Here is a 288,358-nt window from a genome sequence, read left to right on the forward strand (position 1 = left end):
TTTCAGGACAAAATTGCTCTCTTCAATGCCATATGGGATCCCTGGGACGTTTACTGGGCTACGAGACATCCTTAGAGAGCTGCTGAGATTAGGGTATCTTCCCCCCCCCCTTTTGTGTCTTTATTCTTGTCGTTACCCTTGTCCTGTTGTTATTCAGTGGTCCTATAATGGACTAATTAAAGATAGACGCAGTATTTTTTTTTCATCTGTGCACTTTATTGTTATATTAATGATTGACATTCCTCTTTATGTTGTGGAATATTACTGAATGTTATTACTGCCTAGGTTACTGTGAATTTGGTGCTTCGTATGTTGTGCCTCATGTCTTGTACTAATGTGCATAGATCTGTTGTGAATATGCTTTGTCATTTCTTCACTCTTTAATAAATATACAATTATAAAAAAAAAAAATAGTACAGGATTCCGGATAGAGATAGTCTTATAATAGTCCAGGAAAAATGTATAGTAATCCGGAAAGGGGGGAAGAAGAAGAGACAGTCTTAGTGCATCAGCCGTGTTTGGTGGTCAAAAGTGGTCTGTGCCTGTGTGTCTAAGAATAATCCACTGTATAGTGTGTTGGAGTGGTAGTTGTGGTGCACAGTGTGCGGTACTGTTTGTGGTGCAGCAGGGACAATATATAGTGCATAAATTAATGCATAATGTCAATAGCGGTTGCTGCATACAAAAGAGGTTGGTGCGTTTAAATAGCAAAGATTAATGCATAGGATCGCAGGGGGTGAGAGTTTGTAAAACAGTTTGTAAAAAAGTTATGTGGCAGGCAGGTCAGGTGTACAGGTCTCCGGTGGCGTCCCACACAGAAGCCTTGCTCTGCCTGCTGTTACCTTTGGTGCCTTTGCGGCATCCCGTCAGTGCTGCCGATCCTTGTCTGTGTGTTGTGCGTGGGTTCTCCTTGTATCCGGCTTGTGGGCGGAGTGCACAATGGACTCTGACGCCCCACGTGGTCTTGGCGTCTCACATGATGTGTGATCGGCATCCCACGTGGTCTGAGACGAGCGGCGTCCCACGTGATACAGGACCGTTGTAAGTGAATCCTGTAGTGAGGGATATGCCGGCTGGAAAGATGATAGGGAAGTGCTTCCTAATGGTGGTCGGTGTCCTTTGTAAGCGGGTCTTTCACCAGACGCGTTTCGGAGTCTTAGCTGACTCCTTCCTCAGTGGTGACCCGCCAGTTGGATTGGCGCCCTTTTTATCCCCCTCCTTTAATTAAAGGTTATCTCTTTCAATTGGTCCCAATTCATATGGTGAAGCACTGAGACAGAACTACAGAAATTCCTCAAACAAATCAATGATAACACATTAAATTTACGTTTTTCATCCAACACTAGTAAAACACAAATAGAGTTCCTAGATCTACACATTAAAACACAGGACAACAGACTCACATGTAGCACTTACAAAAAACCAACGGCAAAAAACAGCTACATTTTGTTCTCCAGCTGCCAACTACCAAGATGGCTTCTCAATATCCCTACTGGCCAATTCAGACGGTTAAAACGCAACTGTACACTTGATCACCAATTCGAACAAGAAGCCAACAAATTAAGTGAACAATTTAAGATCAAACAATACCCCACCAACGAAATAGAGAAAAGCCTAGTCAAAGTCAGGGACCTACAAAGACTGACCTTCTTTAATACTCAAAACAGGCAGCCCGACAAAACCAGAGAGGAAGACGCACCACCACGTATTATATTGCCCAATACAAAAAAGTAGAACATAGTATTAAAAAACATTGGCACCATATACACAGAGATATTCAATAGGTTCACTGATCCCCACCAACCCACTTATAACCTACACCAGCTGCTGTACTGCAGACTCACATCATCCCCCCCAAAAAACTGTAAAAATAAGTTCAAGGGCAGACAAATTCACACACGAGATTAAGGAATTCCTCACATGCAGCAGTACCAATGTCATCTACATTATACAATGTCCCTGCAACAAACAGTATGTAGGAAGAACGTTGAAAAAACGGGTCTCAGAACACATCAACAACATCAAGAAAGGATACGACAAGCACTCCCTATCTAGCCACTTCAAAACACACCACAACCAAGACCCTAGTGGTCTTTCTTTTGCAGCAATACAGGGAGTGCAGAATTATTAGGCAAGTTGTATTTTTGAGGATTCATTTTATTATTGAACAACAACCATGTTCTCAATGAACCCAAAAAACTCATTAATATCAAAGCTGAATATTTTTGGAAGTAGTTTTTAGTTTGTTTTTAGTTTTAGCTATTTTAGGGGGATATCTGTGTGTGCAGGTGACTATTACTGTGCATAATTATTAGGCAACTTAACAAAAAACTAATATATACCCATTTTAATTATTTATTTTTACCAGTGAAACCAATATAACATCTCAACATTCACAAATATACATTTCTGACATTCAAAAACAAAACAAAAACAAATCAGTGACCAATATAGCCACCTTTCTTTGCAAGGACACTCAAAAGCCTGCCATCCATGGATTCTGTCAGTGTTTTGATCTGTTCACCATCAACATTGCGTGCAGCAGCAACCACAGCCTCCCAGACACTGTTCAGAGAGGTGGACTGTTTTCCCTCCTTGTAAATCTCACATTTGATGATGGACCACAGGTTCTCAATGGGGTTCAGATCAGGTGAACAAGGAGGCCATGTCATTAGATTTTCTTCTTTTATACCCTTTCTTGCCAGCCACGTTGTGGAGTACTTGGACGCGTGTGATGGAGCATTGTCCTGCATGAAAATCATGTTTTTCTTACCTTGCAGAGTTCTTCCTGTACCACTGCTTGAAGAAGGTGTCTTCCAGAAACTGGCAGTAGGACTGGGAGTTGAGCTTGACTCCATCCTCAACCCAAAAAGGCCCCACAAGCTCATCTTTGATAATACCAGCCCAAACCAGTACTCCACCTCCACCTTGCTGGCGTCTGAGTCGGACTGGAGCTCTCTGCCCTTTACCAATCCAGCCATCTGGCCCATCAAGACTCACTCTCATTTCATCAGTCCATAAAACCTTAGAAAAATCAGTCTTGAGATATTTCTTGGCCCAGTCTTGACGTTTCAGCTTGTGTGTCTTGTTCAGTGGTGGTCGTCTTTCAGCCTTTCTTACCTTGGCCATGTCTCTGAGTATTGCACACCTTGTGCTTTTGGTCACTCCAGTGATGTTGCAGCTCTGAAATATGGCCAAACTGGTGGCAAGTGGCATCTTGGCAGCTGCACGCTTGACTTTTCTCAGTTCATGGGCAGTTATTTTGCGCCTTGGTTTTTCCACACGCTTCTTGCGACCCTGTTGACTATTTTGAATGAAACGCTTGATTGTTCGATGATCACGCTTCAGAAGCTTTGCAATTTTAAGAGTGCTGCATCCCTCTGCAAGATATCTCACTATTTTTGACTTTTCTGAGCCTGTCAAGTCCTTCTTTTGACCCATTTTGCCAAAGGAAAGGAAGTTGCCTAATAATTATGCACACCTGATATAGGGTGTTGATGTCCTTAGACCACACCCCTTCTCATTACAGAGATGCACATCACCTAATATGCTTAATTGGTAGTAGGCTTTCGAGCCTATACAGCTTGGAGTAAGACAACATGCATAAAGAGGATGATGTGGTCAAAATACTCATTTGCCTAATAATTCTGCACGTAGTGTAGAAAAAATAATGAGAGACTGGAGAGGAGGCGATCATATCGCAAAAATGTCCCGCATAGAATCAAGATTCATTTTTGAACTAGACACATTCCTTCCTGAAGGCCTAAATGCCGAATTGGAATTATTTGGATTCTTATAAACAATTCAGTACTCCTGTAACCTGGGACGGGTGTTCTGGGCTGATGGGAAGTCGTAGTCCGGCTGTTTACCAGCACTCCGACCTCCCCTCGGCTTTGAACCCCCGCCCCCATTCCACCCGTTGAAGCAGAATGATCTAACACATACTTGTACATGTCCAGCACGTGGCCAATGCATGTCACATGGTACATTGCCTACCTCCGTATATATCACATATGTCACATGGTATATAAGGCATACCCCTGTATACATCATAAACCCCTGCATACATCCACATGCGTCTTTGTGTATCTGAACACATACTCTCGTATACCCAATCACACCTTGTGTACCCATACACATATTTCTTATGCACCTTAATAACTCCCTCTATGCATCACACAAGATATACCCTAACCCATTTTTATACAATATTTTTTGTATTTTTTTATTATCATTCAATTGTATACCCACCCTTATCGCTACCCCTGGCATTTTTCCCCTACATGTCATTTTAGGTTAATAAATTCGTTTTTGATACACTGATTCTCTCCGCCTCCAATTCTTCTTTCTTCACTTAATCCCAGATATTGAGTGTCCGTCCTTCAAACCTATCACTCTGTAACTCTGTCACTGGCTGGGTGAGACAGTTAGACCTAGAGCACCTAGCATGATATTAAGATTGGTGAGCACCCACACAACCTATTCTCATATATACTGTATGTGTCCTCACTACTGACTATATACTGTATGTGTCCTCACTACTGACTGTATACTATATACTGTATGTGTTCTCACTACTGACTATATACTGTATGTGTCCTCACTACTGACTATATACTATATACTGTATGTGTCCTCACTACTGACTATATACTGTATGTGTCCCCACTACTGACTATATCCTATATACTATATGTGTTCTCACTACTGACTATATACTATATATTGTATGTGTCCTCACTACTGGCTATATACTGTATGTGTCCTCACTACTGACTATATACTATATACTGTATGTGTCCTCACTACTGACTATATACTGTATGTGTCCCCACTACTGACTATATCCTATATACTATATGTGTTCTCACTACTGACTATATACTATATACTGTATGTGTTCTCACTACTGACTATATACTGTATGTGTCCCCACTACTGACTATATACAGCATGCTGTAGACTTTAGATATAACGTACGACACTTTTTTCCGGTGGTCCGCTTGAACTGTGACCCTTTTAATGGCACTTCATAGAAAAGTGCTGAGAAGCTTAACTGTCGCAAATTATTGTTCACATATGGCATGCGCTATAATCAGACTTTTTTACCTCACTATTGTACCGTAAATACATTGATAAATGTCCCCCACTGTGTCTGTGTAAACAGAAAATGGGTGGTAGATTTGCAGGAATGGTGGGGGACCTGCAGTTCAGACCCCCATCATCAGTACTGATGGCCTAAAACAGGGATCAGCAACCACTGAAGTCCAGCTGTTCTGAAACGACAACTTCCAGAATCCTCCTACAAGAAAAGCTGAATATGTGTGCATGCTGGAAGTTGTAGTTTCACAGCAGATTGATGCCTAAGGCTGAGGATCTGCTGCTTACAATGTCAATGTACGGCAATGCACGATGCAGTTTTGTTTAGTACAGTGATATGTCTTAGGCCGAGGTCACAAGGCGATCTTGGACACAACAAATGTTGTGTGACCAAGGACCGCAGTGTGGCAGTGAAGGGGAAGTAGCTGGGGGGAGGAGGGGGGAGCATTCTAAAATTTATTATGGGGCTGAGTTATTTCTAGATATGTCCCTGCAGCCAATAAGGAACCCAGACTTCTCTGCTACAGGACGGGGAAGGAGACGACAAGGGAACCTGAAGGACGGGGCAGAGCAAGAGAGGAGCACAGAGGACAAGCCAACAGGAAAGTGGCGTCAGGCTGTGTACTGTATGTAGGGTGGCCGGACAGTCCGGCTTTCAGACTCCCTGTCCTCCGTCCGGCGGAAGGCCTGGACAGATGCAGGGATGTCCTCCTTTTCAGCAGCTCATGCTCAGATAGCGTGAGCTACAACTACAAACTGACCAAGGCTTCTCTCAACCCCCAGTCAGTCACTAGAGCCTGCAGACATGGCTCCCTATGGCTGACTGAGGGGGAGAGAAGCACCCCGGGATGCCCCCAGCAAACCTTTCCGTCTGAAAGTTCTCTCCCCCACCCTTTTTTGGGGCTGGCGATGGTGCGTGGCCTCTGAGCAGGGTGGTTTAGCAATTTAGGGGCGTGGCCAGTGGGGTTTGGCTTTTTGGGGTGAAGCCAGTGGCCAACCTAACTGTATGTGTCCTCACTACTGACTATATACTGTACGTGTCACCACTACTGACTATATACTGTACGTGTCACCACTACTGACTATATACTGTACGTGTCACCACTACTGACTATGTACTGTACGTGTCACCACTACTGACTATGTACTGTACGTGTCACCACTACTGACTATATACTATGTGTCCTCACTACTGACTATATACTATGTGTCCTCACTACTGACTATATAATATATACTATGTGTCCTCACTACTGACTATATACTGTACGTGTCACCACTACTGACTATATACTGTACGTCTCACCACTACTGACTATATACGTGTCCTCACTACTGACTATATAATATATACTATGTGTCACCACTACTGACTATATACTGTACGTGTCACCACTACTGACTATGTACTGTACTAGTCACCACTACTGACTATATACTATGTGTCCTCACTACTGACTATATACTGTACGTGTCACCACTACTGACTATATACTATGTGTCCTCACTACTGACTATATACTGTACGTGTCACCACTACTGACTATATACTATGTTCCTCACTATTGACTATATACTGTACATGTTACCACTACTGACTATGTACTGTACTAGTCACCACTACTGACTATATACTATGTGTCCTCAATACTGACTATATACTGTACGTGTCACCACTACTGACTATGTACTGTACTAGTCACCACTACTGACTATATACTATGTGTCCTCACTATTGACTATATACTGTACGTGTTACCACTACTGATTATGTACTGTACTAGTCACCACTACTGACTATATACTGTACGTGTCACCACTACTGACTATATACTATGTGTCCTCACTATTGACTATATACTGTACGTGTTACCACTACTGACTATGTACTGTACTAGTCACCACTACTGACTATATACTATGTGTCCTCAATACTGACTATATACTGTACGTGTCACCACTACTGACTATGTACTGTACTAGTCACCACTACTGACTATATACTATGTGTCCTCACTATTGACTATATACTGTACGTGTTACCACTACTGATTATGAACTGTACTAGTCACCACTACTGACTATATACTGTACGTGTCACCACTCCTGACTATGTACTGTACTAGTCACCACTACTGACTATGTACTGTACGTGTCACCACTACTGACTATATACTATGTGTCCTCACTACTGACTATATAATATATACTATGTGTCACCACTACTGACTATATACTGTACGTGTCACCACTACTGACTATGTACTGTACTAGTCACCACTACTGACTATATACTATGTGTCCTCACTACTGACTATATACTGTACTAGTCACCACTACTGACTATATACTATGTGTCCTCACTACTGACTATATACTGTACGTGTCACCACTACTGACTATATACTGTACGTCTCACCACTACTGACTATATACTATGTGTCCTCACTACTGACTATATAATATATACTATGTCACCACTACTGACTATATACTGTACGTGTCACCACTACTGACTATGTACTGTACTAGTCACCACTACTGACTATATACTATGTGTCCTCACTACTGACTATATACTGTACTAGTCACTACTACTGACTATATACTATGTGTCCTCACTACTGACTATATACTGTACGTGTCACCACTACTGACTATATACTGTACGTCTCACCACTACTGACTATATACTATGTGTCCTCACTACTGACTATATACTGTACGTGTCACCACTACTGACTATATACTATATACTGTATATGTTCTTACTACTGACCAGGCTCGGACTGGCCCACAGGTGTACAGGTGAATCCCCCGGTGGGCCCCTGAGGAAGGTGGGCCCCTAGTTTCCCACCCCCTGCACAAGTGGCACATAACACAGTAGACTTACCGCACTAAATACATATATTCAATGTACAGCACCTCAACCAGCCTATGTTTATATATATTTTTTAAATAGATTATTAAAAAAACTCCCCAGTTTATTATTATAGACACGACCAGAGCTGAGATAACTTCTAGGTATAGAAGCTAGCCAGTGTCCTCTTTTCCCCATGACCTAACTTCTCAAAGTTACTGCAGGGACTCCCATATTCAATAATCCGGTAGCATATTGCTGCTGTGTGAGCAGGTAATATTTTTATGTATCCGTACAGCCCAAAATAAATTTTACTGGTGGGGCCTAGGCACCCCAGTCCAACACTGCTACTGACTATATACTGTATATACTGTATGTGTCCTCACTGCTGACTATATACTATGTTTCACCACCACTGACTATATACTGTATGTGTCCTCAGTACTGACTATGAACTATATACTGTATGTGTCCTCACTGCTGACTATATACTATGTTTCACCACCACTGACTATATACTGTATGTGTTCTCAGTACTGACTGTATACTGGATATACTGTATGTGTCCTCACCACTGACTATATACTGTATACTGTATGTGTCCTCACTACTGACTGTATACTGTATATACTGTATGTGTCCTCACTACTGACTATATACTATATACTGTATGTGTCCTCACTGCTGACTATATATTATATGTTTCACCACCACTGACTCTATACTGTATATACTGTATGTGTCCTCACTGCTGACTATATACTTTGTTTCACCACCACTGACTATGTACTGTATGTGTCCTCAGTACTGACTATATACTATATGTGTTCTGACTACTGACTATATACTGTATGTGTCCTCACCACTGACTATATACTGTATACTGTATGTGTCCTCACTACTGACTGTATACTGTATATACTGTATGTGTCCTCACTACTGACTATATACTGTATGTGTCCTCACTGCTGACTATATATTATATGTTTCACCACCACTGACTCTATACTGTATATACTGTATGTGTCCTCACTGCTGACTATATACTTTGTTTCACCACCACTGACTATGTACTGTATGTGTCCTCAGTACTGACTATATACTATATGTGTCCTCACCACTGACTATATACTGTATACTGTATGTGTCCTCACTACTGACTGTATACTGTATATACTGTATGTGTCCTCACTACTGACTATCTAGTATATACTCTGTGTCCTTACTACTGACTACATACTATATACTGTATGTGTCCTCACTGCTGACTATCTACTATATACTCTGTGTCCTCACTACTGACTATATACTGTATGTATCCTCACTACTGACTATATACTGTATGTGTCCTCACTGCTGACTATATATTATATGTTTCACCACCACTGACTATATACTGTATATGTACTCACTACTGACTATATACGATATATGTCCTCCTCACTACTGACTATATACTATATATGTCCTCCTCACTACTGACTATATACTATATATGTCCTCCTCACTACTGACTATATACTATATGTGTTCTTACTACTGACTATATTCTATACTAGTTCTAGTTCATTTAATGTTTGTGTGTGTTGTTAAAAGCAGGGCCGGTGCAAGGATTTTTGCCAACACAAGCAAAGCTACATTTTAGCGCCCCCCCCCCCCCCCACAGCTCACCTGGTCCTGGTCCGTCTGCATAGCTTCTCCTCTGTGTGGTCCAGGTATGTTCTCTCTGGTTTGAGGACCGTATTTTTCGCCCTATAAGACGCACCTAGGTTTTAGAGGAGGATAATAAAAAATATATATATTCCATTACACCTCAGGTCAGACCAGCAATCAGACCCCCAATGTTAATCAGACCTCAGATCAAACCCCAATGCCTCAGATCAGCCCCCCATGTCAGCCATCAGCCCTCCATGTCACATTTCTCCCCCTCAAGGCCTCCATGTCACATTTCTCCCCCTTCATGTCACTTTTCTCCCCTTCAAGGCCTCCATGTCACATTTCTCTCCCTCCATATCAAATCACCCATGTCACATCAGCCCTCTATGTCGCATTTCTCCCCTCCATGTCACATTTCTACCCCACCATGTCACATTTCTCCCCCTCCAAACCATGTCACATCACCCCCTCCCTTTTAGTTTAAATCATGATCACATGTCACATCATGATCACATCATAACCCCCTATTGTGTCACATTTCTCCCCCCCCACACATGGCACATCATCCCCCACCCAGACGGCCCTGGCCCCATCCATGATCACATCATTACCCCCTATTGTGTAACATACATCATTACCCCCTATTGTGTCACATTTCTCCCCCCCCCCTCCATGGCACATCATCCCCCCCGCCCGGACGGCCCTGGCCCCATCTATGATCACATCATTACCCCCTATTGTGTCACATTTCTCCCCCCCCCCCCCACACATGGCACATCATCCCCCACCTAGACGGCCCTGGCCCCATCCATGATCACATCATTACCCCCTATTGTGTCACATTTCTCCCTCCCCCCATGGCACATCATCCCCCACCTAGACGGCCCTGGCCCCATCCATGATCACAACATTACCCTATATTGTGTCACATTTTACCCCCCCCCCCCCCATGGCACATCTTCGCCCCACGGCCGACCCTTCCTGGCGGCCTGGCCCCATTCCCATGTCACATACTCAGAAACTCAGAGTACTGTACAACTGTGCAGACATTTACATTGTCCCCCCTCCCTCCATCATGTCACTGTCACAGGCTCCCCCCCCCCCCATATTAATGATTGTTGTTTTGTAATTACTTTTTTTAAACACATCATTGAATGCCGTGCTAAGCCTGAGCGCCTCTGCTCTGGCGCTAGTCAGTTTGCGCTCATCTCATCATTTTGAAATAAATGATTATAAATTATCATATTATATATCATTGAACCGTTCAACTACCCTAACCTGTCCTGACTCCTGCTGCCGCTGGCTGCCAGTGCGAGACTGCAAGTGCGTCTGGACTGCTCTAATTTTGCTGACGGCTGCGTGTGTCTGTGTGAGTCAGAGTCTTGTCAGACACAACACAATCAGTCAGCTCGAGCCTCGCCTATAGTCCCTGCGCTACCCGCCGCGCCACTTACTCACGCCCCCGTGGCAGGCTAAGCCCATGTGACCCTGTTGCTGTGACACTGAGTGGCCGGCACATGCAGGCTGGGGGCGGGCGGATGGCGGCGCTGCGGCACAAATTCAAGTGAAGTAAGTGCTAAAAAAAAAAAAGGGCATTCATTTTTCCACCCTGCGCAGGGCGCGCCCTAAGGCAGCCGCTTGGTCTGCCTTATGGTAGCGCCGGCCCTGGTTAAAAGATATCAACACTATCCACTATAACAGTGACCTCCACAGGCCCCCACCCCTACAGTACCACGTCTCTTAAAATTGGACCTCCACAGCAGCCCACCCCTTTACTTTGACCTTTACAGCAGCCTTCCCCTTTAACAGTGACTTTCACAGCATACCATCCCCTTGACAGTGACCTCCACAGGGGCTCGTCCCCTTAACAGTGGCCTTTACTGGATCGGGGCGTGTCCTTTTGAACAGCTCACTCTAAGACAGCAGCACTGTGCTGTCTGAGTGTGAGCTGCAGGGAGAAAGTCACCCTCCCTCCCACCCCTGCAGCTGACAAAAGTTGATTTTTTACCTTCATTTTTTCAATCCCCGTCAGCTCAGGAATGGAAGGGGGTGTGGCCTAACCAGATCTGGTCATGGTTTAGTGGGACCTAGAAGTTGATTTTTAACCTAATTTTTTCAATTCCAGTCGACTGAGTGGGAGGGGGCGTGTCCGTTTGTACATCTCACACTAAGACAGTAGCACTGTGCTGTCTGAGTGTAAGCTGCAGGGAGAAAGTCACCCTACCTCCCACCCCTGCAGCTGACAGAAGTTGATTTTTACCTTCATTTTTTCAATCCCCGTCGGCTCAGGAGTGGGAGGGGGTATGGCCTAACCAGATCATGGGTGTGGCGTAGTGGGACCTGGGGGCGGGGTTTTCAGTCTTTTGAGGGTGGACACATTGTGGCAGGGGGTGTGTCTGGGATCCTTCCTGCAAGAGTGATGCCCCTCTGGGCACCTTACTGGCTCATTTGCATACCAAATAAACAGGATTTTCAGAGGATAAAGCCATGGCTTTAATTCTATAGCAATTATCCTGGTGACAGATTTCCTTTAAAGGGCTTCTGTCACCGTCACCCCCCCAAAAGTTATTTTTCATTTTTGGGCTAATTAAAATCCTTATAGTGCGATTATTCAATATATAGTGCTCTTACATTTTTCTGTGGTTGAGTTTCTTTAAAAATTGCACTTTTATAATATGTTAATTACCTCGCTACCAGCAAGTAGCGCGGTTACTTGCTGGTAGCCGCCGCATCCTCCTTTAAAAAAACGCCCCCTCCTCCTGTTGATTGACAGGGCCAGCGAGAGCTCTCCTCCTAAGGTCTGTGTTCCAAATCTCCCCCCGACTGAAGACCGGTACGGCGCAGGCGCAAGATTTATAACGCAGACAGGGCCAGCCAGAGGACGAGAGCGCTCGCTGGCCCTGTCAATCAACAGGAGGAGGGGGCGTTTTTTTTAAAGGAGGATGCGGCAGCTACCAGCAAGCAACCGCCCTACTTGCCAGGTAATTAACATATTATAAAAGTGCAGTTTTTAAAGAAACTAAACCACAGAAAAATGTAAGAGCACTATATATTGAATAATCGCACTACAAGGATTTTAATTAGCCCAAAAATGAAAAATGACTTTTAGGGGGTGACAGAAGCCCTTTAAAGCTCTCCTACACCAGTGAAGATCAATGGCTGGGTTGTTATGGAAACCTGAAGTAAAACTGTGTATGTGGAGACTGGAGGACCTGCGAGCTTCTATTGTCTGATAAGGGTGATGTGACCAAGCTTCTATAGGCTAATGCATTTTTTGGGAAGATCTCAGGAACAGTACATCCTAGAGAGCTGAGATCTTGTCTAAAACCTTCTCGGACACCTGATGTACCTGTGTGCCAAATTTTGTAAATGCGACGGTACGGATTCCTTTAGCGGACATACAGTACAGACCAAAAGTTTGCACACACCTTCTCATTCAAAGAATTTTCTTTATTTTCATGACTATGAAAATTGTAGATTCACACTGAAGGCATCAAAACTATGAATTAACACATGTGGAATTATATACATAACAAAAAAAGTTTGAAACAACTGAAAATATGTCATATTCTAGGTTCTTCAAAGTAGCCACCTTTTGCTTTGATTACTGCTTTGCACACTCTTGGCATTCTCTTGATGAGCTTCAAGAGGTAGTCACCTGAAATGGTTTTCACTTCACAGGTGTGCCCTGTCAGGTTTAATAAGTGGGATTTCTTGCCTTATAAATGGGGTTGGGACCATCAGTTGCGTTGTGGAGAAGTCAGGTGGATACACAGCTGATAGTCCTACTGAATAGACTGTTAGCATTTGTATTATGGCAAGAAAAACGAGTGACCATCATTACTTTAAGAAATGCGTTTAGAAATGCGTTTTGCGTTTAGTTGGACCATCATTTATTTTTCAACAGGACAATGACCCCAAACACACCTCCAGGCTGTGTAAGGGCTATTTGACCATGAAGGAGAGTGATGGGGTGCTGCGCCAGATGACCTGGCCTCCACAGTCACCAGACCTGAACCCAATCGAGATGGTATGGGTTGAGCTGGACCGCAGAGTGAAGGCAAAAGGGCCAACAAGTGCTAAGCATCTCTGGGAACTCCTTCAAGACTGTTGGAAGACCATTTCAGGTGACTACCTCTTGAAGCACATCAAGAGAATGCCAAGAGTGTGCAAAGCAGTAATCAAAGCAAAAGGTGGCTACTTTGAAGAACCTAGAATATGACATATTTTCAGTTGTTTCACACTTTTTTGTTATGTATATAATTCCACATGTGTTAATTCATAGTTTTGATGCCTTCAGTGTGAATCTACAATTTTCATAGTCATGAAAATAAAGAAAACTCTTTGAATGAGAAGGTGTGTCCAAACTTTTGGTCTGTACTGTACATACACACACACATACACTCAGCTTTATATATCAGAATACTGTGTGTTCTCACTACTGACTGTATATTGTACGTGTCATCACTACTGACTGTATACTATATACTGTATGTGTCCTCACTACTGAGTATATACTATATACTGTATGTGTTCTCACTACTGACTATATACTATATACTGTATGTGTCCTCACTACTGACTATATCCTATATACTGTATGTGTCCTCACTACTGACTGTATACTATATACTGTATGTGTTCTCACTACTGACTATATACTATATACTGTATGTGTTCTCACTACTGACTATATACTGTATGTGTTCTCACTACTGACTATATACTGTATGTGTCCTTACTGCTGACTATATACTGTATGTTTTCTCACTACTGACTATATACTGACTATATCCTATATACTGTATGTGTCCTCACTATTGACTGTATACTGTATGTGTTCTCACTACTGACTATATACTGTATGTGTTCTCACTACTGACTATATACTATATACTGTATGTGTTCTCACTACTGACTGTATATTGTATGTGTTATCACTACTGACTATATAATATATACTGTATATGTCCTCACTACTCACTATATACTATCTACTGCAGATGTCCTCACTACTGACTATATACTGTACGTGTCCTCACTACTGACTATATATTGAACGTGTCGTAAGGGATCGCTCTCACACAGGGGTTCGCAATCACAGATTTCTCCTCTGCCAACGGAGTTTAAGTCCAAATGGTGCTTTATTCTGGCACTTCAGCACCATCACACACATACACATAAACCAAAATAAACACCTGCCCGTCTGGGCTCTAGCTAATACAGAGGTCTACTCCCTGATTCACCTAAAAAAACGCTGTTTACACACAGGGTCTCCGGCTCCAACCCTCTCTGTCTTATCCCTCCTTGATTATAGCCCAGCTGTGACCTCACCTGTGATCTCCTCAGCTAAAGGTAATACCTGTAATGGACTAGGGGTGTGGACTGAGAGACTCCCACTACCAACCAATCCAAAGAAATTCAGCCCAAACAACTTTGAACAAAATGATCTCCAGCAAGCTATGCCTTGCTGAAGCAGCACCATTTCTGGATTTCAGTTATCTCACCAGCTAAAGTGAACCACCAGGTAAAATACTCCCAACATATCTCTGCTGTGCACTTTATCACAGTGTACTCACTACTGACTATATACTGTATGTGTCCTCACTACTGACTGTATACTGTGTCCTCACTACTGACTATATACTGTATGTGTCCTCACTACTGACTATATACTGTATGTGTTCTCACTACTGACTATATACTGTATGTGTTCTCACTACTGACTATATACTGTATGTGTCCTCACTACTGACTATATACTGTATGTGTTCTCACTACTGACTATATACTATATACTGTATCTGTCCTCACTACTGACTGTATACTGTATGTGTACACTACTGACTATATACTGTGTTCTCACTACTGACTATATATTATATACTGTATGTGTCCTCACTACTGACTGTATACTATATACTGTATGTGTTCTCACTACTGACTGTATACTGTATGTTTCCTCACTACTGACTGTATACTGTATGTGTACACTACTGACTATATACTATTTGTGTCCTCACTACTGACTATATACTATATACTGTATGTGTCCTCACTACTGACTGTATACTATATACTGTATGTGTTCTCACTACTGACTATATACTATATACTGTATGTGTTCTCACTACTGACTATATACTGTATGTGTTCTCACTACTGACTATATACTGTATGTGTCCTTACTGCTGACTATATACTGTATGTTTTCTCACTACTGACTATATACTGACTATATCCTATATACTGTATGTGTCCTCACTATTGACTGTATACTGTATGTGTTCTCACTACTGACTATATACTGTATGTGTTCTCACTACTGACTATATACTATATACTGTATGTGTTCTCACTACTGACTGTATATTGTATGTGTTATCACTACTGACTATATAATATATACTGTATATGTCCTCACTACTCACTATATACTATCTACTGCAGATGTCCTCACTACTGACTATATACTGTACGTGTCCTCACTACTGACTATATATTGAACGTGTCGTAAGGGATCGCTCTCACACAGGGGTTCGCAATCACAGATTTCTCCTCTGCCAATGGAGTTTAAGTCCAAATGGTGCTTTATTCTGGCACTTCAGCACCATCACACACATACACATAAACCAAAATAAACACCTGCCCGTCTGGGCTCTAGCTAATACAGAGGTCTACTTCCTGATTCACCTAAAAAAAACTCTGTTTACACACAGGGTCTCCGGCTCCAACCCTCTCTGTCTTATCCCTCCTTGATTATAGCCCAGCTGTGACCTCACCTGTGATCTCCTCAGCTAAAGGTAATACCTGTAATGGACTAGGGGTGTGGACTGAGAGACTCCCACTACCAACCAATCCAAAGAAATTCAGCCCAAACAACTTTGAACAAAATGATCTCCAGCAAGCTATGCCTTGCTGAAGCAGCACCATTTCTGGATTTCAGTTATCTCACCAGCTAAAGTGAACCACCAGGTAAAATACTCCCAACATATCTCTGCTGTGCACTTTATCACAGTGTACTCACTACTGACTATATACTGTATGTGTCCTCACTACTGACTGTATACTGTGTCCTCACTACTGACTATATACTGTATGTGTCCTCACTACTGACTATATACTGTATGTGTTCTCACTACTGACTAATATACTGTATGTGTTCTCACTACTGACTATATACTGTATGTGTCCTCACTACTGACTATATACTGTATGTGTTCTCACTACTGACTATATACTATATACTGTATCTGTCCTCACTACTGACTGTATACTGTATGTGTACACTACTGACTATATACTGTGTTCTCACTACTGACTATATATTATATACTGTATGTGTCCTCACTACTGACTGTATACTATATACTGTATGTGTCCTCACTACTGACTGTATACTGTATGTTTCCTCACTACTGACTGTATACTGTATGTGTACACTACTGACTATATACTATTTGTGTCCTCACTACTGACTATATACTATATACTGTATGTGTCCTCACTACTGACTGTATACTATATACTGTATGTGTCCTCACTACTGACTGTATACTATATACTGTATGTGTCCTCACTACTGACTATATACTATGTGTCCTCACTACTGACTATATACTAAGTGTCCTCACTACTATGTACTGTATGTGTACACTACTGACTATATACTATTTGTGTCCTCACTACTGGCTATATACTGTATGTGTTCTCACTACTGACTATATACTATATACTGTATGTGTCCTCACTACTGACTGTATACTGTATTTGTCCTCACTACTGACTGTATACTATATACTGTATACTGTATGTGTCCTCACTACTGACTATATACTATGTGTCCTCACTACTGACTATATACTGCATGTGTCCTCACTACTGACTATATACTAAGTGTCCTCACTACTGACTATATACTAAGTGTCCTCACTACTGACTGTATACTATATACTGTATATGTTCTAACTACTGACTATATACTATATGTGTCCTCACTACTGACTGTATACTATATACTGTATATGTTCTTACTACTGACTATATACTGTATATGTTCTTACTACTGACTATATACTATATGTGTCCTCACTACTGACTGTATTCTATATACTGTATATGTTCTTACTACTGACTATATACTGTATGTGTCCTCACCACTGACTATATACTGTATGGAAGCTCACAAGTTCTCGATCAGTATGTCTTTGGAGTGTGGGAGGTTTGCTCACATGAACTAAATACATATTGGAAAAATCCAACACTTATCCAATACATATTTGCCAAGGATTTGTAGTTTGTCATTCCGTAGATCCGGCTGTGAATTATCTCCATTCAGTGGAGCTAATCCTTGTGTAGTCCTATGCAGTTTTTAGATATTGATGACCTACCTTATCAGATCAGCTCTTCTCAGCAGCCACTAGCTCCAAAAAATAAAAACAGAGGACAGAGTCGTAGAACAGCTCCATCCACTGTGTAGTGGCCATGCCAGGTTACTGCAGGTCAGCTCCCACCGCACCTGTCCACATGGGTGGAGCTGTGCTTCAGGCAACGTCTTCTGTGTTTACTTCCAGCAGCTACTGGCACTTGGGGGGTGCGAGGTGCTGGACCCACACAACCCCTATAAGACAAATGTATTTGTTTAGACCCTTATATAGCACTGACATATTACATAGCACTTTACATATATTATCATTTCTTGCTGTCATAACCTAAGGGTGCATTCGCACGACCATATTTTTTTTGCAGTCCATATTGCTTCCGTTTTTTTTTTTTTTGCGGATCCAGTGTAACAATGCCTATCCTTGTCCACAAAACGGACAAGAATAGGAAATGCGGAACGGATGTACGGATGCGGTTAGCACACTGTGTGCTGTCCGCATTTTCTATGGACCCATGGAAATCAATGGGTCCGCATCTAATCCGCAGATCAAAAATACAGTTATGTGAATAGGGCCTCAGTTCCCTAACGGTGTGTCGCAAACACGGGAGAAGGTACAAATGCCATGCAGATGTTATCCTTGGTCAGATTCAAACCTAGGAGCCAGCACTACAAGGCATCAGTTCTAACCACGGAGCCGCCATGCTACATGATAGACATACCGCTCCTGAAACACATGGAAAGTACATACGGCCTCATTTATCAAAACTGTCTTGGCTGCCCATAGCAACCAATCAGAGCTCAGCTTTCATTTCTTAAAGCTGAAAGCTGAGCTCTGATTGGTTACTATGGGCAAGCAAGACAGTTGAACCCCTTAGTAACCACTAATACTCCTTTTTACTGACGTAAACAACGGGTTTTTTTAGCTAAACTGCTGGCTTTAATCAATCATTACATGTTCCCAAAATGGTGCATTACAAACTATAACTTATCCTACAAACAATAAGATCTCATACAAGTACATTGATGAAAAAACTAAAAAGTTATAGCTCATGGAATGCAATTTTTTTTAAAAGTGTGTGTAGTCACTAAGGGGTTAAATGAGGCCAAAAGTGGTAGGTTGCTCAACACCCTTTGTAGGGATTCCTTCGCTCTGTGAAACTACAACTCCCAGCATGCAAACATGCTCGGCTGTTGTCACAAGTCCCATATAAGTGAATGGGAGTTGTAGATTCAGGACACCTGGAGTGCCGAAGGTTGCTGATCGCGGCTCTAGCGTCCCCTTCTGGTAATGACACAGCACTTTTGCATAAGACACAAAACTTTCTTTCTGTGAACGGCTCAACAATGTATCGCTTTGAATGGATACGGAAGTTCCTTATTTTTCTCTACAAGGTATTCGAAAATATATTGTCTTACAGCAGAGGAAGTGACAACAAGCATCCTATGGACCCCGAACATGAAGAATGTAGGGAGAATAATGTCCAGCCTGGACGAGCAACACTCCACAGAGGGGTAAGTGAGGCTCAGCTGTTCACGTGTTCTTGGATTTGAGATTTGGAGTAGGGATGGCGTGCGCTTGTATAGAAAAAAACACAATATTGTGCGTAATGTTCCACATTGTACAATTATACCGTACGTTATATCTGTCCGGTGTCAACACTCAGCCTTGTGGGAGCTGCTGAACCAGTTTGTTTACAGCAGAGAGCGAGTAAACTGACACCTTCTACTGAAGGAGAGGAGACATACCTGGAACTTACACAGTAATATGCAAGGGGGGTAGAGGGCCACAGGCTAAGGGTCCATTCACACGCCCGTTGTTTCTTTCCTGATCTGTTCCGTTTTTTGCGGAACAGATCTGGACCAGTTGCGTACCCATTCATTTTCAATGGGTCCTGAAAAAAATCGGACAGCACAATGTGTGCTGTCCGTTTCCGTTGTTCCGTCCCGCATGTCCGAAAAAATATAAAACTTGTCCTATTATTATCCGCTAAATCGGATCCTGGTACCAAGTCAATGGATCCGCAAAAAACGGATGACATACGGAAACATTTTCAGGAACAACGGATCCACAAAAAACGGACCGAAATTCGGGATATAGAAAAATACTGACGTGTGAATGTAGCCTTAGGCCTCATACACATGAACGTATTTTCAATCCGTGTCCGTTCCGTGTTTTTTTTTTTTTTTTTTTAGCGGACCATATACGGAACCATTAATTTCAATGGGTCAGCAAAAAAACAGAAGGTACTCTGTGTGCATTCCGTTTCCGTATGTCTGCATTTCCGTTCCGCAAAAAAATAGAACATGTCCTATTATTGTCCGCATTACGGACAAGGATAGGACTGTTCTATTAGGGGCCGGCTGTTCCATTTCGCAAAATATGGAATGCACACGGACGTCATCCGTATTTTTTGCGGATCCTTTTTTGCGAACTGCAAAATACATACAGTCGTGTGCATGAGGCCTTAGGCTACTTTCACACTAGAGTTTTTGCTGGATCCGTCAGGGTTCAGCAAAAACACTTCCGTTACTATTAATACAACCATCTGCATCCGTTATGAACGGATCCTGTTGTATTATCTTTAACATAGCCAAGCATGAACTCAATTGAAAATCAATGGGGGACAGATCTGTTTTCTATTGCGTCAGATTGTGTCAGAGAAAATACATCTTTTCTCCGCATCCCATGATGGAAAGAAAAACGCAGCATGCTGCGGTTTGCTATCCGGTATGAGAACGCAACCAAACTGAATGGAATGTATTTTGGAGTATTCCGTTCTGTTCAGTTACATTTTGTCCATATTGACAATGAATGGAAACAAAACGGAAGCATTTTTTTCCGGTATTGAGACCCTATGATGGATCTCAATACCGGAAAATATTAACGCTAGTGTGAAAGTAGCCTTAAAGGGGTTGTCCGAGTTATATTTATTGATGACCTATCCTCAGGATAGGCCATCAATATCAGATCGGAGGGGGTCCGACACCCGAGAAGGTAAACAGTGAAGAGGAGGCAGCGCTGGCACGGGCGCGCCTCCTCTTCAAACAGCTGATCGGCGGGGGTGCCTGGTGTCGGTCCCCCGCCGATCTGATATTGATGACCTATCCTGAGGATAGGTCATCAATAAATATAACTCAGACAACCCCTTTTAATCTCTCATCTTTCCTTCATTTATAAGTGTCCTGGATGTTTTTTTCCAGGAAGTCACGGGTAGGCCTTTTCACATGGTGCATTTCTATGGTTGTTGACGAGTGTTACACATATTCACATATTGGAAAACCCAACAAAAAACAAAGTAAGAAGAGTAATAATCTGTACACCTCACCAAACCCCCGAGAGGAAGCGAGGCGAAACGTTTGTTGGGGTTCTGTGCCCTCTCTGATTCCTGGTCTTTATATCTACTCACTTAGTGCTCCTTTTGTCCCCCCCCCCCTCTCTCTTCCATCAATTGTTGTTATGAGAGCCAATGTGCATGTTTAGAAGCATTACATCTGCATCCCTGTTGGATAAGATCTCTATTCCCCATGCCAATATAATTGATGCTAAAGCATATGGATGTTATGGACTTGGGGATTTGGGTCATACCAGGGATCCTATTGAAGGTGTAGCACCTATTGTAGTGAGGAGTATATTCACACTGTTGATAAAGTATTCATTATAAGTATTATTATGTACAGATTAAAGTGTGATTAATGCAGTCCTAGGAGCCAGTAGGGGCAGAATATTTCAATATATATATTTTTTTTTATATATATGTATTGTATGTCTTTTTGATATAATGAAATAAAGAATGTATTTATATTACACATTCACTTATTATTATACATTATTTCTGTGTAGGCACCACTCCTGATTTTGGCTCACAATTACAATTGAGCGAACTTGTGTTTCCATTTCAGCGTACAAGGTTCGGGTTATCTCAGAATCTCGTTATGGATTCCACTACCATGAACCATAACTTATAGTCTGTGGTAGTGCAATCCATAATGGCATTCTTAGATATCCCAAACCCGAACCTTGTACTCCGAACTTGAAACCACAAGTTCGCTCATCACTACTCACAATCACTAATGGAAAATCGCTGATCAAACACTGAGGGCTCATGCACACGTCCGTAGCTTTGGTCCACATCTGATCCGTATTTTTTGCTGAACGGATGTTGACCCATTCATCTCAATGGACCGCAAAAGATGCAGACATATCTGCATCCATAAGTCTGTTCCGCAGCCCCACAAAAAAAAAATAGAACATGTGAATAGAACATTGCCCACTTTGCAGACAAGGATAGGACATTTCTGCACATGGAAAAAAAAAAATGGTGGCAGGCTCTTGGCCGGTATCCATGTTTTGCGGATCCACGATTTGTGTACCGTAAAAATGGCTGTGTGCATGAGCCCTGACTGTGTGAAAGCGGCCTATGGTCTCATTCACACAGTACCAATACCAAGCACAGCCACTATACAATGAACGGTGCTGTGATCGGTAACCTCACTAGAGCGCCAGAGCCTCTTCAAACAGCTGATTCGTGACATTGCCAGGTGTCTGAATGCCACCGATCAGCTATTGATGACCTGTCCTGAGGATAAGTCCTCAATATTATTTTCCTGGAAGACTTCTTAAATGGCACACAACAGCTACCACCATTGTACCTCGTCACACCAATGACTCCTTTCCCTATAGCGCTCAGCTCCAGTGACAGGGCCAGGCAGTGGCGATGTGATCTCACCTGGACCTGCTTTCTTGCCCGTGCTCCGGAGCTTCAGTAAACGTGGCATGTGCAAAACCACCCTAAGGCCCCTTTTCAGACAAGCAAGTGTCACGCTACGGACTCACAGCTCAGCACCGATCCTGAACTTCCAGCACTGCCTGGGTCACATATTTATGATGCTATATAACTGAACCCAGACAAAACTGACAGAACTTGCTTGCAAAATGGTGTGAGTTTCACTGAACGCATCCTGACACAATCCGTATAGTTCATGTGAAAGAGGCCTAAGGGTTACATAGCATCATAAATCAATATAATGCTATGCGACCCCGGCAGTGCTGGGAGGTCAGGGCGGGTGCTGCGCTGCGAGTCTAGAGCGTCACACCCGCTTGTCTGAAAGGGGCCTAAGGCTTTCCATGGCTGAAGTAAGTACTATGCAGCAGTAACAAGCATCAGGGCTGTACTGCCACCTCATGGGCTAGAAAGCAGGGCCCGGGGAGATTACGTCACCACTGCCTGGCCTTGTCACTCAAAGCTGGGGGGCAAAGCCAAGAGCAATATATTTGCATATATTTTTCTGTACCATATTGTGTGGAGCCAGTTGATGAATCTACAGATAGGTCTCCTGAAGTGGGCTTCACTTCTTCCTCCTTGAGCTTCTTTAGCTTTACATGGTTACTGTTGTTTCTCTCCCATATCCGCCATGCTTAGGTGTTTTTCCCTAAACGTCAAGAGTCTCAACTCTAATGCTAAGAGACTGAATTGCAGTCCTTGCGGGCAGAGTTTGCCTTTCTCCAGGAGGCACACTTTGATGCATTAGCTAATTTTAACTTTGCACACCAACATTCCCCCACCACATATTCTGCTTCCATGGGTAAGAAAAGGGCGGGGGTGACAATCCTGTCTGCATGTCGGTGCCCACTAGAGGTATCATCCTCCATCACTGACCCAGGGGGTGTTATTCTACAATGTACTTACCAAAGTTCCCTCTTACCTTATGTAATATCTATGCTCCTAAAGTGGGACAAATTGGTTTTCTGAGATGGGTTCTTATGAAACTAGACAGATTGCCCCCCCCCCCTTCCCTTTCCTGCTTTAACCACTTCAGCCCCGCTAGCTGAAACCCCCTTCATGACCAGAGCACTTTTTACACTTCGGCACTACACTCCTTTCACCGTTTATCGCTCGGTCATGCAACTTACCACCCAAATGAATTTTACCTCCTTTTCTTCTCACTAATAGAGCTTTCATTTGGTGGTATTTTATTGCTGCTGACATTTTTACTTTTTTTGTTATTAATCAAAATGTAACGATTTTTTTGCAAAAAAATGACATTTTTCACTTTCAGCTGAAAAATTTTGCAAAACAAACGACATCCATATATAAATTTTTCGCCAAATTTATTGTTCTACATGTCTTTGATAAAAAAAAAATGTTTGGGCAAAAAAAAATGGTTTGGGCAAAAGTTATAGCGTTTACACACTATGGTACAAAAATGTGAATTTCCGCTTTTTGAAACAGCTCTGATTTTCTGAGCACCTGTCAAAAAATAAAAAATTCTAGGAACTCACCATGCCCCTCACGGAATACCTTGGGGTGTCTTCTTTCCAAAATGGGGTCACTTGTGGCGTAGTTATACTGCCCTGGCAATTTAGGGGCCCAAATGTGTGAGAAGAACTTTGCAATCAAAATGTGTAAAAAATGACCGGTGAAATCCGAAAGGTGCACTTTGGAATATGTGCCCCTTTGCCCACCTTGGCAGCAAAAAAGTGTCACACATCTGGTATTGCCGTACTCAGGAGAAGTTGGGGAATCTGTTTTGGGGTGTCATTTTACATATAACCATGCTGGGTGAGAGAAATATCTTGGCAAAAGACAACTTTTCCCATTTTTTTATACAAAGTTGGCATTTGACCAAGATATTTTTCTCACCCAGCATGGGTATATGTAAAATGACACCCCAAAACACATTCCCCAACTTCTACTGAGTATGGCGATACCAGATGTGTCACACTTTTTTGCTGCCAAGATGCGCAAAGGTGCCCAAATTCCTTTTAGGAGGGCATTTTTAGACATTTTGATCCCAGACTTCTTCTCACGCTTTAGGGCCCCTAAAAAGCCAGGGCAGTATAAATACCCCACATGTGACCCCACTTTGGAAAGAAGACACCCCAAGGTATCCAATGAGGGGCCTGGCAAGTTCATCGAAATTTTTTTTTTTTTGCATAAGTTAGCGGAAATTGATTTTTTTTTTTTTTCTCACAAAGTCTCACTTTCCGCTAACTTAGGACAAAAATGTAAATCTTTCATGGACTCAATATGCCCCTCAGCAAATACCTTGGGGTGTCTTCTTTCCAAAATGGGGTCAGTTGTGGGGTGTTTGTACTGCCCTGGCATTTGAGGGTCTCCGCAATCATTACATGTATGGCCAGCATTAGGAGTTTCTGCTATTCTCCTTATATTGAGCATACAGGTAATGAGATTTTTTTTTCCGTTCAGCCTCTGGGCTGAAAGAAAAAAATGAACGGCACAGATTTCTTCATTCGCATCGATCAATGTGGATGAAAAAATCTCTGCCAAAAAAAAAAAATGGAGGGGAAAGGTGTCTGCCAGGACATAGGAGCTCCGCCCAACATCCATACCCACTTAGCTCGTATGCCCTGGCAAACCAGATTTCTCCATTCGCATCAATCGATGTGGATGAATAAATCATTGCCGGGATTTTTATTTTTTATATATATACAAAGTGTTTGCCAAAGCATAGGAACGCCGCCTCCTCCTCAGCTCGTATGCCTCGGCAAACATATCTGTTACTGCAGAGGAGAAAATCCCGTCTTGCAGCGCCGCATACACCGACTTGCGTGTAATCTGACAGCAGAGCAATGCTTCTGTCAGAATGCACATCGGTGCTGCAGCTGGTCGATCGGTTGGTCCACCTGGAAGGTAAAAAAAGAAAAGAAAAAAAAGAAAAAACCAGGCCGCAACGCAATAATTTTATTAACTTTGCAACAGAACATATAAACTTTAACTTTTTTAACTGAACATTAACCTTTTTGCTTACTGGTGTTTTTTTTTTTTTGTTTTGTTTTTTTACCTTTATAGAACAAACCTCTCCTTCCCCATGGGTCAATGTGCAAAGCGCAAATCGCCCAAAGATGTGGCGAAGTGCGTTATGCACTTTGTCCCATGTGAAAGGAGACGTTTGCAGCAGCAGTGAGTGAATGGGCCCTAATAGCCCTGTGTGCCTGTCCTGGTGAGATGATCCCTATGCTAATAGTGTACCTGTGAGTGGTACTTCCGGAAACACTCTCCAAAGCATAGGGCAGGGTGGTCAGGACAGTCAGGACAGAAATAGCGGGTGTCACGCCTTATTCCACTCCTGCTACAGACACAACATCTTTTTCGGGGTGACGGTTGGGTTGAGGTACCAGGAACGACATTGGGGAAATGTCGCTCGTGTAGACGGCTAACTACACTGGTGGATGGGGCCACGGAACCTCCTGGCTACAGGAGGTTCTCGATGATCTCTTCCTGAAATTTGAGGAAGGATCCAGTTCTCCCAGCCTTACTGTAGAGAACAAAACTATTGTACAGAGCCAATTGAATTAAATATACAGACACCTTCTTATACCAGCGTCTGGTGCGTCGGGAAACTAAATACGGAGACAACATCTGGTCATTGAAGTCGACCCCTCCCATGTGGAGGTTATAGTCGTGGACTGAGAGGGGCTTTTCAATGACACGGGTTGCTCGCTCAATTTGTATTGTCGTGTCTGCGTGAATGGAGGAGAGCATGTAAACGTCACGCTTGTCTCTCCATTTCACCGCGAGCAGTTCTTCGTTACACAGTGCGGCCCTCTGCCCCCTTGCAAGACGGGTGGTAACGAGCCGTTGGGGGAAGCCCGCGCGACTAGTTCGCGCGGTACCACAGGCGCCAATCCGTTCTAGAAACAAATGCCTAAAGAGGGCCACACTTGTGTAAAAATTGTCCACATAAAGATGGTACCCCTTGCCGAATAAGGGTGACACCAAGTCCCAAACTGTCTTCCCACTGCTCCCCAGGTAGTCAGGGCAACCGACCGGCTCCAGGGTCTGATCTTTTCCCTCATAGATCCGAAATTTGTGGGTATAGCCTGTGGCCCTTTCACAGAGCTTATACAATTTGACCCCATACCGGGCGCGCTTGCTTGGGATGTATTGTTTGAAGCCAAGGCGCCCGGTAAAATGTATCAGGGACTCGTCTACGCAGATGTTTTGCTCTGGGGTATACAAATCTGCAAATTTCTGGTTGAAATGGTCTATGAGGGGCCGAATTTTGTGGAGTCGGTCAAAAGCAGGGTGGCCCCTGGGACGGGAGGCGGTGTTGTCACTAAAGTGCAGGAAACGCAGGATGGCCTTAAAACGTGCCCTGGACATAGCAGCAGAGAACATGGGCATGTGATGAATCGGGTTCGTGGACCAATATGACCGCAATTCATGCTTTTTTGTCAGGCCCATGTTGAGGAGGAGGCCCAGAAAAGTTTTAATTTCGGAAACTTGGACTGGTTTCCACCGGAAAGGCTGGGCATAAAAGCTTCCCGGGTTAGCGGTGATAAATTGTGTGGCATACCTGTTTGTTTCGGCCACAACTAAGTCTAAGAGCTCCGCAGTCAAGAACAGCTCAAAAAATCCCAGGGCCGAACCGATCTGAGCTGTCTCAACCCGAACTCCAGACTGGGCAGTGAAAGGGAAAACTACAGGTGCGGCTGAAGTTGGGGACTGCCAATCAGGGTTTGCCAGCACCTCTGGGATTCTAGGGGCTCTACGGGCACGTCTTTGCGGTGGCTGCGACGGGGTCACTACTGCACGTGCCACCGTACCAGCTTCAACTGCCCTTCTGGTGCTCGCTACTTCACCAGGTTGTACGGCAGTGCTGGTACTAGGTCCAGGGAGGGCTGGGCTGCTGGTGTATGCCTCACCACGTAATCCGACAGCACCAGCCCTACTTTGCTGCTCTTGAAGCGGATCCTGCGCAACCTGTGGTCTAGCGACACGGGGCCGGGTACGCCTGGTGGTATCAGGGACCTCAGCCTCCTCGTCCGAACTTTGGGTCAGAGAGCCACTGCTTTCTACAGGTTCGTATTCTGACCCGCTGGATTCATCAGATGAGGGTTCCCACTCCTCATCCGACTGGGTCAGAAGCCTGTAGGCCTCTTCAGAAAAATACCCCCTGTTTGACATTTTGGGCAACTAAATTTAGGGGTATTCCCTGAGACTACCCAAGAAAAAAAAAGCAAGCCTGTCTTACAAAGGGGAGGCTAGCGAAGTACCGGAGGCCGCTGCGGTTGATAAAAAATATCAAAACTGATTTTTTTATCACCGCAGTGCGTGTAAAGTGATTGTGCAGTGATCAAAAAAAAACTGCACTGCGGTGGGGCGGGCGTGGGCGAACGCACGTGTGGGCGACCGATCAGGCCTGATCGGGCAAACACTGCGTTTTGGGTGGAGGGCGAACTAAAGTGACACTAGTACTATTATAGATCTGACCGTGATCAGTTTTGATCACTTCCAGATACTATAAAAGTACAAATGCTGATTAGCGATACGCTAATCAGCGAATAACGGACTGCGGTGCGGTGGGCTGGGCGCTAACTGATCGCTAACTACCTAACCAAGGGGCCTAAACTATACCTAAAACCTAACGGTCAATACCAGTGAAAAAAAAAAGTGACAGTTTACACTGATCACTTTTTTCCTTTCACTAGTGATTGACAAAGGGGTGATCAAAGGGTTAATTGGGGTTCAGGGGGGTGATCTGGGGCTAAAGTGTGTAGTGTTTGGTGTACTCACTGTGTAGCCTGCTCCTCTGCTGGATCCAACCGACGAAAAGAACCAGCAGAGGAGCAGGCAGCCATATATCAGATCATATTTACAAATATGATCTGATATATGGCTCTGTGATTGGCTTTTTTGAAAATCATCAGCTTGCCAGCCGCGATCATTGGCTGGCAAGCTGATGACGAAATGGTCCTCTTCGAAATGCCGGCGCGAACTGCGCATGCGCGGGCCGCATAGCGCGTCATCTCGCGTCTCACCAGATGACGCGTATATGCGTCGTTGTGCGCAGCGCTGCCGCCTCCGGACTGCACATCTGCGTTAGGCGGTCCGGAGGCGGTTAAAGGGGTTCTTCAGGAATAAAAAAAAATGAAAATACTTAAATATAATTTCATTTTAAATATATTACCAAATACCTTTCAATAGGTATAATGGCTCGTTTTGTCCGGGAGCAATTATTAGGAAAAATTAAATCTTCCTATCTTACTTGTCAGGGATTATGATCCTGAATACAGTTTAAGGCTCCTTTCACACTAGCGTTCGCTCGTCCGCTCGTGAGCTCCGTTTGAAGGGTCTCACGAGCGGACCCGAACGCAGCCGTCCAGCCCTGATGCAGTCTGAATGGAGCGGATCCGCTCAGACTGCATCAGTCTGGCGGCGTTCAGCCTCCGCTCCGCTCGCCTCCGCACGGACAGGCGGACAGCTGAACGCTGCTTGCAGCGTTCGGGTGTCCGCCTGGCCGTGCGGAGGCGTGCGGATCCGTCCAGGCTTACAATGTAAGTCAATGGGGACGGATCCGTTTGAAGATGCCACAATGTGGCTCAATCTTCAAGCGGATCCGTCCCCCATTGACTTTACATTGAAAGTCTGGACGGATCCGTCCGAGGCTATTTTCACACTTAGCTTTTTTTTTGCAATTTTAATGCAGACGGATCCGTTCTGAACGGAGCCTCCGTCTGCATTATTATGGGCGGATCCGTTCAGAACGGATCCGCCCGAACGCTAGTGTGAAAGTAGCCTAATATGATCTTCAGATGAATCTCTGTAGGAATGGAGTTCATTAGGAGACATGAAGTACAGAGAGGATAGTGGGGGTGTAGATAATGAGCAGCAGCTCTTGTATGCAGTCTCCATTACCACAGCCTCACATTACCTGTCCTGTCCGTCCTCTCTGTACTTCATGTCTCCTCATGAACTCCAGTCCTACAGAGATTCAGCTGAAGATCTTATCGGCTATATTCAGAGAGGAAGATTAGGCATCTCTTTAGCTCAGTGTTAGGACAGGTTTTGTGTGTACTAATAGGACATCAGACATTTTATTTTTCCTAATGATTGCTCCCTAGCCAAAATGAACCATTGTAGCTAATGAAATGTATTTGGGAATATATTTATACTAAATTAAGTATTTTCATTTTCTTAATTCCCGGAGAACTTTAATATGTCCTTTTCTCTCCGAATGGATATGGATATCTACCTCTTCATTTTTGGTGTCCAGGGCTCAAACACATCTCTCAATGGCGTTCCGTCGACTTATCCGTTGTTATCATCAATATGATTTATGGAGGATTAATCACCCTACAGCTAAATCATTTTCCTTCTAGTCACCTACCCATAGTTCTCATTTGAGAATTGATTACTTTTTTGGTAATGTCCCTACTTTGCGTTGGCTAGAGATGGCTGATATGGGGCAAATCACTTGGTCAGACCATGCCCCAGTCATTATTTATTTGAAATCTGATTTTACACATGGAAATGCCACTGGCGCATAAATGATAGTATGTTGCGCAAAGATAATATTGGTTCGGTTACCTCTCTGGGAGGCACATAAAACCGTGATCCAGGGAGAATGTATCGCTATAGGTTTACCTTTAAAAAATGATTCTGTTCCACCAACGACTGGGGACTTGTGGTCGGGGGTCAGAGATGTCATGAGCAGGGGCGTACCTAAGGGCTCATGGGCCCTGGTGCAAGAGTTCAGCTTAGGCCCCCCCTTCCCTCAGTGTTTTGTGGCCAGGCAGCGACACACATAGTCTTTCTGCTGCCTGAAGCAAAAATTGAAATGCCCCCCCCCCCCCATGCCAAATTCTTGACCTAACCCCTTCCCTCCACCAGAAGTGTAACTTGACCGGCATGCACTTTCTATAATACTGGTGTCTTCTTATGTGGTATAAGGGTCTTTGTGCCCCTCAGGCTCCTGGGCCCGGTAGCGACTTCTACCTCTGCACCCCCTATAGCTCCGCCCCTTTTCAGGAGTATGGAGTAACTAACAGCCCTGTTGTCTGACAGGGTTAATCACTTCTATAAGGTTGTGGAAGAATGGGATGCTTATAAAACATTGTGTGCTAAGAGACAACCTACATATGAAATATAAAGCTAGTGGGATTAGTACTCACACGCAATCTGCTATAGTTTCTGGTGCTTCTTCCCCACACCACCTTGCCCCCCCCCCCCCCCCCCATCTCGTGTATGTATTGTCGTACCTACTATAGTTATAACTGATTAATGGCTATGTAGACTTATCTGATGGGCTAAAGCTATGTGTAGCTATGTGTCCTCTTTCTCCTTTTTTACTTGTGCCTACATAACTTGTATGTTTGGATTTTGCTATTATAATTAATGGGTCTTTTTGTTGGACCTTTCTTTTTGTATTTAAACAATAAAAAAAAAATAATAATAAACAGTTCTAAAAAAATATATATATATGGGTGTCTACAGTACGATACCAGCTCCACAACTCTGGGGCTTCTCAGGCACTTGGTGAGATGGAACTCAACTTCCGACATTAAAACCGGATTCTTTATTTAAATATGAGATACAAGCAGATAAAAACTTTAACGCATTTCGGGCTACGCTAGCCCTTTGTTAAAACTATTGTAGAAGTGTATTCAATAAAGCATTGTAAGGATTTTAATTGAAAGCATATACACTGTTTACAGTCAATCTACCAAAAACACAACGGAGTTTAAGGGGTTTCTAACTGCAGGGATGATGTTAAAGGGAATCTGTCACCAGCGACCTCCCTATCAACCTGTTTGCATAGACACATCGTTGTGGTTCTCCTGATTTTAAAACACAGTTTTTCTTTTGTTGATCTGAAGCTCCATTTCTGAGTGGGGCTTGGGTGCAACAAGATCAATGGTTATGCCCTCATTGCACCAAAGGCCTAATTTGCATATTAAGAAAAAGTATCTCAGGAATGGAGCTTCAGATAAAAAAAATAATAATAAAAAAATCCTAATTTGCATATAATAAAAGTTAAAATTACACGAAAACGGGGGCATACTTAAATAAAAGAAAAGCAGAGTTTAATTCAGGTGACATTTTCACATCTATAATGTCAGCCTGTTTAATAGTGAAAATTGGGTTGACAGAAACCCTTTAACAAACCAGAATGGAATGCATTCTGGCACACTCCGTTCCGGTTTGTTCAGTTTTGTCCCCTTTGACAATGAATGGGGAGAAAACGGAAGTGATTTCCTCCGGTTTTGATAACCTCTGCCGGATGTCAAAACCGAAATGGAAAATGCAGATGTGAAAATAGCCTAAATAAGTTATGAGTGTCCGACTATGGCAACACTAACAAATTTTTATTTTTTAAAAGAAAAAGGGCTTAAATTTTTAAAAGAACTATATAAATTTGGTAATGCTATAATCATGTGGACAAACAGAATAGCGTTGATGCCTGTGACCACTATAAAAACAAAACCATAAACCGCACAAAAAACTATTTATTATCTCAATACATTATATAAACCAGTAAATGGTCTATTAAAAGTATGTCTCATCCCGCAAAAACACAAGGCCTCAAACGGCTATGTTAAATAAAAATTTAAAAATTATGACTCCTTGAATGCAGGACTGTAAAGGGAGAGTTGCCTAAAAATACAATGGTGGAAAATGAAAAAGAAACCACCTAGCAAACTTAAAGGCTATGTACACCTTTGGAGGCCATTTTTGCTTATGACTGCATTTTACTCTTTTTGGCTAACCAACACCAATATATGACTCACACACGTGAGTACCTATGCCAAACCCGCACGCAAAGTAGAAAACCAAAAAGAAGGGAAGAGGGGTGGCACAAAAGAATATAGATGAATATAAACTTTATTGAGGTCTCAAGACGAGACAATAAAAATAGAATACAGGTAAGAAATAATATTGAGGTGGAAATGGAGCACACTGGAAAAAATATATACATATAAAATATAAACACGGCACCACTAATATATACGCATGTACATATATTTAGGCATATCCGGACTGGTAAGATCATCTAAATAGCGTCATAAATAACATGAACCGGATACCTAAAAAATATATATATTAAGACAAAGCCACAATGACAACCCAGAATGGAGATCCAGAGTGGTACAGACAATATAAAGTGCAAAGTGCAACCATATATAAAACCTGGATAACTACAGAACAACTGCCCACAATGGAGCCATGGCATAAGTACCTGAGTGGTGAACCGAAACCCCATATTTTCAATTGGCCTTTTATTAAAAATATTGAGCCATTCTGTCACAAAGGGTTAACTGTTTTTCTAACTGTGTGACTGGTACTTTTACTTTGTGCAGTCATCTAATAACCCTCTTCTTTAAACTACTAAGAGGTCATAAACATTTATTAAAGCCATATTCTTATCAGTAAGATAAGAACTGAGCTATAATGAGTGTTTATAATGTCAGAGAAGTCTGTCCGCTTCCCAGGTGTCGGAAAAGACAAAAAAATCCACTGGCTACTACAGCATCTCAGCTCTGTACACAAAAAAGTATTCCATATTGTTAATAATTACCAAATAAAAAAATGTTGGGCTTAAAATAAGTACAATGCAACAATAAAAAATTTGCACCCAAATGTGTACATAGCCTTTTAAAGGGGTTTTAATCCCTGGGACCTTTGCTAGCATAGATGGACTTGTGGTGGTAATCATAATTTCCTGATCCCCCACTGCTGGGTTCTGGCTCCATTGCTAGCTCTGCAGGCAGCTCAACCCGTGACAGGCCACATTGGTCATGTGTCACCCTAATGTGATGTGAACCTGTGACCTGACTCTTGGGTGACGCATGACTTTTGGAACCAGAACCGGATGTTGACATGGGGAGACCCAAGACCTGCAGAGCTGGCAGAGAAGTGATGGAGTTGGAACCCAGTGGAAGGGATCAGGTAAAGTATAATTATCATCATGGGTCTGGCCTCAGGGGTGGATTGGCTATAGACCCTACAGAGATATTTCCTGTTGGGCCAATTCCCCAAGGGGCAACTCAGAACTCCTCTCTGCCACTGGTTGGGTACATAATGAGCTCTCAGCAGTAATTAATGATGTGAAAATCGGGTACTCATGCATCTGGCCAGTGAACACAAATGCCCTTCTGAATTCAACTGCTGCTCCATGTCTTAATCAAAGACAACTGGAGGAGGAGGAGGACAGAAAATGGCATCTATTGATGGCCACCACAGAGGGACAACTTTTGGGGCAGTATATTGTGCTGCACTTTCATATTTGGTTCTGCTGGGATGGTATTTTGCACTATTGTATTGTTGGCCACAACTACTTGTGTTGATCCACCTTCTGTTAAATTGGACCTGCCTACAACATGAGGCCACTTTCAGTTTTTGTTTTCCAGGGCTACTTTAAGTTCCCAGTTCGCCCCTGTCAGCCATGCTTGGGGATCTGTAGGAAAGATCCCCAGGAGTGAACAACCCCTTTAGGGTACATTCACACAACCGTATGAATGGGTCCGCATCTGTTTTGCAATTTTGCGTAATGGCTGCGGACCCATTCATACAAGCAACAAAATCATACATGCAACAAATATAGAGCATGTACTCTTTTTGTCCACAATCCTCAACAAGAATAGGCATTTTCTATATAGTGCTGGCCCTGTGCATTCCACAAAATGCGGAGTGCACACAGCTGGTATCCGTGTTTTGTGGATTTGTAATTTGCGGAACGCAAAACACGGCACGCTCGTATGAATGTGGCCTTAATGTGATTGAGCTGAGACTGACAAACTATAAACTGCTAGTGGTGCTTGGTCAATGATCACACAACCAAGGTGGTGCCCCTTAGTTTTGGGTTCTGCAGTAGGGTATATGTTTAGGCAGGGTCACAGTAATACTGGGTGGCATCGACCCTTGCTGTGATACAGGCTGATGCTCTGGCATGGTATCCTCCTGTGGTATGTCAGTACAAGCTCTTTCACCTTCAGCCAAGGTGGGTGGTGGCTGCCATCCAGTTCCGGACATTCTTGATGGAGGATAGATCTGGTGATGGAGCTGGCCAGGGGAGGTGCTGGATACCCTGTAGAGCACGTTGTGTAGTGTGGGCAGTGTGTGGGTGGATGTTATCTTGTTGGAACACCATATCTTCAAGTAGATGGTTTGTAATGGTCTTGGCGTTCACTGCTGCCAATTTGCGATGCTGTGGGTGTCCCTTAAGATACAGTAGCTCTTCTTGGTGTGCATCTGTCTGTTTTGACTGTCCAGAACCCTCTCTATGTGTGTGAGTTCCCTCCTCTCGCCACTGTCAACACCACCAATGCATTAAAGAAACTTCTGATCCATCTCTTTCCAAGGATCTTGGGACTTTGATCACTACATGTAACAGCCAACAGCACTGCCATATTTTAAAATAGGCTTTTTATCTTAAAGGAGTTATCACATCTTTGGGGGTCTGAGGCACCCCCTGCCGATCAGCTGTTTTAGGGAGAACCCCTGTAACTCCTTCTAGATGTTCTTTTTGTCATTTTCCAGCAGTGTACTTAAGGGTGCATTCACATGTCCGCAAAATGGGTCCGCGTCCATTCCGCAATTTTGCGCAACAGGTGCGGACCCATTCATTTTCAATGGGGCCGGAATGTGCTGGCCGCATCTGCATTTGCGGATCCGCACTTCCGGATCTGCACTTCCGTTCCGCAAATAAATAGAACATGTCCTATTCTTGTCCACAATTGCGGACAAGAAAAGGCATTTTCTATGAGCGTGCCGGCGATGTGTGGTCCGCAAAATGCAGAATGCACATTGCCAGTGTCCGTGTTTTGCGGATCCGCAAAACACATACACGCGTGAGAATAGACCCTAATAGTGAGTCAATTTCTCAAAAGTTATTCAATGTATGAATCGGATTATTAATTTGTATGATATGTGTTTAAATAGGAAGGAGAAGACACCGTTGACTTTGGCTTGGCTGGTGACCTGAAAATATCCTTGGATAAAGGTATTTTGTCTTTACTCTTAAAGCTGCCTTAACATTTCAATTTTTCTTATATTTTATTGAGACAGGAGGATGATTTGAAAAATGATAATTTTATGAGATTAAAAGATGCAGTTCATTTTACAGTCTCTCCAAACCAAGGACCAATTCTGAGTCCCACTGTCGAATCTGACCAGAATATTACACCGTTTATGAGCATGTAGATGGGTTTAACCTTTATGTCCCCCAATGCAAAACTGTGTGCATGTCCCTTTAAGAAGTTTATTATTATGTTTATTTTCAATGTGATTTGCTCTATGTCTACCATGTTTTTTGTGCAGCTGCACGAGAATCTCCAGTGGAAGATGGAGCAGGGTGGGTGGCAATCCGGTATTTTAAGGATTTGTACCTATGAAACTGGATGACTTGTTGCATGTAGGCTTGGCAGCTGAAGGCATCTGTGTTGGTTTCATGTTCATATGTGCCAGCATTGACCTGCTATGCCCACTCTTAACAGTGCAGTATGGGCATTTCTGCTTCTGCTCTACAGCTGGGAGTACCTTCCCTTCCCCCCTCCAGCCAACCACTTGTGGGGCCCCCAGCATATGCTTGGTTTGTTGTGTGTTGGTCCACCACGTAATAAAAATGGGGATACACGTAAAAGGTGTTGTGAGCACATGGCATTTATCATGCAGAGAAAGTGAATACAAGGCACTTACTAATGTATTGTGATTCTCCATATTGCCTCCATTGGTGGCTTGACTCATTTTTCCATCACATCATACACTGCTCGTACCCAGGGGTTACGACCACCCTGCAGTGCAGGTATGAGGTGGATGGAATGGGAGCTGCTGCGCGTGCATGCCTATGGGCAATCCCACGGTCCCGGCCACCAAAGAGGTCAGTGCTCTTTCTTATAGTGTGCAAGCACGACCACCACTGCTGCTAGATTGCAGAGTGGCTGTATCTCCTCGGGAAGAGCAGTGTATAATGTGATGGAAAAATGAATCCAGCCAGCAAAGGAGGCAATATGGACAGTCACAATACATTAGCGAGTGCCTTGTTTTAACTTTGTCTACATGATAAATTTCATGTACTGAAGTGAGACAACCCCTTTAAGTAACCCCATTCATTGGACAAATAAACAGAATTACCCAATCTAAAAATAAAATTTGCCTGCAAAAAAAGTATATAGTCTTTTGGTTTTGACCTTCTTTTAACCTAAAGATGGAACAACTTCCCCTTTTCTTATTACAAAAAAATCTACTGATAGATCAGATATCTCAAAAAACATTCATTTGCACGGAAAAATCTTTTTACTGGGTTCCTGTAAACTGGCGGCATTATTTTTTTTTTTACAGAGCTTTGTGGTTGCCAGTCATAGGCCTCTTTCACACGAGCGTGACAGATTGGGGCCGGATCCGTTCAGAGTGCGTTCAGTGAAACTCGCACTATTTTGCAAGCAAGTTCAGTCAGTTTTGTCTGCGATTGCGTTTAGTTGTTCATTTTTTTCCGCGCGGGTGCAATGCGTTTTGATGCGTTTTTCATGCGTGTGATAAAAAACTGAAGGTTTACAAACATTTCTTAGCAACCATCAGTGAAAAACGCATCGCACCTGCACTTGCTTGCGGATGCAATGCGTTTTTCACGCAGCTCCATTCACTTCTATTCACATGCTACGATTTTCACGCAATGCGGAACTGATGTGTGAAAAACAACGCTCATGTACACAGACCCATTGAAATGAACGGGTCAGGATTCAGTGCGGGTGCTATGCGTTCACGTCACGCATTGCACCCGTGCGGAAAACTCGCTCGTGTGAAAGGGGCCATATAGGAACATTTCTTGTAGTCTGTCTTTTTAGGTGATTAGATGTAAACTTTCCAGCAAGCGTCATGTTTGCCCATAAGGAATAGATGCTGCATTTACAGAGACACCGGGTAGATTGAAGGATGGATGTTGATCAGTAGACAGAGGTGAGCATCAGGATTTCTGATTTTAGCATCTCCACATTTTATTCAAATAACCAGATTTTAGCCTACAAAGGTACAATTCGACAACATCATCAAAGAGAATGAGACGTCGACTGCACTGCAGTAGGAAATAACTTCAACGGAAATGTGCCAGCAACATTTTTTTCTGCCAGTTAAAACCAGATAGTAGCACATATCCTTGTTTGCTAATCTGTTTTTATTTTCTGATTGCAGATTTTTATATTCTATTTACTGAACATGATTATGGGGGCGGCCATCTTATCTAAACTGTTCTTTACAGCATTAAGAAAATTGCTTTACGGCAGCCATGGGCCATAGACACAATGGTCTAGAACCTCATTGACTTCTATGGGAGTTTTCTAGGCATGTGACCTGTGCAGAGGTCATTGTACAAGGAGAGACTAGATAAGCTCTGACAATCACCTATTGTGAATGGTGGATCATGTCTTATCTATACACGGAGGTGATATCATTACAGGCAGGATTAGAATGACAGATAAGCAGATAACTGCAGTAAAGTGATCTGTACAGACCAAAAAGTGGCGCCTATTATTAGGCTAAGCGTTCAGTGCAAAAACTGCAGGATTTTTTTTTTGGGTTATAGATATTGACATGGAAAATTAAAATAACATCATCAAAAATTCTATAAAAATGTTAAACATAAAAACGTGATTTAAATAGGCCATTTTCTGATGACACATTCCCTTTAAATCAAACACAATGAGGTCTATTTGACTTTTTCAGGAGACAATGCAGCGACAATAGCAGGAATCCTGTTTTAACGATGTGAGGGACTAGAATTAAACAGTTATGGTGGGACTAGGTGCCTGCAACTCTGCTGCTGACAGTATCCCCGATGAGTAATTGATCCGTTGCAGATTTCATCTCCTGTGCTGGTCACAGCCTTGGAAACCTACTCAAAGGGCTAGTCGGACGCTCTTGCCAAAGCCTCATTTGACCTCAACTGGAAACCCTTAGCGCAATCCATGTGAGCAATGCAACTCACAGATGTCCCTGTGTCCTCATGCTACCTGTGGGGTGGCAACTGTGACATTCCCCATCTATTATGGTGCATAGGGACATTCTCCTTCAGTGTGAAATTGAATGGGACATGGTTGGATGTGTGTGGGGGTCATGGCAAGGAAGACATTTTTGTGAGGCAGAGAAAAGTAGTAAGTCTGGTCTACCCAAAAAAGAGGTATCTGGCTGTGACTGGATTTTCAGTCCTCAACATGTTGAATCATACATTGGTTGTTAACGCCATGCCAAGACCATTGGGCCGGACCAAGACATATTACTTCATTCTCTCACTTACACTTTTCAAAAAAGTGAAGCAGGCCTTACTAGTGAGGTGCGGACACCAGATGTTAGTGGGGTGCCGATTTTACCATGGTAATCAGGTGCTGCTCAGGTCTTTCTCTGGCTACTCCAGTCTCATAGTTGATTCCTTTTGGGCTTATTTTAATATTAGTTCAGGAGATGAAAGATATGTTGTCATTTTTTATTTTTTTTTGTGGGAGTACAACCAATGATGAGGTCTGGGTATTACTATGTTCTGTCTGGTGATCTAACTGAAGACGATTGATAGGTCCTGCCCGAAAGAACCAGAAACATATTCTATAAGTATTTTCTTTGGTTGTCTCTGGACCAAATTTGGTCCTTGCCTTCAGGTAGGTACTTGATCACATATGTTGGAAAAATGCATTTCATTGATTGAGGAGCTCATTAGAAATAAGAGAGATGTCTAAGATTGTGATCATGATGAAGGCCACTGGTAATGGTGACTGCCCAGCTTACTTCATTATTTTTGTCTTTTTTTTTTTTACAGTATCAGAAGCCATTTACAAGAAGTGTGTTGCAAATTGGCATAGTCCACCTGAGGAGTTACCAAATCAGCCGCTGTATAAAGAGATTAACTCTGGGATGCAGAGTGTCTTTTTTAACATAAAGAGCAGGGCACGCCCCTTGGAAGAATATAAAATAATGATATCTGTGGCTTCTGGTTTCATTGCTCATTTTCAAAACAAGAGAAGAAATAAAGTAACTTACAGGTGAGAACAAAGAGCAGGTTGTCATGTGTGTCTTGTCCTCCCCCAGTACTATGGTGGGAACCAGAAGACGTGCACAGACGATGCAATGTGAAGCCAAGCAGACTATACACAATGCATTTATACCAATCAGAAAAAGGGAATATAATGATAATCGGAAGGTTCCAGTAGGGCAGGGTGGAGGTATATAAGATGTATGTTCAGGCTCTGAGCAAGAAGGCAGCGATACCTGTCACCAGGATTTTGCGCATAGAGCTGGGGACATGGGCTGCTAGATGGCCGCTAGCACATCTGCAGTACCCAGGTCCCATAGCTCTCTGCGCTTTTATTGTGTTAAAAAAAAAAACGTTTTGATTGATATGCAAATTACCTGATATGAGTCCTGTAGTCGGAGATGAGTCAAGCGGAAAGGAGCCCAGCACCGCCCCGCGTCCTCCGAATCTTCTCCTTGCTGGCTGACGTCACAGAGCTGGAGCGCCGAAATCTCGCGATGCGCGAGCTAGCGCATGCGTAGTTCGTTCCTTGTGCTGATGCCAGTACAGGGAATGAACATGATGCTGACACTGCGCATGCGCTAGCTCGCTCATCGCGAGATTTCGGCGCTCCAGCTCTGTGACGTCAGCCAGCATATTTGCGGATCCGCAAAACACATACGGTCGTCTTAATGAGGCCTTAACGTCCGTTTCTCAGAAAGGCATCAGTGAAAAAAATTGAATTAGTCTTACCGGTAATTCCTTTTTCGCGAATCCTCCATGACGGCACCTTAGGCTACTTTCACACTTGCGTTCGTCGGTCCGCTCGTGAGCTCCGTTTGAAGGAGCTCACGAGCGGACCCGAACGCCTCCGTCCAGCCCTGATGCAGTCTGAATGGAGCGGATCCGCTCAGACTGCATCAGTCTGGCGGCGTTCAGCCTCCGCTCCGCTCGCCTCCGCACGGCCAGGCGGACAGCTGAACGCTGCTTGCAGCGTTCAGCTGTCCGCCTGGCCGTGCAGAGGGGTGCGGATCCGTCCAGACTTACAATGTAAGTCAATGGGAACGGATCCGCTTGAAGATGACACCATATGGCTCAATCTTCAAGCGGATCCGTCCCCCATTGACTTTACATTGAAAGTCTGAACGGATCCGCTCAGGCTACTTTCGCACTTAGAAATTTTTCTAAGTTATTAATGCAGACGGATCCGTACTGAACGGAGCCTCCGTTTGCATTAATATGATCGGATCCGTTCAGAACGGATCCGATCAAGCGCAAGTGTGAAAGTAGCCTTACTTGGAGATTATCCTCCTCCAGCCAGGCAGGGACAGGAAGGTTCAAAAGGGCCCGCCTCCTCACTTATCTTCAGTGTCTTCTGGACTTGACAGGCCCTAAACTTACACACTCATTCGTGACCTCCACCAGTTAATTATCTATTCTTTGTTATACGTATTAAGCCTCATACATATACCTCTAGACTAATTATTAACTTCATAACTAGTCCCTTTTTTTTTTATTTTTATTTTTTTTCGGGGGGGAATATAAGCGGTGCCGTCATGGAGGATTCGCGAAAAAGGAATTACCGGTAAGACTAATTCAATTTTTCCCCTCCCCTCCATGACGGCACCTTACTTGGAGAACTAACAGATTAGTCAATTAGGGAGGGACAACAGCCTGTAAAACTTTCCTACCGTAGGATAGGTCTCTTTTAGAATCAGTATCTAACCTATAGTGTTTTACAAAGGTATGCGGATTTGACCAGGTTGCTGCCCTACAGATCTGCTCCAGGGAAGCGGATGCTTCTTCCGCCCATGAAGTCGATACTGCCTTTGTTGAATGAGCCTTGATATTTACCGGGGGTCGTTCTCCTATTGCTATGTAGGCCTCTGAGATGGCCGATTTTAACCACCGTGTAATAGAAGGTTTGGACGCTTTTAATCCCTTCCTACCCCCTAGGAATTGGACAAATAGGTTATTAGATTTTCTCCAGTCTTTAGTTTCTGATATATACTTCAGAACACATCTTCTGACATCCAAAGTGTGAAAAACCTCTTCTTTTTAGATCTGGGATTTTCACAGAACGAAGGGAGAACCACCTCCTCCATTCTATGGAACTCCGAGACAACCTTAGGCAGAAAGGAATTGTCGAAACTTAGAATTATTCTGTCGTCCCTGATCGTCATGAAGGGTTTTTTAACCGAGAAGGCCTGTATCTCGTTAACCCTACGTGCAGAAGTAATGGCCACTAGGAATACTGTTTTAAGGGTCAGATATCTGATATTTGCTGACTCTAAGGGCTCGAAGGGGGGTTTAGTGAGACCGGAGAGGACAGAGTTTAAATCCCACGGAGCGACAAGAGGTCTACTCCGGGGTCTGAGTCTGACGGTTCCCTTCATGAAGCGAATGATCCACGGATTAAGAGCTATCTTTTCGTCTAAGTAGGCACTTAATGCTGAAATTTGAACTCTAAGAGTACTAGGTTTTAGCCCTTTGTGAAAACCTTCTTGAAGGAAATCCCGAATAGACAGAATACTCCCCCTGGAGCTAGAGGTATTTTCTGAACACCAGGAAACATATCTCTTCCAGATTTTGCGGTAAATTTTATTAGTAACCTCTTTTTTGCTGGCTAACATGGTATTAATTACTCCGTCCGATAAACCCTTAGATTTTAAGACTGCCTTTTCAGGATCCAAGCAGAGAGGTGCAGACTTTGCGTCTTTGGGTGGAAAACTGGCCCTTGAGAGAGGAGGTCTTCCGACCAGGGTAGAATCCAAGGATCCTCCCTGGACATCTTTGCCAGGAGAGGAAACCAGGATCTCCTCGGCCAGTTGGGGACAATCAGGATTACCTCGGCCCTCTCTTCTTTTATTTTCCTGAGAACCCTTGGAATCAGAGGCAGAGGTGGGAAACAGTATGCCAGTTGGAAATTCCAAGGAAGAGCTAGCGCATCTGTTCCTGCACTCCTCGGATCCCATGGATCCAGGGAAAAATAGGTTGGTAATTTTGCATTTATTTTGTTTGCAAAAAGGTCTATTTGGGGAAGACCCCACCTTTGTGTTAAGGACTGGAAAATTTCCTCCTTTAAACTCCACTCCCCCGGATCTAATTTCCTGCGACTGAGGAAATCCGCCTGTATGTTTTGCGTCCCTTTTAAAAAGACCGCTGACAGGGAGAAGAGATTCTCCTCCGCCCACAGGAAAATCTTGTTGGCTAGGGCTTGTAGTTGTTTACTTTTTGTTCCTCCCTGGTGGTTTATATATGCTACCACCGACTTGTTGTCGGATCTTATTTGTACGTTGGACCTTTTTAACTCCTCTGAGAAGTAACTCAGAGCCTCCCACACCCCCAGAAGTTCCCGGTGATTTGATGAGTACCTCTTCTGGGACTGTGACCACTCCCCTTGGGCTGACATTGTTTGGAGATGTGCTCCCCAGCCCCAAAGGCTGGCATCCATGGTGAGGATCACCTGATCTCTCACTAACCATGGAACTCCCCTCTGTAAATTTAAATTTAATTCCCACCAGTTTAGTGAGGACCGTACGTGATCCGGAATTATTATAAGACTGTCCAGGGAATCTTGATTCCGGTTCCATATTTTTAACATAAACGTCTGAAGAGGACGGGAATGTATTTGCGCCCACTTCACTGCCGGGATACAAGCTGTAAAGGTTCCTATCAGGGCCATCGTTTGTCTTATGGTGTGGGATCTTTGTTGCCTGAACTGTTTTACTTGGGATTGGATTTTCGAGATCTTTTCTGCTGGTAAAAAGCATTTTTGGCTCACCGAGTCTATGAGAATTCCCAGAAAAACTATTTGTTGCGTGGGAACTAAGTGGGACTTCTCCCGATTTAAAATCCAACCCAGTTCCTCCAGTCTGTCTATCGTTTTGGATAGATTGGTCTCTAGGTCTTTCCGGGAGTCCCCCACTACCAAAAGGTCGTCCAGGTATGGAATTATCATTATTTTTTCCTTTCTCAGAGGGGTTATTGCCTCTAGCATAATTTTCGTGAAAAGCCTGGGAGCAGTCGTTATCCCAAAGGGTAGAGCTTGGAACTGGAGATGTTTTAGCTGCCCTTGGACCCATACCGCTATTCTCAGGAATGGTTGAGACCCTGGATGGATGGGTACGTGAAAATACGCATCTTTTAAATCTATGGATGCCAGAAACACCCCTTCCTGTAGAACTTTGACCGTGGTTCTTATAGATTCCATCCTGAATTTTTCGTACTTTTATGGACCTGTTCAGGGCTTTCATATTTATGATGAGACGCATTTTCCCGTTTGTTTTTTTTACCAAGAATACCCTGGAATAACAGCCCAGACCGACTTGGTCCGCAGGTACCGGAACTAAGACGTTCATCTGAACTAGAAGTCCGATTTCTTGCTCCATGCCAAGCTGGAGATGTTCCGAGCTCTGAACTGGAGTCTGAATAAATAGAGGGGGGGGGGGACTCCTGACAAAGGGAATACTGTACCCCTTGCGGAGGGTATTTAGTAACCAGTGGCTGCAAGAGTATTTTTCCCAGCAATCCACAAATTTTCCCAGTCTTCCCCCCCACTGGGGCTCTGGCGTCATTTTTTGGAAGGTTCCTCGGAACGGGGAGAGAACAAAAACCCCTTCCCTTTCTGTCTTCCTGATCTCCAGTTTTCCGATTTACTTCTTTTATTTTGAAAACTAACCTTTTTTTGGGGACGAAAAAAAGGGGGCTTTCCTCTTCTTTTTATCCTCTGGAAAATTATTTTTAGAATCAGAAGCTTTCTCTAGGATTTTATCTAAATCCTGACCAAAGAGAAGGTTACCATGAAACGGAATGTTACATAGTTTTGCTTTGGAACCTGTGTCACCAGACCAAGCTTTTAGCCAAAGTGCCCTTCTAGAGTTATTGGCTAGAGCCGTAGCTGTTGCGGCCAGCCTGACAGAATCCGCTGTTGTGTCTGACAGAAAATCTACGGCTTTTAATAAAAGAGGGAAGGAGTCTGCAAAGTTTTCGTATGGGGTATTGGACTTCAATAGTATATCTAGTTGTTCCAACCAAATTTTTAGGGATCTAGCAACGGACGTGGCCGCGATATTAGGTTTGAACAAAGCCGCGACCGCATCCCAGGTTCTTTTAAGGCTAGCATCCACTTTTTTGTCCATAGGATCACGCAGTGATCCTGTATCCTCGAATGGTAAAGAAGAACCTTTAGCTAGTTTGGAGAGTGACACGTCAATTTTAGGACAATTCAAGAACGGGGACAGTTCTTCTTCGTCAAAAGGGAGCCTTTTCCTAATTGTTCGGGGTAGGAAAACCTTCCTGTCAGGATTTTTCCACTCCCTCAAGATAAGAGACTGCAGATTTTTGTGTACCGGAAATACCCTTTTCTTCTTGGTTTCTAATACTGAAAACATTCTATCCTGGGCGGACTTATGTACTTTTTCTTCCTTAATTTCCATGGTATCCCTAACCGCTTTTAATAGATCCTTTATATCGTCAGATGAAAACAGATAATTTTTAAAATCTCCATCAGAGTCGGAATTAATACTATCCTCATCGCTAACTGAAGAAACATCAGAGGAAGATGAAGAGGTTTTTAAGGGGGATCTTTTCCTGGGCCCCTGTTTGGAAGTAGATGGAACATTAGCGGCTGCAGAAAAATCAGAGAAAGCGGTTTTTATTTCCTGCTTAATCAGGCACTGCAATTCCTGTTTCAGGGACGGGGCTTCTTCCCTAACAATGCTATCAATGCATTTCCCACAAAGTTTTTTAGCATAGTTATCAGGGAGTTTGGCCGAATATACGCGACATCTAGGAACTTTAGATTTCGGCGATATTTTAGGCCTTACAGAACTATCTTTGTCACTCTTCCATACAAAAAAAGGGGAAAGATGAGAAAGACTTAGTAACAGTGCAAGCAGTATTCCATACTCACAACCTGGATGTCACTCACAGCTACAGGTTGGTCCATAGCTTCCTCCTGATCCATATGTGCGGATGTCTGAGGCTGCAGGAAGCTTGCAAAACTCTCTGGTCAGAGGCCGACCTCCGACTTGACCAGGGCGCCAGTTTTTAAACAGAACGTATGGCCAGAAGTCTCCCCAGGACCTCCGACGTCATTCGGCCCGGCAACTCTCCGGCTACCATAATTAGGCCCCCAGATGACGTCACCCGCCGGAGCCGAGAATCTCGGGCAGCCTAGAAACCGGAAGTGCTCCCTGAATGTCCGGTTGCCGCGGCCTGCCACTACGCGCTGGCGCGCGCGAGTTTTGAAACAGGAGAGGACCGCGGCAGGCCTCCATGGAACGGACTTACTTGCCTAAGGTAAGACCATGGCTGGCGCAATGCACCCGCCGTCCGCGATAGCTCCCGACCGGAGCACGAACGTCCTATCTTCCGCCTGGCAGGGACAGGAAGACACTGAAGATAAGTGAGGAGGCGGGCCCTTTTGAACCTTCCTGTCCCTGCCTGGCTGGAGGAGGAGGATAATCTCCAAGTAAGGTGCCGTCATGGAGGGGAGGGGAAAATGTCAGTTTTTAACGGACATGTGCATGTAGCCTTGGGCTGCTTTCACAGAGTCAGTGATTTGGTCAGTATTTAATCAGTGATTGTGCGCCAAAACCAGGAGTTGAGGCTACATAGAGATAAGATGTCATGAAAAGATTTGTACCGGTTTGGTGTTTTTGACCTGCAGCTGGTTTTGGCCCCCAATCACTGATGGAAATCACTGATCAAACACTGATCGAGCACTGACTGTGTGAAAGCAGCCAGAAAGAAAAAAAAAGGTTATCCATTTAAGTTTGCATTTACCTAATGAAAGTATCTGTTTTTACATTTACCAGATTTACAACACGTCAAACAGAAGTTGATTTTCTTAGAAAAAACATCAAGTGTCTCCTAGACTTTTGGCTGCCAGAACCAATGCAAAGATCCCAGCTTATTTATGTCTTCGTCGGTGAAATTCTGTCAGTAAATGGTGAGGAAAGTTTTTTCATTTTACACTTTAGGCCTTTTTCACACGTCTGTGATGATATCTGTGACAAGAAGGTCAGTGTTTCATCCGCAAAGGTGTCTGTGAAGCGTACTTTTGTTGGTCCATGTGTCCATTTTTTATCTTCCATGTATCGTCCATATTCCATGTGCACTGCAAGGCTGAAAGCATCTCCTACCAAGGGTCTGTGAAAACCACTGACAGAACACAGATGCCATCCATGTCCTGGTTTTCATCGCCCCAGACTTCAATGTCGTGTTCAGTCCACATCACCGGCCAGAGTAGTGCACGTCTACGTCATTTTCCACTGACCCAAGATCAGTGGAAAATCACTGATTTGTGAAAAAACACATTCCAATCAATGGACATGTGTGCTGTCAGTGGAGAGCACAAGTCCGCATGCACACGGCCATATTTTGTGTGTTATACACCTGTGTTTTCTTCTGAAATTATAGTAATTGATTTTAACTTTTTTAATTTCTTTACACTATTTCTTTACAGTCTTAGAACCACTTATCAACAATTTTTCTGACTTCACATTTATAAATGAAGTAATAGTGGTGGCCCTGGACGATCAACCAGACACTCAGCAGAAGGAAGATTCCGGCAGATGTGATGAGAGGAATCAGGATAGTAACTGCAGTGACCCAGAGGAATCTAATGCAAACATGGAAAGTGAGAAGACTATATCCAGGTAATAGTTGTAACTAGAGATGAGTGAATTTCATGTTATGAAATTCGTTCACGCTTCGTTTGGTGGTAAAAGCAGAATTGCGTTATGGATTCCGTTACCACGGACCATAACGCAATTCTATGACGGGATGCATAGCGGAATACCTTTAGAGGCATTCCGTCATAATAGAAGGCCTGCATTACAGATCCGCCCCATTTCCGTTATGCAGGAGAGGACTCCTCTGCATAACGGGAACGGGACGGATCCTTTTTGCAGCCCATATGGAATGGAATGCATAACGCAATTCTGCTTTTACCACCAAACGAAGAGTGAACAAATTTCAAAATATGAAATTCGCTCATCTCTAGATGTAACAATCCGCCTAATACCTGTATAACTGCAGGGATACAGGGCACGTTGTGGGTATACCATGTGTACTATGGCGGCTGTTGAAGTGGGTTGTCCCTCAATCAAATATTACAATTCTTTTTTTTTTTATATCGCCCACTACTGAGAGACATAGGTAGGGGCTGGGAGTAGGAGGACACTACAGCCATCACTCACAGCAGGGTGGGGGTGGCTGTAGAGCTGTTCATTCTGGGCCCACCCTTGGTGCACTTGCCGGACCAGCCTCCATGGCATTCAAAGTTTAGTTTTACAGCACTCAAAGAGCAAGGACAGGGGGTATGTGTTACCTCCTGTCCCTACTTATGGCCGACTTCACATCACCGTTTTGCTTTCCATGCTCTGATCTTTCCGAAGAACAGGGAAAAAAGAATGGATCCGTTATTTTGAGCAACCGTTATCATCAGTTTCTGTCACAGATCAGTTATTTTTGACAGGAGAAAAAATTACTTTTTTTCAGGACTTTTTCTCCCCCTCCAAAAATAGCTGATCTCTGGCGGAAGTGACACAAACTGATCATAACTGATGCTCAAAATAACAGATCCGGGTTTTTTTTCGGTTCTTTTGATGGATCAAAGAATGGAAAGCTAAACGGTGATTAGAACTCGACCTGAGTCTGTAAGCAGTTTTGCATTGACAAAACTGCTGAAAGACTCCCTTTAAGCATGTATCCGATTTGGACACATACAAACTACAAATGTTATTTCCTTAATATACTTTATGTGGCAAAATCTTTCATTGTAATAAGTGGAGCAATGTTCACAGAGAGAAGGGCAGATGCAGGAAAAGCACATTCCACGCAGCTTCTTGAACGCTTTCTCTTACGAGGTGGGAGACGTGACCTCACAGGCGTTGTCTATGACTCCTGACAGCAGTTAAACAACTTATATATCTAAGATCAGCATCTTCCTCTTAGTTCTATGTTCCTGTGAATTCATAGAAGACCTGACGGATGTACTTGAATACATTGCATCTGATAAATCTTCTATTCTGGGACACAGCAGTACAGACATCTTGGTCTTACTGTTTTGTTCTGTATTTATTCTAGAAAGAAAGAAAAGAAGCGGATTGGAAAGAAAATAAAAGGTAAAAGATCTCTTATATATACAATTGATATATACAAGTAATCGGTTATATAAGTATACATGAGATCTCCTGTGATTTTTAAGTATATATGCTTCCAAATGCAACACGCCAGACCTGCAGGGTATGACGAAGTGAGGTCACGGTTATGGGCAATCGAGGGTACTCACTGCATTGGAGAACCCTGGGCAGGCACGTGGCAGTGAAGGAGAGGTAGACACGGTTCCTCCGGGGCACACTCTGTATATAGGGACCAGGCCTGATGGTGGATTGAGGTGCCCTGGATGTTACAGGTATTTTGAGTGCCTGGGGCAAGGTCCCTGTTGGATTCGTGATGCCAGTGCCTTTGGACGGTGGCACGCCGGTTGGTAGTTGGAATGATGGAGGTACACAAGTAGAATAGGGAACCAAACGTAATTTTACTGAACAATCCAACTTTGTACAGCAGGTAGTAGTACAGTCTTTCGGTCACAGTTCCACAAATAGGCTTATTCACACAATGGCAGGTAATATTTATGCAAGATACGCAGAGGGTAAATTGACAAGCACTCAGCAGCAGGTTGTACCTTTCCTCAGAATCAATGTACACTGTCCTTTATAGAACTCCTGCTCTGGCTTTCTATCCCAAGGCCCGGATGCCTAAAGGGTGGCTTAAATCCTTGGTTACTATCTTCCTCAGGTATTAGATTCTTGCTGCACTTTCTAGTTTCATCTGCCCATCAGGGTGACTTAGCTTACCCTGGATCGCCCTCTCTTGTAAAGTGGATGACTGTGGGTTTCTCCCAGGAGGTTGGGTCCTGCAACTGGGGTGTCTTCAGAGCTAACTAAGGCTCTCTTGTTCTCAGGCAGGCTGGAGCTTCTCACTAGCCTCCTGGACATCACTAGCAGCCAGGGCTATCCAGCTGCATGTCAGGAGCAGGCTTTCTAACCTCTGTCTTCTCAGACTCCTGACTCTGCACACCCACTCCCTGTCTAGGCCTGGACATTTATACTAGGGGCTCCCTATCTCCCTCTAGTGTCTGGGATGTCTAACTACACCCAACTAGGCCTGCTATTGCATCATACAGGGGTACAATGCATGTAAAAACACATTAGAACATACATAAAATGCACAATTAAATATAACACTTCTGTTCCTTGTGAGTAGGAGTAACGCGCACACCAATTGACCCTTGTGTAGTGCCCACCCCTACCTAGTGGGACACTACACAAACAGCATCTAACATGAGATCTTGGTTCGAAGTTTAAAATGACGGCCATTTTATTTCTCCTAATGATTGCTCCTCAGACAAAATGAACCATTATAACTAATGAAAGGTATTTGGACATATATTTATAATAAAGTCATTTCATTTTCATAGTATTTTCATTTTCTTAATTCCCTGAGAACCCCTTTAAGGCCTGTATTACACCAACAGATTATCTGACACCTTTTCTGACCAATCATTGGTCAGATGGCCAATTACACGCACAGATCTTTTGTTATACACACCAACTGTTGGTCTGATTTGACAGCTCTTGGTCAGATAATCTGTTGCTGTAATACAGGACTAAACAAAGGAAAGACATAAGTCTGTCATGACTCAAATCCTTTATAGTATTGATCTCCTCCTATGGAGCACAGAAATGTTAAAGAGAACCTGTCACAGCGAAATGCAGTGCAGGTAGCATATTATAGATCAGGAGGAGCTGAGCAGAGTCATATATAGTTCTGTGGGTAAAAATTCAGCAAAATGTATAAATTAGTAATTTAAATATCTCCTTTTTCTGACTTTGTACAGGGGCTGTGCAAATGTGTATACAGTCATTGATAGCGGTAGGCAGGGGAGGTGTTATCAGTGTCTGATAGCATTCTCTGTGTAAGTGTGTATACAGATAATTTTCAGTAATTGATAGTTGTACACAGTAAGTTATCAGTGACATCTGTGATGACAAGCAAATTGTCATTAATAAATAGTGGTAATGTAAATGTGCATTGGGTGACCTTTGCACGATGACTAGAACTGTCTGAACACAGTCAATGATCATTGTTTAAAGGGAACCTGTCACCTGGACTTTGGGTATAGAGCTGAGGACATGGGCTGCTAGATGGCCGCTAGCACATCCGCAATACCCAGTCCCCATAGCTCTGTGTGCTTTTATTGTGTAAAACAAAATACGATTTTATAGATAAGTAAATGAACCTTAGATGAGTCCTGTTTTCTCCATGCTTCAGAGATGAGTCCAGCGTTCTCTGACTCTGAGCCCAGCACCGCCCACTGTGAAGGAGCCCAGCACCTCCCACTGTGAAGGAGCCCAGCACCGCCCACTGTGAAGGAGCCTAGCACCTCCCCGCATCCTCCAAATCTCCTCCTTGCTCCCCGACGTCACAAACCTCCGTAATCTCGCGATGCGCGAGCTAGCGCATGCGCAGTTTGTTACCTGAGGCTGATGCCAGCACAGGGAAGGAATACTATGCCGACACTGCGCATGCGCTAGCTCGTGCATTGCGAGATTACGGCGCTCTAGCTTTGTGAAGCCGGGGAGCAAGGAGGAGATTCTGAGTATGCGTGGCGGTGCTGGCCTCCTTCACAGTGGGCGTGGCTAAGCTCCGGAAAAGTTAGTAACAGCTCCTTGGGCTTCTTACTTGCCTCATTTACATATATATAAAATTGTTTTTTTGACACAATAAAAGCACAGAGCTATGGGGAATGTATATTTCGAACGTGCTAGCGGTGATCTAGCAGCCCATGTCCTCAGCTCAATACCCAAAATCCAGGTGACAGGTTCCCCTTAAGCAAGTATACAATTTAAATATGAAGATGCTCCCTGCATGTAAATGCTAGTCGTTATCTGTGGAGTTGTGACTGTAGGTCACTCATGTCATCAATTGCCTGGATGATTATCTATTTGTCTAAATGAGCCTTAAGGCCCAGTCCACACTGCAATTGATAATGAAATACCACTGCACACTCAAAATTAGATGCAAGTGAAAATATTTTTTATTTTAAATATCCTCCAAATAAATTGGCCACAAGATGCCTAAGGTATATGTGACAAATGCGTCTGACGTTTCGGTCAATTACAAGACGTTGGTCACAGAGTCACATAGGAGGAGGTGAGAAGACGGAGGAGGCCCCGTGGCACAGCATGGAGGCGCTGCAGGGAGAGGCGCATGGCGTCTGATAACAACTCTTTTTCTTTATATTCTATTTTATTTAAGGATTCTTTAAGAGTATGAGACTTAGAAAACCAGAAGCTGAGAATGTGTCTGTATTCCGGTCATGCACTAATGTCATGGAGAGCGATGCTTTACATTGCGATGGTGATGTTGCAGACATGGTAAGTAGGCAAAGCAGATATGTTATTTCTGTAAGTATGTCTTTGCTTTGCATGTTCGTCCTTTTTAGAATACTAAGTGTGAGACTGTTGGCATTTTTGTATTAATTTTTTTTATGCACTGGAGAAGTTCATCTTCAATTATGGATATCATAGAAATATTTCCTACTGGGGTAATAGGGAGAATTTTTCTGATTTTAGAAATTTAGAATCAGAGCATTTTACAACCTCAATGCTAATCCAGAATATTCTAAATAAATTGGGGTACTTTCACAAGGGTCTCAATACCGGAAAAAAAACGCATCAGTTTTGTCCTAATGCATTCTGATTGGAAAACAATCCGTTCAGTATGCATCAGGATGTCTTCCATTCTGTCCCTTGTACGATATTTGACCAGACAAAATACCGCAGCATGCTGCTGTATTTTTTCCGCCCAAAATCCCGAAACAATACCGCACTTGCTGGATCCGGCATTCATTTCCATAGATATGTATTAATGCTGGATCCGGTACCAAGTGTTCCAGAAATTGCCGCATTGCCGGACGCGGTTTTCCGGTCTGCGCATGCGCCGGGGCATAGGAGGAGCTATTTTTATTTTTGATCTTCTAAAAAAATGTCATACCGGATACGTTATTCTGGATGAGACGGATCAGGCATTTCACTGGATGATCCGTCTAATGGATCCGGAAAAAAAAGGCTTTCCGTTTGTACACGGCTTGCTAGATCCGGCAACGGAACTGCCTGCCGGAATAAAAAAAACGCTAGTGTAAAAGTACCCTAAAATGGGCAAAGTTACATTTTACAAGGACACTAGCGTCTTGGGCTGTGTTGGCGGCCCATTCCTCATTCCATGACAAGTAGCTCTGAAAGTAGTATCCATGCACATAATTTTGTACTGAGGTACTCTTTGTGTACATGGATCCTCCAGTTGATAGAAAATCCCTTTAAATATCTTGCCGTGTTGTTTTGACATTTATGTCCTGGCAGCTGAGGTTGAAAGAAGATCCTTCAAGATGTCCCCATATTACTTGTGGATAACTTATGGGTTTTATTACTAAAGGCCCCTTTACACTGCAAAATTTAGCAGACGATTGTCGGGAAGAAAGCATTCCTTCCCAGCAATCGCCTGCTCGTCAGTGAAGGAGACTGCTGCTATTACATGCAGCGATCTCCTCCACAGTATGGGATGGAGTGATCGCTAATACAGAATCATTGTTTGCCAGCAGCAGAGCGTAATTGGACAGCATGATCTGCTGCAGGCAAATGATGATTTAGGTGACCGCACAAACAATCTTATTAACCGGTGATCGAGTGTCGGGTAATCGGCAGCACCTTTACCACTTTCCTACAAACGCTTCTTTGCAATTATCTGGCCAATGCTCGGCCATTGTAAGGCGGCCTTAAGGGATAGTTTCCACAATAAACAATGCAATCCTGAAGACCCCTTCTGTTTCTCCATATTAGGTTGTTTTAGCACTGCAGTCTCGCTAAGTGATGTATTGCTCATCTCTTCATTTCCAGGGCTCCTGTGATGATAGTGACGATGGTGAGATTTCTATGACATCAGTTATTGACACTTCACTTCAGATGTGGCTACAGAATAATTGGACAGCCAAGGTCTCTAAGGTATTAGACAAGTAAAGAAAATCTTGATGTAGTAACCATTGTCTTCTGTGTGTCTATTGGGCCCAATCCTAAGGGTAAGGCCTCTTCAGGCATTCGTGTGCCCATACCCTCAGAGCGTTCCATAAATAGACATTTAAAGAGGAGTTGTCTGGTTATTAATTAAATGGGGCAGGGGTCTCCAAATTTATTAAAATAGTAAACACTAAAATGATCATGTTCTATAATGCTCAAAACACATGTTCCCAATTGTTGTCTACATCAGCACCACCATCGGGTGAGCCTCACAGCCAGGTGGGGAGCTGATGCAGGCACAGAGGGAATTTAGAACCTTTTGTTCTTTTAAGCCACCTGTCATATTTAAAGGATAACTGTCACACTTAGACCCTAATTTTAATTTCTTATATATGTAGTTACTAATAACATGATATTCCAGAATCAGTTACTATTAGACTGACTTACCCCAGATTTAATAAGATTCAGCCCTCAGCAACCAGTCTGCATAAAACTGCAATTTCACTATTCAGTTAAGATGGCCGCCACTGCCCTCACCCTGAGGCTAATCCCGCCTGCCCTCACTAGCCAGTAACAATAGCACCCCAAAAGTGTCAGTAACCAGAGCCCTCCCCCTAAAGGGTTAATCTCCTGCAGCACAAAGGGGTCCTCTTACCACATGTTGCTTTCATTTATACACTGAGCAGACGGCAGATCTCCCTTCCCTGGTCTGCGCTGCTTCAACTCTGCATTGTCCAGCTCTGCTGAGTGAGGGAGCGTCTGCCAAGCGCAGGGACAGGGAGAAGTGCACACAGCCCAGGCACTGTTATCAGCTGCTGGGGAGGACCTGGCTTTAATCATTTACTTACAGTCCGTGGCTGTCTGTAATCTGACCCTGCAGGCTGTGTGCTTCTGCTCCTCCGTCCTTCAACACATAGACGGACCCTGCATAGCAACCTGATTTTAAGCACAGGGAAAAGTAGGCAGTACAGGGAACAAAACTGTGGAATTAAGGGGTAATTGAATACACAGTGAAAGGTTGAAATAGGGCCACCAAGGAGATATTAATCACCACAATCCAATACTCCCCAAAAATATATATATATTTTAATTAAAGGTCAGAGTGAATCATGTATTTTAGCAGAGTGTTGATGCCCTGGAGCAAGGGTACTTTGGAGTCTGGACATTTGTGGACATTTGCCCCTATAGGTACTATCCAAAGCCATCAACTCACTACTTTAGTGCTCTCTGAAGGGTTAAAGGGGTTGTATGCTATTGTAATATGCTGTGTTCTCTTCTGTGTTTACCTGCTCGCCATCAGCATTGCAGCAATGAGCAGGTGTAATTACAACTAAGGCGTACCCATTAATTTAAATGGGACGGCTCCTTCCTCTATTATCCTATTGGGAAGAAGCCGTCCCAGGGAAGTGAATAGGAAGGCGGGGTTGTAATTACACCTTCTCAGAGCTGCAATGTTGATGGCGAGCATGTAAACAGAGAAGAGAGCACAGCGCTCATACAAGTGCTGCATTCTCTTCAAATAGCTGATCGGGGGTGCCGGAAGTCGGGACTCCGCTATTCTGATATTTATGACCTATCCTGAGGATTGTACTGCAAGAGAATTTAGACTAGAACTTTCAGACTCACAGGTCCATATCCATGAAGCAAACATAATTATAAAAAACACAATGGCCGCACACCATTATACATACAAACAATAGAGCTAAGATATGGGAGTCATTCTAAATAAAAGTGGTACAATACCGACTATAAATGAGTTAATGGAAGCTCTTTGCGCACATATTTGATCAAACATGTGTCAGGCCCATCTACCAGGCGTCAAGGTGGCTTCCGCAGATGGGTCCCTAACACTAACAGAACTGCCTGTCTTGGACTTGCCTAAGCCTACAATATTCAGGGTGGTGTAGAGACCAGCTACATTTATACTCTGCTCAGAAGTCCCAGGCAGATTTTGTAGGCTTAAGTAAGTCCAAAGAGAGGCAGTATATTTAGTGTTAGGGACCCATCTGCGGAAGCCACCTTGACGCCTGGTAGATGGGCCCGACACGTATGTGCGCTAAGAGCTTCCATTAACTCATTTATAGTCGGTATTGTACAACTTTTATTTAGAATGACCCCCATTTCTTAGCTCTATTGTTTGTATGTATAATGGTGTGCAGCCATTTCGTTTTTTATAACTATCCTGAGGATTGGTCATCAATATTACAACTCCTTTAACTTGCACTATGATTTATGCCGTTTACATTGAGGGTACTTTCACACTTGCAGTAGAGGATTCCAGCAGGCAGTTTCGTCGCTGGAACTGCCTGCCAGATCCGTCAAAACGCATGCAAACTGATGGCATTTGTCAGACTGATCAGGATCCTGATCCGTATGACAAATGCATTGAAATGCCGGATCCGTCTCTCAAGTGTCATCTGGAAAAACGGATCCGGCATTTATTTTTTCACATTTTGTGTGGTCTGAGCATGCGCAGACCGCAATGCCGGATCCGTGTTTTGCTGGATCCGGCATTAATGCATTTAAATAGGAAAAAATTCAATTGTTTTGGAATTTTGGACGGAGATAAAACTGCAGCATGCTGCGGTATTATCTCCGTCCTGAAAAGGCAAAAAGACTGAACTGAAGACATCCTGATGCATCCTGAACGGAAGGCTCTCCATTCAGAATGCATTAGGATGAAACTGATCAGTTGTTTTCCGGTATTGAGCCCCTAGGACGGAACTCTATGCCGGAAAAGAATAACGCTAGTGTGAAAGTATCCTTAAACAGTTTTATATTGTTGAACTGAATTTTATGTGTTTATTGTAATATATCATATTCATTTGCACTGCATTGTGAAACAGGTTAATGCATAGACACATAATACTGAGAGACTTTGGGACTTCGAGAGTTTGCTCATTCATCGGGTGATCATGGCACCTTTAGGGCCAGTTCACACGACTGATTTTGAAATTCATGCTTAAAAAATCAGCACGGAATACGCGTGTCTTTTTTCAGCGCAAAAAAAAAGTGTTCACTTCAAATCAACACAGAATACGCATGTCTTTTTTTCAGCATGAAAAAAAGCGTTCACTTCTATACAAAGCTGAATTTTCAGCTTGAGGTTTTTGAAGCAGACTTAAAGGGTTTCTTCTGTCATGGGAAAAATTGTTATGCATCTGGCTGAAATTAACGATGTGCTAATGTCAGCAGTACATAACAGCATGTTCGTTAAGTCCCTGCCTGCCGCCGCTCTCTTAAAAAACAGACTTGTGTAATATGCTAATGAAGCCTCTAAGTGATATGAGGGCATTGCTGCAGCACCTAGAGGCTCAGTCTACTTACCTTTTTGGCATGCCCAGGTCCACTTGATTAACGTCCTTCTTCTCCACATCGTCCTCATAATCCCGCGCTTGCGCCGTCCCGTTTAGTATTCGGCGCAGGCGCAGTTAGTGAAGAACGCTCAGCTGCTGCCAGGCGCAGTGAGGAAGCTGGCAGCAGCCAAGCGTCCTTCACTTACTGCGCCTGTGTCAAATACTAAACGGGACGGAGCAGGCGCAGGAATATGAGGACGATGCGGATAAGGCCTAGTTCACACGACCGTATGGCTTTTATTGTTTTTTGCGGTCCGTTTTTCACGGATTCGTTGTTCCGTTTTTGAGTTCCGTTGTGTTTCCGTTTCTGTTCCGTTTTTCCGTTTCGTTTTTCCGTATGGCATATACAGTATACAGTAATTACATAGAAAAAATTGGGCTGGGCATAACATTTTTAATAGATGGTTCAGAAAAAACGGAACTGAAACGGAAGACATACGGATGCATTTCCGTATGTGTTCCGTTTTTTTTTTGCGGAACCATTGACTTGAATGGAGCCACGACCCGTGATTTACGGCCAAATATAGGACAAGCTCTATCTTTCAACGGAACGGAAATACGGAAACGGAATGCATACGGAACACATTCCGATTTTTTTTGCGGAACCATTGAAATGAATGGTTCCGTATACGAACCGTATACGGAACACAAAAAAACGGCCCATACACCCGCAAAAAAAACGTTTGTGTGAACTAGGCCTAAGAAGGACGTCAATCAAGTGCACGTGTGCGTGCCAAAAGGCGAGTAGACAGAGCCTCTAGGTGCTGTAGCAACGCCATCATAGCACCTAGAGGCTCATTAGCATATTATAAAAGTCTGTTTTTTAAGAGAACGGCGGCAGGCAGGGAGTTAACAAACATGCTGTTATGTACTGCTGACATTAGCACATCGCTAATGTCAGGCAGATACATAACGATTTTTTCCCATGACAGAAACCCTTTAAAGGAGATCTGCGAAAAAAGTGAGTGGAAAACGCACAAAAATTCATGAACTTTTATGGAGCTGTTTTATTCTGCTTCCTATTAATTTCAAAGAGAGATTTAGCGCTGATTCTGCCCCAAGATAGGGCATGCTGCTTCTTTTTTTATACATATATACATTAAAAAAGAAGCAAGTGTTAATTTCCATTGAAATGAATGGTGGCTGTTTTGAGATGTTTTTGGAGCTGACTTGAAGCTGATTTTGAGGCAGAAACACTACAAAATCAGCACAAAAAAAAACCTGTGTGAACTGGCTCCTTCCTATTTATATGAAATCCTGAGTAAGTTGTAATAACGTATACAGACTCTTTGTTGATGTAATATTAGCATAATATAACATATCAAATCTCTATGTTTCATCAGAAATCGGAAAAGGAAGATGAATATGAGATTTCTGTGTATGATGAGAGCACACCAGACACCGTACTCTGGAATACTAAAAGACGTGATGAAGATTTTCAATTTATATTCAAGAAAATACACCAGGTAACATTGTTATCCTCTATGATTATGTACAATGCCTTGCAAAAGTATTCACCCTATTGACTTTTTTCATATTTTGTTACATTACAGCCTTAAGTTCAATGTTTTGTTAATCTGAATTTTATGTGATGGATCAGAACACAATAGTCTAAGTTGGTGAAGTGAAATGAGAAAAATATATAAATAAAACTATTGTTTAGAAATAGAAAACAGAAAATTGGCATGTGTATGTATTCACCCTGGTGCAACTAATTTACCTTAAGAAGTCACATAATTAGTGAAATGATGTCCACCTGTGTGCAATCTAAGTGGCACATGATCTGTCATTACATATACACACTTTTTTTGAAAGGCCCCAGAGGCTGCAACACCTAAGCAAGAGGCATCACTAACCAAATACTGCCATGAAGACCAAGGAACTCTCCAAACAAGTAAGGGACAATGTTGTTGAGAAGTACAAGTCAAGGTTGGGTTTAAAAAAATATCCCAAATCTTTGATGATCTCCAGGAGCACCATCAAAGAAGAACATGGCACAACAGTAAACCTGCCAAGAGACGGCCACCCCCCAAAACTCACGGGGAGGGCATTAATCAGAGAGGCAGCACAGAGACCTAAGGTAACCCTGGAGGAGCTGCAGAGTTCCACAGCAGGATTGTCTATGGAGTATGTGTACATAGGACGACAATAGGCCATACGCTCCATAGAGTTGGGCTTTATGGCAGAGTGGCCAGAAGAAAGCCATTACTTTCAGCGAAAAACAAAAAGGCACGTTGTGAGTTTGCGGAAAGGCCTGTGGGAGACTCCCAAAATGTATGGAGGAAGGTGCTCTGGTCTGATGCTGAACTTTTTCGGCCCTCAAAGGAGCGGGTTCCATAGATGTGGATGCTGCATTAATTGCAGGAATACGTCCTTTTCAAAAAAGACTACACGAGTGAGCTCAACACAAAACAATTTTTCAGTTGAGATAAAAAAATCTCCTCACATGCAATAGCACAAATGTAATTTATATTATTGAATGCTCATGTGCCAAACAACATATTGGCAGGACCAAAAGACCTCTAAAAATTAGGATAGCGGAGCATATAAATAACATCAAAAAGGGTTATGAAAAACATACGCTATCCAAACCTTTTAAATTGATACATAACCAAGATCCCACGTTTTTAACATTCGCAGCATTCGAACAGATAGAACGCCATTGGAGGGGAGGCAATCACATCGCCCGAATGTCTAGAGCAGAGTCAAGAAGGGTTTTCGAATTCGGCAGCTTGGCTCCCGCCGGGCTCAATGCCGAATTGGAAATATTTGGGTTCCTGTGATGGGCTGGATGCCTTCGGCCCACGGGGGGGTACTAGTCAGGCTGTGTAGCAGCACTATGACCTCCCCTGGACTGGAGGTCTCCACCCCTATTTCATTTGGCCCTCATCCGCTCCACCTTTAGTCCATCTGGTCCACTCTTGCCCGAACCATTTTAGGTGATGACCCCCATTGGCCCTAGAATGCTGCTCACCAAGGGAGTCTTTAATATCTCTGCATCACCGTCTCTGCGTCACTCTCTAGTCACACTATGTATATTAATTTTGAAATCAGACTGCAATACCCTAGTATATTTTATGTATTGTATATTTTATGCTACATTTTACATCATATATTTTAAACCTATTACAGATGCCCCTCACCATTTATTTCATTCTTAATACATTTTTAACATTTTTAAATAATAAATAAATAATTAAGCCTCAATAATAAATTGTAATATATAAGGCAATCTAGCAACACCATTTAACAGAATTTTATATATATATATATATATATATATATATCCGCTGATAGATAAAATAGATACGATGTGTCAAATATTTAATATAAAATGTTACAGAACTTTATAGTGGATTTTATACATTCATAGATTTTATGTATATACACGCAGAAATATGCTCCTGAGAATGCGTAAAATTTAAGCTAGTCATTATGACATGTGATCTAATTATTTATATAAGAGTAAAACGCAACTAGTTATAACAAAAACTAGACATGAATAATGTTTCTGGTGGACTCAAGATCACATGATAAAAAAAAAACGCATGAATACAGAGAAAACCGCAGAGGAATCGCATGAATACCGCAATATATGGAAAACTGTATCTGCGAAGCCCAGATCCTTAAGATCCATTCCGGGCTTAACATAGAGTCCCCTTGGAGGGAAAATGAATAAATAGCCGGCAAGTTAGTCAGATCCAAGAGAGCCACTGAGGAAGAAGGAAGCTAACCTTCGAAATGTGTCTGGCGTGGAGGTATTAGACCTGATAAAAAACCGGCTAGTTTTCAACTATGACAGTCTAAAATCATCTGCTGGACTAAGAAAGCGCTTTCTAAGGACAAAGGAATTACAGCCTTTTTGGACACAGTGCAGCGATCAACGGGTGGGATTGAATCACCTTTGCTGAGTAAAACAGGTGGGACACCGATCCGAATCAAGGAAATCCATTGTGAACTTGCAGCCGGATCTGTACACCTACAAGACCAATATGCATCGGTACTTCTGCCCAGCAGTAAGGCAGCTCTTCATTATACTGCCGAGAAGCTAATTGTATCCTGAACCTACACCACGTGGGACGCCACGGTGGGAATAGCAGGACGATACGTGAGTAACCAACCAAATACTGCTGCACCTCTGTGTACTATAATATAATCATCCTATTGTATTCTACTGCACCGATGCTTCCGAATCCAAAACTTGCCTAATTAGACACCTGTTGGACTGCAAATTTGCGGACTATACTGCATCCCTAGGAATCGGGTGGACTGAACATTGAAATTTAAAGCCGATTCCCAGGAGATCACAAATATTTTTTCCAAGAGATCTGTTACAATATTACAGAAAGATTAACCTTTAGTAAGACGAACTGCCTACCTATTGCCGAGTCTCCAGAGATACCATACATTTTTTACACTGATAATGAACACTATAATGATTTGAGTAATGTTATAATTATTTACTTATCTTCACTGAATTATGTACTTATGTTTACTGTATTGCACTATACCTTTATTAATATTGATTTATTTTGTTAACACTTGGGATATACACACTAACACCTTGAATTTATTTGTGGAGAATCTATTGTGGATAACTACTCGATATCGGGCACTACTATAACCAATAGAAGATAGGCAGTCCGCCAGCTCAGTTGTAGTCTGGACAGACCCCCTTTTTTTTTGCATTTTGCATCTAGTATCCATAGTTGTATCGATTGGCTATACCAGTGGACCGATATTCTATGATTTTTTATTTGATATTTTAGTATATTTTATACCATTTTAACCCATTGAGGGTATAGCTCTGTTTAGGCCATACCATAGTGATTATTTGTATATACCTATGCACTGCTATAATTAAAGTTATCGCTTTGCTTACTTCGTGGACCAGTTATAAGAGTGCCCATCCTTTCTATATTACTATTGTTGTCTGGTGACTAGGGTACGACATCCGATTGGTGCACCTTGCCATCCTGGGTTAGAGGGGAGCCGTCCTTCACTTGTTATATACACTGTATTGCATGTACTGTGAGTGGAAGACTACTTGCCTATAGGAGTCTATGTGCTTGACTAGATACCGCACCTGACTCATGGATAACTGTATAAAACTGTAGGAAAAATTAGGTTAGAAAGGGAAAAAAAAAAAGAATCAGCTGTTTCTGGAAAAGCTGTGTGCCAACCAGTATGGACACCATTATACCTTTCAAGGTGGTTGTCATTTGCTTTCTCGGTTTCCTAGAAAGGCTGTTTTTCACGCAGCCACAATACAGCTGAATTTTAGCATCTGTATTATGGTCACAAGTCTCAGGCCACCATACTTCTATGGAATAAAACTTAGATCATCATAGATTCTACAGTGACGTGAGTCTGGTTCAGTAAATCTGTGGATACACATGTAGGTAAATACACATATTATGGATATGGATGAAGAATTATTGTTTTTAAGTGGGCTCTTTTGCAACATACATTTGTGACATTTCAATATACACTGCCTGTCCCAAAAAAAAAGTCACCACCCACAAAAAAAAAAAATTCTCAATGGGGTTAAGGTCTGGACTCTGTGGTGGCCAACCCATGTGAATGTCTCATGCTCCCTGAACCACTCTTTCGAAATTTAAGCCCGATGAATCCTGGCATTGTCATCTTGGAATATGCCCGTGCCATCAGGGAAGAAAAAATCCATTGATGGAATAACCTGGTCGTTCAGGTAGTCAGCTGACCTCATTCTTGGAGCACATACTGTTGCTGAACCTAGACCTGAACAACTGCAGCAACCCCAGATCATAGCACTGCCCCCACAGGCTGGTACAGTAGGCACTAGGCATGATGGGTGCATCACTTCATCTGTCTCTCTTCTTACCCTGATGCGCCCATCACTCTGGAACAGGGTAAATCTGGACTCATCAGACCACATGACCTTCTTCCATTGCTCCAGAGTCCAATCTTTATGCTCCCTAGCAAATTGAAGCCTTTTTTTCTGGTTTGCCTCACTGATTAGTGGTTTTCTTATGGCTACACAGCTGTTCGGTCCCAATCCCTTGAGTTCCCTTCGCATTGTGCGTGTGGAAACGCTCTTACTTTCACTATTAAACATAGCCCTGAGTTCTACTGTTGTTTTTTTTCCAATTTGATTTCACCAAACATTTAAGTGATCGCCGATCACGATCATTCAGGATTTTTTTTCCGCCACATTTTTCTCGAATACGATGGGTCCCCACTATCCTTACAGTTTTTAATAATGCGTTGGACAGTTGTAAACCTAATTTTAGTAGTTTCTGTAATCGCCTTAGATGTTTTCTCTGCTTGATGCATGCCAATGATTTGACCCTTCTCAAACAGACTAACATCTTTTCCACGACCACGAGATGTGTCTTTCGACAAGGTTGTTTAAGAAATGAGAAGCAACTCATTGCACCAGTTGGGGTTAAATAACTTGTTGCCAGCTGAAAGATAATCGCCCATGCAGTAATTATCCAATAGGAGGCTCATAACTATTTGCTTGGTTAAATCCAGGTGGCGCCTTTTTTTTGGACAGGCAGCGTATATCATAAATGTCAGTGGTGGTCCAAACACTGGAATCGTCACATTTACTAATACAAAAGGGCTGAGGTGCTCTTCTATACAATGCCCCTTCAGTTCCTGTTGGGTACACTCAGCTTCTCTCTGGAGACGCCTGGTCGGTCCATTACAGTCATTAGACTGACCTGATGTCCATCAAGTTTATTTCCTGTAGCCTATCGAGCGCCAACATATTGCACAGCATTGTACAGAGTGTCACTATTCACATCAGTCTCTGTCTTACAGACTAATATCCCTAAGCAGACATTGACACACCTCTATCCGTTTTACCGGTCATGTTCATCCCGCATTTCCTCTTCCGCAAGTCCTGCACTATGTAACCAATGCCTATTCTTTTCTGCAAAATGGACGAGAATAGGACATGTTCTATTTTCTTTTCTTTTTTTTTAGACCTGCGGAACGGACACACAGATGCAGACAGGACATGGTGTGCTGTCTGCATCTTTTGCGGCCCCACTGAAATGAATGGGTCAGCATACAGGCCGAATATACAGTTGCGTGAATGGACACCAATTCAGACACACATTTTTTAGGAAATCATTTTCCCTCATTTATGTTTTAAAGTGGTGGATTTGAACCCAGGCCCCCAGTACTGCAGGGCAAAACTTCTAATGTCTGAGCTGCCACCAAGTGAGGGTAAATACAGCCAAAGTGTCACGAAGGGATAGGTGCAGCCCTGAACCCCACCCACTGCTCTATCCCTACCTACTTGCACGGTCAGTCCTAACCGACGGGGTACAACTGAGCGGCAGTCGCTAGCTTACGTACGTGCAGGGGCCTAAAGGAAGGAAACAACAAAGGAGAAAACAAAAGACAAAGACAGAAAACACAGAAGCAAAAGCTTCCCAGTCCGGGAAGAACCGCAACTGGAGCCAGTGGAAACCGCGGCCAAGAGCCAGGAGGTAACGTAGGAACTAAGGGGTAATACAAAATCAAAGTCAATACAAGCCGAGGTCAGGAGCCAAGAGATCGCATCAGTACAAGGGGTATCACAAGGTCGAAGTCAAATTCAAGTAGAGGTGAAACAAACAGAAGTCACACATGCAGAGAACGCTAGTGAGGTAACAAGACCAATCACAGGCAACCTGTGGCCAGCAGGTTACCTCTTTAAATAGGTCTAATTGATGGGTCACGTGACATGGCCAGCGTCACGTGACCCATGTCCAGCATATCTATACACCTGAGCGCCGACTCATTGACATCGGCGCTCGGTTCCCCCCTGCTCGTTGTCATGGGGATGAAGGATGCCGGTCACTCTGAGGACCCCCCGCCCCCTTGCTACTATTGAGACTAGGACGCCCTCGCTCATCCTCATGAACAGGATGCTGGCAGTGCTGCAGGGAGAGAGAGCGTCGCCGGCTCCCTGTTACACAAAGGGTCTAAGGTGTATGGTACTATTAATCAATTAGGGTCCCATATGTATGTGGTGGGAAAACTGTTGTTTAAAAGGATGCGTAATAATAGCACTCAACGTGGCATATATAATGTAAGTTACTAAAGTGTATAGTATATGTATAATGTGTAATTTATTATTATAATTTTTTTTTTTATATCTCAATTTCATACAGTCAACTACAGGAGGACAAAGTGATGCAGACAAACAATCTTTCCACCCAATAGACAAGGCTTCAGATGAGACTATAAATGTGAGTCACTGGAATGTAATGTTGGTTATTATGGGTGTGTATATATAATTGGAGTCAAATTAAGGGTTCCAATTTGTAGATAGGTCATAAATATCCGATTCGTTGGAGTCTGACACCTACAACCCCTATGATCAGCTGTTAGCGGCCGGTGTGGTTCTGGAATGACACAGTACATGGAGCCAGAACACCACAGCTCTGAACATGGATATGGATAGGTCATCAATATTTTAGTCGCAGAAAACCAAAGATTGAGTAAGCCAGGATGATGTGTAAGGACTACAATTCATAGAAAGAAGAAAGAGAGAGGCAAAGGTTGACAGTGTAGACAGGGGTTGTGTCATCTTGGAGTTTGGCATATTACTAGGATAGGCCATCAAAGTCAAAGTCAGATAGGTTCGAGTACCATCTCTGAGACCTGCACCCATAGCTAAAAGAGGCTCCCGAAAGTGAAAGCAAGCGCCCAGTGCATGAGCGGCATGTTCTCCATTCATTTCTGTAGGAGTTTTCTTTAAAAATGCTCAGCGAGCTCGCTCACCTATTCTGGGAAGACCCAAATAAATAAATGGAGGGCGCACCACTCAAGTGCTACCAACGCTTCATTCACTTCTATGGGACTGCCAGAAATAGCCAGCACTCGGCTATTTTAGGAGCTTGTCCCAGAGGTGAGACCAGCACCTATCTGACGTTGGTGGCATATCCTTGCCACTAATGTCTCAGATGAGACAACCCTCTTAAGAGGATTGAAAAATAAGAGAAGGGACTGGAAGTATGATTTGAAATCTGCATTATGGTAGTAAGAGTATTTACCCCCATAATAGCTATGGCCAGTGTGACTGAAGTGTATTAGAGGAAGATTTGTGCTGTCCTTTGCTCAGCAATAGGTCTCTATTTCATAGATCTATGGTATCTTGATGCTGTTCTCTTACTTTTCTTATTTAACATGTGTAAAACTTTTATACTTTTTTTTTACTTTCTTTTTAAGATACTGTTGAACCTGATTCAAGTACACAAAGACAGAGAAGTTGTGTTTTTCTTCTCCCCCTTCGAGTATGAAGATAATGATGACAGTGATGTGAGTAGATTATCATATTATGTTATGTGATGGACCCATGAGCAGAATGCCGTCAGAGTGCTTCAGACAGGAGCCAAAGATTTCAGTTGATTTCAAATTGTTTTGATGTGAAGTTCTTCTATATACTTTTTTCTTTTGCTTTGAGGGTATTAGGGCCATAAACATAATCATAGATTTTAAAGGGATTGCCCTGGATTAGCAACAGAGCCATACTTGTCCATGAGCTGTGTCTGGCATTACAGCTCATCATTTAAGTCTCTGGAACTAAGATGCAAAACCAGGTACAGCCCATGGGCAAGACTGGGGCTATTTCTAATCCTAAACAATATCGTTAAAGTGTACCTGTCACATTAACTCTTTCAGGACAGAGCCATTTTTCACCTTAAAGGGGTCATCCACAGTCTAAAACATGACCCCCAATGCCCGGGCACGTTTATATACATCATACTTACCTGCTCAATAGCAGTCCGCGATGGGGGCAAGCCTCCCTAGCGTCACCCGCAATGCTAGGGAGGCTCATACCCATCGCGGCCTGATGCAGCAGCGGCTGTGCGGGGATCAGGAGTGACGCAGGTGCTGGGGTGTGGTAATAACATTAAAACGCTTTTACTTATCCAACCAATTCGGAGATTGTTTTCTCGTGACATGTCGTACTTTATATTAGTTGTAAATTTCAGTCTATACGGTTTACTTATATTTACAAAAAAATCCAAAAATGTTGAAAGATTCAAAATTTTTTAGATTGGCTATTTTTAAGGCGGATAGTGATACCTCATAAAATAGTTATTACTTAACATTCCCCATATCTCTACTTTATGTTGGCATCATTTTGAAAATTGTCATTTTATTATTTAGGATGTTAGAAGGCTTAGAAGTTTAAAAGCAAATTTAAAAAAATGTGAGTAAATTTCCAAAACCCATTTTTTAAAGTACCAATTCCATTTTGAAGGCACTTTGTGGGGGTTACATAATAGAAACCACCCATAAATGGCCCCATTTTAGAAACAACACCCCCATTTTAGAAACTGTGTCAACCCTTTAGCTGTGCCCAGGGGTCAAGTCCTGGGAAAAAAAGTGAGGGAACTCACCCAAGATCCACTGCAACCCCCCCCCCCCTCCCCCTCCAAAAAATAAAAAAGCACAGAAAATCTAGCATGCTGTAATTTGTGTCGCTGCGGACAAAAAAAAAAAAAAAAAAAAAAAAAACACTTTTAGAAAAGTTTGTACTGGGATTCGATCTCATGACCTCTACACATCAGAGGCAAGGCATATGCCCTCACAGCTATGAAAGCTGTCTAGCTAGTTACTTAAAAAAATAATAATATAAGACTTCTACTGTAGGTAACTTTGCCCACTGTGTATGGATGTAGCAGAGCTGGGTGTGTTGGGGCAGCTGTCATGTGTATGGTTGTACACTAGGTATCAGTAAACTAGGTATCATTAGAAGTCTTATAAAAAAAAAAAAAACACTTTTAGAAAAGTTTGTCCTGGGATTCGAACTATGACCTCTACACATCAGAGGCAAGGCATTTACCCTCACAGCCATAAAAGCTGTCTAGCTAGTTGCTTAAAAAAAAAAATATAAGACTTCTACTTATACCTAGTGTACTGATACCTAGTGTACAACCATACACATGACAGCTGCCCCAACACACCCAGCTCTGCTACATCCATACACAGTGGGCAGCTGTCATGTGTATGGTTGTACACTAGGTATCAGTACACTAGGTATAAGTAGAAGTCTTATATTTTTTTTTTTTTTTTTTTTTAAGCAACTACCTAGACAGCTTTCATGGCTGTGAGGGTAAATGCCTTCCGCTGATGTGTAGAGGTCGTGAGTTCGAATCCCAGGACAAACTTTTCTGAAAGACATTCTAAATGATCTCATAGCTATGTGTCAGCTGCGAACGCTCTGCCCAAAGTGACTGAACATACTCGCAGCGTATCTGGCCGACAGAAGAAGTGAAGGAGATGATGTCAGTAGGGGGTGGGGTGCCATGAGAGGAGTCACAGGCAGCAGCACTGCACAGACAGCTTCCTCTCAACTGAAGCCGCTCCTCCTCCCTTAGCCTGCCCTGCACAGTGCGCTCCGTCTCCCCCTGTGAATCTGATTCTGATTCAGCCACGTTCTCCTGGCTTGAGGCTGAAAGGGAACGGCGTTCCTGCCATGAAAAAAGTGCAGGAACGCCGTTCCCATGCGTTCCCCCTACACTCGACCCCTGGCTGTGCCACATGAATTTAAGGAATATAGAAGAGACACTTCAAAATGTCACTTTAAAAAAATAAAATTTCAAACCAATTTTCCAGTAAAACAGCAAGGTTTTACAACCAAACAAACCTTATTACCTTGATTCTACAGCTTACAGACACAACCCTTATGTGGTCGTAAACTGCTGTGTGGCCACACTGCAGGGCTCAGAAGGGAAGGAGCACCATATGGCTTTTGGAGGGCAGATTTTGCTGGGATGGTTTTTGGATGCTATGCCTCATTTGAAGAGACCCTGTGGTACACCTAGAAAGGAAACCACCAAAAAGTTAACCCATTTTTGAAGCAACCCACAAGGCATTCATTGAGGAGTGTGGGGAGTGCATTGACCCCACAAGGGCTAATAGTATAATATGCACCCCATAACTTGTTATGCATTTTTTCCTGAATATAAAAACACCCCAAACTACTGTTTGGAGACATGGCAGTGTTAAGAAGGGAAGGAGTGACATTTGGATTTTCTAACATGGAATTTGCCATAACTTTTTTTTTTTGTTCTTGATTGAGCTGTGTGAGGGCTTGTTTTTTGCAGTAGAAGCTGTAGTTTTTTTTGTACCATGTTTGGGTACATATGACTTTTTTGAAAATTTTTTATACTATTTATTGGGAGGTGAGGTGGGCAAAAATTGCAATTCAGTGTTATTCATTTGTATTTATACGGGGTTCTCCATGCGGTATATATGATATACTAACTATGCTGTGGGTCGATATAGTTATGGCGATAACACATTTATATAGCTTTTTTAATATTTAACAAATTTTTCAGCATAAAATAATTTTTATCAAAAATAAGTTATATTTTGCATTGCCACATACTAACATCAATAACATTTTTTTTTTTCCGCCAACGTAGCTGTCTGAGGGATTGTTTTCTGCGGGACGGGTTGCAGTTTTTACATGCTATATGTATATACCATGTATATACAGTACACACGGTGACAGTTTAGTGCCATGACGAGTATATTCATCACGGAGCACTAAGTAGCAGTGCTCCATGACGAATATACCCGACATTTAGCGGCAAGGAGTTAAAAAGATAGTTTCATCTGCAGGATGTGCTGAGCAGATTGATATATAGTTTTATGGGAAATAATTCAGTATAACCTGCAGTTCATTCATTTAAAAAGTAACTAAACTTTTCTAAAACCTTATTTTAAAATGTTCTAAATAGCCTAAAAATCATATTTGTGATGTCCTTTCCTATTCAATAATACTGTTTTCCTAATCAAATAGGCACCCAAAGTCTTGTGAGCTATCACGCCTTAAAATCATTCTTCTAGTACAGCGCTGACATGTCAGTGCTGTTCTGGAATATGGATTTTACCGGGGGCCGTAGGGAAGGCCGCACAGGTTGGAGCACACATTGCTGCTCCTGCATGTGCTCCCCTCAAGCTTGGCTAAATTGTGGCACAGCAAATTGGTACCCTGTACCCTGTTCACATGTGCTATGCCAGTTTTAGCTGAGCGGAGCTCTATAGCATATGCTATTGAGAGCCTTGAGCTGAGTGGGCTCTGGCAGGAGCCCTCTCCGCTCAGCTAAATCCTGACATAGCACATCTGAACAGTGTACAGGGTACCAATGTGCTGTGCCAGAATTTAGCCAAGCATGAGGGAAGCACAGGCAGGAGCAGTGATGTGTGCTCTAGCCTGTGCTATTGACCGTAGCATCCAGGGCCGGCTCCAGGTTCATGTGGGCCCTTGGGCGATAAAGTCTCAGTGGCCCTCCTTACACAGTGATAACTCTCTGAGTACATATAATATAGTAGATATCACCTGTGTAACATAGATAACACAATAATGGCTGAGTACAGAAAATGTAGTAGTGTTACCTGCAGTCCTATGTAAAACCACAGATAACAATTGTGCTGATAATGTGTTAGTTTTACCTGCAGTCCTATGTAAAACCACAGATAACACTAGTGCTGATAATTTGGTAGTGTTACCTGCAGTCCTATGTAAAACCACAGATAACACACACACACACACACACACACACACAGGAACAGACACATACATATGGACAGACACTTATGCGATGGTGAGATTGTCAACCAACTTCTAACTAATGTGTGTGGCCACCTTTAGGGGACATTAAAAGGGAATTCCACCTTTAGTTATGCTCCAACCTTGTGCTACCTTCTAATATGACTCCCACTGATTCCCAGTACTGAGGGGACATGGACTGGGGTTTAAAAGGGAATTATCAACATGTACCAGAAGGTGGTCTAAACTGTAACCCATTAGGCACTGGCTGGAATTTGTCTAAGGCATTGCTTAGACTCCATACCACACACACACACAGGGATAGGGACAGACACACACACACACAGGGACAGACACACACACACACACACACACAGAGACAGAGACAGACACACACACACACACAGGGACACACACACACACAGGGACAGACACACACACAGGGACAGACACACACACACACACACACACACAGGGACAGACACACACACACAGGGACAGACACACACACACACACACACAGGGACAGACACACACACACACACAGGGACAAACACACACACAGGGACAGACACACACACACATCTAAGGCTACTTTCACATTAGCGTTCGGGGCTTCGCTTGTGAGTTCCGTTTGAAGGCTCTCACAAGCGGCCCCGAACGGATCCGTCTAGCCCTAATGCATTCTGAGTGGATGAGGATCCGCTCAGAATGCATCAGTCTGGCGGCGTTCAGCCTCCGCTCCGCTCAGCAGGCGGACACCTGAACGCTGCAAGCAGCGTTCGGGTGTCCGCCTGGCCGTGCGGAGGCAAACGGATCCGTCCAGACTTACAATGTAAGTCAATGGGGACGGATCCGTTTGAATTTGACACAATATGGCTCAATTTTCAAACGGATCCGTCCCCCATTGACTTTCAATGTAAAGTCTGGACGGATCCGTCTGAAGCTACTTTCACACTTTTTCTAAAATATAATGCAGCCGGATCCGTTCTGAACGGATCCCATAGTCTGCATTATATGAGCGGATCCGTCTGGGCAGACCCCAGACGATCTGCTCTAAACGCAAGTGTGAAAGTAGCCTAAGCCTCACCACATTCCAGCCTGGCTCTTTTCCTTACATGAACACAGCTCTCTGCTCCTCCTGCTCCTCCCTGAATGGTCACATGGGCAGATGACATCAGGAAGGTCCTTTAGCCTGGTAGGAAAGTCCATCTACCCTGTTCTGAGTCCTGGGGCCGCCTACCCCAGCAGTGCACATGGCAAAAATTGTCTGCATTGCTGGGGTAAGCTGCTCTAGAATTCAGAACAGGCAGTTTAATGAAGACCAGGACACAGCTGCAGGAGTGAGCGGGCACAGTGGGCCCCGGCACTTGGCTGGGTGACGTCGGCCAGGGGCGTAGTTATAGGGGGTGCAGATGTAGCAGTCGCTACCGGGCCCAGGAGCCTGAGGGGGCCCAAAGACCCTTGTGCTGCATAAGAAGACACACAAAGCCCTGAGGGAAGGGGGGCCCAAGCCTAACTCTTGCACCAGGGCCCATGAGCCTTTAGCTACGCCCCTGACGCCGGCCCTGGTGGCATCTAAAGGGTTAAATGGTCCAGATCAGCGATTCTGACAATCGTATGAGAGCTGAGCTCCTGCTCTTCGCTGTCCGGGAGACCCATGCAGTGTTTATTCTAGGCCGCCGTAAAAACAAAGCGTTCTAGGATAATCCTCATTAATAACCGCTGTAGAAACAATAGTACAGCATTCCAGTACTCTTTTTATTACAGTTACCCTGCAGTGTATTCTTTTTTATGACAAGTGTGGCTTATAAGCACACTATATGCCCAGCTTTAGAAATAAGATGCCATTGTCTCAGACCACTCTTATTTATTAAAATCATAGGAGGAAGATCAGTTCAGCACAGATGATGAATCCTCTGGAGACTCTAGTAGGTCTAGTAATTGTGAAATTGGATTTAGAACTTGCAACATACAAAATGAAGAGGAAAAAAACAACAAAGGTTTGGATTTAATAATTAGATAACTGCTACAGTGCTGCTTGAAACCTTCAGAATTTTCTATATTTCTGTTTAAATTTGACTTAAAACTACATCAGATTTTTACACAAGTTCTAAAAGTAGATAAATATAAACGAATCAAATGAATGCGTCAAACACATTAGACTTTTATTTATTGAGGAAAATGATTCAATATCGCGTCTGTAAGTGGCAAAAGTATGTGAACCTTTAAGATTAGCAGATAATTTGAAGGTGAAATTAGAGTCAGGTCTTTTCAAACAATGTAAAGACAATTAGTTGTGAGTGGGCAACCTGTTTTATAAAAAAAAAAAAAAAAACAGGGATCTATCTGATCTTTACAACCCATGTTTGTGGAAGCACATCATGGCATGAACAAAGGAGATTTCTGAGAATCTCGGAAGAAAATTTTTCGATGCTCATCAGGCTGGAAAAGGTTACAAAACCATCTTTAAAGAGTTTGGACTCCACTAATCCTCAGTCAAACAGATTATGTAAAAATGTGAAGTCCAGAGTCCTGTAAAGGGGGAATACCAGAGAACCTCCAGGATAACGCCCTTAGGTTTATCCCAAAGTCAAACTGGTTGGTTAGCACAGTGGGTCCACACCCACAGCCCGTTATACCCTCCCCATGAGTGGTTGACCAACAAACAGTACTCCAGCAGCAAGGTGTGTAATAGTCAGCAAGGTCACAAAGGAAACTAAGGTAACCTCCAAGTACCATAATTAAAGGCCTTTCTCACATTATTTAGTGTTGATGGTAATGACTCCACTATAAGGAGGATACTAAACAACAATGGTCTAAACAGCAGACTTTCAAGGAGAAAGCCTCCGCTATCCAAAAAGATCATCGCTGTCCTGCAGTTTGCTAAAAATCATCTGGACAAACCAGAAGGTTACTGAAACACTATTTTGTGGATGGATGAGACCAAAGTAGAATTTTTTGGTTTACATGGGGAGCACAATGTTTGGAGAAAGGAAAACACTACATTCCAGCCTAAAACATCACGCCATCTGTGAATATGGTGGTGGTAGTATCATGGTTTGGGCCCGTTTTGCTGCATTTGGACCAGGGCGGCTTGCTATCATTGATGGAACAATGAATTCTGAATTATACCAGGAAATTCTAAAGGAAAATGTCAGGACATCTGTCCGTGAGCTGATTTTCAAGGTCGTACGGCAAGGCAAAGATCCAAAGCACACAAGTCTTTCTACCAAAGAATAGTTAAAGAAGAATAAAGTTAAAGGGGGAAGATTTTTCAGGTGTAAGGAAAATGGCAACCAATTAGATTGATCCTTTAGTTTTCCAAAAATGAAAGGTGGAATCTGATTGGTTGCTATGGGCAACTAAACCAGTTTTCCTCCAAAGTTTTGGAATAACAAAGGCAAAGTACAGACCTTAATCCAATAGAAATGTTGTGGAAGAGCTGAAGAGAGAAGTAAATGAGATAAAACAGCAACATAACAGAATTGAGGTTCTGTATAGAGGAATGGGCTAAAATCCCTAAAAGCCGATGTACAGAACTAATCGGTAGTTACTGGAAACTTTTAGTTGCCGTTATTGCTGCACAAGGGGGTCACACCAGATACTGAAAGCAAAGGTTCATTTATTTTTGCCACTCAGTCATGTGATATTGGATCATTTTCCACTTTTGCATCCCTGACTCTCCATTACCCCCTTCTGATTCTTTTTCTTCTTTCAAATTAATTACCGCCCTGTTTCTGGACCAAGGTAAGCATTACCAGTGTCAACCTTCAGGTCTCCCAGACACCCACCATAATAGTATAGACTTTTTGATGGTGTATGAGATGTCAAGATGATCTCAGTCACCTCAACATTTATGTAGAACATGGCTGGAAGAGAGTTGTTTTTCATACATTGTTTGTCCAGATAATTCCATATATTGATTAGTATATGTAGATAGACAAAATCTGTGAAACCCTGGGCAAAACCCGAAAATACAGCTATAGCCTGAAAAGAAATCCGATTGGAGGATCCATGAGTCTCTTCAGTTAGGCCACTCTTGCAACTAGGTTGAACTGTCAGATCCTGGTGGTTGTCATGAACAGACTAAGAACCTGTAGTGTGCAGGAGCGTTGTTAGGTTAAAACATTCGGGGCCTGGGCCCCTGATGTTTTGTCCCAGGCCCTGAATGTCCTGCCTGCCAGCTAGATACAACTGTATTGCTGTCCTCAGGACGGCAATACAATTGAATCTAATACACTGTAAGATCTGAAGGCTCTGTGGTGACATCACAGGTCATGTGACCAGCAAAACAGACAGTGGTTGGGAAGGACCTGCAATGATGTCACCATCATGTGACCAGTGCAGGAGAGGATGGCAGTGAAGAGGAGAAGTTCTGGGAGAAGCTGTGGTAAGGTCTGCTACATGAGGAGAGGTGAGTAAAGGGAGAGTCAGAGCAATGCTGGGAGTTGTGGTTATTTAACTGGGACTGTATGTTAGGGCTGAAGGGAGGGATTGTCATGGAACCATGAACCAGACGTACAACAAGAGATAAGTGGAAATAAGAAGGCTTTATTGAAATCAAGCTGTAAGCAAAAGTCCAAACGGATGGCTAAACCGAAGCAGGGTCTTGCGTAGCCAGAGGTCAGGAACCAGAAGGGTAGTCAGACGAAGCCTGGATCAGGAACCAGCAGGGTAGTCAGACGAAGCCAGGATCAGGAACCAGCGGGGTAGTCAGACGAGGCCAGGATCAGGAACCAGAAGCAGCAGCAGTCTTAGAAGCATGTGAACACAGGAGGACCAAGCAGGGAACTGAAGCCACAGACCTCCTATATATATGAGCTAGGCATCCAGCTCCTCCCAGTGGGAAGGAGAAGCCGCAGGGTGGGAGGCTACAAGAAACCCAGAAACCAAGATGGCCGCCAGCACATGTCAAACGAAGGAGGACGGCAAGAAGGTAAGACCATGACAGTACCTCCCCCTCAAGGGCCCCTCCTCCGCGGAGTAAGGAACGGTTTCTGAGGGAAGCGTGTGTGGAAGGCTCGGAGCAAAGCAGGAGCATGGACATCTGCGGAGGGAACCCAGGAACGCTCCTCTGGACCATAACCACGCCAATGGACCAAAAACTGCAACCGACCGCGGACCAGGCGTGAGTCCAGGATATTGCTCACCTCATACTCCTCACGATTGCCCACTTGGACCGGACGAGTCCGAGGAACCGAGGAAGTGAAACGATTACACACCAATGGCTTCAACAGGGAGACATGAAACACATTGGAGATCCGCATGCCAGGAGGAAGCGCAAGGGCATAGGCTACCGGGTTTACCCTGCGAAGCACTCGGAAGGGACCAACAAAGCGAGGCGCCAACTTGGGAGTGGGCACTCGAAGGTTGAGGTTGCGGGTGGACAACCATACACGGTCTCCGACCTGGTAGGAAGGAGCGGGCGCTCGTCTGCGATCAGCCTGGAGTCTCTGGCGCTGCACAGAGACCTCAAGGGACCTCTGGATCTGTACCCAAGAAGCACGTAGGACGGAAAGGTGATCCTCCACAGCCGGAATATCCTGGGGAGAGAATACCTCCGGTAACACGGCAGGTTGGAACCCATAATTGGCCATGAAGGGAGACGTCCCAGAGGAAGAGTTCACCGCCGTGTTCCTGGCAAACTCAGCCCAAGGCAGGAGGTCAACCCAATTGTCTTGGTGATCGGAGACATAGCAACGAAGGAATTGTTCCAAGGCCTGATTGGATCGTTCTGCGGCCCCATTGGACTGAGGGTGGTAGGCCGAGGAGAAAGAGAGATGAATCCCCAACTGGGAACAAAAGGCGCGCCAGAACCTGGACACAAACTGACTCCCCCGATCCGACACAATCTCCTTGGGCAAACCGTGCAACCGGAAGACCTCCCTGGCGAAAATCGTGGCCAACTCTTGTGCAGAGGGTAACTTCTTGAGAGGAACACAGTGGCACATTTTGGAAAACCGATCCACAATCATGAGAATGACCGTATGGCCTCGGGATGCAGGGAGGTCCACAATGAAATCCATCCCCAGGTGTGACCATGGGCGCTCCGCGGTGGCTATGGGTTGCAAAAGGCCCAACGGAAGGTGCCGAGGGGACTTACTCTGGGCACAAACGGAGCATGCCGCTACATATGCGGCGATGTCGGAACGTAGAGAAGGCCACCAGAACAGACGTGAAACAGCCCAGGACAGCTGATTCTTTCCAGGATGCCCCGCGGCCTTGGAGTTATGGTAGGTTCGCAAAAACAACCGAGTGCGCAACTCCTCAGGCACAAAACATCTGCCGTTGGGTCTCCCAGAGGGAGCACCAGATTGAGCCGCCAAAATCTGCTCACCCAGGGGAGAGGTCAGGCTGGTGCGAATGGCGGCCAGGATCTGATTCAGAAGTATGACCGAAGTCGGAATCGACTCCTCCCCGGACAGCTCGGAGTACTGCCGTGATAAGGCATCCGCTCTGATGTTCTTGGAACCGGGTAGGTAGGAGACCACGTATTTAAAACGTGACAAGAACAGAGCCCATCTGGCCTGACGTGGTGTCAATCTCTTGGCCTCAGAAAGGTAGGTCAGATTCTTGTGGTCCGTCAGGATGAGAACCGGAACCACCGAACCCTCGAGCAAGTGCCTCCATTCTTTAAGGGCCTGCACGATGGCCAATAACTCCCTGTCACCAATCTGATAGTTGCACTCCGCGGAAGACAGTTTCCGGGAGTAAAACCCACAAGGAAGCAGAGGACCCTCTGGTGTTCTACGCTGAGACAGAAGGGCGCCTACTCCCGTCTCAGACGCGTCCACCTCGAGGACAAAGGGCAACCCAGGGTTGGGATGCGACAGAATCGGAGCCGACACAAAGGCGGACTTTAGAGCCTCAAAAGCTCGGATGGCCTCGAGCGGCCAGACCTGGAAATTACTGCCCTTCCTGGTCAGATCCGTGAGAGGCTTGGCTAGCATAGAAAAGTCCCTGATGAACTTCCGATAATAATTGGCGAAGCCCAAAAAGCGCTGCAGGGCACGGAGACCACTGGGCTGGGGCCACTGTAAGACAGCCGAAACCTTCTCAGGATCCATGGAGAACCCCTCAGCGGAAATGATGTAACCTAAGAAGGTTACCTGGGATCGGTGAAATTCGCATTTCTCAAGCTTACCGAACAGCCTGTTCTCTCGTAACCGTTGCAACACTCGTCTGACATCCATAATGTGGGCCTCCATGGATTCAGAAAATACCAAGATGTCATCCAAATAGACCACCACACACTGCTGCAACAGGTCACGGAAAACATCGTTGATGAATTCCTGGAAGACTGCGGGCGCATTGCACAACCCAAAGGGCATAACCAAGGATTCATAATGACCGGTCCTGGTGTTAAACGCGGTCTTCCACTCATCGCCCGCCTTGATCCTTACCAGGTTATATGCCGCCCTCAGGTCGAGTTTGGTAAAGACCGTGGCCCCTTTGAGGCGATCGAACAACTCGGAAATCAAGGGTATCGGGTAAGCGTTCTTGATCGTGATGCGATTGAGACCCCTGTAATCGATGCAAGGCCTCAACTCACCGCCCTTCTTTTTCACAAAGAAAAATCCAGCCCCTTCCGGGGACGAGGATTTGCGAATGTGTCCGCGTGAAAGCGCCTCCCTCACGTACTCCTCCATGGCCTCATTCTCCGCTACCGACAGTGGATAGACTTTGCCACGAGGAGGAACGGCACCAGATTGTAACTCTATGGCACAATCGTATGGGCGGTGCGGAGGTAGGGCAACCGCGCGCACCTTATCGAATACATCCCGGTACTCTTCGTATTCAGGAGGCAACAGAGAGTCCGAGGAAGTACACAGCAACTTGACAGGCCCATGGATGCAACTAGCCCCACACTGCGGTGACCACGAGAGGATCTCGGCCGATCTCCAATCGAAAGTCGGATTATGCTTCTGGAGCCAGGGGTACCCCAAGACCACCGAGTAGTGTGGAGACGAAATAACCTGGAGACAGACCGACTCTCTGTGAACGGCACCAATGGCTATCCCCACTGGAAGGGTCTCATGAGTCACGTGTGGCGGCAGAAGGGGTCTGCCGTCTATCGCCTCAAGAGCCAGTGGGGAACCTCGAGGCTGCAGAGGAATGGAATTGGCGGCAGCGAACACACTATCAATGAACAAACCACCAGCACCAGAGTCCACCAACGCCTGGGTCGTCACCGAGCCCCCGACCCAGGAGAGGACAACAGTGATCAGTGGTTTGTCAACACGGGAAACCGGGGACGAGGAGACTCCACCCAAGATCTGCCCCCGACAGGATCTCAGGTGCGAGCGTTTCCCGGACGGTTCGGACATGCCAACCGAAAATGCCCACCGAGACCACAGTACATGCATCGGCCCTCGCGTCTCCGGAGTACCCTCTCCCCCTCGGACAGGCGAGCAAACCCCAGCTGCATGGGTTCACCCCCAGACAAGTCATCCCCAGGAGGCGTGGGAGGAGAGGGAGGCACGGGTGGGACAGCAAACGTAGGCGCCAATCTGTTAGAAGACCTCCGCAGGCTCTCCTTAAAGGAAGGTCTCTCCCTGAGTCTGGTGTCAATCAAAATCAGGAAAGAAATAAGAGACTCGAGCTCCACTGGTAGGTCCTTAGCTGCAACCTCATCCTTCAAGGCATCCGAGAGACCATGAGAGAAAGCAGCGACCAGAGCCTCATTATTCCAGCCCACCTCTGCTGCCAGGGTACGAAACTCAATGGCGTATTCAGCTACGGATCGTGAACCCTGTTTGATGGACATAAGGAGCTTCGCAGCAGAGGCAGCACGGGCCGGCACATCGAATACCTTCCGAAGAGAAGCAACAAAACCGGAAAACTCGGCAACCACCGGATTGTTGTTCTCCCATAAAGGGCTGGCCCAGGCCAAGGCCTTGTCCGAGAGCAGCGAGATCAAGAAGCCCACCTTTGATCTCTCAGTAGGAAAGGCATGTGGCAGCAACTCGAAATAAATGCCCACCTGGTTAAGGAAACCTCGGCACTGAGTTGGCTCTCCCCCAAAGCGCTGTGGAAGGGGGGCAGAACCGGTCATACCCCGAGACACCGCAGGCGCAGCAACAGGTGTCAGGGTAGACTCTGGCGCAACAACCGGAGCGGCAGTAGGAGCGGGCCCAGGAGCGACAACCGACCCATCGGCAACAGAAGCGAAATGAGCCGTGCGTTCAAGCAGGGTTTGCAACGCCACAGCGAACCGACCCAACAGGTGATCCTGCTGATCAAGTCTGGCAACCAGCGTAGGTAGCGAGGATGGCCCTGTACCGTCAGAATACATGGCTTGGTCCTAATGTCATGGAACCATGAACCAGACGTACAACAAGAGATAAGTGGAAATAAGGCTTTATTGAAATCAAGCTGTAAGCAAAAGTCCAAACGGATGGCTAAACCGAAGCAGGGTCTTGCGTAGCCAGAGGTCAGGAACCAGAAGGGTAGTCAGACGAAGCCTGGATCAGGAACCAGCAGGGTAGTCAGACGAAGCCAGGATCAGGAACCAGCGGGGTAGTCAGACGAGGCCAGGATCAGGAACCAGAAGCAGCAGCAGTCTTAGAAGCATGTGAACACAGGAGGACCAAGCAGGGAACTGAAGCCACAGATCTCCTATATATATGAGCTAGGCATCCAGCTCCTCCCAGTGGGAAGGAGAAGCCGCAGGGTGGGAGGCTACAAGAAACCCAGAAACCAAGATGGCCGCCAGCACATGTCAAACGAAGGAGGACGGCAAGAAGGTAAGACCATGACAGGGATGTTATTTACATGGGACCAGGGCCGTCTTTAATATTGATTGGACCCTGGGCAAAAATTTACTTGGGCCCCCTGGATCCCGCCTTCCCACACCTTAGCAGGCAATCACACCCTCCACCACAACACACACACACAAAAAAAAACCACACATCTGGTAGAGTACAGTGAATGAATGTAAATACTTCCAGTTCTGAAGACTCCAGCGGCTCAGGATCAGTGCTCTGGGCAGCTGGGCTCAGGCTGGAAGTGGGCCCCGCTCTGCAGGAAGGAGACCAGGGCTCGGCTCACCCTAGTGTTACAGTGCACTCCAGCACCCCACAGTATGCAGTATAGCACCCTATAGTATACAGCAACCCACAGTATGCAGTATAGCACCCTATAGTATACAGCACCCCACACTATACAGTACCCCACAGTATATAGTAGAGCAGTATAGCAGCCCACAGTATACAGCACCCCACAGTATACAGTAGAGCAGTATAGCACCTCACCGTATACAGCACCCCAAACTATACACGATACAGCACCCCACACTATACAGCCCCCACACTATACAGTACAGCAGTAAAGCACTCCACAATATACAGCACCCACAGTATACAGCCCCCCACAGTATACAGTACAGCAGTATAGCATTCCACAATATACAGCACCCACAGTATACAGTATACAGCCCCCCCACAGTATACAGTACAGCAGTATAGCACTCCACTATATACAGCACCCACAGTATACAGCCTCCCACAGTATACAGTACAGCAGTATAGCACTACACAATATACGGGAGGTGGCTAGCAGGGCTCAAGAGGCAGCTGCCTTCGGCCCCCCTAGGAGCAACTGGGCCCAGGGCAGCTGCCCCTTTTGCCCCTTGTTAAAGACGGGCCTGCATGGGACTGTATGTTGGAGGGGGCTGTGGGAGGGAGTAATGTTATTTACATGGGACTGTATGTTGAAGGTGGCTGGTTTGGGGAATTATATTATTTACATGGGACTGAATGTTGAGGGGATGATGTTTACATGAGATTGCATTAGGGCTGAAACGATTACTCGATTTAATCAAGTAATTCGACACAAAAAAATTCTCAATGCAAATTTTTTGCATCGAGGATTCATGTGGCCACGAAGCGTGAGTGAAGCGCTTGCTATTACTTATTACTCCGTAGTCACCCGCCGGCCCGCACCGTGCTGCACTTTCTTCCTGACACATCGTCAGGTCATAGTGCGCGCTTGCGTGCACTATGACCCGACGCTGTGTGACATCAGGACGTCAGTGCAGCGCGCAAAGAAGAAGATGGAGGAGCTGTGGAGCGGTGCCCCTACAGGAAAGGTAAGCACTGTCGCTGGGGACATGGCTAGGAGGGGGAGATGGTGGCACTGGGGGGCAGTTGGTGGCGCAAGCTGGTGGCACTGGGGGGAAGTTGGTGGAACTGTAGGGCAGTTGCGGGCGCAAGCTGGTGGCACTGGGGGGCAGTTGGTGGCACTGGGGGGGCAAGTTGGTGGCACCTGGGAGCAAGCAGGTGGCAGTTGACACTAGGGGGCAAGCTGGTGGCACTGGGGGGGCAAGCAGATGGCACTGGGGGGGGCAGCTGATGGCGCTGATATGGCAGCTGATGGCACTGGGGTGGCAGCTGGCACTGGGGTGGCAGCTGGTAGTACTGAAGGGGCAGCTGGTGGCACTAGGGTGGCAGCTAATGGCACTGGGGTGGCAGCTGGTGGCACTGGGGGAACGAAGCTCATGGCACTGGGGGGAACTGATGCACTTGGGCTGATCGCACAGGGGGGAACGAAGGGTGTTGGGGACTGATGGGAGGGGGTCTGATGACTTTTTATAAAGGAAAACAATTCATTTTTTCTTATTAGATTACGCAATTAATCGTAAAAAATAATCAATAGAATACTCGATTTCTAAAATAATCGTTTACAGCAGCCCTAGATTGCATGTTGGAGGCGGCTGGGGAGGAGGTGATGTTATTTACATGGGACTGTAGTTTTGAGGGGGTTGGAGAGATGGTGTGATGTTATTTACATGGGACTCTATGGTGGAGGGAGGGAAATAGTGTTATATACATGGTACTGTATGTTGGAGGGGCTGAAGGGAGGGGAGTGATGTTATTTACATAGGACTGTATTTTGGAGGGGGCAGAAGAGATGGTGTGATGTTATTTACATGGGACTGTATGGTGGAGGGAGGAATCTAACTACAGGGGTCATTGCAAATCCAGGGGACATTATAAGTGTTCTTATTACTACTGGGGGCTCTATAGGGGGACATACAGATCCGCCTTATTTCTACTAAGAGCACTATGGGGGCCTTATTACTACTGAGGGGTCTATAGAGAGCTTTATTACCACTGGGGGAACAATAGGAGGCCTTATTTCTACTGGGGGCTCTGTAAGGGTATTATTAATACTAGAGGGCTCTTCTACTAATAGAGGCACTGTTGGGGAGCATTATCATGGTTGTAGGCACTGTAGGGGGCGGTATTACTAATGGGGGCACTGTTGGGGAGCATTATCACTGTTAGGGACACTGTAGGGGGCAGTATTACTAATGAGGGCATTCTAGAAGGGAAATACTATTGGTGGGACTATGAGGAGCACTATTACACTAGGGAGCTCTCATTTTCCTTCAGGATAGTATTTGGGGGTATTGGGGATAGCACTGTGGGGACTCCAGGTTGGTGGAAGATGATAGAAATGTGAGGAAGCTAAGACATCTCTGCAGAGATGAGGCACGGCTGAAAGAAGTTGACCGGACAAAATGGAGAAGATGATGACAGAGAAGATCTACATCAGAGGAGACGTCACCTGGGAGGCCCTGGATGTGAGAAGTATGTGCTGCTGTATAGCAAGTACAGCAAAATGCGGTGTGTGGGGGGGACTTAGAGAACTGGCCATATTAATTGGGGCTTGGGCCCCGGATCTTTTGAGACCCTAGCAATGCCCCTGGTAGTGTGCAATTCCTTATTCTGCTTCCCCTGTAGGTAATGACTTCTGCTTGGGAACTGTATGTGCAATCAGGCTACATAAATGGCCGGTCAGAGCAGGCATCTGGATCCACCTCATAAGGAACCACAAAGATGATACCTTGAGGCTAGAGTGAAGTCCTCAAATCCAGGCAGTAGCTACATCAACAGCTTTTACCTGTAGTCTCAATGGTTGTTAAGAAAACTATTGCAGATAAAAATATAGATGTTACAAAAGAATTGTAATAACCCAACTAATGTCCTACTTTTCTACAGTTGCAGATAAAAACTCTTCATCCAATGACCTCCAGGACGCCTCCATTGTTAGTGCTAATAGAAATAAGGTGAATTTTATCTTTTTTTAAAGTTAAAATAATAGCCAGTTTCATTTCATTGTGCATAGGAAATAAACCTATGACGCATTGTTCAGAGGCGGGGAGGGGAAGGCACAGCAAGCAGCATCGGACTCATTTCTCTCCAAAAGTACTGACTGCCATCACATGAGTGGCAGACCACTGAAATCAGCGGGTCCAGGACTACACTATGCTGCCCTCAGCGAGGACCACATACAGGAGCTGACAGGTTCTCTATCCCGCTGAACTAAAATAAAAAGCTTCTGTGTCTTTATTCAACAGTCTAATGAATTCACCGGAGACTCTTATGACAAGGAAAGTGAGTCTAAGGAATGTCATCAACCAGATGGCATTCGTGCACTACGGCGAAGGAAAAAATGTAAGTATTTTCTTGCTTGGTGGCTTATTGTGTCCCTGTATGAGCAAGAAATCTAAAGATCTTCTCCAGTCAAAAAGCATGAACTATAGAGAAGCATTTTTTAAAAGAGATAATTGCTGTTGGGGTATTTGCGCACAGTGGATTTTCTATGCATATTTTGGTTGCCTATTCTGCATAAAAATCTGTAGAAAAACTCTGTGTATAATACAATTATTGGTCTGTAAAGGACCTTTAGAGCTGTTTGGGCACCACTTGTGTTCTCCTGAGGTCAGGCAGATGGGGAATAGCACCACTGCTTGGTTCCTGCCTAAAGTGGCCTGTAATGTACAGAACACAGATATTATAGCAATTGTCAGTATAGTACTGCTGGAGAACCATATTAAAGGGGTTATCCCATGATTAATGTAAAAAATGAAAATCTGATATCATATAGTACATGACAGTCTCTTTCTAACACATGTAGAACCAGCCCTGCACCTCACATAGATCCAGAAACCTCCCCATGCATTGCCCTAATTGCACCGCTAGATTTATTTCAAGCTGGCATCTTAGGGGGGGGGGGGGGTCCTTTCTACTGCAGCTGGTGGTAGTTGAAGGATAGAACTGAGCATGTGCTTCCATTTCAGTGAGCAGGACAGAGAAATTAGAACAAGAGCAAATAGTAGGTGGCGCGATACAGATAGATTTCAGTGAATAACTCAGTGGTTATGCTAAATTTTTTATTACATGCAATTACAAAAATATTCAGATCCAGGTGCTTGTTTGAAAATGAAAACCTTTGAAAAACTGCCCGTGACCTTTCACTATGTCTCTTTCACTGTATTAACTTCTTATATTTTTTTACAGATAAAAAAGGTTCTCCTAATGAGCCAGAGGACCTGCCGAGCACCAGTGTAGCAAGAGATGAGGTAGGTTAGGATGTATGGTCAATTTTGCCCCATTTGTAGGGGTGCTGTCAAGCAGGGCCATCCTCTTTTCTAATCGGGGGAATCGGCAGATTTTTTGTAGATCCGGCACATATTTGCCAAATGGTTCCATAATCAGTTTTCGTAATTCTTTAACAGCATTTACCAAGTGGAAATACAGATATGAGAACAGAATTTCCCAACGTTGGACAGCAACCACCCAAAATGATGGATTCTGACAGCTTGATTTCACAAAAGACGGCTCAGAAAGGCCTAGATTTGACTGGCCAGAACATTGCACAGACCACAGAACAACAGAAGCAGAAACTGCAGGAGACTCTGCTTGAAGTCCTGTATCAATTAATTGATGAGGTTTTGGCAGGTACATGGCATTGAAATTGTCCTTACATATTTTACATACAGGACATGCAGAGGCAAATTTCAGCATGCAAAGGTTTTCCAACAGAAATAATATAATGCACCCTTTATACAGAGCGCACTCGGCTTAGAATGTGCCTCATGGCATATGCCTAAAACATCAAGGGACACACATATTTCAAGTTTTTTTTCTCAGGACTTTCTTATTGATGGTCCTTCCTTAAAGGGAACCTGTCATTAACTTTATCCTGACCTCACTGAGGGCAGCATAACATAGTGACAGAAATGCTGATTTCAGAGGTGTGTCACTTATGAGCTAAAAGTAAATGGTTGCCGAGAACCAGCATCATAATCATTGCAAAAGAGTCAAATCTACCTGAGAAGAGTCCTGGTTATTCATAATCTCCTGCTCTCAACCATCTGCTGATGATTGGCAGTTCTCCCCTAGAGAGAAAGGGAGGAAACTAGGTAGAAGCCGGTCAGTCATCAGCAGGTGGGCAGGAGAGCAGGAATTCATGGATAACCATGACTCTTCTCAGGGGCCATGACTCTTTTCCAGGCCGTCTCTAATGATTGTGATGTTTGGTTCTCGGCAACCACTTACTTTTAACTTATAAATGACAGACCGCTGAAATCAACTCACCCGTCCCTACTTTATTCTGCCGTTAGTATGGACAGCATAAAGTTGATGACAGGTTCCCTTAAAAGGGTTTTCGGGATTTTGATATTGATTGCCTATCTTGTCGCCATGTATCATAGCTTATTGCTACATGTAAATGCAGCTTTCACCACATGTAACAAACGGGTAGTTATCTGAAACAAACTGTTTATTCTTGATAATTGCCTGCTGTTTTGGCCAGTATAAAGGGGCCTTTAATCTGCTCATGAGAAGCAGATACTTGCTAACACTGGTGCACCATGTGAGCAGTACGTCTCCTCTGTGGTGCATGCACCAGATATGACACCCTGCTGATGATCTGGTATATGCTAAAAATGCTGACAAGTCTGTCCAAGTAGTAAAAGGGCAAAAAATGTTCATAAATGAATCTCATCACAAATCTGGGGCTCCATCCATCTTTCCAGACATATGTTGGAAAAAGTGCCACAGAGGCTGTGCAAATATGGCATCTGACTAAGATGCCATATATGTCCGGGAATCTAACTGGTCACACTGTTAACATTTCTACAATTTATACTTGTGTTGCTGGTGGAATTTCATAGAGTATGCCATTATTAATAACCCTGATACATAATTATTACATATTTCAGGTGGAAGTTCAAGAGTTTGTTTCCTGCACAGGATGGGGTAAGCAAATTCTTCATTGTCTATGGGACCATCAGTGCATCTACACACTTTTCAGTGGAAAAAATACAAGAAGGACCATCAGCATCTTCCTTTCCAAATACACAGTACTGTCAACTGTGAAATACAGATCAATCCGATCTATGCTGTGAGTCGGACACCTCCTAAATCCGTTTCAAAGTATGCATACCTCCATGTAGGGTAGGTGTTCAGAAAATCCAGTCCTTTAGTCGTCAGAAATATTTTTCCTTTTTTATGCAAATATTTTCAGTCCCCCGTGCTTCCCCTGCGTCATTGCTAACGGCTCTAAAACCTAAGGGACTGTTGGTGAAATAAGAGGCGGAACTGGGGGGCATTATGGCGGTGCTTCCACAGTACACCCAAGACCTTATTGGTATAACAATAAAAAGAAGCATTTCTCAGGATTAGAGGACCAGGTTTTTACAAGAAATATATGGTTATATTTCAGGGCATATCACATAGGACAATTACCTAAAACTTAACTTTTAATAAATACACACATAAAAAGGCTACATAAGGAGCAGTCATCTCGCTTTGTGGAGTCCTCTCATCCCTGTTATTGGACACATGGTTGGTCCAATGGGGTTCTCCATATCAACTCTCTTTCTGTGAGTATCCTATATGTACTTAGTCCCCTGATGAATGCGATGGGACCTGGGACTACGTTATCTTTATATACAAAATAGGGTATTAAAGGACACAATAGGATTAGGTACGGGGACAGAGTGTACTTACCATTTAGGAACATCTCTCGACTGAGACAGAATAAAGGAAAGCCTAGGGACCATTTCCTTTAGACACATTTTTTTCCCATGGTCTCAGCCATTTTTCATCCTTGGTCATTGACACCTAATTCATAGGTGCCTTATGTATGTGTGTGTGTGTGTGTGTGTGTGTGTGTATATATATATATATATATATATATATATATATATACACACATAGCAATTTAATTACAGTTTTGCACTCTGGGATTTATCGCGTCTCTTTATGGAGGCTTTTTATGTGTGTATTTATTAAAAGTTAAGTTTTAGTTAATTATCCTCTGTGATATGAATTGATAGCATTACCTAGTAGATTACCATTGCGCTCAGTGATTTCAGGGCATCTACCCTACATCGTGTTATGCTTACATTGAAACAATTCTGGAGGTTACAGACTCCCTTCAAAGGGGTATTCCAGTAATAAAGAGTTATCCCTTGTACACTAGAGGATAACTGTTAGCTTGGTGTTGATTAGATCAGTCTAGGGTCCCCTGTTTGAATGGAGCAGTGGTCGAGCATGCTCAGTGCTTCCCCATTCAAACTCCAGATAGCTGAGAGATGCAGAGAGAGGAGTCCTGGAGCCCTCTGCATGATGTGTATACTCATGTGTTCTCCTGTGAGTTGCATGGGCAGTTTGCAGGTGCACGATTGGAACTCTGCATCCTTTTTACTACTAACTCTTTACTGTAGTTTATAGGTGTGGTCGAAGGTGACAGTCTCCTTAAACTGTAATTCCTGTCCAGTAATCTGCATATATCTACAGGTCCTTCTCAAAAAATTAGCATATTGTGATAAAGTTCATTATTTTCTGTAATGTACTGATAAACATTAGACTTTCATATATTTTAGATTCATTACACACCAACTGAAGTAGTTCAAGCCTTTTATTGTTTTAATATTGATGATTTTGGCATATAGCTCATGAAAACCCAAATTTCCTATCTCAAAAAATTTGCATATTTCATCCGACCAATAAAAGAAAAGTGTTTTTAATACAAAAAAGTCAACCTTCAAATAATTATGTTCAGTTATGCACTCAATACTTGGTCAGGAATCCTTTTGCAGAAATCACTGCTTCAATGCGGCGTGGCATGGAGGCAATCAGCCTGTGGCACTGCTGAGGTGTTATGGAGGCCCAGGATGCTTCGATAGCAGCCTTAAGCTCATCCAGAGTGTTGGGTCTTGCGTCTCTCAACTTTCTCTTCCCAATATCCCACAGATTCTCTATGGGGTTCAGGTCAGGAGAGTTGGCAGGCCAATTGAGCACAGTAATACCATGGTCAGTAAACCATTTACCAGTGGTTTTGGCACTGTGAGCAGGTGCCAGGTCGTGCTGAAAAATGAAATCTTCATCTCCATAAAGCTTTTCATCAGATGGAAGCATGAAGTGCTCCAAAATCTCCTGATAGCTAGCTGCATTGACCCTGCCCTTGATAAAACACAGTGGACCAACACCAGCAGCTGACATGGCACCCAAACCATCACTGACTGTGGGTACTTGACACTGGACTTCAGGCATTTTGGCATTTCCCTCTCCCCAGTCTTCCTCCAGACTCTGGCACCTTGATTTCCGAATGACATGCAACAGTCCAGTGCTGCTTCTCTGTAGCCCAGGTCAGGCGCTTCTGCCGCTGTTTCTGGTTCAAAAGTGGCTTGACCTGGGGAATGCGGCACCTGTAGCCCATTTCCTGCACACGCCTGTACACGGTGGCTCTGGATGTTTCTACTCCAGACTCAGTCCACTGCTTTCGCAGGTCCCCCAAGGTCTGGAATCGGTCCTTCTCCACAATCTTCCTCAGGGTCCGGTCACCTCTTCTCGTTGTGCAGCGTTTTCTGTCACACTTTTTCCTTCCCACAGACTTCCCACTGAGGTGCCTTGATACAGCACTCTGGGAACAGCCTATTCGTTCAGAAATTCCTTTCTTTGTCTTACCCTCTTGCTTGAGGGTGTCAATGATGGCCTTCTGGACAGCAGTCAGGTCGGCAGTCTTACCCATGATTGCGGTTTTGAGTAATGAACCAGGCTGGGAGTTTTTAAAAGCCTCAGGAATATTTTGCAGGTGTTTAGAGTTAATTAGTTGATTCAGATGATTAGGTTAATAGCTCGTTTAGAGAACCTTTTCATGATATTCTAATTTTTTTAGATAGGAATTTTGGGTTTTCATGAGTTGTATGCCAAAATCATCAATATTAAAACAATAAAAGGCTTGAACTACTTCAGTTGGTGTGTAATGAATCTAAAATATATGAAAGTCTAATGTTTATCAGTACATTACAGAAAATAATGAACTTTATCACAATATGCTAATTTTTTTAGAAGGACCTGTATAGTTAACTCAGTTCCTAACTACATTTTTACTAGTGTTGATTGTGAATATTTTAATCGCGAATTTTTATCGTGAATATCGGCACTTCGAGAATTCACGAACATCCAGAATATTGTGCTATATCTTCGTAATCACGAATATTCTAGATTATTTTTTTCATCAGTTCCCTCACTGCTTCTTGCTTGTGGCCCAATGACAAGGCTGCAATATCTTTGTCAGAGCTTAGCAACATCCCTAGCAGCCAATAGCAAAGTTGCCTACCCCTTACTATATAAGAAACTCCCCAGCCGCCATTTTCTGCAGTTTTTCTGCAGTTCTGAGAGAGAGAGAGAGAGAGCAGTGTCAATGCTATGCTCTGTGCTTTCATCTGGATCCTATTCCTTATCCAATTACATTAGATAGTTAGCTCATATATATAATACAGATAGTTAGTGGGAGATAGTCAGTGCAGGTTATATCCTGATATAGTGTAGCTGATAGGTACCAGTGCAGGGTGTTAGGTAGTGTGATAGGAATTACTGTACTGTGATAGCGAATATATTGGAGCACTGCATATAAAGCTATTGTTCTGCCATGCAGGCGAAATGAAATAAAAAACTGTGTCGTAATGTAAAATTACTTACAGTGATCAGGAGTTCTTCCTCACAGTCACACAAGTTGCTGCCAACCATTTTCTCCAGTCTCAGGAAACTTCTAGCAACTTGAAAAATGTAGCAAAAGTGACCCACGCCTGCATTGCACGCGCAATACACGCATTTTACATTGCAGATTTTCGCAATCAAGAAAATAATGACTGGAGATCATGAATTCTAGAATTTGCAAATTTATGGCGCATATTAGACCAAAAATTTGCAAAATATCGTGAAAATTTATATTGCCTATGCTGCTCATCACTAATATTTACCACTCCATAAATTACATTTCTTATCTTTTGAAGCTTTCTGAAGAATCTGAGTAAATCTATACTAAGCAGCATACCAAACATATATGCAGAGGAACAGATTATCTGGTACTTGGATCAAGTTGCTGAACTTCTAACTTCTGAAATACGCCCACTAGAGCTGACACCAGATGCTCTACAGTCTAAGGCACTAGATCTCCTAAAAAATAAAGTCCAAGGTACGTTGCATCAGGAATATGGGTTAAAGATTAACAACCCCCCCCAATTAACATACTTACATTTTCACCTTCAGTCAAGAGAAATTCTTCGTTATATGAATTCATGGAAAGATTGATCTAAATGGTTTTGTCAAGCTCTTGAGTGTCCTTTCTGCTTAGTTATGCAGCAACACGGGAAGGCATGTTGGGCATTTTGGTTCTCTGCCAGTTTCCCAAAAAGAGACTAATAATAACTAATAATATCATACCTTGACAGTAGAGGATAAGTCAAGGACTAATAATTACTTTTCTTTAATTTGGTGATGAGGAGCTTTATAATGAATCTTTGCTGATCCTAATAATTGACCTCTTGCAGGACTGCTGAATCCTTTTGTCAAGTTCTTTGTCAAGAAGGAGATTATGAAGAATTTGAAGACATCCCACCAGGCTCTGAAAGACCCATTGGCAAACAAAGAGACTATATATGTGAGTAACAGCACTAGAAACAGATGTAATGTGCATGGTTCATTTACAGCCCTGGCTCACAACTTTTTATAAACTTTGCTCTCAAATTGGCTCATTATATGGAATATATCTAAAACTCTACCACAGACCATGTTATATACTTAAATATCAGATAAAAGCATTTAATTCAGTAGCTCTGTTCACATAAACAACTATGACATGTTTAACTGTGAATAGGGTTCATCAAAAAAGGACCTGTCACTTCTTATGGCTCCTTTACACTGCTCCAAGGAGCAAACAATGAATAGAAAGGTAGTATTCCTCCCTGACAATCACCTGCTCGTCAGTGGAGGTAACCACTGCATTTACACGAAGCAAGTATGGTGAGGAGTGATTGATAATGCCATTGCTTGCCCCCATACAGAATCATGTTTTCCAGCAGCAGAGGCTGTTTAGACACCATGATCTGCTGCCGACAAATGATAATTTAGGTGACTGCATGAACAATCCTATTGCCCGATAAACAAGCGTTTTGCTTGTTCAGTGGGTAATCGGTGGCACCTTTAAATGTACAAACGCTTGTTGGTGATAATCTGCCCAAATATCTGGCAGTATTAACTGGCCTTAAGGCTAAACAATCTGAAAAGAGTGTTCCTGATACGTAAGTGAGATGTCTTAGCCAAATGGTTCGTTCTTTCGACAGTATTTTGCAAGGCTAGGGAAATCTTGTTTCCAGGTCAGTAAATACTCAATGAAGAAATTTAAACTCATGGCTTTGGTCGCATATGTGTCTATAATACTAAATTGTGCTTTGACAGAACATGGCATGTATGCATGTAGATCTGACATTATCGCTTGAAGTCTAGGTAGTTTTCTGACTTATTACTATTCTTTGGCTGTGAAACTTCTGATGTCAGTAGGAGATAAAAAGGTGTTTTGGCTGGAAACGTATGGGCACCCGAGCCCAGAAGGACAGGGCTCAGTGCCACCTCCAATCAGCCCAAAAAATTAGACCAACAGGTAGGCGCCAAACCCATATAGGCGAGTAGTGGTACTATGAAAATAAGTAGTGCAAATAGGAAAAGTAAGATATGAGAGAGTGGATAGGTCAAGGGGCTAACAAAGAAAACCCTAATGTCTCAATCTAATTGTAAATCAAGTATATAGGTTTAGATGGATACAAGATTAATGAAACAACGTATAAACATAGATATAAGTAAATAGGTCCAAGTTAGTGGAGATTTCTTAAGTAAAAACAAACCAGCCTAGACTGTTGGCACTATAAGGAATGGGAAGGGGAACTCCAAACCTTCCTCTAGCCCCACATACCAACCCCAACTAACCCCTTCAATAACGACACTGACACCGTTCAACTTTTAACCTTTTATTTTGTTGGGTGGTAATCGGCCACAGCTTTATTCAAACGGCAAAACCATAACCTTGAACCGTGCTCTCCGCCAGCCGCTGGTATCCCATCGGGCGGATCCGCCTATTTTTCCTCCAACACCTTTACGATGCAATAACTAGCCGCCAGCTGTGACTTTAAAAACTCCAAAGAGGCACTTTGCCTATATAACCGTTCCCCTGAATGACTTCTGAGCACACCATCTGAACGAAGCACCACACTATCAACTCACAGGGGAGGGAGGGACAAAGCGCTTCCGCTCAAAGAGGAAGAGGGAAGGCGAGACAGTGGCATATATGCCCTCCTTGCTGACCGCCCACACTCCCAACCGGATCCCTATATTAACCCTTGCATGCCAAACCGGAACGGGCATCAGAGGAAAAATACATAAAGGGGGTAGGAAAACAGGGGGGAAGGGCCACCAGTCCCTGCCCACCCTCCCTAAGCCGTCGAGTGGCCACCATAATGTGTACATATGCAACGAACTAGACCGAGGCTAGGGGTCTCTTCCACAGGTGTTATGTGAGTTCTTAGAGTCTTTGTCGTGACGCCAGTTGCATTTCAGCAATGGGGGACTAAGTCCCCCTATGTAAAAGGCGATGGTGGAACCCAGTGCAGGAATGCCTGAGTGGTATAAGGGTTGCCCATAGTGTCCCTTATGTGCAGATTTAGCACTTGTCACAGTGCTCCTACCTGAAGATCCTGAAACCCCTGGCGTAGTCATCCAAAGCAGTGCAAATAGGGTGAACAGTTGAAGATTGAGTATAATGAATAGAGTCAAGACTTGCATTAAAGTTGAAAACAGCTTTACTTGAATAAACTTGCATCCAGCCTTTGGTTTAACATTTGGCAGGCAAACACTCTCAGCTCTGCTACATCTTTACTCCCTCAGCCCCGCTATGTTAGCTGGATTAAATAGGAACTTTTCCTCTCCTGCTGTAAACTGCAACTTAGTTTTCTGTAGTCTGACTCTTTATCTTGGTCTTTCTCTATCTGTATCTTTCTCTATCTTGATCTTTATCCAGGGAATCTCTCCTCCTGGCTCTGAAGCTCTTTACTTCTTTTTCTTTGGCCTAGCAGAGCAGTGCTCTGCTGGCTGGAACACAGCCTTCCCCTTACAGGGGGTAAGCTACTAACAACCTCTCCCCAAGATGGGGTAGGCTAGACTGCCTTCTGCAGGCTCGTCCAGGAGGGATGAGAGCCTGCTGCTTCCCCTTACAAGGGGGTAAGCTACTCTCTCCTTCTCTAACATTAAACTCCTCCCTCTCTATAGAGGGCTGGGAAGGACTAGAAGGTCCCACTCCAGGAAAACTAACTCTGCCACCATCTGCTGGTAGACCAGGCACATTACATAGAAACAGTCATTTGTAAAGAAATATACATACGCATTATGCAGGATATAGCAATAAAAATATATGATGACACAGGATCTACCACAAGAGATAGTAGGGGCTACAAAAAGGTGGTAATTACACATATTAGTAAGAGCCCAATAAAATATTAGGAAATACGTGTGGTATCCAATGCAAGGCTCAACCATACAATTTAGGTGGTATAGTATACATATAATATGTGTAAAAAGCACTCACTTTACTGGGCAGGTTGTCTGTTGTATAACCTCAAGACCAGGGGCGTTGCTAGGGTCTTAAAACATCCGGGGCAAAAGCCCACTGTATCACGCCCCCACCCAATGAAGCCATGCCCACATCGCCGGGGGGAGGGGGCCTTCACAGTAGTTATTAACCCCTTTCAGCAGTCCCCCCTTCACAGTAGTTATTAACCTCTTTCAGCAGTCCTCCCTTCAGTGAATGGGGGACTGCTGAAAGGGGTTAATATCTACTGTAAAGGGACTAGAGCCGTCTGGCCAACCCCACAGATAATCCCCCCACCCCCTTGTACTTGTTCCGCTGGCTGCATGGGCATGAGTTCAACTTCAGTCAATTCGGTGCGCAATCCCGTCCTACACAGGCTCGGACTGGCCCACAGGGGTACAGGGGAATCCCCCGGTGGGCCCCTGAGCAAGGTGGGCCCCTAGTCTCCCACCCCCTGCACAAGTGGCACATAACACATTAGATTTAGTACACTACATACATATATTCAATGTACAGCACCTCAACCAGCCTATGTTCATATAAAAAAATTGTTAGATTATTTATTATATTTGAATGTATCTGTAAGGTGGGCCCCCAAGATAAATTTTACTGGTGGGCCCTAGGTACCCCAGTCCGACACTGGTCCTGCGGCATGTGATACCGCAAGACCAGTGACCTACAGCGGCGGGTCTTGCAGGATCACGCGCTGCAGGATGGGATTGCGCACCGAAGTGACTGAATTCATGCCCGCGCAGCACACAAGTAGCGGAACAAGTACAAGGGGGTGGGGCCAGGCAGCCAGCATAACATTCGGGGCATTGGACAAAACATCCGGGGCTCAAGCCCCGAATGTTTTGACCTAACGACTCCCCTGCTTAAGACACTTTCAGACAGAGCCTCCCCGGCCGGATTCGCTTCAGGAGTGGTATAAATGACTGCAGCAAAAAAAACTCCTCTTTAAACTGGTAGAGGCGGGTTTTGAGAGAGGCATTTTAGATAAAAAAAAGAAAGAGAATTCCTGAAAGTGTTACATCCATCCATTTCACGCTTTTACTTCCTGCCCAAGATTCACAAATCCCTGACCCAACCACCTGGGAGACCTATGATTTCTGGTATTAACTGTTTAATATCCAATCTTTCAGCATACGTCAAAACTTCCTTCTTATCTCAGGGATACTTCTCACCCCATCCAACTATTTAGAATCATTCAAATGGGAAGAGAATTCTACACTGCCTGTCCCAAAAAAAAGTTGCCCCCCCAAAAAAGGTCACACACTCTAATATTTAGTTGGACCGCCTTTAGCTTTGATTATAGAACGCATTCACTGTGGCAAACGATAAGCTTCTGCAATGTCACAAGATTTATTTCCATCCAGTGTTGCATTAATTTTTTGCCAAGATCTTGCATTGAAGATGGTAGAGTCTGACCGCTACGCAAAGCCTTCTCCAGCACATACCAAAGATTCTGTGGTGGCCAATCCATGTGTGAAAATGATGTCTCGTGCTCCCTGAACCACTCTTTCACAATTTGAGCCCAATGAATCCTGGCATTGTCATCTTGGAATATGCCCGTGCCATCAGGGAAGAAAAAAATCTATTGATGGAATAACCTGGTCATTCAGTATGTTCAGGTAGTCAGCTGACCTCATTCTTGGATCACATACTGTTGCTGAACCTAGACCTGACCAACTGCAGCAACCCCAGATCATAGCACTGCCCCCACAGGCTTGTACAGTAGGCACTAGGCATGATGGGTACATCACTTCATCTGCCTCTCTTCTTACCCTGATGCGCCCATCACTCTGGAACAGGGTAAATCTGGACTCATCAGACCACATGACCTTCTTCCATTGCTCCAGAGTCCTATCTTTATGCTCCCTAGCAAATTGAAGCCTTTTTTCTGGTTTGCCTCACTGATTAGTGGTTTTCTTATGGCTATACAGCTGTTCAGTCCCAATCCCTTGAGTTCCCTTCACATTGTGCGTGTGGAAATACTCTTACTTTCACTATTAAACATAGCCCTGAGTTCTACTGTTGTTTTTCTTCAATCTGATTTCACCATCGTGATCGCCGATCATTCAGGATTTTTTTCCCGCCACACTTCTTTCTCGAATACGATGGGTCCCCACTATCCTTCTAGTTTTTAATAATGTGTTGGACAGTTCTTAACCCAATTTTAGTAGTTTCTGCAATCTCCTTAGATGTTTTCTCTGCTTGATGCATGCCAATGATTTGACCCTTCTCAAACAGACTAACATCTTTTCCACGACCACAAGTTGTGTCTTTCGACATGGTTGTTTAAGAAATGAGAAGCAACTCGCTGCAATAGTTGGGGTTAAATAACTTTAAACTGAAAGATAATCGCCCATGCAGTAATTATCTAATAGGAGGCTCATAACTATTTGCTTAGTTAAATCCAGGTGGCGCCTTTTTTTTTTTTTTTTTTGGACAGGCATTGTATATGTGTGACTTTAGATGTATCATCCCTATATAGTAATATTGAACATGATCTGGGTATTCCAGCAGTATCAGAAATCCTGAGAAGAGACCCTTTAACTCCTGATTCACAAAAAGAATTTCTTATCAAAGCAATTGATTTTATCCTCAAACACAATTACTTCACCTTCAACAGTACATTTTTTATCCAGACCAAAGGTACAGCCACGGGCACTAAATTTGCCCCATCATATGCCAATCTATTCATGGGTATATTTGAAGAGAGATTTGGATTACTTTCTCATTCTAATAAAAAAACAGAATATTCCATTTAGCCAAATGAAGAGAATTAGGAAAAACTGCTCTAATGATAATGACCTAAAAAAAAAACCCTTAAAACCTTGAACAGCAGATTTAAAGACAAAGGGTATCCAAAAGGCTTTTTACAGAAATCTACAAAAAAAGTTCTTAAAATTACTAAGCAAGAGAGCCTACTACCTAAAAAATAAAACCAGGCACCCGACCCATTAAAAAATACACGATATTTAAGTTTTATAACAAGATTTAATTCTAAACACACCTTGATTAGAAAAACGTTAGAGAAATATTGTCCGGTACTGCAAAAAGATCCAATACTAGGCTAAACCATTCCCCCAGCTCCGATGATTATTTTATGCCTAGCCAAGACCATCAAAAACATCTTAGCACCTTCTTGCCCAAAATAAAAATTCAATACTAACAACCCAATTGCCTTAAAAAAAGAATTGGGATCCTTTAGGTGCCAGAACAGAAGATGCTGTTGTGGCAGGCCAAGGAATGCAAATGTTGCATCATGATTACCCATAACACTAAAACAATCAGCGCCCCCCCCCCCAAAATAAGGAAATTATTATAATCAAACAAAAAATCGATTGTGGCACCTCGAACGTTATATGCCTATTACAATGCCCCTGTGATTCTCTCTATATAGGACACACCTCTCAAACGTTGCGTGAGAGAATGAATGAGCATCGTTCGAACATTTCCAGAAAAGTGATGACACATAGCGTCTCACGTCATTTCGCTTCAACCGAAGAGGGTGATCCCTCTTCCCTGAGAGTTACCCCCATTGAATGGGTCCCCCAGTCACACCAAACATTGTGCCGATAGGAAATGTTTTGGATTTTCCGTTTGAACACGCTCACACCATTCGGTGAAAATGAATCCCTGGAACACTAACTATTGAGATTTTTGCTTTATATATCCAGTTCTATCCGTATTCCCAAAAAAGGCTCAGATGTCCGTTTATCAATACTAAGGCTCTCCTTAGTTTTATCCCCTTTATTTTATTTGCATTTTATTTTATTTTATGTTTGAAGTCTACTATTCAGCATATGTATATCCATTTTTACGTATTTATTGCTATCCATATGTTCTTTTATCATTATATTACCTATTTGTACCCGGTCATGCTCTTTTTGATCTATACAAATATCACTCTTTTTATGGATTTCAGCTACGTATTTATAGCCACTTATTTATTTTATTTGATCCAGAACTCTAGTTACATATGTATTTTTAGTCTTGGTTTACCAAAATTTTCATAGTCAAAATTTCCTTTTGTATCCCTCTTTCATTTTTTAATATAGTATCTGGCCTGGAAGATTAGAGTCCTTTAATCCTAGGCCTCTGTAACATTTATGGAGCAATATTTACACTCTACTTTACCATCCCCTCAAAGGAATCTGCGATATCGGAAAGGGTCATTTCCGATTCCTCCACTCCCCACAGTTTTTGTTTTTTTTCTATTACATATCTCCGATACCGGAAGTGTTCATTGCGTTCCACCTTAGAGCGCTTGAATCGCCTCCGGTTTGTCTTTCACCCCCCATGACTCTTCAGCCAAAAACCTTTATGGTGCCATTTACAGCCCATTCTAGCCTCTCATACATCTCACCATTAGATATATATATAATCTAATAATACCTACAGTAGTTCATCAATTTTATTAAGATAATTCACCGACACCAGAATTGAGCTCTCCATTCCACCGTGGAACGCATGACGTCACTTCGGGTGCGACGATTCCCCGCGAAAACTAACACATGCCAAATCAGAACCCTGCTTATGAGTACAAATATAGGAGACAATGTAAGCGCCTTTTATATTTTATAATTTTATATACATCTTTACATCACTCCTGAAGAAGGGGGCTTATTGTTCTGAACCCCCAAAATGCGTTGAGTGCCGTGTGTTTTATGAAAATAAAGGATTTATGACCAGAAGCTGGACCTCTTTTATACCACTCCTGAAGCGCACCCAGCCGGGGAGGCTCTGTCTGAAGGTGTCTTGAGGTTATCCGACAGACAACCTCCCTAGTAAAGTGAGTGCTTTTTACACATATTATATGTATACTATACAACCTGAATTGTATGGTTGAGACTTGTGTTGGATACGTGTTTCCTAATATTTTATTGGGCTCTAACTTATATGTTAATATATACTTGATTTACAATTACTTTTCCTATTTGCACTACTGATCTTCATAGTACCACTACTCACCTATATGGGTTTGGCGTCTACCTGTTGTCCTAATTTTTTTGGCTGATTGGAGGTGGCAGTGAGCCCTGCCCTTCAGGGCTCAGGTACCCATCCGTTTCCAGTCAAAACGCCTTTTTATCTCCTACTGATGTACAGGTTTTATACCGTACTCTGACCACCTGTGCTGCCTACCATCATCTGGCCTTCTTTCCTTTTTTCCTTTACTCTTTTCTGGCCCCACCAACTTAGCGCCCCTCTGTTCTCAGTTTATATTTTGATTAACCCCTATTATTATTTTTTTAAACTTCTGATGTCACCAGGGTTGCGGCAGACAGTTGGAGGCATCTTGTTCTCTGCACTTCTTTCTTCATACATGTAATGTGAGGAATTAGTTGCTGGTCCAGAATATGGCGGTGTAGGCAGAGAGAGCACAGGCCGCAGGCCTTGGATGCAGTGTAACAAGAAGAGGGTACGGAACACTTAAAAACAGTACAAGAGCTTGGTACAGGAGGTTTAGGATGCCATCCAACGTGGTGGTATTTCAGTAATCGCTCTGTTTCTAGCCACAATTCTCACTGCTTGCTCGCTGATAACCACAGCTTCCCATGAAACCGGTGACTTCTGTTAGGCCCTCTTTTTGAGCACACTCCTGCAACGTACACCTCGGAACGCTGGGCCACACCGCTTAGTTCCTCTCCCAGATGGAAAAATCTAGAAATCACTAGATCATTACCAGAGCCCAGCCAATTGGGCCACACCATCAAAAATGATGTAGTGACCAACCAGTGCTCTGGAGTAGTAACCCACCCCACATTAACTGGCTGAAATCGTTTAACCCTAAGTTGGCTGGCTTCCTTCTCCCCTACCATTACAATATAAAAGTCTACTGTAGGGTTTGTCCTATGATTAATGTAAACATGACAATCTCCTCTAACAAAACTAGAACCAGCCCTGTACCTGGATCCAGAGATCTCCCAGATTGTATTTCAAGCTGGCAGCTTGGGAGGTGTGTCCTTTCTTCGGAGCATGTCCTTACTCAAGGGATGTGACTTTTTTGCTACAGCTCTCGCCCTTTAAGGCTAGGTCTACACGACGACATTTGTCGCGCGACATTTTGTTGCACTAATGTCACAAGATTTATTGTGACATTGAATGGATTTTCTGCGACTGTCGCGTCGCAGTCGCAGCATGTCGCATGTTGCAGTACGACACCATAGACTGCCATTATAAAAATTGTCGCGCGACATTAGTTCAACAAAATGTCGCGCGACAAATGTTGTCGTGTAGACCTAGCCTTAGTGTTACAGCTTTTAACAGAAGATATGGCTGGTGGCAGTTGATGATGGAACGGAACATGTGCAACCACCTTTGCGAGGTGGACAAAGAGATTAGTAATACAAAAAACAGCAGGTGGCGCTAGACAGATACATTTTATTGAATAACTCAGCGGCTATACTAAGTATATATTTACATCCAATTACCAAAGTACTCAGATCTAGGTTTAAAAAAATGTTGAATATTTTTGTGGGACCAGCCCTTTAACATATATACTTATATACCCATCAGCAACCCAGATTACATTCCCACACCTTTACATACAGAAGTCAATAATTACAGGCTAGGGTGGGACATAAAAGACTATTACCAGTACACATCACCTCCTGCTTGGCTGCCCTATTTCCATTTAGGCACTGCTTATTGGGGCATGCTAGCTGTATGACATAGTACATGAAGACACAGGACATACTTTTATGTTTTGCTGTGCTATAAGTTTCATACATGTTCATTGACTTTACATTGTGTTTTTTTCCTCCATTTTCAGGGGCTTCTAGAGGATCTTACAAAGATAATCACTAATGAGGACAGAATTTTAAATCCCTGAAAAAACATTGAGTGGAAGCATTCTATAAAGTTTTCCTGAAGTTATAACACACTCCTTGGAATACCTTGTGGACGTCACAGCTGACTAAACAGTTTACATTTCATGTTTACATGCAATAATGTGATAAGGCGTTATTGTTGATCATGGCAATAAATGCAATATGCCAGCGGGGCACACCTGACTATTTTGCAGACATACAGGACAAAGTCTGTTTTAGGGACAGATACATATTTAGTACTAATTTATGAGTGTAAAGAAATAAAACTTTTGTATTGGCAAAGATCCTTTTTTTTTGCTTGTGTTGGCTTAAAAGTCGCTAAACCCATCCATATTGACAGTGAAGTCTATCCCCATTGAAAAAAAACATGGCGTACTTGTGTGTTTATAGTGGAGTTTTCAAAAATGGCTAAGTGGCTAAAAATACCTGACTCATGTGTACGGCCGGCTTAAAGGGGTTGTCCAGGAATAAAAATTTTTTCCTGATGTCCGTATCCTTCCTCTGCTAGGGAAAGAATTATACTTGTTCCACGCTGGCTTCTGAGTGTCCATCTTCTGGTCCGTGGCTTACTTCCTCCCCAGCATGGAAAGGGTCCATTCACACGTATGCAATTTTTTCCGGATCCGTTCCGGATTTGGCGGACCTATTCATTTTTAATGGGGCTGGAACGCAATTCCGTTCCCGAAAAAAATAGAACATGTCCTATTCTTGTCCGCAATTGCGGACAAGAAAAGGCATTTTCTATCATATTCCCAGAGATGTGCGGTCCGCAAATTGCGAAACGCACATTGCCGGTGTCCGTGTTTTGCGGAACCGCAATTTGCAGGCCGCAATACACCTACGGACGGTGAATGGACAAATATGAAAATATGTTAATAACATAAGAAGCTTCTATGGGTTTGTTCACATCTGCATGGAGGCACCGTTTGGGGCCTCCGTCACAGATTCCATCAAAAACCGTGGTGAGAAAAGTACTGAATGCTGGACTTTTTTCTCTCTCTGCTAAAAAAAGCTGAATCTTGAATGAAAACCAAACGGATCTCATTATAGTCAAAGGGATCTCTTTTGCTTTGTTCTGGTCAGTTATGTCCTGAATTCAGAATTTCCGTAGTTCTGGTCCTATAAAAGAGCAGAACAATGGAAACAACAACGCTGATGTGAACTCAGCCTTAGCCAATGGCAATCAGATAAGTATGGTTGCTTTTTTCAATATGACAAGTGGGACTCTCTTCCTGAGACACCTGCACAACTTGCATTGGCAGCAAGAAATATTTCTTGGCTTGCCTTTCCTCTAAAAAGCAACTTCTAAACTGAAAAGTCCAGAGAAGCTGTATTTCACTGAGAAAAAGGAGTGACTGGACCTACCGTAACTGATTGAAAGTGAATTCCACCTAAAAAATATCTTCTAACACAGCAGAGTGACACATCAGTATTTTGTAACTGGGGGAATCACTATGGGGTCATTGGGGGCTCTAAAAAGGGGCATTTTTGTACAGGAACACATTGTTAGGGGGCCACTATGGGGACATTCATTCTACTGGGGACACTAAAAGGGGGTAATCTTTTGCACATGTTATAAGGGAGCATGTTTTGCACTACAACCTATAAGGGGGTATTTTTGTACTGGCACACATTATAAGGGACCATTTTGGTACTGTCACACATTATAAGGGAGTATTTTTTGTACAACTACACATTATAGGGGGAATTAGTACTACTGTGGCATTATTGTTGGCTTTATTACTAGTGGGGGAATACGAGGAACATGATTACTAGTATGGGTACTATGGAGCATTATTACTACTGGGGCAAAATAAGGGACATTATTACTATTAGAGGCACTGTTACCACATAGTACACTCTGGCAGAGAATTATTACTATTTGGGGACTTGTTACAGTAGGGGGCATCCTGGCACAGTATCAGATTAGCACAATTATTTTTGGAGGACACTGTTTACAGCCCTATAAGTGTCAGGGGCAGTGTTTGCTGGGCACTGTTATTTTGTAGGGAGCTGTGTGCCAATAATTATTGAAGGGAGCACTATCGGTGTGGTACTAGTATTTTCAGGGGGACTGTTTCTGTGGTTTAGTATTGGGGAGCACAGTTGGTATAGTATTAGGGGTGGCAGGATGGGGTGCTCAGAAAGTGGGGAGGATGTGCCAAAGTCTGTAGAGACAAGTGATGGCTGAAAAAAAAATCATCATGCCGGTCTGGTCGAAATGGAGAAGATAAGAAAAGAGAACGCCTACATGAGCGGAGACGTCACTGGATATAAGAGATATGGATGTGGCACTATATTAACCTGTATGTTTTGTAGCACTATATGTAATGTTTTCCAAGTATGGCTTTAATAGTAGGGCTGGAGGGAAGGGATTAGGTTGAGAATTTGCCATGGGGGGGCGGGGAAGGTAGCAGAAAGGTTAGATGCACCTCTGTTATATTGAAAAATATGTTAAACATAAAGACATGATTTAAACAGTAGGTCACTTTCTGATTACACATTTAAGAAACATAGCGCTCAACAGTGTCCTTCATTTTAGCAGCCAGTGACTGTCCTAGTACATGAACCTCTATTGTAGCTTTTGTTTTATATATGTGTAGCTGTACTTTTTAACATTAGTGGCCCTTTAATAACTACTTAGGCTTGGTGAGACAGTTACCCTTTGCACTAGCAAATTTACCATGTGATCTTTGATTGATAAGAGCATGGGAATGACAAGAGAACTGCAGAACAAACAGGTCACAGAGGCCAGTCTGAACCAGCTGACGTCTTACCTAACGCTGACAGTCATTCCTATGATCAAACAAGGGCTTTTCTGCTGACAGTCTCTGGCCCATCAGAACACACAGGAAACAAAAGCAAGTCAAAAATACATTTTTATGATTAATCTCTACATATACGGCCACTTTTACACAGTCAATATTTGGTTAGTATTTTTGATCAGTGTTTGCAAGCCAAAACCATAAGTTGGGGGGGATTTATCATGAGGGGAATATCTCAAGTCTGTGTTGAAGTACCTTATACGACATTTATCAATGTTGTTTGATAAACTTGTCTTATCCTTAAACCTAACACTTTTGTCTACAGAAGGCATGCTCAACCTGCGGGCCTCCAGCTGTTGCAAAACTACAACTCCCAGCATGCACTAAAATCTGTAGGCTGACCAGGCATAATGGGGGTTGTAGTTTTGCAAGAGCTGGGAGCTGGAGGGCCTCAGGTTGGGCATCCCTGGTTTAGAGAATCTACTCCAGTTTTCCTACTCCACCCTCCTACTGGAGTGAGATTGCAACTTATTTGCGACTTTAAAAAAAAAGTCTTAATGATACATCTGGAGTAATACCCATAAACATAGCTAACCACACCCACGTTTCCACCCACATCTCCACATTTCAAAACTGGAATCAGTGGTGTAAAAATGCAAAAAGTCGCAAAATTTTTCTGTGAGGGCAAAAAGTTGCAAAAGCCCATTTTGCTGCTTTTTGATGCCAGAATTTTGGAGTGAAGAAATGCTAAATCAGGTCCCTAGTTTTGGAAGTTTCACCCATTCAGTATTCTGGTTAGATTTTCAGATCATTATGTACCCAGCTGGTGGCCTTGAGGAGGGCTTGAGCGGCCCCCTGGGCATCAGCCCACCAGGTAATTTCCCAGTAAGGTCTATGGCCCATACCTGATGGAAACCATGACTTAATTTACGGCAAAACTTGGATTATTGGCCACAGCTAGGCGAAATGTTGTCAGTGTATCTTGGCATCAGATTGCTTCCGCATTAGCGACCTCATCAACACAAGGACATTTGTTGTCAATGGTACAATTTTTACTCACTAAACTAAACAACTGGCTTTACTTTACAAGTGTAGTTTAGGGACGTGTCACCACTGAGGCCAGTAAATAGCTGCAGAGGTCTACATGACCACTGACTGGACATCAGCACTTCTGATCCACCAGGAACCGGAATTACCAGGGATGAGACCCTTGGTGATGGAACAAAGAGACTTCCAAGATTATTATTTTTTTAAACAGATTCCCAGCAGTCAGTACGTTTTTTGGGAGGTCAGACACTATTTAGAGCTACAAATATGAAATAATATAAGACATTCGGAAGGAGTTAAAGGATGCAATAGATGACGAATAATAAAGCCCTGCTCTTGTTCTGACGATTGCATTCTGCTATGAAAATTGGAACCTGAAGAGCAGGCCACCTCAGCAAGTTAAGGGATGTCACCCTGATGGAGTTGTTGTGGAGCTGTCTAACTGCCCTTTGGAAGGAACGTGATTACCATGAATAGGAAGACAATCAGATTACAGGCATATGTTGTCTAGAGACAATGGCATCAATGTGTGTCCATCTGTCATAGTGGACTGAAGAGCAGGTGGAGAGCACCTCGTCATTACTTATTTATCATCAGACCCTGTAATTTCACCAGAAGTTCTTAAACCACAAAACACAACATTACTTGTGGAAGTCACCAACGTTACAGCCCAAGAAGAACATATGAAGGGAACAGGGTGAAGTGAAATAAGAGGTACTGTAGATAGCTAATATATATCTACATTTTGCAAATTGTACATGTATTTCTCGTTCGTAGCTAGCTGCTGTCAGCGGAGTCTATGCTGTGAATGTGTTGTGCAATCTCTGAAGAAATGTAGGGTTATATTAGTCTACACCTAGAACATGCCTACAGAAACATAAGACCCAGTGTTTAGAAACATGAGACACACAAATACATGTAAACTTAGCTAACCAGGAGGATGGCATGCATTTGGCCTGTAAAGATGTTAAGATTTTGTGCTAAAAGGGCAACGCTTGTATTATTCTTACTAGTGAATATCACATGTTAGAGCAATAATGGTTATCTGCACAAAGAAATCTTGAAAAGATCTTAATAATTTCAAACCAGTGAAATAAATTTCAAAAACAGATTTGTGGACTGCCAGGATGTATGTCCGGTCCCAATTGAAAACCAATACAAACGTGTAGAAAATAATTAATGTGTATTCAATATTGACTTCATAATTAGAACCAGGGTCATGTTCACCACATGAACAGATGCTAAGGTCTACAGTACTGCACATGCAGAGCCCAGGTCTATTGTTTTTTTTTTTTTTTTAAATTAGTCTTTATTTAATTTTCACACAAGGAACAAATCCACAAAAATCAGGTAAACAGAGATCCACCAGTCCTAATTAATAAGTACAGTTCCTCTTTTTTTCTTTCTTTCCCTATCTTCTCCCGTTTCCCATCCTACACCCCCCCCCCCTCCGCGTAGGAACGTGAGAAAAAAATAAATAAAATAAAAATAAAATAAAAAAAATATATAAACACTAAAGTAACCACTTTTCCCACACTTGGTCGAGATTTATTGACCTTTTTATATAGTTCTCCATCACTCGTTCTTCTTTAATTAAATTGTCTACCATTTTTCTCCATTGTCCCACTGTCGGTAGATCTACTTTTATCCATTGCCTAAGTATGAGCAGTCTGGCCTGAAACAGTACTTTATTCAAGACCAGTCGAGTTTTTTTATTTAGTTTCAAATGTTCAGTTGCCCCTAGAATACCAATTATTGGGTCATTGGGCAGCCGGACTTTCAGGAGCAAGAATATGGTTTCCATTATTTCTGTCCAATATCTATGGAGCTTGGGACATCTCCAAAAACAGTGTATTAAATCTGCTCTCTCCTCCCCACATTTTGGACACTTATCTGTTGCTTTCACACCCATTCTTTTCAACATCCATGGAGATCGATGTATTCTATGCACTATAAAAAATTGTGAGATCTTATGAGAGCCCCTATCGGAGATTGTAGCATAGTTTCTAAGGGCATCTTTCCAATTTTCTTCTGTAAGGGATCCAAGATCTTTTTCCCATTTTCCTAGAGCTAGCATTGTGATCTTTTTTCTCTTCCCACCCATCAAAAGCCTATATCTCCTTGCTGTTGTTCCTACTCCTTCCCCTACTGTAATGAATTTATCCAACCTATCTGATTTTTCCCTTCTATACCTATCCTCCTGTACCACTGTCCGCAATGCATTCCTAAGTTGGAGATATTTATACGTGTCAGTATGGGGGATCCCAAATTCCAACACCATTGTGTTGAAATCTTTCAACTTGTCTTCCTCAAAGATCTGGTCTAGATATTTCATTCCTTTTTTCTGCCAATCTATATAGTCCCTTATTGTTTCTAATTCTTTTAAATTAACATTTTTCCATATCGGTGTGTATTTCAAAAACCCTTTAATCTCCAATATCTTCTTAATTTCCCCCCATACGTATTCTATTAAGTTTAATATTCTATTCTCTGAATTTTTTTTACCCAAAAAACCTGACTCCAACACCTCTAAGTGATTCCCTCCCTCTTTCCAACCCCATCTATTTAATTCTTGCCTACCCACTTGAGTGTCTAAGCTACCCTTTATATTCCCGTATTGAATTATTAAATAATAAAGAAACAAATTAGGAACCGCTAGACCTCCATCCTGCACTGGGAGCTGGAGGACTTCCTTCTTTATCCGAGGAATCGCGCCTTTCCAGATGAGGTCCCCCATTAGTCTTTCTAATAATTTAAAGGTAGTCTGCGATATTCTCACTGGAGCATTTTGCAATATATAGAGTATCTTTGGGAGAAAGACCATTTTTATTAAATTTACCCTACCTTGAATTGACATTGGCAGTTTTTTCCATATATGTATTTTAGTTCTTAATTCTTTAATTAGGGGGAGGACATTTAATTTTTCATATTCTTCTATATTTCCGGAGATTTGTACACCGAGATATTTAAAATTTTCGTGTTTTTTTAAAACCTGCACCCGTGTGTCTCCTAGTAATTGTCTATCTCCCAATAATAACATATGTGATTTCCCCCAGTTTATCTTCAAACCAGAAAAAAACCCAAACTTATCTATTATCTCTATCGCTCTATTAAACTGCTCCCCAGTGTTTTGCAAAAAAAGTAAAATATCGTCCGCATACATCAACAACTTTTCTTCTCCGCCCGCATATTGAAAACCTTTAAACTCCCTATCACTTCTTATTATATTTGCCAAAGGTTCAATTGCCATAGCAAATAGCAGTGGGGAGAGAGGGCATCCCTGCCTTGTGCCACGGAATAGGGCAAAAGGCAGGGACAAGCTCCCATCCACCGCCACTCTAGCCCTGGGATTTAGATATATTAGCTTAATCCACCCTATGAATCCCTCCCCTATACCGAATCTCCTTAACACTGCCCATAGATAGTCCCATTCAATGCAATCAAATGCCTTTTGGGCATCCAGTGAGAGTATCGCCTTCTCCCCTGTATCCAATCTATTAGCCTCCATATTGAGAAATGTCCTTCTTATATTAGAGTATATTGTTCTTCCCGGTATAAATCCTGTCTGATCTTTGTTTATTATCCCTTTGATAACCTTTGAAAGCCTATTAGCTAAAACTTTTGCCAGAATTTTAACATCCGTATTCAACAGAGATATTGGTCTGTATGAACCGGGATCTGTTTGTTCTTTTCCCTTTTTCGGGATTAGCGTAATACATGCTTCTTTCATAGAGTTCGGTAGGTCACCTAATTTTCGGGCCTCGTCCAGTGTTATCTTTAGTTCTGGTACTAACACCTGGGAGAAGTTTTTATATATTTCAAAGGGAAGCCCATCCCCACCTGGTGCCTTCCCGGCTTTAACCTTCCCCAAAACTAGATTTATTTCTACTACCGTTATTTCTTTTTCCAGGTATTCTTTTTGGGGCTTAGATATCCTATTAAAGGCGATATTGTCCAGGTATGAATCTAGCTCTTGTTTTGAGTATTGTACCCTGGACTTATAAAGCTCTATGAAGTATTCCCAAAACACTTTTTTAATGCCTTCGGGTGTAGTAATTAATTTGCCCGTTTTATCTTTAATTGCCCCTATCCATGATTTCTCTTTTTGATTTCGCACTATATTTGCTAATATTTTACCAACCTTTTCACCCTCCGAGGCTAGTTGGATACCTTGAAAGAGCAATTCTTTCCTACCTTTCTCTAGTTGATAAATCTTCATCTTTTCCTGTTCTTCCTCCCAAGCTCTCTTATTAAGTGCGGTAGGGTACCTCATACTTGCCATACCTGCCTCTTGCAGTTTTTTCTCCAATACCTTCCCGTTCTCTCTAGTTCTTTTTTTCCACTGATTTACCTTTTTGAACAATACTCCCCTCAAAAATGCCTTGAAAGTGTCCCAGACCACTAATCTACTGGCGGACCCATTATTTTCCCTAAAGAAGTGTTTTAATTCCTCGATTATGCTCTCTTTATCTGAAATCAATGACAGCCAATGAGAGTTGAACTTAAACATTGGCAGAGCATTGTTCTTATTTACCGTATTTATCGGCGTATAACACGCACAGGCGTATAACACGCACCTTCATTTTAAGAGGGAAATTTCAGGAAAAAAAGGGTAGCTCAGAACTTTTTTTTATTAATATTAATACCACTTATAAGGTAAATAATGTAAAAGGATGACACTTATGGGGCTCTGTGGATGACACTTATGTCATCCACAGATCCCCATAAGTGTCATCTACAGATCCCCCATCAGATGGATCAGTGTGGAGAGAGGAGGCGGGGACACTCATGGCGGGGCCCGGTGCAGTGACTCTACTCTAATACACCGGGCCCCGCAACTGTTAAACATTCAATCTACCTCTATATCTAATTGTACGGTACTTACTGTAGTACCGGAGGTATAACATTAAGACGGCGCAGACCGGCATCTCCCTCGGTCATGCGCCGCCTGTCTCCGCTCCCTCCTGATGCGCTGCCTGCCCCAGCTCCCTCCTCATGCGCCGCCTGCCCCAGCTCCCTCCTCATGCGCCGCCTGCCCCTGCTCCCTCCTCATGCGCCGCCTGCCTGCTTATCTCACTTTATGAATGAACAGGCAGGCGGCGCATGACAGAGTGAGCTGGGGCAGGCGCCGCATGACAGAGGGAGCTGGGACAGGCGGCGCATGAGGAGGGAGCTGCGGCAGGCGCTGCGCCGTATTAATGTTATACCTCCGGTATGTAAAAACATTGCTTCTTAACATTATATCGGCGTATAACACGCATACATCATTTGCCCCCTATTTTCAGGGGGGAAAAGTGCGTGTTATACGCCGATAAATACGGTAAATCCAATTCGACTGTCATTGCATTATGGTCTGACAAGGCCATGGGTATATATTTTGTCTTAATCCTATTTAGGGACATTAAATTTTTATTTCCAAAAGTCATATCTATTCTCGACCAAGTTTGGTGTGTTTTTGAGTAACAGGAATATCTAATTTCATCCGGGTGTTGAGCCCTCCAGACGTCTATCCAGTTAAATTCGTGAGCCACCTTACATAAGTCTACATTTTGTGCTCCTCCCCCTCTGCTAGATGTCCTGTCCCTGAGTGGATCCATAACCGCGTTATAGTCCCCCACCGCAATCAATATACATTCCTGCTTATTCAACATAAATCTATACAGTTGGTACAGAACATCTGGTTTATATGGTGGTGGAATATATATATTTGCGATTACAGTTTTAACCCCATCCACAAAACAATGTAAAAAGAGGTATCTGCCGTGGTCATCGGCCTCACATGCCAAAGATTCAAATTTAATCTTATTATGTACCAAAATTGAAACCCCTCTAGAGTAAGTGGTATATACCGAATGATATCGCGCCACCACCCATCCCCTCTCCAACCATCTTACTGATTCTTTGTCCAAATGTGTCTCCTGGAGGCAGATGATGGCTGGCAGAAACCTCTTCATCCACTCAAGGATAGCATATCTTTTAACCCTGTCTCGGAGCCCCCTCACGTTCAATGAAAGGATCCTAGCCATCTAGCAGAGGGGGAGGGAAAAAAAAAAAAATATATAAAGTTTCTCCACGTCCCGGTCCCCACCCCCCCCTATATAACCCCCCCTCTATATAGTCCCCCCTTCTGCTATCCAGCAGTCCGGGCGACTCCATAACTTAGCGTGACTCCTTTCACCCCCCCCCCCCCCATCCCCCGCCAGCCTCAAAAACCCTCTCCATCCGCCCAGTCACTGACTTCCTCCGGAGTCTGGAAAAAGGAGATCTTGCCGTTATATTCCACCCTTAATTTCGCCGGAAAAAGTAAACTATACTTTATGCCGGCCTCTCTTAATCTTTTTTTAACGGATATAAATTCTCTTCTTTGTGCGTTAGTACTAAATGAGTAGTCTGGGAAGAGTTTGATCTTTACACCCTGTATATAATATTTTTCTGAAGTTCTTGCATCAGCTAGTATTCCGTCTCGATCCTTAGATAGTAAGCATTTCACCAGTATAGGTCTGGGGTAATCCCCTGGTGCTCTATTTTTTGTGGGGACCCTATGTGCTCTTTCTATAGTAAATAGGGGGGAAAGAGTACCTACTTTGCTATTTTCCCTCAACCATTTTTCCATAAATTCCGTACAATTTCCTCCCTCCGCTCTCTCTGGGACCCCCACACATCTTACGTTAGCCCTTCTTGATCTATCCTCTTGGTCTACCAGTTTTTGTTCTATTTTAACATTTGTTTGTTTTAGGTGGGCCACCTCCTTCTCTAGTTTCTGCACAGATTTCTCTAGGGAGGGAATCCTTTTTTCCATCTCTTGTAAACGCTGTCTTACTTTTTCCATCTCGGCTCTAATAACCATAACGTCCGTCTGCACTGCCCCAAGCTGGGTTACTAAATTACCCATTAAATTTTCCATCCTTGAGACAGTGCAGAGTATATCCTGCACCATTTTTACGTCCGTTTCTGTATATAACGCTGGTGCTCCCCTATCACCCTCACCCCCCTCCACTGGGGTCTCATGTGTCGGCTCCTGTACTCTGGCCTCCGCTATTTTTTCTTTTTGTGGGGATCTGGGCCCAGGGGAATTCGGTACCAGGTACTTATTTAGACCCACTTGTTTAGGCCCGCTTTCAGGCCCTCCTGCTGATCGCCTTGTGGTACTCCCCATGGGGGCACGCTGTTCTTCCCTTTTTTTTGGTGACATTTTAATATCTCTTCCCTCTTATCTTAATCCCCTTTCGCCTGTAATATATAAAGTATATTCCCTTTTTTTTTTTTTTTTGTTCCCCTTTTTTTTTTTTTTCTCTTTTTCTCTCTTCTTTTTTTTTTTCTTTTTTTTTTTTCTTTTTTTTTCTTCCCCCTCCCCCACTTTTCCCCCCTTTTTTTTTTTTTAGTTTAGTTAGTCACATAAAACTCAATACAGCCAATGGGTTACATCCATAGTCAAATACAAAAGTTAATACAAAGAGGGAAAAGAAAAGGTCCGTAATAACAGCGGAATCTCGCAGAGGAAAGAGAGGGTTCTTATAGGGTTAAGGGACGGAATCCAGACGTATAAAGGATATAGTCAGTTAGTTGATAAATTCAGAAAGATATAAACCAGTTAAGTAGCTTGAGGGGGGGGGAGATAAGGCTTTCAGTCGGGGTTATTAAAATTAATAAGCGTTATGCTCCACATCCCAAAACACTCTCCCCCGCTCTCTCTTTTTTTTTTTTTTCTTTTTTTCCTCCGTTTCCCCCTTCCCTTTTTTTTTTTTTTCCCTTTTCTTCCTTTCTTCCTCTTTAACTTCGCTACCGTTCGCACTGGTTCATTCCACCCTTTATATCCTTTATTCTACGGCAGCTTAAGTCTGCACCCCCATCGTCATAGCCACATTCGCGCTAGTGGACTAATCCGGTATCCGCTGCATACTCAGGGGTACTTAGCAGGGGTATGCCGCACCACCACAAGAACCTGTGAACAGTCCTCCTTAAATTTTTCGCGTCCCAGTAACTGAAATGTCCGCCCTTCAAGATGTTACAGGCGGACTCCGGCATTTAAGAATCAGTAAGTATCGGTAGAAATCGATAAAGCAGGACTTCAGAGACTGAGAAGGTACCCCCCAGATATCCACTCTGTGAGTGCCATAGTTTTAAATTTTATAAACAAATGTCAACCAGGGCTCTCCTTTAACCTTTATGGTTAGTGCACCTGTACTCTGGGCCCACCGACCTTCATCACACCAGCATTTTTTCTTTGTCAGCCAGATGCGCAGATTAATACTGTGATAGCTCACCCTCCGGCTGCTCCAATCTTCCAGGGAACCACAAAAGGTCCAGATCCAGGTCCGATTTCCAGACTCGAGCTCTGAGGTAGACCAAGCGACGATCGGATCAGGCGCAACTTCGGCACATGGGCACAAGGGCTGCGATGGATGGCGCAGTATCACGGGCAACGGCGGGCAGGCATTCGGTGGCAGCGGCAGTCAGGCATTCCGGGCGGTGGTGTTACGATCAGCCAGCGGCCGACATGCAGGAGAGGCGGCGTGCAGGAGAGGCGGGGGGGCGGAGCCCTAGCGTCCCACGTCAGACGCTCTCACGCATCCTGGGTGCCCAGGTCTATTGTGATATAAGTTCAGCTCAGTAGAACTGCAGGAGATCCTGGTATAGTGGCCAGACAGTAAAATGTGGCTGCATTACAGCTTTTTGAGGCCAGTCTAAGGGGAGCTTGGTCCTCGCTTGTGATGTGACATTCTCTACTTTATTCCCCTTAAGGACACAGTCAATTTTCCCCTTATGGACAGGGCCCAATTTTGCAAATCTGACATCTGTCACTTTATGTAGTAATAACTTTGGAATGCTTTTACTTATCTAATCGATTTCTAAGGGTACATGCACACATTCAGGATTCAAGTGCGGAGAATCCGCACTGAAATCCGCAGGTGTTCGCAGGCAAATCTGTGCGGTCAATCCGCATTAATTGGTGCGGATTTGCATGCGGATTTGCGTGCGGATTTGGTGCGGATTCGGTGCGGATTTTCCGCATGCGGATTTCACTAAGTGAATGAAGAAAATCCGGTCAGGAAAAAAAAAATTATTGACATGTCGCGGATTTTAAAATCCGCACCGCAGGTCAAAATCCGTGCGGAAAAAAATCTGCATCGTGTGCATTGAGAATTTCAAATTCTCATAGAATACAATGTACATGACCTACGGTGCGGATTTTCCGCACGCAAAATTCGCACGCAATCCTGATCGTGTGCAGGGGGCCTAAGAGTATTTTATCATGACACATTGTACTTCATGTTAGTGGTAAATTTGTGTTGATACATTTCACCCAAAATTCCGCTATTTTTTAAATTTGAATTTCTCTGCTCTTAAGACAGAAAATGATACCTCATAGAAAACTTATAAATTAAAATTCACCATATGTCTATTTATGTTGGCATAATTTTGTAAATGTCACGTTATTTTTTTCCAAAACCCACTTTTTCTGTTCTGAAGTCACTCTGTGGGGCTTATGTATTAGATACTACCCATAAATTATCCACTTTTTAAGCTTTACCTCTAAAATAATTCAAAACTGATTTTATAAACTTTTTTAACCCTTTACATGTTTCACAAAAATTAAAGGAAACTGGAGTTGATATTTCAAAATTTCAAATTTCCCTTTTTTTTGCAGGTTTTCCATTTTAATCTATTTTTCATGTAAGGTAGTAGGAAACAACCCTCAATATTTATTACTCTGACTCTGCGGTTTACAGAAGCACCCCATATGTGGTATGGACACACAGCAGGGATCAGAAGGGAAGAAGCGCCATATGGTTTTTGGAGGGCAGATTTAACTGGAATGGTCTTTGGACGCTATGTCACATTTTAAGAGACCTTGAGGTACCTACAGAGTGGAAACCCCCAAAAAGTGACCCCATTTTGGACACCCCTCAAGGAATGTATTGAAGGGTGTACTGACCACTTTGACCCCACAGGCATTTTGTGCGATTTGGAAACTGCTGCTAAAATAAAAATTTTAATTTTTCCAAAAAAATGTTGCCTTAGTCCCAGATTTTTCATATTTACAAGGAATAACATGAGAAAAAACACCCCCCAACTTGTTACGCAATTTCTACTGAATATGGCAACACCCCATATGGGATCACAAACTGCTGTACAGGCACACCGCAGGACTCAGAAGGGAAAGTGCAACAAGCTTTTGGAGGGCAGATTTAGCTGAAATGGTTTCTGGGGACCGTGTTGAATTTGAAAAGACCCTGAGCCAGGGGCGTACCTAGAGCATTTGGCACCCGGGGCGAACCCTTTGTTTGGCACCCCCCCCCCCCCCCAAGGAAGTTAAGAAAACATGCACAAACTTTTTTCAATGTTTTCAATAATATTTATTACAAAACATTCAGACATCCGCATGTGTTTTGCGGATCCGATCCATGTATCAGTGGATCCGTAAAAATCATACGGACGTCTGAATGGAGCCTTACAGGGGGGTGATCAATGACGGAGGTGATCAGGGAGTCTATATGGGTGATCACCCCTCTGTCATTGATCACCCCCCTGTAAGGCTCCATTCAGACATCCGCATGTGTTTTGCGGATCCGATCCATGTATCAGTGGATCCGTAAAAATCATACGGACCTCTGAATGGAGCCTTACAGGGGGGTGATCAATGACAGGGGGGTGATCAGGGAGTGTATATGGGGTGATCAGTGGTTCATAAGGGGCATCTCCTCTCCTACATAGCGCCACATACCTCTTACATCCAGTGATGTCACCTTTGATGTAGACGTTCTCTTTCCTCATCTTCTCCATTCAAACCAGACCGCCATGATGATTTTTCTGCCATCTCCCGTCTCTGCAGAGATTGAGAAACAGACATTAGTTTCCTGCCACCCCCAATACTATACTGCAGAAACAGTCCCCCTGGAAATACTACTATAGTGCCCTAGTAATCATGTTCCTCATAGCCCCCAGTAGTAGTATAGCTCCCCATGATACCCCCTAGTAGTACTAATTTTCCCTATAATATGACAGTACATGAAATACCCCCGCTTAGTGCCCGCAGTTGAGCTAATGTCCCCATAATGTATGCCAGTATAAAATACCCCTATATAGTGCCCCAGTAAATGCCCTCATACTGCTCCTCTCCCCCTTCCCCATAGTGTCACCCATAATATGCCAGTAAAAAAATGCCCCTTAGTGCCCCCAGCAGATGCCCCTATAGTGCTCCTCCCCCACAATGTGTCAGTAAAAAAATGCCCCTTCTTAGTGCCACCATATGCCCCAATAGTGCTCCACTCCCCCATAGTGCCGCTCTCCCCTATAGTGCCTCCCATAATGTGCCAGTAAAAAAATGCCCCCTTAGTGCCACCAAATGCCAGTTCCCCCCATAATGTTCCAATACAAAAGACCACTTTAGAGCCCCCACTTCCCCATAGTGCCCCCAAATAATGCCCCTATAGTAACACCAGATGCCCCATAGTGCTGCTCTCCCCTAAAGTGCCCCCCTAGAATGTGCCAATTATAAAAAAAAAAGCCCACAGATACCCCCATGGTGCCCCCCATAATGTGCCAGTAAGAAATGTCCCCATAGTGCCAGCTCCCCCCCCCTATAGTGCCAGCTCCCCCCCCCATAGTGCCAGCCCCCCCCCTATAGTGCCAGCTCCCTCTATAGTGTCAGCTCCCCCTATAGTGCCAGCTGTCCCTATAGTGCCCCCCCATAGTGCTAGTTCCCCCATAGTGCCAGATCTCCCCCCATAGTGCCAGATCTCCCCCTATAGTGCCAGATCTCCCCCTATAGTGCCAGATGTCCCCCTATAGTGCCAGATGTCCCCCCTATAGTGCCAGATCTCCCCCTATAGTGCCAGATCTCCCCCTATAGTGCCAGATGATCTCCCCCCTATAGTGCCAGATGATCTCCCCCCTATAGTGCCAGATGATCTCCCCCCTATCGTGCCAGATCTCCCCCTATAGTGCCAGATCTCCCCCCTATAGTGCCAGATCTCCCCCTATAGTGCCAGATGATCTCCCCCTATCGTGCCAGATGATCTCCCCCCCTATCGTGCCAGATCTCCCCCCCTATCGTGCCAGATCTCCCCCCTATAGTGCCAGATCTCCCCCCTATAGTGCCAGATCTCCCCCCTATAGTGCCAGATCTCCCCCTATAGTGCCAGATCTCCCCCCTATAGTGCCAGATGATCTCCCCCCTATCGTGCCAGATCTCCCGCCTGTGGCGATCGGCGGTGCGGCCCTGAAGAATAAAAAATATAATTATTTTTTTTTAAAGACAGGCGGCCTGGCTGGCACCCCCCTTGTGAGTGGCACCCGGGGCGGCCCGCCCCCCCCCCCCGCCCCCCCCTTGGTACGCCACTGCCCTGAGCTACCCCTACAGTAGAAACGCCCCATTTTTGGAAACTACACCCCCCAATGAATTTGTCAAGGGGAGTAGTGAGTACTTTGACCGAACAGGTGTTTCATAGAATTTAAAAACACCTGGCTATTGCATTTTTTACAAGAAAATCTTGCTTTAGGCCCAGAATTTTCATTTTCTAAGGGGCTACAGGAGAAAAAGGACCCTATAATTTGTTACCCATTTCTTCCTGAATACGGCAACACTCCATATGTGGTCATTATCTGTGGTTTGGGCACACAGCAGACAATTGAGAAATTGGATAACCAGTGGACTGTGCAAAGTGAAAATTGCAAGTTTTCCACAGATAGGACATTTCAGTGCCCAGTATACTGTGCCCAACGTGTACCATCTGAGACAAACCGTGCCCTTTACAATGTTAGGCGGGTTCTACCGGTTACTGAAATGCCATAAATGTGGACGTAAGCTGCTGTTTGGGTACGCGGCAGGGTTCCACTACAGATAGTGCCACACACCTTGTACATAGAGCCAGGCTCTGTGCCCCTTTATATGGTGCCTCTGCCCCCTGTATTCAGTGCACACACACTCTGTATAATCATACTCAGCTGTCCCCAGTCCCAGGACGTCCACCCATGATGCAGGCCTGACCATTGCAGGTGGTGTGATGATGTCATCGTGCCTCCTGCATCGCAAAAAACGTACTGACAGGGAGGTATAGGTTCCCTTGACCCACCAGGCCTCAGCCAGGTGCTCAATTATCTTTGTGCCCCAAACTGGGTGAACTCACCCTGTGACCGGGTGCTGAGGAGAGGGGGCCCAGAGAGAGGGACTGCTGAGAAAACTGACAGGACATGGGGACTTCATAGAGGTAATCCCCCTCCTCCATTTTGGTGGACTCAAGATGCCCATTTATGACATGGACGTCCATTTATGTGAATGGTGATGTAACCCTGCATTTCCCCTGCTGAAGAAAATGCTGGCAATAGACAAATTCAATGCATATAAGGTGAACAGTGCAAAAATATATGACTGGCTTCACAGCTGTTAGAAGGTGACGTCTGAACACCTCCCTGTACTTAGGCTTTCTCAAAAATCACAGCCATAACTAAACTCCTGGACATCCGGGTTACTTAATGTACACACAGCAGGAGACACAACCGAGACAAAACGTCAATCATCCCTGATGGGCGGGGACGAATGACGTCATGTTGGTGGAGCAGCTGTTTAGGTGACAACACTGTGTGGGTCGTACCAAATGTGTAACAAGGGAGCAACAGTTGCTCGATTGATATCAGGTTATCGTTTTACTAAGTATAGCCTCCTATTCATGTTTTACTTTATTATAAAACTGTTTATCACATGCTATAGTGGATATTTAGCTGATATAGTGTTTCCAAAATAGTTAGAAACCAGTAAAGTAAAAATCAGTCACCCCTATGAAAAGTGGATCAAATCGAAGCTCAGGACTTGTTTTTCTTTCCGTCGCTGTGCTCTACTATATCCCTCCGCCAGGGTCGGCAGCTCCCGGAAGAGAGGTTAGGCTTCTGCCGCCGGCCTTGTTGTGCTTTCTTCGGGTGTCTACGGGCGGAGCTCTTGTTATATCCGGCGGACACGTCGAGTTTACGTTTCTTTCCCGTTATTTTCTAAGCCTTTATTCTATTTATTTCCGGGAACGTCGACAAATGTCAACTCCAGCGAGACGGCGCCTTATGAGAGACTTTAAAAGGTTAGTGGGACGCTAAAATGGCGTCTCCCCCGTGGAACGGAGCCGGTGAGGTGGATGGCAGGGTGGTTGTTGGGGGGAGACTTTGACCCGGGGGCTCATGCTGTGTTTTTTGGTGTCTCTCACAGGCTTCAAGAGGATCCCCCCGCAGGAGTCAGTGGCGCCCCCTCTGAAAACAACATCATGGTCTGGAATGCTGTTATATTTGGGTAAGGTTAAAGGAGAACCCCAACTACACTCTATTTCCGCCGTACAGTCCGTATAACTGCCGCAAGAGACCAGTTCTGCGGAAATGACCAATGCCGGCGGACCAGATGGACTCTAATGGGGTCCATTGGGTTTCCCTTAGGGAACCTTGAATTTTACTGGACAAAATGACGCAACACTCGGCTCCGTTATGTACTGTTTACTCCTAACAACCTCCCGCAGGTGTAAATACAGTCTAAAGGGGGGGGGGGGGGTTCTAACATCTTGAGTTTTTTTTTTTTTTTTTGTAACTTGGTGGTGTAAAATGCCACAAGTAGAGATGAGCGAACTTCTGTTTTAAGTTCGGCGTCTAAAGTTCGGCTTCCGGTTAGCGGAGAATCCCGATCTGGATCCGGATATGGATTCCGACTTCCGTTGTGGTCCGTGGTAGCGGAATCAATAATCGGCCATTATTGATTCTGCTACCACGGACCACAACGGAAGTCGGAATCCATATCCGGATCCAGATCGGGATTCTCCGCTAACCGGAAGCCGAACTTTAGACGCCGAACTTAAAACAGAAGTTCGCTCATCTCTAGCCACAAGGCATGACACTGGCTATACCAGTCCCTGGCCAAGCCTGATCCCTCACTGGTCTCTGCTCCAATGCTGTGTGGACACAGTATTTGATCACTGGTTGCAGTGGAGTCATAGGCCCAGGAAGTGTCAGTGACGGGAGTTACTACGGAATTTGTGCACTCTTAACACAAAATCGCGTACGCCATAATATGCGTTAGGGGTATGTATGGGGTGTGTTCACAACTGGGCACACTTCATCATACATGTGGGGTGACGGGGATTGGAGACGACTCTGATCCTGGTAATTTAACCCCTCAAATGCTACGGTTAGTAGCGACCAGGGCGTCTGAGGCATTAGACACAGAGGGTGGACTCTCTCTGTCCTCCAGTCAAAGCCCCTGTGGCAAAATTGTGGGTCTAGTGGCTGCCAGGGGCTGTATGATGGCTCTTAGGCCTGTTCTAGCAAGACTGCCTGTCAAAATCCTTCAGGTCTCTTTCACACGTCGATCCCAAGATGGTCAGTGGCTCATCCGTAGAGGATCTGTGTGTGTGTTTTTTTTGTTTTTTTTTTTTGTTTTTTTTTCCCTCTTCATCCATTTTCCACGACCTGCTAGGCTGAAAATTTCCAGAATATCTCCTACCAATGGTCTGTGGATAGGAATGTAAAAATCAGTGACCGAACAGGGGTACTACATTATTTAAATTGCTTAAATAATGTAGTACCTTGATTATTGTTGATACTGCTGTGATTGGGGTAATTTCTTCACATTTTTCTGTCTTGTGGTTTATTTCATTACTATGGTTACTTGACATCACTTCCGCCTTGACGGGCTATTTAAATCCTGTCTGCTACTGTGTGTTTGTATACCATACCTGTTTGAGAAAGGCTCCTGATGTGAGCCGAAACGCGTCACAGAATATTATATATGTGACCAATAAAGATATCATCGCTGCAAAAGATATAGTGAGTGCCGGTCTCTTTCTACTATGACAGAACAGGGATGTCATCCCACATGCAGCAATATACCAGAAGAAAACAGCAGGATGGATCGGGCGCTGTTCCTCCGGAGTAAAAAAAAAAACTGCGGTTAATTTTTTTCAAGAGCATGTACATTTAAAATCCTCGTTTAACGCGTTTCGGAGGGGGTCCCCTTCATCAGACACAGGATGCATCCATCACTGCAAGAGAGCGGCCGGTGTGACGTCTGCACAGACGGGCAGCATTGTTTTCTGCAGACTCAACTAGCAAAAAGGAGGAACATTGGGAACCTGCCACCATCTTGAATAACAGCATGAGGACCCAATTGCCCATGACAGGTCCCTTTAAGAAATGTTATTGGGTTGGATGATAGTGTTGAGCGCGAATATTCGAATTGCGAAATTTTTTTCTCGAATATCGCAATTTCGAGATTTCGCGAATATTTAGAATATCGTTCTATATATTCGCGAATTCGAATATTCGTTTTTTTTATTTTTTTATCATTATATTTTTTTCTTTCCCACTTCTCTAAAGTTGTTCTTACCTGTCCTTTGGATTCCTGGCTGCTCCAGTCAGTGGTGTTTTCAACTTACTGCTATATTCCATATTAGCTAAATTACAATCTAATCTATATGTGTATTTTACGAAATTTCGCAAATTGCGATGCGAATAATATAACACGAAATAATCGCATGAAGATTTCAATTTAGCACTGCTATATTCCATATTCTAGCCTAATATGGAATATAGCTGGGCTAACTTAGCACAGCTATATTCCATATTGGGCTAGAATATGGAATATAGCAGTGCTAAGTTGAAATCTTCATGCGATTATTTCGTATTATATTATTCGCATCGCAATTTCGGCTTTTGCAAATGTTCTTAATATTGCTCTAACTTCGTCTTTTAGAATATTACGAATATTCTAAAAGACGAAGTTAGAGCAATATTACGAAATTTCGTAAAATACACATAGATTGTATTTAAGCTAATATACTGCTATAGTAATATTTTTTAATAGTGTACTTATTTTACAAAACTTAAGTTCAGAAGAGGCAAAAAAAATTTAGAGGCAAAAAAAGGGATTATAGCACTATATTAGCTAAATTACAATCTATGTGTATTTTACGAAATTTCGTAATATTGCTCTAACTTCGTCTTTTAGAATATTCGTAATATTCTAAGAGACGAAGTTAGAGCAAATCACGAAATTTCGTAAAATACACATATTAGCCTAGCCATAGTCAATTAGCATAGGAACGTTGCCTTATACTATCAAGATAAATAATCGCAATACGCGGAAAAAAAAAAATTCGGATATTATTCGCGATAATTGGAATAATTACGAATATTCGATTTCGACGAATATAACACGAATATTCATTCGAATATTCGCGAAATATCGCGAAATCGAATATGGCACCTCCCGCTCATCACTATTGGATGAATCACTTTAAAAGGGTTTTGCAGGACTTTATACTGATGACCTATCCTCAGGATAGGTAATCATTATCTGATCAGTGGGGGGGTCTGATACCCGGGACCCCCATCAATCAGCTGTTTGAGAAGGCACAGTGGATTTCCGTTTGCCATACCCCAGATGTGCACCCTGACACCTTCACTGAGGCAAATCTGCTTGTAGCCACTTGTCATGGCTCCTGTGTCTGCTAGTGGATTCCTCGGCTCCTCTCCTCTGTAGTCGCCGCCCTGGAATCATTCCCTCTCTCTGACGTTCAGATAACAGAATATAACTGAGGATTTGGCAGAAGTGGACGACGGCCAGAACAGTGTGTATGGAAGCTCTGCTTTCTGTCAGTGGAGGAATGTGTTTGGGTCTCTGCTCAGTAACAGTAGGTGCTGCCGGTGGGGGTCTGACCGTTACACTACCTGCACGAAAATCCAATAAACACGGGCGCAGATATGGCCCAAACAACACGAGTGCCCCTGACGGGACTGCCCTCACACACATTGTATGTAGTGGTGACGGTGCTGGGAAAGACCTGTCCAGCCGGTCACATATAAAAGGACTGCAAAGTACGTAATATGAAAATCTGATCATTATTTTGGCAGCGAAACGTTTTTTTTTTTGTACAAAAATATATATTTTTTTTCTGGCAAAGTTAAAGTTGATAACGTGAGCACTTACTTATTTTGTTAAAGGGAGCCTCTCCTGATATGTCTGTTTTAGTAAGTACTTGCGTTCCCCTTGTAATACTTCTGGAACGTCTTGTGGCATTCCTCTGTTATTCCTAACAGAAATGTATGATGGTCCAGCTGGCACTCGACACTGGCAGCACTAATTGGATAGTCGGACCATGCAGGGACACCTCCCCAACTTGTAACACTTTTATGGGTATTTATTGCAAGCTGCTAGTCATTCATTCATCATAACTTCTAGTAGGAATAATAGAGAAATGACACAACATACAGTCATAATAATAGATGTTCCAGGATTATTATACGGTGAATGCAAGTAGTTCCTAGAACAGACATGTCAGGAGAGGTGACCGGTCCTGTTTAAATACTGCGGTGCGCTGACGCATACATGTAATATGACGCACATTGACAGTGTCCTTATTCATAGGATTGCGAGACAGGAAAACGATATGATTATGGCAGGTTCATGCAGTGTAGTCAGGTCTGCCAGTGATTGATCCGGTAATCTGTGCTGTGCACGGTAGTGCCATGGTCTGTATGAGAAAGCTCTTGAGATATGTGCTGAAGAAATGACTGAACCCTCTAAAGGGGATTTCTGAGATCTTATTACTGATGACTATCCTCTGAATATGTCATCAGTATCTGATCGGTGGGGGACTCCCGACAATCAGCTGTTTGATAAGGCACCAGCGCTCACATTAGCTCCGCTGCCTTATTGCAGCTTTGCCTAGGGCGAGTGATGTTGCGTTCATCAGTCACATGGCCTAATAACAGCTGTGCCCCATAGAAGTGAATGTGGCTGAGCTGCGATACCAAGCACATCCACTGTCAAAAGGGTGGTGCTGTGCTTGAGCAGGGAGAAGGTGGCGCTGCTACTGCGGGCACCAGTGCCTTCTCAAAAAGCTGTTCGACAAGGGGTCCCAGGTTTTGGACCCCCACCGATCAGATACTGATGACCTATCCAGAGGATAAGGTCATCAGTAAAAATATCTCAGAAAACCCTTTTAATATAAATCTGTAAAAAGTAGGCACTACTAATGTAGCATTGTTTGGGAGAATAAGGTTACTGCTATGGCTGGTCCACTGCTGGATTCCACTGCAGCAAAGTTGCCACAAACTGGTGCAAATTTTGCTGTGGATTTCATTCTCTCCATTACAAAGGGTAAAATCCGCAGCAGAAATCTGCAACGTAAATGGACATGCTGGAGATATACACCACGTGGTAAAATGTCAGGCACTTTGCTGCTACTGTAAATTTGGAGGGTTTGCACTATGTGAGGGGTTTTCAAATAACACTCATCCTGAACTCCTCTATTTCTAAAACTAATGGCTGTTCATGAATATTCATCAGGGTTTCTTCCCTCGCAAAACGCATTATTTAGCAGCGTCTCTGTGCTGAGAGCAACACTGAATGTGGTTGGAGCTTGTAGAATTGTTCAGTCTCGGCTTCCATTAATGGGAAAAGTCTCCTAAAGAGGCTGTACCTGTTGAGGGGAAAAAAAATCTCGCCTCCTTTTCCTGCTCCCTGGGTCCTCATCCTGTAAGCTTCCAGATGGATACATGGCACCCAATTCTTTTAATGCCCAGATAGGGACACTGTTACAAAGCGGATGTGGATCCGCGGTGTCACTTGAACAGTTAGGTCTTGGGGCTTCTCTCTTTTTTTTATATTTTTTTTTTTATTATTATATTTATCATTTTCTTCTTCTCATTAAAACAAGACAAAAATAGGGGATAAACATTACAAATATACACCGTCATGAATTACAAAGGTGCGCCAATTTTTTTTTTTTCCCCATCCAATTTACTTTTGCTTCGCAATAAATGCAAAGACCCAGAAAAAGAAAAACCTTTTTCCCGTCTTGGGGCTTCTCTGAAGGGCATTATCTGTGGCCCCTCTGGTCTTCACTCTTTAACCACGGTACTGGGATGTGGACTGTGCCTCAGGGGAACCACCAGGCTGCCACCTCCTTGGCGTAATCTCTTTTCAAGTGGCTGCTGACACATGGAGGCCAAGAGGCACCATTGTAGTTCATCAAGGGATCAGGCAAAACTGTAGTTAGGGCAAGCAAAAATTGTGCACTTTGATAGTTTGGGCAGCTCAGGGTCAGACAGTCAAGGGTTTAATCCAGGAAACATGCAGAAGTCAGTACACAGGCAGAGGAACACAATCGACAACAATTATTTAGACATACTGATGGGGAACACAGATTGGGAGCTCCGCTGGGGACAGTGAGTGATGATCTCTGTACAGTGCTGCGGAATATATAAGCACTATATAAGTGAGTAAATAAATTATTCTAGGTCCAAAGGAGGGACACTTGAGGAGCAAAGGGTTAAAAAGGAGGGACACATGGGAGACATCTGTATACAGTAACGTGCTGCTGCAGCCAATTACTGACCTCAGCAGTGATGTGTCCCCCAGCAGGTACCGAAGGGTGGGTTGACAGTTAGAAAAACAAAACCCTTCAAGGTAACCACATACAATGGCACAAGTTCATTGCCCGGCTGTGCCCGTATTGCAGCTCGCAAACAGCGGGTCTGCAATATGTGGGCACCAGCCAGGTGCTCGCTGCATCACGGATTCAATCCGAAAGGGGCAGAGGAACCCCACGGAAGCTCTGTTTCTCTCCGAGCCTCAGCACCGCAAAAAAAACATTTTTTTTTTGCGGTGCGGACAGATCAGGGACCCATCCAAGTTGAATGGGTCTGGATCCGTCTGCGAAATCCACATGAATGCTGCCCGTGCCCTAGCTCTGATCAGTCCTGATTTCCCTATTGGTGTGTGTTGTACTTCCGGGTCTGTGGTAACTAGGGACAGTCCTACGACGAGGATGAATGTTTCCTAATTGTCATTTCCTGCCCTCCCACCACAGTTCCTTATCTATTAGTGTACCTATGTGAAAATCCAGAAAATGTGTATGTGCTTGTCTGAACCAGGCCTGTATCCACATTCAAAAACTCATAGGTGATCGCTTTGTTCATTGATGCATAGGAAGGGGTAGAAAGACGTTTTGTCCATTATTGAAAATTTTGTAGATAAAACTTTGATCTCCCACAGACTATAAGGGGTCATAAAGCTGGAGGAGGGTCCTTTTGGGGGTTCTAAATTTCTAACTTACTGCATCAGAAGTATAAAACTGTTTATTTTTATTTTTTTTTCTTATCTCTCCCGCAGACCAGAAGGAACGCCCTTTGAAGATGGTAAGTGAATGATGCCACCGTTAAATATATCTTTACCTCAAATTGCATCTAATGAAATAGGTGGACAGGTGTACCCTATTGAAGGGGTATCTCAGACATTTATGGCATACAGTAAGGTTAGGTGTCCCCCCCCCCCCCCCACCACCACACCACTACCACAACCACTGGCTGCCCCATCTTGTGGAAACCCAGCCTATATGTGGTCATCTACAAGTCCAGGTATTTCAGTCTCAATGAATGCAAACAGTTGTGTAAAATCGGGCACATGGCCATGCAGTCTCCATAGATGGACATTGGGAACGGGTCATACTGAAGAGCCCAGTGACCTAAACACCTCCTTTACCACAGGTCAGTTTGTGAAGTTTCTGATTTGTCCCCATCAATGAAGTGCTACTTTAAAGGGAACCTGTTACCAGTTTTTTGGTGTCCTAACTAAGGGCAACATAAATAAGTGACTGATTCTTTTAGCAAAATGCTGGGTCACTTTCTTTAATTGACCCAGTCAATCTGCCAACATGTTGTATTGAAAAGCTCCAGCTGATATGATGAGTCATGAATATTCATGAGCTCCTGACTCTCCCCGCCCACCTGCTGCTGAATGACAGTTTTTTTCCATAGGAATCATCAGCAGGTGGGCAGGGGAGTGGCTATAGCTCTGAATTAAATATACGCTGGACTCAATGACATCACGCTGGACTCAAATCAGCTCATTAGCATGCAGCATCTTTGTGTGTATATTATGAGGTAACCATCTGTCACACCAGTAAGTGAATACATCTAAGGTACTTTTTAGTAGTTAATGATTGTATATAATTAGTTGGATTATAATCAAATATCCACATGACAGGTTCCCTTTAAGTGGAAGTGGTGCTGTCGGATATTGGCATAGGAGAGCACGTAAAATTGCAGCAGCCGCTCAGTGATTTCATCAGGAGGGCCACTACTGTTACGTACTGGTCATCATAGTCCTGTATTGCATCACTTCTCCAGAGTGGTAGTAAATGGTGACATAGATAGAAGGAACTGAAGTCAAACATGAAACTCACAGCGTCATATTGGAGGATTATTCCGGCGTTTACAGGAACTGGTCAGGCAGCGTGCATAGATATTTCTGTGCTGTGTAATCGCAGACCATTGTAAGCTGACAACCTTTAGTGTCTAATGTCTGTATTAAAGGGGTCGTCCTATTAATGTAAGGAACTAGTGACCCAGCCGATCATGAGAATGGGGGCCATGCTCCAGCAGTCATGCATGTGCACTACCACTCCATTCATATCTGTGGGGCCGCTAGAGTTTGGCAAGCGCTTGTATTCAGCTATCTCCAGCAGTTCCATAGAGTCGAATGGAGCGGCGGATATGCGTGCATGTCCGACACTCTTTTCAGATTGGGAGAACGGGCCCTGTTCTTGTGACCACCAGAGGTCCCAGCGGTTGGACCCACAGTGTAGTTTTAAAGCACACCTCACTACTCCAGCCTGTGCCCTCCACTGAAACCTCTGCCACAGAACATTTGTGCATGATACCCTTCACCGATGTGCTGTTCCAAGAGCTAGGCTAGGATAGCAAATCAGTGCCCCTGCCTTTCCTTGCTCCGCTCCACTAAAGCCTGGCATAGCACATCTGTGGCAGAGGTTTCAGAAGGGGGCACAGGCAGGAGCATCCAGGTGTGCTCCTGTTAGTACATCCTGTCCAAGTCAGAATCCACACAGGACATACATGGCTATGATCTACAGACTCTGTATGCGTTGTAGTGAAGGGGGAGGGGGGGAATGATGTGTTGATGCTGGCAGCATAGTGATGGGGTGAGAAGGGGCGTGACGATGCAATGGGGCACAAAGCCAATGGTTCCCAGATTCGAACGCTGTTTTAACCCCATCTGTGTCTTGAGAATGTGGATAAAGTTGAAGCTGACAGGTTCTGACTAGATTGTGGGCCAAGCGCCACTTTAACCCCTTCACGCCCAGCGCCGTAATGGTACAGTGCAGGGGGACGTAACTTAACGCCCAGCGCAGTACTACTACGGTGGTCTGATCAGGCAGGAGCTGCGCCCGCCAGATCAGCAGAAGGGGTCTGGCAGTCACTGATAGCCAGACCCCTGCTGTATGCGCCTGCATGGGTGAAAACACCAAGGTTAATGCGCCGGCATCGGTGTGCCACGGCCAGCGCAGACCGCGGCACGTGTGATGTGTGGAGAGGGAGAGAGCTTCCATCGGGGCTGCCTTCCATGACAGCCTGTGAAGATCCAATCCCCTGGATCTTACAGGTAAGCAGGCTGAAGTGTATTACAAGGTGTAATAAACTTACAGCCAATGCATTACAATACAGAAGTATTGTGATGCATTGTAAAGGGGATCAGACCCCGAAAAGTCCCAGAGTAGGACAAAAAAAGTAAGTTTGTTATAAAATATTGGGTATCGCCACGTCCGTGTCGACCGGCTCTATTAAAATATCACCTGACCTAACCCCTCAGGGGAACAGAATAAAAAATGAACTGCCAAAAAGCCATTTTTTTTTTTTTGGTCACCTCCCCCCCCCCCGCAAAAGTGTAATAGCAAGCGATCAAAAAGCCATACGCACCTCAAAATCAAACCCTCATCTCTTCCCGCAAAAAATGAGACCCTACCTAAGATGATCGCCCAAAAATATAAAAAAAAATATGGATCTCAGACTATGGAGACACTAAAATGCCTTTTTTTTTTAATGCTGTTGTGTAAAACTTTAAATAAATAAATAGTATACATATTTGGTATTGTCACGTCCGTAACAACCTGCTCTATCAGAATACTACATGATCTAACCTGTCAGATGAACATTGTAAATAAAAATGGTGCCAAAATAGTGTTTTTTTTTAATTATTTTTTTTATGTTTTTTGTTACCTTGCCTCACAAAGTGTAATATAGAGCAACCAAAAATCATATGTACCCTAAAATAGGCCCAACAAAACTGCCACCTTATCCCGTATTTTCCAAAATGGGGTCTTTTTTTGGGGAGTTTCTACTCTAGGGGGGTCTTCAAATGTGACATGGCAACCTAAAATTATCCCAGTGAAATCTGCCTTCCAAAAACCATATGGCGTTCCTTTCCTTCTGCACCCTGCAGTGTACCCGTACAGCAGTTTACGATCACATATGGGGTGATTATGTAAACTACAGAATCAGGGCAATATATATTGACTGTTGTTTGGCTGTTAGCAGAAAAAAGTGAAACTTGAGGGCTGTAGTTTCTAAAATGGGGTCATTTTGTGTGGTTTATATTATGTAAGCTTCACAAAGTGACTTCACACCTGAGCTGGTCCCTTAACCACTTCAGCCCCGCTAGCTGAAACCCCCTTCATGACCAGAGCACTTTTTACACTTCTGCACTACACTCCTTTCACCGTTTATCGCTCGGTCATGCAACTTACCACCCAAATGAATTTTACCTCCTTTTCTTCTCACTAATGGAGCTTTCATTTGGTGGTATTTTATTGCTGCTGACATTTTTACTTTTTTTGTTAGTTGTTTGCTAACTTGTGACAAAAAATTAAAAATTCTAGGAACTCGCCGTGCCCCTCACGGAATACCTTGGGGTGTCTTCTTTCCAAAATGGGGTCACTTGTGGCGTAGTTATACTGCCCTGGCAATTTAGGGGCCCAAATGTGTAAGAAGTACCTTGCAATCAAAATGTGTAAAAAATGGCCTGTGAAATCCGAAAGGTGCACTTTGGAATATGTGCCCCTTTGCCCACCTTGGCTGCAAAAAAATGTCACACATCTGGTATCGCCGTACTCAGAAGTTGGGGAATGTGTTTTGGGGTGTCATTTTACATATACCCATGCTGGGTGAGAGAAATATCTTGGCAAAAGATAATTTTTCCAATTTTTTTATACAAAGTTGGCATTTGACCAAGATATTTTTCTCACCCAGCATGGGTATATGTAAAATGACACCCCAAAACACATTGCCCAACTTCTCCTGAGTACGGCGATACCACATGTGTGACACTTTTTTGCAGCCTAGATGCGCAAAGGGGCCCAAATTCCTTTTGGGAGGGCATTTTTAGACATTTGGATCCCAGACTTCTTCTCACACTTTCGGGCCCCTAAAAAGCCAGGGCAGTATAAATACCCCACTTTTTTTTTTGCATAAGTTAGCGGATATTGATTTTTTTTTTTTTTTTTTTTTTTCTCATAAAGTCTCACTTTCCGCTAACTTAGGACAAAAATTTCAATCTTTCGTGGACTCAATATGCCCCTCACGGAATACCTTGGGGTGTCTTCTTTCCGAAATGGGGTCACATGTGGGGTATTTATACTGCCCTGGCTTTTTAGGGGCCCTAAAGCGTGAGAAGAAGTCTGGAATATAAATGTCTAAAAATGTTTACGCATTTGGATTCCGTGAGGGGTATGGTGAGATCATGTGAGATTTTATTTTTTGACACAAGTTAGTGGAATATGAGACTTGGTAAGAAAAAACAAAAACAAACAAAAAATTTCCGCTAACTTGTGCCAAAAAAAATGTCTGAATGGAGCCTTACAGGGGGGTGATCAATGACAGGGGGGTGATCACCCATATAGACTCCCTGATCACCCCCCTGTAAGGCTCCATTCAGACGTCCGTATGATTTTTACGGATACATGGATCGGATCCGCAAAACACATGCGGACGTCTGAATGGAGCCTTACAGGGGGGTTATCAATGACAGGGGGTGATCAGGGTGATCACCCCCCTGTCACTGATCACCCCCCCTGTAAGGCTCCATTCAGACGTCCGCATGATTTTTACGGATCCACGGATACATGGATCGGATCCACAAAACACATGCGGACGTCTGAATGGAGCCTTACAGGGGGGTGATCAATGACAGGGGGTGATCAGGGAGTGTATATGGGTGATCACCCGCCTGTCATTGATCACCCCCTGTAAGGCTCCATTCAGACGTCCGCATGTGTTTTGCGGATCCGATCCATGGATCCGTAAAAATCATGCGGACGTCTGAATGGAGCCTTACAGGGGGGGTGATCAATGACAGGGGGGGTGATCAATGACAGGGGGGGTGATCAATGACAGGGGGGTAGGGGGTGATCAGGGGTTCATAAAGGGTTAATAAGTGACGGGGGGGGGGGGGTGTAGTGTAGTGTTTGGTGCGACTTTACTGACCTACCTGTGTCCTCTGGTGGTCGATCCTAACAAAAGGGACCACCAGAGGACCAGGTAGGAGGTATATTAGACGCTGTTATCAAAACAGCGTCTAATATACCTGTTAGGGGTTAAAAAATTCGGATCTCCAGCCTGCCAGTGAGCGATCGCCGCTGGCAGGCTGGAGATCCACTCGCTTACCTTCCGTTCCTGTGAGCGCGCGCGCCTGTGTGCGCGCGTTCACAGGAAATCCCGGCCCTCGCGAGATGACGCGTATATGCGTCGTCGTGCGCAGGGCTGCCGCCTCCGGACCGCACATCTGCGTTAGGCGGTCCGGAGGCGGTTAAAAAGTGGGTTTTGGAAATTTTCTGAAAAAATTTCAAGATTTGCTTCTAAGCTTTCTAACATCCCCAAAAACATAAAATGGCATTCACAAAATGACCCAAACATGAAGTAGACATATGGGGAATGTAAAATAATTACCGTATTTTTCGCCGTATAAGACGCACCTAGGTTTTTGAGGAGGAAAATAAGAAAAAAAATATTTTGAACCAAAAGGTGTGCTTTTGGTGGTTTTTGAACTAATTGTGGTCTGTGGGTGACGCACTGTTATGGGGGATCTGTGAGTGACGCACTGTTATGGGGGATCTGTGGGTGACGCACTGTTATGGGGGATCTGTGGGTGACGCACTGTTATGGGGGATCTGTGGGTGACGCACTGTTATGGGGGATCTGTGGGTGACGCACTGTTATGGGGGATCTGTGGGTGACGCACTGTTATGGGGGATCTGTGGGTGACGCACTGTTATGGGGGATCTGTGGGTGACGCACTGTTATGGGGGATCTGTGGGTGACGCACTGTTATGGGGGATCTGTGGGTGACGCACTGTTATGGGGGATCTGTGGGTGACGCACTGTTATGGGGGATCTGTGGGTGACGCACTGTTATGGGGGATCTGTGGGTGACGCACTGTTATGGGGGATCTGTGGGTGACGCACTGTTATGGGGGATCTGTGGGTGACGCTTATGGGGGATCCTCTCTGGATGGCACTGTTATGAGGATCTGTGTATGACACATATATAGCATCTTATGCTATGTGTCATCCACAGATCCCCTCCATAAGTGTGGGGGTCGCATCTGCTTTTATAATGGGGGTCGCATCTGCTTTAATAATGACAGCGGGGCCCGTGCAGTGACTGTATTCTACTACACGGGCCCCGCTTACTGTATAATCATATCCCTAATAGTTAATCGTTGTATGCATGTAAAAGCATAATGAGCGCTGTGTATTACTTACAATTAGAAGCGCTCGCCGTTCGGAGCAGAATGGAGGGAGGAGGGAGGACGGGCGCTGGCAACATGAGTCATACGTCATGCGCCCACGCCGCCTGCTTCATTCATAAAGTGGGCGGCGCAGGCGCGTGGCGTATGACTCGCGTTGCCAGCGCCCGTCCTCCCGGCCTCCCTCCTCTCTGCTCCGAACGGCGAGCGCTTCTAATTGTAAGTAATACACAGCGCTCATTAACGCTCATTATGCTTTTACATGCATACAACGATTAACTATTAGAGATACGATTTATACAGTGAGCGGGGCCCGTGTAGTAGAATACAGTCACTGCACGGGCCCCGCTGTCATTATAAATGCAGATGCCGCCCCCAGCCCCTCCTCCCTCACAGCTGATACACCCGCCGCACGGCATCGCGGCGGGTGTATCATTGAAAACTGGGCAAAATAAGCTACATTCGCCGTATAAGACGCAGTGCTATTTTCCCCCCACTTTCAGTGCGTCTTATACGGCGAAAAATACGGTACTATTTTTTGAGTCATTACTATCTATTATAAAAGTAAAGAAATAGAAATTTGGAAATTTGCTAATTTTTCTAAACTTTTGGTAAATTTGGTATTTTTTATTTTTTCTTATAAATAAAAATGAAATATTTTGATTCAAATTTGCGAATGTCATGAAGTACAATATGTGACGGAAAAAAAAAAATCTCAGAACGGCCTGGATAAGTAAAAGCGTTACCACATAAAATGACATGTTGGATTTGCAAAAAAATGGCCTGGGCAGGAGGACGAAAACTGGCCCGGGGTAGAAAGGGTTAAATACTGCCATATTCTGTGTGGACTGTGCCAGTTGTATAGCAGCAGCCAAAAAAAGGATCTCCTCCTTAATCTGAATCAGACAGCTGCAAAAATGCGCAATTTTTTTCCGCGTGAGTGCAAAACATTGTAATGTGTTTTGCACGCACGTGAGAAAAATCTGCATGTTTTGGTACCCAGACCCGAACCCGGACTTCTTTACAGACGTTTGGGTTAGGTGTTGTGTAGATTATAACATGGTTACAAGAGAAAATAATAGCATTCTTAATACAGAATGCTTAGTAAAATAGGGCTGGAGGTGTTAAGCAAAAAAAAAAAAAAAAAGTTACTCACCTTAACCACCTCAGGACCGCCGTACGCAGGATTGCGTCCTGCCGGCGGTCCTGCTCTTCTGGGTGGACGCATATACGCGTCCTCCCGCGAGAGCCGAGATTTCCTGTGAACGCGCGCGCACAGGAACGGAAGGTAAGCGAGTGGATCTCCAGCCTGCCAGCGGCGATCGCTCGCTGGCAGGCTGGAGATCCGAATTTTTTAACCCCTAACAGGTATATTAGACGCTGTTTTCATAACAGCGTCTAATATACCTCCTACCTGGTCCTCTGGTGGTCCCTTTTGTTAGGATCGACCACCAGAGGACTCAGGTAGGTAAGTACAGTAGCACCAAACACCACACTACACTATACCCCCCCCCCCGTCACTTATTAACCCCTTATAAACCCCTGATCACCCCATATAAACTCCCTGATCACCCCCCTGTCATTGATCACCGCCCTGTCATTGATCACCCCCCTGTCAGGCTCCGTTCAGACGTCCGTATGATTTTTACGGATCCACGGATACATGGATCGGATCCGCAAAAAGCATACGGACGTCTGAATGGAGCCTTACAGGGGGGTGATCACCCATATACACTCCCTGATCACCCCCCTGTCATTGATCACTCCCCTGTAAGGCTCCATTCAGACGTCCGCATGATTTTTACGGATCCATGGATCGGATCCGCAAAACACATGCGGACGTCTGAATGGAGCCTTACAGGGGGTGATCAATGACAGGCGGGTGATCACCCATATACACTCCCTGATCACCCCCCTGTCATTGATAACCCCCCTGTAAGGCTCCATTCAGACGTCCGCATGCGTTTTGTGGATCCGATCCATGTATCCATGGATCCGTAAAAAATCATGCGGATGTCTGAATGGAGCCTTACAGGGGGGGTGATCAGTGACAGGGGGGTGATCACCCTGATTACCCTGATCACCCCCTGTCATTGATAACCCCCTTGTAAGGCTCCATTCAGACGTCCGCATGCGTTCTGTGGATCCGATCCATGGATCCGTAAAAAATCATGCGGATGTCTGAATGGAGCCTTACAGGGGGGGTGATCAATGACAGGGGGGTGATCAGGGAGTCTATATGGGTGATCACCCATTTTTTTGGCACAAGTTAGCGGAAATTTTTTGTTTGTTTTTGTTTTTTCTTACTAAGTCTCATATTCTACTAACTTGTGTCAAAAAATAAAATCTCACATGATCTCACCATACCCCTCACGGAATCCAAATGCGTAAACATTTTTAGACATTTATATTCCAGACTTCTTCTCACGCTTTAGGGCCCCTAATAAGCCAGGGCAGTATAAATACCCCACATGTGACCCCATTTCGGAAAGAAGACACCCCAAGGTATTCCGTGAGGGGCATATTGAGTCCATGAAAGATTGAAATTTTTGTCCTAAGTTAGCGGAAAGTGAGACTTTGTGAGAAAAAAACAAAAAAAAAAAAAATCAATATCCGCTAACTTATGCAAAAAAAAAAAAATTCTAGGAACTCGCCATGCCCCTCATTGAATACCTTGGGGTGTCTTCTTTCCAAAGTGGGGTCACATGTGGGGTATTTATACTGCCCTGGCTTTTTAGGGGCCCGAAAGTGTGAGAAGAAGTCTGGGATCCAAATGTCTAAAAATGCCCTCCTAAAAGGAATTTGGGCCCCTTTGCGCATCTAGGCTGCAAAAAAGTGTCACACATGTGGTATCGCCGTACTCAGGAGAAGTTGGGCAATGTGTTTTGGGGTGTCATTTTACATATACCCATGCTGGGTGAGAAAAATATCTTGGTCAAATGCCAACTTTGTATAAAAAAATGGGAAAAGTTGTCTTTTGCCAAGATATTTCTCTCACCCAGCATGGGTATATGTAAAATGATCCCCCAAAACACATTACCCAACTTCTCCTGAGTACGGCGATACCAGATGTGTCACACTTTTTTGCAGCCAAGGTGGGCAAAGGGGCGCATATTCCAAAGTGCACCTTTCGGATTTCGCAGGCCATTTTTTACACATTTTGATTGCAAGGTACTTCTTACACATTTGGGCCCCTAAATTGCCAGGGCAGTATAACTACCCCACAAGTGACCCCATTTTGGAAAGAAGACACCCCAAGGTATTCCGTGAGGGGCACGGCGAGTTCCTAGAATTTTTTATTTTTTGTCACAAGTTAGCGGAAAATGATGATTTTTTCATTTTTTTTTCTTTTTTCCTTACAAAGTCTCATATTCCACTAACTTGCGACAAAAAATAAAAAATTCTAGGAACTCTCCATGCCCCTCACGGAATACCTTGGGGTGTCTTCTTTCCAAAATGGGGTCACTTGTGGCGTAGTTATACTGCCCTGGCAATTTAGGGGCCCAAATGTGTGAGAAGTACCTTGCAATCAAAATGTGTAAAAAATGGCCTGCAAAATCTGAAAGGTGCACTTTGGAATATGTGCCCCTTTGCCCACCTTGGCAGCAAAAAAGTGTGACACATCTGGTATCGCCGTACTCAGGAGAAGTTGGGGAATGTGTTTTGGGGTGTCATTTTACATATACCCATGCTGGATGAGAGAAATATCTTGGCAAAAGACAACTTTTCCCATTTTTTTTATACAAAGTTGGCATTTGACCAAGATATTTTTCTCACCCAGCATGGGTATATGTAAAATGACACCCCAAAACACATTCCCCAACTTCTCCTGAGTACGGCGATACCAGATGTGTCACACTTTTTTGCTGCCAAGGTGGGCAAAGGGGCACATATTCCAAAGTGCACCTTTTGGATTTCACCGGTCATTTTTTACACATTTTGATTGCAAAGTTCTTCTCACACATTTGGGCCCCTAAATTGCCAGGGCAGTATAACTACCCCACAAGTGACCCCATTTTGGAAAGAAGACACCCCAAGGTATTCCGTGAGGGGCATGGCGAGTTCCTAGAATTTTTTATTTTTTGTCGCAAGTTAGTGGAATATGAGACTTTGTAAGAAAAAAATAAATAAATAAAATCATCATCATTTTCCGCTAACTTGTGACAAAAAATAAAAAGTTCTATGAACTCACTATGCCCATCAGCGAATACCTTAGGGTGTCTACTTTCCGAAATGGGGTCATTTGTGGGGTTTTTCTACTGTTTGGGCATTGTAGAACCTCAGGAATCATGACAGGTGCTCAGAAAGTCAGAGCTGTTTCAAAAAGCGGAAATTCACATTTTTGTACCATAGTTTGTAAATGCTATAACTTTTACCCAAACCATTTTTTTTTTTTTGCCCAAACATTTTTTTTTTTAATCAAAGACATGTAGAACAATAAATTTGGCGAAAAATGTATATATGGATGTCGTTTTTTTTGCAAAATTTTACAGCTGAAAGTGAAAAATGTCATTTTTTTTGCAAAAAAATCGTTACATTTTGATTAATAACAAAAAAAGTAAAAATGTCAGCAGCAATAAAATACCACCCAATGAAAGCTCCATTAGTGAGAAGAAAAGGAGGTAAAATTCATTTGGGTGGTAAGTTGCATGACCGAGCGATAAACGGTGAAAGGAGTGTAGTGCCGAAGTGTAAAAAGTGCTCTGGTCATGAAGGGGGTTTCACCTAGCGGGGCTGAAGTGGGTAATCCACTTGTTCGCGCAGCCCGGCTTCTCTTCTGTTTTCATCTTTGCTGTGCAGTAGGAATAGGACCTGTGGTGACGTCACTGCACTCATCACATGATCCATCACCATTTTGACGGACCATGTGATGAGCGCAGTGACGTTACCACAGGTCCTATTCCTACTGCACAGCAAAGATGAAGACAGAAGAGAAGCCGGGCTGCGCGAACAAGTGGATTAAGGTGAGTAACTTTTTTTTTTTTTTTTTTTACCCCTCCAGCCCACTTTTACTAAGTATTCTGTATTAAGAATGCTATTATTTTCCCTTATAACCATGTTATAAGGGAAAATAATAATGATCGGGTTCCCATCCCGATCGTCTCCTAGCAACTGTGCGTGAAAATTGGACCGCACTTGCTTGTGGATGCTTGCAATTTTCACGCAGCCCCATTCACTTCTATGTGAATGGTGTTTTGTTTTGTTTTTTGTGTGGAAAAAAAACGCACAAAATAGAGCATGCTGTGATTTTTATGCAACGCACAAGTGATGCGTGAAAATCACTGCTCATGTGCACAGCCCCATAGAAATGAATGCGTACGGATTCACCTCGCGCTTTGCACCCGCACGGAAAACTCACCTATGTGAAAGAGGCCTTATAAAGGCAGTGTGCAGACAGGGCTTGTCTTCAGGGAGGGAGGTTTTCCAGTTGCCACCATTTTTATCACATTATACAAATTTAATTGTTTCTGTTCTTTTTTAGGAACATTTAAACTCACGATAGAATTCACAGAAGAATATCCAAATAAACCACCCACAGTTCGATTTGTATCAAAAATGTTTCATCCAAATGGTAAGTAAAAACTTAGATCCCCCTCCCTTTTGGGTTTCTGTAGCTGACAATGTGTACACGGGGCTGCTGTAGTGCAACTCTGCTGTGCACTGTAAGCTGGATGAACTGAATGTTTACCTCTATAGACGTTAGCATGTAAATTACTGATAAGTGGGATATGCTTTATTTCATTTGAAAGGGGTTGTGAAGCGTTAGTACATTAACCTACCCTTGGGTATAGCTGATCATATCTGATCAGTGGGGTTCTGACTGGTGGGACCCTCTCCAATCTGCTGAATCGTGTGAGCACTACGGCCTTTTTACTGCATACTGTCTAGATCGTAGTGGTTTCCCATTCTAGTGAACGGGGTGAGCACCGTACTACCACTACAAGCTAGACAGCATGCGGTTTAAGGGAACCTGTCACATTGAACGTGATGTCTGAATTGTAGGCAGCAGAGAAGGTTCATATATAGCTTTAAAGGGGACTTGACATTACCTTTTCATTGAAATTTCCCCCCCCCCCACCCCCCCCAAGTACAATTAAATGCCTTTCTTTGGTAGGCTGCTGCCGCCTTGCCAGTTTTTATTTTTTATATATTTTTTTTAAATATCGATTTGTATGCCCCACTGTTTTCCCGCCCAGTATGTTAATACTGAGCATCGGTACAGGAAGAAGGGGACGCCAGGGTTTCTCAATGTCCTAAAACAAAGGAGATTGTAGCAGCACTTACAGGTCTGTTCCTTCAGCCAGTATTGTGGTGGTGCCGGCAATGATGGGTACCAGTCCGTAGTACCCCCAAACTTCACAAACGTAAAAAAGACTGCAGCACTCCCAGGTCTTCAAGTCATTCTGATTTATTCACCAAATAGTGCAACGTTTCGACCTTACATGGTCTTTTTCAAGCATCTAGTGATGTGTGCATACAATGATGTAAATACCCTCCCAATAAGTCCCCTGGTTACCCGCATCATCATTATGTGAATTTTCTGTTTGTAGGGTTTCTCAATGGGTGTCTCCTTCTCCCTGCCTGTGACGCTCTCTGCTGTGATTGGAACTCTCTACAGCCAGGGAGAAGGAGACTCCCATCGAGAAACCCTGGCGGCTCCTCCTCCTCCCTGTACAGATGCTCAGTATTAACATATTGGGTGGGAAAACAGCAGGGGGGGGCACAGCAGGTGTAAAAGCGATTTAAAAAAAGAAAGCAGGGTGGCATCATCAGCAAGGGGGAACCCGGCAAAGAGAGGTATTTAAAAAGGACCTTTTATGGGTCCAGACATTTTGAAATAAGTAGGGGATTGTGTAGGGCATAATTCATTGATGTAATATCACTAATAAGTTTGTCTGTCTGAGGCTCCGTTCCCCTGCTGTGCCCCCTTCTCCCTGGCTGTAGAGTGGTCCACACAGCGGAGAGCGTCACAGCCAGGGAGAAAAAAATAATAATCGCCTTCTCCCTGTGACGCTCTCTGCTGCTATTAGACCGCACTACAGCTAGGGAGAAGGAGATGCCCTTTGAGAAACAGGGCAGTCTCCTCCTCCCTGTACCGGTGCTATTCATTAGCATATCAGGCGGGAGAACGGAGCGCCAGATGGACACACTAGTAAGCGATATTACATCCATGAATTATGCCCTTCGCAACCCCCTACTTATTTCATAAGTCTGGACCCATGAAAGGAATAGATTAAGTGTAAGCTGTATTTCATCCTGCTCGTTCTGGGCTGGGAGCCGGTCCTAGCAGTGATGGACAGCCTTCCGTCTATGACTGTGTATATAGCTGTCAATCACTGATTACTATAGATCAATGTGCTCAGCTCCTCCTGCTCTATAACATTCTACCTGCAGCTCAAACACCATGTTCAATGGGATAGGTTCCCTTTACAACAGTGCAGTGCTCAGGGCCTCTTCAAACAGCTGATTGGCAGGGGGTCCTACTAGTCAGACCTCAGCCGATCTGATATTGATGACGAGGATAGGTCCTCAATATACTAGCCCAGGAATGGCCAACCTATGGCTCTCCAGCTGTTGCAAAACTACAACTCCCAGCATGCCTAGACTGCTTACAGCTTTCAGCCTACAGCAGGGCATGGTGAGAATTTTGTAGTTTTGCAACAGCTGGAGAGCCGCAGGTTGGCCCTATACAACCCCTTTAAGAATTGTTGGAGCGCTCAGCTATTTTTGCAACTCCTATTGAAGTGAATAGAGAAAGCTGAGCACGGACAACCCCCTCTGTTTCCTGCGAGGGTGTGACTGGGCCCTGTTCTGGGGATAGATGTGGGTGCCAACTCTGGGACCTGCTTCTATTGGACATTTTATAGCATATGTTATGGGTATAGCATACATGTCCATCACATGTGATATGATATAATGATTACTTTGTGTTAGGGTTGTTGCGGGTATCGAAATTTCGATACCCAATTGATACTTTTGTCCCGGTATCTATACGATACTGGGATTTAATTTTTTTTCGATACTGGGCTGCGCTTCTAGTATCTCTGCTCATGTTCGCTCAGCAGCACAGGGGAGAAGGAAGCAGTGTCTCTCTCCCCCCCCCCCCCCCCCCTCCCCCGTGCTGCTGCTGCTGCCACCACCAATGAGATGTGACTTTTCCTACACAGCGGCGCCCAGCGATGTCCCTGCACTCGCCATTTATTCCTGGGCGCTGCTCCGTTTGCCTGCTGTGCCCATTACTGTCTCCTGCTCCATAAGCTAATTACTATCAGAGCGATAGGGAGGAGACATCAGCTTCACTAGTGGGCGTTCCTTCTCGCTGCGCTGCAATTGGACAGCGCTACAGCCAGGGAGAAGGAATGCCCACTAGAGAAGCTGATGTCTCCTCCCCATTGCTCCGATAGTAATTAGCATATGGAGCAGGAGAAGAGACAGTAATGGGACATCTCTGTGTGGCCTAATACTTAAAGTCTACTTTTCCTGGGTCCAGACTTTAACACATAATACAGGAGGTGGGTGTTGGCAGCAGAATCGCATTGCCAGCACCCTGCCCCTGAGGGGTTAACTGCCGCTGATCTGCCAGTACCCGCCTCCTGTATTAAGGGGTAATTATAATTGGTGGCGCAGTGCACCCCCCCTCAGTATTAAAATCATTGGTGGCAGTGGCCACAGGGTCCCCTCCCCCTCATTGGTGGTGCAGTGGAAGCTTCTGATCAGAGCCCCAGCTGTGTAATCCTGGGGCTCCTTCGGTTACCATGGCAGCCAGGACGCTACTGAAGCCCTGGCTGCCATGGTAACATCCCTGATGCTGTGTGCACGGAGCAGCAGGGACAGTGTGAAGTCCTATTCATCCTGATAGAGCTCTATCAGGGTAAATAGGACAAGGGATGAAAAAAAAAATCCCCGGTTCTTCTAGCCCCTAAGGGGGGAAATGGTTATTAAATGGGATTATTTTTTTCTGCATGGTATCGAGTATCGCAATACTTTTTCATGGTATCGAAACCGAATCAAAAATTTGGTATCGCAACAACTCTACTTTGTGTTGATGTTTTGCTCAGTGATCTAGTTTCATCAGTTTGAATTTAGACTGTAGTGTCCTACACATGACTGCCGATGACAGCTAGTCTTTTTTTTTTTTGTCCTCCCCCCTCAGTATACGCTGATGGCAGTATATGTCTGGACATTCTTCAGAATCGTTGGAGTCCAACATATGATGTATCTTCAATACTAACCTCTATACAGGTAGGTGCAGTTGATGGATGGCATGCCTTGTATGTGGACGGTATGGGACAAATGTAATTTTATAATATTTTTTTTTTTCCTCTTTGTAGTCACTGCTGGATGAACCAAATCCAAACAGTCCAGCAAACAGCCAGGCAGCGCAACTGTACCAAGAAAACAAGCGCGAATACGAAAAAAGGGTTTCCGCAATAGTGGAACAGAGTTGGCGTGACTGTTGACACTGGCCCTTGTAAATGAACACTGAACAAGAGGAAAAGTGTATGTGTGCGTATATATTATACAATATATATACACACATCTGAAGTGTTTGAGTGATCTTCCTCTTGCTAGAATCTTTAAATGTACATCAACTGCAAAAATGGCTGTTGTGCTGTCACTGACTTCCTTAGCCCGAGCTGATGCTTTTCTCCCTTCCCCTTGGACACCTGAGAGCATTCGTGTTGAAAACAAATGTACCGTACATGGGTTACTTGCAAAAGGTTTCTCTTCTCTCATCCAGCCACCTGTGTTTGCCGAATACGGACTGACGTCTGCCAACAGACGAGCACGTCGGCCTAGTAACACCGCTCCTGTGCAGGTTTTTTTTTTTTTTCTATTTTGCTTTATATTTTAAATGAATTTCTTGACATCCTGGTTGGGTAAAACATTGTTCTTAATTTCATTCCGTGTTGCCTCTTTGTATATCAGAACACGCTTCTCTGTCTGTATCTCCAATTGGTGAAATATTTAAAATGTCCTCCCCCCCCTCAGTTTTCATGTAGCTCCTGCACAAGGGCATTCATGTGTTACCACAGGTTTGCATGGTGGTCCTAAACTGGAGACTTATCAGTGCAGGGAAAGGTGGAGGCATTTCTCATAGAAACCAGTGGGGTTGCAGCTTTTATTTTCATTAATACTGAGAGCAGATTACTCTCCAGTGTATTTTGCCGTGCAGTTGGAATCCATGCCTTTATTACTAAATGTTCCTGAAGTGAAGTCCATGGGAAGTGGCTGGTAACACATGAAGTCACACTTGTGAGGAATATCTAAATTGACATTGAAACTAAAAGGGTTTGTACAGGCTCTAGATATTGATGATGTACGATAGGTCATTATCAGATTAATGACCCCCAGAAGAAAAAACTGTTCTTAGCCGCCTCCGGAAATAACACAGTGAATGGTGCTGGGAGCAGATGGCTCCATCCACTGTGTAGGGCGGGGATCAGCAACCTTTGACACTCCCAGAATGTTCCATTCACTGCCATGGGAGTTAGAACAGCCGAGCGTGTTTGCATGCTGGGAGTTGTAGTTTCCCACCAGCTTGAGTAAGAAGGTTGCTGATCCTTGACTACGATAGCAACCTGACACGGCCACTACACCGTGTTATTTCTGCCAGGTGTGGGTGTCTGACCCCCACTGATCAGGCATTGATGGCCTATCTGAAGGGTTATCAATAACTAGAGAATGGACGGCCACTTAGGCTACCTGCAGACGTTGTGGATTACGTGCAGTTTTTCCATGCCGCTTCATGTGCAGATAAACCGCAAAATAATACAGAACCAGGAAAGTGAGAGATTTCATAACTCATGCACACTTAGTTTTTTTTGTTCTGTGTGGGTTTTGAAACCCTCAGAATGTCAATTCTTTTGTGCAGATCTTTCAACGCAAGGGTGAGATCTGCAGCAAATCCACACTAAAAGTCGCAATTAACACATGCTGATTTTGGTGCTGAATTACATTAGTATGGATTTTCTGTTTGTAAACCTGCACTCATGTGCAGGTAGCCTTAAAGGCCTACTTTTCTTAGTGTCCTTTTAGCGGATGCCCCTATTAATGGCCTATAACGTAACGTGCAGATTTGGGTTGTTATGGAGTTTGAGATTACATACAAGGTTTTTCAGATCCTCCACTTTGTTTTCTAATGGCAAGTTTTCAGTTTCTACAAGTAACCCATGTAAAACTGTACATTCTAAACTTGTAAATAAAGAAATGAGTAACCCACCTATGGCACACAATGATCTGTGGTTTTCCTACTCCTAGAAATTGATTGTTCTGCTTCTTCTCTGTTCTATATTAGAGCCATGTTCTAATAAGCCTGATGCACAAGCTACGCATTTGATATTCTGCGTGGTACTATAGTTGTCCCTAAAACCAGTGGAGGTCCTGCTGGTGGCCGCTGGAGTGTACCCTACAAATCTGAGAGGGGAGTGGGAGCATGGAAAAGTAAGTATTAGAGTACATGCACATGACCATTGCTCTGTGCTGCAGTGCGAACCCATTAAGGGCCGCGATCTGCAACATACAGCAAAAGATAGGACGTGGCCTAACTTTTGTGGAGCAGAGACACTAGTCAGTCCACAGAAACGCTTGGAAGCCCTTCTGGGTCCATGCCTCCGCACTACTGTATGTTGTGGATCGTGGACCCATTCAAGGTTGAATGGTGTCTCTGGCCTGGCCTTACATCTGCAGCCATATTATGGATTGGTATGCTGTACGGATGGCATTTATTAATAATTTTAGCACTAAATTGGTCAACCCCCTTAAAGGGATTCTCTGGTTTCATTATTAATTTATAATCTGCCCATAGTACCCCAAATACTATGAAAGTGCTCTCAGAATCCGATCCTGGCAGAGGGTTCTAAACACACCCAGCACGCTGTTCTCTCTGCAGTAGCACCCTACACAGGCAGAACAATGCCTGTGAGACAAAACATGCCGGGTTTGGTTAGAAACCCTGTAGGAAATCTGCTGAAAATGGGAAGTTCTGCAAAAACATCCTGAAATGATGCTGAGAAAAGGGGAAGAAAACTGCTGACATGTAAAACAGGTATATGGGGCAAAACCATGCACTATTTGGGGTACTTTGGGCAAATAAAAGGGTTCACTGGTTTTGTAGAGATTTTTTTTTTTTTTTTTTTTTAAACCTGCAACTAGCAAAGTGATCAGGCTTGTTTACCATCAAAATAAGTGATGGAGTCATTTGTGCATTTTTTTTTTTTTTTTTTTTTTTTTTTTTTAGCATAATCTAGATAAAGCACATACGATCTCTCTAATAAAGTACTACAGCAGTATCCTGCCTTGGGGTCCATTCACACATCCGTAAGTGTTCTGTGGATTTGCAGAACACGGACGCTTGCAATGTGCATTCCGCAATTTGCGGGCTGCACATCGCCGGCACTATAATAGAAAATGCCTAATCTTGTCCGGACAAGAATAGGACATGTTCTATTTTATTTTTATCTTTTTCGGAAACTGAAGCACTGATGCGGAAGTGCGGAACCGCAAATGTGGATGCGGACAGCACATTCTGGCCCCATTGAAAATTAATGCGTCTGCAAAATTGCGGACGTGTGAATGGACCCTTATCCTGAAAAAAAAAAACATTTAGTGCATCTTAACACTTTCTAGCAACACATTGATTTTTAATTAAATGTTGTACTTGATATTAATCTCTAACCCCCCCCCCCCCCGCGCCACAAAAAAAAGGAATTAAAGTCTACACATTCAATTGATTGATTTTCTTTATTAAAGAGCATCTGTCCCCGCTCCTAGAACGTCCATTACACTCTCCATGCAATAACCATGTTTGGCCATTTCTCTATCATTATCAGTGGATTGCTGACTGAGTGCTACCAGTTGGGAAGATGTGCCCCTACAGGCTGTCGCTGGCAGTGTCAGACTGCAGAAACGTGCCTATAATTTATCAAGCTGGCGATTTATTAATAAACTTTTAGTAGGGATAGCAGAACATAGTCATAAGAATGGATGCTTCTGAATTGTCATTTAATGTGGAATACAAATATTGACTAAAAGCCATGTCAGGAGGGGTGAAAGGTCCTTTAAAGAGGCTATAATGGCCCCCAAACAGACTACTGGAGTTTACTGTATTTACCACCCAATTCCCTGATTATAATAGGATCTGACGGCTTTCTGGCATAAATGCCGACTTTCGGACTGACATACCAATATTTGTCCAGCCAAAAGCTGTCGGATCCTGATATAGTCAAAGGGGATCTGGTGGTTTCTTGCTACAGTAAACTGATGCAGGATAAGTATTACCAGTATGAGGGGCCCGTGCATTTTAGGGGTCAGATAACCTCTTTAAAGGGAATAGTATGACAAAACCTGTCAGGTAAGGGTAGGTTCACACCTGCGGTGCAAACTCCAGAGTTTACTGTAGCGAGAAACCACCAGATCCCCTTTGACTATATCGGGATCCGACGACTTTCGGCTGGACAAATATTGGTATCTGTCAGTCCAAAAGTCGGCATTTATGCCAGAAAGCCATCAGATCCTATTATAATCAGGGAATTGGGTGGTAAATACAGTAAACTCCAGTAGTCTGTCCCTTGGCTTGTGTGTATGTTTTACTGATTTGAGGCCTCATGTGCACAGTGCTCTAGTTTGGGGATATCCTTCCATAGAATCTTTGCCTCTAGAGGAAAACAATTCATATGGCAAAAGGTGACATCATCGACATATAGTGGCTGTGTACATGAGGCTTTGTCTGTTGGGACAAGAGCAATATGTTGTTTCTCATACTGTACCATGAATGTAGAAAAAGTGAACCAGGAAAATAATACTATTGCTGGACAAAGAACAATATGAGATGGGCAAAGATTTCAATTTTTTTTACTTATTTTCCTTAAATTTACACATGAACATTATAGATGGGGGACTTGTTGGAATATATCCGGTCCGGAGATGGATGGGTGGGTGGAGGTACCAAGATTTCACATTTTTATGAATGATCATTCAAGAGACCCCAAGATGCAGGTGGAACACTTAACGCTTAGAACTATTAAAAAGAGTGGCAGCAAACAAACTTGACTTTCACTAGGTTTTCTTGTGTTAGGGTTTTTCCCTATCCGCGTTGGGGCCTCTATCACAGATTCTTGTAAAAAAAAAAAAAAAAAAAAATTGGAGCAATATACTGCACTGTTCAGTAAAATGCCCCATTGTATGAAAAATCCAACAAAGGCCGTTGCAGATCCGTTAATTTTGCTCTGCAGAAGAATGAAAATGAAGACTGAAGCAAACGGCTCAGTACCGGGTACATTCACACAATGGGAGCTCTACACAATGTAAGGTGCTGTCTGACAACTTATCGGTGGAGGTGTTGGACCCCATCAATCTGATATTAAGGCCCATCTTGAGGATAAGACATCAGTCTCTGCTTCCCAGATAAAGCCTTTAAGTGTCAATTTAAGGTTTATTGCAATGGTTTAACCACTTCCTAACTAAGTGGGGGGGAATGAAGCAATGTCATTTAGATTTTTGTTTTCATTAAAATATTCACTGTATGGTTTTATATAGTAACAGTTTGGGCATACTTGGAAGTGGCAATACTAATGGTCTATTTTTACCGTTTATAATTTTGAAAATGGGGATGGTTTGATTTGAGGTTTTATATTTCAAAACTATTTTTCTTTACATTTATTGTTAATTCCCCTGGAGGACTTTAGCACGTGAGCATCTGATCGCTTACCCCATAGACTGCAATCATTTACCATTGTAGTCCATGTGAGAATCGCTACATTGATAAGAACTTTGCTAGGGAAGGCTTCAGAAAGCCACAGGCTGTTATAGCAACTGATTGGCTCCCACAGTCTCGTCGTGGGGGAGCTATTTAGTCACCAGAAGCACAGCGCTCCCTGTAACTGACCCCTAAGATACCGTAGTCACAAATGACCAAAGCATCTGAGGGATTTAAATTATTTTATAGGCATTATCTCTGACAACAGACTGCCACTGAGTGTAAGAGCAGGCATTTGTCAGCTATGGCGCTTGCTTGGATCCTCAGCAGGCATCTTTAAAGACCTGACATCTGCTGTACATGTCAGGAAGGGGTTAAGTGTCATGTTAAAGATTGCTGCAATTGCACCTTTAATTAAAAAGAAATGGAACTTAAAAAAACATCAATATTACACAACAGTGATAAGAACTGACTTAACCTAAAAACAAAGTGTACTCTGAACAGAAGTGTTAATTTTTTTTGTTTTAACTTTACTCTTTCATTTTCCCATAAATGTGCTTCCATGGTATCAGCTTAGGTTTAAAGCAATAAACTAGGGTAAAACACCATTTATTGAGTAGTTACCTGAATGGACAACCTTAAACAATGCCGTGAATAAATAACACAAAACACCGTTCACCTGGTCACTGATCTGGCAGAACTAGAGCGTATGAGCCAACCTGGCCTTCTTGTCGTAGCTGGTGGATGAGATCCCGTCTATTCCGTTTTCTGCTTACTACCAAAAACCTTTTCACTCCCTGTCCATAAGACTTGCTCTTCAGTCCGTATCTCTGAGCTATCATATGTATGTGTTTTCTTTCTTCATTGCTCAGCTCTCTAGAAAACGTCAGGTCGTCCTGACTGTTGGACACCGCATAGTTTCTGATAATGTTCTCAATGTCTCTCTTGTTGATCTTTTGGTTAGTTGCTGTTAGGCCAAGGCCCTCACGACTAAACTGCTCCTTTACAGCAATTGGCTCTGCAATTCCTTCTCCTCCCTTGCCCAAGCCCCCACCAGTCCATCCCATCTTCCTTAGAAGCTGGTTTCCGATATTGTCCTCTTTGATTTGTTGTTTGAATGCCACTGTATCTGAAACCCCTCGGATCTGATTTCGAGAAATTGCATCTTCTGCGGGGCCCTTCCTCAGATGATTAATTACCACCGGCTGGGTCTTCTTTAGGACCATCACAGCCGCCTCCGCAGCCTCATGCTTTACTGTTTTCTTAATGCCAAAGGCTTCCGCTATAAGCTCTTGCTCAATGAATACTTTGCACTTCCAAATATCTGAAGCCATTCTCTCAAACACGTATTCTATAGATACCTTGTTAAACTGAGCCGTGGCATTCAGGGTGCAGACAGCGTTTTCATTATTCTCACAAATCACAATGTCTTTTAATGAGGGTATGGCACCTTTGCCTGAGGATCTGGTCCCATCAGATTTCTTCTGGTTAGGCTGTAAGCGTTCTAAGACCTTGACAGCTTGTTCTGCTGCAGCATGCTTGCTGTTCTTCTTATTCCCAAAGGCTCCCGCTATACAGTGGTCTTGCACATATACATTGCATCTCCATGTGTTATTGGGCATCATGTCATACTTGTACTCTACCGTCATTTTGTTAAAAGTGGCAGAATTGTTTAAGATGCCTATGGCGTCACATGCATTTCCAGTGAGGATAAATTCTGACCATGGTTTGGTTGAGGCAGCTTTTACGGTTTCAGAGAACTGCTGGGCTGCGGGGAAACTCTCATTCATATTATGGTCGCTGTCTTGTTTCAGAGCTGGTGGCAAGTCAATCTCTAGAGAATCATTAGAGCATGCCACCAAATCGTCACGATAGCCGCTGCCAAACTTTCGCTTTGTGTGGATCACTTTGACCATGGGCTTCACCAAGAGCTGTACGGCCAGCTCAGCTGCTTTGTCTCGGGCTCCAATTCTGGTCCATGAAAAACCTGTAGCCAAGTAAACATCTTGGCACCGGACTTCACACGCAAAGCCATCGGGAGGGATTTTCCTAGGTCTAGGAAGGAGGCTCGGAGGTATTTCCTTGAGAGAGACATAAATATATTCTGGATTTGATTTACATGCCTGAACAGACTGGGTTAACACGTGGGTGTAGTTAACCCGTGTGCTACCAGCCACCATTTGAGGGTTTTGCATGTTTTGTTTCACAAACACAGAAAGTTGGTTAATAAGACTGGGTTTGTCCAAAGTATGCATTGTGTGACCCACAGAACTTGATGCAATGTCCTTGCCAAACTTCCCAGGTTTTTTTGGTGGTTTTACAAAACCAATGCCTTTTCTCCCCTGTTTGTTCATGTCCTTCCACGAATCTAGGACATTAGAGCGGAAATCCTTGGACATATTTGAATAATGAGCCTCAAACTTAGCAGAGTAATCCTGCTCCATTTTGGTCATGAAGTTGCCGCCGTCACTTTTACTCAGCTCATCAGCCAGATGCGAGTCATACACATAGGGGCTGGGATTCAACTCCACTTCGGAGAGGTCGTCGACGGCAAACGATGCATTGGACATAAGTGGCGGGTTAGCTTTTTCCTGACTGCTTGTGTCATTACTTCTTTTTTCGCTTACTTGAAACTGCTTGTCATCCTCATTTGTGCTCACCACAAAATGTACTGGTTCGAAACGTGGTCGTGGGCCCAACTTCTTCTTTTGGGGTTGTTCGGCTGCAAGTGAAAAATACAAATGTATATTTAATAGCTTTTAAAAGTTTTTTTATAATTTATATATTTAATTATCAGATTGGTGGAGGTCCGACTTCTAACACCCCTCCTTCAGCTGTTCGATGGGGCTGCAGCACAGCACTGCACAGTGAATGGGCCTAGTATTGCAGCTCAGTCCCATTCACTTGAATAGGATGAACTGCAGAAAGGACATGTGCCAATGAACGTGACGTCACAAGCTGAGGAAGAGGCCACAGAGTTCACCAGACAACGCGACCCTGTCCAACAGCTGACTGGCTGCAGCGTATAGAGACAGACCGCCAGAGACTATACAGAGTACAGATCATCAATATTTAAGTCACAAAAAAAACCTTTACATAACCCCACCATTTAAACAAGTACAGCAGCACCACTTACCGGCATCTGAGGTGGCAGGTCTCTTTGTAGCCTTGGCCCCGGGCACAAGCTCATACGATGGCATCTCACCAATGTCAATTCCTTCAGCCATCTGTTGAATTTTCTGTGTTAACTGGGCACCGTACCTAAGAGCGCAAACATCAGGACCTCCAGTCAGTGTATGGGCTAATGTATTCTACGGCACAACCATACAGATCCTGCTTCATACATTGATAAGGTGGCAATACACTTAGCGTTCAGTCTACCCATGCCAACTTGATGGCGAAAATGGGTAGAGGAGAATGAGGTCTTTGGCAAGTCTTATCTCATACAGGATCAAATCCAACATGCCCAATCCTTTATTCCTCCACAAGGGAGAGTTCTTTCTACCCATCAGGCAGTCGGCTGATCCTGCTGACATTGATGTATATGACCAGGTTCACACTTTGGACAATCCTCTAAACAATCTTACTGGTTGTCACCTATGCCATTTATGTTCACAAGTCCCTCAGCCCTATGTAAAGGTGTTTTCCCAACATGCACATATATCTCCAGTATAGTGGATAATTATATCATCACATCGACCACTAGGATCCCCACCCATCACACGAATGGGGATCCTGGTGCCCATATATGAAGCAGCAGGTCAAGCATGTGTTCTGCAGTCCCATTCACACTCTATGGCAGTGATGGTGAACCTATGGCACCACCTCTCTGTGGGCACCCACACCCTGAGAAAAAGTCTGTTGTGTACCAATATGCCTTAAACTTCTCCTGCCATGAACAGCACAGGCAGCGCACTGAATGCAGGCAGGCTATTATAGCTAAACGATAAAGTACATGGAAGATATACTATACTGGACTGTGGTATTTAGTTGCCGTGTTGGCATTTTGTAATAAGTGGATTTTTGGTTGGCGTTTTAGCACTCTGTAAATGGTTCGCCATCACTGCTCTATGGGACTGTCAAAGATGGCAGAGTACAGTGCTCAGCTATTTAAAGCAGTCCCATGGAGAATAAATTGAGGGGCAGCTTAGCATCTTAGTGACCGCCCATACGTGTTTTTACGGCGGTCACTAAAAAGCCTTATGTTAAGGGTCCATTCACACGTCCGTTGTTTCTTTCCCGATCTGTTCCGTTTTTTGCGGAACAGATCTGTACCCATTCATTTTCAATGGATTCCGAAAAAAATAAAAAAATAAGACATTGTGCTGTCCGATTTTTTTCAGGACCCATTGAAAATGAATGGGTCCAGATCTGTTCCGCAAAAAACGGAACAGATCAGGAAAGAAACAACGGACGTGTGAATGGACCCTAAGCCCTGCTCTAATGGCCTGGACTGGCAGGAGTGCCGATCCGGGCTGTTTAACAAAAATAAAAAAAAGAAGACAGAATTGCTCATTTATTCTTAAGGGCTCTTTCACATCTGCGTTATTGTCTTCCGGCATAGAGTTCTGTCGTCGGGGCTCTATGCCGGAAGAATACTGATCAGGATTTTCCTAATGCATTCTGAATGGACAGTCCGTCCTTCAGGATGCATCAGGATGTCTTCCATTCCGGAACGGAACGTTTTTTGGCCGCAGCAAATAGCGCAGCATGCTGCGCTTTTTGCTCCGGCCAAAAATCCGGAACACTTGCCGCAAGGCCGGATCCGGAATGAATGCCCATTGAAAGGCATTGATCCGGATCCGGCCTTAAGCTAAACGTCGTTTCGGCGCATTGCCGGATGCGACGTTTAGCTTTTTCTCAATGGTTACAATGGCTGCCGGGACGCTAAAGTCCTGGCAGCCATGGTAAAGTGTAGTGGGGAGCGGGGGAGCAGTATACTTACCGTCCGTGCGGCTCCCGGGGCGCTCCAGAGTGACGTCAGGGCGCCCCAGGCGCATGGATGACGTGATCGCATGGAACACATGATCCATGCGCATGGGGCGCTCTGACGTCACTCTGGAGCGCCCCAGGAGCCGCGCGGACTGTAAGTATACCGCTCCCCCGCTCCTACTATGGCAACCAGGACTTTAATAGCGTCCTGGGTGCCATAGTAACACTGAAAGCATTTTGAAGATGGATCCGTCTTCAAATGCTTTCAGTACACTTGCGTTTTTCCGGATCCGGCGTGTAATTCCGGCAAGTGGAGTACACGCCGGATCCGGACAACGCAAGTGTGAAAGAGGCCTTAGTTGCTACCAAAAAAACCTTAATAAGCTCCATTTGCTAAAAAATGACACCAATGAAAAATACAAGTTGTCCCGCAAAAATCAAGCCTTCACACAACTCCATATAAAGAAAAATAAAAAAAAGTTATGGTTTTTGGGAAGCAGCAATACAAAAACCTTTTTTTCTTTAAAACCCCCCCAAAAAAAAAGAAAAAGGGGTTTTATTGCATTCTGCATTTTTCTCCCTCCAAAAAACAGAAATGGCTATTCTCGTCTGCAACACAGGCCAGAATAGGACGAGTTCTATCACTTGTTGAACGGCCACAGTGATCGTCAGAAAGATACGGATGTGTGCGTGGCCTGACAGAAATGAACGGGTCCGGGTGCAGACAGAAAATGCAGACAAGCACACGGATGAAAAATCTGTTGCAGATTCAGTCCATGGCAGGAATCACGTTCCGTGTGTGATCGTGATCCTCCGTTCTGGACTTGCAGGAGCGCACAGCATTATACTGATTTATAATGCTGTGTGTCTCTGCGTGACCTGTATCTACACAATCATACTGACATGAAACGGTCCCTATAATTCTGTAGATACAGCTTCATGTCACTATGATTCTGTAGAAGCAAGGTCAAGCAGAAACACACAGCATTATAAATCAGTATAATGCCCTGTGCTCCTGCAGGTTCAGAATGGAGGATTATGCTCACACATGGAGCGTGATTACCGCAATGGACTCGCTCGGGTGAAACAGCCCTTAGGTTCAATTTATACAACCATATATTATTTGGATGTGGACCCATTGATTTCAACGGAGCCGCAAAAAACGCTGTCCACATCTGTATGTCCGTTCTCCAGCCCTGAAAAAAATAAAATAAAAATAGAACATGTCCTGTGAATAGTCATTTCTTAGAGAGCCGGACGTGCTGATCCGCAAGGTGCCAAACAACGCACGCGGCCGGTATCCATGTTTTGCAGTCATGTGACTAGGGCCTAAATTCAGCAACAAAGCCGTACGTGCTACATGCAGATTTTGCTGCGGATTCAAGGGTGAAGAGTGGCAGGAAGGACTGACAGTACATACCGTTTTCCCTCGGTCATTGACATTTGCTAAAATCTCATCCACTTTGCTGCTACTGGAATATACTTCAGACAGAAAATCCGCACTGTGTGTGAACACAGCCTTATTTACCCCCCTGTGGAGGACACTCACCGGTTCCCTATGAAGACGATGTTGGTCCACACCACAGACAGGGCGAGCAGCTGGTCCATCTTGCGGCCCGGGTAGTCGTGAACGTGACGCGCCAGGAACTCTCTGCGGGCCGCCCAATGGCTGTCATTCTCGTGGAACTGACGGAAATCATCCAGGGACACCGGCGTCCCCTTACCGGGGGCTCCTCTATGTACAGAGGCCATGGCCTGAGCGTCAGATATCAGCGCCTGCCAGCGTAACGAAGAGAAGGACTATGCAGACAGAGCCGCGGCGACCCCCGGAGGAGAAGCCCCGAGCCTCAGAGAAACACACGGCTATCCATTGAACGAACCACCGAGCGCCCCTGACGTCTCGTGCGGAGCCGCGCAGGAACCACCGAGGACAGCGTGTGGCAGAACGTAAGGACCATAGAGACCGGCTATGGCATACGGTCTGACCTGCGCTACAGCGACACCTAGCGTTCTCACCGCCAGGGTCCTACATTACTGTGCCTGCAGGTGGCAGTACATACAAACGTTCGCGACTTAGGAGCGTTCAGAGGTCAGAAAATTCCTGGCACGGGCTCCTCTGCCACTTCATCTGAAAAGTATGGTTAGAACTGGAAAGTCGCAGTGGACTCCTAGTTTATAGTAGATTTAGATGGTAGGTTCTTTGTACATTGGCCTAGCAGGATATTCTAGGCTTTTATGTCACCTGTGGCAAAAATTCAAAGTCCTGCCCTAGACCCCCCTGTCCCCCATTCAGGGCTGGTTCTAGGTGAAATGGGGCGGAAAACAATAAGCCCCCCCCCCCACATGACACTTGCTGACTTTAACGTCACTTGGCTGCAGCACATCTCTCCTTCTCTCCCCCCCAAATGCACATTTCTCCAGTCCAACTGACTCCAAACAGAACCAGGGCGGGCTAGTACACTGGCACGGGTGAGATGGTGCCTGGGATAGATCCGTTCCAGTTTAATCAAGCAACCTACCAGACTGGGATGGATCCAGATCCAGTTTAATCAAGCAACCTACCAGACTGGGATGGATCCCGATCCAGTTTAATCAACCAACCAGTTACTGGTAGGTTGGTTGATTAAACTGGATCGGATCCATCCCAGGCCCCATCTCACCCGTCCTAGTGCCAGTATACTAGCTCGCCCTGGTTCTGTTTGGACAGTTGGACTGGAGAAATGTGCATTTGAAGGGGGGAGGGGGCCAGTTACTGCCTTACTGGTAGTACCAGTAACTTCCCCCCTCCCCAAAATGCACATTTCTCCAGTCCAACTGACTCCAAACACAAACAGAACCAGGGCCGCAGGCCGGGCTAGTAGTACACTGCCCGGACGGACGGCCCGGACGGGTGAGATGGTGCCTGGGACTAAGTAAGTGAGTGGTAAACTGGGAATGGATGGATCATGGATCCGATCCAGTTTAATTAACAACAATATAACCCACCTACCAGACAGTAACTGGTCTGTGATGACTGACTTCTGTAGACTGGACTTGGATTCTTGGAACTTCAGTGGAAGTTTGGAACTTGGCTGGGGGCTGGCTGCCTTCTGACTGCGGGCCGCGGGCCTTCCCTGGCGCTGGCAGAGTCAGACTGGGCTGTGGCTGGCTGCCAACGGCGCTTGCTTTGCTTGCTCCTTCTTCAGTCCATGAATGCAAGTTCTCTGCTCTGCGCGGGGGGGGGGGGGGGGGGGGGGGCCGAGCCTGTGGCAACGTCAGCCAGACGCTAGACGTGCCTGCCTGTGCCGTGCATGCCGCTGCTCCAGTCTCGAATCTCTTAAAGAGACAAGCAGCGCAGGCACAGCGGCCGCCGGCACCCGGCAGGGGGGGGGGCGCAGCGCCGTCTCCAGACCGCACCGCCAGGGCCACCCGGCGCCACAGGCACACGATAGAATTATAGATACAGTAGTAGTTGCGGCCGAGCCGGCGCTTGGGGCCCCTAAGGAGTCGGAGGCCCATTGCCCCCCTTGCCTCTATGGTAGCGCCGCCCCTGCCCCCATTAAATAACCACCCGTTTTATATAGAAGGATGGATTTAAAGGGGTTGTCTCACCTGGAACATTGGTGGCATATCAATGAAGCTCCCGAAAAGAACCAGAGGGCGGAGCACTCTTCTTCATCCTAGTGATGTGCCACCAATGTTCCAGGTGGGACAACCCCTTTAATGACAGCCTGCAGGGGGTACATGGCAAGAGAGCCCCCAAATGCATACCTTAAAAGGAGGTCCTCTCATGGTGCTACTTAACACTATAACTCGCTTAATTTTCGGAGACAGGATGATTGGTTTGCCCTATCCCATCTACTTTTTAAGCTCCGTTAAAGGGGTTTTCTAAGGAAAAAATATGAAATATATCTTAAACAGCTCAGCACAGTCAAAATAGATGAAAAGGCATAATTACCTCACTGATCCTGTCCGTGAGGATGCCAGGTCCCCCTCTACTTCCAGCTACAGCAATGAACGTGACCACTGATGTATGTGGATGCATTCTAGGCTTAAAGGGGTTGTGCCCCATCCACAGGATAGGAGGATAAATGTCTGATCGGCAGAGGTCCAACCACTGAGACCCTCACCAATCACAAGAACAGGGGCCCAGTATCCTTGAAATGAATGGAGCAGGGATGAAGCAGGCATCTGTCTGCTCCATTCATTCAGTGCAGCGCTCAGCTATTTCCGACAGTGCCATAGAGATGAATGGAGCAGCCAGGCACATGCTCGTCCCGGTGTGCCGTCCCCGCCTTACACCAGCATGTATTCCGTAACATCACCCGTGCTCTGACCAACGCAGTTATTGGGAAGGTCCACTTAACGACTGACACATGAACAAGTGCTTTTGGCCAGGGATGCTACATTTCACGGCACACTGGGTGAAAGTTGTGGAGGCCGGGAGCGAGTCGTACCCTGGGATGGCACAGGTGCTACCGACGCCAAAGATTGTGGGCCCTACTTCCATCAGGATTTCCGCCACCACCTACAATTAGTGGCTGCAACCCCGCCTTCTCCTCCTCCACTTCCACCTCTGAATTCTCATCTTGCAGCACCAGTCAGCCATCAGTCAGTTGCTGGAAGCAGTGTAGCACTGCAGTGGGGAAGCGGCAAAAGGCTGCGCTTAAACTAATATGTTTAGGTGACAAACAGCACACCACCGCAGAGCTGTGGCATGGTATAAGGGACCAGACTGAGCTATTGCTACTCAACTTACAACTTGGTGGTGGCTTTGGAGCTCAGCAAGCTCACACACATACCATGCCTAGCCCATGTGTTCAACTTAGTGGTTCAGTGGTTTCTCAAAACCTACCCCAATTTGCCCGAGCTACTGGTGAAGGTGCGCCACATGCGTGCCCATTTCTGAAAGTCATCTACAGCTGCAGCCGGTATGGCAACGCCGCAGCAGTGCTTGTAATTGCAAACTCACCGGCTGTTGTGCGACGTGAGCATGCGCTGGAACTCCATGTTCCACATGATGGCCAGGCTTTGTGAGCAGCAGAGGGCAGTAGTGGAATACCAGCTGCAACATGGTTGGAGCCTTTCCAGTCAGCTTCCTCTCTTCAAAAGTGTAGAGTGGGCATGGATGTCTGACCTCTGTGAGGTTTTCAGCGATAGCGCTATTATCAGCGTAACCATCCCATTTCTGTGTCTACTCAAACGCTTGCTGCTCACAATGAAGGCAGATGCTTTGCATGTGGAAGAGGTGGAAATGGGGGAACACAGTGCGCAGGGTGATAGCCAGACCACCCTCCATTCGTCTTCTCTGCGCAAATTGGACGATGAAGAGGAGGAGAAGGAGCAGGAGACGGTTGCCCCCGCTACAGAGGGTAGTACCCACAGCAGGTTTATTCCATCTGCTCAGCGTGGATGGGCAGAAGAAGAGGAAGAGGATGAGGAGATTGAGAGTCATCCTCCTGATGAGGACAGCGAAGTCTTGTCTGTTGGGACTCTGGCACGCATGGCTGACTACATGTTAGGCTGCCTTTCCAATGACCCTCGCGTTATACGCATTTTGGCCAACACTGATTACTGGTTGTTCACCCTTCTCGACCTCCGCTACAAAGAGAACTTCTCATCTCTCATTCCTGTGGTGGAGAGGACTAGCAGAATGGTGCAATACCAGAAGGTCCTTGTGGAAAAATTGCTCCAAAAGTTTCCAGCTGACAACACTGGCAGCAGAGTACGTACTTCCTTGGGCAACCGAGGAGGGGAGATGAGGGGAACACACAGCAGTTCGAACCGAGGCAAGGCAACACTCTCCATAGCCTGGGACAGTTTCATGACACCCCGCCAGCAACCTCACCATGATGCGCGGCCTAGTGTCACAAGGAGAGAAACGTTTTGGAAGACGATGGAGTACATAGAAGACTGTGTCAGCGTCCTCAGTGATCCCTCTGTGCCTTACAACTATTGGGTGTCCAAGATGGACATGTGGCACGAACTGGCGCTCTATGCCTTGGAGGTGCTGGCCTGCCCTGCCGCCAGCGTTTTGTCAGAGCGGGTATTTAGTGCTGCTGGGGGCATAATAACTGATAAGCGTATCCGCCTGTCAACTGAAAATGCTGACAGGTTGACTCTTATCAAAATGAACAAGGCCTGGATTGCCCCTGACTTCTCTACTCCACCAGAGGAAAGCGGCTGAACATAAAGGCACTTTAAATGTGGCTTTTATGGTGTATTGAATACACTGTATTCCCATGCACCCCTTCCACCACAAAAAAGGGTATATGGTTCAATCTTCCTTTTCTTGCCCTCCTCCTCTTCCATCATATCAACATGCTTTTTAGGCTGCTCTCGCTCCTAATGTTTTATAGGGTCAGCTCACCAGCAGACCCTCAACCATAATTTTTTCGATGGTCAGCTCAGCCAGCAGCAGGCCATCAACCATAATTTTTTGCATGGTCAAATCAGCAGCAGGCCCTCACCACTAATGTTTTAGATGGTCAGATCAGCAGCAGGCACTATCTGCTAATGTTTTAGATGGTCAGCTCAGCAGCAGGCCCTCGCCCCTAATGTTTTAGATGGTCAGCTCAGCAGCAGATCTTCAACCATAATTTTTTCGATGGTCAGGTCAGCAGCAGGCCCTCGCCCCTAATGTTTTAGATGGTCAGCTCAGCAACAGGCCCTCAGCCCTAATGTTTTAGATGGTCAGCTCAGCAGCAGGCCCTCGCCCCTAATGTTTTAGAGGGGCACCAGCAGGCCATCAATCATAATTTTTCAAGGGTGTGTATGATGTCCTCTTTTATGTGTCTTAAAGGGTGTATTGGAGTGCCGGTTCCTTGTAATTTTTGGCAGCTCTTTCACTTAGTGCATAGGCTTTATGAGTGTAGGAGTCCCACTACCTGAACAATTGTACCACAATGTGAATGAGGCCCTCCTTTATGTGATATACAGGTTGTATCGGAGTGCCTCTTCCTTGTAATTTTTGGCAGCACTTGCACTTTTTTTCCTCTAAAATCAATTTTATCTTCGGTTTTGTGCGTATTATTGTCAGTCTGTAAAATTGGCGTACTACTCGGACAACATCGTTTCCAGCAGCGACCTGGGAGTCTAAGATGCATCCAGACGAACTATTTTGGTGGTGTTTCCATCCATTTCTGACCTTTTCATGTGAACCAGGCACCCTACCTTCTTCAGAGCAAGGGTGCCTGGTTTAATGCTCGGATTCTCCCATTGAATTCCATTGTGCTCGGTAGAGCTCCCGAGCATCCCAAGGTGTTCTACTTGAGCACCCGAGCACTTTGGTGCTTGATTAACACTAGAATTTATACATTTATCATTGACGGCAATGGAAGCTGTAAAAAATCTCTTTGCACTCAGCTCCCCCCAGCGGCAGCTGCATGAAAACAATAATGGCATAATTTTGCGCTCCCTGGACTTTGTGTGGCTGTCATGGCCCATAAAAGGTAGGAACTAGTGTTAGGGACCACTCATTAAGGCGACCTTGACGTGGTGAGTGGTTTATTACGCTTTGGCCAAAATGTACACCAATGCCTTATTCAACATCCAGCATAAAGGCAGGGCAGAGTGCTGGTTGCAGAGTGCGATTGCATTTGTGTTTTTGCGTTTGTATCTGTATTTCGCCATAGCAATCTGCACCTGCTAGGGGTTGTGCGGGCTGAATCTCCCATACTTTTTCTTTGTAGTATATATTGGAGGCGTGGCGATCTCCAAGCAGTCATGCACACCTGACCAGTTAGTCTGCCCTGGAGGCTGGTTTTAAAGTCAGTATAAAGCTGAGTCTGCTTACAGTATATAGCACCTACCAGTAGCCATTAGGCTCCAGGAGAAGTATATAGTGGGCTCAGCATGCATGTTGGTACTTGCATCCCTGGATCCGATGAAAGCTGTAATGGCACCGGACGGGGTTAAAAGCAGAGTGTGCTTGGCGTGCATGCTGTACCTGCGCTCCCTGGACTTTGTGTGGCTGTCATGGCCCATAAAAGGTAGGAACTAGTGTTAGGGACCACTCATTAAAGCGACCTTGACGTGGTGATTGGCTTATTACGCTTTGGTCAAAATGTACACCAATGCCTTATTCAACATCCAGCATAGAGGCAGGGCAGAGTGCTGGTTGCAGTGTGCGATTGCATTTTGTGTTTTTGCGTTTGTATCTGTATTTCGCCATAGCAATCTGCACCTGCTAGGGGTTGTGCGGGCTGAATCCCCCAAGATTTATCAATAATGGCATAATTTTGTGCCAAAATAATACTAACATTACAAATCAAAAGTGGCGATTTGTATCACCTCATATAGCAAAAGGCGCACTCCAATTTAAAAATATGATTTTTTTAAATATATAAACTTGATTATCTGCCTATTTCTCTCGATTTGTGATATTTTATTGCCAATAACACTAAAATGCCACTTATTAAAACATAATATGCGCCATTTCAGCCAACTCTGCCAGACTTGAGACTTTTAAACATATTTGCGACATTTCCAAATTGCGACTTTTGTCTCAGACTCGGGGCGCTTTTGTTATTGTTTTGTTGAATGTCAATTTCCTGTCAAAACCCTTCTGTTTAGCTCATTTATATTAGATAAAAATAACTGCATCTTGTTTTATTACTTACGTGTCTTTTCATAAGTGCAACTTTTTGACAAAAAGTTGCATCTTTATGCCATAGATGTGTCTTTTTACACAAAACACCACCACATAAGCTGTCTTTATTGTCTGCAACAATTTGAGACATTTCTGCCGATAAGAGGATGATAAATGAGGTGTAATATGCGCCAGTTTGATAGCCCCACCCACTTTGACATTTATAACTCATTTCTGGTGTGATGCATTTTTTATGGTAAATTCTGGAGAAAACAGTTCATATATTTTGTTACAAATCAAAACACCATTCTTTCATAATTTTGGTGAAACGTGCTTAGCAAATGTCCCCCACAGTGTTTTCATTTCGGTAACAGTTAGAAAAGACGTTCATCGTGGGGTCCGCTATTCCCCCAGGCTCCGTAGCACTTGATTGGTCAATAATTGGAAATAGCATGGAAGATCAGATGGGGTGTAAGTTCCAAGTCATGAGAGATCCACTGACCCAGCTCAGTGTAACCTTATGTATTTTTAGAGAAACAAGTAGAGACCTGAGATTTCTTTATAATGTTCCATTAGGGCAACTGTAAGCCTCCTTCCCGGGGTGGGCTCCCCAGGATACAGCGAAGTCACGAACAAGAAAAACAACTCCTCCAATAGCTTTTGCTAAAACAGAATTTTACCTAAACGTGGTAATGAACACAACCACAAATGCTGGAAACATACAATAAATTTACATACACTCAGCCCGAAGGCTGAGACCCTTGTGCTGCCCAGCGCGGCGCCCTCCAATGGATGCAGGAAGAAAGTGTGGTCATTTATCTACTGGTGGGCATAACTAAACTGCCACACCTTACCTGTTGTTCAGTTTGCCGAATAAAAAAAATAAAATTGGTTCAATACGAATTTATTTGCGGCAAATCGGGTTAAAAAAACGCCTATTTCCTGGCTGCAGAGAGCCATTATAGTGGTGTAGAACACTGTGCCTTGCAGTAACACGCATAGGGAGTCTGCTGTGGTAATGAAACAATAGTATGAGTCCGTATGACATGCAGATGACAGGCGCCGCTCTTAGAATCACTGCACACTTCACTTATTTGGGCAGTCACGGGGCCAAAACTGACCAAATAACTGAAGTATGAACTCAGCCTTACAGGTCGATGTTAGCGCCAAGAAGAAGCGCACTCCTTTTACACCGTTGGCAGCTGATTCCACATAGATGTCTACAGAACCTGTTCTATTAAATGCTTATACAAGTAGAGCCCCCCGACAGAGTGGAGAGGGTGTCAACAGTAAGTTTGTGTTGACGTTACTGATTATTTTGCTCTTCCTCTGATCAGTCAGAACAATAACCCCCAAAAAACGGATCCTGTCTGTTGAGCATCTGCACTCCATCAGTCAGCATTTGGTCAGTAATCCAGCAGTATTGCTAATGCCCAAAAAAACTAGAGTGGATCCACTGACTATTTGCATGTCTTCTGTGTTTTGTACCCACTCCTGCTTTTGGCTACCAAATCACAAGCCAATTCTGATGGGACCATACAGGCCTTACAGCTGCTACACAGACAGGATCCGTTGTGCGTCTCATTTTTCCTTCCTTCTGACAGATCATAAGAAGGGCCAAATAAATGATGATGTCAGCCAGGTCGAAAGGCAAAATAATGTCTCAGTCATGAAGTGGGGAGGGTGGGAATAGCATGAGAAGTCCACAGAGTGGCCCTATGACATAGTTGTGAGGTGGAAGCAGCATAAGGAGACCACAGAGTGGCCCAATGTCACAGTCTGGAGGTGGCGGCAGCATCAGGAGGAGGCCACAGAGTGGCACAATGATAGTGTGGAGATGACGGCAGCATCAGGAGACCACAGAGTGACAAGGTGACATGGTGTGGAGGTGGCAGCAGCATGAGGAGACCACAAAGTGACCCGCTGACGATGGTGGGTGTAAGATGGAGCAGTTTGCATCAGATGTGTGGCATCAGGCGGGTAGCAGCATCAGAATAGTAGCTGAGGTAGGTAGCCAGAAAAAAACGGTCTCTTTTGTCAAAGTGTTGGTGTGCCACCATGGATGATCTAGTCTAATGCATCAGGCATTGGTGGGTGGAAATCATGGCTGATCCACGCCTGATTTATCTTGACAAAGGTCAGTCTCTCCACATTTTGGGTGGACAGGCGAGCTCTTCTTGGGGTAACTATGGCCCCCGCCGCACTAAACACCCACTCTGATGCCACACTACTGGCTGGGCAAGACAGCTTTTCCAGGGCAAACTCTGTCAGTTGCGGCCACAAATACAGTTTGGCTGCCCAGTAGTCCAGCGGATCTGGCAGGCTGCTGTCCAAGTATGCCACCACCTGCTGGTTCAGGTCCTGCTCTATGTCTAGCTGCTGGTGAGTAGTTTCTTCACTATGCGGGTGAAGAAAGCTGCTCATCACGACTCTAGACTCAGGCTGCTGCTGATGGAGCTGGTACTGCTCCTGCCACCCCACCTCTCCCCAGAAGCCATAGCAGTGGAACATGAGCACAGAGGGCCCCCCCCCGATCATACCTGCGAGAGGATGGACGATGGCGCAGATAGGCAGCGGCCAACTGACTACATAGGATGTCTCTATAGTAGTTCAGTTTGTGCTCCCTCTCAGTGGGTGAAAAAAAGGCCCCCATTTTGGACCAGTAGTGAGGGTCCAACAAGGTTGAGATCCAGAAGTCATTTCTCTGCTGAATGCTGACAATTCGGCTGTCACTACGCAAGCAAGTGAGCATGCATCTGGCCATTTGTGCAAGTGACTCTGAGGGACTCCCTGCCTCCATCTCCACTGCATACTGCCACGGTGTGTCTGGGTCTTCTGCCTCCTCTTCCTCATCGCCCTGTAGCTCCTCTGGCTGCTCCTGCTCCTCCTCTCTTGTCACCTGTGTATATGTCCTCCTTCTCCAGTTCAGCCCCCACAGGGCTTATGTGGCCATGAGATCTATGCGACACGTCTCCAGTACCCTGACCAGCCAGATTTACCAGCATCTGTTCCAGGACATGAAGCAGTGGAATGGCTTCATTCATCCCGCAGTCCTGGCGACTGAAAAAAAACGTGGCCTCCTCAAAGGGCCTGAGCAAACGGCAGGTGTCAAGCATGAGCTGCCACTGGCTGACATTGAAGTTACATAGGGGAGTACTCCTGTCCGCTTGGATCATCAAGAAATCGTTTATGGCCTTTTTCTGTTTGTATAGTCGGTCCAACATATGGAAGGTGGAATTCCAGCGGGGGATGCCGTTCTGAATCTGCAGCTCAAGGAGGGTGTGATTTGTGGTGTACTAGTGGCTGAAGTGCATGCAAAGTTTCCTGGCTATTTTAAGGATGTCTTGCAGATGTGTAGTAGACTTCAGGAACTGCTTGACAACCAGATTGAACACATGTGCCATGCAGGGCGCATGGCTCAGCCCTCCTTGACGCAGCGCTGTCACCATGGTTCCGATTTTCAGTTGCGGGGAAAGCCAGGATTCGATTTCTTGCTGAAGGACACAGAGCAGTTCCTCCCCTGTGTGACTCTGTTTTCCCAGGCAAACGAGGTGCAGAACAGTGTGACACCGCCGTGCCCTGCACATGTGGTGTGCTGGAGGGACACCGTGAATTGTCCCTGCAGTAGAGGCTGAGGACACAGAGGAGGATGAGGAGGCATATATTGTTGCAGGACCAACAGCGTGATAACGTGGAGGCGGAAGCAGCATCACCTAGCCAAGTTGCTGGTGTGGCTGTGCAGGAACCACATTCACCCAGTGGGCCGTAAAGGACATGTATTGTCCCTGACCGTAGTTACAGCTCCACACGTCGGCGCTGCATGCACTTTGGCAGACACTGACAGCATCAAGGACTGGCCCACCTTCTGTTCTACATGTGTGTGCAGGGCTGGTACTGCCTTTTTGGCAACAAAATGATGGCTTGGGACTCTCCACCTCGGCTCGGCACAAACCATCAGTTTTCTTAAAAGAGCAGAGTCCACCACTTGGAAAGGGAGGGACTGCAGCACCAGCAACTTGGCCAGGAGGACGTTCAGCTTTTGCACTGTTGGATGAGTGCACGCATACTGTTGTCTCTTGGCAATCGCTTCGGTGATTGATTGCTGATGGAATGACTGACGAGGAGTAGGAGGGCAAGGAGCAGTAGCATCAGAACCATCAGATGATGGGAAAGACAGACAGCTCCCTTCGGCTGAAGTGGTGGAGCCTTGACTGCCTGAAATCGGCTGCGTGCCACTGGGTGATGCAGGGGTTGCTGCGGCAGGCTGGACCACCACATTGGAGCCACGGTTCTCCCAGGCCACTTTATGGTGACGCTGCATATGTTGACGCAGGGCCGTGGTGCCAACATTGACACCCTGGCCATGCTTCACCTTCTGCCAACAGATTCTACATATGGCCATGTTCACCTCCCCAGGCGGCTTAACAAAAAACTGCCACACCGCCGAGTAGGCGATTTTACCCCCAACACTGCGTGGTCTCCTCATGCTGCTTCCACCTCACAAGCAAGCTGCCACCCTCTTCTCCCGATGATGATGAAGCCCCTTCATCACCCGGCTCCCAAGTACGATCAGCTACATAATCATCATTGAGTACTGTCTGCATGTCACTGATGTCCTCCTCAACCGTCTCTGGGTCAGGAGCCTGACCGCTTGCAACACCAGCTCCCACCCCACTCTCCTCATCACTACTTGCCCGCCTAGTGGAGGAAATGGCGGATGTCTCCTCCAGATCTTCGCTGGGCAGTAGCTGCTGATTGTCCTCTAGTAGCTCCTCCTGGCTGTATAGTGGTGTTGAACCCACAGCATATAATACTTCTCTGCTGAGGGAACAGAAGAAGACAGAGACAGGTTGAGAACAGGTGAGCGCACAGGGCCTGCTCTGACGAACCCACTGACTCTTGGCTGGGGGTGTCTGATGTCACTTGCGACAAAGTCGGAGATCGAGTCAACCATTCAAGAACCGCTGGGTTGCTGGTCAAGACACGACCGCTAGCTGACAAACGAAAATTAAAACACCCCAAAAAAGTCTGTCATTTTCTCACTTCACTACACAATGGGTAATAAGCCCTTTTTTCACACTAAACACACACAAAAATGGGCTTTGAAACATATAACTGCACCGCTGAACGGCAAATATATTTTTCTTTTGCCGCTAATGCACAACAAAAAGTGCTGTCATTTTAGCACTTCACCACACAACCGCTAATAAGCCCTTTTTTTCCCACTAATACAAGCCAAAAAATGCTTTAGAACATATAACTGCACCACACAAGGGCAAATAAGTCATAAATATTTCCTTGTAATAAACCCTGTTAATGGCTGTAACACCCCAATAACAAGAACAGTTTGCTGGAATTACAGAGCTGTATAATGGCAATTTGGGTCCCCAGTCAGTGCAGCAAGTTGTAATAGGATTGTTCCTATTACCCAGGCTGTTCAACATAAATGCTGTGGAATGATTCCTCTGTATCCTTGCCCTACACCTTGAATAATCTTTCCCTGCACTTGTAAATCATTTTTTTTAGCACAATGAAGTCTTTCCTAGCACTGTCCCTATCGCCTGCTGACATCTCTTCCTGCACTAAGTACACAGGAAAATGGCAGAATCCAAGATGACTGAGGCTTTTTATAGGGCTATGACATCACAGGGCTGGCTGGCTGCTGATTGGCTGCATGCTTGGCATTATGGGTGATACCGCCTTCCCAGAGTTCCTTGCTCCATGTCCTCACACGTGCAGCAGCCGTTTTAGGAAAAAATGCGGTTCGTTACCACGAAGCGCGAGGAAAGTCGGATTCAGTGCGATTCAAATTTTTCCTATATTCCTTTTTTACCCTAAAAAAACAAGAATAACTGTATGGGTCTGTGTTAGGGACTAGCCTGCAGGGCAGCACAACAGCTTACAATCTTACAAAGCTCTACAGTATTCCCCCCTTCCATAACTGGTCCTGTAGCACGTACCTGAGTATTCCTCCTGAGCAAAACGCCTGCCTGGCTTGAGTTTGTGGGAAGTTTATCAGCTCTCCAATGTGAAATGTCCCTTTAAATGATGGAGTCCTTGCAATGAACAATAGCAACGCTTGTGGCCTGACACAAACAGAGACCCTATCTAACTAACTTCAGGCCTGGTCTCAGTCTCTAGGTGCCAACACTGTAATGAGGTGCGTGCACGATCTTACCGACCCGGGTCTGCTCTGCCTCCGCTGGTGACTCTGAACAGAACAAATGCCTCTCCAACAAGAATGTGGTCCCAAAGTGTATGTCGCTTTGCTCCTCAGCTCTCATAAGCGTTCCTGAAAGCAATCCTTGTTCCTCTGGTCAGGATCAGGGTCTTGGACACAATCAGCTTCACGTAGCTGCAGCTCTGGTTACTGGGGGATGCTCTCACACCGGGATGCCGTCGGATCCTCTGCTGAAACGGTTCCTCAGTCTCAGCTCCCTCTAAGTTGGCTACTTCCTTTCTCTTCCTCTCCAGGCACTGTGTAACTCCACCTCTCATTAATATGAAAATATATGCTGTTGTGCCTTTTCATAGGTAAATACATTGATATCCAATTATTTTAGTCAAGATGAATGTTCATTCCCTTTAAGAGCCATGCTCGACTATAGTTACAATTTTGTATGTCTTGAGAAGGCCACAATAAGGTCACATGAAGGTTTCTACTTTTTAGTGTTATTCTTCTCATGAATGTACCAGTCTGAGAAGAGGCCTCTTTGTCTACTTATAAATTTATGACGTGAGTTAAAGATAAGCTCTATGCAGCTGGTGATAATTACCTATACAATTAGGCATTTATCAATGAAGCACATATATAATATTCATGTATTCATTTAATGAGCCTTAGTCCTTAGCATAAGACAATCAGTAGAACATATAATATATATTATACTGTTATATGTGACAAAGCCATTCAAGTTATTTACGATACACAAATAAACAGTGTGAGAAACATTCAGAGAGACGCCTAGAGGTCTGTCTCTAATTGCTACAAGTGTCAAATCTAATCCCTATAGCCTTGAATTAAAGCTTTTAAGGTCAAAATGTATATTATACCTTTATTCAGACTTACAGAAGTTAACCCTTTATACTATGATGCAAATAGCTTACACAGCAGTGCCACCTAGGTATGAGTAGGTGACATTACAACAGTAGCAAAAGTGCATTCTGGGTAAGGTTATGATGTCATTTCTTATCAATGATCACACCCATCCGACAATGATTGGAAAGCTCCAAATTAGGAAGGTGTGTCTAACTGATAAGTTTGTGATCATAAACCATACACAGGGGGGAGAAAAGGGACACACAAGAAAAAGAGGAAAGATAAGTTAAGCTTTTTAGAGGGGTCTATCAAGATGGAAGCCATGGTGAGATGTGCTATGATGGGCCACCCAGCTTTCCTAGGAGCAGAAGTGAGATTTCCACTAGGACTTGGTAAGAGACACAGAAAATGATATTTCATTTTATTAAGACTAATTTGATAGTGTGGGTGAAATTATACCATCTAGATTGGCGAATAAATAAATAAATACATTAATTGATCATCTTCATATTGAGATGTAGTTTTAGGATATTGTGAGACTTCATTCTACCTGCAGAAGAATCAAGACTCATAATCTAGCAAAGTATAAAATAATTGCTTTCATATATATATATATATATATATTTATTTATTCATAGAACATTCTTCGCCAAGCTAATTGATGGATTCCCACAGGAAAGACTTATTTCAAGTCCTTCCCATTTAAGATATGGTCTAGGAAAAATCCTAGATCCCTGTTATTTGTCTTAATATTCTTACCAAAGTTATATGTGTGATAATAGTCCAGGATGGGGCGGAAGGATACAGTTATCTCTTCTAAGTTATATCCTTGAATGGATTTGCCCATGCCTGAAGTCATGTGATGTGTAGTTGGTTAGAGGGGGGCGGAATGTATTTAGCATTCCATATTGATGTCTAGGATTAGACATGCCCATCTTGATATCATGAGGTCTTCTCTGAACAGAAGTGATGTATATAAATTATGTTCCTATTTGATATCCTAACCTAATAATGGCTTGGTTATAATGTGACAAGTTATTTCCACTCACATGTATTGTTAAGCTTGTAATGCTATATATATTCATTTGCATGTATCATTGTGTTTATTTACTTATATATGTTTATAATCTTGTAACCAATAAATCTGCATATTTTTATAATACTTGTATATTATTGTATAATGCAGAACTACATGTTTATCATTAACGTCATCTCACATCAAAAATAACTTATTTATCTGGGGAAATAGTCTGACTCAGATGTGAATTGTATCAATTAGGTTGTCTACAATTCACCAGGTCATGATTTTAAGAATTTATGACAAATGTTATAAATCTAATTTTTTTATGATTAATAATTTTTATGACCATAATTAATAATTCTTAATTGAATTATTACAACCCGACAATGCAGTATGTAGCTATGTTTAGTAAATAGCGGCATCTTGTGGCCAAACAGCAGAATGTCAGTTCAGATCATTTAATTTAATCTACAGTCGTGGCCAAAAGTTTTGAGAATTACATAAATATAGAAAATTGGAAAAGTTGCTGCTTAAGTTTTTAAAAATAGCAATTTGCATATACTCCAGAATGTTATGAAGAGTGATCAGATGAATTGCATAGTCCTTCTTTGCCATGAAAATTAACTTAATCCCAAAAAAACCTTTCCACTGCATTTCATTGCTGTCATTAAAGGACCTGCTGAGATCATTTCAGTAATCGTCTTGTTAACTCAGGTGAGAATTTTGACGAGCACATAGCTGGAGATCATTATGTCAGGCTGATTGGGTTAAAATGGCAGACTTGACCTGTTAAAAGGAGGGTAATGCTTGAAATCATTGTTCTTCCATTGTTAACCATGGTGACCTGCAAAGAAATGCGTGCAGCCATCATTGCGTTGCATAAAAATGGCTTCACAGGCAAGGATATTGTGGCTACTAAGATTGCACCTCAATCCACAATTTATAGGATCATCAAGAACTTCAGGGAAAGAGGTTCAATTCTTGTTAAGAAGGCTTCAGGGCAGATGAATATGCCGAGAGGCATGCTAGCGATTCTCTGATATCTCGTAAGCTTCTGTCAATGATGTGTAGGCTTGATGTGAATGTCATGACCGCTATATTGTTTCCCTTCTGTTCCCTGCGGGACCTGGTATACTCAAAATGTACTTTTATATATCATTTATAAATTTCCTGCCGCTGTTCATCACCATTATGTCTTTAAAAGGATGTGTTCTCAGAAAGATGTATCTTGTACCGATTTACACCACTGTTGGTGTCATGTTCATGCTGTCATTTTATTGATTATGAAAATAAAATAATTAATAATAAAAAATAAAAAAAAGAAGGCTTCAGGGCGTCCAAGAAAGTCCAGCAAGCCCAGGATCGTCTCCTAAAGAGGATTCAGCTGCGGGATCGGAGTGCCACCAGTGCAGAGCTTGCTCAGGAATGGCAGCAGGCAGGTGTGAGCGCATCTGCACGCACAGTGAGGCAAAGACTTTTGGAAGATGACCTGGTGTCAAGAAGGGCAGTAAAGAAGCCACTTCTCTCCTAAAAAAAACATCAGGGACAGATTGATCTTCTGCAGAAAATATGGTGAACGGACTGCTGAAGACTGGGGCAAAGTCATGTTCTCCGATGAAGCCTCTTTACGATTGTTTGGGGCATCAGGAAAAATGCTTGTCCGGAGAAGAAAAGGTGAGCGTTACCATCAGTCCTGTGTCATGCCAACAGTAAAGCATCCTGAGACCATTCATGTGTGGGGTTGCTTCTCATCCAAGGGAGTGGGCTCACTCACAATTTTGCCCAAAAACACAGCAATGAATAAAGAATGGTACCAAAACACCCTCCAACAGCAACTTCTTCCAACAATCCAACAACAGTTTGGTGAAGAACAATGCATTTTCCAGCACGATGGAGCACAGTGCCATAAGGAAAAAGTGATAACTAAGTGGCTCTGGGACCAAAACTTTTACATTTTGGGTCCATGGCCTGGAAACTCCCCAGATCTTAATCCCATTGAGAACTTGTGGTCAATCCTCAAGAGGCGGGTGGACAAACAAAAACCCACTAATTCTGCCAAACTCCAAGAAGTGATTATGAAAGAATGGGTTGCTATCAGTCAGGAATTGGCCCAGAAGTTGATTGAGAGCATGCCCAGTCGAATTGCAGAGGTCCTGAAAAAGAAGGGCCAACAACTGCAAATACTGACTCTTTGCATAAATGTCATGTAATTGTCGATAAAAGCCTTTGAAACGTATGAAGTGCGTGTAATTATATTTCACTACATCACAGAAACAACTTAAAACAAAGATCTAAAAGCAGTTTAGCAGCAAACTTTGTGAAAACTAATATTTGTGCCATTCTCAAAACTTTTGGCCACGACTGTACACAAGCAGTGTTCAGACAAGGAGAGCCGTTTCACCTTATTACACATAACAGCTCTACGACAAAAAGTGTCACCCTGGTCCTTGTCGCTTATTGTAAGTAGTAAAATCATGTAATGATACATCATGTAATGCTCACCTATGGAGTGTAAAGTTGCGATCTTCCTCTATGGCCTCTTTTTCCGCGCGAGTGCAAAACATTGCAATGCGTTTTGCACTCGCGTGAGAAAAATCGGCATGTTTGGTACCCAAATCCGAACTTCTTCACAGAAGTTCGGGCTTGGGATCGGTGTGATGTAGATTGTATTATTTTCCTTTATAACATGGTTATAAGGGAAAATAATAGCATTCTGAATACAGAATGCATAGTAAAATAGCACTGGAGGGGTTAAAAATAAATAAAAATTATTTAACTCACCTTAATCCACTTGATCGCGCAGCCCGGCTTCTCTTTTGTCTTCTTTTTTGCTTTGTGCAGGAAAAGGACATTTGGTGACGTCACTCCGGTCATCACATGATCTTTTACCATGGTGATGGATCATGTGATGACCGGAGTGACGTCACCACAGGTCCTTTTCCTGCACACAGCAAAGAAGAAGACAGAAGAGAAGCCGGGCTGCGCGATCAAGTGGATTAAGGTGAGTTAAATTATTTTTTATTTTATTTTTTTCCCCTCCAGCCCTATTGTACTATGCATTCTGTATTCAGAATGCTATTATTTTTTTCTTATAACCATGTTATAAGAGAAAATAATAAGGATCGGGTCCCCATCCAGATCGTCACCTAGCAACCGTGCGTGAAAATCGCACCACTGCCGCATATGCTTGCAGATGCTTGCCATTTTCACGCAACCCTATTCATTTCTATGGGGCCTGCGTTACGTGAAAAACGCACCAAGAGGAGCATGCTGCGATTTTCACGCAACGCACAAGTGATGCATGAAAATCACCGCTCGTGTGCACAGCTCAATGGAAATGAATGGGTCTGGATTCAGTGCGGGTGCAATGCGTTCCACTTACACATTGCACCCGCGCGGAATACTCGCCCGTGTGAAAGGGGCCTATGAAATGCTGGATATTTGGCAACACATGAAGTATAAGAATGCAACAAGTTTCAAAGAAAAAAATCGCCCAGCCAAGAGGCTATGATCAGCCATGATATTAAACAAATTGTTCAACTTTGATAATATTATGCCATGCATATTACATGGATGGAAGGGTCGTACTTAACATGGGTTATCCATATCACTCAGAGTTGGGGACGTATTGAGCAGGAAGTTCTAGCTTCCGTTTTTCAACATGTGAAAAGGATAAGTATCTAGCAAGTTGTGCATGCCTTGACACAGAAACCTTATCCTCATACCAGAGCCAAATTATCTTCTCCCATGACAGTACCAGCTCCAGTGCCCCCTCATTAATAGTATGCAGCAGAACCCCTATAAAACTCCTTTCAGACGAGTGAGTTCCATGCATCAGACTCACAGCGTGAGTATGCAGCAGCTCCCTTCCAACACTGCCGGGGTCGCATAGCATTATATCGATTTATGATGCTATTTAACCCTTAGAGGTCTGGAATGTATTGGATAACTCTCACAGCATTATGTCAGTGTTATCCAATACGTTCCAGAACTGTAAGGCCTCATGCACACGACAGTGAATAATGGCCGTGTGACAGCTGTCTAAGTAACGGCCGTCACACGGCCATTTTTTAACACCAATGAAAGTTTATGGGGCTATTCACATGACCGTTCTTTTAATGGCCAGTGAATAGCATTCGCCCAAAAATAGGACATTAAATCAATGGGACCGTTTTTAACGGCAGGACCTGCAATATGCGTGGTGACGTCACAACGTGGGAGCACGCAGTGACGTCATCAGGCATCTTTGGCAGGTCCCGTTTAGTGAAAAGAGACGAGACTGCTGCAGCACGAGCAAGTGGATAAGGTGATTTTTTTGTTTTTGTTTTTGGCTGTGGGACACTATGGGGGCATTATTTAAAGCATGGGGGACATTATAAAAAAAAAAATCAAACTATGGGGACATTATTTAAGATGTGGGCCTACATTGGGGGCATTATTAAAGCTGGGGGCGGTAAAAAAAAAAATCATACACTATGGGGGACATTATTTTAGCTGGGGGCCTACATGGGGGCATTATGTTGGTTCTGGGTTAGAGAAGACACTAGTAGCTTGTGATGAGGCAGAACTTGGTTTACTTGTTTGGATTAAGTTCCAAACATACAAGACATTTCAGCAAACTGTAACAGCAGCCATCTTGGTATAAAGAGAAAGAAAGATATACACAACTGGTAACCTTAACATACAGTGCCATCTACTGGTCAAGTGATATACATGCTGCCAACACCCCTTCTCAACGGCATGTGATTAATTATACGACATTCAGTCTCTTTTGTAGAAAACAATGACGTTCCCTTGGCAAAGGTTTGGGTAGTGCGTCTGCGGTCATCTCCTCTGATGGACAGTACTGGATGTCGATAACTCCTTGTTCTAGCATTTCCCTGAGCAGATAATATTTTACATCAATGTGCTTGGTTCTTGGGATAATCTTCTCAGAGTGTGTAAGCTTTATGCATCCCTGATTGTCTTCAAAGATGGGTGTGGGTTGTGACATATTCAGTCCCATGTCTAGTAAAAGTTGACAAATCCAAATGGCTTCTTGACATGCATGTGCTGCTGCTATGTATTCCTCTTCAGTTGAAGAGAGTGCAACAGTCACTTGTTTCCGACTAGACCAGCTTATTGTTCCTTGTCCATACTGGAAGATGTAACCACTTGTAGATTTGCGGTCAGTGGTGTCTCCAGCCCAATCGGTGTCCCCATAGCCAATCAGTTTTGGGTTTGACGATGCTGGAAGTCGCAGCTTCATCTGATTTTTCCCTTTAGGTACTGCATTACCTTCTTTACTGCGTTCCAGTCGCGTTAACACGTTGTTGCGACTTTCCTGCAAAGTATTCCCACTGCTACGGTGATGTCTGGTCTTGTCACGGTGGCAATGTATAGCAATTTTTCCTGCGGTAATAATCAATGTTAGGTAACAAGTTTTCTGTTCCATTGGTTTTTTTAATAATCTGGTTTAATTTAGTGTTCTCGCTTCCTTTGCATCTTGCATGTGAAACTGTTCTAATATTTCTGTAATTTACTGACTTTGGTTAAAAAGATAGCTTCCATCCTCTTCCCGCTCTATTCGAATTCCTAAATAGTGAGTAATGTTCCCCAATTATTTAATGACTACATTTTGTTTCAGTTTGTGAACTATTTGGTCACAGTCCCCTCTCACACGTCAAGATGTTATCAACGTAAATTAGGATGTATATCCATTTGTTCTCTTGATTCTTTGAATACAGACATGGATCTGCTTTACTTCTTGAGAATCCTTCTTTTGTGAGTATTGTGTTCACTTTTTCTTTCCATGCTCTCACCGCTTGCTTGAGCCCATAGATGCTCTTTTGCAGTTTACATACAAGGTTCTTTTCCTTCTCAAATCCTGGTGGCTGTTCCATGTATAGATCCTCCTTGATGTCTCCATACAGAAAAGCAGTTTTGACGTCTAGGTGCTTCACTTGCATTCCCTTTCTGGCAGCGATGCTAAGGAGTGTTCTTATGGTGGAATGTTTCACCGTAAAACATTGTCTCATCGTAATCTTCTCCAAATTTCTGGGAGTATCCCTTGCAACTAATCTTGCTTTGTATCTATAGATGTTTCCTTCTGCATCGTATTTCACTTTAAAAGTCCATTTGCTTCCGATAGTTTTGCAACCAGGAGGGAGTTTTGTTAGTGGCCAAGTTTTATTTTCTTGAAGTGATTTTATTTCTTCTTCAGCTGCTTTTCTCCACTGATCGGCTTCCCTTCTCTGCAAAGTTTCTATGTCTTCCCAGGATGTTGGCTCCTGTGTTTGATGTGTTTTAGCCGCGTATGATAACTTGCGGGGTGGTATCCCTTTTGTTATCCGAGAGGATCTTCTGATTTCTTGTTGTTCAGTGGGTTCTACTGGCTCGTTGATTGTAAGTTTCACTTCTTGTTCTGGCTCTTGTCCTGCTTCGCATGGGTCAGCGTTTCTTGCTGATTCAGCACGCAAATCCTCTCCACATTTTTCAAGAATTGTATTATCTGGTGCTTCACTTTCATCATAATAAACACTGCGGCTTACTGTGACCGTGTTGGTCTTTGGACAAAGGATTCTATATCCCTTACTCTGCTCACTGTAGCCCACCAGAATGCCTTCTATGGCTTTGTTCTCCAACTTGGAGTGTTTCTTACTTGAAATGTAGGCATATGATTTACAGCCAAACACTCGGAGGTGCCCTACGTTAGGTTTTGATCCATTCCACATTTCATATGGTGTACTTTCAAGAGCTTTTGATGGGAGCCTGTTTTGTAGGTATGTTGCAGTCATTTTCGCTTCTCCCTAGTATTTGTTAGTTAAGGCAGTGTCTGAAATCATACATCTTCGTAATTTCTACAAGAGTGCAATTCTTTCTTTCTGCTACGCCGTTTTGCTCAGGAATCTATGGTACAGTTGTTTGGTGTATAATACCTTGTTTCTTTAGGTAGGATTCCCTCTCTGTACTCATATATTCCCCTCCATTGTCAATGCGTATTATTCCAGGTTTCCTTTGAAACTTGTTGCTTGTCATAGCTACAAACTCTTGAAGTTTTTCTAATGTCTCACTTTTGTGCTTCATTAAATACGTTATTGTGTACCTAGAATAATCATCGATGAAAGTCAGTAAATATCTGTTCTGCCGGGTGTGGTGGTTTTCATTGGTCCGCACACATCACTGTGTATCAGTTGCATGGGTTTAGTGGTTTTTCTTTGACTGGTCTTTGGAAGAGAGGTTCGGGTGGCCTTTGCTTTGATGCAACACATGCACTTGCTGAGTGTGCGGCAAGGCAATATTTTCATGTCTTCTCATGGACCTCTCTTTGCAAAGTCCTTTATAGATTCTGGGTTTCGATGCCCCAATCTTCTATGCCACAGGTGGATGCACTTGTCATGTGGGTTATGAGTTGCCGCTTTAGCCTTCTCACTTTCAGTGACGAGTTTGTACAGATGTTAATTTAACCTTCTTCTTGCCAGAATTTGCTTTCCATTTTGAATTGTGCATGCATTACCTCTAAACTGGACAGTGAGTCCATTGCTTGCAAGGGTTTTAACTGATAGGAGGCTTTCATCTAGACTTGGAACATACAGAACATTCTTTACAAGGATGCTCTGCTTGCCCCCTGATGGCGTTTTGCAGTTCAGAAACCCCTGACCATTTCCTTCCACTGTAATACTTTTCCCATTTGCTGGGAAGACTGTCTTTTACATTAAAATCAATTTCTGTGAAGAATGTCTCGTCGTTTGTCATGTGACTTGTTGCCCCTGAATCAATGTACCATTCATGTGAGGTACTATTCTGGGTCACTTTAAAAGTACCACTCCATGATGCACTTTCATTTTCTTTCATGACCGCTTTAGCTCTTTCTCTTGTGGGTAGCTCCCGCTTTCGCTGCTCAGCTTTCCAGATTGAACAGTTCTTTTTCAGGTGACCGTCCTTTTTGCAGCAAAAACATACCCTGGTTTCTTTGCTTTGTCTTACGCCTTCAGAGCTGCCTCTGATCTCTCGTTCTCTTCACTATGCAGATTTTCCTTTCTTCTGCTGTATTCATCAATTAATTTTCCCTTAACATTATCTAGCATCCGTTTAGTTTCCGGTCTAGTATCTAGAGCATTTATAAGGGCACTGTATGATTCTGGAAGGCTGCATAGCAGTAATGCTACTACAGTCGTAGCCAAAAGTTTTGAGAATTACACAAATCTAGAAATTACTGCCAATCAAATTCATGAAAAACTGATGCACAATGGATGCAAAACGGACATTAAAAACAGACACATGGCCAGAAAATGGATGCACACACTGATGCAAAATGGCCATGAAAAACTGACAGTGTCTGTTTTTAACTGACGTTTTGCATGTAGCCTTAGGGTTACATAGCATCATAAATTAATATAATGCTATGAGACCCCGTCAGTGCTGGGAGGTCAGGACGGGAGCTGCCGCATACTCACACTGCGAGTCAGATGCATGGAACTCGCTTGTCTGAAAGGAGCCTAAGGCTAGGTTCACATCTGTGTTGCAGTATTCCAGCAATGCAGTCGAATGGGAGGTCATTATTATAATGTTGGCAGTACTATTGGAGCTGTATGGTGGAATCACTATTATAACTGAAGCAGCACTTTTGGGTACCATAGGGGAGGTCATTATTCTAATTGGGCAGCTGTATTGGGGTACTGTGAGGGTGCGTTCATGTTTACTACTGGAGCACACTGTGGGGGTTTTAATATGTGAGCACTATGTTTTAGCATTGCAGGCTAATCCAAGAGCAGGGCTGGACAAGCAGGAAGTGTCTTGGGCTACTGATACACAGTGGTCACCAGATAGTCAGAGAAGCGGCGCAGATATCTTGGATGACAGGATAGCAACAAAAGAAGTGTTCTGTTCATTTCTCAGTTAATGTGATTTTTTTTAAACCGGAGGGTCAGGTTAAGGATGCAGTCATAGGGTCAGGTTAAGGATGCAGTCATTGTTTTAATTTTTCATCTCCGCATTTAAAAAGTCAGAACTTTTTGTGAATTTCCCTTTAAAAGATTATATCTAGAAAACTATCCACCCATTTTAAAAAAAAAAAAAGGTTTTATGTAATATGTGATAAAATGTGACTTTAGTGTCCCTTTTAACACAAAGAAAAAAAAAATCGGACATTTTTAACCTGAAAATTAATTTCTTAGGAAACATGTTCTGAAAACATATAACCTACTAATTCAGGAAAGTACTGAGGCTACATACCTGGAGTGTACTGTGCCTCTCCTGCGGTCCTGTAGGTTGGGTAGCAGCTCACGTCCGTTCTCCATCAAGTACAGCCTCACATCACACTCTTGTGCTCTTGACTGATGCTATTCACACATTCTTGTGTATGTCTGAGTAAGCTTATTAAATCCTGATCAGTACATGTTCCTCACTGAGTAAAACATTTAACATGTCCCATTAACAGTGCCTGAAAGATGATTTCTGTTTATGGGATTACATAAGAGTTGCTCAGTGCTGGACCTCCCCTGCAGTCTTGTAGTACACTGACTCAGTCTTAGAGGTAAACTGGGCAAAAACTGAAATATTAGATCTACTGTTATGCTTATCTAAATCCCCCCCCCCCCCCCCCCCACAAATATCTTAGCAGTTGGACCCCACAAATCAGACACTAATCCCCAATCCTGCGCATAGGGGCTAAATGTAAATCTAAGAGGACAACCCCTTTAGAAAAAAACTTTCCTCTGCCCTATCTTAGAGCAGGTTATGATAGAGGGAGAGACGTTGAGCTCTGTAATATATACCTTTATAGCATTTGGAACAGAATTTCTGAGTAAAAAGATGAGTAAATCGTGGCAGGACTGCTAGGAGAGAGGGCCATTCCTTATTACTCTGCCTACACACAAGGCTGTCAGCCTTTTGTGCACACACTGATACAGGGAGAGCTGTCAATCATCCGGTGTGGGCAGGACTCTCACTGTCTCTCCTTGGAGTCCTGGCAAGATTTACTCAAATCATATAAACCAATAGCCCGACATTTCTCCGTCATATTTCTAGTTATTCTCCAAGCTATCACTGTTTATTGTGTATGAATCTCAAATCCATTGTCCTTTAAAATTCAGATGTACAGACTGTAAGAACTGTTCCCCTTGTAACTGGCAGTTGTCTATTTATAAATATTCAGGAGGAATAACAGAGGAATGGCACAACACTGAGTAATGAGAACAATTACTCCAGCATGGTTATTTTAAAATCCAAATTGGAGCACCAAGGGGTGAGGCTGAATCCTTGGAGCGCTGCATTTGTTACCCCTGTGCTCTGCACACTCCTCCTTTCCCTTGATTGACAGGGATAGACGTCAGCATGCTGAGGGCTGAGCTGTGTCCTAGCATGTACATATGTTATACACTACACACCATGTTGAAACCATGTTGAGGTTTTCTATGCATTGAAAGTTAATACTGGTTTATTCACAAACACAATATATGATTATAAAGACACCAGTAATATGTATTTGCTTTCTAAGTATAAAAAAGCCACTCTTCTTAATATGATAAGGATATAGTCTGGAGGTAAGTTGTCAACCTTCCATGTAGATGTCTCATATTCAAATCTCAGAAGAAACTTCTAAATTTTTAACTTTTTCTCTCTCCGTCATTTAACCCATAATAAAAGACTATAGCTTTACTATATTGACAATAGATGTTTTCTATACTTAGAAAGCTAATACATATTAATGGTATCTTTATTATCTGTGAATAGACCAGTAACTTCTATCAGCTTTCTAAGCATAGAAAAACTCTATTCTCAACATGGTAAGGCTATAGTAAGTAGTGTATATAATATGAACATGCTAGGACACAGGTCAGCCCTCAGTATTCTGATGTCTAGCCCGGTCAATCTAGGGGGGGGGGGGGGGGGAGTGTGCAGAGCACAGGGGTGTTAGAAAAACATCTAACAGAGACAAAAGTATCACAAAGGTATCTAAGGATTCAGCCCCTGGTGCTTACTTGCATATGAATTAAACACAGCTTTTTACCATACAGAAAAAAAGAATGAAATAGTTTCAGCATGATGAGCCCTACCAGGCAGTATGGCTAGTTAAAGAGGACCTTTCACTAGTATACAAACTAAAAACTAACTATACCTGTGGGCAGAGCGGCGTTTAGGGGTCCCCCTGCACTTACTAGTAAGCCTGGGCGCCGCTCCGTTCGCCCGGTATAGGCTCCGGTGTCTCAGCTCCGTCTGTTGTACTGGACTGATTTTTTGTAGGAGGCGTGTCCCTTGCTGCAGCACTGGCCAATCGCAGCGCACAGCTCATAGCCAGGGGCATTTCAAGTTTTGCCTGCATGTCAAGCCAGGAGCTGGAAATAGTGGAGAACCAGGCAGTGATAAGGCAGATCGGTGGAGGGGATATCTGTCTTTCACGTTTTTAAGCCCCTCACAACCACTGAGAACTAGTTTTGTTTAGCTGCCCATCTAACAGAGCCAAAAATATCACAAAGGCCCACGATGCTCTAAAATTCATTCAAAAGTAATACAATTCTCCATAAACTATCTATTTATGATATATCTTTAAAGAATAAATTAAGGCAACTGGACTTACTGTAGATTTCTTGAAAACGTTTCACTCGTTCTTCCAACAAGCTTTCTCAATTCTGAGTGACTGTACAAGAATTCTCTGGGAATAAATATGTAACTGAATCCACATCTGGTAATTATACCAAGCATGGGGTCAAAGCTTTCATCATCCTAATTGTAGTCAGTAGGTGATAATGACATCCTAGAATAAGGTGTCAAGACAGCATTGTATGTGGCAGACATTAAAGCTTGGCTTCTCCATTTTTACGTAGATGGCCTCCTTCACACCTCATTTGTACCAATCGGCCTACTTATCTAAAACACGTACTTGACTGTCTTCAATGGTGTGACCTGTTTCTTTTAGATGCAAGTACACGGCTGAATCTTGACCAGAGGTTTTGGCTCTTCTATGCTGAGCCATACGCTGATGTGGCTGTTGTTTTGTTTCACCGATATACAGTTCTGAGCATTCCTCGTTGCACTGGACTGTGTACACAATGTTGTCCATCTTGTGTTTAGGCGTTGGGTCTTTGGGGTGAACCAGTTGTTGCCTCAGTGTGTTGCTGGGTACAGTCTTGTACAGTCACTCAGACGAGTGAAACGTTTGAGAAATCTACAGTAAGTCCAGTTGCCTTGATTTATTTTTTACAGATATACCATGACCTGGATAAATGAGAACCTTCACACAGATATCTATTCATGAATTTCAACCATTGTTAGTAGATTGCCCCCAGTGTAGCCTCCTCTGCCATGCCTGTAACCTTGTATGTAATCCACGGCTTATACGGGTGAATGGAAAAAGTTAGGACAACACAGATGTAATAGATTTTATTGAAAATGTACAGGAGATGAGATAGTGTTGGTCCAAAAGTATATATGCTTACATTGTATTACTGTCCACACACTGTCATACAGAGCAGGCTTAGACACCTCGCTCTCCAGTGCCTATGCAACCATTACTCCTAGCATATTTGGGTGACTGGAAGTACTGGATACTAGGAATAGTAGTTTAGCAACAGCAAGTGACCCAAATGTTTCCAACCTTGATTTAGGAGGAAGGACCTAACAAAAGGAGGAGAATAGCAGAGGTCTGATTAGATAAGGGAAAACAAATATACTGTTTGTGGCCTTTAACATAGATTGATCAACTATCCTAAAAAGGCAATTATGGACTACTAACAGTAAGCAAACTAATTCCCAATGTAAATTTAGACTTGGATCAAACTTGGTGTCCCAGTATCCATTTCATTTTTTTCCTAGGAAAAACTTGAGATAAAGCCTTCATACATAATTTCCCTCTCTTGGGATGCCGTCAGAGGTTTTGACTCACTTACTATGAGGTATTTATGGTTTCACTGTGCTTTCATAAGCAACCATTTAAAATAGAATCAAAATGGCTTTCAACCTGAAATCCATAAGTAAAACACATAAAAAAAAAGGAAAACTGTAGGTAAAATTTAGGTTTGTTCCTAAAGATATAGGCCTAGTTCAAGATGTCCTAGATCAAGTGTGGTAGAATCAGATGGTGAACGGAGGTAAAAGTCCTAATAGGTGATGTAAACATGGTAAAGAGCAGGTCTAAGCTTTGAAAAAGATCTCAAAATAAAGAACTTTTTAGATGATCATGCCACACTTGTAAAATAAACTTTTGTGCCAGATTTTCAGTGTAAAGAACCAGTGCTTTATTCACAGCAACAAAAATGTGCATGCTGAAATTTAGGATAATGAACAGTGTGCTTTCAAATAAAGCGCTGCTATTGTGAGACAGAGGCACTTCAAACTTTAGAGGAAGAGCTCTATAAAGGGTTAAAATGGGGTTGTTAAAGGGAATGCGTCATCAGAACATGACCTATTTTTTAAATCACGTTTTTATGTTAAACATGTTTTTAAAGAATTTTTGGTGGTTATTTTTAATTTTCCATGTCATCTATAGTTGTACAAAAACCATAAAACCATACAGTGTTCGCATTGGCCAGTAGGCCTAATAATAGGCGCCACTTTACTGCAGTTACATGGTTAACTTTACAGCCTTATTATATCACCTCAGTGTACAGACAACACAGGGTCTACCATTCACAATAGGTGATATCACATCTTATCAGCTCCTTCCTGACCTCTGCACAGGTCACAGATCCTGCCTAGAAAAATATCCCATATAAGTCAAGGAGGTCCCCTCCTGACCATTGTGTCTATGGCCCATGGGGCTACCGTAAAGCTGTGGTTTTTTCTAATGCTTTCTAAATGCTGTTTAGAACAGCTCAGGCAAGATGGCCCTCCCATAATCATGTTCAGAAAATAGAATTAAAAAAATATATCTTTAATAAGAAAAAAAACTGATTAGATGAGGAGATGTGTTGCTCTGGTATAAACTGGCAGATTAAAAAAATGTTTGGCGACACATTCCCTTTAAGCACTCTCACTGTACTAGAGTTGGGGGGGGGGGGGGGGGTGGTGGTATGTATTGTGCCTAGCAGCTAGCTCCTGTCCAACATGTATTTTTCATCAATAAGCTGGTCATACTATAGAGCTCACCAAAGCACCAGTTCTGGGAGCTATTAGCATCCATTAGGTTAACCCTTTATGTGCATCATGCAGTAGATCCTCTTGGTTAAAGCACCTGTCCTGTGACAGAGGCACTTTAATCCAAGGTCAAAGCAAAGGTTCTCTGGACGCCATTTAGCGGTTTACTTCAAGATATCATCTTTCAGTAACTTTGCAAATACTGTTTGCTATACTGATCTTGAGGCACAGGCACAGCCTCCAGGTTGCTAATGTAACCAGTCAAAAGCATATTGAGAGACGCACACTTAATAGCTTATGGGTATGTTCACACAGAGGGTTTTTTGTGCGCTGTGTAAAAAAAAAAAAAAGTACAATCCACTTCTGGATTCCTCAGGGTTTTTGGGATGCAGTTTTTACTCTGACGCAGTTTTTCATCCTTCCCATTTCAATGAACTCTAGATGTGTTTTCCGTGTAAAGCATAGATATATCACTACTTTTTCACATGGGGCGGTTTTCCAATCAGCAAACGGAAAGAAAGCGCCATGTGAATTGACAAGTGGTTTCCACTTTTAATTCAATAGGGAAGAATTGCAAGTATTTTCAGTGTGGCTTTTGGCTGTGGAATCTGCACCAAAATCCATATAAAATAAAACTCAAGATAAATGCTCAGATAACGAGGGGGTAGACTCAGGGCAGACATTGGTGGCATATCACTAGAATATGCCACCACTGTCTGATTGGCAGGGTCCAAATCATATAAACAATAATGTTGGCTAGAATTGACATTGGGGTGCCATTGTCACTTTGCAGTTGGCTCAGCTTCACTTTTTCAGGAAGCTACATGCTTCGGCACGGATACGGGCCCACCATTGCCACTTTGATACATGGTGGTCTGGCTAGCACCAATCCCTAGAACAGACATTGATGGCATATCATAGCAGTATGGGACCACTTTGAATCCTGAGACAAGTGTAGCATCCAGTTTTACATTGAACCAAAAAGGATAGCTGGGATGTTAGACCAGAATGGACTATAAAAGATGCTGTAACTCAAAACCAGTAGAAAGGGGTTGGGAAAGAACCCCTTTAACCTTGACCTGCTTCCCGATGCTGGCTCACTCGCTCCATCTTCTTCCGGCCTGTCATGCTCCATTGGGCTTCCTCGCAGAAAACATCCAGTTTGACATCGCCTGCAGCCAATCACTGGCCATAATAGTGACTGGCTCCCCTTACGTCATGACAAACGGTCACATGATGTAAGGGAATGTGGGCTCCGCCGTGGCCAGTGATTGGCTGCGGTGATGTCAAACCAGATGTTTTCAGTGAGAGGGAGCCCAGCGGAGCATCGCATATCAGGAGGAGAAGGAGCAGGGAGCCAGCACCAGTAAACAGGTAAGTCTCTTTACAGGTCCACCAAGGGGAGGACCTGTAAAGTAAAGCAATGTTTTTTTGATCCTAGAAAATAGTGTTCAGCGAACCAGCTCTTTAATATCATATTTACTATAACTGTCACAATAAATGAATCTCTCCCTAGACCTGGTGCTTTATTTTATACAGAATACTCACAAAACCCAGAACTACTTTAAAATGGCTTTCAACATTAACCTGAGCATCGCTCTGTGGGTAAATAATATAGAAGTATACAAGAGCCAGTATCCATAGCAAAAAAGGCAAGTATTTATATATATTATCTATATGGGTTCTCTGGTTACCGATGGACATTAATATGGAATGGTGTTAGCCATACATTGTAAAAACCTTCATTTGTTTCTAACATCTCAAAGTATACCATGCAAGTTACAGAGGAACACCCTTCAAATTATGGACAGCATTGGTTAGAGTTATTATTGGTTCTATCACAAACTAATTTCCTTTCCAATCTCCAGATAAAACCTCTATATCTTCTACAGAGAGCAATCTTCTCCTTTAGACAGATGCTGAGATAGATTAAAAGAAGCTATAGAGAGAAAAGGAGAGAAAAACACGTGTAATTATCAAGAAAGAGAGATAGGGTAAGAATACTGTTGTATTCAAAGAAATATAATTGGTGTTAAGAATTTTCAAAGGGATAAGTAAAGTATTAGAATGGCAGCATGACCTCAACAGATATGCAAACAACAACATTTTCCACTCCACTTAGAGCATACCTCCAGTCAGAAACAGAAACTACAGTGTGCTCGGAGATACTCATGTGCAGAGCTTTTGTTTTGAAATATTAACCCTTTGTGCTGCAGACCTCTCCTTCCTCCTAATTTACTAACAGGAAGTTCTGCTGAGGCTGCTGTAATCACAGGACTTTATTAGCTAGCAAATAACCTCTACAGACACACAAACAACTTAAAATTCCACCTAGGTAGGCTATCCAAATTAGTCTACTTTCACAGTGGCGTTTTGGCTTTCCGTTTGCGAGATCTGTTCAGGGCTCTCACAAGCGGTCCAAAACGGATCAGTTTTGCCCTAATGCATTCTGAATGGAAAAGGATCCGCTCTGAATGCATCAGTTCCGTCTCCATTCCGCTTTGGAGGCGGACACCACAACGCTGCTTGCAACATTTTGGTGTCCGTCTGATGAAACGGAGCCAAACGGATCCATTCTGACACACAATGTAAGTCAATGGGGACAGATCTGTATTCTATGACACAATCTGACACAATAGAAAACGGATCAGTCCTCCATTGACTTTCAATGGTGTTCAAGACGTATCCGTCTTGGCTATGTTAAAGATAATGCAAACGGATCCGTTCTGAACGGATGCAGACGGTTGTATTATCTGAACTGATCCGTCTGTGCAGATCCATGATGGATCTGCACCAAACGCGAGTGTGAAAGTAGCTTTATTTTAACTATTTCTCGATCAGTCAGCTACTACTATTATAAATGGTGGAGGGAAAGTAGAGGGTTACATTAACTCCCCATATCCTATGACATTTTTAAGTTACTTACAATAGGATAATGTCATACATATGAATGGGGTTGTTTGTGCAGCACTTGAGATGAATGAGAAGGATGCTGATATGTTTGCCACATGTGAATATACTGTTAAAGTGGTTGTCTAGCCGGGACAACCATTTTTCAGACAGCAGTATTTCCAAAGATGCCCCTGTATGTATTTTAAGATGTAAACACAACCTGTAAAATGAACTTTTATGTTCTGCGATGTCCGAAAAATAATGACTAGACAGTTAGGATATAGAGCTGATGGATACAGAAAGCACAAGTTCTAAAATAATAAATGTACATCGGTTATACATTTACAGCCCCTTTTCTGTTGTGACATTGTTTCACTTTATTAATTGAACAATCTTGTGATCTTATAGTAGATGAGACAAAAAATAAAATAAAAATAGACACCTGATTAAATGTAATTGTGGATATGAACAAGGTATGTCATATTTAGAGCTATAGCTTCAACGAATGTGTGATGTTAAAGGGGTTGTCTGCTTTTTACTATTAATGGCCAATCCTGGCACCCCCGCTGATCAGCTGTTTGAATAGATGGCGGCGCTCGTACATGCGCTGCATTCTCTGCTCTGTATACCTGATCATCACAGCAATTGCAGTGGTGATCAGGTGCAATTACAGGCATGGCATCCCCATTCACTTCTATGGAAAAGCTCTGTCTGTTCAAGTAAATAGGACTGCGATTGCTGCAGTGAGCATGTAAACAGAGCAGAGAAGGCAGCGCTTGTATGAGCACTGCCTTCTCTTCAAACAGCTGATCGGCAGGGGTGTTGGGAGTTTGACCCCTGACCCGATATCGATGACCTATCCTGAGGATAGGTCATCAACAGCAAAAAGCGGAAACCCCTTTAGCTATTCCTAAGCAGACATCCCAGCTTGCTGATCATTGTAGTCACTTGTAGACATTATTGATTCAGTCAATCTATTAGTTGTGATCAACATTCATATGGTGGAAAGTTAGAAATTCATTCTTAATATTTGCAGAGCAATTCTATTAAATGACGACATTGTATTAAAACATTGGGTGCATTTATATATGAAGTTCTGTCCCAGGTAACAACAGCTGATAAACTCATGAAAGATCATCAAGGGCATTTCTCCCTTGGAACTATGAGGCAAAAAGGAGCTTAGCCTTTTAAACATCACACACTTAGAAGACCTTTAATGTGAAGAAATGCTCTGTCAGGGTACTGAACTTTGCCGATTGGGCACAACGGGTTCACCTACATAGTTCAAAGTGAAGGCCCAGGCTTGAAGAAAACTTGTTTAAATTTAGAATATATGAATAAATTGGCACAGAATTTGCAGCTCATCGTTATAATCAATCGGCTTTATTTTTTAAACAAAGTTCCAAATCCCCTGCAGTCACAGATGTAAAAAATAACATTCTATTCACCTAGAGGAAGCCTAGGGCTGGCAGTAAGTAGCAAGTACAGGTGAAACTCGAAAAATTTGAATATCGTGCAAAGTTCATTTATTTCAGTAATGCAACTTAAAAGGTGAAACTAACACTGTATATGAGAGACTCATTACATGCAAAGTGAGATTTTTAAAGCCTTTATTTGGTATAATTTGGATGATTATCGCTTATAGCTTATGAAACCCCAAAGTCACAATTTTGAGGTACCCTTTGCTCAGGGGGTTCGGATTAATTAGCTGACTAGAGTGTGACACTTTGAGCCTAAAATATCGAACCTTTTCACAAAATTCGAATTTTAAGCTGCATTAATGCAATTCCTTTTAATTTGCATTACTGAAATAAATGGACTTTTGCACAATATTCTACATTTTTCGAGTTTCACCTGTATATTACATTTTAAATGGAACTGGTCATCAGCTTCATGGTGCCTAACCAACAAGCAACCTGACATTCAGAAAAGTTCCTTAATTGCAGAGAGGTTTTATTCTGAAACACTGCAGTGTTTAAGAGAAGACAGATTAGATTTAATAGTGAAAAGAAATGGGCACAAGAGGTGGAACCCTCAATTCTGGATTGGAGAAGTATATATAAAAATGTTAAAAGGAGAACCATTTCCAGTGGCTTCCGATTGACGCAGTTTTTTTTATCCTCCACCGGACCTATATTACCCCCAGGGTGTTGAGTAAGATGTACAAAACAGGGGAGGCAAAATGCTGGAAGTGTGGAGAGGAGAGGGCTGATTTTGTGCATTTGATTTGGTTTTGTCCGATTGTACAGGGGTACTGGACTAAAGTTTTCCAGGACCTCGGGAGAGAGACAAGGAAATCTGCACCTCTGGAGATCAGTATAGCAGTCCTGGGAGACACCAGAAGAATTGGGGCGGATAGAGAAAGTGAAAGGAAATGGGAAAAAGGGCTGATGCTGGCACGTGTTGTATTGGCTAGAGGATGGGGAGCGGACAGTCCGCCAAGTGTAATAGAATGGAAAAACCTATGTGAAAGGGTGTTAAGCTATGAGAAAGCTAGGCAGGTGAAACCGGTGGGTAAATAAGGAGTAAAAAGGGGAGAATATAAGTTCTTGAAAAGAGGGCATGGAAAGGAAAAAACCTTGAGGATACTCCCAAGACAACCAAGAGGGTGGAGGATGGGGATGGGGATGGGGATGGGAGGGGGGGGGGGGGGGGGGGGGAGTTCTTCCTTTTTCTGGGTCTTTGTAGTTATTGCGAAGCAAAAGTAAAAAGGATGGGGAAAAACTGGTATGGCACATGTGTAATTTATGACGGTGTATATTGGTATTTTTGTAACGTCTATTCCCTATCTATGTCTTGTTTTAATGAGAAGAAAATGATAAATAAATATAAAAAAAAAAAAAAAAGAGAGAAGAAGACAGTTTTAAAAAAGAGCCGTGCCAAGAGAGGTGTCCAATCTGCGGCTTCTCCCCACCCTCCTAGGCTTGATTGACAAGTTTCTATACACAAATATAGCAGAGACCTGTCTTCTCCCTGTGCCCAGATTTTTTTTTCTCTGAAATGCTGCAGCTTTTCGATGAGGGAGCGGGTCAGGAAATAACGCTGACCGTCGTTTGTTGCAGCACACAACCAGTTATAGTTTCCCTTTAAATGTGTCCATGCAGGGGGTTTGGAGCTCTGCTATAAATGACTATAAAGATATATTAGGCCATTAAAGGGGTTTTCCAAGATTATTAACCAATTGGCACAGAGCAGGGGGACTGTCTAAACTAATGGGGGAAAAAAACAAAACAAAAAACCCACCTTATTAATATTCCACCCCTACAGCGTCGCCGCTTCGGTCCCCACTGGGCCTGCAGTAATGACATTATGGCCATCATGCGTGTGTGTGTTGCAGCCGGTCTGTGCACGAACAGCACATGATTGTTGAGGCTAGTAATTGGTAGCAGTAGTCACCTAAGTGATGGATGTGACACCATTACTGTAGGACCAGCACAGACCAGAGCAACAGGGCATTTGTAAGATAAGGTTCTGCTTCATTATTTTAAACAGCCCCTTGCTCTGATTTTAAAAAAAAATCTTGGAAAACTCCTTTAATAAGAAAAAATAAAATACATGCTGGTAAAAGCAAGTTTTAATACTTTCCATGCTGCCTATTAGAGACTGTGGGGACTGGGCGCTGCTGGTATAAGACTTAGATGTAGTGATCTTAATCTCATCTTCTAAACTAAAGGACTTATCCCCTATTTCTCATGGAACCGTCCTTCAAATTATTTCAATGTAGTTGCTTCTGAGTTTTCACCACTGCTTAAAACATTCTGTACATAATAATGGGACTAACCCAACCTCACTCCTCTGAATATTCATTTTATTTTTCAGAAGGCTCAGACAAAACAATTATATAAAACATGACATACAATAGATACAAATACACTTCTATAAAATAAAGACTATAAGACAGTGACAAATAACATGTATTTTTTTTTTATTACTTGAACTTAACTGGTAAGACCAGCAAAACAGCTGATGACTAGATGTAAAGCAAGGTTACACCTCACAAATCAGTATTAACTGGCCGGGTACATTTTTACAAGGTAGGATATTTGTAGAAAACAGAAAAGCTCATAGAATTATGAGGAAGGACAGTACATTGCGATTTCTGAGAGTGTTTCTTTTCTTTAGCCAGACTGAAGCTGGCCAAACATATTAGACAGAAGTCGGTTGATGGTTGAACAGCATGGCTGCCAGGCCACATCCTACAGGGAAATTTACTGGTGGGCCGATGCCCAAAAGGCCACTCAAGCCCTTGCCCACCATCCAGGTACATAAAGATCTGATGAGCTCAGCATTAAAGGGGTTATCCCATGATTATTGTAAAAAAATAAAATCAGATATCATACAGTACATGACAGTCTCTTTCTAAAAATAAGCTAGAACCAGCCCTGTACCTCACATGGATCCAGAGATCTCCACATTCATTGCTCTACCCAATTTAAATCAAGCTGGCAGCAAAAAGGGAGTGTCTGTTCTGCTGTAGCTAAGGGTGTGTGTCCGTGCTCTAACTATTGAAGCTCAGGAGGCAATTGAAGGATGAAACTGAGCATGTGCAGCCTTCACAGTGAGCAGGACAAATAAATAAGAAAAAGAAGAAACAGCAGGTGGCGCTATACAGATATATGTTATTGAATAACGCAACATTTTTAAATACATGCAATTACAAAATAATTCAGATCCAGGTGCTGGTTTGAAAACTGTAGGATATTTTTCGTGGGACAACCCCTTTAATTTAGGCAGCTCTTTGTGCTGTACTGTGGTATATGGTTCTGCTGAGGTAGTATTTTGTACTGTACTGTGGTATTGCTAGCCCTGCCTATTTCTGTTGCCCCACAATCTGTCAATTTGGAACCCTCTACAACACGGGGGCCACTTTTTGATTATTTTTTTTTTGAAGTTCCCAGTCCACCCCTTTTTAACAGCAGTTGAAGAATCATATGGTGAACATTCGTTTTGCATCAGTCATACACATTTTAGTGCATATTTTCCATTACAGTTGTTCAAACTGCCCATACACATTCAATGATCTTCCTGGGAACGTTCTTTCAAAGATCTTTCATTCACAAAAAAATCTTTCTTTGAATTAAAGATCTTTCATCCAAATGTCGAAAATATTAAACATGGTTGACTTCTTTTGAAATGATAAACGGTTAGTTAAGATTCTCAGAATTCAACAGATGAACTTTCTTTTGATTGAAATCGTCCGTTTTGATCAACTTTAGTCTAATGTGTATAGTCACCTTTAGTTTTACTCTTTTCTAGCTGAAGATGAAAGAGGTTGCCTATTAGGACATACAGACATCAAGAGGTCCCACACCCCCCACACCCCCTTGGCACTCCCTCTAGAAGCCAGAGCAGCTATTAAAGTTTGAATAGCTGCATGTTCTATTACATTTACCCTTAGAGCATAAGTTTTTAGGTGGCTGAGGTTTCCCTTAGCAATAACAGCTGGTAGTTGGGTTCTGAAGCTGGCCCTTTAAAAAGTGCTTGACCTAATGGGGCAGCCTCATAAATTTCAACTAATGTCATTACCGTGATTTAAAAAGTGAAGAACACGTACACATACGATCTATACAGCAACATTAGTGATTTACAATTTCAACATATATATCTTAAAGTTTCCTTAAAAATAAATTCAAAATACACAATACTTAAAGGGGTATTCTATTATGTGACATTTATAACCTATATAATCTAATCACAGCTATCTTTAGAATAGGAGGGTCCCCCAACCTGCTCCCCGTCTGGTGAGGCGGCCACTAGATATTCCATAAAAGTTGAAGAGAAAAATACCTCTTTAGATGGATTCTCCAATTTCAACATTCTAAGGGCTCATGCACACAAAAAATTTTTGTCCATTGCGATTTTTTTTGCGGCCCGTATGCAAAACCATTAATTTCAATGGGGCCGCAGAAAAACGGAAATGACTGTGTGCATTCCATATCCGTATGTCTGTTCCGCAAAATAATAAAACGTCCTATTCTGGTCCGTTTTGAGGACAAGGACCGGCATTGTTAAAATGATGTAACACAGACGTCACCCGTTTTCTTTGTGGACTGCAAAATACATACGGTCGTGTGCATGAGCCCTAATTATAACATTGGTGCCCAACTAAACAGCTTGACCCTTTCCAATTTGATAGTTCCGTGATTCACCACTTCCACAGCTTCCGATATCAGCAATACTCATGTCCAAATGACACATCAGAAAACAGTAAAACTGGAGAACCCATCACGACTATTAAACCTCCTACAGGATTACTGTAGTTAATCATTTTTAAACAACTGCTGCACAAAAATTGACATTTAACAATCCTCAAAGCAAACGAATATCAATGTGATTCGTAAAACATAGGTGCAATTTTAGGAAGGCATTTCCATCAGAGTGGTAATATTATTCAGTGCACAGCCAAGGGTTACTGGAAAGAAAACAAAATGTACAAGAAAAATAATTAATTGTACAGAACACAGATCTAAGAGTAAAATCCAAATAAACAACAAACACACAAAACAACGTATCTATGAATATACGTTTAAATTAAGTATCTTCCGCTGTATAATTAAAAGGGGTTGTCTATATGACACTAAATAATGCTCATCACACAACAATTATAGAGATAAAGAAATCCTGTTGTGCATACTTGGGGGGGGGGGGGGGGGAATTTCTCAAAAATGGTGCTAAGGAAAACAGGCTTCGTGACCCACAGCAACCAATCAGTATGACCCTTTCATTTTCCAAAAGAGCTCTGAAAAATTAAAGGTGGAATCTGACTGGTTTCTATGGGCAACTAAGCCAGTTTTCCTTTGCACCAGTTTTGATAAATCTCCCTCTTAGTGTAAATGTGCTGTACTACATCATCCAGTACATTAATACAACAATAATTTGCGACCTTTTAGGCTTCTCACCACTTTTCAGGGTTTTAGTAGAGGTGGAGCTTGGCACGATCCGTTGGATTTACTATAATTTATCCTAGAAGCTGGCGTAAGTTCTAGCTGTAGTATATGCCACCCGGGGGAGGAAGCTGCTTATGCAGCCAGTTATTTTCATTAAAATGTAGAAGTGAGAAATGTCGTTTACCCATTCACAAGACTCTGAAACGACTACCCAAAATTGCCATGAAAAACACAGTCTCCTCGCTGACTAACAAGAAGAAGCAGATGGAACATGACTCGTGGACTATTTGTAGTTTATTTTCATGGAGATATATGGGTCTGCATAGGAGCTGCGGTATATTTACAAATCAGCGGAATATTTTCGAACACTGCTTGCAAAGTTGCTTCATTTTTTTAATTTTTTTTTATTTATTCATAAAAGTTAAATTTGTCTTGAAATGTCAAGAACAGGGGATATGCCAGTATAGGAAACATGGGGTATGGCAAAATTCAGTCTTGGAAAGGCAAGCAAATGAAGACCTTGATTAAATGTGACGCAATCAAGCAAATCACATCGTCAAGTTTATTTATTCACATGGAACTTGCAAAATTTGAAACACACAAACATATAAAAAAAGTTGTGATGTTTTTTAGACTAAATAAACCAATAAATGTGATTGTTTGCTACACAGCTCACTCGGAGTTGTTTGTACTGTAGTAGATTCCTTTTTGAATCTGGAAAGTTTCCAATTGACATAGGAATGCTAGAAAATTAATCTGTAGCTCTGATAAACTAAAGGGAAAAACACAGTAAATATCTTTGGGACCAGTGAACAACATAGATAGGAGAGGTACTTAAACGTGTGGATGTCAGTGGAGCATATTTTAAATGGATTTATTAGCAGTACATGCAAAAAAGAAACAAAAAAAAAAGAGGGGAAATAAAATGCGCATCAGTGCCATTGCTTGTAGAAATCATGAAGTCTTCTACAAGCTGCCACGAATTCAGGCTTTCATGCAAAGAAAAAGACGGTGATGGGTTGGGAGCAGATGATATGATAAAGAAACACAGGGAAATCAATGCAATGTGCCAAAGTGATGTGCATTACAGGAAACCAGAACTGTGAACAAAACAGAAATAATAAAAATGGATTAATGATATCAATAGAAAAAACTAATTATAATGGTTAGCACAGAAAGCATGCAAGGTAAAGATGGTTTTGTTGAACTTTTACAAAAATGTTATTGTATTTATAAAAGGCCTTTGGACTTGCAGTGTCCATACAGGTTATACATGCAGTAACACAGCTTTGGCACAAGGTGGCCCCAATCAGCAGAAAACACTGCAGGTTTTCGGCATGGGTTCTGCAGATAACATATTCAGGGTTCTGTTTATGGCATGTTTGGTGTGTACATTTGGGGGGGTCATTTATTAAGACTGGCGTTTTAGACGCCAGTCTTAATAACCCCTACAATGGAGGTGGATCTGCGCGAAGTTATGTACAGGCGCCAGCCTCTACATAGCTTTGGCGCATCCACCGCCGGTCTAAATCTATGCCAGCTCCCTTGCTGGCGTAGATTTAGAACATTTTCTATGCCTTAAACAGTCTCATTTATCAATTTCTATGCCTATCTGCTGCCGGCAAAAAATGATTCAGTATAGGATAGAGCGATTGTATAACAAATCGCTCCTCGGTATACAGGAGGAGGAGATCGCTGCATGTAATAGAAGAGGTCTCCTTCTCTAGCGAGCAGGCAATTGCCGGGAAGGGACGATTCCTTCCTGACAATCGCCTGTTAAATCGGGCTAATACAGCCTTAAAGGTGGTTATCCCATGACTAATGTAATATAGTACATGACAGTCTCTTTCTAACAAAGCACCAGCCCTGCACCTCACATGGATCCAGAGATCTCTCCATTCATTGCTCTGCTAGATTTATATCAAGCTGACAGCTCAAGGGGAGGGTCTTTTCTGCTACAACTAAGGGGGCGTGTCTCAGCTCTCCCTATCACAGCTCAGGGGGCGTGTCTCAGCTCTCCCCATCACAGCTCAGGAGGCAGACGAAGGATTAAACTGAGCATGTGCGGCATTCTCAGTGAGCAGGACAAAGAAATAAAAAAAATAAAAAAACAGCAGGTGGCTCTATACAGATACATTATATTGAATAACTTAGTGGCTATGCTAAATGTTTAATTACATGAAATTACAAAAGTATTCAGATCCTGGTGCTGGTTTGAACGCTATAGAATATTTTTCATGGGACAACCCCTTTAAATTTATGCCATTTATAGGATTAGTAAGTCTGTCCCATTCTTTTTACAGATGAAGGCAAATATGCCCCAAGCCAGTTGTTCTAGTCTTTATCCTTTGTCATTTCAGAGGTTAAAGGGGCTGCCTGTGAATTGAAGAAATTCAGCTAAACAGGAGGAAATTCTATAAAATAAAAACAGTACCTGTTAAATACCCTGCGGCTCCAGTGGTACCTGCTGGTCTCATGGCATATTATAGCGGAGGTCTACGATTGACTGCAGCGGAATGGCATGAGGAAATTTAACAGGGACCATCACAGACACTGAAGAAAACAGGATTTTCTCTCTGCCAGTACCCACTAGAAGGCCTGCGGCTACCAGCAGCAATTTTGGCAGTATTTTTCTAAGTGAGGAGCAGATTTTGTTTTTTCTCATATGCAACCACTGTTCTTATGAAGAATAGCTCTGGTGGTTTTTAACAGCTATTTCAATGCAATTTATCAACATAATAATTGATCAAACTCAAATTTATATAATAAAGTACCCTGTGTTATAGGTAGGTCTACGACTATTTGGCTCTATGTGATATGTCCAAGACATACTGTATGTACAGTAAACTACCCTCTCCATGGGGAACAACAGGAAGCAATCCCACTCAATCAGAATGTAAGCTATGGGCCTGTCAATAGGAATAAATATTTTCCGATTTATATAATATTTCGTTTAAGGTGTATTTTCTTATTGCATTTCCTTCCTCTCCTTTGCTTGGGACAATAGCTGATTGTACCCTAGACATTTCCAACACAGGCAGTAACAGGAAGCTTTATATAGGCATTCAATAATGTTTTCATCATTTGTGACAATGCACAATGTCCGTGAAAGAAATTCAATAAAAATAATTTTAAAATATAAATATATAGGCATTCAGCAGGAAAAAAACATGTATATGCAGGTGGTAAAAAAATAAAAAAATAAAATAGACCATAGAGAGAGAGAAAATCCTATTATAGGCTGAAAAATGTACTGATTTACTGTGAAATGCACTAGCACAGGCAATCTAAGGCTCTGTTCATCAGCAAGAGTACATCAGGAAAATGTCCCAACATATCAAACAGAAGGCTCCAACATATGCCACTGTACACTGGCAAACAATGCTACAGAAATGGATGTAAAAAAAAAAGAAGAAGAAAAGAAGCTACCTTGTCGTCTGGTAGGCGGGCCCGACATATATTTGATCAATAATATGCGCTAAGAGCTTCTTCACTGCTTATTAGCAAATAGTGGCGTCATGTATTTGACCCTGTTCACACATTCACCTGTTCACTCAGTCTTAGCGCATTTATGTGCTGCTACTTTATTTGTTATATATATATATATATATATATATATATATATATATATATATATATATATATATATATCTCACACACTGAGTAGTATACTTTTTGCAGGGATACCTAGGCATATAAAGGTGCAGCCTACTGAGCTTTTCTATACAGTAAAAATGTACAACACATACGGACAGACCAATCTAATGGAGGCCAAAAAGACACTCTTTTGGCCTCTGTCAGGTAAATGGGGTCCTATGGATACATTTCATGAATGAACACTGCAGATACAGTATGAACAGAGCCTTATCTAAGTACTATGTGGCAGCTGAGGGTCTCTAGGGTAAATCCAGAAACTATGAACAGCATCAGATGAACAAAACACACATGGCCAAACATCAAGAAACTACTGACAATGCAAGAATTAAAAACACAAGTCATACCAGCATTAGTAACCCTTATCACTCAGATGGGATCTACAGTGGTGGCCAGAAGTTTTGAGACTGCCACAAACTGTGGTTTTCAAAAAGTTAGCTGCTTCAGTGTTTTTAGATCTTAATGTCATATTTATATGGTATACAGAAGTACAATTATAAGCATTTTGTTTGTTTTTTAACTTTCCAGTGTTAACCCTTCTTTTTCAAGACTTCTGCAATTCGTCCTGGCATACTGGATACCAGCTTCTAGGTCAAATCCTGACTGATGGCAACCCATTCTTGCCTAATCAGTGCCCGGAGTTTATAACCATTTTTGTGTTTTTGTTTGTCCACTAACTTTTGAGGATTGACCACAAGTTCTCAAAGGGATTGAGATCTGAAGAGTTTCCTGGCCATGGACTCAAAATGTCAATGTTTTGTTAACCAAGCCACTAAGGCTAATTACTATCGGAGCAATGGGGAGGAGACATCAGCTTCACTAGTGGACGTTCCTTCTCCCTGGCTGTAGCGCTGTCCAATCGCAGCGCAGGGAGAAGGAACGCCCACTAGTGAAGCTGATGTCTCCTCCCCATCGCTCCGATAGTAATTAGCATGTGGAGCAGGAGAGGAGACAGTAATGGGGCACTGCAGCGAACGGAGCGGCTCCCAGGAATAACGGTGAGTGCTGGGACATCGCTGGGCGCCGCTCTGTGTGGGAATAGTCCTATCATTGGTGGCGCTGTGCGACCGCCCCTCTCTTCTCATTGGTGGCGCAGTGCGCGTGCCCCTCCTCCGCCCCTCACTTCTCATTGGTGGCAGCGGCAGCAGCACAGGGGGAGGGAGGAGGACAGCTTCCTTCTCCCCGTGCTGCTGAGAGAACATGAGCGCGCCGATAGCAGCGCGCTCATGTTCAGAGATACTAGACTGCGCAGAAGCGCAGCCCAGTATTGAAAAAACTGAAATCCCGGTATCATATCTATACCGGGACAAAAGTATCGATTGGGTATCGAAATTTCGATACCTGCAACAACCCTACCCTGAACCTGTCTTCTTGAAGTTCTTGATGATTCGATAAAGGTTTGTTTTAGGTGCAATCTTAAAAGCAGCAATGTCCTTGATTGTGCGGCCCTTTTGATGCAAGGCAGATATGACTGCATGTTTCCTTGGAGGTTAATTTTCATGGCAAGGGGTGACTGTTATAAGAGTGATCAACTAAATTACAATTAATTGCAACATAGATTTAGTCAGTGTCGGACTGGGGTGTCTAGGGCCCACCAGTAAAATTTATTTTGGGGGGCCACCGTACGGATACATTAAATTATTACCTGCTCACACAGCAGCAAGATGCTACCAGATGATTAAATATGGGGGTCCCTGCAGCAACTTTGAAAAGGTAAGTTCTGGGGAAAAGAGGACACCGACTAGCTTTCCTCTATACCTAGAGGTCATCTCAGCTATCTGATCTCTATAATAATAATAAACTGGGGGATTTCTTTAATAATCTATCAGGTTTTTTATATGAACATAGACTGGTTGAGGTACTGTACATTGAAAATATGTATGTAGTCCAGTAAGTCTACTGTGTTATGTGCCGCTTGTTCAGGGGGTGGGAGACTAGGGGCCCACCAGGGGATTCACCTGTACCCCTGTGGGCCAGTCCGAGTCTGGACTTAGTGCAAAATGTCACCATAAAAACTGAAGCAGCAAACATTGTGACAACCAATATTTGTGTCAATCTTACATTTTTTGTCCACAACTATATAACCAAGCAGCATAACATATTCAAGATGCATAGTGCATGGAAGTGCAGTTTTAATGTTTACAACAGAAAAATCTCTGCAAGATAATTTACATTCATTACAATTAGTACCAGTCAAAGAATGGAAACAAGAAGAACAATTTTCTTGTTCCTATCCCCTGACAGGTCACATAATATCCCTTTGCGTAAAGTTAAAAAGAGTTGTCTTGCCCAATGTTTCACCAGAGGTGGGACCCGCACCCATCTTTGGAATGGAGCCCCCAAGGTGCATGTGCAGCCACCCTACATCAATTTCTATGTAAGTGCTGAAAATAGCCAAGCACTGGCTCAGCATTTCCCATAGAAGTGAATGGAGCGGTGGCTGCGCTTGCATGGTGCGCTTCCCACTCATTTCAATGGGACTGCCAAAAATAGCCAAGCGTGCCGCTCCGCTATTTTCAGCACTCCCATAAAAAGAAATGGAGGGTGGCCGCACATGCGCAGTGTGCCCTCCTTCACTTTGTGGGCTCAGTTCTAAAGATAAGTGTGGGTCCCCACGGTGTGACCTGCATCTATAAGACATCAGGGGCATATCTAAACGATATGCCCCCAATGTCTATGGTGAGACAACCCCTTTAATATTTATTGTATTGGCACAGATTGATTTTAAGGAGCTAGAGAAGGTTTCTGAACATTTACAGACAATATACGGGGCTGCAAACTGTCGGAAAACCGAGGAGGATGCCACTTTCCCACCCAATAACATAGGTTAATTTCATATGTAAGATTAAAGGGGTTTTTCCATCTCAGACAATGGGGGCATATCACTACAATATGCCCCCATTGTCTGATAGGTGCAGGTCCTACCTCTGGGACCCGCACCTACAATGAGAATGGAGCGGGGAAATGAACGGAGGGTGCACTGCGCATGTGCAGCTGTCCTCCATTCATTTCTATGGGGCCGCCGAAAATGTATGGGAGCAGGGGCAGCGCTTGCGCTCCCATTCACTCCTATGGCAGCAGCGCTTGGTGGTGGACGGACCCCGGGAAATCCAGGGTCCTCCAGCCACAGCTCTCCCAGCTCTGTTCTTGTTGTAGGTGCGGGTCCCAGAGGTGGGACCCGCACCTATCAGACAATGGGGGCATATCCTAGCGATATGCCCCCATTGTATGTGATGGGAATAACCCTTTAATCTCCAAGAATGCTATAAAACCAAATGTAATAAAGCAGTTCAGTCCAGATCTCAGGACAACTGAGAATTGTCTGGACTTGAAAATGGTTGCTCAATCACGGTCCCCATGTGAAAGACCTTGAATGGCTTTGCATAGAAGAAAATATGTGATGCTAAATACTTTTGTGTTAAAAAGGACAACAATATTATAGCAGTCAGTGATACTAATGTTATTGTTACAGATGAATAGGCGACAGCGGTTAAGAGGCCTCATGCACACGACAGTAATTTTCCTGTGGATTGGATGCGGACCAATTCATTTCAATGGGACCACAAAAAAAATTCTGACAGCACACCATGTGCTCCCTGCATCGGTCTGTGCAGCAGTCCCACACAAAAATAGACTAATGTTCTATACTTCCCTGCTTTCTGGACAAGGAGAGAATTTCTATAGAAGGGGAAAAAAAATTGCATCATGCTGGTAGATGTTTTGCAAATCTGCGGTTTGTGAACTGCAAAACACATACGGTGGTGAGCATGAGGCCTAAAGTCGCATTTAGAAAGCCCGATTGTCAAGCAGATTATCGGAAATAAACGTTCCTTTGAACGCTCATTCACGATAATCTGCCACAGATCACCTGATTGAACACTTGGTCATCAAGTGAAATGATCTTTGGTGCGTAAACCTCAATCATCGTTTCTGAGCAGCAGATGGTGCAGTGTGAACAGGGATCTGCTGCCCAGAAAAAATGAATATGTATGAGGACGAGTGATGGCAGTAGTCATCGCCTGCCCCCGTTACAGTGGAGGAGATCACCGCATGTAAATGCAGCTCTTCACTTCCACTGCTCATCAGTGCTTTGTAAATGCATTTCCAGGAATTAAGGAGATCTGGAGTGAAATGGTAGCACTGCTATAATACTTTTGACCTTTTTAAAGCAAACATCACATATATATTTCTGGCTGACATGGCACCACGTTATTTTTGCTATACAAAGAAGAATACAGAGAAAATGCAGTGTTCACACGTGCAGGGCTAACAGACTGAGACACCTATTGTAGAAGCAAAGCCAAAATTTCTGTTAAAGCCACCTGCGAACAGTGAATGTAGATTATTAGTCTGTAGAGATATAATAAAGATACACAGGCCACATCCCATGCGATTCCTCTTAACACAGCAGTAGCTCAATATTTCTGTCAATCGTTTTAGAAGGCAAAAGCCGATCCCATTTTCTATTCCATCAGTCCTAGAGCACAGGTGTACTTTATGATATTTCTTCACTGTATCCCAAAATATCACCTAATCACTCAACAGAAGTGATCTTGGACCACATTATATCGCTACTCCCAGCTTATAAAGCGACATTACGTTATATTTGCCCACCTTGAGTTCTTTTACAGTAGCTTACCAGAGCTATGCGCCATGCAGCAAACAGCAGAATTAACTGTAAAAACAGCACACAAGTAACGAATGGGAGTGTGAAATGTTAATAGGAAAAAATAAACAAACTAGTTACATGAATAAACAGAAAATAAACAACTGAAAGCACAAGCCAGTTACCATTTACAATGAAGAGTAGCAGTAAAACTGGATAAAAAAAAACTATGATGAGCAGGCTGTAATCAGATTCACTGAATTCACTGGTTCTCTCCTCAGACACAGGTAACGGCTAAATACGCCTGTCCCCAAAGAGATGAATATATAAGACTGTATGAGTAGATCGTGCATGTTAATGGTGGGACAGGCAGATCTTCACTGGTCAACCCTGGCACACACAAAACTGACCTCAAAGCATATGACTGGTGCTAACTCCAGTTAAAACTGGTTACTTCTCCCCCCCTGAATAAGTGTCCCCTAAGGTGCCTGAGGACATTATGTACAATACAACTTGTCTATGTAATATATATATATATATATATATATATATATATATATATAATATATTATTTATGCACTATCATTGCGTTTTGGGTGGTTTTCTCACGGTATTTAAGCTAATGGTATTTAGGCAACATTTAAAGGGGTTGTCCGGGTTCAGAGGTGAACCTGGACATACCCCCATTTTCACCCCACCGGCCCCCTGATATGCTCCGATGCTCTCCCTTGCCCTGCACTGTATCAAAGAAGAGCTCATATCGGAGGGGTGAAGATAGGGATATGTCCGGGTTCAGCTCTGAACCCGGACAACCCCTTTAAAGCTAGTGACATTCTAATCTTGAACTTATAGAATATAGATCAACATCATTCTCCGTTGCGGATAACAGGAGTTTCAGAAATGAATTGTGTTGATGAATGATTCTGTATGGTGGAACCTTCATACCAAATATGCTACCCTATCTACAGTACATGCAGCATGCGATGTAACAAGGGATCCTGGGAATACGCATGCAGGATAAGGGTAATTTCACACAACATGTGGAAACATCTGACATGTCTTTGCCATGGAATCAATGTCAGAAATCAGAGGCTGCCCCTCTGATTTCTGCAGTGAATATACAGTTGCACATGCCGTAGATTCGTACATGAATTTGGCCCCATCAAATGGAGCTAATTCGCTTTCGGCTAGCCTTTGCAGTTTTTTCTTGACATGTCAATTGGTTTTAACCATGATGCAGAATTCAAATTCCCATTTAAAAACAATTGAATGTCACAATCCACAGCAAATAACAGTGTGAACATACCCTGTGTACTCAAACCTCCTAATGCTTCGATGGACAAATGCAAATCAGTGCTGAGCGCTACAAGTTCCTTTAGTCAGTCACACTGGTAAAGAATGGTCTGTGGGCTGCGTAGGTTTCCAGGCCATGAATGAGCAGGATCCAGACTTAGGCTAGAATTACACTAGCAGATCAGGCAGACTATTGTTGGGAGGGAAGCGTTCCTTCCCAGCGATCGCCTGCTCGTTAACGGAAGAGACCGCTGCTATTACATGCACGGATCTCCTCCGCAGTATGGGGAGGAGTGATCACTATGCTATCGTTCATCCCCATACTGAATCATTGTTTGCTGGCAGCAGACCGTGATTAGATGGCACGATCTGCAGCTGGCAAACAATGATTTTTAAGCATTCCGAACAATTCGATTTGCTCACTCATCGGGTAATCAGTGACAGTTTTACATAGCCAGTGTACTACAAGTTTTACAGTGTGATTATTTCTATAGAGTATTTACCACTTTGTTTTACAATAAAAGTACAAGACCATGCCGAGCATCCCTTCCACTCTTGTCCACTGGCAGGGTGGCATGATGGACACTCATTTCCTTACCATTTCATCTGATGCAGATAGGGTTGAACGAATCAGGTTTGGATTGCTGTATCCATACCCAATTTGTTTAAAAACTTTGCTAATATGGGCTCTGTCTTATTGTAAAATGTATATCCTCTGCAGTTGTCTTTCCAAAGTTTCTGCAACTATCGAGAGACTTACTTTGTCTCGCTTCTATCACGTCAGTTCATTTATTGGCATAAATTACTGTATCAAAATACTAAGCCGAACTCTGCTTCATGCCTCATTAACAAAGCAGAGTTCAGATAAAGTAAGTCTCGTGATATTTGCACTGAGGACATACATTTTACAGTAAGACGCGAGCTCATAGGTAGTTTTTAAAAGAATCGGGTTCGGATTACTTTATCGTTTCGCTCAACCCTAGATGCAGATACCAATGCACTGCCCCAACTTATCAACAAGATTTCAGATATACCAGTATTCACATGTAGGAGGCAAGACGTATCCTGAATCTACCTTGTCTCTCAGTATGTCAAGCTGTTGGGGTGCTATGAATGTGGTAGGAGCATTTCTTCATCAGCTTCTGAACACTTCTGAGTAAAATGTTATGACAGGAATTTAGAAAGGATTAGATTATTGGTCACTGGGTTGTGCTGGATGTTGCCAATGATAAAGACCAAGATGACCGCATATTCTGCAGAGTTATCATCTAGAAGCACTAGACTAGAACTGAAAGTAGCTGGATGTAGAGAACACTCTAATAAAAAGGATCTTGAACCCATAGAGAAATATCCTATTGATACTGATATTACATGTAGCTGTAGATGTAGCAGTGCTGAGTTTGTCATTTGTCAGCTCATCGTATAGGTCATGGTTTTATATACGAATGTAGGATAACCTACTGCATCACACAAACAAAGATTTATCACAGCGTACACACTACGCAATCGTCAAATGATAATCCCGTTCTTATGTGCAATGTCTACACCTTAAACCAGTGGTAACGGGCTCTGCACTTTCTGTACATGTTCTGGTATACCATGACTGTTTTACTTACTTTTTTCTCTCCTTTTCTCGTTTTAGGGTCTGTGATCCACCTGCTTGTTGCGCCTGGGACTGGAGCAATTCTGTTGCCGTCTTCCGCTTTTTAAATTCATTTAATTCGTCTTCCAAGCTTTTCTTTTTATCTTCTAACTTTTTCTTCTCGTCTTGATGTAGTTTTTTCAGACGGTCAAACTTCTCATGGAGCTTAAAAAAAAAGCCAAGGACAAATATTTCTCAGACGACAACATTTATTTCTGGATAATTCATCCTCTTTATGTGCTACTTCGATGTTTCAAAGACTGGAGAGGATGCTTGGTAGAAGCAGGGAAGACAGAACCGACTGCTGTCCACTGTTGGCAAATTAACTAATCGCATCCAATAAAGGATCGTTATATAATGCGATAATAAATATATTTCACATTTACGTTGAGTAATAATATACAGACAAAAAATCTAAAGGTTCCTTTAAATATATACGGTACTTTTACAATATATTACTGTGGAATACAGGGATGCTAAGGCTACAGACTTCTTTGGGCATGTTCTTTTTTATCATTATCTTGGCTGTATGTCTGCAATTGATTTTAAAGGATAACTGTTGTATTTCATTTTTATTTTTTTTGGAGTATTGGATTGTGGTGATTAATATCTCCTTGGTGGCCCGATTTCAACTTTTCACTGTGTATTCAATTACCCCTTAATTCCACATTGTTCCCTCTACTGCCTACTTTTACCTGTGCTTAAAATAGGGTTGCTAGGCATGGTCCGTGAAGGATGGAGGGAGCAGAAGCACGCTGCGTGCAAGGTCACATTTCTGACAGCCAGGGACTGTAAGTAAATGATTAAAGCCAGGTCCTCCCCAGCAGCTGATGACAGTGCCTGGGCTGTGTGCACTTCTCCCTGTCCCTGCGCTTGGCAGACGCTCCCTCACTCAGCAGAGCTGGAGAATGCAGAGTTGAAGCAGCGCAGACCAGGGAAGGGAGATCTGCCGCCTGCTCAGTGTATAAATGAAAGCAACATGTGGTAAGAGGACCCCTTTGTGCTGCAGGAGATTAACCCTTTAGGGGGAGGGCTCTGGTAAATGACACTTTTGGGGGGCTATTGTTACTGGCTAGTGAGGGCAGGCGGGATTAGCCTCAGGGTGAGGGCAGTGGCGGCCATCTTAACTGAATAGTGAAATTGCAATTTTATGCTCCATATGCATTTTGCTCCATATGTCTTCAGAAGCATGCATGTATCCTCCTATATTGCAGGCAACGCAGTCCTGTTCAGTGGGAATAATGCAATATGCATATCAGCTTTATAAGCATTCAGGAAAGCAGTAATAGCGACTGTAGATAGAGCCATCAAAGAGCTCATCTGACAGATTTCACACTGAATGGGACCAGCCGCCTGCACATAATGAGAGTAAATGAAGGCTGTTGATGCAAAATAAACCATAATTTAATTTAACATTTTCAAATATGTTTTTTATCGTAAAATACAGCCAAGACAATAAAAATATTAAATCACTTTTAGAGTCATAAAGAGGTACAGGTAAATTTTCAATTGGGCCAGTATTTATGCACAAGAACCTGACCTGAATACGGACAGTTTATAATGAACATGCTTTACAGTCATCTCTGTAGACAAAAGGGAAACAGATCAAGAGGTCTACTTATAAATGGCTTAGGCCAAGATAAGCGTGGTGGGAATTGAGAATGTTCCAGGATAATGTGGGAACTTCTTTTTGGTCCACACATAATCAAATGCAATCCTACAGAATCCCAAAAGCCAAATATACACCCAAAATAAGATCAGAGCACATCAGATATTGAAGATTATCTTGAGCTTATGAAGTGTGACTAAACAATCTGATGGCTATTTGGGAGTTGTGTTCTAGATTGCTACTCTTAAATAACAGTATCTAAAATACTCTGAGAATTCATCAATAGGTTAGGATTAAAAAGACCACAAACTAGAAATGTATGATAAAAAGGTAAACAGAATGTACACTTGCCCCCTTCTCCTAGACCAGTGGTGGCGAACCTAGGGCACGGGTGCCAGAGGCGGCACTCTGAGCCCTCTCTATGGGCACCCACGCCCTGGAAAAAAAAGTCTATGGTGTACCAATATGCCTTAGACTTTTCCTGCCATTCATCAGCGCAGGGCTCACTATGAACAGCACAGGCAGCGCACTGAATGTAGGCAGGCTATTATAGCTAAATGATAAAGATATACTATATTAGAGACTGTAGTATTCTAGTTAAATTGCTGTGTTAACACTTTGCGATAAATGAGTGGGTTTTGGGTTGCAGTTTGGGCACTCGGTCTGTAAAAAGGTTCGCCATTACTGTTCTAGGCCGAATTCAGACGGCTGTTCTGTTTTCCATCTGTAAAACAGACATATGTGGACATCTGCATGGCGTCCCAATGAATCATATATATATTTTTTTTTTTTAAACCCCGACCCGTTCACTTAGATGAATGAGCCCCAAATGGACAACACTGCGCATGCAGCAAGTTTTTTCGCATGGACCAATGGTGCATGCAGAAAACCTGACATGTGAACCATATACTTCAATCGGTCCATGTGTTATGAAGGTGCAGTCTGGCTAAGTCTACTTTCACACTGGCGTTTTGGCTTTCTGTTTGTGAGATCAGTCATGGGCTCTCACAAGCGGTCCAAAACGGATCAGTTTTGCCCCAATGCATTCTGAATGGAAAAGCATCCGCTCAGAATGCATCAGTTTGCCTCTGATCAGTCTTAATTCCGCTCTGGAGGAAAACGCAGCCTGCAGAGTTTTTCCGTCTGCTTGACGAAACTGAACCAAACTGATCAGCATTTTGGTGTCCGTCTGACGAAACGGAGCCATTCTGACACACAATGTAAGTCAATGGGGACGGATCCGTTTTCTTTGACATAATCTGGCACAATAGAAAACGGATCTGTCCTCAATTGACTTTCAATGGAGTTCATGACGGATCCATCTTAGCTATGTAACAGATAATACAAACGGATCCATTCATGACGGATGCATGCGGTTATATTGTTTGACGGCTCCGCCCAAAATGTGAGTGTGAAAGAAGCCTAAGACAGAAAAGACTTTTGTGTAAATTAGGCCTTAAAGGGCAGATTTGTACCTATGACACTGGCTGACCTGTTACATGTGCGCTTGGCAGCTGAAGACATCTGTGTTGGATCCACGTCCATATGTGCTCGCATTGCTGAGAAAAATTATCTGCTCTCTCTGTGGCTCCATTCACATGTACGCAAATGGGTCCGCATCCGTTCCGCAATTTTGCGGAATGGGTGCGGACCCATTAATTCTCTATGGGGACAGAAAAGATGCGGACAGCACACAGTGCCGTGCTGTGGCCCCGAACTTCCGCCCCTAACTTCCGGGCCGCGGCTTTGCAAAAAGTAGAACACTTCCTATTCTTGTCCGCAGACAAGACGCGGACAGGAATAGGCAGTTCTAAAGGGGTGCCGGCCGGGTGTATTGAGGATCCGCAATACACTACGGACGTGTGAATGGAGCCTAACTGCCGCACCCTCTCCCCTATGATTGACAGGATCAGGTATGATGATGTTTTCACTACCTGACCCTGTCAAAGTGCAGAAGGCTTGGCAGTTGCAAAGAGAGTACGGCATCTAGGTGTAACCGAAACGCCCCTGTTGCTCCTAGAGGATCATTTGCATATATTAAAACTTAATTTTTCTCAGCAATGTGGGCACATTCGAACATGGGACCAAAAGATATGCCTTCAGCTGCCAAGCACACGTCACAGGTCGGCCAGATTCATAAGGACAAATTCGCTGACAGATGCCCTTTAAGCCCCCCCACACACACATTAACCCCTTAAGGACACAGCCTTTTTACACCTTAGGACCAGGCCATTTTTTGCAAATCTGACCAGTGTCACTTTAAGTGCTGATAACTTTAAAACGCTTTGACTTATCCAGGCCGTTCTGAGATTGTTTTTTCGTCACATATTGTACTTCATGACACTGGTGAAATTAAGTCAAAAAAATATTTTTTTTTGCACCAAAAAATACCTAATTTAAAAAATTTTGGGAAAAATTTGCAAATTTCAAAGTTTCAGTTTCTCTACTTCTGTAATACATAGTAATACCCCCAAAAATTGTGATGACTTTACATTCCCCATATGTCTACTTTATGTTTGAATTGTTTTGGGAATGATATTTTATTTTTTGGGGATGTTATAAGGCTTAGAAGTTTAGAAGCAAATCTTGAAATTTTTCAGCAATTTACAAAAACGACATTTTTAGGGACCAGTTCAGGTCTGAAGTCACTTTGCGAGGCTTACATAATAGAAACCACCCAAAAATGACCCCATCTAAGAAACTACACCCCTCAAGGTATTCAAAACTGATTTTACATACGTCGTTAACCCTTTAGGTGTTGCACAAGAGTTATTGGCAAATGGGGATGAAATTTGAGAATTTCTTTTTTTTGTCTAATTTTCCATTTTAACCCATTTTTTCCACTAACAAATCAAGGGTTAACAGCCAAACAAGACTGTATCTTTATTGCCCTGACTCTGCCGTTTATAGAAACACCCAATATGTGGCCGTAAACTACTGTACGGCCACACAGCGGGGCGTAGAGGGAAAGGTGCGCCGTTTGGTTTTTGGAGGGCTGATTTTTATGGACTGGTTTATTTACACCATGTCCCATTTGAAGACCCCTGATGCACCCCTAGAGTAGAAACTCCCTAAAAGTGACCCCATCTAAGAAACTACACCCCTCAAGGTATTCAAAACTGATTTTACATTCGTCGTTAACCCTTTAGGTGTTGCGCAAGAGTTATTGGCAAATGGGGATGAAATTTGCAAATTTCATTTTTTTGTCTAATTTTCCATTTTAACCCATTTTTTCCACTAACAAATCAAGGGTTAACAGCCAAACAAGACTGTATCTTTATTGCCCTGACTCTGCCGTTTACAGAAACACCCAATATGTGGCCGTAAACTACTGTACGGCCACACAGCGGGGCGTAGAGGGAAAGGTGCGCCGTTTGGTTTTTGGCGGGCTGATTTTTATGGACTGGTTTATTTACACCATGTCCCATTTGAAGACCCCTGATGCACCCCTAGAGTAGAAACTCCCTAAAAGTGACCCCATCTAAGAAACTACACCCCTCAAGGTATTCAAAACTGATTTTACATTCGTCGTTAACCCTTTAGGTGTTGCGCAAGAGTTATTGGCAAATTGGGATGAAATTTGCAAATTTCATTTTTTTGTCTAATTTTCCATTTTAACCCATTTTTTCCACTAACAAATCAAGGGTTAACAGCCAAACAAGACTGTATCTTTATTGCCCTGACTCTGCCGTTTACAGAAACACCCAATATGTGGCCGTAAACTACTGTACGGCCACACAGCGGGGCGTAGAGGGAAAGGTGCGCCGTTTGGTTTTTGGCGGGCTGATTTTTATGGACTGGTTTATTTACACCATGTCCCATTTGAAGACCCCTGATGCACCCCTAGAGTAGAAACTCCCTAAAAGTGACCCCATCTAAGAAACTACACCCCTCAAGGTATTCAAAACTGATTTTACATACGTCGTTAACCCTTTAGGTGTTGCGCAAGAGTTATTGGCAAATGGGGATGAAATTTGCAAATTTCATTTTTTTGTCTAATTTTCCATTTTAACCCATTTTTTCCACTAACAAATCAAGGGTTAACAGCCAAACAAGACTGTATCTTTATTGCCCTGACTCTGCCGTTTACAGAAACACCCAATATGTGGCCGTAAACTACTGTACGGCCACACAGCGGGGCGTAGAGGGAAAGGTGCGCCGTTTGGTTTTTGGAGGGCTGATTTTTATGGACTGGTTTATTTACACCATGTCCCATTTGAAGCCCCCTGATGCACCCCTAGAGTAGAAACTCCCTAAAAGTGACCCCATTTTGGAAACTACGGGATAAGGTGGCATTTTTTTGGGGACTATTTTTAGGGTAAATATGATTTTTGGTTGCTCTATATTACATTTTTGTGACGCAAGGTTACCAAAAATTGAAATTCTGAAATTTCATCTCCATTTGCCATTAACTGTTGAGGAACACCTAAAGGGTTAATGAAGTTTGTATAATCAGTTTTGAATACCTTGAGGGGTGTAGTTTCTTAGATGGGGTCAGTTTTGGGGAGTTTTTACTCTAGGGTACATCAGGGGGGCTTCAAAAAGGGACATGGTGTCAATAAAAAAGGCCATCAAAATCGGCCTTCCAGAAACCATGTCGGTCCTTTCCTTTTGCGGCCTCCCTTTTACTGATACAGCAGTTTACGACCACAAATGTGGTGTTTCTGTGAACTGCAGTATCAGGGTAATAAATATTAAGTTTTGTTTGGTTGTTTACCCTTGTTTTATTACCGGAAAAAACTGATTGAAATGGAAAAGTGCCAAAAATAGCGGTTTTGGCACTGTTTTTTTTTTTTTTTTTTTTTACTGTGTTAATCTGGGGGGTTAGGTAATGGGATATTTTTATAGAGGAGATTTTTACGGACGCGGCAATACCTAATAAGTCTACTTTTTTTTTACAATTATTTAGGTTTTTGACTATATTATCTTTTTTGATACAAATCTTTTTTTGGGTATCTCTAAAGTCTAAGGGTCATTTTTTTTTTTTTTTTATCCAATTATCTCATGTGGGGACTCATTTTTTGCGGGATGAGCGGACGGTTTTATTGGCACTATTTTGGGGGCTATATGACTTTTTTATCGCTTGCTATTAAACTTTTTGTTATGTAAGGTGACAAAAAAATTATTTTTTTGCACCTATTTTTTTTTTTTTTTGACCGTGTTAATCTGGGGGGTTGGGTCATGGGGTATTTTTATAGAGGAGATTCTTACGGACGCGGCAATACCTGATAAGTCAACTTTTTTTACAATTATTTTGGTTTTAGACTATATTATCTTTTTTGATTCAAATTTTTTTGGGGGTATCTCTAAAGTCTAAGGGTCATTTTTGTAAAAAAAAAAATTATCCAATTATCTCATGTGGGGGCTCATTTTTTGTGGGATGAGTGGACGGCTTTATTGGCACTTTTTGGGGGGCTATATGACTTTTTGATCGCTTGCTATTAAACTTTTTATTATGTAAGGTGACAAAAAAAACCTTTTTTTGCACCTTTTTTTTTCCTTGACCATGTTAATCTGGGGGGTTAGGTCATGGGGTAGTTTTATAGAGGAGATTATTACCAACGCGGCGATACCTAATATGTCTACTTTTAATAAATTATTTTAGTTTTTTTTGGGTGTCTCAAGTCTGAGAACCAGTTTTTTTTATCCGATGTCAGTGCTAAATTGGGATATAAATTTAGTACTCCATGGAAGTGTGATACTCCCTGAAGCAACCGTCAATGCAGAGGCCCGGATGATCGGGGCAAGTGTCGCACTGAGTAGTTGTGTCCTTCCGTATCCCCCTCCTGCGACACACTCTGCACTTTTTTTGGGTTCGTCCCTTCTTTCCAGTATGGGGGACCACACCTGGAAAGTGTTGGCCAGGGACGATCCGGGCACCTACAGTTCCCGAGGTACTCCGGCCTGCTCTTTCCCGGTCCGAAAAGATCAGGGCCTTGAGGACTGCCTCATAGAACTGGAGGAATGTCCCTGTGCTGCCAGCGCTTCGGGATAGTACAAAAGAGTTGTACATGGCAACCTGCACCAAGTAGACCGCAACTTTTTTGTACCATGCCCGGGTTTTGCGCATGGCGTTATATGGCTTGAGGACTTGATCAGAGAGATCAACTCCTCCCATATACCGATTGTAAGCGACGATACAATCGGGCTTGAGGACCGTTGCCGCGGTACCTCGCACAGGGACAGGGGTGATGCCGTTACCATGAATTGTGGACAGCATAAGGACATCCCTCTTGTCCTTATACCTGACCAGCAACAGGTTTCCAGTGGTAAGGGCACGGGTCTCACCCCTGGGGATAGGTACCTGGAGGGGGTGGGCAGGGAGGCCGCGTTGATTTTTCCGCACGGTCCCACAAGCGGACGTGGATCTGGCGGCAAGGGACTGGAACAAGGGGATACTGGTATAAAAGTTATCCACGTAAAGGTGGTAACCCTTATCCAGCAGTGGGTACATAAGGTCCCACACAAGTTTCCCGGTAACACCCAGAGTGGGGGGACATTCTGGGGGTTGAATCCGGGAATCTCGCCCCTCGTACACACGAAATTTGTAAGTGTACCCTGAGGTACTCTCACAAATTTTGTATAGCTTCACGCCATACCTCGCCCGCTTGGAGGGCACATACTGGCGGAAAATGAGTCTCCCCTTGAACGCAATGAGAGACTCATCAACCGCGACCTCTCTTCCAGGTACATAGGCCTCCATGAATTTGGCCCCAAAGTGATCGATGACCGGCCGTATCTTGTACAGACGGTCATGGGCAGGATCACCTCGGGGGGGACATGCTGCATTATCGGAATAATGCAGACATTTCCGGATGGCCTCAAACCGGGAGCGTGTCATGGCTGTACTGTAAAGTGGGGCCTGGTATAGGACGTCCCCACTCCAGTACAGCCTGACACTGGGTTTTTTGACCAGGCCCATATGCAGCACGAGGCCCCAAAATGTCCTCATTTCGGCTGCACTGACCGGCGTCCAGCCACCGGGCCTGGCCAAAAAGGAGCCCGGGTGTTGAGCGACGAACTGTTGGGCGTACAGATTCGTCTGCTCCACCATCAGATTTACCAGTGGGTCACTGAAAAAATGACAAAAAAAGTCATATTCAGTGTAGCCCACTATGGAAATCTGGATTCCTGATTGGCCTACAAAATCAGGAATCACAGGCTCGTATCGCTCTGGGCTACACCAGACAAGTTCACCGGCAGGGGGCTCCGGTGGATTTAACTGGTGGGCCGGGAAACCAGTACGAGCCCCAGAGCTGCTCGTACTAGTGTGGGCCACAGGGTCCCTAACATGGCGGTCCCCTTGCTCCGCCTGGCGGCGTCTCCGCCGCCTTAGGGGGCTCATCATCATCGCTAGATGATGAGGAGGATGCGGATGACAACAGGAATGTGGGGTCATCCTCATCCTCACTGGGACTCTCGGAGTCAGAGGCAATCTGGGCGTATGCCTCCTCGGCCGAGAACGTCCGGCGGGCCATAGGGGAGTGTGTGTCTGCGTGTATATGTGCGTGTGTGTAACTCTTTATTTTGTGTGCGTGTGTGTGGGGGCACGGGTGTTCACGAACTCACCCTAAAACTAACAGAAAAAAAATAAAATAAACTAACTAAAAAAAAGGGCAAAAAATGTGGGGGAAAAAATTCAAAACCGCTGATCAACCGTCCGAAGTTGATCAGCGGTGGGGTGTGCGATGCGCTAACAGTGGCCGGACACTAAGTGCCGGCCACAGTCAGCGTACACGAAAAAAAAAAAAAATGCACCCCAAAAAAGGTGGGGGGGGGGGCAGGGGGGGGGGGGCAAGTGGCAGCACCCCTGGGGGGTCTAGGGTCACACAGCTGTGCTGTGGACCCCAGACACCCTAACTTAGGGTGATGCAATAAAAGTTCAGAAACTAACTTTCCCTTTTTTTTCCCTGCCTAAACCAAACTTTCCCTAGCTGTCCCTATGTACCTGATGGGGTCCTGGGGGGCACAGATCGGGTCCTGGGGGGCACAGATCGGGTCCTGGGGGGCACAGATCGGGTCCTGGGGGGCACAGATCGGGGTGCAGGCAGCGGTGGCAGACACGTGCAGGCAGCTCCTCTCTCCTCCGGCTCCGGAACACAAAAGGAGGAGGAGAGGAGCGCCTGCCTCTTTTGAATCTGCCGCCGGACCGCCCACAGACCAATCAGAAAGCGATCCTGAGTGGTGATGTCACCATCACCACTCAGGATCGCTGGATGGTGATTGGTGGGGTGAAATCACACCACCATCACCATCCTGTTCCGGGTTATCGGGACTTCAAAGACCCGAATAACCCGGAAACGCAGAAAACCGCAGGTCTGAATTGACCTGCGGTTTTCTGCGATCGCATACATGGGGGGGTCACCGGACCCCCCGGCGCATTTGCTCCAAGTGCCTGCTCAATGATTTGAGCAGGCACGGGGTTCCGATCACCGCCCGCCGTGCGGCGGTGATCGAAAATGCACAGGGCGTACATGTACGCCCTGTGTCCTTAAGTACCAGGGCACAAGGGCGTACCTGTACGCCCTATGTCCTTAAGAGGTTAAATGGCAGGTTTGGCCAATGATCTAATTTATGTGGGGAGTTCCCATCATCATCTGTAGGGGGAGAGGAGGATCGGACGAAGTAAATATTTTTGCCTGATCCTTTTGTTCTCCCAAGAGATAAACCACTGCCAGAAGTGTCCGTCAGCAGCTTTCTCCTCCCTCCCCATTCAATACAAATACATTTTCATTCAAACTAAAGGTGTATGTGGGAAGACTAGAAAGACTCAGAAGAGATAGCTGTCCACCAAACCATCATTTGACAGCTATTGAATGTGTACGGTCAGCTTTAGTCTGCAGGGTTTTCAGCATTTTCTTGAAATAATAATGAGAACACAGGGGTTCATTTTCAGCTGACCTCCATTTTCAGCTGAGGTAGGACCCATATACACAGGCAAATGATCAGGCCTATATTCAGAAACAAACGCTTATGCGAACGCTCATTCCTCATTATTGTCCAGTGTAAATGTCTTGGCAATCAGTCTACAAACTAGCTCGTTTTTTGGCTGATCGCATCATTTATGTGAGCATTAATGGACTAGAATCTGTAAAAGGATGCTTAGATAAGAGGTGAGGTTTATTGATCTGTGTGTCCTATTGCAGACAGGGCACAGCAGGGAGGCTCCTGCTCCAGCCAGTTATCTAACCAGGCGCAGGACTGTGAGGAGGAGGAGGAGGAGGAGGAGGAGGGGAGCATGGATGATCTCCTGGGACCCAGAAGATGTATTTCTCTGCTTTAATTGCAATAGAAGGAAAAAATAAGATCTGCTCCTTTTTTGCGAATTTTCTGTGTTTAGTGCTTGCTTAAAACTAAATCATTATTTAGTTTTTAGGGTAAAAAATAAACAGAGGATGAATAAAACTCTAAAACATAAAACAATAAAACTGAATTAGGAAAAAACTGTGCACCTCTTTTTCAGCTTCCTTTAGTTCCGCCTCCTTCTCTTTCACCCTTTGCACAAACATCTGTCTCATTTCTTCTTCTTTCTTCTGCAGCTCTCCTAAAAATTCATTCCTTTTTGCTTCATATGTCTCCTGCAAGCTATAAAATATACAAGAATGAATAATTTTGATACATGCCTACTAGTTGCACTAAACCATGTATTACTAATTTAATGCACATATATTGTTTAGAAAAGCCAGCCACTGAGGAATCCCAGAAATCCTTTGCATCATATTAGTGGATTTTCCACTGGCTTTTGAGGTACTTTACCGCTCATGCACATGACAGTATCCGTATCGAGGTCTGCAAACCATAAATATGGATACCTTCCAGGTGCATTCCTCATTTTTCTCAATCCCATCAATAGAAATGGTTATACTCGTTGGCAAAGTGGACAAGAACAGGACATGTTCTGTAATTTGCGGAATGGACATATGGATGCATACAGCGGGAAGAAGCAGCGGCGGCCGTGCGGGGACCAGGAGCGACACGGGGAGCCAGGTAAGTAGAATCAGTGAGGAGTCCGGGCAGTAGGGGAGTAATTTCCAGCCTCAGATAACCCCTTTAAGGTCCATTTAAATGGGCATATCTCTCAGGGCAATTAACATTGCCCAATCATTAGCTGCATTTACATGCATTGGTTATTGGGGCTGTATGGGGATGAATGATTGTAATAGGATCATTCATCCCCACAGAGTTTTATTGTTTCTCAGCAGAACATCCCTTTACATACATAAATTCACACAAACTTTCAGATCACCTGACAAACAAGCATTTTGCTTGTTTGTCAGGTGATGGGACAATTATTGTATTTATTAACAATAATAGGTCCGATCAATGCTCCAGGAAATTAGCCTTTATTCTGTATAAATACATAAAGTAAAAGAGCAATCTGAACAAAAACAGAAACATACATGAAAAGTATTAATAGCCACTGTACGTTATTCACTTATTTGATGCGAACCTACAAGGAACCATTACCTGAACGGTTTGTTGTCAGGGTCATTGTCTTTAAACCCCATCTCCTCTAGCTTGCACCTTCGGTATAGTTCATAATGACGTGTGTGTGTTTGCTCCCGTAGATCTTCCATGTTCACCCGTATGAGCATTTCTCTCAACTTGACAAAGTCGCAATGTGTTTCATTCTCAACTAGATAAAAAAGGAAAGTTGGTTTTACAATCTAAAAACAGACCCAGAAAAACCAGTCAAGGTTATCAGCCTGTACTGTAGGTATAAGCCAAAATGAAGACACAAATGAACCTGATTGTTTTCTAAGAAACTACATTTTTAAGAATCCTTTTATCATAGGATAAATGTAGACTGTAAAGGCTTGATATATGCCAATCATAAGCCATACAATGCATGCATACAGCCCAACAGAAGACAAAAGGGATGGTCTCTGCTGGGTGAATGGGGGCTTATAATATACTAGTAGAAGGACCCAGCTTCGCACGGGTATATTTCATCTATTTCATTTAATGTTTGTGTGTGTCGTTATAAGATCGACAGTATCCCCCATAACAGTGACCTCTACAGTATCCTCTACTTAACAGTGAACTCCACAGCCCCTCACCCCTTAACACCCCCCCCCCCCCACAGTGCCCTGCCTCCTTAAAATGGGACCTCCCCAGCAGCCCATCACTTAACTTTAACCTTCACAACAGCCCGCCCCTTTAACAGTAAGTTTCACAGCACCCCACTCCCTTGACATTGACCTCCTCAGAGGTCCGCATCTTAACAGTGACCTATACAGCACCCTGCTGTATAGGGGACCGTCCCCTTATCTGTGACCTCCACTGTTCCCTGCCCCATTAACAGAGACCTCCACAGCACCCGTCACTAACAGTGACTGCCACAGTACACCTGCCCCGTTAACAGTGACCTCCACAGTGAAGGCCTGTGAGGAATATGGATTATTATTTAATATCAGCCATGATTCTCACACAAGCCATCTGCTGTCAGATAGCAGAGGGAGGAGCACCGCAGGGGGGCCTGGCTTTAAACAAGCCACTTGTTTACACATGGCACCTACTCCAGCCAGCCAGGAACCCAGCTAATGGAACAGGAAAAAGTCTAAGCCCTTCACCAGTTCAATCAAATTATCAGACATTAAGCAACTGGCGATTCATAAGGAATTATAAATCACAGACATAAACCAGATACATATTTGTGTCCCTGTGGCCACGATGAACAGGCCCGTGGTCATAGTTTGGTGGTGGGATGCCAGGGAGGGGATGTATAATGGCACCTGAGAATATAGATGTAGTGGCTGTTACTGAGATGTGGTTTAATGGGAGTAATGACTGGGATATAACAATACCAGGGTTCTCTCTATACAGGAAAGACAGAGAAGGCAAGAAGGGGGAGGGGTGGCCCTGTATGTGATAGCATAAAATCTAATTTGATACACGTTAGCGAGAACAATTTAGAGTCAGTTTGGGTTACCTTGCAGCTTGATAATCATAAGGTAACTCGTGTAGGTGTGATATATAGACCACCTAGCCAAGTCAAAGAATTAGATGATCTACTAGTTGAGGAAATAGCTAAAATGACATTGAAGGGGGAAGTTATCATTATGGGAGACTTCAATCTCCCTGATGTAAACTGGAAAACGAAAATAGCTAGTTCTGCCAGGAGTACAGATATTCTAAACTCCCTACTGGGATTATCTCTACAGCAAGTAGTTGAGGAGCCAACCCGGAAGGAGGCCATTTTAGATTTAGTATTCACAAATGGGAATTTGGCATCTGATATTACTGTAGGGGAAAGCTTGGGATCTAGTGATCACCAGTCAGTGTGATTGACTATAAGTACAGTGCCTGAGTCACACCACACAAAAAACAAAAGTTTTAGAAAAACTGACTTTTTTAGAATTAGATTAGTGGTATACGAGTCCCTATCAGATTTAAACAGTTTCATTGGAGTCCAGGAGAAATGGGACTACTTAAAAGTGGCACTATTGAAGGCAACAGAAAATTGCATTAGGCTTGTCAGTAAAAGCAAGGAAGAGACCACTGTGGTACTCAGCAGATGTGGCCAAAATCATTAAAAACAAAAAGATAGCATTTAGGAATTATAAAAAACAAACGAGGATGACAGGCAAATTTATAAGATTAGGCAGAGAGAGGCCAAACAAGTTATAAGAGCTTCTAAAGCACAGGCAGAAGAGAAATTAGCTCAGTCAGGGAAAAAAGGCGATAAGGCATTCTTCAGATACATAAATGAAAAAAGAAAACTAAAACAAGGAATTACAAAATTAAAAACAAAAGGAAGGTATATGGAAGAAGATAAAGAACTAGCTGACTGCCTCAATGAATACTTCTGTTCAGTTTTTACAAAAGGAATATAAAGGAAAAGGACCTCAGTTAGGAATCTTTTGATGCATGTGTCTTTACAAAGGAAGAGGTTCTAAGTCAGCTGTCTAAAATTAATACAAATAAGTCACAGGGGCCTGATGGGATACACCCAAAGCTATTAAAACCATTAACAGAATTATTTAACCAATCACTGGCAACAGGAGTCGTCCCAGAAGTTTGGAAATTAGCAAATGTTGTGCCCATTCACAAGAAAGGTAGTAGGGAGGAATCTGGCAACTGTAGGCCATTAAGCCTGACATCAATAGTGGGGAAATTAATGGGAACCATACTTAAGGAGAGGATTGTGGAAATCTAAAATCCCATGGATTGAAAGATGAAAAACAGCATGGGTTTACTTCAGGGAGATCACGTCAAACTAATCTTATAGATTTTTTTTTGATTGGGTGACTAAAATAATAGATGGAGGAGGTGCAGTAGACATCGCTTATCTAGACTTTAGTAAGGCTTTTGATACTGTCCCACATAGAAGGCTTATCAATAAATTGCAGTCTTTGGGCTTGGACTCCCATATTGTTGAATGGATTAGGCAGTGGCTGAGGGACAGAAAATAGAGGGTTGTAGTCAATAGAATATATTCAGACCATGGTCTTGTTCCCAGGGATCTGTTCTGGTACCCATATTGTTTAAGATAATGCACCTGGGGCGTAAAAACCCAAGAGCAGAATATAAAATCAGTGATAAAGTCCTAACCTCAGTATCTGAGGAAAGGGATTTAGGGGTCATTAAGAGGGAGCTGCTCATGCCGCTCTACAGAGCACTAGTGAGACCTTATTTGGAGTATTGTGCTCAGTACTGGAGACCATATCTCCAGAAGGATATTGATACTTTGAAGAGAGTTCAGAGAAGAGCTACTAAACTGGTACATGGATTGCAGGATAAAATTTACCAGGAAAGATTAAAGGACCTTAATATGTATAGCTTGGAAGACGAGACAGAGGGGATATGATAGAAACTTTTAAATACATAAAGGGAATCAACAAGGTAAAAGAGAAGAGAATATTTAAAAGAAGAAAAACTGCTACAAGAGGACATTTTTAAATTAGAGGGGCAAAGGTTTAAAAGTAATATCAGGAAGTATTACTTTACTGAGAGAGTAGAGGATGCAAGGGATAACATTCCTGCAGAAGTGGTAGCTGCAAATACAGTGGAGGAGTGCAAACATGCATGGGATAGGCATAAGGCCATACTTCATATAAGATAGGGCCAGGGGCTATTCATAGTATTCAGTATATTGGGCAGACTAGATGGGCCAAATGGTTCTTATCTGCCGACACATTCTATGTTTCTATGTATACATATCTCCCCACAGAAACCAAATAGCGGTACCATGCTTGGACTCTAAATGGTAGCTGGAACCCAGGCGGATCCATTGGTCTCAGAACCACCTCCCTGCGACATTCTGGTCTGGAGCCATGAGCCCTAATCGGTTTTGTGGCTCATTTGCTGCCAGCCCCAGAAGAGGAGGAGTGGACTCCTCCCAGAGGCCGGGAGGGGAGGGGACAGCTAAAGGTGAAAAGGCTCATGCCAGCAAGCGGACGTGTCTTTTCTCTGAAGGGGGGGGGGGGGGGGTCACATTGTGCCATATGTTTAGAGGGACCTGCAAACTGCTGACTTCACTGACTCCCATGTGACTACAGCTAAGAACTCATCACAACCCAAAAGACTTTTTGCTCCGTTGAATCCTGTTTGTACCATACTACCTATATTTGCAACCTCAGTGTATAGTGTTATTTCTAGTGAGCCCTGAAGGCAATTAAATATATAATTTAATCTTGCGCTGTCTTGTATCTCGATCACAAATCCCCACGTCCGTGTGTTGGCTACTGCGGGTTGGTTTCTCACCCAATATAATCCCGTTAACGGATCGGGCTAATATCAAACGAGAAGCTGGTGACAGTCTTCCCAGGCTGGGGCAGTGAAAAGGCTCCTCAGCTTTTTGACTCTCTGTGCCGTGTGGACAGGAGGAGTCCGTGAACACTGTACCAAGCTGACCTTACCTGCTCCTTAGGGACGGCGTAACGTCACGCCTTGGTAACCAGTAACTGAGCTGTGTATCTAATCCTATTATGTGTGATACTGGTCTAAAACTTTTCCGGACACTTGATGTACCTGTGTGCCAAATCTGGTGAAGTTCGGTCCAGTCGTTTGGTCGCGCATAAAGAACGTCCAAAAAGACAGACAAACGTCCAGACAGAAACTGATTATATATATATATATATATATATATATATATATATATATATATATATATATATATATATATATATATATATATATATATATATATATATATATACACATATACACACACACACACATAATAGAAAAAATAGGACTGCACTCCTGAATAAAAGTGAAATATGTGAACTTTTATTCACCCATAATATGGCAAACTTGCGACGTTTCGGCTCACAAGAGCCTTCCTCCAGCCTCCGAAACGTCGCAAGTTTGCCATATTATGGGTGAATAAAAGTTCACATATTTTATTTTTATTCAGGAGTGCAGTCCTATTTTTTCTATTTTGTATTATTGGGGTATTGCCGCTGCCCTTGTTGGACATTGCACCCGCTTTTTGGATGGTGCTCCCGCTGGACTTTTTCTACAATATATAGTACAGAGCAAAAGTTTGGACACACCTTCTCATTCAAAGAGTTTTCTTTATCTTCATGACTATGAAAATTGTAGATTCACACTGAAGGCATCAAAACTATGAATTAACACATGTGGAATTATATACATGACAAAAAAGTGTGAAAAAACTGAAAATATGTCATATTCTAGGTTCTTCAAAGTAGCTACCTTTTGCTTTGATTACTGCTTTGCACACTCTTGGCATTCTTTTGATGAGCTTCAAGAGGTAGTCTCCTGAAATGGTCTTCCAACAGTCTTGAAGGATGTTGGCCCTTTTGCCTTCACTCTGCAGTCCAGCTCACCCCAAACCATCTTGATTGGGTTCAGGTCTGGTGACTGTAGAGGCCAGGTCATCTGGCGCAGCACCCCATCACTCTCTTTCATGGTCAAATAGCCCTTACACAGCCTGTCCTGTTGAAAAATAAATGATGGTCCAACTAAACGCAAACCGGATGGAATAGCATGCTGCTGCAAGATGCTGTGGTAGCCATGCTGGTTCAGTATGCCTTCAATTTTGAATAAATCCCCAACAGTGTCACCAGCAAAGAACCCCCACACCATCACACCTCCTCCTCCATGCTTCACGGTGGGAACCAGGCATGTAGAGTCCATCCGTTCACCTTTTCTGCGTCGCACAAAGACACGGTGGTTGGAACCAAAGATCTCAAATTTGGACTCATCAGACCAAAGCACAGATTTCCACTGGTCTAATGTCCATTCCTTGTGTTCTTTAGCCCAAACAAGTCTCTTCTGCTTGTTGCCTGTCCTTAGTAGTGGTTTCCTAGCAGATATTCTACCATGAAGGCCTGATTCACACAGTCTCCTCTTAACAGTTGTTCTAGAGATGTGTCTGCTGCTAGAACTCTGTGTGGCATTGACCTAGTCTCTAATCTGAGCTGCTGCTAACCTGCGATTTCTGAGGCTGGTGACTCGGATGAACTTATCCTCCGCAGCAGAGGTGACTCTTGGTCTTCCTTTGCTGGGGCGGTCCGCATGTGAACCAGTTTCGCTTGATGGTTTATGTGACTGCACTTAGGGACACTTTAAAAGTTTTCCCAATTTTTTGAACTGACTGACCTTCATTTCGTAAAGTAATGAGGGCCACTCGTTTTTCTTTACTTAGCTGCTTTTTTCTTGCCATAATACAAATTCTGACAGTCTATTCAGTAGGACTATCAGCTGTGTATCCTGACTTCTCCACAACGCAACTGATGGTCCCAACCCCATTTATAAGGCAAGAAATCCCACTTATTAAACCTGACAGGGCACACCTGTGAAGTGAAAACCATTTCAGGTGCGTACCTCTTGAAGCTCATCAAGAGAATGCCAAGGGTGTGCAAAGCAGTAATCAAAGCAAAAGGTGGCTACTTTGAAGAACCTAGAATATGACATATTTTCCATAACTTTTTTGTTATGTATATAATTCCACATGTGTTAATTCATAGTTTTGATGCCTTCAGTGTGAATCTACAATTTTCATGAAAATAAAGAAAACTCTTTGAATGAGGTTTGTCCAAACTTTTGGTCTGTACTGTGTATATATATATATATATATATATAAATTAGATGCGAGATAAGGGGTACGGGAGCTTCCCTGATGCATACAATAAAGCTAAATGATAAATTGTATGGAAACAGAATTACTGCCAACACACAGATATCAGGACATACCTTGTACAGTTCCCCATGGGTACTGCCGAACCTTCATCATTTTGTTTCCTATTTTGACTTCCTCTGTGCTTCCAACGACAGCAAATGGTAAGTGAGCCTGCAGAAGAAAATATATAGGATAGCTAACCAAAGTCCAGCTTAATAAATGGGTTCTCACATCGCACATTTTACAATTTACCTTCTACAATACTTCGGGCGCTAAAATCAAATCTCCAACCACATGCAGTGCAGGGCAAGTGTACACAAAGCTCTATGTATTCACCTTATATAATATATGATAATTGCCCTTACAGATGAAATTGGCATGGGAGGTAATTGACCGCAAAGCAGTAAAGTGCTATTTAAAAACAAATCTAATAACTGAAGAATACGTACATTCATTGTTCCATTTATCTCTGCCACGGTTTCGTCATCTGTTGGGAATTGATAGATCTGCACGCCATTACTAACCAGCTCACTTGTGATTTTTATCTTGAATTTTGTCAGCTCACTCTTAGAAATGGCATCCGACTTTGCAATAATTGGAATTATATTAACCTACACAAAAGGAAAAAGAAAAAAAATCTCAATAAATCAAACAGGACTGAGCATATATAAAGATACAATTCAAACCATGAATGCTAGATATATAATCCTAATGCAAATTTGTCGAATTTGGGACTACAGAGTTTGACATGGATGAAGACAACCACAAAAAATATTTCAGGGAGTTGCACCCGGTCCTTGTGCCATCTGGTGTTTTTAATGTGTTTAAAAAGGTTCACTGGAAATGATTTAAAATGTCTGCCAGCGACCCGTCCTAGAATGTGAACCAGTCTGGTTTGCCACCACTTGTGGAGCTGCTTAAAGGGGTTGTCCAGGTTCAGAGCTGAACCTGGACATCCCTCCATTTTCACCCCGGCAGCCCCCCTGACATGAGCATCGGAGCAGTTCATGCTCCGATGCTCTCCTTTGCCCTGCGCTAAATTGCACAGGGCAAAGGCATTTTTCTGAGTTCCGGTGACATACCGGGCTCTCTATGGGGCTGACAGGCAGCCCGGAGACGTCACCGGCACTGATGGGCGGGATTTGGCTCTGCCCTAGCCAGTAAAACGGCTAGGGCAGAGCTAAAGCCCGCCCCTCAGAGCCGGTGACGTCACCGAACACACTGCTGGGCGGAAGTTACCGCCCGGCAGTGTGTTATTGAAAACACAAGAGCCCGTGCCCTGCGCGATCTAGCGCAGGGCACTGGAGCGCATCGGAGCATGAGATGCTCCGATGCTAGGCTCAGGGGGGCTGCCGGGGTGAAAATAAGGGTATGTCCGGGTTCAGCTCTGAACCCGGACAACCCCTTTAAGTGGGTAATGATGCAACCCTGCCTACGATATTCCATCATGGCTGAGCAGCCCGACAAGAAAACTCTCCAATATGTAGTATAAGAGCCAGAGCCTAGTGTGGTGAGGCCCCGCTCCCTCAGCCCCCTACGCAGCTCAGGAAGTGGTGGTAACCAGTCCTGCTCACATTCTAGGACAGGTTGCTCAGGCCATTTTAAATAATTTCAGGAGAACCCTTTTAATAGTTGGCATCCGTCTGGCCGGCAATTTTTTATTTATTTTTTTGAATAGTCAAAATGGCATAATTTTTTTTTTTTTTAAATGAATAAAAGAAAATATATTTCCCTGCCACTCCCTTTCTAATGCTTTCTGTGTACCTACTCTTCTCTACGTCCCAGTCCCTCTTGACACACAGTAAATGCTTACTCAGCTGATCAATGGCTGCAGTGGTGACCATCGGTGATTGGCATAATGATCACTTTCTGTGTGTCAAGAGGGACCAGGGAAGTAGAGACCCGTAAGCATCCCTTTACTCCTGCAATTGAAGCAGATCTGTGATATGTCTAAGCCATTATTACAATAGGTACAAAAAATACTGTGCTTTTGGTAATAGCCAATAAAGAGTACCGCGGATTCATGGTAGTCTCCACTGCATTCATGTGGAAAGCACCTCCCCCGCGTTCTCCTCACCAATGACTGCAGAAACATCAGCTGTAGTTAACCACTGTTAAGAATACAGTTGCCAACCGTCCCAATTTTGTTGTGATTTTCCTGAACTTTCACCAAAATTTGGCTTTTCCTGAGCCAAAAATGGGTGTGGCTTTCGTAACACACATCCTAAGCACTAAGTGTACTTGAGGGAGGAGCGTAAATGCCCTAAATTTACCAAACAGAAGTGTTGGTAAGTGTGAGGAAAATGGATTATTATTTACTGGCAGCCCTGATTGTCAGTTGATTCACCTTTTAGCTTGTACACAGTGAGTGTACATGCAAAATATGTTCCCACCCCCAGCCATCTGGTTGTCAGCTAGCAAGGGAGAAAGCCCCAAGGGTCCAGGCTTCAAGGAGGCCCCAGGTGGATAATGTCACACCTCAACCAGCCAGTTTGGAGGCAACCAAATCTGCAGGAAAACCCCCAGCAGGGGGTCTCAGCTCTTGCCCAGGATCAATGTTAGCACATTTCATAAAGAATTATGAATCGCCCGGCCATCACAGGCGCAAACCGGATACATATTTGTGTCCCGATGGCCACGAGGAACGTGCCCATGTTCTTGGATTGATAGTGGGATGCCAGGGAAGGGAGATATACATATCTTCCCACAGAAACCAACTAACAGTACCATATTTGGACTCTACTTGTAGCCAGAACCCAGGCGGATCCGTCCCAGAACCATCTCCCTGTGACCTTCAGGACTGGAGCTATGAACCCTAAAGGGTTTTGTGCGTCATTTGCAGCCAGTCCAGCAAAAGGGGGGGCGGACCCCTCCCAAAGGCCAGGAGGGGAGGGGCCGACTACAGGTTAAAAGGCTTGTGCCAGCAAGCGGGCGGGTCTTTCTCTGAAGAAGGGTCACATCGTGTAATGTGTTTAGAAGGACCCAGGAACTAGCTGAGATCACTGCCCTTCATGTGACTACACCAAAGAACACACCACAACCGAAAGGAACTTTCATCTTACCCGGTAACTGACTTTTGCTCTGCTTAACCCTGTTGTACCCATATAACCTGTATCTGTAACCTCAGACCACTGTATATATTCTCTGTGTATATTGTGTTACATCTAGTGTGCCCTTACGGCAAATAACTATATAATTTAATCTTGTATCTCGATCACGAATCCCCACGTCAGTGTTTTGGCCTAGTTATAAGCTACCGCGGGTTGGTTTCTCACCATATATAATCCAGTTAGGACCGGGCTTATATCAAACGAGAAACTGGTGGAAGATACCCGGGCTGCGACAGTGCTGTTTTCACTGCGGCAGTGAAAAGGCTCTCAGCTTGTTGCCTCTCTGTGCCCGCGTGGACAGGAGGTGTCTGCGTAAACTGTACCAAGCTGACCTTACGTGCTCCTCTGGAGGGCATAACGTCACGTTTTTGGTAACCCGTGACCATACCGCGTCTCGTGAGCTCGACGTAGCCGACTTCAAGCGGGCACGAGGTGTGATATTAGTCACAGTAAGTATGTAAAGTAAGCATGCAAATAGGACAAGCAAACATGGAAAGCATTGGGCTCATAACAGGAGTAGGATAAAGGGACTTATAAAAATCTGAGACGACAAGATCAAGCATTTCATTTTTTTAGCTTACTGTATATGTACTCTGTCCTCCAGCTGGCTAATCAGATATTAGCTGAGACTATTAGGTTCCTGGCGGATCCGGAACTTGTAAAAAAAATTACCAGGAAAAAAAATAATTCTTTTTTTTTTTTAACCAGACACACTGCAAACAGATCAAACACTTGCCTCACTTCAACATTTGTCATCTAAAATGGAGTTACATTAGTAATCCTGTTCCTTACATACTGGCTTAAACTTACTATCAAACCCCTTTTCCACTGCATGGAACTGACTAAACAATATTGAGATCTACTCTCTCTCTCACTGGGCCAAAGTTGCAGATAGTATATGGTACTTTTTCGGTACCACATCCAAGGAAGCTCTAAACAACTCAAGGCAGTAACATGAAGGTCACATGACCACAATGCAGATTACCGACTGGTCTAAGAAGGGTCGCTACCCTGCTACCATCTACATTGAAGGCGTATCATATCCACAGTGGACAACCAACTAGCTGGTACCAAAATAGACTAGAGGTGAGTAGAGCAGGGAAGAGTCAGCACCATGCACTTTAGTTAATACATAAACATTAGGAAACATGGAAAAAAAGGTATAGCTGTGCATTGTAATATTCAGATATTTGAGCTACCAACCTTACTGTCCAGTTTCTTCATAGTCACCAGGTCCAGAGATTTCAAGGAGTGTCCAGTAGGGGCAATAAAGTAGAGGCAGGCATGTATACGAGAGTCATGGTAATTATGAAGAACTCTTTTAATCTTCAGCTCTTCTTGCAGGTATGCCTCAAACTGGGAGTCAATGAAGTCAACGATGGGCTTGTAACTTTAGGACAAAATAAAAATTATTTCTTTACCCTTTTAAGACTGGGGGATTTTCCAGTTTTTCACTTTCTACTCCCAGCCCTCCCAAAGTCATAACTTTTTTTTTTTTTTCATTAAAAAGCCTTTTGGCAGGAAAATACTTACTTTCTAGTGGTTACATATAATGTGGTGGGGAGCAGGAAAAAACACCATTCCGTCACTGTTTTATGGGTTTGTTAGTTTTTGTTACACCGTTTTCTATGTGGCAAAAGTGACCTGTTACTTTTATTCTCTGGGTCAGTAGGATTACAACGATATTACAAATGTATAGTTTTTCTTCCATTTTAATACTGAAGAAAATAATGAAAAACTTTGGAAAAAAACTAATTTTTTCTTTGCACTGCTATATTTAACTCCCATATTTTTTTACTTTTATGTGTACAGAACAGTGTGAGGGCTTATATTTTTGCTGTATAATCTGTACTTTTCATTGATACCATTCTGGGGTGTGTATGACTTTTTAATCACTTTTTATTAAAAAAAATTGTGGTAGGTGAAGCGACAAAACGTCAAATTGGCCACCACCAATGTAGTTTAACTGTGGAGCGGCGGAAGGGGTTAAACTCAATCAATCAAAATAACCCATACTTATTGGAAATATAGGAATCCTTGTGCTGTATATATTATCTTACAAAATAAAATTACACTATATGCAATAAATGGCCAAACAATGTTGAATCAGTATTCTCCAATGCTTTTTGTTATGCCCCTGTGTTAAAAACTAAATTTAGGGGGGGGGGGGGGGGGGGGGATAAAATTTAAACAAACAGTTAAAGGGGTTGCGCCACAAAAAAAAAATATTCTACAGTTTTTAAACCAGCACCTGGATCTGAATTCTTTTGTAATTGCGCTTAATAAAAAATGTAGCATAGCCACTGAGTTATTAAATATAATGCATCTGTATAGCGCCACCTGCTGTTTTTTTTTTTTCTTATTTCTTTGTCCGGCTCACTGAGATGGCCGCACATGCTCAGTTTCATCTTTCAACTGCCTCCTGAGCTGTGATTGGGAGAGCTGAGACACGCCGCCTTAGATGCAGCAGAAAAGACACTCCCCTGAGCTGCCAGCTTTATATAAATCTAGCAGAGCAGTGAATGGGGAGATCTCTGGATCCATGTGAGGTGCAGGCCTGGTTCTAGCTTTGTTAGGCCCCTTTCACATGGGCGAGTATTCCGCGCGTGTGCAATGCGCGAGTTGAACGCATTGCATCCGCACTGAATCCTGACCCATTCATTTCTATGGGGCTGTGCACATGAGCTGTGATTTTCACGCATCACTTGTGCGTTGCGTGAAAATCGCAGCAAGCTCTATATTCTGCGTTTTTCACGCAACGCAGGCCCCATAGAAGTGAATGGGGCAGCGTGAAAATCGCAAGCATAATAGGTTGCTAGGTGACGATCGGGCTGGGGACCCGATCTGTATTATTTTCCCTTATAACATGGTTATAAAGGGAAAATAATAGCATTCGGAATACAGAATGCAAAGTAAAATAGTGATGGAGGGGTTAAAAAAAAAAGAAAACATTAACTCACCGAGTCCACTTGATCGCGTAGTTGCGGATCTCTGTCTTCTTCTGTAATGTTGAGCTGCTGGCTAAGGTCCTGTGGTGACGTAACATCACATGATCCAATCACATGGTCCCTGAACCATGTGATTGGACCATGTGATGAGCACAGTGACGTCATCAAAGGTCCTATTCCTGTGCACAGCAAAGAAGACGACAGAAGAGATGCCGGCTGCGCGATCAAGTGGATTAAGGTGAGTTACATTTTTTTTAACCCCTCCAGCCCTATTTTATTATGCATTCTGTATTAAGAATGCTATTTTCCCTTATAACCATGTTATAAGGGAAAATAATACAATCTACACAACACCTAACTCAAACCCGAACTTCTGTGAAGAAGTCCGGGTTCGGGTTTGGGTACCAAACATGCCGATTTTTCTCATGCGCGTGCAAAACGCATTACAATGTTTTGCACTCGCGCTGAAAAATCGCGCATTTTCCCGCAATGCACCCGCATCTTATCTGGGCAAAAAACCTGACGCCCGTGTGAAAGAGGCCTTAGAAATTAGATTGTCATTTACTATATGATGACTGATTTTAATTTTTTACATTAGCCATGGGATAACAACTTTAAACACAAGACCTGCTTGTGCTATGACAGTCTTAAGGGGCCCTGCGCTGCCGGAGCAGGCATATATTTAATAACTAGATGACCTTTCCATAAATTTAATGCATCGATGCGCCTGACTGATGTCTAATGGCAGCTTGTAGATTTCAGTCATCATTTAAGTCAGTTTCTGGCATAAATGACAAATGTGGCTGGGCCTTTGGCCTCGCCTACACACCGCCATCGCCATGTCCCCTTTTCAGAAATGGGTGAGGGTGGCGTAAAAATGCCAGTTGCAGCTTTTTAACACCAAATTTATGGTGTGGGACGATAAGTCTCCCCTACATTTTTAGTATTGTGATCATTGCACTGCAGCTTGTCCACGTTATTAGAATAATAATGTTTAATTTTCCATATTGATCATGCATTACATATGAAATTAGTGTTACCTGTCTTCTTTATTAATCTGATCTCCAAAACCTGCAGAGCTAACAATGGTCATTTTCAGCCGAACATTACTTTCTGTCAGATCATAGGTGCTGGATTTCAGCTGAACCCCAGGCTGTGAATGCAAAGTTTGTTCCGCTTCAAACTTTGTATTAAATAATGTATCCATAAGAGTGGATTTGCCAAGACCCGTCTCACCTAAAAACAAAGCACATAAAATCTTTAATTTACGAACGTCTACTAAACATAGTAAATAAATGCGCATCAAGGACAATTACCTTTATAAAAGGCACACGAAAAAAAATATCTAATAGGTAACAAACAAGAGTAATATTTTTAATCAAAATACTGTTACCATTGTCTTGCAAATAAGAGGTGGAAATTATTCTAAACTAACTTTCACTTTCCGCTATTTAGATCCGTCATAGGATCTCAATAGCGGGGAGTAAACGCTTCCGTTTTGTCCCTATTGTTAATGGGGACAAAACTGAACTGAACGAAATGGAATGCCACCAGAATGCATTTCGTTCCATTTGGTTGCAAGCAGCGTTTTTCTGTCCGTGATGTGGTGCCGAGCAAGACGGATCAGTCATGACTCACAATGCAAGTCAATGGGGACGGATCAGTTTAACTCTGACACAATAAAAAAACTGATCCGTCCCCCATTAACTTTCAATGGAGTTCATGACGGATCCGTCTTGGCAATGTTAAAGATAATACAACCGGATCAGTTCATAACAGATGCAGACGGTTTTTACTGATCCATGACGGATCCAGCAAAAAACGCTGGTGTGAAAGTAGCCTTAAATGTACTTTACACAACCAGGGGGGAGACACCTAAAAGCATTAGTTAAAAATAATATAGACCAAATATAATTTACAACACGTTGAGGTTTTTGAGTCCACATTACCACTTACTATGTCCCAGCCCTGGTTGGTATTCTATAATTTTAATATTGCATTTGCACTTTACTATAGCTGACATCCACTTATCGCTTACTTTTCATAAATTTAGCACTTGCATGTCAATAGGTTTTATTTAATTATACTTTTTTTTTTTTTTTGCACAGATTTCTAGCTAAATCTCACCATATAAAAAGGTTCTTTCACGCTCACCGGAACTGCCTGCCGGATCCGGCAATCTGTATGCAAACGGATATCATTTGTAGATGGATCCGGATTCTTCTCACAAATGCAGTGCAATACCGGATCAGTCTCTCTGGTTGTCTTTTTGGAAAAACGAATGCGGTATTTATCTTTTTCCTGCGCAGACCGCAAAACCGGATCGTTTTTTTACGGAACACTTGGGGCCTTAATGCATTCCAATGGAAAATAATGCCAGATTCGGCATTCCGGAAAGTGTTCCGGAATTTTGGACGGAGAAAATACCACTGCATGCTGCAGTATTTTCTCCATCCAAAAACTGTACAATGACTGAACAGAAGACATCCTGATGCATCCCGAACGGATTGCTCTCCATTCAGAATGCATTAGGATAAAACTGATCAGTTCTTTTCCGGTATTGAGCCCCTAGGACGGAACTAAACACCGGAAAAGAATAATGCAAGTGTGAAAGTACCCTAACAGGATATATAATAATCTTGGCATATAACTTTTTTCTTTTTTTTATTATAGTGGACCTATATATGAATTTTATTATATGTGATTTGGATCATTGTGGAACTTTCAACTAATTATTGTATAATTGAGCCAATTTTTATGAATAAAATATTTTTAATTATATTTTGTCTATATTATTTTTTAACTAAGGATTTTTTCTGTGTTTTTGTTTCAAATATATGTTGTTGGTTGTTAAAATATATACCATAGGTGTTTATTATTATTTGCCTTTTTGCTCAACCAGACCTCAGCTTTCATTTCTTAAGTGCACAGAAAATAATAAGATTTTGATTTGTTTGCTATGGACAATAAGATCAACTGTCCAGCAGAACGAGTACCTGAAAGCGTCCGGATCCCCACCACATCCAATTATAGTCAATGGGGACTGGCAATGAATGGCAGTATCCAGCTACCGTAGGTTGGATCCGGTGAACACCAGCAGGCTGTTCTCTGCCAGATCAGTTAAACAGAGGTGTGAACCTACCTGAATACATCATAACGTATAAGTTAACTGGAGGCCATAAATATGATGTGAACCTAGCCTGACACTTGACTCCTACTCCTTTATAACAGTTTATTTGTATACCTACTATTTGCAAAGGGGTTTTCAAGATTTTGTTTAACATTTTGTAAAAACAAAAATGCCCTTACACTCTGGTTACCACTAAGCCTGCAGGGGGTCACAATCAATGACCTCCGCTTTCATGTGTGCATGAGGCTGAACGGCATGTGACTGCTGAGGCCAGTGTATGGGTGCAGCTCTCACATGGACAATAAACTGCACATTGCCACTGCAGGCCCAGCTGGGATAGGAGAGGGGAGTGTGTTTTTTCCCTTTGCTTTACACCACCCCAGGGCCGGTTTTAGACAAAACGTGGTCCTGGGAAAAATTAAAAGCAGGGCCCCAAATTCTGAAGTACTGTATCAGTCACATTTATTCACGACGCAAGCAGCCCACGATTGGTTGCCAACAGCATCAAAATGGATGATGACATCCAGGGACCTGAGCAGAGGTCGGAGAGCACCAGAGCCGAGAGACAGTGTCAGGAATCAGGTAAGGCCAAGTTCACACTTCAGTTGTTTGGTCAGGGACCTTGAGCTTGTTTGGAGGTTCTAGCAGGAGAGCGCAGCTACTCGTATACCCTTGACCGAAGATCGGTGCTTCATCTACCGGTGACAGCCATCCTCATCGACCGAGCGCGCAGCTTCGGGAGGGACGCACATGGAGTGGTGAGGGAGGAAGGGGACACCCGCCTAGCCAGCCAGATCAGCCGAATCAACCCTAGCGATCAATGGAGGTGACAGATGTCGCAGCCAGATCGCCCTCACATCCTTGTTTGGTCAGTTATTTCCATCAGTTATTGTGAGCCCAAACCAGTAGTGAAGGCTACTCAGAGATGAGGTATAAGGCAAAGATTTCCTCCTGTTCTGTGTTAACACGCACCTGGTTTTGGCTCACAATAATTGATGGAAATAACTGAAGTGTGAACTCAGCCTAAGGGCTCATGCAGACAGCCGTTGCTCGTCTGCAATATGTGGGCACCGACTGTGTGCTCACCATATCACGGATGTGGACCCATTCACTTGAATGGATCCGCAATCCAGAAGGTGCGTTGCAGAACGGAGGAAAGGAACCCCACGGAAGAACTATGGAGCGCTGCCGTGGGGTTTCTCTCCATGCCCAATTTTGTTTAAAGAATTATAGCACACTTTCTGTAAATCCAATAAACTTCATTTCACTTCTCAAATATCACGTGTGTGTCTCCTATATGATATATTTAACTAACATTTTTTATCGTAACAACCAACGATTTATACAGGAAAATCATGACAATTAACAAGGTTGCCCAAACTTTCCCATCCCACTGTACAAGATATATAGGTAGATAGATACGAGATAGATTAACCTATATTTAGACCATTGTGTTCCAGGCAGCAATTAGTTAATAAACAAAAACAGCTACAGTGTGCGTGTCCTGTATATTCTCTGCAGGCTGCCTCTCCTCCTGTACCTATCAGGTTATGTCTGCCAACAAGCAGCACTTGTCATTTATTGCAGCACAGAGAGAGGAGAGGGGCCAGCAGTACATATGTCCGGTCATTAGAGGGCGACATTCTGAACTCACCAGTAAACCAGAGGAGCAGAGGAGGCCATTATCTTCACAGTGCAGGGCCTCCTGTGAGAGAGGAAGGGGCTGGGTCCAAGGCCTGCCTGCTATGGATGCAGCACCCACCTCCTCACTACAGCATAATGACCCTGCGGGCTACAGTGGGCAGGAGACCAGGGACCAGCGCTCCTTGCTGTGCTCTTCTCAAGTGCGGCCACCAGCTCTCTTCCACTTCTGTCTGGGCAGCTCAGCAGGGGGCCCCATTTAGGGATGTGGCCTTGGGCAATTTCCCTGTTCCCTCCCCCCCATCTAAAGCCTAATTTCACGGACGCATTCTGTACGTGTTCTCCACGGCACCCCATTCAATTTAATGTGTGCATTCAGAAATCAGTGTTTTAGCACAGTCCGTGGCTCAGTGTTTTTAGCACGGCTGCATGCTCTATTTTGTCCGTGTTCACGGATCCATCACGGATGCCATGCGTGTTTCACGGATCATTAGGAAAAGATGCTTTGAAAATTATTTTTCAGCTGTTCAGTGTCAGTGAAACACTGATGCAACACGGACCGCAAAAAACCGACACACGGACCCAACATGGATCTGTCACGGGAGAAAACACGGATTGCACATGGTCCGCGTTACCACTGATCCAAAACCGAAATGGACGTCTGCATGAGGCATAACGCAGGCCCTGCACCACCCACTGCTAATTTTTTTAAACAATCTTGGAAAGGTCTTTAAACAATATGCAGGAAACATTAAGTTTTAATAAAAGTAATTTTCTCCACTAGTTGTGGCTGAAGTATATGGAAAAGCTAAGCAGAGTGTGGGTAGACTGGGAACCCCGCCAGACAACAGTTTGAGAAACTGATGCCTCAACATCATGCGGAGGCCTGTGCTGCTTTATTCTCCTGTATGTGTGACAGCGCAGAATGTAATGTCTATCCATATATGCCTTTAGCACTGGGGCTAAAGTTAAAGAGGTTGTCCGATCCCAAAAATAAAATAAAAATTGTAAGTACTCCTAACACCCTCACCATGCACCTGGTATATATGCCCCCAATACCTGTTTTTCATGTCTGTGCTTTCCTGTTTACATTCACAGCTTTCTATTTACATGGCTGCTCTGTAGAGTGATAAGTCACAGGCTGACCCCGCCCCCACCCTATGCAGTCTGCAGGAGCTCCACCCACTATACCTCCTGCCACCATCTTACTACACCCACATATGACTTCTGCTAGTCTTTTTCTCACTCAGTGTCTAAATCACATCAGAGACAGTCCACCGCCTCTTCCCTCACCATCTAGGAGTGCAATAAACAGCAAGTAGGGTTGTCACAATACCAACATTTTGATTAGATTTCAAAACCATAAAAAAGTATTGCAATACTCGATACCATGTGAAAAAAATTAAACCTCAGAAAAGCAGCATGCATTCCGCATTTTATGGAACATCCAGCCCAAAATAGAACAACCCTATACTATTTTTTGTGGGGACAAGGTGACTAAAAAAAAATGGCAAATCGCACGGTTTTAATTTTTTTTCTGTTACAGTGTTCACCGCGTAGGAGATATTTTTTAAAAATTTTTTTAGTTTGGCGTTTTTTATTTTTACTTTTTATTTAATAACCATTAGCCCTCTTAGGGGCTAGAACCCTTGTCCTCTATAGGGTAAATAGGATCTCACACTCTCCCTGCTGTCCTGGGCTTTGTGCACACAGCAGCAGGAAGCTTACCATGGCAGCCAGGGCTTCAGTAGTGTCCTGGCTGCCATGGTAACTGATCGGAGCCCCGCGATTCCACAACTGGGGCTCCGATCGGAAGCTGCCACTGTCACCAATGAAGATACTGAGGAGGAGGGGAGGGGACCCGGTGGCCACTGCACCAATGAAGATGATACTGGGGTGGGGGTGGCGCACTGCAACACCAAAGAATATAATATTGAATTGGGAGATGAAAATAATTAAATCATTAATACAAATGTAGACTGAGGGTGCCCAAGGGGTTAATCTACAGGGATTGCAGCTCCCTGTCATCGAGGCTGGGTGCGGGGTATTTGATACGGCCGGCACCTGCAGTCTACATTTCTATTAATGGTTTAATTATCTTCATTGGTGGCGCAGTGCGCCCCCAACCCAGTATTATATTCATTGGTGGCGCAGTGCGCCCCCTCCCCCCAACCCAGTATTATATTCATTGGTGGCGCAGTGCGCCCCCTCCAGCCCAACCCAGTATTATATTCATTGGTGGCGCAGTGCGCCCCCTCTCCCCCAACCCAGTATTATATTGTCACGGCTGTTTAAGGGTAACAAGAGCATACACAGTAAAAAGAGCTACTGACCGGACCCAAACTAGGGAAGAGAAAGGGTGACCCCTGTCAGACCCTCAACACTCTCCCTATGCTGCTAAAGCACATGCCCGGATCCATGTGGTGGAACGAAGCATGCCCGCGTGCCTAAGACTGATGAGCCCTGTAACCCCTACAATAGTGGAAGGGGCACGGCCACTGATGCCCTGCTCAGAATATGGAGGGAACCGTGGCCACCTCAGATCCAGTCAGAAAATCACCAGGTACACAACAATGTCTGCACACTTAGCTGATGGAGCTGCAGCCGCAGAGAAGACGGATCCAAGGGCCGCTGGCAATATCCGGAGTGCTTGCAGCAACAGAACACAGGTCCAGAGAACTAATAGCTTAAGAAGTGAAGATACTCAAGGCAGAGCTACAACTGAAAAGAGAAATATAATCCACGCCCTGCAATAGGAGGAGGGGTGATTTAAAGGCAGGGAAATCAAACGCAGGAGGAACAGCTAAAAGTAAAGACCTCATCACAGGGGCGGAGAGACAGAACAGTGAGAACACCTCCAAACTCTAAGTGACATCATCACGGGGTGGAGACACAGAGCTGTGAGAACGTCTCAAAGCTCTGGTAGTGACATATATTCATTGGTGACGCAGTGTCCCCGCCTCCTTATATTCTCATTGGTGGCAGTGGCGCCGCGTCACAGTGGGGAGGGAGGGACTGCCTCCTTCTCCACTGTGCTACTGAGGATAACATGGCGCGCGCCGAGAGCGGTGCAAGCCATGCTAACTGATAATAGGCTGCGCTAGTATCAGAAAATAGCAAATACCGGTATCGAATCCCGGGTCTAAAAGTATTGATTGGGTATTGATAGGTCGATACCCGGTGAAACCCTAACAGCAAGCACATCAAAATACATCTGTATCTAATCCTATAGTGTATGATACAGCACCTGTTGTATGCGATACTGCCCGTTCAGCTTTGTATCTTATACCATCTTGTATGATACTGTCTACTGTGGTATGTATCTAAGCTTTATCATGTCATATACTGTCTGCTGTGCCTCTGTATCTAAATCTATCATCTGTGATACAGTCTCCTGTTCATGTATCAAAGATTCTTATGTGCGATACTCCCTGCTGAAGTATCCATTTTGCGGTCTGCAGACCCATGAAAAACACATGATGTCATCATGTGCTTTCCATAGCCATATGTCAGCTCTGCAAAAGACAGACCATGTCCTATTCTTGTCCTCAAAATGCAGACCTCGAACCCAGAGAAGTCAATGGGTCTCCAAAAAAAAAAGCAGATGGCACACGAATGGTATCCTTATTTAGTGGATCTGCAACTTGCAGAGCACAAAACGGATATAGTCGTGTGCATGAGGCCTAATCTTTTTTGGTCCTGCCTGCTGCAGTGTTTATCTTGACCTATCATGTGCGATACGACCACGGTCAGCCCGGGGAACGAGGTCTATGTTCCGGCCTCATCTCCCACGCCGACTGCACTCTCCCAACCTGAACTGACTGTATCACAGTAATTTATGACACAGCCATTCCCCCCCAGTACCATCCTCAGTAACCCCCAGTGCCACATCCACAGTGCTTACATTATACTGGGTATGAGTCAGTATAGGCTTCATACAGAAGCCTGTACACTGAATTTACCACTGGTAATCAAGGCGTCGGGACCAAGGAAGGTTGGCAGGAGGCAGTGACACCAGTGATGACGCACAGTCTCCTGCAGAAGAGAGGAAGAGGATGGCAAGGGACCAGAAGACCAAAAAAACGCCAAAGGAGCGGTCACGTGACCGTAAAGAGGATTCAGCAAATGCTGCTGCTGCGGGTAAGTATGGCTGTCCTCAGCTTCTCTCCACAGGTTAAATTCAGGTCCCATTTTTTAGATTTGGCCAGAGAACCCCTTTAAAATTTAACACATATGCATTAGGGCTTGGGCTCAGAATCTTTTGTGACCCTAGCAACATCCGTGATTGACAGCTTACTTTCTATAATGTGTATAGGAAAAACGCTGCCAATCAGCGGAAAGGGGTGGATGAGCGCTGAAGAATCCGATAACTCCAAAGCTTGTGCATTGCACTGACTGTACTCTCAGCTCGTGCTTGAGCTGCTCAATAGTGATTTTAAGAAAACAACTGGGCCAAAAGAAAAATCAAAAAGTGACCCAGCATTTGAATCATGGTCTCTGTCAATACTTTGTGTTGGCCCATATGATGACAGATTCCCTTTATAAGGAATCCATCACCGGTTTCATGGTGTCCTAACTAAGGCTACTTTCACACGAGCGTTCGGGGCTCCGCTTGCGAGTTCCGTTTGAAGGCTCTCACAAGCGGCCCCGAACGCATCCGTGCGGCCCCAATGCATTCTGAGTGGATGCGGATCCGCTCAGAATGCATCAGTCTGGCACCGTCTGTCCTCCGCTCCGCTCAGCAGGCGGACACCCAAACTCTGCTTGCAGCGTTCAGGTGTCCGTCTGGCCGTGCGGACGCAAATGGATCCGTCCAGAGTTACAATGGAAGTCAATGGGGGCGGATCCGTTCGAAGGTGACACAATATGGTGCATTTTTCAAACGGATCCGGCCCCCATTGACTTTCAGTGTAAAGTCTGGACGGATCCGTCTGAGTACAAATTGTACTTAGACTTTTTTAGTAAAATATAATGCAGACGGTTCAGTCTGAACGGATACCATCGTTTGCATTATAGGAGCGGATCCGTCTGTACAAATGCGTTCGGAGCGGATCCGTCTGGTAAGTGTGAAAGTAGCCTAAGGGCAACATAAACTAGCGACAGGTCTTCTTAGCAAAATGCTGGCTCACTTTTTATTGACGCGGCCATTTTGCTAAAATCTTGTGCTGAACAGCTTGAGTACATGCCGATGAGTCCTCATATTCATAAGGCACCTGGCTTTCCCTGCCCACATACTGTATATATATATATATATATATATATATATATATATATATATATATATATATATATATACATATACAGACGTGGACAAAATTGTTGGTACCCTTTGGTCAATGAAAGAAAAAGTCACAATGGTCACAGAAATAACTTTAATCTGACAAAAGTAATAATAAATTAAAATTCTATAAATGTTAACCAATGAAAGTCAGACATTGTTTTTCAACCATGCTTCAACAGAATTATGTAAAAAAATAAACTCATGAAACAGGCATGGACAAAAATGATGGTACCCCTAGAAAACACAGAACATAATGTGACCAAAGGGACATGTTAATTCAAGGTGTGTCCACTAATTAGCATCACAGGTGTCTACAACCTTGTAATCAGCCATTGGGCCTATATATATGGCTCCAGGTAATCACTGTGTTGTTTGGTGATATGGTGTGTACCACACTCGACATGGACCAGAGGAAGCAAAGGAAAGAGCTGTCTCAAGAGATCAGAAAGAAAATTATAGACAAGCATGTTAAAGGTAAAGGCTATAAGACCATCTCCAAGCAACTAGATGTTCCTGTGAGTACAGTTGCACATATTATTCATAAGTTTAAGATCCATGGGACTGTAGCCAACCTCCCTGGACGTGGCCGCAGGAGGAAAATTGATGACAAATCTAAGAGACGGATAATCCGAATGGTAACAAAAGAGCCTAGAAAGACTTCTAAAGAGATTCAAGGTGAACTTCATGCTCAAGGAACATCAGTGTCAGATCGCACCATCCGTCGTTGTTTGAGCCAAAGTGGACTACATGGGAGACGACCAAGGAGGACACCATTGTTGAAAACGAATCATAAAAAAGCAAGACTGGAATATGCCAAACTACATGTTGACAAGCCACAAAGCTTCTGGGAGAATGTCCTGTGGACAGATGAGACAAAAATCGAAGTTTTTGCCAAGGCACATCAGCTGTATGTTCACAGACGAAAAAATGAAGCATATCAAGAAAAGAACACTGTCCCTACTGTGAAACATGGAGGAGGCTCTGTTATGTTCTGGGGCTGCTTTGCTGCGTCTGGCACAGGGTGTCTTGAATCTGTGCAGGGTACAATGAAATCTCAAGACTATCAAGGAATTCTAGAGAGAAATGTACTAGCCAGTGTCAGAAAGCTTGGTCTCAGTCGCAGGTCATGGGTCTTGCAACAGGACAATGACCCAAAACACACCGCTAAAAACACCCAAGAATGGCTAAGAGGAAAAAATTGGACTATTCTAAAGTGGCCTTCTATGAGCCCTGACCTCAATCCTATTGAGCATCTTTGGAAGGAGCTGAAACATGCAGTCTGGAAAAGGCACCCTTCAAACCGGACACAACTGGAGCAGTTTGCTCATGAGGAGTGGGCCAAAATACCTGCTGAGAGGTGCAGATGTCTCATTGACAGTTACAGGAAGCGTTTGATTGCAGTGATTGCCTCAAAAGGTTGCGCAACAAAATATTAAGTTAGGGGTACCATCATTTTTGTCCATGCCTGTTTCATGAGTTTATTTTTTTACATAATTCTGTTGAAGCATGGTTGAAAAACAATGTCTGACTTTCATTGGTTAACATTTATAGAATTTTAATTTATTATTACTTTTGTCAGATTAAAGTTATTTCTGTGACCATTGTGACTTTTTCTTTCATTGACCAAAGGGTACCAACAATTTTGTCCACGTCTGTATATATATATATATATATATATATATATATATATATATATATATATATACATATATACATACACATATACACACACTGCTTCAGGTTTAACCTTTTCAGGACTCTCCATTCTCGTGTTTGTTTTTTTACTCCTTGCCTCCCTAGATCCATAACTTATTATTTTTCTGTTCACATAGCTGTATGAGGACTTGTTTTTTGAGGGACAAGTTGTACTTTCTAATAGCACAATTTATTACTGCATACAATGTGGTAGGCAGCTGGAATTTCTTATTGTTATTTTTAAAATTTTGGTAAAAAATATTTTTTTTTTCTCCATCAGAACATAGCTGTTGCAGCCTAAGATCCTTCAGGGGGCCATGGCTGCCGCCAGGAATAAAAAGGCACCCCTGATCGCTGCAAGGTCTCCCGGGTTTTCAGTGCTCAGTTGCTGTGGTCACATTTGGCTATGTAATCTGAGGGGTTTTGGCTCTTGCTTTGGAGTGGGCGCCATCTTTAAAGAGACGACTTCCACTGTACATGTATGACACTGGTTTTCAATGGGTTAAAATAAAATGTATGGCACTTGTTTTCGAGGGGTTAAAATAAAAATGTTAACCAGTCATTTAATCCCTTAATGACCAGGCATGAAAAAGCCACCAAATTAGTTTTTTGCCTCGCTGCATTTCAGTAGCTATAATTTTTTTTTATTGATGTTGCTTTATAAGACCTTAATATTATGCAGTAGTAATTGTATTATATTTTAGCACAATTTGGGAGTACATATACACTCACCTAAAGAATTATTAGGAACACCTGTTCTTTTTCTCATTAATGCGATTATCTAGTCAACCAATCACATGGCAGTTGCTTCGATGCATGTAGGGTTGTGGTCCTGGTCAAGACAATCTCCTGAACTCCAAACTGAATGTCAGAATGGGAAAGAAAGGTGATTTAAGTAATTTTGAGCGTGGCATGGTTGTTGGTGCCAGACGGGCCGGTCTGAGTATTTCACAATCTGCTCAGTTACTGGGATTTTCACGCACAACCATTTCTAGGGTTAAGGGCTCCTTCACACTTGCGGCAGGACGGATCCGGCAGGCTGGTCTCCCTGTCGGATCCGTCCTTCCGCTGTTTTGCCGAGCCGCCGGACCTGCATGTCCGACTTTTTAGTCCGGCGGCTTTCGCCGTGCACCGCCGTGCTGCGCTGGAGCTCAGCCCTTGTCCCCATTATAGTCAATCGGGACGGTGCGGCGGTCCGGCGAAACAGCGGAAGGATGGATCCGACAGGGAGACCAGCCTGCCGGATCCGTCCTGCCGCAAGTGTGAAGGAGCCCTTACAAAGAATGGTGTGAAAAGGGGAAAACATCCAGTATGCGGCAGTCCTGTGGGCGAAAATGCCTTGTTGATGCTAGAGGTCAGAGGAGAATGGGCTGACTGATTCAAGCTGATAGAAGGGCAATGTTGCCCGAAATAACCACTCATTACAACCGAGGTATGCAGCAAAGCATTTGTGAAGCCACAACACGTACAACCTTGAGGCGGATGGGCTACAACAGCAGAAGATCCCACCGGGTACCACTCATCTCCACTACAAATAGGAAAAAGAGGCTACAATTTGCACGAGCTCACCAAAATTGGACTGTTGAAGACTGAAAAAATGTTGCCTGGTCTGATGAGTCTCGATTTCTGTTGAGACATTCAAATAGTAGAGTCCGAATTAGGCGTAAACAGAATGAGAACATGTATCCATCATGCCTTGTTACCACTGTGCAGGCCGGTGGTGGTGGTGTAATGGTGTGGGGGATGTTTTCTGGGCACACTTTAGGCCCCTTAGTGCCAATTGGCCATCGTTTAAATGCCACGGGCTACCTGAGCATTGTTTCTGACAATGTCCATCCCTTCATGACCACAATGTACCCATCCTCTGATGGCTACTTCCAGCAGGATAATGCACCATGTCACAAAGCTCGAATCATTTCAAATTGGTTTCTTGAACATGACAATGAGTTCACTGTACTAAAATGGCCCCCACAGTCACCAGATCTCAACCCAATAGAGCATCTTTGGGATGTGGTGGAACGGGAGCTTCGTGCCCTGGATGTACAGCCCTCAAATCTCCATCAACTGCAAGATGCTATCCTATCAATATGGGCCAACATTTCTAAAGAATGCTATCAGCACCTTGTTCAATCAATGCCACGTAGAATTAAGGCAGTTCTGAAGGCAAAAGGGGGTCCAACACCTTATTAGTATGGTGTTCCTAATAATTCTTTAGGTGAGTGTAAATTAGTGGAATTTAAATATTTTATTGTTGCTGATTAAATGTTTTGGATTTCTATTCAATGTGCACATAAAATGTATTTTATAGTAAATAAAGAAAAACATTAACAAAAGTGAAAAATTATATATATATATATATATATATATATATATATATATATATTTTATTTATTTTTTATTATTTTTTATTATATTATCTTTTTCACCAAAATTAAAAAAAATTGAAAAAAAATTCCAGCTGCCAACCACATTTTATGCAGTATTAAATTGTGCTATTTGAAAGTACAACTTGTCCTTCAAAAAACAAGTCCTCATACAGCTATGTGAACAGAAAAATAATAAGTTATGGATCTGGGTAGGCAAGGAGCAAAAAACAGAAACGCAAAAATGGAGAGTACTCGGGGCTGAAAAGGTTAAACCTGAAGCCGTGACCATGTCACAGTAAACATGACTATTAGCGAGGATGAATGGTCTTCTGTATACAGGCATGTTGCTAACACAAAACTAATCACATAATTACATCAGTATTACCAAAGTAGCGGATGGAAAGAACACATTTCCTCTCAGAAGTAAAGACGCATTTTACAACATGTAAAACAGGTTAATGGCAGCAGAAAAATTCTGGAACACCAAACTATCAAAATAACAAAACTATATTTAGTCACCCCAGTTCCCTGAAGAATATTACCAGCTCACAAAGTGGAACACGTGCGGCAAATGGAGAAGAGCAGTGCGGAGGTTATGCAAACCGTAAAAACAAAACGTTCCATTGTCAGGACTATAAAATCTAGCAGACTTCCCCAAAAACTAGAAATGTGTTACATACAGTAGAGAAAATAAGTATCTGATACATTGGCAATTTTTCAAGTTTTCCCACCTTCAAAGAATGGAGAGGTCTGTAAATTTTATCGTAGGTACACTTCAACTGCTAGAGAGAAAATCCAGAAAAATCACATTGTATGATTTTTTAAATAATTAATTAGCATTTTAAGTACTGGATACATTAGAAAAACAGAACTTATCATTTGGTACAGAAACCTTTGTTTGCAATAACAGAGGTCAGACTTTTCCTGTAGTTCTTGACCAACTTTGCACACACTGCAACAGGGATTTTGGCCCAATCCTCCACACAGATCATCTCCAGATGTTTCAGGTTTCGGGGCTGTCACTAGGCTATATTGAGTTTCAACTCCCTCCAAAGATTTTCAATTGGCTAGGCCACTCCAGAAACTTAAAATGCTTCTTAAAGAGCAACTCCTTAGTTGCCCTGGCTGTGTGTTTTGGGTCACCTGTCATGCTGGAAGACCCAGCCACGACCCATCTTCAATGCTCTTACTGAGGGAGGAAGGTTGTTGGCCAAAATTTCGCAATACATGGCCCCATCCATCCTCCCCTCAATACGGTGCATTCGTCCTGTCCTCTTTGCAGAAAAGCACCGCCAAAGTATGATGTTTCCACCCCATGCTTCACCGTTGGGACGGTGTTCTTGGGGTTGTACTGATCCTTCTTCCTTCAAACACAGCGAGTGGAGTTTATAACAAAAAGTTCTATTTTGGTCTAATCTGACCACATTACCTTCTCCCATGCCTCCTATGGATCATCCAGATGGTCACTGGCAAACTTTAAATGGGCCTGGACATGTGCTGGCATGAGAAGGGGCACCTTGCGTGCCCTACAGGATTTTATCCATGACGGCGTATTGTGTTACTAATGGTAATCTTTGAGACTGTGGTCTCAGCTCTCTCCAGGTCATTGACCAGATCCTCCCGTGTAGCTCTGGTCTAATTCCTGACCTTTCTCAGAATCATCCTTACACCACGAGACGAGATCTTGGATGGAGCCCCAGACCGAGGAAGATTGACAGTCAGCTTGTGTTTCTTCCATTTTCTAATAATTGCACCAACAGTTGTTGCCTTCTCACCAAGTTGCTTGCCAATTGTCCTGTAGCCCATCCCAGCCTCGTGCAGGTCTACAATTTTGTCCCTGGTGTCCTTAGACAGCCCTTTGGTCTTGGACATGGTGGAGAGGTTGGAGTGTGATTGATAGAGTGTGTAATCAGTTGTCTTTTATACAGGTAACGATAATGGGGGCAGGCCGGAGTTCTGGGGGCAGCACAGCAAAAATGTGAAGAGGTGGCCGGAATAAAACGACAACATGTTACAATACAAATTACAGACCTCTCCCTTCTTTGTAGGTGGGAAAACTTGCAAAATCGGCAGTGTATGAAATACTTATTTTCCCCACTGTATGAAGTGTCTACACACTTTAGTTCCAAGTAAACAACATAAGGCTTAATTCCCATCTGCACGATAGTGCACAAGACCGTGTTTTTATGCCCGTCTAAGTTTTACCCCTTTGCGCTGCCGTCATAACGCATCTGTGGCAGTCCTTGCACCTGGCTGGCATAGTTTAAGGCCTCTTGCACACGAATGTATGCCCTTTGAGACATACGGTCCGTGATCGGGCCAAATGTCCCAGAGCGGCATTGATCGTGCGCACGGGAGTACACAGCATCATAGATTACAATGATGCTGTGGACATCGGGCCGTCCGCGGAGCTATTGTCCTGCACTCATATGATCTTCTGAGTGCACAGCATCAGTGTAATCTATGATGCCGTGTACTCCCGTGCGCACAATCAATGCCGCTCTTAGACATACGGCCCGCTCACGGACCGTATGTCTCGGAGGGCATATGGTCGTGTGCAAGAGGCCTAAGGCTAACATTTCTGCCCCTTTCCAGGTGTTAGTAAATTTTCCAGGGCTGGAGTCCCAGCCCCGATACGCTCTTGCACCCGTCACACCCAACTGGCGGACAGGGCGTAAACAGGGGACTTGCGACTTTTTTAGGCTGTGAACTTGGCCTAATAGAACACATTCATGCATGTTCTTTATCACACTCAGTAGTTCTCTACTAGCCAAGTTTTCTGACAGGGGAAAAGCACAAAAGCACAGCATGCATTCTTGCTGTCAAAATAGCGGAAAATTTGACAGAAACCCAATGGACTCCATTATATGGCAAATTTCAAAACTGCGGAACATATGCGGTCCCATTCATACTATCGTGTGAATGAGCCCTTATTGTGAGCAAAAGCCAGGTGCAGGTCAAAAACACAGAACAGGTACCAATCTTTCCATTACACCTGAGCTCTGTATAGGCTTCACTACTGGTTTTTGGCTCTCAATAACTGATGGAAATAACTGAAGTGTAAACTGAGCCTTATTAGAATTTATCACATTGATTTCATTAATCTGAACTAATTGATTAGCAAAATTATATTGCCTGGTATTTGATTTTTGTCATTGTAATACTCTAGTACTCACCGATTTTCTAAGCGTCAGTGCATTTTTTTTAAAATAAAATAGACATTTACAAGCCCAAAAGCAGACCACAGAGAATCAGTTACAAGATGCAATAAAACCCGCTATATGTCTGATTCACTGGAACTATGAGAATGCTGAAAGCGACCCATCAGAAACTTCACTTGCCCATTCTATTTGTAGACTCAACATAATGGCGCAACTACATGGGCAATTCATTTACAAAGCTTCTCTAAGGGTACCATGGCCATATAAGCCACAGCATCATATTACCGGTAACTCATCAGAACCAAATTGTTTATTCTGTGTTCATTGTCAATGACAGCTTGGTTTTGCATGTTACCATACAGCCATTAAAAATTAACACAGAATTAACTATTTGGTTCTAATTATTAAATACAATGCTGCTGCGGCTTTTATGGCCATGGTACCCTTAGAGAAGCTTTGTAAAATGCTTGGTGGCCAAGTCCCAACCACAGCACGGTGGCATTGTGTGCCTATACCCTTAGAGTACCTGCACATGGGTGGGGTTAAAAACGCAGAAGATCTGCACAAATTTAAATGCAGATTTCTGGACATTTCAGTCTCAAAACTTGCATATGCTACTTGCAGTTTCTGGTGCGGATTGGGTGCAGTTTTGCCGCAAATTTCAGCATTCCTGTAAAAATGGCTAAATCTGCATCAAAAAATTGAAAATAACTGACATCCTAGGGATTTCTAAATCCGCACAGCTGGTTAATTTCAGCACAGAACGAAAAAGCAAAGTGTACATGAGATTTGCCTAATTCCATACAAGAGCTAAACACAATTGCTCTAATGATATTTTGTTTAAAAAAAGAAATGGAGATTGTCACCAGCAGATTATCCGTGCGGAAATATAGGCCTAGATGGACTCTCGACCGTGCTAAAAATATAGCGCCGTCTAGACCCAGATTGGATTGGATTTTTCCAAAGAGAGGACACATAAGTAGGGATATCACTGACTCCACCCCAGTTTTTATAACTACTGTGAGGCAGTTACAGGCCTCATATATGAGGGAAGATATAGTCCTGATCAAAAGTTTAGGACCACTTGAAAAATTGCAAAAAATCATATTTTGCATGGCTGGATCTTAATAAAGGTTCCAAGTAGAGCTTCAACATGCAACAAAAAGAAATGGGAGTGAGACAAAACAATTTTTTTGAGCATTCAATTTAATGAAAACAACGACTAAACTGAAACAGGCTGTTTTTCAGCTGATCAAAAGTTTAGGACCACACCTCCCAAAAAAAACTAAGCTCCCCCAAAACAAAAATCCAACTTCCAAGCATGAACTCCGTAATAAGTACCTCCGCCGTTATTGTTTCTCACTTCAAAAATTCGTTTCGGCATGCTTGATGCAAGGGTTTCCAAGTCCCTTGTCCTGCGATCATTGTGTACTGTAGCGCTGTCCTGTTGAAAAACCCAGTCGTTACCACACAGACGAGGGCCCTCAGTCATGAGGAATGCGCTCTGCAACATCTGGACATAGCCAGCGGCCGTGCACTTCCCCTGCACTTCCTGAAGCTCCATTGTTCCACTGAAGGAAAAAGCACCCCAGACCATTATGGCGCCCCCTCCACTGTGGCGCGTAGAAAACATCTCAGGTGGGATCTGCTTGTCATGCCAGTAACATTGGAAACCATCAGGACCATCAAGGTTAAATTTTTTCTCATCAGAGAATAAAACTTTCTTCCACCTTTGAATGTCCCATGTTTGATGCTCTCTTGCAAAGTCCAATCGAGCAGTTCTGTGGCGTTCAAGGAGACGAGGTCTTTGAAGAGGTTTTTTGTTTTTGAAGCCCTTCAGTCTCAGATGCTGATGGTTATGGGGCTGCAGTCAGCATCAGTAAGGGCCTTAATTTGGGTCAAGTATCGTCCAGTGTCTTAGCCGGAGGATCCAATTGGCTGTCCGTCCAGTGCTGGTGACATTTTTTGGGGTCTTCCACTTGACTTTTTTGTTCCATAACCCTCAGGATCATTTAAGAAATTCCAAATGACTGTCTTACTGCGTCCCACCTCAGCAGCGATGGCGCGCTGTGAGAGACCCTGCTTATGCAGTTCAACAACCTGACCACGTTCAAAAAGAGAGAGTTTTCACTCCCTCATTTTTTTGGATCAATCCCCAAAACAAGCCAAATTACAAACGTGTAGCATCATCACTAAGTATGCTTTGGACATGTGGAAAGACTCCAAATGGACACAGCACCTATTAACTAATTACCTCACCCTAATGCAGGTTCGGGATGTACTTTGCCACTCCTCGACCCAGTTCTGGGAAACCATATCGGACAGGGCCAAAGCTATTACCACTCCGGTTTTAGCGTTATGCCCCGACAATGATGTTCCAACTTTTGAAGATCTAGGAAAACACCCTACAGTAGCGTGCCTGTCAGACTTCCAAAAAGCACATTTTATTCACTCTATGAAGTCCCATCTTAAAAGTCTGAGTGTTCCTTTAGAAAATTCCATTTTTGAAAAAAATGGCTCTACAATTAAAAGACTCAAAGGGTAAGGTGTCTAAATTATATGGCCTGCTATAGGCCCTATCCCGCCCAGACAAGTTTCCTTTCATATCAAAATGGGAGAGCGAGTTAAGTATTCAGTTTTCAGCGAAATAAATACATAGTGTATTGAAGGCTCCTCATGGGGTGTCCAGGTGTGTCAAACTACAAGAGAATAGTTATAAGGTACTCACTCAATGGTACTATACGCCACAAAAGAATTAACCGCATGTTCCCTGAAGGCAGCCCAAACTGTTGGAGATGTGAACAGGATGTAGGCAATCACAGCCATTTATGGTGGAAGTGTACTAAGATTTCTCCATACTGGCAAAAAATATGTAAAGTCTTGTGTGAGATCTGTAAGATGCCATTTCCGGTCTCTCCGAAGGTGTGTCTCTTTGAGGTGTTCAGGGATCTCAGGTGCCCTAGAGATACGCAAAAGTTGAGTCAGATTTTACTGGCAGCTTCCAGAATACTCATTGCAGTTTACTGGAAAAAGACGGAGATTCCCCCATTAAAACAGTGGATCACTAGATGTGATCAATTGTACCGCCTTGAGCAGATAGCTCACTGGGAAGCCCGAACACCACACAGATTTGAGGCGATATGGAAACCTTGGAAAGACTATAGAGGTTTTTCGATCTGACTTGTACAGCTTTAGGGATCTCGTGAACATCAAAGGTATCATGGTAATAACTATATGGAACTAGTCCTACCTTTTGGCAACATTAGGGATGTTTCTCCCCCCCCCCCCCTCCCTTTCCTTCCCTCAGACCTTCCTACGTTTGTATCTTCCTCTTTTTATTTGTTATTATGTGATCTGCATTTTCTCAAACGACTGTACTACTTCAGATGCATTCTTGTATTCGCGCCCAGGTAGGGCAAGCAAAGATTGTACGTCCTACTGCTGTAAAACCAATAAAAACAATTTTAAAACAAACAAAAAGGTTTTTTTTGCCTTTGCCATCACAACATGTGACTACCTGACAGAAAATGACAATGAATCCACATCTTTGCACAGATTTGGCCTTTTAAAGGCATGTGGTCCTAAACGTTGGATCAGCTGAAAAACAGACTGTTTCAGTTTAATCGTTATTTTCAATTAATTGAATGCTCAAAAAATGTTTTGTCTCACTCTCATTTCTTCTTGTTGCATGTTGAAGCTCTACTTGGAACCTTGTTAAGATCCAACAATGTAAAATATGATTTTTTGCCATTCTTCAAGTGGTCTTAAACTTTTGATCAGGACTATGTCTCCTAGAATGGTGCAGGAAACCTATTAGAGGAGATGTATGATTTTCTGTGTTTTCCCTACAATCACCTGGCCTGAGTTGAGGCCAGGTGCGATACTCACTTGGGGATAAAGCAATCCTCAGTGTGTGAGAGGAGGAGTTAGGCCCCAGGGAACAGACCTGCAGAGGGCCTGTGTAGTCCCAGCCAAGGCTGAGTTAGAGGGGAATTGAGAAGGAAGCCTAGGCTCTGTGTGGTTCCAGGCAGGAGAGCTGGGCGGCCACAAGGGGAGGAGGAAGCCTGAGTGTGGGGGGACCCAGCGAAGTGTCGCCAGGTCAGAGTCATATGGGAACTTGTTTACCAATAGGCTTGAAGCGTAAACACAATATGATATTGCATTATTGATCCTCTTTATTTTATAAGTATGTATGTTTTTAGATGTATCCTCCCATGGGCGTGTTCTATATAAACTCAGGGTTGGTAACACCACTTTGTCATGAGTAAGGCCACTTTCAGACGAGAGAGTGTCACGCTCCGGACACGCAGCGCAGCTCCCGTTCTGAACTTCCAGCACTGCCGGGGTCGCATAGCATTATATTGATTTATGATGCTATGTAAACCTTAAAGATCTGGAATGTATTGGATAACACTGACATAATGCTCTCAGTGTTATCCAATACATTCCAGAACTGTAAGGGTTACATAGCATCATAAATCAATATAATGCTATGCGACCCTGGCAGTGCTGGAAGTTCAGGCCAATGCTGCGCTGCGAGTCTGGAGCATGACACTCGCTCGTCTGAAAGCGGCCTAGATCACGTTGGTATGATTTGAAACGCGTAGCCATGGTGTCCGAATTGGATTTTTATTTAGCACATGGAATAAAGGCTGTCACCTTTTTGGAAGTTGGATTTTTTTATTATTATGCTTATCGTGCTTTGTTCCTAGCACAATCCATGCTTCCTTTGAAATCACAGGTGAGCCTAGCTACTACTACTCTTTTTTGCATTCAACTTGCTGGCAAGGTACTGCTCTGTGTGTACAGATAGCCTTCAGGAGCCTGCACATGGTGTGGATTATACACTTTTTCTGCACGGATTTCCATGCGGATTTATGTGCGTTTCTGGCCCATGTCTGCACCAAAATCCGCAACGTCTAACTGTGGTTTTCGGTGTGGATTTGATTCGGTTTTGCCGCAGATCTCACCATTCCATTGAAAAGGGTGAAATCCACAGCTAAAACTGCAAACAATTGACATACTAGAGATTTGGAAAATCTACAATGCAGGTCAATTTCCACACAGAAAAAAAAAATATATTACACTGGTTTTTCCACATGGGAATTCACGCAGAAAAACCGCACATATTCCGCAATGTGCAGGTGGACTTCACACATCTGCAGTAAAACAGTCGTTCATTTCCACTTCATAAACTAGAGGTTGAGCCGATGAGCCGATTTTTGCAGCAGATGAGCTGCTGGGAGTACATCAGATACAGATGAGGATTAGACAAATTGTCTAATCAACGGGGCTAATCTTTGGCTTTTGCATGTGGAATCTGCAGAAGTAAGCCGCATGCTACCCATCCTCCACCTGATTTTTTTCTGCTGCACGTAATCAGGGTTGTAGAAGGCCAATGCACATGCACGGGACACAGACTGTCCTAGGAGGGGATAAAAGGGACGGAACCCAAACCAAAATCCATGTCAAATCTGACACGTGTGGATGAGGCATAATCCTGCCACAAATCAAGGGATCGTTGCGAACAGATCAGGCCATATGTCTGCAGATCCTGTCTATGGCTGGTGCTGCGCAAAAAGAAAATTGCAATGTCGCACTATGTGATCGCATCTCATGATTGTCAATGAAGTTGTGACCTTACAGCAGGTTGTGAGTTGGATGCTGCACCATGGACCACAATGAATGTTGCAGGCAACTTGTCTGCGATTTGGCCATGTTTTTACGGACAAATCACAGCTCTAATAATGTGGCATGTGACCAAGTTGTCAGACTTGCTGTCGCATGACATATGTCACCGAGATCAGCTCAATCTCCCATAAATACATAAACAATTAGATTTATAGGCACATATTTTTCACGGTAACCAAAAAGAAAAAAAAACACATGAAAACTGTATAGCAATAAATGTGTATACTGGAGATACTGATAAAATGTAGGTTTAATTTATTCATTTTTAGACATCAGAGATGTATTGTTATCCGTCTTTTATATCTATGGTACTTGAATGTTCATGTGAGAGTTTCCATAGGACTACAATGGTCAGTATTTCTGTTCGCTGCAGTGATACGGAGCTCGGGCTCGGCTTGTTACATGCACTGTAAACAAGCCGCACACACAATACACTGCATTCATCTGCATCCGGCCCCTGAATGGTCTCATTTTCAGTGCAAACAGAAATCTTGCTCCCCTTGTGCTACTCATACAACAACCATTGGATCAGTGCCTCTCCTAACAAAGTCAGTAAGCGTGTCTGTAAATACTCACCCACACACAGGATATTGAAAGAAAAGCCATGATTAATTGATTTGTTAACCAGTTGGTCCGGCAGGCTGTCAAACCCCACGTGTCCAGACAGAGGGAGAGTACGGCACCCTTCGCCCTAAAGTAATTTAAGAAAGACACAAGTATGAGGGACATTCCATAGATTCACACCACGTAATAAAGCATAAAACAATCATCACTACAGAAATTATACCCATATAGGAAGCGAGTGGCATGGCACAAATCTGGGACGCTAACAATTAAATGGGATATTTAGGATACAGAAGATTTAGTTATACAGCTCGGAGGGCAGAGGTAGGTGCTTTGAGATGGAACCATTCATGGGAGCTGCCAGGGTCTCCATCGTCTGGAAGCTGTGACACAAACACCGGTTCAGAAGCACAGGATATGCACAAGTAACCTCCGAACACAATAGCACGGAAACATTTCATTACAGTTGGCGGGGAGCACAAGCACCAAACACGTAGGAGGAATTTACTGTGCTCTAACTTCTGTCACCATATAATACTACGCCATCCACCACAGGGCTCCAGATGGGGACTAAAGTGGTTGCCATTGCGACCCAAAAATATTTTTTGGCTCCTGAAATGTCCTCAGTGATATCTGTCTCCATCTGGAGCCCTGCGCCAGTTTGCATTTATCTACAGTATAGAACACCAACATATACTACAGCGCTGTATCGTGCTTCACATCAATCAGGACCACCACAGAAAGTTTGAGACGAGGAATACAGACCACATTCTACTCTTCTCACTATTCATAACTACAAGATGTAGACAATCCATGGACAGACATGGCACAGACTCTGGGGTAAAAAAATAAATAAAAATTAGATTCTTTATTTTTCTAATCCAGGGCAACTAAACCTTTGCTGAAATGAAGAGGCAGAGGCATTGTTCTGCGCCTCTGGCTTCCATCGAAGTACACGTCCCAAATGCTTTCTATGGATGCATATGCCACACACTCGAAAAGCCGAGCAGAGCCAATAAGAGTCGATGGACCATAGCAGACCCTAATCCAGCCCTATCCTCTTTTCAATAGCTCTGACGATGAATATCGACAACTTATACTAAACAGCAAATGCTAGCATCAAAAAATTTGCTGCAATTGCAACAGCTTAGGCTAGTGTGGCACAACTCCGGCAGAGAATCCCGGAAATAGGCCAGACAAAAAATGGTGCATGCCGCGGTTTTTGTCCAGCTGAATGCCAGCATATTTGCTGGGGAGATGCCGAATCTTCACCAGATCCCATTACAGTCAAAAGGGGTCTGGAGGCACTATACAAAAAAAAAAAAATAATAATAATAATAATAATAATAATATGAAAAAGGGTATTTCAATCCTTAAAGAGGTTGTCTCACTTCAGCAAATGGCATTTATCATGTAGACAAAGCTAATACAAGGCACTTACTAATGTATTGCTATTGTCCACATTACCTCCTTTGCTGGCTCAATTCATTTATCCTATCAGCAGTGTATAATGTGATGGAAAAATGAATCCAGCCAGCAAAGAAGACAATATGGACAATCACAATACATTAGTAAGTGCCTTGTATTAACTTTCTCTACATGATTAATGCCATTTGCAGAAGTGTGACAACCCCTTTAAGATTTAGGGCATATTTCTAGGCTATGCCATAAACATCTGGCCTGTCAGAAAGGGGGTCCCATATCCACCAACCTTTAAATAAATAAAAAATACCATTCTGTGTAATCAAGATTATATGCAAAGTTTCCTCAAATGTAGAAATACTGTCAATAAATCTACCGTATTTTTCACTCCAAAAGTGGGGGGGAAATGGCAGTGCATCTTATAAAGCGAATGCTGCCATTTTTACTCTGGCGACGCCGGTACGTCGCTGGCCGGTATGCTGCACAGCGCGGCATGCGATGTATCAGCGGGGAGGGAGGAGGGGCTGGAGGCCGGCAACTGGTGTTGGAATCGCGGCAGAGCCCGGTGCAGTACCGGGCTCTGTTCACAGCAGTCTTTATATGTAAAGTGTAGTCATGGGAGGTTTGTTAAAGTTTCGCAATCCTCTGTAGTACTCACTATCAAACTAAGCAATGTAACAGCAGCGGCCAGAAAGCAGTTGCCGGCCTCTGTATTGGGGGTCACTATTTACACAGGGACACTGTTATGGGCGGGGGGGGGGGGGGGGGGAGCTGTGGATGACACATATATAGCATAAGATCCCCCCCCCATAGCAGTGCGTCATTCACAGATCCCCCCCCCCCCCCCCAGAACAGGGCGCCATCCACAGATCCCCCACCCCCCCATAACAGGGCGTCATCCACAGATCCCCCACCCCCCCCATAACAGGGCATCATCCACAGATCCCCCCCCATAACAGGGCGTCATCCACAGATCCCCCCCCATAACAGGGCGTCATCCACAGATCCCCCCCCATAACAGGGCGTCATCCACAGATCCCCCCCCCATAACAGGGCGTCATCCACAGATCCCCCCCCCATAACAGGGCGTCATCCACAGATCCCCCCCCATAACAGGGCGTCATCCACAGATCCCCCCCCATAACAGGGCGTCATCCACAGATCCCCCCCCATAACAGGGCGTCATCCACAGATCCCCCCCATAACAGGGCGTCATCCACAGATCCTCCCCCATAACAGGGCGTCATCCACAGATCCCCCCCCATAAGAGGGCGTCATCCACAGATCCCCCCCCATAACAGGGAGTCATCCACAGATTCCCCCCCCATAACAGGGAGTCATCCACAGATTCCCCCCCCCCATAACAGGGCCGTCATCCACAGATCCCCCCCCCATAACAGGGCCTCATCCACAGATGCCCCCCCCATAACAGGGCCTCATCCACAGATGCCCCCCCATAACAGGGCCTCATCCACAGATGCCCCCCCATAACAGGGCCTCATCCACAGATGCCCCCCCATAACAGGGCCTCATCCACAGATGCCCCCCCATAACAGGGCCTCATCCACAGATGCCCCCCCATAACAGGGCCTCATCCACAGATGCCCCCCCATAACAGGGCCTCATCCACAGATGCCCCCCCATAACAGGGCCTCATCCACAGATGCCCCCCCATAACAGGGCCTCATCCACAGATGCCCCCCCATAACAGGGCCTCATCCACAGATGCCCCCCCATAACAGGGCCTCATCCACAGATGCCCCCCCATAACAGGGCCTCATCCACAGATGCCCCCCCATAACAGGGCCTCATCCACAGATGCCCCCCATAACAGGGCCTCATCCACAGATGCCCCCCCATAACAGGGCCTCATCCACAGATGCCCCCCCATAACAGGGCCTCATCCACAGATGCCCCCCCATAACAGTGCCTCATCCACAGATGCCCCCCCCCATAACAGTGCCTCATCCACAGATGCCCCCCCATAACAGTGCCTCATCCACAGATGCCCCCCCATAACAGTGCCTCATCCACAGGTGCCCCCATAACAGCAAGTCATCCACAGATACCCTCCATAACAGTGTCATCCACAGACCATCATTAGTTCAAACCCCACCTTTTGGTTACATTTTTTTTTTTCTTTCTTATTTTCCTCCTTTAAAAACCAAGGTGCATCTTATCATCAGGTTTTATAAAAGAGAAAAATATGGTATATTCTGTTCCTTAAAATGACCATAAATGTCCTTGTTGAAAGCTGTGACCAGGGTTGATTCAGCGTCATTCGTTACTGTATAAGGTTATCCGCTAATACGGTACAGTTTACAAAACTAAATCCAAGAGTCTAATGATGAAAAGCCTTGTGATCTCTAGAAGTTGGAAGTGGCAATAAGAACTCTCCATGGTGACGACAGAAGTTTATTACAGAAAATATTTATCCATCTGACTTCAGGGGAAGATACATCTGGAGGACAATGCCGCCACTCTCCAACGCCACGTAGCACTGAGCCGCTGCCACTGTAAACACTGGAGGCAGCGCCAACACCGACTGATATATTAATGGACTGCAGCAAACCACAAGCTATCTAAACCATGAATGAATTACCAACACAAAAAAGTCTTCAGGTTGCCCGCGTTCTGTCAAGTTGTAAAAACGTTTTTGCCAAAGTCAAATCAGGGGAACAAACTGCCATTTAGGGTACCCTCAAAAATATATATATATTTTTTTTAATTGAGTATTTTTGCACTTTTTTAAACTGCAGCTAGATGACAGATCTAAAATGCACTACACATAGTGCACTTTTTGGTGTTGGGTTTGGTATATTTTCTGAGATTAGACGCATTTTTTTTCTCAAAATGCATCACAATGTATGCTTTATATTTTTCCCCATGGGCATCTCTGTGTAAAACAGTTGCATTTAAAAATATTGTTTTGTCTTTTTTTTTATTATTACAAGCCAAATAAAACACCAGTTTTCTTGGATTTTCAAATATGCCTTCAATACAAGATTTGGGGGGGGAAATGTGCGATAGGGAGATCCATGTTAAAGATTTAAATGGAGACATGGCCAGTGCTCGGCTCTATAAGCAAATGCCATGGATTTTAAAAGGGATGCGGGTGCATGCAAGCACAAACACCTCTACACCGATTTCTGCAGAAATATAATATTGGGCTGGATAGAACTATACATTTACACGGCCGTATCCTTTTTGCGGAGCAGCAAGAAAACATGGATAATGGCCGTGAGCATTCTGCATTTTATGGATCGGTACGTCCTGCCCTTTCTTATTGCTGTCCGCAAAACAGACAAGAGTACGACATGTTCTGGAACTGATGCGTGGCTGCAGATAGCACTTGGTGAGCTGTCCGCATCTTTTGCGGCCCCATTGAAATGAATGGGTTCTCAAAAAATGCAGAATGGATGCGGATGCGGACCGTAACTACGGCAGTGTGAATGCCCTAGACGAGATGTAAGAAATATTAATGAAGCTAAAGGCTAAGCTAATATGACACATGTCCAGGTTTTTTTTTTTTGTCTGAGGCACAAAGACGGTGCCTGAATACGCTGGCACTAACAGTGGCAGAGCCAGACAATGGAAAAGAAACCCACGTGCTACTGCCGTCTCTGTCCTGACGTCATCTCTTCCAGTGCCAGTATGTTCCATAGCCATCAGAGCACTAGCTGTCCATACATTTGCCTGAATACTGAATAGGTGACAGACAGAAATAGAAGTACAGTATTCATGCCCACACAGTTTTCAATGAGAGGGGCAGCAAATGAAAGCTAAAATTACGTGCTGGTTAGCTGGTAGTAATTAGCTTCTTTAGTACTGATAAGTAAAATCCAATAGTAACTTTAAAGGGAATCTGTCAGCTCCAAAACACTCCCCAAAAACAGCCCAAACAGTATATAGTGTAAGTGACGCCGAGTCCGGTCAGGTACTTTTTATCTTTGTACTGACAGGACTCTCCCTTAAGGTGAAATTTAATTTAAATGCATAAAAGTATGTCATGTCATCATCCCTGTGACATTACCACCTGTATGATGCCACCACATTTGCTGGTGCCCTGTAGAAGATGCACCAGCCCATGTAACAGTTCTTAGTGGTGACATCAATGGTGACTTCATCAAGGTAGTGATGTCATTCCCTGTAAAATTGTGACTCTGATCAATTTTTAGGGCTGGTACTATTTTGTAATTTCAGCCTGGGAAACACGGTCCATGTGTCTGCCAGATCTCCTGGGCTGACCGTATCTTACATGTTTTATGATGCAGACGGTTCATATCCGATTGTGGATCTGTTGTACTGAACTGTGAGTTCAGTAGAAGATATCCGTAATGTGTGCATGTGTCCTATATGACACATGGTAGGACCGGATTCACTTCCAGTGGCATATTAAAATTCCCATACAAATAATAGGGTGCCAAGTTGGTCAGCGTTAGCGTATGGGGACCTGATCCACCGCTTTCTGCTCCCCATGGTGTCAAGATGGCAGTACAATAACCATACCTCCCCCTTCTAGTCCTTATCCTTACGCCTCTAAGACTGCTCCTGTTCTGCACCACTAGGAACTATTTTATGTTGCGGTTAACACATATTTCTGCTGTCAAAATGCTATTTATGGTATTTATATAACCCACTGACTGCAGGTACTGGATATTCAGACAGTCAGAAGCAGCTGGGGCCATCAGGTCTCCTATGATATGGTACTTTTTTGCCGGCAAATTAAAGTGAGAGTTAAAGGTTGTACAGCATACAATATATAAAGCTTATATAGAAAACAGAGAGCAGCGCTGCAGTAACCAGACACTGCCACTACAGGGAGCGTGGAGCTCCAATGCCTAAGTGTGTAAAGGCAGCTGATCGCCGGAGGTGCTGGGAGTCTGGATCCTGCAATCTAATATTGCCATCAGCTAGTGTTGAGTGAATCGAGCATCGGATCAGAGATCCAAAGTCAATTCGTCAACTTAGTTTAAATGCTGTACAGAGATTAGTGTTAACTCACTTCGCCTCGCCGGAGCCCATACATTTTAATACTGTACAGATACAGCAAATGGAGTTTGGAGCGAATTGACTTCGGATCTACTGATGACCTGTGGTGACCTATAATGATGACCTATGCCAAGGATAAGTCATCATAAAGTATGTTCTGGAAACCCCTTTAAAGAGACCTGTCACCATAAAACGTAGTGCAATCTGCCGGCAGGTTATAGAGACAGACGAGCTGAGCAGATCGATATATGGGTTTGTAGGAAAATATTCAGTAAAACTTGTAATTTATACATTTATATGTCTGCTATTGCTTTCTGACTTCAGTTGTACACAGGGGAGGAGTCATCAGTGATTGACAGCATTCTCTATGCAAGCGTGTATACATACATATCAGTGACCGACAGTCATGTCTACATACACACTTAAGCCTGTATTAGGCTAGTTTCACACTTGTGGCAGAGTGATCCGGCAAGCAGTTCCGTCGCCGGATCTGGCAATCCGCATGCAAAAGGACAGCATTTGTAGACTGATCCGGTTGAGGATCAGTCTCACAAATGCGTTGCAAGAATGGATCAGTCTCTCCGTTTGTCACACGGACAAACAGATCCGTTTCTATTTTTCTTCACATTTTTACTGGTTAGCGCATGCGCAGACCGGAAGGACGGATCCGGCATTGCAGTATTTTTAATGCCGGGTCCGGCATGAATACATTTTAATGTAAATTAATGCCAAATCCAGCATTCCGGCAACTGATCATGCCGAATCCAGAATTCCGGCAACTGATCCGGAATTTTGGACGGAGATTATACCGCAGCATGCTGTGGTATTTCCTACGTCTAAAACGCCGTTCAGTGACTGAACTGATGATATCCTGAATGGATTTCTCTCCATTCAGAATGCATGGGGATAAAACTGATCAGTTCTTTTCCGGTATTGGGCCCCTGGGACGGAACTCAGTCCTGGAAAAGAAAAATGCTAGTTTGAAAAGTACCCTTAGGCTGAATTCACATTTCCGTGGAACACAGTCCGTGAGATATCGGACTGGCATCCTGCTTAAAAAAAATCACAATTGCCCAATGCCGAATTTTCTCGTTCATCGGGTAATCGGTGGCAGTATTACACTGGTAGATCATTGCCAACGACCTTTCCGGCAAACGCTCTATACGAGTGTATTACTGTACAGCAGCGGTGGCACGATGCACACAGCGTCATAGCAACCAATGACACCGTGCGCTTCTGCACCAAGTAGGATACCACTCTGGTATCCCACGGACGTGTGAATTCAGCCTTAGACTGGCCCATTCTCAGCCAGTTCATCGTTAACAAGCGTTTGCCGGAAAGCTCGTTAGCAATGATCTGCCAGTGTAATACTGCCACTAATTACCCGATGAACGCGAAAACGCTCGTTTATTGGGCAATTGTGATTTTAAGGCATGCTTATAAATCATTGTTTGCCAGCGGCAGATCGTGCCATGTAATCATGATCTGCTGCCAACAAACCACTGTACAGCATGGGGATGGGAGCAATAGCATAACAATCGCTCCTCCCCATGTTGTGGAGGAGATTGCTACATGTAATAGCAGTAGTCTCCTCCACTAGCGAGCCGGCGATTGCCGGGAGGGAATGAATCGCCTGCTGAATCGGGCTGTGTAACAGCCCCTTACAGTGAATGCTGTCAAACACTGATAACACTTCCTCTGTGAAGCATCTGCTCCGCTCATGTATCACAGAAAAAGTTTCCTATAAAGCAGATGAAAAATAACCTAGATGCTAAGGTAACCATTTCCTGTTCTATAGGGGAACTGTGGTTAGGACAAGGTTATGCTACATCTCACATCCGTAGTAGATTATGGTAAACCCACATCTGCTCCACACTATGTCAGGCCCCAAAGTGCCATAAAAATGCCATGAAGAAACATCAAAATGGCGTATACTGCCATTATTAAACCGACCAGGCAATGACCTGCTGTCCCCTTATCAGAAGTCGCACAAATATTTTTTACTTTAAAAAAAGGTTAGAATTATTGGATTACACTTACCGGTAATCAGTTTTCTTTGAACCTATGAAAGCACCCCTGGAGAGACCGCCTCCACCATCTCAGGACAGGAACCAGAACCAGGGACCTTACATGGGCTCCCCAACCGGATGGGCTTGCATACGTGGTTAAGGGGAGAACCGCCTCCCTGGTCCAAGGAACTCCTCTATTTAGATTTTTTTGATCCATCCACCACCCCAAGGAATCTAAGGTCTGGGAGGATAGAGATATCAACGAGTCCAGAGAGGGGAGACTTCCGTCCCAATCTCGTTGGATCTGAAGCTGAAGAAGCCTTAAATGGTACTGGGCCCATTCCATGAGACCCAGTACAGACATGGCCTTTCTTATGGTGACTGACTGAGATGAGAGAAGAAGCTGAACTCTTGATCTCATTAGTAAAGCTTTTTTGCAGAGGTAGTAGGCACTTCTGGGAACTAGAGTCCAAAATCATTCCAAGGAAACTGCATCTCTGGGCTGGGCATCAGCTGGATTTTTCTAGGTTTATCTCCCATCCCAGCTTCTCTAGAACTTCTGTCAACCAGGCAATTTGACCCTGAAGAATCTGACTTAACCGGGCCACCAGCAGAAAATAGTCTAGGTAAGGTATAATGATGATCTCCTTCTCCCTGATGTGGGCCATCATTTCCGAAATGATCTTTGTGAAAACCCATGAGCTTGAGCGAGGCTGAAGGGTAATGCTTGAAATTGAAGATGCAGAATCTCACTTTTTAACCGAACTGCTACCCTCAGGAACCTCTAGTGGCTGGGATGAATGGGGACATGATAGTACGCATCCCTCAGGTCTACTGTGGCCATAAAGCAAAACGGGAAGAGATTGTTCACTGCTGACTTGATGAACTCCATACGAAATCTCTCGTACTGCAGAAATTGGTTCAAACACTTCAAGTTTATTATAGTCAGAAATGAGCCATTTGGTTTTTTGACCAGAAAAAGTTGAATGAAACCCCTCTCTTACCAGCACCCTTTTTTCTATCAGGGAAAAAACTTCTGCGATGATGGCAGATAATTTTGTGGGATCTGAACAGTAATCTGTAATTACAAATCTCCCTACTGGAAAACTCTGAAATTTTTAATTTTAGGCCCTCCTCCATCACAGAATGTATCCAAGGGCTTTTGGAGATCTTTTGCCGCTGATCTGCAAAAAGAGACAGAGGACCCCAGACAGGTGCTCTGGCGTCATTGGGACTGCTTTTTTGTGATGTCTGACCCGGAATAAAAGAAATCTCTTACTTTTTTTTTTTATTCGGACCTGCAAATTGTTTTGCTCTCTCTTTGCCCCTAAAGCTCCCCTTATGAAATCTGGGACGGAAAGACTTCCTGGTTGCCTCACTAACAGAGGGAAAGCCCCTCTTTCTGTCCGAGGCCTTTTCTAGCAAGTCGTCAAGGATGGGCCCAAACAAAAACTCTCCCTGACAAGGGAAGGCACAAAGTATTGCCTTGGAACTAGCATCCCCATTCCAGCTCTTCAACCAAATAGTTCGCCAAGCAGAGTTAGATAAGGCAAATCTTAAGGTATCCGCAGAAGCGTGAGCTAAGAAATCCAAGGCATTACTTATAACAGGGAAGGAAGACAGTAACTGCTCCCTAGGGGTACCCCCTTTAATGTGAGCCTCTTACTCCCCCATCCACACTTTTAGTGATCTGGCAACAGACGTAGCGTCAATAGCAGGCTTAAGAGCCGCCGCAGAGGCTTCCCAATTTTTCTTTAAATAGACCTCGGCTCTCCTATCCATCCTTGAGCGAACCCATGTCCTCAAAGGGGAGTGTGGCTTTTTTGGACATTTTTGCTACCGGGGCATCAAGCTTTGAGGCCCTATCCCAGGGGACAGACAACTCTTCATCAAACAGATCCTTCCACTTCACCGAAAAACTATCCGGCCTTTTCCATTCTCTGGCAATCATATCTTAACTGTTCTTATGCACATCAAACACCTTCCTCTTCTTGGAGCCAACCCTTCAAACATAGTTCTGGACTGAATCCTGTGGCCTCTGATCGTCCAACCCCATAGTCGCCCGAACCGCCTTTACTAGGGAATTAGTATTTTCCACATGAAAAAGTGGTCTCTACCGATGCATCATTGGTGGTCTCAGTGGAATCAGCGCGCTGAGCCTGCTCCATATTTCATACAGCCAACAGCCTGGCAGTAAGCCGGCTGGGCTTTTCTTCTCAGCGAGTGATAGTCGGCATCCCTCCCCTTCCGGTCCACAGCGTTGGCTTCCTCCCACCGCCGCAACCCGGAAGAACATGCAGATCATCGCGCGGGTCGGCGGCCGAACATGCGAACACGGCGCAGAGGTTCGCAGGAGCCCAGGAAGGCCAAGACCCTCCCAGGAACCGGAAAGGAGGCCAGAAGGGAGCCCAGACTTCTGCAGCGGCTCCTAGAGGAGACTTACACCGCACAGGGCAACCCTATTAATAGTTTTGGTTCTCCTGTTGAATAGTTTTCAGCAGCAGAACACCCTACGACAAGCGGAAGAAAAAAAGAACTGACTAGAGATGAGCAAATCTATTCTAACAAATCGACTAGTCTCATCTGTCCCTAGAGATGAAGAAGGTCCCACCGGTCTGTGCAACTGCTCCGATTAGCAAAACAAGGGCAAAAGCTCAGATTCGGTTTCAGAGCAGCATCTGTGCAGTCGCAGTTCCCAGGATCGCCAGCTCAGACACTGCTCCCTTTGGAATTGGAGCAATAGAGCAGGCAGGAAATAGTCAGGGCCGGGCTAAGTGTCAGGCCCTAACAACCTAGTGACTGATGGGTGCTTCTGCAACGGACCCCCACAGGTGAAGCAGTCCTGTTCATGAGACAAATTAATTAGCTCACCTTTACAGCTGACCAACTGACTTCTAACTAAAAATGTGGACAAACCCTTTAAGGGTAGGGCTGTCTCTGTGTAGACTACAACTACTTACTTGGGCGATAAATGGGGTGTTACTCCACCAAATCAACTTATCATTAAGGGATCTGATAAACATTTTGTGAAAAACTGATTGCATCAATACGGACCTACACTTGGGCCCCATTTCACACAACCGTATTTTTGCTCCACACCCGATCCGCATTTTTTTTGCAGACAAGAATAAGCATTGCTATTAGTCTGCAAAAAAACTAAGAACAGACATTATCAATATTTTTTTGTGGCTCTGCATTTTGCAGACCACAAAATACATACGGTCGTGTGAAGGCACCCTAATCCAATTTATGGAACCAGAAGAAATAGTCATGTACACTCACATATCGCCACTCTGTTCGCTTTTCTGCTGGTAATTGAGAAAATTATGATTACACTTACCGGTAATCGGATTTTCCAGACCCCACAACAGCACCACAGAGAGAGAGAGGATCCACCCCCAGGGACAGGAACCTGCAGAATAAAAAAGGTGGAGCCTCTCTCCCACCTCAGTGGATGTCCCAGGGTACTGGATAGTAGCCCAAACAATGTAGAAAAATGGACAGCACTTCCGGAAATATAAAAAAAAAAAATTGAAAAATGTATTTACCTATATAATAATAAATATATATATATATATATATATATATATATATATATATATATATATATAGTTGAAAAAATCGGACTGCACTCCAAACGTATCCTCAAACAATGTGTGTTTATTCACCCATATATGGCAAAGCGACGTTTCGGCTCAAACTGAGCCTTTCTCAAGCATTGGTGAACAGTTAATGACAAGTATATAAAGGTGTATCACAATACAATCAATAAAATTACATAATTGATACTTTACAAATAATGCCTATAGGCGATATACAAATGTGCAAGAAAACGGAACATTCATATTACATAAGGTGACTAGTGCTTAGAATATTAACAAAATATCATATAATGCCATATTAAACATAGTAAAGCCGAAAGATACATAATTGATTGCACCTGCAGCTTATCACCATCTCATTTATATATAAACTTGGGTGGTAACCATGTGCAACACCTTAAGTACAGATGAATAGAAACCTGATAGAGGGATGGGGCCCACGTATACCGTAGCGCCGATCGGCGCGTCCTGTGAGATCCAGTGCGCATGTCCCAGCCTACCACCGTCATCCACAGGAGACACATGCGAACACTGATGACATCAGCAGCATTCCGGTGTCGCCCGTCGATGACTATGGACAGTCACGCATGCGCAATACCGTTGTCATCAACCAGCAGCCATGTTGCTCAAGGGAATCCTCTATGGGCAATTATTTGTTTCTTTTTATTTTTATTATTATTTAATACGGGGCCGAGAAACGTTCTATAAGATCAGTTGCTATGGTTGCTTACCACTCTATTACAGGGGGGCTATGTCACCATCCTTTTCAAGATGATAGACATAGCACCATTGTTCCCACAAACACCCTCGGCATGTCAGTGCCGTCGGCCCTATGGGATCTTGCCCTGCTTCACTTTGCAACTGTGAGGGAGCTCCTCATAATAGTAGAACGATGTCCATTACTGACAATCCCGGACCACGTAGAGGATAACCGAATCGCTCTCCCTTAGATTATAACTAGATGGGACATACGTCTGGACCACACAGAAAAAAATATATATATCTGATTCAACAGAATAATGTTGCTTGGGCTCATCATCCACTCGCAGGTTCATCCATCTTCCAAAGTATCATCGGCATAGATATGTCTAAAAAGAATGGTTTTTCTTCTTCTATATATATATATATATATATATATATATATATATATATATATATATATATATTTATTTATTATATATATATTTTTTTTTATTCTTTTTGCTACACCCAGTGCGTGAGAAAGGAGGAACCATAAAAACTCCAGGGAGGAAATAAGGAAGGGTGCTGTCATGGGGTCTGGAAAATCCCGGTAAGTAAAATCATTTTTCCCTTCCCCCACGACAGCACCACAGAGAGAGATTACCTGGTACCAAACAGGAGATCAGAGGAAGAATTCAGTTAGAGACAATAGTGCTTGTAGAAAGTTGAAAGAGAGGACCACGTGGCAGCCTTGCAGATTTGTTAAATGGAGACATTAGATCTTTCAGCCCAAGATGTGGAGACAGCCCTAGTGGAATGTGCCTTAAGAGAGCTTGAAGGAGGACTACCAGACAAGGAATAATCACGGATTTAATCCATCTAGCTAGAGAACCTTTTGAGGCTACCTTTTCCTTGTTCCTCCCTGAAAAAGGAACAAAAAGAGAAGAGGATTCCCTCCAATCCTTAGTTACATCTAGGTAATGCAAAATGCATCTCCTAACGTCTAGAGTCGACAGTATAACCTACTATCCTCTTGAGTCTTCGGCCTCTTTCACACGAGCTTGGCGTGAGGGCCCGATAAGATGCGGGTGCGTTGCAGTAAAATGCGCGATTTTTCCGCACGAGTGCAAAGCGTTTTAATGCATTTTGCACGTGCGTGAGAAAAATTGCCATGTTTGGTACCCAGACCCAAACCCATTAACTTACCTGCTCCATAGCTGCCGGTCTCTGTTCTATCTTCAGGACCTGGCAAATGACCTCTGGTGACGTCACTATGGTCACTATGGTCCAATCACATGGTTCATTATCATGGTGAGGGACCATGTGATTGGATCATGTGATGTGACGTCACCACAGGTCCTTAGCCGGCAGCTCAACATTACAGAAGAAGACAGAGATCCGCAACTACGCGATCAAGTGGACTCGGCGAGTTAATTTTTATTTATTTTTTAACCCCTCCATCACTATTTTACTTTGCATTCTGTATTCAGAATGCTATTATTTTCCCTTCTAACCATGTTATAAGGGAAAATAATACAGATCAGGTCCCCAGCCCGATCGTCACCTAGCAACCATGCGTGAAAAATCGCACCGCATCCGCACTTGCTTGCTTCATGCGGCCTATTCACTTCTAAGGGGCCTGCGTTGCGTGAAAAACGCAGAATATAGAGCACAAGTGATGCGTGAAAATCACAGATCATGTGCACAACCCCATAGAAATGAATGGGTCAGGATTCAGTGCGGGTGCAATGCGTTCAACTTACGCATTGCACCCGTGCGGAATACTCGCCCATGTTAAAGGGGCCTTAGGATCAAATTTTTTTCCTGAAGTCTATTAGCCCTAGATGGGACCTTTGGCAAAAAGGCAGGATCTGGTTTCAGGACCACCCTTTTATAGAGATAGCCTGGATCACGCTGATCCTTCTGGCAGAGGTTAAAGCTATTAATAAAACTAGCTTGAAAGTAAGGAGTTTTACAGAACATAAAGACAATGGTTCAAATGGTTAATGGGTCAAAGCATTCAGAACTAAGTTTAAATCCCATGGGGGCCATACTGGGAGATTTTACCGGTAGAATTCTGTCCACTGCTTTAAAGAACATTTCCACCCATGGGTTAGAGGCAAAGTTTCTATGAAAAAGGACAGAGAGAGCAGATACCTGAACTTTTAGAGTGCTTTTAGCTAGTCCCACTGTCAGCCCTTTCTGCAGAAATTTCAGGACTTGGAAAAACAGAGGTTTCCGATGGTACAGAACCTGACCCGACACCTAAAAATTTAAGGCATTTTCTCCAAACCCTAGCATAAATTGACAGTCTTTCTACTGTTTAACAAGGTGGACACTAGGGCCTCAGAAAACCCTTTTAAATTCCAGGCCGTTAGATGCAAACCCCTGAAGTCTGGATGACACACTGGCCCCTGTTCGAGAAGATCCAGAGTCTCCGGAAGCATCCAAGGGTCTGATATCGACAGTCTTTAGGAGATAGAACCAAGCTCTCCATGGCCAGAAGGGGACTATTAGTAAAATTCTCGCTCCCTCGTTCCTGATCTTTTTGAGCACCAGTGGAATCTATTAGAAAGGAGGAAAAGCATAACCCAAGGGGAAATTCCACTTCAGGAGAAGAGCATCTACCCCATACGGGGATTCCTTTGGGTTGAGAGTACAAAAACGGTCCACCTTCCCGTTTGCTCTGGTGGTAAACAGATTGATGGAAGGAAGACCCCATAACCTGACTATTTTTAAGAAGACTTCTTGATTTAGTGATCACTCCCCCTGTCTCAACTGGTGTCAACTTAGAAAATCTCCCTGGACATTCTCTTTGTCGGTTATATGGAGGGCAGAGACGTGACTGACCCTTCCTTCCAGATACTGAAACAAAAGAGTTGCTTCTCTCATGAGGGAAGTAGATCTTGTTCCCCCCTGGTGATTTATATATGCTACTGCTGCCCGATTGTCCGACATTATTCTTATATGGATCTGAATAAATTAGGGGTATCGCTTTCTCCAAAGCTAGCCTCACAGCCAGTAGTTCCTTTCTGTTTGAGTAAAACATCTTCTGCATCGGAGACCATCTCCCTTGAATGACCTGGTCTAGAAAGTGGGCCACCCATCCAAAGGGACTGGCATCCGTAGTCAACACCACTGGACTGGCGAAATTCCAAGGGATTCCCTGATCTAAATTTGACTTCATCTCCCACCATGTCAGACTTCTCAGTGTTTTCTTTGAGATCCTTATTTCTGACTCCAAAGAGCTCCCCCGTTTTTTAGGGCAAAAAGATCTCCATCTGAAAGGCTTGAGTATGGAATTGAGCAAATGCCACTGCTGGTATACAAGAGGTTAGGGATCCCAACACAGACATGGCCATACGAATGGACAGACACTGATGTTTTTAACATTTGTAGCCTTGTCTGTATGTGTGTGATCTTTTCTTCCGTTAGAAATACCCTCTGGGCTATAGAATCCAGCCACTCTGAGAAATTGTTGATGAGAGGGGTGAATGGGTACGTGGTAATACACGTCCTTCAGGTCAAGGACTGCCATGAAACAACCCGGGTACAGTAATTGGATTGCGGATTTTACAGTTTCAATCTTGAATTTTCTCACAAGGTGTCTGTTTAATAGTTTCAGTTTTATAATAGTGCGAAAGGTATTGTCTGGTTTCTTTACTAGAAAGAGTGGAGAATAATACCCCTTTCCTTGTTCCGTTACTGGAATCAGAATCTGTTTCTCCTTTAATTCCAGAATCTCCACTTCCATTGCCGATAGACCTAATGACCCCCCTACGGTTTTGTGATCTTGCATCTCTGAGGGAGAATGAGCGAAATTCTAATTTTAAACCTTCTTTTATTAGGTTCTGAACTCATCTCCCCCACTTCTTCCCATGCGGAAAGGAAGAACTTCAGTCTCCCTCCCACAGAATTTCTGGAGTCATTGTTGTTGGGATGGTTTCTTAGGTTGAGAGGAGGAATTTCCGAACAAATAACCTCTGCTCCCAAACCCCCTAGGTCTGGAATTCTGGCTCTTTTTACTACCATGACTTCTTCCCCTGAACCCTGAGGATCGAAAGGGATGTCTAGATTTAGAGAAGGAATTGGAGGTAAAACCTGTAGAGACACCTGGAAATTTCCCTTTTTTTTATTTTTTATCAGCTGCCTTCTCTAAAAGAGAGTCTAATTCTGGGCCAAACAAGAATTCTCCCTGAGAAGGGATACCACATAATCATTGTTTGGAAGACAGGTCTCCTCCTCTCCAATTCTTTAACCATAGAGCTCTTCGAGCTTAATTGGAAAGAGGGGAGGCCATAAAGTCTGCTGCCTTCTGTAAGGTAGGGATAGATGCTAAGATTTGTTCTCTGGGGGCATTTATCACGAATCTGGTTCTCCAACCTCTTTAACCAAATGACCATGAATCTGGCTGCAACCGTAGATGCTACACTAGGTCTAAAAGTGGAGGTGGATGCCTCCCATGTAACATCAAGGCAGGAGTCAATCTTCTTATCCAACAGATCTTTTTAAAATCCCATGTTCTCAAGTGGAAGGGAGGAATTTTTTGATATCCTGGAAATGGCAACATAGATTTTTGGTGCCTTATCTCAAGAAGAAGAGGCCTCTTCCTCAAAGGGATATCTCCTCTTAAAACTCTTAGGGTTAAATACTTTATCTGTTTTTTCCATTTTTTACTAATGATGGCAATAACGCTCTTATGTAAGGGGAACATCTGCGTTTCTTCTCTTGAAGCCCTCCAAATACAGAATCAACCATTGACTTATCATGTTTTACATCCTCTAGTTCTAAAGTGGAACAAAAAGCCTTTAATAGTTTGTCCGTATCTTCCACCGGAAATAAGCTTCTTCTATCTAACTCCTCTCCAGAGGATGAGGACACCGTAGATATAAACGTCTCCTGATCCGGATCACTGTCTATTGAATCCACTTCTGATGACCAAGCCTCTGTGGATTTCTTCTGACGTTTACAAGATTTTAAAGAAGATCTAACCTCCGACCTAATGAGAGACTTTATATTCTTTAGGAAACAAGGGGATTCTTCTGAAACAGTTTTATCTATGCATTGCTGGAACAGCCTTTTAGCGTAAGAGGAGGATAAAGGGCATCCACACAGCGCACATTCTTAGTTTTTTCGTTTTGCCAAAACCTTTCTGGGTCTTGTCTAACAAAAATGACCAAACATCAATTCAGTAAATAGAACTGGGCACTTACCCCAAATGTCTTCAAACATGAGCCTAAGTACCGGCGCATGAACCTCTCCTACTGCCGGGTCGGGTCTTTTTTCTTCCTCCATGAGGCTAGGAAGATATTAGAATGTGAGACAAAAACAATATCACAGAAACTCTGGAGATATGGAAGGCGAACCCGACATTTAGAATTTACCAGCAGGACTGGTATTAAACAGGAGAGCAGAAATAAACTTCTTGGGAGGCAGTAGCCCGGGACCTCACCAGACCTGCCGGCGTGCGCTCTCTTAAGAGATCCTCCTCCAGAAGCCATGCGCATCAAGCGTGATCCCCAAACTGGAAGCGCGCCCGTGCAACGCACACCACCGGAAGTGTGTCACATGGAACGCACATGCTTACCAGAAGTGTCCTCGTGAAGCGCACTCAGCCGCTCTGCCCTCAGAATTCACACGCCGGGAAATGACTTGATCAGACCGCGTGTATAGGAATGCATCACCCCCCTGGGGGCTGCTTCCTTTTCTCTCTCCAGTGTTGTGTGGCCTTACTACCCTGGAGGGGCACACCTACCCGCCGCAAGCACCGTATAGAGTCCCCGGACCTCCACCGGCACCCAGGGTCCTGCCAGCCCAACCTATGGGCAATAGACCCCAGCAGGTATGTTACCAACTAGTCCTCCGGAACCTCTGGGACTTGCAGACTAGCAGTACCTGAAAGAAAACTGCAGGTTCCCCACTCCAGGGACAGGAAATCACTGAGGTGGGAGAGAGGCTCCACCTTTTTATTTTGCAGGTTTCCTGTCCCTGGGGGTGGATCCTCTCTCTCTCTCTCTCTCTGTGGTGCTGTTGTGGGGAAAGGGAAAAAAAAAAAAAAAAAAAAACAATTTTGTAGATCACTGGGGGTAATTTTATCTAGAAAACACCTTTAAAAACTGAAATGGGGAGAAAAGAAAATACTGCATATGCAGTACATGGAAATGAGCTGCCGGTTTAGTGCATGTCATCTGGGGAACTCCTAACTAAATCCAATTATAAAGCAGTTATTTTCGTCATGGCAGGATGTGCGAGACCACAGCAATATATCCATATTTCTAATACCAAGCTTCGTATATGCTGGAAAAACTCCAAACAGACTGATAATTGAGAGCGTTCCTACTCCAGTGCATTAAATTGTATGTAGTACAGAACAGACAGTCCAGCCCTCCTCAATGTACATATGTAGGGCACGACATGCAATGCGTGCCCGGATACAATTAACCACTAGCCATTTCTACATGTCACATCCAATGCTTTGCAAAATCCATATTCTACCCAAAGGCAAGAAAACTATTTACTGCCAAGTCCTCCTTCCTGAACTAATTGAAAAGGACAGCAAGGTCGCTGCTGCAGTGCAACAGCCAAAGCAGGATATTCACAAGCCGGGTATATCCCTGGAATACAAAGCACGCTCCACACTGCCGGAGAGGACTGGGAGGGCTGCTCATTCTGCAGCCTTACCTCAGGTTTCCATCCAAGTCAGAAGCCATTAAATGTGTACAAATAAATATGAAAAAATATATACATCCATAAATAGGTTAGGCTACTTTCACACTCGCGTTTGGTGCGGACCTGTCATGGATCTGCACAAACGCATCTGTTCAGATAATACAACCGCATTCATCCGTTCAGAACGGATCCATTTGCATTATCTTTAACATCAGTGAAAACGGATCCGTCGCCATTGACTTACATTGTGTCAGGATGGATCCGTTTGGCTCAGTTTTGTCAGACGAAATGGAGGCAAACTGATGCATTCTGAGCGGATCCTTTTCAATTCAGAATGCATTAAAGGGAACCTGTCACCTCCTAAAAACATCCCAAGCTGGCAGCAGTACCTGAGAGTAGCCAGCAGCCCCCTTCCCTGCCCCTTCGCTGTGACTGACAGCGCTTATGCACAACAGTTCAGCTGGCTTTGCCGAACTGCCGGCGTCAGTCACAGCGAAGGGGCAGGGAAGGGGGCGCGGTTACCGTGACTTAAAGAGGACCTTTCACCAGAATTAAACTTCTAAAGTAACTATACAGGCATGTAGAGCGGCGCCCAGGGACCCCCCTGCACTTACTGTTATACCTGGGCGCCGCTCCGTTCTCCCGTAATTGCCTCCGGTATCTTCACAGTTAGGCTCCACCCAGGGGAACCTGCCGTCGGCTCATTCTCCCATGCTGCAGCGCTGGCCAATCACAGCGCTCAGCTCATAGCCTGAGAGAGAAAAAAGCCTCTCAGGCTATGATCTGAGCGCTGTAATTGGCCAGTGCTGCAGCATGGGAGAAGGAGGCGCCGGCAGGTTCCCCTGGGTGGAGCCTAACTGTGAAGATACCGGAGGCAATAACGGGAGAACTGAGCGGCGCCCAGGTATAATAGTAAGTGCAGGGAGATCCCTGGGCGCCACTCTACATGGCTGTATAGTTACTTTAGAAGTTTAATTCTGGTGAAAGGTCCTCTTTAAAGCAAGGAGGCCGCTGCCTCCGTAACTTCAAGCCTGACTAGAGATGCGCGCCGGCAGGGGATTAAAGATAGTTTTTACAGCTTTTGCTTCAACTACCTGCAGGAAGAAAATGATCGTTACAAACACGCTGCTAGCTACTCTCAGGTACTGCTGCCGGCTTGGGGTGGTTTTTGGAGGTGACGGGTTCCCTTTAAGGGCAAAACTGATCCGTTTTGGACCGCTTGTGAGAGCCCTGAACGGATCTCACAAACGTGAAGCCAAAACGCCAGTGTGAAAGTAGCCTTAGTGGAGTTTAACGCATTATCAAAAACTGCTTCATTTGTGAACAGGAGGGTCCTAATAATAACAATCCTACTGTACTGCAAGGAATTAGGCCCCTTTCACACAAGCAAGCTTTCCGTGCGGGTGCAATGCGTCATGTGAACGCATAGCACCCACACTGAATCCTGACCCCTTCTTTTCAATGGGTCTGTGTACATGAGCGTTGTTTTCCATGCATCAGTTCTGCATTGTGTGAAAATCGTGCAATGTTCTATAATCTGCGTTTTTCATGCAGCCCTGGTTCCATAGAAATGAATGGGGCTGCGTAAATAACACATTGCATCCGCAAGCAGGTGATGCAATTGCGTTTTTCACTGATGGTTGCTAGATGTTGTTTGTAAACCTTCAGTTTTTTATCACGTGCGTGAAAAACGCATCAATGCGCACTGCACCCGCATTAAGAAAATTGAACCCAATCACAGATAAAACTGACTGAACTTGTTTGCGAAATGTTGCGAGTTTCCCTGAACACATCCGGACCTAATCCGTATCGTTCGGGTGCAAGAGGCAGTGTAGTTCAGTACATTTCAGGACTCTCAGGGTCACAAAGCCTTATAAATAATTATTAGGGCTCATGCACACAACCGTATGTATTTTGCAGTCCGCAAAAAAAAGATCGACAAAACGGATGTCCGTGCGCATTCCATATTTTGCGGAACAGAACAGCTGGCCCCTTATAGAACAGTACTATCCTTGTCCCTAATGCGGACAATAATAGGACATGTTCTATTTTTTTGCTGAACAGAAAAACTGATATACGGGAACGGAATGCACACTGAGTAACTTCCGTTGTTTTTTTTGCGGACCCAATGAAATGGTTTCCGCATACGGTCCACAAGGGAAAAAAAAAAAAAAACACGGAACGGACACGGAAAGAAAATACGTTTGGGTACATGAGCGCTGTGCGATCCTGTTCAGGCTTCCGATCCATGCTTCCCCTCTGCAAAAGATGGAGGCAGTTGAAAGAGAACAGGTATACCATGCATGGAACTGGGAACGTGAATGCAGCGGGGACGAGCACCCACACTAGTTTAAAAATCCTCTACATAGTCCTTGGAGACGGAGACAAAATTTATTTGGCAACAGGCAGTGGATGACAAGTTAAGGGATCTTTGTGCAGAATTTACGCAGGAAAAAGGACGGAACCGTTGAATGAAGTATATTAGTAAGTTATAACTATGCACTTACACAGTCTGAGTGAAATAAAGTTTAATTACTCCTTAATACATTATGAATCAATTTTTTTGGTAGTAAGTTTGCATTACAAAACCACAATTTATTATTTACTATGCACGCTATAATGTGATACATATAAAATGGGAAAAAAAACTAGAAGGTCTCAACACAATAGCAGAAGCACAGAGCACGGCTTAGGGCTGCGTTCATCATGGCAATTTTCCATTACACGGTTCCTTCGCTTCAGCCACTGCCAGCTTTCCTAAGAAAGCGGATACCTCTGGAGGATAAACTACCTGGCCGATCCATCAGGACTGTCATAAAGAAACAGCAGGGTAAGGCCTCATTCACATTTACGTTTTATCAGAAAATGCGGACAGCACACGTACCCATTGATTTAAATGTGTCTGTTCACATTTCAGAATTTTATTAATGACAGTGGGTCAGAGTAAAAAAAATTAAAAATCACGGGGACATGCACTACTTTGATCCGTGATGCGGACAAAGCACGCCCATCCGCGTGGTGTCCGTTTTCACTGATGACCAATAAAAGTTTGTTTGGAAATTAATTTTCAGTTGAGCAACGTCAGTGAATTACAGATGACAGACGGATGGTAAAAACGGACACACGGACCAGTAACGGATCTTTCACAAATTAAACACGTACGCTTATTTTCACAGATGTGACACTGACACGGAAATGTGAATGAGGCCTTAGGACAGATCTGTTCCCATTATTGGCAATGTGACATCAGGAAAGGCTTTTCTAATCCTACAGGACACAATTCAATCCTGTCCTGGGCCCTAAAGGTACGGCTCATGCACACAGTCCTCTGCAAAATACTGATCCTCCTTCCTGCGGCGGTCTTCTTTTTAGTATATAAATCTTGACTCATTTACAAACCCACCGACACTTGGGAAACTGAACCTTTGAGCAGTTCTCCTACATTCATTTTTAGTAAACCCTCAGCATAAGGGCTCATGCACACGACCATTGGATGTTTTGCGGTCTGGAAATTGCAGATCCACAAAACACATAAGACGTCCGTGTGCATTCCGTATTTTTCACAATGGAACAGCCAGCCCCTAATAGAACAGTCCTATCCTTGTCCGTAATGCGGACAATAAGAGGGCATGTTCTATTATTTTGGGGAATGACCTCAATCTATTAAAGGGCTTCTACTAGGGCTGCACGATATGGGAATTTTGTGCGATTGCGATTAGGGCCCTAAAAATTGCGATAACGATATGCGATATTTTAAAGGAATTGTGCTAGAGGTCTATTTGCTTGGATTTTCCCATATGAGCCGCTGACACGGCTGGGTATGACATAGTTATGGGGGATCTCTAGATGACGCTGTTATATGGGGGATCTGTGGAGGGCGCTGTTATATGGGGGATCTGTGGAGGGCGCTGTTATATGGGGGATCTGTGGAGGGCGCTGTTATATGGGGGATCTGTGGAGGGCGCTGTTATATGGGGGATCTGTGGAGGGCGCTGTTATATGGGGGATCTGTGGAGGGCGCTGTTATATGGGGGATCTGTGGAGGGCGCTGTTATATGGGGGATCTGTGGAGGGCGCTGTTATATGGGGGATCTGTGGAGGGCGCTTGTTATATGGGGGATCTGTGGAGGGCGCTGTTATATGGGGGATCTGTGGAGGGCGCTGTGTTGTGGGGGATCTGTGGAGGGCGCTGTGTTGTGGGGGATCTGTGGAGGGCGCTGTGTTGTGGGGGATCTGTGGAGGGCGCTGTGTTGTGGGGGATCTGTGGAGGGCGCTGTGTTGTGGGGGATCTGTGGAGGGCGCTGTGTTGTGGGGGATCTGTGGAGGGCGCTGTGTTGTGGGGGATCTGTGGAGGGCGCTGTGTTGTGGGGGATCTGTGGAGGGCGCTGTGTTGTGGGGGATCTGTGGAGGGCGCTGTGTTGTGGGGGATCTGTGGAGGGCGCTGTGTTGTGGGGGATCTGTGGAGGGCGCTGTGTTGTGGGGGATCTGTGGAGGGCGCTGTGTTGTGGGGGATCTGTGGAGGGCGCTGTGTTGTGGGGGATCTGTGGAGGGCGCTGTGTTGTGGGGGATCTGTGGAGGGCGCTGTGTTGTGGGGGATCTGTGGAGGGCGCTGTGTTGTGGGGGATCTGTGGAGGGCGCTGTGTTGTGGGGGATCTGTGGAGGGCGCTGTGTTGTGGGGGATCTGTGGAGGGCGCTGTGTTGTGGGGGATCTGTGGAGGGCGCTGTGTTGTGGGGGATCTGTGGAGGGCGCTGTGTTGTGGGGGATCTGTGGAGGGCGCTGTGTTGTGGGGGATCTGTGGAGGGCGCTGTGTTGTGGGGGATCTGTGGAGGGCGCTGTGTTGTGGGGGATCTGTGGAGGGCGCTGTGTTGTGGGGGATCTGTGGAGGGCGCTGTGTTGTGGGGGATCTGTGGAGGGCGCTGGGTTGTGGGGGATCTGTGGAGGGCGCTGTGTTGTGGGGGATCTGTGGAGGGCGCTGTGTTGTGGGGGATCTGTGGAGGGCGCTGTGTTGTGGGGGATCTGTGGAGGGCGCTGTGTTGTGGGGGATCTGTGGAGGACACATAGGGCCATGAGGGGGGCCAGCTTAAGACATATAGCATCTTATGCTGGTCCCCCTCATGTGTCCTAAACTGGGCACAAAACTGCCTTTGCGTGTAAAGTGTTTTACTAGTGTGTGTGTGGGTGAAACAATCTCTCTCCTAACAGGTCCGGCCTCTGTACTCACTATGAATGCAATGCACTGCAGCGAGCGGCAGCGAGGTGGCCAGCCGGCGCGTGACTGACGTCACTTAGTAACGCTCCTGCTTCCTGAAGTGGGAGGAGCGTTACTAAGTGACATCAGTCACGCGCCGGCCGGCCACCTCGCTGCCGCTCGCTGCAGTGCATTGCATTCATAGTGAGTACAGAGGCCGGACCTGTTAGGAGAGAGATTGTTTCACCCACACACACACTAGTAAAACACTTTACACGCAAAAGGCAGTTATGTGCGCGGGGCCCCTTTATATATAATCGCGGCATTTTCGGGTCGGCCAAATCGCCATATCGCATTTGCCGATTATCGCGATTCGATTATTTTTTTGATTTATCGTGCAGCCCTAGCTTCTACCACTTCGTTTGCCCCTATTTAGCTTTCAGACACTAGTGATCCGCTAGTGTCTGCTGTACCAAACAATCCTAATCTAACAGTTTTTTGTCCAGCCGTTTTGCTGAACTTATGGATATGCTAATGAGCCTCTAGGTGCTATGCGGGCATCTTTTCAGCACCTAGAGGCTCCGTCTACCTTCACATAATGCCGCCTAGCACGTCCCTCCAGCACGCCCATCTCTGATGGAATCCAATCCTCCCTCTGTTCCAGCCGTCCACGGAGATGTCTGAGCAGGCAGCGGTCAGACATTCACTGCGCCTGCGCCGATTACAGACACGCACAGCGCAGGCGCGAGATTTCGTACGGCTGGAACAGAGGGAGGATCGGCTTCCATCAGAGATGGGCGTGCTGGAGGGACGCGCTGGGCGGCATTATGTGAAGGTAGACGGAGCCTCTAGGTGCTGAAAAGACGCCCGCATAGCACCTAGAGGCTCATTAGCATATCCATAAAAGTTCTTTTTTTTAGCAAAACGGCTGGACAAAAAAACTGTTAGATTAGGATTGTTTGGTACAGCAGACACTAGCAGATCGCTAGTGTCTGAAAGCTAAATAGGGGCAAACGAAGTGGTAGAAGCCCTTTAAGCTCCAAATTCTGTGATTGGTCTCTGAAAAGGAGTTTAGACAACCCCTTTAAGTAAACAGTCTGGTTTCTAGAGACACGATGCCTAACAACCACCATCTTTTCAAGGAAGTTGCCAGGCACATCATCCATAGCAACCAGTCAGTCTCAGATCACTCAAAGCAGTATTACCACTCAAATGAAGGCAGACGAGCAAAAGTCCTTCTTCTACTGCTGTATTTGTAGAAGTAAATTTGGAAGCCATGTATCGGAGACACTTTGGGACCAGAACAGGTCTGCACTGGGAATATCCTCCCAAACCTCCATACAATGACCAAATAATACTCAGAATTACCGGTTACGCACGTCTTGTGGCTCATTTACACAAAGCAATTTTCATTCAACATGAATAAAAACGAGCGATTTTAACAATAACCTGCCAATATCAATGCAATCACTGAATCGGGATGGACACCTATTTCCAGAAACGGTGCTTATCCCATGGGAAGCACACCTAGGACAGGTAGGTGATAAATGTACGGGGGGGATACACTGCTGAGCACACGGCGCAGTCAAGTTTTTTTTGTCCGCGATCATTTATGGACTGTTTTTAATTTTGCCCTTTCTTTAGCATTCAATTAACTTCAAATACTGACACGTGGTAAAACGTGTTAAACATATACAGCAAGCGGCTGATCAGAGGTCAGCAGCGGAATGCGGGTGGGCATGTTTTGCATGCAGTCAACCACACGTACAAAATAGGGCTGCAACGAGTACTCGATTAATTCGACACAAAAAAATCCTTGATGCATATTTTTTGCATCGAGGATTCGTTTGTGTCACGTGACCATGGAGCGGGAGTGAAGTGCTTAACCCCTTAAGGACACAGGACGTACCGGTACGCCCTATTTCCCGAGTCCTTAAGGACACAGGACGTACCGGTACGACCTGACTTAAAATCGGGATTCCGGCGCCGCGGGGGTTAATCGGAACGGGACACCGGCTGAAATCATTCAGCCGGCATCCCGTAACAACGTGGGGGGGGGGGGGGTCAATTCAGACCTGCGGTTTTCTCCGTTTCCGGTCCATTCGGGTGTCCTGTGACCCGATGAACCGGAAAAAGACTGCGATCGGTGGCGTAATTATACACCACCAATCGCAGTCCGAGGATTTGGAGAGGCGGTGCTGGCCCTGGTGCTGAACGCCGCTGTCCAGGGTGCTGATTGGTGCAGGGGAGAGAGGCGCGAGATTCAAACTTCCTGCGCTCCTCTCTCCCCTCCTCTTCCTGTCCAGCACCCTGACCGTGCAGCATCGTCCAGCACCAGCTCCTGTGTCCCCCTAATCGCCCTCCATCACCCTCCTGCACCCATCGCCACCCAGGTAGGTTAGAGTCAGTGAGGGAGAGGCACCGTTAGGCAGGGAAAAGTAAGTTAGGAAAAAAAAAAGAAAAAGTACTTTTATTCCTAACTTCCATCTATCCATCTAACCCTAACCCAGACCTCCCCCCTGCCACTTGCCCCCCACCCCCCACCAGCCTGGTATAAACAAAACCAGTCCTGCAAAATCTGCCTTCCAAAACCCATATGGTGTTCCCCTCCTTCTATGTGCTACCGTTCGGCCAAACAGTAGTTTACGACCACATATGGGGTGTTTCTGCAAACTACAGAATCAGGGCAACCCATTTTGAGTGTTGTTTGGCAGTTAACCCTTGTTTTACTCCTGGAAAAAATTGATTATATTGGAAAATTTTCCAAAAAATAGAAATTTCTAAATTGTTTCTCCATCTGCCATTAACTCTTGTGGAAGACCTAAAGGGTTAATAAAGTTTGAAAAAACAGTTTTGAATACCTTGAGGGGTGTAGTTTCTAGAATTTTTGGGAGGTTTCTATTATCTAAGCCTCACAATATGACTTCAAACCTGAACTGGTCCATAAAAAGTGGGATTTTGAAGATTTCTGAAACATGAAGTAGACATATGGGGAATATAAAGTCATCACAACTTTTGGGGGTATTACAGAAGTAGAGAAACTGAAACTTTGAAATTTGCTAATTTTTCTAAATTTTTGGTAAAAATTGTATTTTTTTTATGCAAACAAATTAACTTTTTTGACCCAATTTTAGCAGTGTCATGAAGTACAATAGGTGACGAAAAAACAATCTCAGAACGGCCTGGGTAAGTCAAAGCGTTTTAAAGTTATGAGCACTTAAAGTGACACTGGTCAGATTTGCAAAAAATGGCCTGGTCCTTAAGGTGAAAATGAGCCTGGTCCTTAAGGGGTTAATATTACTCCCGCTGCGCTCGGAATACTCACTTTTCCAGCCGGGGGCCTCCGGACATTCTACAGCACGTCCATGGTCCCACGCTGCAATGACCTCCTGACGTACGCACGCCGTGACCTGACGCGCTGTGTGACATCAGGCACAGAGCAGCGCGTAACCATGGAGTGTCGGCGGCGCCCCTCCTGAAAAGGAGGTGCGCAGCAGTTCCTTGGTGACAGGGGGGGGGGGGGGGAACCGCCAGAGCGCAATGTGATGGGGTCCGGTTGCAAGCATTATAGGATATGGCGCATCGCCGTGCAGGAGCGGGATGAGCACCCGCCCGACATCCCGCACAACGACCCCCTCAGATGATCAGAGGTTGTGTTTGCATTTCCTTACACATTACACTTCTTCCTCCAAGGTGTGTCCTGTAATGAAACCGCCCGGGTCTATAGGTGTATGTGGGCGTTCCCCCACCAACAACCCTTCAGAGCTGCCGCAAACATCGGCTTTAATTATAGGGTCATAATCGTCCAGCCCTAGTACCATAAATAATATGTCTAGAGATGAGCGAATTTCCGGTTATGAAATTAGTTTGTGATTCGTTTACTGGTAAAAGGTAAATTGCGTTATGGATTCTGTTACCACGGACCATAACGCAATTCTATGACAGAATGCATAAGGGAACGCCTTTAGAGGCATTCCGTTATTCATTCTGTCATAATAGAAGTCTATGGGCTGCAAAACGAATCCGTCCCGTTTCCGTTCTGCAGGGGAATTCACCTTTTACCAGTAAGTGAAGTGTGAACGAATTTCAAAATATGAAATTCGTTCATCTCTAAATAAGTCCACTATATTGTACGGATTTTTATTATCGGTACGCCAGATAGTGTTCCGTGATATTTACTAAACAAAAAGTATGAAATATCACAAAACAGTATTAGGTATCTGTGGTAATAACCCGTACAATATAGTGAACATATTATTTGTGGTGATTGGTAAACAGTGTGCATAAAAATACAGGGGGAGGCGCAAGGTTTGCCTGTATGGAGCAGGGGAGAGCTGAAGGCACTGGGGTGGGGGGAACGGAGCTGAAGGCACTGGGGTAGGGGGAACGGAGCTGAAGGCACTGGGGTAGGGGGAACGGAGCTGAAGGCACTGGGGTAGGGGGAACGGAGCTGAAGGCACTGGGGTAGGGGGAACGGAGCTGAAGGCACTGGGGTAGGGGGAACGGAGCTGAAGGCACTGGGGTAGGGGGAACGGAGCTGAAGGCACTGGGGTAGGGGGAACGGAGCTGAAGGCACTGGGGTAGGGGGAACGGAGCTGAAGGCACTGGGGTAGGGGGAACGGAGCTGAAGGCACTGGGTGAACTGATGTACTTAGGCTGATCTCAGAGGGGGGGAACGAAGGGTGTTGGGGACTGATGGCAGAGGGTCTGATGAGTTTTTATAAAGGAGAACAGTCTATGAATTCATTTTTTCTTATTAAATTACTCGATTAATCGTAAAACTAATTGGTAGAATACTCGATTTCTCAAATAATCGTTTGCTGCAGCCCCTAGTACAGCAGGTACAATCAACACAACTTGGAAAGTGCCAGGTCTGTCTCAGAAACCTATTTCCTCACCGACTTCTATTGGGAAATGAGATGCTATAATTTCCAACCGCAGCTTGAGTGGACATGTGGTCGTACCCCCAATAGATCCATGCCCCCTGTACCTTCTAACTGCATGACGCACTGAAGGGAGTAGGAGTAGAGCAGTGGGCATGCTTGACCCCTGACAATCCATTCAATGTCTGCGGTACGAATGGCAATGCATTTGTGCACTGAAAAGAAACAGGGACTCAGGACCCCTGTTCTAAAGATCGGTGTGGCCCCCTACACCATGGCCCCCATGGATCAGACATTTAGGATAGGCAATATTTTTCTTGGAGTAAACCCTTTAGACAGTAGGGCAGAGGTCAGCAACCTTCCAGCTGCTGTATAAGTACAACTCCCAGCATGCACACTCGCTTGACTGTTCTTGTAACTGCCATAGAAGTGAATGGAGCATGCTGGGAGTTGTCTTTCCAGAGCTGCCGTGCCGGAGGTTGCTGATCCCTGCAGTAACATATATGCCACAGGTGAATAGGAATCTTAAAAGGTTTCTCCAAAATGTAAAAAAATTGCAGGAACTAGGATTTGCTTGGCAAATCTCTCGCCACTCCGGTGGTCTCTGAAGGTCTCTGTTAACCATCCTGCCTCAATGACATGCCAACTGTGTGCCCATGACTGCTGCAGCCAATCAATGTCCTTAGCGGTCTTGTGCCATACATGCATGCACCACCTGAAGACAGCGACTGTCCATAGTGGTCAAATGCACACGGTTAGGACATCATCACCAGCAAGATCACTGGATTGGCAGAGGATTTCCCAGGTCAGTAATTATTTTATCAAATTTCCTGCTTATTTTTTTTAGAACATTCTTAAAATACAGGGCGGTTCAAAAAGGCCAGTGCAAAGGTAAAGGACTGGGGTTAATAAATTCTGAAAACCGAAAGCTATGCTGTGATTGGTTAATCTGGGCAACAAAGTCAGTTTTCTTGTACAGAGTCTTCAGAAATCTGTCCCTCTAGTCCAGGCATGCTCAACCTGCGGCCCTCCAGCTGTTGCAAAACTACAACTCCCAGCATGCCCAAAAAGCCTACAGCAGGGCATTGTAGGAGTTGTAGTTTTACAACAGCTGGAGCGCTGCAGGTTGAGCATGCCTGCTCTAGTCAGTTTAAAAAGGTTTTCCCAGATCTTCATACTAATGACCTATCCTCTAGATAGGTAATCAGTATCTGATTGCTAGGGGTCCAACACCCAGGACCCCCGCCGATCAGCTGAGTGAGAAGGCACTGACGCTCGCAGTAACTACAAGTGCCACAAACCATGATATGAGGCATCTTGCGACAACGTCTGAGTTGTAAGCCTTACAGATGACAAATACTTAAAGGGAACCTGTCACCGGGATTTTGTGTATAGAGCTGAGGACATGGGTTGCTAGATGGCCGCTAGCACATCCACAATACCCAGTCCCCATAGCTCTGTGTGCTTTTATTGTGTAAAAAAAAAACAACGATTTGATACATATGCAAATTAACCTGAGATGAGTCCTGTACGTGAGATGAGTCAGGGACAGGACTCATCTCAGGTTAATTTGCATATGTATCAAATCAGTTTTTTTTACACAATAAAAGCACACAGAGCTATGGGGACTGGGTATTGTGGATGTGCTAGCGGCCATCTAGCAACCCATGTCCTCAGCTCTATACCCAAAATCCTGATGACAGGTTCCCTTTAAGGAGCTGAAATTGGACAACAAATGGAAACACCATGGGCCAGATTTATCATGACTGACAGCTCACTCCACTTTAACATATGGCTAAAGTCAGTTTTAGCCAAGATTTATGATCGGCCCTTTAAGGCTACTTTCACACTTGCGCTTGATCGGATCCGTTCTGAACGGATCCGATCATATTAATGCAGACGGAGGCTCCGTTCAGTACGGATCCGTCTGCATTAATAACTTAGAAACATTTCTAAGTGTGCAAGATGCCTGAGCGGATCCGTTCAGACTTTCAATGTAAAGTCAATGGGGGACGGATCCGCTTGAAGATTGAGCCATATGGTGTCATCTTCAAGCGGATCCGTTCCCATTGACTTACATTGTAAGTCTGGACGGATCAGCAGGGCCAGGCGGACAGCTGAACGCTGCAAGCAGCGTTCAGCTGTCCGCCCGGCCGTGTGCGGAGGCGAGCGGAGCGGAGGCTGAACGCCGCCAGACTGATGCAGTCTGAGCGGATCCGCTCCATTCAGACTGCATCAGGGCTGGACGGAGGCGTTCGGGTCCGCTCGTGAGCTCCTTCAAATGGAGCTCACGAGCGGACCGACGAACGCAAGTGTGAAAGTAGCCTAAGACTGTAATAAATGTGGTTTGACGGTAGCAGTTTATCCGTCAGTAAGCACCTTTACAAAAGTCGCACATCTTTACGAAAAAGTTGCACGTTTTTATGAAAAAGTCGCATGTTCTATTAAAAAGTCTCATAAGATAAGCATGGTCCTCACTGGAGTGAAATTGCGACTTTTTTGCGACTTTTTAAATAGTCCCAATAGTAAATCTGTCTAGAGATTCATTTACATAAGAAAACACGCCCACTTTCAGAAAACTGGCGAGCATAGTGCAGAGCAGAAAAAAGTCGCAAATTTTTGCGCAATTTAAGCGATTGCGCAAAAATTTGTGACTTTTTCACTCCATTATTCTGACTTGAGCTAAAGATAAATCTGGCCCCATGTCTTTTGCATTGACTTGCAGGGCCGACTAGAAGAGCACGAATTCGATGACCGGCTGGTGTTCAATGATGAGGCTACCTGTCACCTCAGTGAGAAGGTCCATAGCCACAACATTAGTATCTGGGGCTGAGAAAGCCCACGTGCCCTTATCGAGCACATGAGGGACCTATCCGAAATCTTCTCTTTTTTGCCAAGGATACGGTCACTGGCCAGTCCTAAATGGAAATGTTAAAGGGAATCTGCCACCTAGTTTGAGCATATTAAACTGTTAACATTGCAATGTTCACTAAGCTACCTTCATTCCAGCAAGGGTCTTCTTTCTTTTATTCATGTTGTCATGTTTTTCAGATATGCTAATGAACCTTCACGGTGCCCAGAGGGGCGTTATTCCTCTCCTCTAGTGCCCAGTAACGCCCCCTGCAGTGCCCAGCCCGCCTTTATTTCAAGCCCAGCATTCCTCCTCATAAATAAATTTACTCCCATAGTCGAGCCGAACCGCGCCTCCCCCTCCGCTACGTCATATAATTTATTCTACAGACGAACCTTGCGTCCTCCTTTCTTGCCCATGAAATCTCGCGCAGCATCGCCGACTACCTGCGCCTGTCCCATCCTACGGCTCCTGAGGGCAACAGCGCTCTGATTACGTCACTGGGCTCGGCGCATGCCCAGTGACACTATTGAGGCTGGTTCGGCTCGACTTTGGGAGTAAATTAATTTATTTATGAGGAGGTGTGCTGGGTTTGAAATAAAGGCGGGCTGGGCACTGCAGGGGGGCGTTACTGGGCACTAGAGGAGAGAAATAACGCCCCTCTGGGCACCTTAAAGGTTCATTAGCATAACCAAAAATTGCTTTTTTATCTAAATGACAACATACAGACGTGGACAAAATTGTTGGTACCCTTTGGTCAATGAAAGAAAAAGTCACAATGGTCACAGAAATAACTTTAATCTGACAAAAGTAATAATAAATTAAAATTCTATAAATGTTAACCAATGAAAGTCAGACATTGTTTTTCAACCATGCTTCAACAGAATTATGTAAAAAAATAAACTCATGAAACAGGCATGGACAAAAATGATGGTACCCCTAACTTAATATTTTGTTGCGCAACCTTTTGAGGCAATCACTGCAATCAAACGCTTCCTGTAACTGTCAATGAGACATCTGCACCTCTCAGCAGGTATTTTGGCCCACTCCTCATGAGCAAACTGCTCCAGTTGTGTCCGGTTTGAAGGGTGCCTTTTCCAGACTGCATGTTTCAGCTCCTTCCAAAGATGCTCAATAGGATTGAGGTCAGGGCTCATAGAAGGCCACTTTAGAATAGTCCAATTTTTTCCTCTTAGCCATTCTTGGGTGTTTTTAGCGGTGTGTTTTGGGTCATTGTCCTGTTGCAAGACCCATGACCTGCGACTGAGACCAAGCTTTCTGACACTGGCTAGTACATTTCTCTCTAGAATTCCTTGATAGTCTTGAGATTTCATTGTACCCTGCACAGATTCAAGACACCCTGTGCCAGACGCAGCAAAGCAGCCCCAGAACATAACAGAGCCTCCTCCATGTTTCACAGTAGGGACAGTGTTCTTTTCTTGATATGCTTCATTTTTTCGTCTGTGAACATACAGCTGATGTGCCTTGGCAAAAACTTCGATTTTTGTCTCATCTGTCCACAGGACATTCTCCCAGAAGCTTTGTGGCTTGTCAACATGTAGTTTGGCATATTCCAGTCTTGCTTTTTTATGATTCGTTTTCAACAATGGTGTCCTCCTTGGTCGTCTCCCATGTAGTCCACTTTGGCTCAAACAACGACGGATGGTGCGATCTGACACTGATGTTCCTTGAGCATGAAGTTCACCTTGAATCTCTTTAGAAGTCTTTCTAGGCTCTTTTGTTACCATTCGGATTATCCGTCTCTTAGATTTGTCATCAATTTTCCTCCTGCGGCCACGTCCAGGGAGGTTGGCTACAGTCCCATGGATCTTAAACTTATGAATAATATGTGCAACTGTACTCACAGGAACATCTAGTTGCTTGGAGATGGTCTTATAGCCTTTACCTTTAACATGCTTGTCTATAATTTTCTTTCTGATCTCTTGAGACAGCTCTTTCCTTTGCTTCCTCTGGTCCATGTCGAGTGTGGTACACACCATATCACCAAACAACACAGTGATTACCTGGAGCCATATATATAGGCCCAATGGCTGATTACAAGGTTGTAGACACCTGTGATGCTAATTAGTGGACACACCTTGAATTAACATGTCCCTTTGGTCACATTATGTTCTGTGTTTTCTAGGGGTACCATCATTTTTGTCCATGCCTGTTTCATGAGTTTATTTTTTTACATAATTCTGTTGAAGCATGGTTGAAAAACAATGTCTGACTTTCATTGGTTAACATTTATAGAATTTTAATTTATTATTACTTTTGTCAGATTAAAGTTATTTCTGTGACCATTGTGACTTTTTCTTTCATTGACCAAAGGGTACCAACAATTTTGTCCACGTCTGTAAATACAAGAAAGAAGACCCTTGCTGGAATGAAGGTAGTTTAGTGAACATTGCAATGTTAACAGTTTAAGGCTACTTTCACACTAGCGTTTGGGGCTCCGCTTGCGAGTTCCGTTTGAAGGCTCTCACAAGCGGCCCCGAACGGATCCGTATGGCCCTAATGCATTCTGAGTGGATGCGGATCCGCTCAGAATGCATCAGTCTGGCACCGTTTGGCCTCCGCTCGGCTCAGCAGGCGGACACCCGAACGCTGCTTGCAGCGTTTTGGTGTCCGCCTGGCCGTGCGGAGCCAAACGGATCCGTCCAGACTTACAATGCAAGTCAATGGGGACGGATCCGTTTGAAGTTGACACAATATGGCTCAATTTCAAACAGATCCGTCCCCCACTGACTTTCAATGTAAAGTCTGGACGGATCAGTCTGACTAACTTTCAGACTTAAAATTTTTTGTCAAATATAATGCAGACGGATCCGTTCTGAACGAATCCCATCGTCTGCATTATAGGAGCGGATCCGTCTGGGCGGACACCAGACGGATCCGCTCCGAACGCAAGTGTGAAAGTAGCCTAATATGCTTAAACTAGGTGACAGATTCCCTTTAAGGGAATGGCTTATGCCAAAGACAGAAGATCTGTCAACATAGTCTATCACAGGGGTAGGCAACCTCTGGCACTCCAGCTGTTAGGAAATTACAACTCCCAGCATGCATACTTCTCCTCAGAACTGTCATAGTTTCACAACGGCTGGAGTGCTGAAGGTTGCTGACCCCTGGTCTATCTGCATGCCCATTTCTAGTTGGATGTTCAGCGATACCTGAATAAGACTCCACCAGAACATTGGAAGGGCCTCCACTCTCACCAGATCGAACACCCCCTGACTTCTTTCTGTGGGATTGCATTAAGAACTCAGTGGGGGGGAAAATGTATCAAAACTGGTGGTCATGAAAAACTGGCTATAACGGAATATAACAGACTAAGGACAGAACCCATTAGGCCTCTTGCGCACAGCCGTTGTGGTTTAGTTCCATGCATTGGGGACCGCAATTTGTGGTCCCCAATGCACGGGCAACGTCCATGCGGCGGCCAGGACGGATCCAGACCCATTCAACTTGAATGAGTCCGTTCCGCAAAAATATAGAACAAGTTCTATTTTTTTGCGGAACGGACGCACAGATTGGAACCCCACAGAAGCACTCCGTAGTGCTTCCGTGGAGTTCCGTTCCGGACCGCATCTCCAGATTTGCGGACCGGTTCAAGTAAATGGGTCCGCATCAGTGATGCGGAATGCATATGGCTGGTGCCCAGTGTATTGCGGAACCGCCGTATGCAGCCCGCAATACGGTCACGGAACCACAACGGCCGCGTGCAAGAGGCCTTAGAGGCATTGCGTTTTGATCCATCTTAAAAGAGTTTAATGGGCACTAATAGCAGTTCCGTCTTTTTCCGTTAGAACAATATAAC

At 43.9% G+C, this 288,358-nt stretch overlaps 4 protein-coding genes across 10 annotated transcripts in view; 2 read left to right on the forward strand and 2 right to left on the reverse strand.

Moving 5' to 3' along the window:
* The first annotated feature begins 5,588 nt into the window (after nt 1–5,588).
* On the forward strand, nt 5,589–101,567 carry LOC122946300. The gene is made up of 21 exons (XM_044305818.1): nt 5,589–5,702; nt 19,418–19,511; nt 35,684–35,744; nt 39,543–39,765; nt 46,556–46,689; nt 47,206–47,398; nt 48,831–48,868; nt 52,068–52,186; nt 53,705–53,809; nt 58,521–58,643; nt 65,328–65,405; nt 66,388–66,477; nt 72,612–72,729; nt 83,734–83,801; nt 84,093–84,189; nt 85,036–85,097; nt 85,254–85,476; nt 86,742–86,778; nt 90,825–91,006; nt 91,362–91,471; nt 101,226–101,567. Exons 2-21 carry the CDS (start codon nt 19,443–19,445, stop codon nt 101,283–101,285), a joined length of 2,190 nt encoding a protein of 729 aa, XP_044161753.1. The 5' UTR covers nt 5,589–5,702; nt 19,418–19,442; the 3' UTR covers nt 101,286–101,567.
* Nucleotides 101,568–118,925: 17,358 nt separating this feature from the next.
* Nucleotides 118,926–143,890, forward strand: UBE2A (ubiquitin conjugating enzyme E2 A). Its single transcript, XM_044306659.1, has 6 exons — nt 118,926–119,164; nt 119,290–119,370; nt 126,241–126,266; nt 138,150–138,239; nt 141,822–141,910; nt 142,000–143,890. The coding sequence occupies exons 1-6, from the start codon at nt 119,121–119,123 to the stop codon at nt 142,126–142,128; spliced, it is 459 nt and encodes a 152-aa protein (XP_044162594.1). The 5' UTR covers nt 118,926–119,120; the 3' UTR covers nt 142,129–143,890.
* Nucleotides 143,891–145,397: 1,507 nt separating this feature from the next.
* On the reverse strand, nt 145,398–154,238 carry NKRF (NFKB repressing factor). The gene is made up of 3 exons (XM_044268380.1): nt 153,847–154,238; nt 150,502–150,626; nt 145,398–150,087 (listed from the first exon to the last, which is right to left on the reverse strand). The coding sequence occupies exons 1-3, from the start codon at nt 154,047–154,049 to the stop codon at nt 148,049–148,051; spliced, it is 2,367 nt and encodes a 788-aa protein (XP_044124315.1). The 5' UTR covers nt 154,050–154,238; the 3' UTR covers nt 145,398–148,048.
* Nucleotides 154,239–182,991: 28,753 nt separating this feature from the next.
* SEPTIN6 (septin 6) overlaps nt 182,992–288,358 on the reverse strand; it is a 106,352-nt gene continuing 985 nt past the window's right edge. The window contains exons 1-10 of one of the 7 annotated variants that reach the window (XM_044305275.1): nt 287,712–287,750; nt 252,253–252,367; nt 229,752–229,947; nt 226,967–227,153; nt 223,103–223,264; nt 222,728–222,824; nt 216,029–216,197; nt 215,014–215,146; nt 203,927–204,117; nt 189,676–192,282 (exon numbers count right to left, since the gene is read on the reverse strand). In XM_044305275.1, coding sequence (XP_044161210.1) covers nt 192,258–192,282; nt 203,927–204,117; nt 215,014–215,146; nt 216,029–216,197; nt 222,728–222,824; nt 223,103–223,264; nt 226,967–227,153; nt 229,752–229,947; nt 252,253–252,367; nt 287,712–287,735 — 1,299 coding nt within the window. In that variant the 5' untranslated portion in view covers nt 287,736–287,750 and the 3' untranslated portion in view covers nt 189,676–192,257. Of the gene's footprint in view, nt 184,918–189,675; nt 192,283–193,033; nt 193,858–201,025; nt 201,087–203,926; nt 204,118–215,013; nt 215,147–216,028; nt 216,198–222,727; nt 222,825–223,102; nt 223,265–226,966; nt 227,154–229,751; nt 229,948–252,252; nt 252,368–252,463; nt 252,603–287,711; nt 287,751–288,358 lie in introns of those variants that run through there. The other 6 variants (XM_044305280.1, XR_006391197.1, XM_044305278.1 and 3 more) reach the window with 6 other exon arrangements.

Source organism: Bufo gargarizans, chromosome 9, assembly GCF_014858855.1.
Source record: "Bufo gargarizans isolate SCDJY-AF-19 chromosome 9, ASM1485885v1, whole genome shotgun sequence".
Taxonomy (NCBI): Eukaryota; Metazoa; Chordata; class Amphibia; order Anura; family Bufonidae; genus Bufo; species Bufo gargarizans.

Coding starts and splice junctions, on each gene's coding strand:
- NKRF (XM_044268380.1), bottom strand. CDS start 154,049: ATGGCCTCTGTACATAGAGGAGCCCCCGGTAAGGGGACGCCGGTGTCC. Junction 150,627..153,846: donor ATCGTCTTCATAGGGAACCG/GTGAGTGTCCTC, acceptor TTGCGCTCTTAG/GTACGGTGCCCAGTTAACAC. Junction 150,088..150,501: donor ACCTGCCACCTCAGATGCCG/GTAAGTGGTGCT, acceptor TTTCACTTGCAG/CCGAACAACCCCAAAAGAAG.
- UBE2A (XM_044306659.1), top strand. CDS start 119,121: ATGTCAACTCCAGCGAGACGGCGCCTTATGAGAGACTTTAAAAG. Junction 119,371..126,240: donor TGGAATGCTGTTATATTTGG/GTAAGGTTAAAG, acceptor TCTCTCCCGCAG/ACCAGAAGGAACGCCCTTTG. Junction 141,911..141,999: donor CAATACTAACCTCTATACAG/GTAGGTGCAGTT, acceptor TCCTCTTTGTAG/TCACTGCTGGATGAACCAAA.
- LOC122946300 (XM_044305818.1), top strand. CDS start 19,443: ATGGACCCCGAACATGAAGAATGTAGGGAGAATAATGTCCAGCCTGGA. Junction 83,802..84,092: donor TTAGTGCTAATAGAAATAAG/GTGAATTTTATC, acceptor TTTATTCAACAG/TCTAATGAATTCACCGGAGA. Junction 91,007..91,361: donor CCTAAAAAATAAAGTCCAAG/GTACGTTGCATC, acceptor GACCTCTTGCAG/GACTGCTGAATCCTTTTGTC.